General features: G+C 37.9%; 9 protein-coding genes across 13 annotated transcripts; 3 read left to right on the top strand and 6 right to left on the bottom strand.

Annotated features, from left to right (window-relative positions):
• The first annotated feature begins 25287 nt into the window (after positions 1–25287).
• On the top strand, positions 25288–35935 carry ptger4b (prostaglandin E receptor 4 (subtype EP4) b). The gene is made up of 2 exons (XM_066660008.1): positions 25288–27353; positions 31375–35935. The coding sequence occupies exons 1-2, from the start codon at positions 26514–26516 to the stop codon at positions 31984–31986; spliced, it is 1452 nt and encodes a 483-aa protein (XP_066516105.1). The 5' UTR covers positions 25288–26513; the 3' UTR covers positions 31987–35935.
• Positions 35936–43753: 7818 nt separating this feature from the next.
• Positions 43754–75822, bottom strand: ttc33 (tetratricopeptide repeat domain 33). The gene is made up of 5 exons (XM_066649524.1): positions 75734–75822; positions 74079–74300; positions 64156–64237; positions 56057–56188; positions 43754–47349 (listed from the first exon to the last, which is right to left on the bottom strand). Exons 2-5 carry the CDS (start codon positions 74297–74299, stop codon positions 46978–46980), a joined length of 807 nt encoding a protein of 268 aa, XP_066505621.1. The 5' UTR covers position 74300; positions 75734–75822; the 3' UTR covers positions 43754–46977.
• Positions 75823–78634: 2812 nt separating this feature from the next.
• On the top strand, positions 78635–83441 carry fbp1b (fructose-1,6-bisphosphatase 1b). Its single transcript, XM_066659698.1, has 7 exons — positions 78635–78853; positions 80588–80750; positions 81018–81110; positions 81285–81425; positions 81671–81808; positions 82523–82642; positions 82938–83441. The coding sequence occupies exons 1-7, from the start codon at positions 78684–78686 to the stop codon at positions 83124–83126; spliced, it is 1014 nt and encodes a 337-aa protein (XP_066515795.1). The 5' UTR covers positions 78635–78683; the 3' UTR covers positions 83127–83441.
• A 1975-nt stretch (positions 83442–85416) lies between these two features.
• Positions 85417–89244, bottom strand: LOC136679789 (procathepsin L-like). The gene is made up of 8 exons (XM_066658467.1): positions 89200–89244; positions 88260–88398; positions 87619–87741; positions 87361–87513; positions 87023–87247; positions 86626–86794; positions 86352–86469; positions 85417–85741 (listed from the first exon to the last, which is right to left on the bottom strand). Exons 2-8 carry the CDS (start codon positions 88386–88388, stop codon positions 85642–85644), a joined length of 1017 nt encoding a protein of 338 aa, XP_066514564.1. The 5' UTR covers positions 88389–88398; positions 89200–89244; the 3' UTR covers positions 85417–85641.
• Positions 89245–91021: 1777 nt separating this feature from the next.
• LOC136679742 (procathepsin L-like) lies at positions 91022–95173 on the bottom strand. The gene is made up of 8 exons (XM_066658413.1): positions 95132–95173; positions 94193–94331; positions 93559–93681; positions 93301–93453; positions 92963–93187; positions 92236–92404; positions 91959–92076; positions 91022–91384 (listed from the first exon to the last, which is right to left on the bottom strand). The coding sequence occupies exons 2-8, from the start codon at positions 94319–94321 to the stop codon at positions 91285–91287; spliced, it is 1017 nt and encodes a 338-aa protein (XP_066514510.1). The 5' UTR covers positions 94322–94331; positions 95132–95173; the 3' UTR covers positions 91022–91284.
• A 1766-nt stretch (positions 95174–96939) lies between these two features.
• Positions 96940–100758, bottom strand: LOC136679765 (procathepsin L-like). Of its 2 annotated transcripts, none has more exons than XM_066658441.1 (8): positions 100714–100758; positions 99708–99846; positions 99075–99197; positions 98817–98969; positions 98479–98703; positions 98178–98346; positions 97901–98018; positions 96940–97310 (listed from the first exon to the last, which is right to left on the bottom strand). In XM_066658441.1, exons 2-8 carry the CDS (start codon positions 99834–99836, stop codon positions 97211–97213), a joined length of 1017 nt encoding a protein of 338 aa, XP_066514538.1. In that variant the 5' UTR covers positions 99837–99846; positions 100714–100758; the 3' UTR covers positions 96940–97210. The 2 variants fall into 2 exon arrangements, with proteins under 2 accessions (XP_066514538.1, XP_066514542.1); XM_066658445.1 differs by having other exon boundaries at positions 99708–99905; positions 100714–100736.
• Positions 100759–104131: 3373 nt separating this feature from the next.
• Positions 104132–248509, bottom strand: LOC136679751 (ras-specific guanine nucleotide-releasing factor RalGPS1). 2 transcript variants are annotated; one of them, XM_066658424.1, is made up of 20 exons: positions 248263–248509; positions 226077–226216; positions 221519–221623; positions 220997–221047; positions 210293–210376; positions 202227–202316; positions 200453–200545; positions 185371–185497; positions 134353–134490; positions 130727–130820; positions 125724–125791; positions 117931–118051; positions 117574–117725; positions 116415–116463; positions 115915–115995; positions 114512–114617; positions 113542–113634; positions 111759–111864; positions 111545–111636; positions 104132–110130 (listed from the first exon to the last, which is right to left on the bottom strand). In XM_066658424.1, the coding sequence occupies exons 2-20, from the start codon at positions 226131–226133 to the stop codon at positions 110101–110103; spliced, it is 1737 nt and encodes a 578-aa protein (XP_066514521.1). In that variant the 5' UTR covers positions 226134–226216; positions 248263–248509; the 3' UTR covers positions 104132–110100. The 2 variants fall into 2 exon arrangements, with proteins under 2 accessions (XP_066514521.1, XP_066514529.1); XM_066658432.1 differs by lacking the exon at positions 115915–115995.
• angptl2a (angiopoietin-like 2a) lies at positions 162764–179892 on the top strand. Its single transcript, XM_066660917.1, has 5 exons — positions 162764–162969; positions 166500–167442; positions 174905–175098; positions 177364–177634; positions 178818–179892. The coding sequence occupies exons 2-5, from the start codon at positions 166527–166529 to the stop codon at positions 179015–179017; spliced, it is 1581 nt and encodes a 526-aa protein (XP_066517014.1). The 5' UTR covers positions 162764–162969; positions 166500–166526; the 3' UTR covers positions 179018–179892.
• Positions 248510–249611: 1102 nt separating the features above from the next.
• zbtb43 (zinc finger and BTB domain containing 43) lies at positions 249612–253862 on the bottom strand. 3 transcript variants are annotated; one of them, XM_066649163.1, is made up of 2 exons: positions 253789–253862; positions 249612–253244 (listed from the first exon to the last, which is right to left on the bottom strand). In XM_066649163.1, the coding sequence occupies exon 2, from the start codon at positions 253205–253207 to the stop codon at positions 251873–251875; it is 1335 nt and encodes a 444-aa protein (XP_066505260.1). In that variant the 5' UTR covers positions 253208–253244; positions 253789–253862; the 3' UTR covers positions 249612–251872. The 3 variants fall into 3 exon arrangements, with proteins under 3 accessions (XP_066505260.1, XP_066505267.1, XP_066505276.1); XM_066649170.1 differs by having other exon boundaries at positions 249612–253247; positions 253789–253855; XM_066649179.1 differs by lacking the exon at positions 253789–253862 and adding an exon at positions 253565–253730.
• Positions 253863–288358: the final 34496 nt, after the last annotated feature.

Genomic DNA, 288358 nt, shown 5'->3' with positions numbered 1-288358 from the left:
GATGAACAATTTTTTTTTCAATTATGAATGCTTCTTAACCAAAACCACTGCTGATTTTTGTCTGCAGCCAGTTAGTAACACTCCCAGATAAGCATGGAGTTTTACACACATTATGTCAGCATGCAGTGAAATCGCTGGCATACAGATTAGCAGTCTACAGATTAGCAAAGCAACAGCTAACAAAATCACATTTTGAATGTAAGATGAGTTTCCAACATTCTGAAACTGAGCTAAGAAAAAAAAATACATAAACACATAGGCACATACACACACGCACACACAGGCACATGTTGGGTTGCTAGAAATGAATGTAAATGTACATGCATATATGTGATATAACTTTTACAGGTGCCCATAATAATGATTACACATTATTCAAATCCTAGAGGTGGTCTTGTAGTAATTACGCACAAATTCATTTTGAGACTGGTTGTTATTCTCAAGAAAAAGTTGCATCCCTGACGCAGATTGTCTACTATTGGCATATAGTTATTTAGGAGTAACTTCTATCTAAATAGCTTTTTTAACAGAATGTAATTTTCATGCACTGCATTGTGTTAGTGTCTGTCAGTGCATTGTTCTTATTGAAATCAACAGCCAGAATTATGCTTTTGGCAAATATATTAAAAACAAAACAAAAAAAAAAAAAAAAAAAAAACAAGCATTTTGTCCTGTAACAAAATGCTGAGCAGTAGTGTGTATAACTGTAAATGAACAATGCAGCCTCCCTCATGGTGAACAAAAGTCAAACATTACTGTAACTTCCAGTATTGTGTGGCCTGGAGGTGTTGGGGAGGGAGGTGCAGAAAGTAGTCTTTGATAACAGGAGTAATTTTCCACCTAACACATGTAGGTTAGACCTAGTGCAGCAGAGAATGTATCTTATGACATATGTTCCCTGCTTCATTGCTCCATTAAACCTTCACAGTTTCACAGTTTAAGTGATTTTTTGGTTTGCTTTTATAATATGAACCCTTTAAGTTAAGACTGATTCAAGAAAGAACATGGCTTCAAGGAAGAACCTGTCTAAAAGGGCCTAAGATAGGTCCCTGAAGTGCCGCAAAAATAAATGAAACATGAAAAGGAGTCAAAGATTTCCATCTTAACAAAACTTGGTTTGAAACTGGGGCTGGATATTGTTTGGCAAACCATTTTCATCTCAGCAAGTGACATAAAGGTGTATAAATCTCCTGCAATGCTTCTGCAGGTGCTTCACATAAACCAGTTCCAAGAACATTACGTACATGACCATCTTATTAGCTTCACTGCTGTGGTGAGAATCAAAAACCGTCTGGTCAGTGGTGGTCTATTAATCATCTCTTTCCGCTTATGTTTGGAGTGACACAACAGATTGGCAGTCAGTAATTGCAACCTTACTACATGTTCCTAAATTTATAATTACTAGTGTGTGTGTGTGTGTGTGTGTGTGTGTGTTTTGGGACCCAAAACATTTTCCAAACATAATTTGTTAAGATTTATCTTTCTTATGTGGACCTCTAGCTTGTTTTCCACAACAGTAAGGTACTAAACTTTAAGGTGAAAACACTAATTTTGGGGTTAGTGTTAGGCTTACAGTTAGGGTAAGGTTAGGATTAGGATTAGGCGTAGGTTTGTAATATTTATAGATAAGTTAAGGATAAGATTTCACATAATAATAATAATAATAATAATAATTCATTCATTCATTGTCTGTAACTGCTTATCCAGTTCACTAGGCACAAGGCAGAAAAATACCCTGGAGGGGGTCACCAGTCCTTCGCAGGGAGACACACACTCACACACTCACACCTACGGACACTTTTGAGTCGCCAATCCACCTACCAACATGTGTTTTTGGACTGTGGGAGGAAACCGGATCACGCAGAGGAAACACATATGGGCCAGGGTGCTGTGCACAGTAATAATAACAACAACAATAATTCATTCATTCATTATCTGTAAGCGCTTATCCAGTTCAGGGTCACGGTGGGTCCAGAGCCTACCTGGAATCATTGGGCACAAGGCGGGAATACACCCTGGAGGGAGCGCCAGTCCTTCACAGGGCAACAATAATAATAATAATAATAATAATAATAATAATAATTATAAAACACTTTTCAATGAGCCAGAGATGCTGATTGCAATGGGAATGAATTGGTTAAAGGCAAACACTTCAGATAATCAAGCAAAATGAAAGGACATATAACTCATAACACAGTACAAAAACACAAAAAGGAATAATAGCATGGGTTCCCATAGGCTTCAGGAAACATGCAACAGAAAACACATGTGTTTCAAGTTTGGATTTGAATAACGATAGAGAGTTTGACTGTTAAATTTGAGAAGGGAGAAAGTTCCAGAAGCTGTGTAATGTCTATTTAATGGCTGCACAGTTTATGAAAACTAATTGTTGAGTGTGTTTTCATTAAAAAAAAGTTTGTTTATTCACAGGAATTTATCTGGCTAACCTAATGAGCTTCAAATCAATTAATCCTCTTTACTCAGCTTGAGTTCCAGCATGTCACGAACATAAATTACATAGTATTACTTTTCATATACACAGCACCTTTCATATTCACAAGGTCACTTCTTTAGTGTGGTGTAAACAAGGAAATAAATCCGGGGAAAAAAGAGAAACCATATTTAATAGGGAATGTCTTCAGAGGAGTAATAAAGTAAGAACCAGAATTACGGAATTAAAGAGTAGGATATGGGAATTCTACAGTTTGGGGCTAAGATACTGAATGATCTGTTCTCCATTAAGGACAGATGATCCTAAGGACTGACTGTGAGAATAGACTGCTGCCAGAGGTCCTGAGGGGACTTTGAAGTTAATGAAGCTCCTCGATATATGCCAAGAGCAAATGATCTCGGCAAGAATAAATTCTTCAATAATGAGCATCCCCACAGGACCAGCACTGAGCAGAATGATTTGAATAGCTGATCATTCTCAGCAATGTAGTGACACTAATGTGGTGGTTAGTGTGTGTTATTCTGGTCCATTCCATTAGACCCACCTAGAAGATGTAATGTTAGGGACAGTAGCTCATCTGTTGCTGCACAGTTTGTGTTTGGCGATCCTATAGACCTTTGTGATTGGTCACAGACTGTATATTTTGGGCTGTTGGACTATTCTCAGCAGTAACATTGAGGTGCTTAAAAACTCCAGGATCACTGCTGTTCTGTTCCACACATTTTCAGGGTAGCACACACACCAACCTATGAGGAAGCTTGTTTACACAAGTGAAATAAGGATTGCAATTCTTTTTTTTTTTTTTAAGAGCTTCTTCAAGAGCTGTTTTGAGCTTGACTTGTGTACAAGCTGAGGTCAGTCTACAGCCACGTCTCTGACAAACAGGTGGCTGTATAGTCAATCCCAAACAGCACCATCAACTGCAGGAAACACTCCCCCAGCTTTGGGAACCAGCACAACTCTCCCTGGTCTCTGTGGTGCTTTATTTCTGTTGGCTGATTTCTTTAGGCCACTGTGATCTCACTGAAGACAGAAATGTGCACTTGGGGTCACGAATGTGGTCAAGCCCTCTGTCTCTGGTTTGTCCACACTCTGGTGCTGACCCTCCAGTGGTTTCCCTCCCTGATATTGTAACATGGGAAGCATGCGGAGGAGAGAGGTTGAGCATGTGAAAAAATGGAATGCCTGAAAGAATGGGATACAAATGGACTTTCCTCAGATCCATATATCAAGAAATGATATAGATTATATGATCAAAATTTCATACTTAGGCCACAGTCACACTACACATGTTGCTCTGCAAAATAAATCAGGGCCAAGGTGGGGCCACAGACAACCCACAAACCCACTAACTCATCAACTATAATGAGCAAAAACAGAGCAAAAATATTTTTAGATCCCCAGAAAGCATGTACAGGAAACTGTTTCATAGTATTTTTTGTGCCTAAACAAATCTGCAATTAGTTACCTCAAGCTATTGATAACAAAGGACACCAACAGTGACATTGGTCTACTTTAAAAACCAGCGTAGATAATAACAGCCAGACCATTTTACAAAATTGATGTAATAACAATGCAAAAAAATGTAATAACAATGTAACAATAAAGTAATTTGTTATTCCATGACATGAACCTGTAAATATCTTTAAAATGCTATTACATTATTAGAGGGAATGCTGTATTACATTACTATGAGATTGTCCATTTTCTCCACATCCTCATTTAAACATCTATTGACCCCACATGGATCTTGTTTGAAACCCTAGCAGTAAAAGTGAGTTTCTTGGTCCAAACATACAAATGATGAGTATATTTCATTATATTTGAGCAGCAGAGCGGAATGAAAGATATAACTCTTGGCTTCAAAGGGTTAATTGCTAGGAGGTCTGGCACTCCCTATAGGTGTACTCCCATTTATCTCTACAAAGAAATGTTCTGACACAGTGCACCTCACTGGAGACTGGGATTGACATGTGCAAAGTGTGCAGTACAGTTAGCAGCTGTTACACAATGTACTATAACACTGTGGGAGATACAAACATACTGGGATCTAAGATCCCATACTTGCTGATACTTGCTCATCTATCCTTTCTTCTAGAATCCAGGGAACTATAAGCAGTGCACCCAGAAGAAAGAAATGAGGGGCAGAAGCTTTGGATTTTATTAATTTTGTAATGCAATTCTGAAGTGTCTACACTCTATGTAAAAAGGAGGATACGATTTGACTTAGGCAGAAAATACTGACTGGTTTGTTTTTATTTAATAGTTTGTGGGTTGGGCCCCAAATTAATATTGTGTTAATGCAATGAAATATGGTGTGATAATTTTCAGTCCATAATATGTCCACTTTAAGAATTACTTAAGGTACCATTAAAGAATATGTGCATGTTAGAAAGCGCCAACTGCACTCTAGGGAAGATGAGCTCTATTGCCCTTTCACCATTGTCTCTCGTTTCACACAGAGCTACTGTATATTAGCCACCAGTAAACATTAAATCAACACATCCTCATAAGAACACAGGATAATTTTATAGAGATGAGGGTAGTCTAAATCTATACTCTAAGTGTTGTTAACACTGTAATCTAGGCCTCTTTCATAAGACTACATCGCACCTACATAATGCTGTTATGGCAAGTTACATAACCCTACATCTATAGAACCAGCTTTCATGGATGTTAATGTTGTTTTTAAGGAAAGGTTTCTGTAGGTGTCATGCAGCCTCATAATCACCAAATAATCACTGAAAACAAAAGGGTAACACGTCCTATGAATCCTGTATACATAATGCATTATAAATGCATTTAATGGCATACATGATACTTTATAATGACTGCTGTAAGTCTATATAATTAATTCAAAACACATATAGCTACATTCATAACACTTTATAAGGTTCTGTGAGCTTATAAAGGCTGGTAGTATAATGCAGTATAATATTTATTCATAAGAACATTGTGCATACAGCGCTGGAATCTGGGCAGGGCTGGGGTCTCTCAGGGGAGGTCCTGGCCTCTCCTTGTTCATTGTTTTGGGGTTTTGTGTCATTGGTGTGTTTTATGCAGGTGGAGGATATTGTTTTGTGTGTTTGGAGAATTGTATGTGGGTGTGTGTGTGTGTTTGCCTGGTGTGTGATGATGACATGGAAAGAGCAGTATCCATTGTCTGTGAGACTGCCACTCATCATTATAAATCAAGCACAAATACTGCCTTTTCCCCTTGTTCCCTATTTCCATAGAAGGGCAAAAAACGTCACATACTGGCAGTGTTCTTGTTTCAGTACTGGTCTCTTTGTGTATGATGCTGAATGGCAGAGACTTATCTACCAGTCTCCCAGATGGTGCATAATGCTTTGCCTTGTTCTTATAAATAGCTATGATAGCGCAACCTGCCTTTATAAATTCACACATTCATACCTTATAAAGTGTTATGAATATAGCTATATCTATTTATAAGTAATTATAGAGGCTTATAGCAGTCATTATAAGGTATTATGTATGCCATATAATAAATTATAAATGCATATATAATGCATTATGTATACTGGATTCATAGGAAATGTTACCAACAAAAGTAAAAATATTACAGAGTAACATCTAGAACTGGAAACTTTTGGTATTCTAACAACTATCGGGCTAAAGATGAAAATTTATTTTGACTTGTTTGATTTTTGTGGACTCTTGTTCTAGAGACAATTATTTAAAAAATAATCACTTACACATTAATGAAATGTCCGTACTTCTGTCAAAGCAACTCAAGGATCAAACACCACAGCAGTGTCCTCCCCCTGTCCAAACAGCCTTGCTTACACTGGCCAGTTTCAGCACCTGTTGCTTTAAAAGAGAATGAGCCACAATTCAGTTCAGAGCTCAGGAGAGAGGAGCTGTTTTTAGTAATTTATGCTTGGTTAAATTTGTATTCTCAGTTCTCATTTGTACTATTTTTAAACAGTACTTTTATTTTACACATTGTGTTTGTTTTACTCTGTTTAACCTCATCTTTGTGCTCTCACATAAATGTGGGTGCACAGCTGTGACTGGAAAGTCTTATCTCTGTATTTATTGTTTAACTATAGCTTGCATAACACTTACTGGAATAATGTGGAAAAACTAAGCTATTTAAATATCATAATCTCTGGTGCCATAAACGTTTGCACAGTACTGTACTGCAGTTTGACCAACACTACTCTTCAGGCAGATATAGACATTGTCCAATGTCTATGTTCATATTGTTTTGTGTTTTGTATGTTATACTGTACTATTGTTTATATATCCTTTCATCATGGTTACTATTCATTTGCGGTTGAAAGAACGTTTTTATGGTTTGATTCATCCGAGTGGTGGAATGTATTACTGCAATAATGTGAAAATATACAGATCCCAACTTGTCTTTGTTTTTTTTTTTGTGTTTTTTTTTTTGTTCTTGTGGTAACATAATACTTGCCAAAGTCTACAGTCCTCCACACTAAATCTGTCATCCTAAAACAAAACACTTCAAAGAGAGATAAACACAGCCCAAACATATACAAATATTCAGGGATTTGACATTGAGACAATGGATCACAGGGAATATAGGCAAGCAAGTAGTTTATGGGCAAAAATTCAGTATTCTCTAATTTACTCATTACATGCTTTAAGTAATAATTTGGCAAATAATGATTTACCTCTGACCCCAGATGCAATTGGCTGGCCAAGACATGTTTCGAGATTAAATATTGCTTCTTTATATTTTGAGATAGAGCTATGAAGCTAATATTGGGACGATGGAACAAACAAGGGAATAGTCACTCAGATAAACTTTGGAAAAACATGCAAAAATGGCTATATATTTATATTAACACAACACTAACAAGATCTCAAAAATAAATAAATAAATAAATATATAAATAAAGAAAGAAAGAAAGTAAGCATTAATTGAATGAGCCGGCACAGTGGCACAGCAGGTAGTGTCGCAGTAACACAGCACCAGGGACCTCAAGGTTGTGGGTTCAAGTCCCGCTCCGAGTGACTGTCTGTGAGGAGTTGGTATGTTCTCCCTGTGTCTGCATGGGTTTCTTCCAGGTGCTCCGATTTCCTCCCATGGTCCAAAAACACACGTTGGTAGGTGGATTGGCAAGAGAGGTGTGTGTGTGTATGTGAAGGAATGGCGCCCCCTCCAGGGTGTGTTCCTGCCTTGAGCCCAGTGATTCCGGATAGGCTCCGGACTCACCACGACCCTGAACTGGATAAGCAGATGTTGAATGAGTGAATGAATAAATAGAATGAAAATAAGCAGCAATCTCCCTGTTATGTACCTGGGAAATAAAGAAACGCTGCCATACACAAAGACATATTTTGCCATATTTTGTAACTATTGTATGGATTCTGGGAATTGATTTCATAAAAATATATGCAAATTCATGTTGATATCAAACTAAAAATATGCTGATAAGCTATGTAAATGTCTTTTTGAAAATATTATTTAAAAACACAAAGGCTTTTGTTTGAGTGGTTTGAGTGTGTTGATATATTTGTGTTGTTATTTGAGTGACTATTCACATCCGGTGCTTGTTAGCTCTCTGTAGCTCTCTGTCTAAATTAAAGAAGCTGATAAATGCATCTGGTAAGTGAAGAATTCTGTAAAATCGATTGATAGATTTCATTCACTGAACTATTGCTTCAGAGTGATACTTCAGAAATCAAAGTTATGTCATATTCTAAGAAAATACACTCAATTTGCCAAGTCATGTTTGGTGTCTGAAGTTTGTTTGTCATGCAATGAAGTTATAAAACTGATGAAGTAGGTGGTTTAGAGCAGATGTGCATAAGCCAAAAACCTACCATTCCAAATGCCAAGCGTGTATAAAAAGGCTATAAATATCCCCCATTTGTGGAGCAGTGTGACAATACACTCTACAGTGATGGACCACTGGAAGTTAGAGGAAATAATTGATATTTATTTGTTTGTTTGTTTTCCTAAGCTAGGATCTTAGTCCAATAATACATGCCCTCTTCAAAATAATCCAAGCAGAACCTTTCGAAGAACACAGCTGTTTATGTGATGCGTCATTCGGTCCATGTGTAGAAGTCAGGAAGCATGTGGGTTTCATCTGTTCATTGTTCTTTGACTGCATACATGAAAGTTATTGACTGCAAACTGTTCATTGCAACAGTGGCATTAATATAGTCAGGCAGGATTTAGGACACACCTGGTCATTACATGCTTTACTGAGTTCTCTACAGGGAACATGCATGAATGTGGCATTTTGTTCAGCTTTTTGTTCATTATTTTGAGGTATTTGCTTAGTTTAACATATTGGGGAAACCTGGCCTATTAGGTAAAAAATGTGTAATATTATTGTAATGATATAGTCATGATGTATTTAGTCACAAATTAAATGTCAATTACATAGTAATTACTAGATAATATTATAGATTGTAATTGTAAATATACACTATTAAAATGGTAAAATAAAAGCAACAAGATGAACTTGTATAAAAATGGTACTTATACAGACTCACTGTTAGGTTAACCTTCTGGGATCTAAGGAAGCTTTCTCCATATTTGCAAATCTTCTTTGAACACTTTTTTTAATGAAGCATACGGTGATAAAATGCATGTAAATGTTAATTTAAGAAGATTTACAAATATGGAGAAAGCTTCCTTAGACCCCAGAGAGTTAACAATAAGTAATCAGTGAATGTAAAGGATCTGGACTTATTTTCACAAGGAAAATCAACACATCAATGATGATGAAAGTATTTAAGCCTTAAACAGACTCAACAATCTGAAGATATTATTTGTTTAGTCATTTTTTTGGACATCTGTATCGATTGAGAGTATGGATGTAAGTGATGGTGGTAAGGATGAGACACTTTATATAAGAATGTGAATCACAAAAGTTGGAACTGTGGATTTCAGTAATGAGTTCACTGTCTCCGCTTTTCCGTGAAATGATCAAATTGAGAGGAACACACTCAACAAGAGACACGTGCGCACACACAAACACACAAACACACAAACACATACACACAGATTAGTACACAAACACAAACAGTGGAGATGCAGCCATCAGTAATCCTCCAAGGACAAATATTATTCTTTAGTCTTATTTGAGTTTCCGGGACTTTCTTCTGAGTCAGAGTTTTGATCAGACATCAGACCCAGTGGATTTGATTCTGTTTGTGTTTCCACTTGTTTATACACCCATTTTTTGTGTCTTTGTCACAACACCTAGTCAGAGGACCACCATTAAACTATTTGATCTTCACAGATTTTATTTTGTTTTAAATATTTTACCATTAATTCGTAAGATTTTGTAGATTGTAACATGTTCAGCCTGTGCAAGCTATAGTTTCTAAGTTTATCAACAAACGCCACTTTGTACTTGCCCTTTTTATCATCTAATTATAGGACATGAAACAAGCTCAGTATCTCTTGGGAGAAGTGTTTAGCGTCCAATAGTCTCTGTAAAATGCATGTATTTCTGTACATTTATTACACCATTGCGAAATGACTGCTAGCATCAAGAAATCACAGGAGAAAAATGCAAAGAAATTAGCTAAATTAGGTAATCAAAAGTCAGATTTAAAGAAAATGTAATAAACATTTGAGCCAATAAATATAAATATAAATTGTGACATGTATGTATCAAATTTGACACTGCATGTGTTTTGTAGCAAATATATCCCCAAGTCCGAAATGGCTCCTATTCCCTATTATTCACTAGTGCACCACTAATACTACTAATTGTGCACACTGAAAAGAAAAAAAAAAACATCAAATAGAAATCATCAAATAGGAATGTTCAAGTCACTGCAGAGGGTGTGTTAACAACCCTCACATTAAGACTTTGTTAACAACTGAATATTGGGAAAAAATATGTTAAATGTCATTTAACCCATAAGAACATATAATTAAAAGGAACAAATGCTGTAAAAACTGTAGTCTGAGTTCACAGGAGGCACTTTCAACCCCACATCACTGAACGTTCCTAACCAGAACATTCAGTCAGAGAAAGTCATAACAAATGACCAGTGCATCACAAACATCTGAGTACAAGCCTCATTTGGGAAGAAACACAACATAAATTGAGGAAAATCCTTGCAAGAACTGTGACTTTTCAAATAGATTTTATAACAAAATGTGACATTAGTCAAGTAGACTTGATTAAACAAGGCTACAGAAGCCATGCTAATGCTGTGACCTGTCAGCAGATACTAGAATATACACTTCTTTGAGTATGTTATTCCCTTTATGTATTTATTTCTACTCAAGTATATTTACCAGGGAATGTGTATTTAGAATTATTCAAATTTTAGCAAGTAGCCTTTTCTTAAGTTGAATTCCTGACTAAAACAACATTCCCAGGCTCCACACAATGTGTACCTAAAGTAGTTTATTCCTTGTGGAACAATACATTTTACTTTGTGAAACATCATCCGTGAATGTTATTTACATATGATATAAAACTTGTTTCACACATTCAGCCCCTACCAACCCATAAACTGCTAAACAAAACCACCCAGTGAGATTCTTTGTCTGCCTCAATCAGTAAACAGTGGTAAAAGCCATTCTGTTTCTCAGTTGATCCTAGTCTACACATTTTAGATTTATAACCTTCAACAAACAGAAGAACTGACAAATGAGAAAACACACAAAACTGATGAAAACAAGCGGAGAAAGGAAAGAACCAAGCTAAAACTGAGCTTTTGTGGGCCTCACTTGACTTCACAGCTGCTTCACAGGTCTGGGTGAACTGTGTGTGTGTTCTGTATGATTTAAAGACTTTGACAGGTGCTGAAACCAGTTGTTCTGAACAGGATGAAAATGTTGCTGTGGTAGATGACATTTGAAAATTAATCTTAGACATTTTGTTAAGACTCCAGGGATGTGTCCATTTGTGAAAAAGGGGTAGAATATATCCTTTTAAACTAACATGAAAAATCAACCTTATCCTTATTCTAACCCTAACCTTAAGCCCAAACAGTAAGGTCCCGAACAGTCAGAGAAAAGCTTGAATTAAGTTCTCACACTAGATTCTAAAGTTCACAGTTTTTGATGATTCACAGTTGTTACTGCTTTATAAAGTAGTAATTGACCATTAGCTATTTCAGTAATACTAATTTAGTAAGTTTTAATAAGAGTATTTTGTATAAATTCTTATATTTTCTAATCTTCTAATTTATAATTTGGTGTTCCTACCTGTAACCAGTAGGTTTCTCCTTCAAAATGTGGTGCCTAGCATTTCTGTATAATGTCAAACTCCTGTTTCTGGTTTTCTTCTCTTGTTGTTAATGCCACATTCTGCTTTCCTTCAGCTACAGGCCAGTTGGAGTTGTTTCATTTGTCCTCTTAGTGTCATATCCAGTGAACAGTGTGATTTAAACCTATGAGGAAAAGGAATTGCACCGTTCAGACAGGAACAGCACATCTCACTTAGACTTCTTTAATGGTGGGAGATTTATTAAGAGAGGCTAGTTACTGACACACTGCCAAGACTTTGTGCGAGTGGGTGTGGCTTATTTTTTATCACAATTTGATTATACTAAGGATTTTTTTGTAAATGAGCACAGGTACAACATGTGCTTGGAACAGATCCTTTGTGCATGTAAGCCTGATTCCTTTAAGGGTCAAACTCTGGCACTCAAAAATTTGAATAGTAAATCATTTATTAACTGTAATAAAAATTATGAAAATGATTATAGAAATAAAACAAGTCACTGTAAATAAGTCTAGTAAATATTTTTATTTTCTGTTTCAAAACTCATGTTCATGATTGTGCAGTACGATTTCTCCTCCAAGCATGTTGACCTGTCCTATGATGCTGTGTGGTCAGCAGCTTGTTAAAAAAACAAGAGCAAAGAGAAACTAGGCAAGCTTAGTCTTGTCGGACACCCATTAGCCATATAGCCATTGTCACAGAGGTTTTTCTGGCATTTCAAAACCAAGAAAGCTCAAAGTACATACACTTGTCATTGGAAGGTCTGGAGAAGCTTTGGTGCATCATATCAATGTCTTTGTTTACATGTAGTTTTATGTGAGTGTGTTGTACAGAAAATATGGAGGGCAGGTAATAAATACAGAAATAAAAAAGGGAGCACAGAATTTTGTTCATAATATATAACACTGGCATCAGTGTTTTTCTTGTTCAATTTATTTAAAAATAAATACTAGATGCTCTGCCACCAAAGAACAAAGAAGACCAAGAATATTTGTTGATTTTAAGAATTACAATTACTTATTTATTCAATTTAACTGGTAAGAGTAAAACATGTGAAGTTTAAAGTGGCTGTGCGCAGCTATATGGAGTTTTATAAACACACTAATGCCAGAAAATGTCTCCCCACTCATGTGAAATAAGACAAACTCAGCAATTCTCCTCTCTCTGTGAGATATAATACGTGTGTTAATGTGGCCGAGTTCTAAGCTGTCCTGCTGAGTGGAGTAACGAGAGCCAAACACAGTCCCAGAAACACACACAAACTGAGAATGTTCCTGTTTGTTTACTATTATTCATTTATATGAAACATTGTAAATGACCCCATCCATCTCCAATAATAATCCAGTAGCCAATAATGCTGTGTATTAGGTTTTTCTTGAGTTACTAAGCCTTGACACGCTGATGAACGAAGCCACGGTTCACTGAAGAACCTACTGTTCTTTGGTTCCAGCTGGAAACAATTTTGTCTGATTTGTGAACCAGTTTATGTCAGTGGAAACACGCCAAATGGTTCAGAATCTCATCCATTTCCTTGTTTGTCTAAAAGTGCTATGTGAAATATGGCTGAACTAACAACAGACAGTGTAGTAGCACAGCCTTGTAAAATATGGGTGAACTAACAGCAGAATGTGAAATAACGTTCCTACTTGTGCATACACGTTTCAACACTAGGAGTCAGTTAATAAGCTAAAATGCCTCTTCTAGGCTGGCCTGGTAGGCAATCCGACAAAAAGCACATGTGGCTTCACATGTTTTGAGACAGGGTAACCTTTATTCTGACCACTGGTAGGAATGTGTGATTGAGGGAGACCTAGTGAAAATAGCTGATCATTAATTTTTAAAAATGGGGTTAAAAATATTTTATCTTTCTCTTTTTCATTCTGCCAAGTGGTCATCTACACACTTCACTTGAGCTGAAATGGCATTTAAGACAACATTAAAGAAAATGGTAAATAAGAGCAAATGTGAAAATCATTATAGAAAGAGAGAAAGATAGCTTTTCTTTCAGTGTCTTCCTCAAAAACTGTTGATGTGTTTTTGCTGCTCCTGTGGAGTACAGGCCTAGGATACTATTAGCTGATTTGCTCTTAGGCTTTTTGAGCGATGCCATAGAAGTAACACATTTGGTTCTTTAAAAATTATCACTTTAACCAACATGGTTATTCATGGAACCAAAAGTTGTTCTTCTGTGTCACTGCTCAACAAACCCTTTGTAGCACCTTTATTTTTAAGAGTGCACTTACAGAACAAACACTGTGCAGTTCAGTTCAGCGCAGCCTAACAGCACACACCAACACAGGAGTTGATGATAAAACCTCATGCCTGAGAGCGTGACATTCAGCTACTGCTGCTGGAGGAACAGAAAAAGAAAATATTCTGCACCCTTTAGAAGGGTATCTAGCCAGCTGTAGGCTTAGATAATTGAGCTAAAGCTAAAAGCCACAGCAAAGAAAGTGTTTCAGCAAACATGGGCTCAAATCACACACTTTTAGAGGATAAAGTCTTAAATCTCTCAGCTCAAAGTTGAGTGAAGTGTCTTTGAAAGTGTTCAGCCAGTTTCCAGCTTTCTTGCTTCCTCTGTGCTAAACTCAGAACTGCTGTGGGCTACTGGGCTTATTCAAGCTCCCACAGTACCCCTTCCCTGTAGCTCATTTAAATGAATTTATTTTGCCTTACTTAACTTGGTCAAACACAGAACAGAAATTGGACATACCAGATATATCATCATTATGAATATCCTCCTCATTTAGAGATGCCATCCACACTTTATATACCTCTTTATGTGGCCTTACCATTAAACCACCCAACCATACAAGATAATGCTGAAAGCAAAGACCACCAAGCACTGGTTGGGAACAAGTCCAGCATACTCATGTTTTGTTCTGGTCAGAGCCCCGGTTTAAATCCTTATGATGTTGGAAATATCTTTAAAATACTTTATACATTGAACTGTTAGAAGCCATTAGTCTTCTTTCTGTAAAATCCATCTGCAAGACTTCAACATTTCATGGGCCATGTAACATATACTATGTAACTGAATCTATTTATTTCATTCTTTCTAATGTTAATATTCTAGCAGTTTCTATTTTTTTTCTTTTTCTTTTTTTTGCACAAAACTGTAAATGAACACAGTACACAAAGTTTATATGATGTCAGATGCCAGTTGCCTTTTCGTTGAGAGTTCAGTGCAGAGTGTCTGTAACACTCACAACTCTACACATTGTAGGAGACAGACACAGGATGTGGTAGCACAGGAAACTGAAGTTGCTCTGCAATCAATGAAGAACATCTATACTGCTCATCTGTAACAAACAGCACATGGAAAAACAAGAGTAAAACATGAAAAAAGCATGAGCTCTGTTTTTGTATGAGAGAGGGAGAGAGAGAGAGAGAGAGAGAGAGAGAGATTTACAAGGCCTGTTTTTTTAGTGGAACAACAATAAGGAACTCATCATTAAAATCAGCAGGAAATTGAACATTAGCTTTAGAAGTGGTCTTTTAATATAACCACAAGCCCTTTTTATTTTCCTCTCGCTCCCTCTCACATTCTACCTCTCACATCCATTTAATTTAGTATTTTTACATATATATACATTTTACATATATAAAACATACACATTTAATGTAATGTTAAATCTAATTAGTTCAGAAAACATATATCTGCCTCAAAATTCATTCATTCATCGTCTGTAACCGCTTATCCTGTTCAGGGTCGCGGTGGGTCCAGATCCGACCTGGAATCATTGGGCGCAAGGCAGGAATACACCCTGGAGGGTCACCAGTCCTTCACAGGGCAACACACACATTCACATATTCACTCACACACTCACACCTACGGACACTTTTGAGTCGCCAATCCACCTACCAACGTGTGTTTTTGGACCGTGGGAGGAAACCCACACGGAATGCGGAACATAAATATATTATATTTCTAATAACCATTTAAAGCCCATGGATCCATTATAGAGTGACGAAATATCAATGGTCCAAAATGAAAATTGACATGGAACTATGACTCTATAAATAATAAACTATAAATGATGAAAAATAATTAATGCATCAACTTTCATTAAAGGATTAAAGTATGTTTCCACATCTGTAGCTGTAGCTATAGATACAGGTGCCATATTAAAATGAGGAAATCCACTGCAGGTAGATTTAAAACATACCTGATAGAAACATATACCCACTGAGGAAAAGATACCCTAAGTGCCCTTTCCTTCCTCTTCCCTGAACTTAGCAAGAATCAATTAGCAAGTTTTTACTAATGCCTTAATGGCATTTGTGACTAAATGATTCATTTTTCTTTGCACATTAAATGTATTTGACATTTTCTGTGTTTAAACGTAACTTGTGGCATGGTGGCACACCACCACTTTACAGCCTATCAGATCAGTTGAGAACTGATGTGTGATGCTTCTTCTTTTTTTAATATTAGCAGGAAGCAACAAAGTCATTCGACAAATTCCAGAATGATAGATATCACATAAATTAAAATACTGAAATACTAAAAGATGATATTCCGGTGCCAGAAGTCTGATAATGAGATTTACTAATGTCAAAGTGCATTCAGCTTACAACTGTGCTTGTTTTCCTATCCTTTGTTGAGAATCAAGCTGGATCAGAAAGGGCAGAGGGCAAAGAATTTTCAAGGCCAGAGTTTTCATATCACTCCCTGTCCAGTAAATGTCATTGCGGAAGCTTTCTCTTGGAACCTGCTTATCAAATCAGTTTATCTGACCCAAGATCTTTCACAAGAGACGTCACTAAATAGCAATTATAAAAATTGAGTGATGCTAAGATACAGATTATTTTAACTAGGCTGTATAAGGAAAGGAAAAGCTTGTGAATGTAGTGAGAGCATATCAACTTATTTTGATAACAATGAAGTGTTTATAATTCTGAAAATGAAACCCCATTATATTCTTATTATCAGAGTGCTAACATTACAAAAACAATACATTTAATTTAAAAAAGCTTTGGCTTTCTGCACATGATTAAGGACTCAGGAATGATAATGATCACTTCATGCAAATCTGCTAGAACTGGAACATACATCTGAAATGTTAATAACATCCACGTTAAATCGTTTTATAGACACCTCTTTTTCCAGTTCTACTGAAATAAAGGGTGTTAATAGAGGATGCAAAATTTGATGTTAGAACATCATGAATATTTGATTGCAGTCAGCCACAAGACAATGAGGTCAGGTGCTGACGGTGGATTATTAGTTCCTGCATTCTAACTCAAAGTATTGGATGGACCTCAAATTAGGTCCATCTATAGAACATAGTTCAACTGCTCAACAGCCCCTTTGAACTGTGTTCTTTATTTTGAGGATCACTTGTAGAAAAGGAGGATGGTGTCGTTTAGTTTCATTTGGTTTTTATTTTGCCCCAAAGATCAGACGAGCTTCTGCTTCCTTTAATGATGGACCATGCCACAAGTTACATTTAAACACACAAAAAATGTCAAATACATTTAATGTACAAAGAAAAATAACCCACTTATTCACAAATGCCATTAAACTGGTACACACTGTTCATCCTGCGGTTCTAAAACTTCTTAGATGCTAATTGATTCCTGCTGAGTTCAGGGGAGTGGAAGGAAAGGACTCTGAGGGATCTCTGGGGCTCTTCCCCTTGGTGTATTTATGTTGAAGTTTTGCTATTCTTCAGTAAACTTTAATTGAATTTATTGCGCTAATTATTTATGTTCTATTATTAGTCATTCTTAATATTGGACCTCTTCTTTTTGGACCTAATTTAAGAGATAGGGCTTTTGTATTGTACTATAATTTTATCTTCTACATCTTTTCCAAATGTAGTTTTTTTTTTTTCTCATTTATTTTTCTTTGACATTTGTCCTCTGTGTGTAAGTGGACTATGGACTTTATGCATGTGTAAGGCAGCTGAGGTGTGTGTGGTTTGTTGAACAGTTTCAGTTTTAAGAGGAACTAATTTTAAGTGGATTCTTTGTGAAAAAGTTGCATTCTTTAGGCCCAGCTGTAACTGGTTGGTTTTATGATGGCAAGAGTAGAGTAAAGGGTAAAGTGACAATATAGGTTACAAATAAGTACTGAGTGGATGAATTAAACACTAATAATTGATTTTATACTTGATATTGGATGATTTGTTTGCTTTCTGTTAAATATATCAATGGAACAAGACATATTTACAAAATGTTAATAGGAGACTGCAAAACATTCTTTACTCAGAATGGAGTTCATGTTTTTTAATAATGCAAATAAAAAATAATAATATTTTTTGAATATGAAAAATTCCGAAAAGCATGATTTGGCTCTAATAGTGTTGACTGTATTTTACAATCATTGTGACTGAAAATTAAACTAATACATATGTTCTCTCATGTATATGTATATAAGTACATAAGTATATGTACAATGTTAGTGGAGATGATTTACCGCAAGGCCATGCTCATTATAAACTAAGCGTGTAAGTTCCAGGTTATTTTTAGACCCGTCTAGCCCTTGCAATAGGCCTTCTTCACACATTAGCTGCTCTTCCCATATTCAGTTCATTGACATGAATATAGAGTACATCCATTGGAAATCTCATTAAACCTTTTAATATAAACTGCATTATTTTGCTCCAGTAGCCATTATATGATAACTTGTATTATCATATATTAGCTTTGCCGCTTGTAAACTCAAAAACATATAACATACATATCTCAAAACAATGGATTGTGGACCAGGCTTTGATTGGCCTGAGATGGGGCTTTTTCCCCCCTAAAGTGTGATTTTTTAATTTTTTTAGGTCGTATGTTCGTTTCTCTTTGAGGTGTTGTGTCCATGTCAAATTCATATGAGGCCTGCATTATGTCAGGGATTGTAACACATTAGAGAATTTTAACACACCATTTATTTTATTACCATTTTATTTTCACAAATCAAGCCAATACAAAAATATAATGTTATTACCAAAGAAGAGCAGGACAACTAGCAGAAAGGCCTTTATTTGTGTTTATATCAAAGTGTAAAATCATCTCTTTGTTGTCTCTGGTCATGCTCCGGCCAAATAGTTGACAAAGCTCCTTGAACAACAAACTGCCAAATTTATTGCAGAGCAGTGCACTTAGGCAATATTTTACACAATTTCCCTCCTAACGTCATACGTATTTAATCAGCCAAGGCATGGTTGGTGTCTGAAGTTTGCTCCTTTGTTTCTTGACTGGAGACTAATGTAGACAACAGCTTAGGAAGAGCAATTTATTAATTTACAGGAGTAATAGCAACATAATTTTCCAATCCTAGTTTACTCACTCGATCAATCACTGTTGTCTCTGGTGTTCGTCAAAATTAAGATATGTATTTGTATGTTATTTTTTAATTTCTCAAATATTCCACCTCATTTCCCGTAATGTTTGTGTATAATGGCCTTTACCTTGTCTGGCTTGAATGATATTTAGGAAACAGACTAGGCATTTACAGTCATACTCCTGGAAACAGCCCTATCTTCTTACACACAATATTTATTTTTAATATCTCCTAATACGATTAACAGCCTTAATAATTCCACATTTGAGTCATGGTGTGATAGGCTGCATTCAGTGCTGTGGTATATCTCTTGGTGTCTATGAATGCTTGTGTCTTGCTGTGTTTTTACAGATGTGATCTCGTGTGACTGTGTTCTTTACAACATGGCCAACAGTGCTTCCCTGCATTTAAATAAACCTACTGTGGCTTTCTCCGTTTTTGTTTGAATATTGTGTAATTAGCGCTTATTTGCTTTGGTCATGAAGGCAAAGGAGATTTAATTTGGTGACTGAGTCATTACTGAGGTCTTGGTGGACAGCAAAGGTCTAATGTTTCATTGGTTGTCAATTAAAGAGCGTTAATGGAGTTTTCTAGTGGTCAGATTCAGCCTCCACGTCAATGAAGTGAATGGGGAAAATCAGTCGATATGGAAAGGAGGCTTATTTCAAGAGTTGAACAATGAGTTTAGGAAATAGCCTGCAGCTTTTGTCCTCAGCTACTAATGATCATGATCTGAGTTGTCAGTGTATCATCATGTTTCATATACAGCATGAATGGTTATTAAAGATGATGTTTGCCATTTAATCCAATACATCTTTTTATAAAATTCAGATATAGTTTCCTCAGTGTTTGCTAGCTCTCTGGTCGGTTTCCCTGCTGGTGAAAGATCCAGTGTTCATACACATCCCTCACCAAATGTACACAAAATTCTGCTCCACAGGTGGGTAATACTGACTTTTTTTTTTTTTTGCTGTTTCACGTGAATAAAAACATACAGACAAGTTCATCATCAGCCTCCCATAAGCTACAGTTTGCTTCTTACTCAAACATATTGTTCCACCTTAAAAGACGCAGAGCTTCCAAATGAAAAACACCAGGGGGAGTTTGTATTGCTGTATGAACATGTAACATATTAAAAACTTGCACGGAATAAAAGAGGAGTGAAATGTAAACAGATTTTCTCATTTAAAATAATGTTAGGCTTTTCCACTATGGACAAACCCTTATGTTAAATTCTAATGCTTTTTTAAATTCTAATTTTAATTGTAATGCTTTAAACAATTTTCTATGAATGAATAAAATGTAATAATTTAATATTGAACTTTAAAAAAAAATTTTTAATAATGTTTTTAGAGCCTGTTTTTAGAGAAAAACTCTAATGCTTTTAGAGTTTTTCCACGCCTACAGTGCCCTGCCCACTGTTACAGACATGCTGCTCCATTCTGTCTGAATCCAAAAACATTCTGAGAAATACAGACAAAATGAAGCACAGGCTTCACAGGAATCTGTATCTGTATTTAACGAGCTTAAATGAGCCTTATGGTCCAGTTTCCTGCCTGGGTAAACCCAACACATTTCAGTAAGAGTCCTTGGGCAAGACTCCTAACACTGCTCCCCCCAACAAGATAAAACATTGTATGTCACTATCAAAATGAGTCTTAAATGCTCTAAACGTAAATGTAAATGCTGTGTGTAGCTTGTATTCTTTAGGGTTAGTGCTGAAGTTATTTCTTTTGATCAGTTAAATAATTACTTTTATATATACATGTTGACATTGTTGAAGAAAATATATTGATAAGAAGCTTTAGCGCATTTCCTGTTTGAAAGTAGTGAGAAAGGTGACAGCTGTATTTCAGTGCATCACTCACTCACACAACTCACACACACCCCCAAATAAGCGCATACAGACCCACAAGATGATCATGAGGTTTAGAGAGTAATGCTTGGACAGTGAAGCTACTTCTGCTTTGTGTTGCTTTTTAATGTTTCTATATTTACATTTTGCTGATTGTCAGAAACAAGTTAAAGGGGCCCACCTTAAACTTCCCGTCTACGTGTGAAACAAGCAAACACACTCTTTAAAAAGGTCATCTAGCGCTTGACTTTACAAGTGTTTTTGTGGTCGAGATGGTGTAAAGACAAAACAACACCGCGTTTGACTGCATCACAACGTGTACATTCATCACACACCACTTTCCCAAAACAACATGACAGACAAAAAGACACAGGACAAGTGATTACAATCTGATGCTCACTACCTTTCACCTCATATCTCTTTTTGCCGCATATTCAGAAAGTGGGCAATAACCAAAAGAATTAAGTAGCTGAATGCCATCAATTTGCTGTTGTTGCAGCAAAAGAGGTGTGTTAAAATGCAAAGCTGTTTGTGCTTGGGAAGTGTCAGCATTGTATTTGTTGCTTTATTGACACTGCATGTGAGCAACATTTAAATTGGGGCCCTATTCCCTAATTTGTGCACTTTACAGATTTATGAAAGTAATACTAATACCCCACAACACTGTGTACTATATTGGATGGAGGCCACGTCATAGGCGCTGCTGCGAAGCAAAGCGGAAGTATAAATCTGCCTTTAGAGTAAGGGTCAATGGAGATGTTCCTTCACTCATCTAACCCACACGTTTCCTACTAATCACGCTCCTTGGAGCAACAATGACACTTCAAGAGCTTGAAACATCATTAGAAGCCCAAACAAAGATTTCAGTGGGATCAGACAAGTGATTCTGCACTTTCAAATAGTTAAACTGAGTTAATCAAAAGTCTTTAAAATCATCCCACAATCATATATTATCATCCACTCATTAATCTTTGTGATATGAAGCTGAATTCAGTTGTTTATTCAGTAGCTTTTAATTCAAAAGTTCCAGTTCCACCTTAAATTCTGCAGTAGCCACAGGCCCCTAGAATGTAATTGCTTCAGGATTTGGTGGAACTGAGAATTGTGAGACATCAATGAACTTCTAATGTTCTACTATGTTTTATGGTTGTTATGAAGTACAAGGACATATTGTATTGAAAGTATATTAAAACTAAGTTAATCAAAGTTTATTAAAGGAGAAAATATTGATGTCTGTGGCTTTGTTTGTTCAATTGCTCCATCTTACTAAATTTCTTCCCTACGCTCATTTGCTATTTTTAAAATATATATACAATCACCTTTTCCTATTTATATACAATAACACTTCTATATTTCAACAGTGCAATAGTGTGTGTATAGTGTACTGTAATGTATACAAATGTAATTTAAGTACTGAAATTATTTATATGTACATATGAAATAGTTTATATTTACACACACACACACACTGTGAGGGACTATGCAACCTAGGTATGTGATATGAAAATAAACCTGATTTGATATGATTTGATTTTACCAGATGATTTTACTACATAGCCCTGTCCCTCAGCCCTGCCCTACATTCCCAAGAAGAATTTAGACAGCCCCTATGCAAATAGGGCTAAGAGGTAGGACAAAAAGGTGTAATGTGATTCACCCTATGTCTCCATAAAAGGAACAGAAGTCTACATCATGGCTCTGCATTGCATAAAAGAAACCTGCGTGTTTGTGTGTGTGTGTGTGTGTGTGTGTGTGTGTGTGTGTGTGTGTGTGTGCATGTGTGAGTTTTATGTGCATTATGTGGGGGAAAAACATCCACATGATTATAAAAAAACCATTGCACCACGAGTGAAATCTTAGGAAAAATGATGCTGCTTTCATGCTTTTATTAGACTCTCTAAAAGACCTCAAAGATTCCGAGTGGTGTCTGAGGTCAGATTGATTAGATTAGATTAGATTAGGAAATATAAATACGCAAGTGTTTTTGTATGTTTTTTGTTCCAAAACTGTGAGTAGTACTAATTGTATTATTATTATTATTAGTAGTAGTAGTAGTATTTATTTTTTTTTAATTACTACTACTAATAATAATAATACAAAAACACATGCACACACGCACGCATGCACACACACACACACAGAGTTCAATGCATGCTGCTCAAACATCTGTGGTGAGGGACAACATGTTATTGACTTCAGCTAAATAAAACCAGTTATATTACTTCTTACCACATGAGTCATTTTTACAACTAATGCCTACCAGAGTCTATATATAATAATCTGTGACGGGACATATAAGTATCATAGAACTTGGCCAAGAGTTTATCTTCAGCACATGGGAAATAAAAGCAATGTTATTGCTGTTTATAGTCAACTTAACACTGAGAAAATTGGGTGGCAATTCACTTTGAGAAGTGCCTATTATATTGACCTATTATATTGCCCATGGCCTTGATAATGTGTGAACACAGACCTGTCCAAACATTGGCTTTTCCTGAAGAGAATTGCCTAATGTGAAGTGAAGAACATTCATGGAAGTGAGCAAATTGGGCGGCTTGTCATTAAAGCATGGAATGGTGAAGACAACAAAGCGCAGATGTAGAGGATCCTGCGCAATCCCTTCACCATAGCAACACAATAAGGACTGTGTTATGTCAGTTTCTCTCTCTCTCTCTCTCTCTCTCTCTCTCTCTCTCTCTCTCTCTCTCTCTCTCTCTCTCTCTCTCTCCTCACACACACACACACACACGCACACACAAACACCATCCACAGTAGATCCCAGTTGAACTTGTGATGGATTAAAGAAATCTCTGAAGTGTGACATTCCTGAGAAAGTGACATTGGCATGCTGACAATTTTAAAGCTGTGTTCAAAGTCATGTCATGTGTATCTTCTCAGTTAAATTGGTCATTGTTTATTCAGGTGATGTAACTTGGTCATACGGGTTCTGTTTACAAGGCACAGTCACTCCATCTACACTCCATTCTGTTCTTACAGCTTGGGTTCACTGACATTCATCTGTTCTCTGTTAAAGACATAATTTGTGATTTTATTCAAAATCGCTTTTTATAAAATTCTGAGAATGTTTCCTCACCATTTGCTGCGTAATGGGTAAAAAAAACAATTATTTCCATCTTGTATGCTAGGCTTTCTCTCTTCAATAGGTAATATTGATTTTAGCTGTTTCTGATTATTTAAGGTGGAAATATCTCCAAATTCAGGAGACGGCTAACTGCATGAATGTAAACATATACTGAAAGTGCTACAAAACTAAACAACAGTTACAAATGAGTCTTTGAGGTCATTCAAACTGAATATTAACTTACAGACAAGTTAGACTTCAACCACGTACAAAACAACAACTATTTTTTCCTTCCACTTCCACAGACGCAGAGCTTCTGGACATAAACAGACCAGAGAGAGCAGGGTGTCCCCACAATCATAGATGTCCCCATTACTTGGTCATTGTACTTTTCACTGCATGCTGTCAATTCTAATTGTAATTAAATTTTAATTGTATTATTTTGCTGTGGATGCATTCATGCAACTTACTTTATGCTTAATCTTATTTTCATTTTTTTTTTCACTTTAAAGTAGCAAACCTTGAGCACTCACCAACCAGGATCAGGCCTTTCCTGGACACTACTTAAATACCCTTTTAGGATTTAGTTCAAATGACCCTTCTTAGGTTTTCACAATGTTTCAAGTCTTTAACTGCTCCTGTTACATGTTTGGAATGTCTTGCAGGGTTCATTTCATCAGCTTGTTCTCTCTCTGAGAGAGAGGGAGTGGGGTTAGGGCCATTTTCTGACGCTCATGTTGTGGACAGCCCTTTTTAAAGCTTTGGTTTCTTTATTCCTGCTTTATTCCAGTAATCATCTCATCTCTTCGTTTACAGATTCACTCCAAATTAGGATCAAATGCTAACTCTCTGAATTCACCATGTCCTGAGAAAAAACATTTCTTTTCTGCACCTTTCTGCTGATGATACACTGCAGGGCTGAGATGACTGAGCAGGACATGCACATGTCTTTGAAGTCTTGCTTCTGTACGGGAACTTCATAACAACTACAAGTGACGTAATTACCCAGTTCAGTTTTCTCTGTGGTCTGTACCTGTTTCATTTGGTGCACTCAAAGTTTTTCTAAGAAACACACATATTACTGTACACCCCTGTGTCTTTGAATTGATGCTTCCACAGTAATAAAAATACATGCTTGCTAATGAAACAAATTCAAATACCTATGTAACATTACTTAATAAGGAACTACATTTATTGTCCCATTGCACCAGTCCATCACAGGACACCACACACATCCCCAGTCATTTAAACACTCACACACTCATATGTACAATATCACACAGTCAATCCTCCGACCAACATGTGGGAGAAAACCCATGCAGACACAGGGAGAACACCGTGAATTCCTCAAAGAGCAGTGAGACAGGGTTTGAAACCAGGACCCCACTGAGCCATGAGTCAGAAGCCCAAATGATGTTATGAAATGAACATGAGTTAACATTTCCTCAAACTGAGAACAAACATGAATATGGCATACAATACAGAATCAGAGCGTTTACTCAAGATACGCTCAATATTAATTACCTATCTATTTTGACTTCTGCACACGGCTCTACGAGGGGGTTGATTGAAGGGTAGTAAGAGACCTGGAAGTGTGTGTGTGTGTGTGTGTGTGTGTGTGTAAGCGTGTGAGGAAATGAGGCGCGCGCTAGGGGCGGAGTTCAGTGTTGAAATCTCTTGAGCGCAAACTTCTGCCCAGACTCAGTGAGTGAGGAGGCGCGCGGAGAGCGCATCTCAGCAGCGCGTGGGCAACACAACAATGATCCGAAGTACTGACCAGCTGCCCACTCGGAGCACGAGGAATGGATACAGTTAGCCGGTCACAGTGCGCAACGGAGGAGTTCAGCCCGAGAGGACAAATGGTACGGGAATGCTCGTGAAGTGACTTCGCTGTGCTTTACTCTTCGTCTTTCCGTGACTTTAAAGATGCTTTCCGTCAATCTTTTTTTTTTTTTTGAGCAAGTTGCAGTACGACCTTAAATGTCAAGACAAAACACTGTAGGTGAACTTCAGTTAATATGTTCCAGTTTAAGTTCAACATGTTCCAGTTTATTTATGCTGTTGTTACGTAGTAGTTTTTGTATTGGAAGTTTAAAAAATGCAAATGAGAGGTTAATTATTCATTCGCATATCGACCAACAACACAGATCTGGACATTTGATGACGTAAGGTTAAAAATGGTCAATTGGTTGTAAAGAATCAAATTAACTGATCAATTCCTTTCACAAGATTCCCAAGCAATTTAACCCGTTCCTGCCTGTTGTGTTATTATCGGATAAAATTAAAGGCACAGCTTCTGGAAACAAGAGGTAGGACCATCTTGGCGATTACTTCCTGCAGTGTTTTGTGTTTGATTGTTTTTGTTTTGTTTTCGTTTTTTTTTTTCTTTTTTTAAGTTCAATATATACACATTCGCATGAATTTGCATTATTCTAAAGGAAGACTCTTTTGAGAGGACTTTATGGACGGCTCCAACAGTTAGGGAGAAAAAATTCAGCAAGAACCGAACCGGTTGAAGCAGCACTAAACCAACACTGACTGCCGGTAAAGTACTTTGCATACATTTGCATACATTAAACCGAGCCAGGACAAGGACTGCATTAGCGCCCGGTCTTAATGCTGGAATCACAGGTCTGTCACTGAAGATGACCACAGTCCCCAACAACACCACCACGACACAGCGGCGGGACCCCACCATCCCGGCCGTGATGTTCATCTTCGGCGTTGTGGGCAACGTCATCGCGGTGGTGGTCCTGCGCAAGTCGTGCCGGGAGAAGAAGGTGAGCGCCTTCTACACGCTGGTGTGCGGACTGGCCGTCACAGATCTGCTAGGCACGCTGCTCGCGAGCCCCGTGACCATCGCGACGTACGCGCAGGGCGATTGGCCGGGCGGCAAAGCCCTGTGCGACTACTCGGCCTTTGTGCTGCTCTTCTTCTCGTTGGCCGGGCTCGGCTTCATCTGCATAATGTCCGTGGAGCGCTACCTGGCTATCAACCACGCGTACTTCTACAGCCGCTGGGTGGACCAGCGCACGGCGGCGTTCGCAATTGGCGTCCTGTACGCGGTGTTCGCACTCTTCTGCGTGTTGCCCATCGCGGGCCTGGGACGCATCCAAAGACAGTTCCCCGGCAGCTGGTGCTTCTTGGACTGGCGCACCAACGTGACAGCGCACGCCGCTTTCTCCTTCATGTACGCGGGCGTGAGTACCGCGCTCGTGCTCGTCACCGTGGTGTGCAACGTGCTGGTGTGCGGCGCGCTCGTGGCCATGCATCGGCGCTTCGTGCGCCGCACGTCGCTGGGAGCAGGAGCCGGCGTGGTCTCCAGCTGGGACAGCAGCACGAACGCAGCCGCAGTGCGTGGAAGAGCGCACGCCGAGCTCAGGCGCAGGCGCAGTTTCGCGCGCCTCGCCGCCACCGAGATCCAGATGGTCATCGTGCTCATCGCCACATCCGCCGTCGTGCTCATCTGCTCCATCCCACTGGTGGTGAGTGTCAGGGGCTTGAATGTCAGGGGTCCATTGTAGTAGTCACCAATATTGTGTCAAGTACAGCAACAAGTTATTTTTAACCATAAAAAGTGTCAGGGATTTTTGGTAATGTCCCTAATATTACACAACTTTATATAGATGCAGTTAATAAATCATTATTTACTAACAAATAGGACACTGATATTTCATTATGAATATACACATTGTTATCAGTGTGTTAACATATTATTACCCACTTATTGCAAGACGTTAATGTAAATGCATCCTGGTTCTTTAAAAGATATTTTATGCAAATGACCTTATGGTTTGATTAGTCTATAGTCTTTGCTTCCAGTAAGAAATTATTGAAGAACCCTTAAAAGATTAAATATAAAATGGGCCATAACTTAAACAAAGGCCAGTTTTTTGGTTTTATTTTCCAATATGTCCGATTTAAAATGAAACATAATAACTGTGCATTTAATTATGAATTAGTTTGTTATGAGTAAGATGTATACTTCGAAACCACATGTCATTGAATAAAGGGTGGGCAGAAATTAGCATACAACAGTAAATAAGTGCAACAATAGCATGTGCAAAACTCAAGGATCACTTAATAAATACAAAACAAATTGCTTCGGGCAGAAAGCACATGAACCTGTCTAGATCATTAGGTTCCAAAAACTTCAACTAGGAGGAATTTAAACTGGAGTTTTTTGAAGTAGGTGTGTCAGAATTGAGAAAAGGTTCATATTTTCACTATATTCCTAAAAAATACCACTAATCAACAACTACACAGCTTGTATGATCTCCACAGAAAAACACAGGCAGTCCAGGATCATATTATCACAATGCTCAATGCCCAGTGGGAGCTAAAGGAGTATTAAAAATCCCCAGCAATTGGGTAGTGCAGCAGTGGAATTGTGTTCTGCACATTGATTGGAATTCTATCCAGTACTCCTGGGATGGGTTGGAATGGATTTTGTGATCCAGAACTAATCCTCCAACATCAATAAACCTAAATTTACCAACATTCTCACGGCTGAACATCATCAAATCTCCTCAGCAATGTCGCAAAATCTAGTGCAAAGCCTTCCCAAAGGACTATAAAGACTATTGTTGGTACTGAGTTCAGTGAAAGGTGATACTGTGATAGGGGATATTCAAAAAGCCCTGGTTCCATTTTTCTGCTCTGAAGTCCTTCATTGTTTTAAAGTGGCAGTGTCCATATATTAATGCAACTGATTTAAGGAGTTATTTGTTGTGTTCTTCAGTTACTTTTAGTTGATATGCTGTTCACATAGCAACAATACCCAACCCAACCCAAACCAAAATTCTCTTGCCTCATGAGCTAACGGAACATACCATATGCCTACTGCCATTATCGGTCAATGTGTATTTACAGAAAGTCTTCTGGCTTATTTAGAGCAGCCTGGAGATTGTGCCATGATAATAACCACAGTGCGTTTTGAAATCTGGATTAGGTGAACAAGTAATAGCACGCAGGGTGTAGAACAGTTATATAATTTTTTTTACAACAATAGGATTACGGCAGCTGCACAACTAAGAACCTATTTATTCAAGCTGTTTCATCACATAAAAAGAAGGCTAAATGCATACACAGAGACAAAGTAAGTGTTTCCATTAAATTGACCAGTGAGCACACACCATTGAGGTGAATACAGAATGAGAACAGATTATGAACAGCATAAGAGATCCCTCATTGGCCCCTCTATGGGACATTTCTACTTTAATTGTTCAATTTGCCATTGTTTCCAATAAAGTGGTCAGCAGTGTAAAAGCCAAGAGATTCACTTTCCACTTTACTGTGTCTTTCCCCATGCATAATTTGCATAGCCATTAGCCTGACCTCTAATTTATTAGTAATGCTGACCCCAGAAACACCACACAACAATTACCATTGCATTGTAACATTAGTGTTACTATACACCTCCTAGAATATATCTGGTCAAATGTGGTGAGGAAATAAGAAGCTGACCAATGCTAAAATGGTGTAGAGGGTGGATGATGCATCTTGCATGACAGATGGATTACACTGTCCATAGAAAACCCTGGGGTTGTGGCGCAGTGGGACTGCATTCTCTGGAAGTGAGATGATGTAAAGTCGCTTCTGTGAGTGGCTCGTGATCTGTAAGGGAAAGTCCAGAAAGTGACCAGTGAGGAAAGACTAGAGTGGGTGTGTCTAATAGAGCTTCCAGCAAGACAGACGAAGAGTAGGAGGTGTTGGAAATAGTGAATATAGAGCCATTTCGGACACCGTGGTAAATAGTGAAGAGGAGTCAACTCCAAAAGAATATTTTCTTCAAGAATCATCGCCGTGATGACTACAAGCAAATGCAGCATCTTCCTGTTTTTATTTGCCTGTGATGTTCTCTTTTCTAGAACTAAAAGATCATATATCAGTCTATCACATTATCGCTTAGTTATACATTGATGAAAAGGGCAGAACATCTTGTCAAAGTTCTTGTCTTCAAATGATTATTTTTATATAGTTCTCGTCTAGTTTTCATTGTGAAAAACAGATCATCAGTGAATATTTCATGTTATAGTTGAACAAAATTTACACTGCCTCAGAGCAGGTATGATTTGGCTGGTGGATCATTCTCAGCACTGCAGTGACACCGATTTGTTACTGGTGTGTTAGTGTGCTTTGTGGGGCGAGTGGATCAGACACAGCAGTGCTGCTGGACATTTTTAAACACTGTGTCCACTTCCTGCCCGTTCTATAAGACACAAACCTTGTGGACACAGTATGTGGTGCAACAGATAAACTACAAGCTAACTGTAGAACTACAAAGTGCTCTCGCATGGTCAGTGGAGCTAAGAGAATGGACAGTGAATGTAGAGACAATGAGTATGTCAATGTTATGGCTGATTGGTGTATGTTCTGCTATTGGTTCCATACTGAACCATTTTTGCTAGAAGGGTAGAGGAAGTGATGACAGAAAACAAGCAAACCAAGCATAGAAAGTGTTCCTCATCACGTAGCGATACTGTTTTCCCTGTGATTCATACAGGTATGATTGACGTAGCATGATGAAAGATGGGTTCTTTTTTTAAAAAAAAAAGTGTGATCTAGAAAACCTAGAGTGATTCGCAGAAACCAGGTGCATGCTTTTCTCACTGTTTGGAGACCTGTAACCGTCTTTAGATATGTTTTCTTACATCATCATAAACACTTCATCTCATCATGACATTGAGTTTGACCTACTTCCTCATGTATCTGTGTATACACTAGAGGTTAAGTGCACCATCAATTAGCTATAGAAGAACACAATGTACTGAGGAAAAAAACAGAGAGCAGGCTTTGAATTTTGCTTGCAGTAACTGTCAGACCACCATATAACTGAACTGTCATATATATACAAGAAACAAGAGACTATATGACCTGAAAAAAATCCCCACAATCCCTGAATATATTAGGTGTGCATATGTTTTAAAGCATTTGTGTTAACTTATAATTTTAATTCAAATTTTTAATTTAACATTCAAATCACTAACATCAAAATCACCACATTTAAATTCTCTAAACTAAAAATCACACATTTTTTTAATACAATATTAAGAACCAAGAAAAGAACAAATCGATGCAAATTCTTTTGCTGTGCTTTTTCCTTAAAGGAACACTAAGTAAGATTTGTAATTTTTGTTTCTGCTCCTGGGGCTCCCCCTAGCTTTATTTATCTTTACAGTATTGTACTGAAATCAGTGGTTAAGGGGAGGGAGCGGGGGTGGTTTCCTACCCTCCTACATAAGCTATATAGGGCAGTTTCTACAATGCTAAGCCTAGAGAAGCAACAACAGAGGCTCTGTTCTCCCTATTACAGGTCAGTAGAGTGTCACAAAGGTTTTGAAACTGTAATTTTAAGGTAAAAATATTACATACATATTGTTCCTTTAATGGAACTCAATATTTAATATCTGTGTAGTGTCAGAGGGTACATTCACTAAAAATGACTGAATAACTTGTAGCCTTCCAGACCATATACATGTTCCATTCTTGTCTGTCCCACTCTAGGTACGGGTCTTTGTGAATCAGCTGGATCGTCTGCCAGCGAAAGAGGAGATAGAGGGCAACCCAGACCTGCAAGCCATTCGCATAGCCGCTGTCAATGCCATATTGGACCCATGGATCTACATCCTGCTGAGAAAGACTGTCCTCCAGAAGCTTCTCGAGAAGATCAAGTGTCTTTTCTGCCGGATGGGAGGGCGGGGCCAAGGGCCAAGTCGGGTTGAGTTCCGCTGCAGGGGTGTGACACCTATGTCCTCCTTGGTTTCTCGTGATTCGCCCACCATGGTGACGCGAGAGTTGCGAGAATTGGTGGCCACCTCTCAGACGTACCTGTACCCTTCAGATCAAAGGCAAGGGCATAGGGGCAGCTTCCAGTTACCAAGAACTTTGCCATGTCCCACAGAGCAGATGCTTCTGCAGGACCCTGAGGAGATGGACCCTACCAGTAGACAAGGCTCCTCTGAGAGGACAGTGGGGGTAGACAAGGACATACAACAAAAAGGAACCCACTCTACATTGCAATCCCAGTCAAGTAGCTTGCAACAAGACTGCAAGCAACAGACTCTTCAGGTCACTTTCAAAGATGAGACACTGAACTTGCAAGAAAGGTGCATATGAGAGTTTCTTCAGCCAAGTAGCTTCATACAACTGCTGATGAATCAGCAGAAGGGAAATCACTTTAACAGGAACTTCACGGGGACTTGTGAAATATCCGCAAGACTGAAGCATTCCCAGTAACAGAGACAAACAGCAAACACTAAAATTAGAGACTCATGAGCCAGTGTGGGTTTTGCAAGATTTGTTTGGTAAAGAAACTGAAAAGGAACTAAGCTATTTAATTGCAACAATCACCAAACCCAAATAATTGTGAATTCAGGCAAGCTGCAAGAAAGGAGGCAGCTTAGTTTTGATGAAAAAAGCAGGCCTTATTGTTCAGTATTTCCTCCTAACTTCATGATATGCTAATATAGAAAGGATGTGCACTGACAGGGTACTGTACACAAGTCAGAGACCACTCTCCATTTATTTCATTTCCAGTCAATTGGTCGAGTACAAGCTGGTCATGTTATAATCTCAAAAACAATCTCAAAAATCCACTCAAAAACAAAGAAGCTATTTGTGTTCTCAGAGCAGCACACTAGCCATTCTAGACCTCACATAATGTGTTTGAGATTACTTTGAATGTGAGATGCAGTAAATGCAACCAGCTTCTAACACTGGACCTTTATGCTGATGGATAAATGATCTAATACCTAATGACCGTTATAAGTTATATCAAATTGTTAGGTTAGGTTAAGTTTTTAATTTTTTTGTGTGTGTATTGTAATTCAAAATCCAAACATTCTCCTACAATTTTTGTGACTTCACGGTAGCTTAATTAGTATTAGTTTCTTTTTTCAAGGAAAATTAACCTTAAAAATGATGTAGTTTGAAAATGACAAGCAAGAAGAATTTATTCATTGCTGCATTTGTTATGACCTCCATTCGTTATTACCACCATCAAGGAAAAAAGCATTGCAAAAGCATGTGCATCGATTTGTGATGTGCTTGGGGATAATATTGTATTCAAAGTATGTGTAGGTTTGATTTAGAAGATTTTAAAAATTGTGATTTTAATGCTAGCGGTTGTGAACATGTTTTATTTAGTTTTAGTTGTCTTTAAACAAATGACAATTGATATTTTTAATACTATGCAACAGTTTCCATAAATTGACAAAAAGGCAGGAGAAGTTTTACATTTTGAATTATAGTTATACATTACACAAAAAAAAAAAAAATTAAAGTGATTTATATGCCCAATAAATAAAAGGGTGGTCTCTGACATTTGCACAGGGGTTGTATGCTGGAAGGAGATTTAGAGTAACAGAGAGAGAGAGAGAGAGACCGACAGAGAGAGAAAGAGACAGACAGAGAGAGAGAGAGAGAGTCTGATAAATGACCCTTAAGTCATGAAGACATGAGAAAAAATTCTTGCCCAATTCTATCTTGAAATGGTTGGTTTAAGGTCTTTTTAGCTACATGAGAAAGCTGGGGTCTGACCCAGGGGACAGACGGTCGGTCAGGCTGGTGGAAAGGTTTCTGTAGAATTCTACACAGCAGCTGATTAATCATACATGGCTTTCCTGGCAGCTCGTGTAGGAACACATTGCGTTCATTGCGTATTTAGCGTTAAGAACATTTCGCCAGATCTCACCTGATAAGACAAGATAAAGTTTTGAAGACTTTGAAGCTACGTTGAGAAACACTAATAGTCACTCCCTCCCACAAGAAATGTCTGATTTACCTGATGAATTGTTTGACAGAAGGAAATAGCCTCCTTATTAAAAAGAAAACTTACTTGAGTTCAATAGGGAATTTTGGTTAAGCAGCACTCAACCAGACTCAGTCTGGCAGTTAGTTTACGTAACCTTGCTGTCAGAGATAATCTGAAATATTTACTTTTAAAGAGAAGGAAAAAAGCAATGAAGTCTACTCTTCAAGAATTTTTTTCGCACAGTGTGAAAATATTGCCAAAAAATATATAATTATAATTATGCCAAGAAGGAGATACAAGATTTAGCATCAACAGTGATAAGTAGCAATGTGAGCATGGGTTCTGTTTTTTCCTTCTCAAACTCTGAAATCTTAATTCAACATGAGAAAAAGATTGACTTGGAATGTTCTCACCTCTCCTAAGAACATAGTCTATGAATATAACTTGTGGTGGAATTAAACAAGGTTCTGCTCCTTGGGATGCACTGTAATAGAAATGAGCCAATACTAATTTCCCAATATATTGGTATTTGCCTCTGACAAAGTTGATATTTAAAAATTTCAAAATTCAAAAGCTTGTATATAATTTTAAACGTCTGCCAATATTTATGGTGTTAAAATTAGAATGGAAGACTACACTAGCTTCTAGTGTACAAATAAATATACCCTTCATTTAATTTAGAATACTAGTGAATTACTACAAAAATAAAACTGTATAAATGTCAACTTCACCTGAATGTTTTACACTTCAGGACTATAATGAACATGAAATCAAAGATTAGTTTTAAACATTGGTTAAATTTACCAACATACAATTTTTTGCAAAATTTGGGCTTACGTTATTTATGTATTATTATTTATTTTTTTACATGGCCATGATTGTGTTTTATTTTGTTGAAGAACATTTGCTGAAATTTTTTGAACTTCTTAATTTTTTTCCAAATTTCAAATGACTTAGTTTTTTAACTTTTTCATTGTTCATGAGAATACATAAAACCTACTTAATACAACTGTCATAAATGTTTAATGAAATTTTTAGATGTTGTCACAAAGGATTTCTTAGGTGTCATCTGCTTGTAAACAATGACCTTCATTTATTTTTTATTTCAATAAGCAGTGAATCAGTTTTTTGTAAACTACAATTACCGGTGTAACAGCTGGAAAATCCTCAGCCCATATATATCTCAATATACAAACATACAATGTATGCCATGTACAAAAATAGACATAAATTAGAAATTAAAAAGTAGACATTAAAATTAGTGAATTCAGCTACTGTTGGATGATTTATTAAGCTTAAGTTTCCAATGCTCAACACCAAGGGTCTAACAGAGAAAAAAATATCCTCCTTGGACTAGGCTGTATAGCAGTGGAATACACTGCCTTTTCAGGGATGGAGCTCTATCCAGTGCCTTTGGGATGAGTTGGAATGGTGTTTGTTTTCTAGAACCAGTCCAACACAAGTACCAACCTCATTATTGATCTTGTGTCAATACAATCATCAAATGAATGTTCTAAAAAATGACATCTAAAAAAAAAAAAAAAAATAGAGCACCTATTGATATGCTTTAATTCAATAGAAATATATTTATTATGCATCCACAAACTTTTGGCCATACAATGTTTGATCATATGTAAAAAACAATATTAAATCAACTTTGAATGGAGGTTAATGGGGGATTTCTAAAAAAAAAAAAGAAAAAAAAAGAGAGATACAAAGTTTAGTTTCTGACAGTGGCTATTAGTGGCTAATATTATGCATAGTTCCTCATTGATGATGAAGTGTATGTTACAGAGGTGAAGTGCTGAAAGACATGAAAGGTCATAAGGTGATGCTTGTTGCACATTTTTGTTTGGCTGAACCACTAAAATGTTGCTTCTTTCCATCTGAGTCTGAGATCAGATGCCTGGCCTCTGACTGGAGCCGTTGCTGTTGTATGCTTTTGTTAGTGATGTGAAAATGTGAACTATATCCCATTTGTAATTTAATTTATTATCCAGGGATTTTGTTTTGCTTCTTCTCTGAGAGAAGGTCTAGGTTGTTCTATCCATGGCACAACGTTACAAGGCAACATCTGTCTTTTCTGTCCTACTCAAGGCAACATTTGAACTAAAAATGGATTGTAACTGTTGTGTGCATGTGTAACATATATGTATTATTAAACATTAATATGACCATCACCACTTTCCACTGGTTTTACATCATAAATGTGTGCACAGTCTATTGATCAAGATGTAAACAAGGCCACAAAGAATCACTAAACTACAAAAGTAAGGAAAGGGTTAACATACAGACATTATCCACACACCATATCATATCATCCTCATCACCATCGTTATCATATATAACATGATCAGTATCATTTATCATATAAACATAGAATTAAAACAAATTGAACATATTATTTCTATTATTATTATTATTATAGTTGGTTTTTTTTCAACACAGCTTCATACACTAGCAAAGGGTAAATTTGGATATAAAAATTCTGGTAGCATTTTCTGATAGCATGGAGACTATAATGAACAGCAGAACATCTTCTGAAATGACTATACAAAAGGACATGTGTCTTATATTCAAGCCATCCATGTCTGTGTCTGTGATTGTGGGAAATGCTGTTCTCTCTGGTTTGTTTCTATTCAAAATCTTTGTCTTTTAAGGTAGAATGACACATAGTTTGTACATGGCTGAAGGATTTATTCACTGGTTGATTTAGCACAGAAACTCATTTGTAACTGGAGATGTTTAGTTTTGTAGCTCCTTCAGTAATGCAGTCATCTACCATATTGGGAGACATTTCAAACTCAAGTATTCCAAAACAGCATATATAAGTCAGTATTCCCCACATATAGTGCAGGATTAAAGGAATATCCTCATCTTGGTTTAAGCTTTTTGACCTTTGGAGGTCTCTCCATTGTCCAAAAGCCTTCCATCTGCTGTGATCTGAGAGAGAGAAAGTCTAGCTTACTGGACTGAGACTCTTTGTTTATTTACCCACTAGGGATTCATAAACATATTAGAAAGGTGAAGGAGAGCATGTGAAGGCATCCTAAAAAATTTATTACTTTTTTGATTAAAATGATATACAAATAAGTATAAAAAGACCCTGGAGCAGTGTGTCCTATTGCAACACCATGCTGTCCTTCTTTTATTTCAATATAACTTAATGTAACAAAACAATTGCTCATTTCACAATGTTTTGTGAAGATGTAATGATAAATTATGTTTCCAATTTATATCCAAAAATATTTAGGGTTTGTTTGCTGATGCCTAAGAAGTTTTTTTATGAAGGTAGTTGCATGAAGTGGTACATGGAAGGTAAAATTGTCACTGAGAAAAATGTAGCTATTATTTTCTTTGTATATTTATCATTAGCCAGTATCAGCATTACAGTTAAAATCCCACAATACACATAGAGACGTGGTTCATTGATTCTGTAGGTTATATAAATGCTTATAACTGAAAGCATAGTTGACCTCTGCTCACTACCACCACTGTAAAGAAATCATGATAAGCTTCTCTTCAGTGAATTATTATTAAATACTATTTCACCCTTTCACACATCTTTTAAGGTGAAGGTAAAAGTCAGAGTGCACATACTCTGTTATGGTGTGTCAATCAGTGGCATGTTTAAATATGCTAATTAGACAGGCCGAAAAACATTACTTAGGCAGTAGAAACAAATGGCCATTTGTTTTTTTCCTCCTAAACAGTTTGCCTTAATGAAGCATGATTACAGATCACAAGGGAATTCCATACAGTGTACACAAGAGCTGGGGTTAAGCCTTGGGGACGGCAGAACCACAACAACACACATAACAACATAGCAAAATATAACCTCTGTTAATCTGTTGAAGGCAAATCCAAAATAAACATAAGATCTCATACTTTATTTTTTTCTATAAATATCTTGTAGTTGGACTTTTGGTTTATTTACATTAGAATATTGTGACCAAATATACCATAACATGTAAATAAAGACAAAAATATGTTTGGTGTTTTGTTTTAGTTTGAGTTCTCTGTGGTACAACTTCCCAAGAGCAAATATTACATGAGTGGTGGATCATTTTCAGCACTGTAGTGACACTAGCATTGTTTTGTTTGCCATGTGTTGGTTTGAACAACACAGTGCACCTATTTGGACAGGGGGAGATGATAAAATGGACACTGAAAAGATGTCACCTTTTTACAGGTAAACACAAGGTCATTTTAAGGCTATGTGGCTGAATTCAATTTAATTCTCACAGAAATTGTCCATCATCCAGATTCAATACTTCCCAGAAGAGCAGATGAAGTTCTATTTCCCTGAAATGTAGGGGCTCTTGTTGTTCTACTGTTGGCTCTGTTGATAGAATAGTCCTAAACTATTCAACAGCATTGTATCTGCCAGAACCAGTAAGAAAAATAACACTTTCATAACAAAAGCGTTCATGAACAGTGAAATGCTCGTATTTACACATCTAGCAGTGTCAGTAAAGCTTGTCATTTTTTCAGTCTGCTGCATTCCACCAATAGCATTGAGGCAAGGCAGATCTTTCTGTATGGAGAGATTTACTCAGCGTGTATGAAGACCAAACTTCACCTTAACGGAACAAGTAACTGCTTGGATGAGTATTCACTGAATGAAGAATTTTACTGTATACATGTTGTGATATGCCATAGTTTAAGACCTTGGGTTAAATGGCTAGTTTTGCAATTTGGGAGGATTTGTAAAATGCAACAAAAACCTGAGTCTGTGATTTGTTAATGCTCTTAAAGCTTTATGTAACTGACAACAGTACAAATATCCAAAGTTTTCATGGACCAACTTGACTGTACGTTGTAAATATAAACCCATTTACAATTTGACATCCAGAGCACACTTCAGTGATGTTGGGAAAGTGATGAAATAAGAATGAAATCTTCATAGACTATTCAAGATATATCGCTTTCAAACTTGTTTCAATAAGCAGGTGAATATAGAGGTAGAAAAGCAGCTTCCATTGTACGCTCAATCTTCGTGAGTGAGGAGGGTTCTTATCTCACTGCTTTTATGCTAAATGTTGTGAGAGAATTGTCAAACAGTTCTCACAGCAAGACTGCAATATGTTTAAGTCTTTCATCACCTATGTAGATAATATTGTGAAAAAGATTAAGGAAATCTTGTGAAAGTTCAGTCTAAATAGGGCAAGACTGGAAAACACTATTGATCAGTGTGACCTTCAAGTCCTTAGACTGTATTGCATAAACAAGGCATATGGGCTTGGGGTCACTTTAGAAACATCGTTATCACTTAATGCAACACTGTTTATGGTTTCATCAAGAAATGTACCCTGAAAATCTACTATGCAAGGAGAATGACATACATCGATTCTATGCAGAAATACTGCTGAGTTCGCTGGGTCCAAACTTATTTTAGATGGATTAAAACAATTGTTTTTTTTTTTAGACGATTCCAGGTTTCAGTGTGTTTCATACATCAATATCTCTGTGACAGGGACAATACGGAATGTTATCAGCAAAAGATGCAAAAGCCAACATCAGTTGAACACAGCATGGGTGACTTACATACGAAAGTGCAGGTACCATTGAGGTGGAGGTGTATATTGGGAATTGAGAGAGGTATATGCTGCAATCAAGGTGACATGTTTTCTTGGGTCATATAATAAAATGGGAATGGTTGGTGATATTAACTTCCTGTTTGTTGCACATTAGGATATGGGAGGGGGGAAACTTTTCAAGATGGGTGGTGACCATGGTGGCCATTTTGACGTCGGCCATTTTGGATCCAACTTTTGTTTTTTCAATGGGAAGAGGGTCATGTGACACATCAAACCTATTGGGAATTTCACAAGAAAAACAATGGTGTTTGCTTTTAACGTAACTTTATTCTTTCATGGGTTATTTACAAGTTTCTGACCACTTATAAAATTTGTTCAAGATGATGCCCATTGTGTTGGATTGTCAATGCAACCATCTTCTCCCACTCTTTACCCACTGATAGAAACACAGCAGGAGAAATGCTAGCACAGGCTTCCAGTATCCGTAGTTTCAGGTGCTGCACATCTCATATCTTCACAGCATAGACAATTGCCTTCAGATGACCCCAAAGATAAAAGTCTAAGGGGGTCAGATCAGGAGACCTTGGGGGCCATTCAACTGGCCCACAACGACCAATCCACTTTCCAGGAGACTGTTCATCTAGTAATGCTCGGACCTGACACCCATAATGTGGTGGTGCACCATCTTGCTGAAAAACTCAGGGAACGTGCCAGCTTCAGTGCATAAAGAGGGAAACACATCATCATGTAGCACATCATTTCACATATCCAGTGGCCTTGAGGTTTCCTTTGATGAAGAATGTCCCCACTATATTTGTACCCCATATACAACACCATACCATCTAGATGTGCAGCACCTGAAACTATGGATACTGGAAGCCTGTGCTAGCATTTCTCCGGCTGTGTTGCTATCAGTGTGTGAAGAGTGGGAGAAGAGGGTTGCATTGACAATCCAAGACAATGGGCAGCACTTTGAACACATTTTATAAGTAAAATATTTTCCAAAGTTTTTTTTTTTTTGGCTGCCTGAGTCTTGTAAACTGCATTGCATCTCACTCATGTGGAAATGATGTGCACAACTCTGCATTGCTTTTCATGGTGTGATTGAAACTGATGTCTGCCATCAGTTGACACTAATCCACAACAGAGATCAAGATTAGCTCTAAAACTTTGATTAGCTCTGAAATGCAGTCATTCGTTTACATCTGTGCCTAGGTTCTACTGCTGGAGATTCGGTTAAGAGACTGGCACGCCAATGAATACGTGAAATATACTCAGTGTAAACACGCAATGACTCCAATGACTCATTGGGGCAGAATCTTTCCAAAGCAGAAGACTCAGGAATAGGAGCAAAATCCAGGGACACAGCTGGAGACATGTGTCCAGAGTAGACATTCCATAATCGGATTAGATCATGAGGAGAAATATATTATCCTCCTTTACGTCATGAATCATTCAGTTTGGTACATTTGCAGTGACGCAGTTGCTCAAGATACCGCTGCATGTGGATCAGCAGTCCACCACACTGTCATCCATAAATTCTTGTCTAAATCATGATGACCTACGAAGATACCCCACCTCATTCATTATCATTAGGGAACAATTAGTGAAGATTAGCAGGAGCTGCAGCAGGCCCTGCAGGTGAATTACGAGATACGAGACTTCAGGGATGTATTGCAGCTGGACAGTGTCACTGTGGAAACATGCCAGATGTTTATAAACACCTGCTCATACAGAGTTTGAGACATCAGTGGTTTTATTAAGATATTTGTCCAATTTTTCTGCAATGACAGCTGTTCTGGGAAGGATTTACACTTAATGTAGCAGAACATTGCTGTAAGGATTCAGCTGCTCCAGAGTGCCCCATTTCATTTCACACTGTTCTTTGGAGATTAGAAATGCAGTGTGCACAGTGGGTACACCTTAAATAAACAGAACTCAATCATTAAAACTGGTGTCTTCAAATGCTTGGATGTTTATTGTAGTATTAACTTTGTTTGGAAAGGGGATCAGAAGGGCTTCCTGTGTAGCTAAGGACATAGAACATGTTCCGACTGGTAAAGGTGGGAGGTAAGGACAATTTCAGGCCAGGATGAGTAAGTGTATAAATATTAATAACTAACAATGAATGTCGTCCTGCCTGATTGCGAAAGCACAGCAGAGCAAATGCATAAGCCTAACCACAGATTAGGCACATATATCTTCAAGGAAAATCCATATATATATATATATATATATATATATATATATATATATATATATATATATTTCATAAACTACTGCCAGGCTTCGTACAATATGTACTAATTATATTTTGCCTTCGTAAAAGGTGTCATAAACATATTTGTGGATGTTCACAGCTTTCACATCTCTGGTTACTCAGCATAACAAAAAAGCATTAAAACGTCTCCTAACTCTAATAACCCTAACTCTGCCAAAAAAAAAAAATAATAATAATAATAAACTCTAAGCTCCAGTTGGTTAAAAATGGTAATGGGTTGAATTTGTGTAACACTCTTGCCACAAACATCTTGCCTAACCCTAAACATAAATCTAAGTTCTGTTTTGTGGTTGGTAACACTCTCAGAAAAAAGGTCACAGCTCTGTTTCTGAGTTGATTTAGTGAAACAGCACCCCGCCCAGTTTGGCCACCAGATCTATTCCTGACCAGGTCTGAAAGACTTCTACCGTTACATTCTAATGGATCTTTCCACTGCCTTATCCAAGCGCCTCTGTATAATCCCCTGAAGTCTTGCATTACATTTATCACAATTCTGTTGTCCAGTGTCCACTACAGGAGAATGGAGTCTAGCTTTCTTCCACATGCTCTTGGAATGCATTTCCTCTCAGTGCCTCCTTTGACTCACTTATTACGTATCTATATCCAAATTTGTGTTCAGCTGCTTAGTGATGACAGAAAAGTGCTGTACACATTAAACTGACGTGTCCTCCTGCTAACTCCATAAACCATTGAGTTATACATTTAGACATTTTCATATAGCAGCCTTATGCATTTCCATTACAGTACGGTGTCAGAGACAGTGCTTCATCATTTTAACTCGGAAATGATTGTTAAGTAAAACGTATTCTTCAATAGATATTTCTGAGCATAAACGTGTCTTAATCTATTTGCGTCAAAATAAAAAACTTGAATTTCCACCCACTGTGAGAACATGTAGCTGTCAGTAAGCCATTACTGAGAAAGGAATAAAGACAAGAAAATTGCAACACTAGCAAATGAAACAAAAAAAAGCTGCTGGTGTTGTCAGAACAATGGCCTGACTGCTTTAAGCTATGTCCTTCTAGCATAATCTGTTTGGAATGCCTTGCATTATATGAAGCAGAAAACAAAACAAACCTCTTTGATTGAACCTGAAAGTGAAGGTGAAAATTGTCTGCATGTGTCTTGAAAGAAACAGAACCTGAAAGTAGGATTTTATGCAGAATAACTTGATAACTCCCTTTCTTAGCACATGAACTGTATCAACAGAAAGTTCACAACACTAGATGTATTTCTTTGCCTGTTTGAGCTGTGAGAACTAATACTTAAATGCACATGGTTTTTGCTACCAATCAAGATAACAGTGTGTTCTGAGAAAACCTGTGGAACCATTTACTTCCAAGAACAAAGTTAGAAGCTTGGTTTCAGGAAATTAAATTTCAGTCAGCTCTGATGAGCAGGGTCGATTGCAAGTGAACAGGGAAAGTATGGGTCAGGGGTGTCATTCATGCCCAATAAAATGTTGCTGTGCTACAGGAAATGTCATCCAAATTCACTAAAATTTCTACATTTCTCATAAAGCCCCAGCCTCTTTTCGAACAGTCAATTTACTTTTTTATTTATTTACTTATTTTGCGCTGAGTAATAGACATAATATATTTATTATATTATCACAGTCATATGATTAGGTTATAGGCAAACTACAAAACACACATATTAAATCACTAACAAACTACGAAACAGTCCTAGGCTCTGCGTCTTTTCAGGTAGAATGGTATGTTTGAGGGAAAATAAGGATTTGTTGTTAGTACGTGGCTGAAATTGAACGTGTTTGTAAATTTTTATTCACTCTTTCAATTACACAGAATTTGATTTGTAGCTGTTTAGATTTGTAGCCCTTTCTGTAATGCAGTTAGCCATCTTCCGCGTTTGGAGACATTTCCACTTTTAGTGATTCGGACTTCTCACTGTTGTCAGAACAACTCCAAGTGCCTCTGCCATAAGCAGAAAGAGAAAAACTAGCATAGTGGATGAGCCAGGTTTTTTTTTTTTTAATTATTATTATTATTAATTCACTAGCAGACAGTGGTGCTTCGTAAACACATTAGACTGGTTTTGAGAAAACAAACAGATTTGAGAGCTAGCGAATGGTGAAATATCTTCTGAATTTTATAAAAAGTGTTATTAATTACAATCCTGAACTACGCCTACAATGGAAAAGGCATCTGTTAGCGCAGGCTTTATTGTTTCTAGCTCATATCAGAGGCATTGAAAATTGAGGTAGTTTATACTTTTATTTCTTCAAGAAAGTGCACATAAACAAACAAAAACATGCAAATAAATTAAAAAGCAATTTTCTATAGTTTACATTTTTATTATTATTATTTTTGCATCCATGGCAGAGTAACTTACACTTCAGATTTAAATAAATTTATCTATAATAATCTATAACAGGCTTTTTGTAGAAGCACATTTGTGGCCCTACAACTGTTTGGGAAGCACAGGGATTACAACTGTGACCCTGTAAATAATGTGTGTGCGCCCCAGTACAACAAATAGTTTAGCACCCCTGGTATGGGCTATAGGCACCATGGGTTCACTAAACTAGTCTTGCTTAATCTTGCTTTGGAAACCATAGCTTGCCTTAAGGCAAGAAAATTATTAATACTGCAACATTGTAAGCACCCTACATACCCTATATTGTTGTACATGTTCCATCGGAAGCTTTTTCATTATAATTACCAGTAGCCCTGCTTCAGGACATGGATCCACGTGTTCCCCAAAAGCCATTGTATGGGAATAAAGCTTTTGAGAATATCGTCAACCCAAAGAAAACCATGTATTTTCAAAATATTAACTTTTTAGAAGAAAAAAACCCCCTAACATTCAATGGAATTCAAAGTAAAAATATGTAGTGAATAAGTAAACTAACAAACCACAAAAAATGGATATACATATTTTCCTTTGGGCATTGATGATATGTAAACCAGCAATGTTACATTCAACACGTTAATGTTATTGTCTTTGTTGCACACAAAATATATCTGTATAATATAGCCAGAATATATCTGGATATCAGTGATCAAAAAGCACATATTTGGTAAAAATTTATAACACATTCTCTACAGGGAAATTTAAACTATAATATTATTTTTTTTTTATTTACAAATTTTAGTGCATAATTTTTACTATTTATATGGGGAGTTTAACACATTGGAAATTTCATAATGAAATACCAAATCTGCACAACTTTTGCACAGGATCAAGTATTCATTCAGAATTGGGTACAGAAGCTGATAGAAAATAGTATGTTCACTAAATATTTTTCAATCAATTCTTTTCAATAAATCTATTGAAGTATAAAACTGAACTGAACTTTATTAAAGTATCAAATTAAATGTTGGGTATAGACAGTTGCAGTTGTCTTTAGATGTAGTTCACTTAATTTAAGATGTAGGCTCTACATTGCATGCTGGTGGAGTTCTAATGGCATTGCTCTTTGGGGTGGGGGTTTAGGGTTCAGGAGTAGGCTAAAACTGTCATTTCTTTTTTTTTTTTTGTAATTATAAATAAACAAGCTCTGCAGAACCAGAGCATGTGTTCTGTTCATACCTATTAAACTTGAACTACGCATAAATGCATTGTAAGAGACTCTCTTGCTGATCTTAGCCTCTTGAAAAGTCAACTTAATATTATAGGACAGATTCTACTAACAGTGAAATCCATCACACTAAGACCAAGATTACAAAGTTCAGGTTACTGCTGGGCTGTGGGTGTGTGTATGTGTGTGTGTGTTGCTATTCCCGCTCAGCTCTGGCAACTCACTGCATACTGCTTTAACAGCGCCATCCTCCCATGCGGGGACTTGAGTGAAAGAAGATGTCTTAAGAGCGATTTGCAAAAAGTGAAATTCCTGTTCAAATCTGCTCCATGAGAAGCAGGATGAAAAAACAAATCTGACAACAGAGCTTCCAAGGGCAACCGTGTGCTCTTTGTGAATACAATTTTTTTGAAAACATTTTATTGTCTATTTTGAACTATGTATCAATCTGAAAATCAAAGAGAACATCATCTATAAACCCAGTAGATTAAATGTAAATAAAAACAGAAAGCACTCATTTTGTTTTTGTACGCAATGTTTTTTTAAACTGATAACTGATAACAGCACAAAGAAAAGTTACTTTAAGTTTAACATCATTGAATTCCTCTGTCTGTTTGTAAATACCCACTCAATCTGAAATATCTGTCACCAGCAAGTTCCAAAAAAACCTGGAATGGGGCAGTCTTAGACTAGAAATGTTTTGCAATGCTCCATAACAATCTTAAATAGGGAATTAAATCATGCGTGGGTACAAAAGCCAAGGGTTTGAGGCTCACCGCTTAGCCAAAAAATGTGTCAAAATGTGCCAGTGAATAATTCAACAGTTTAAGTCCTATGAAGGGCTGCAAGGATTTTAGGCATTTCCCCTTTTGTGCTGCACAATATCACTAGAAGCATTGTCAATGTGTGAAAATGTCATGATGAATGGACCAATAGAAACGCTCCAAAACAACTTGGAATAAAACCTTTTTAAATACACTTCCACTGAAAGTTACAACGGTTTTTTCCTTCTCCTGTAAAGTTACTATTTCTCAGATACATGTTGTTTTTCTTTGAACAGCGAATATTCGAATATGTATGTACACTGAAGGATTACTGGATGAGGATCACCTACCATGTATCTACACTCATTGTCCATTATATCAGCTTCACTGACCACACAGGAGCACTTACAGAGTGTAGTCCACCTGTTTCTCTACATACTTTCTTATTCCCATTTTACCCTGCTCTTTAAATGGTCAGGACCACCACAGAGCGGGTATGATTTGGGTGGTGGATCATACTTAGTGCTGCAGTGACACTGATGTGGTTGTGGTTTGTTGGTTCATGTTGTGCTTGTACGAGTGGATCAGACACAGCAGTGCTGCTAGAGACTTTAAAACCTGTGTCCCTACTGGACTTTGAATACTTCACCAATCAAATATATCCAGTCAACAGCAACACAAACTGCGCAGCAACAAATGAGCCACTGTCTCTGACTTTACATCTACAAGGTGGATCAACGAGGTAGATGTGTCAGACAGAGTGGACAGTGATTGGACACAGTGTTTAAAAACTCCACTCATAGCTGCGCGACACACACTAACACACTGCCACCACATCTGTGTCACTTGTGCTCAGAATAAGCCATCGCTCAAATCAGACCTGTTCTGTGGTGGTACTGTTGAAAATAGAACAGTAGTGTAACTCAATGGTAAACAAATAACTGCTTTCTGTTTTTGACAGACTTCCACATTCTGTTCCACTTTTTTCTGGCAGTGGGGAACTTGTATTTTGCTGCTAATGAAACTCTGCACTAAAACATAGTTCTAAGATGGTGCAATCAAAAGCATGTCTTGAAAACAATGACACAATTCACCACAAACAGCATCAGGCATTTTCACTTCAAAGAACGCCATGAACAGTCCATTACCCTCTGTGTAATTTTTCAAAGTCCACACTTATCACTCAAAAAACAAAACCATAAACTCAGCAGAATCACATTACTCCCACACTACACTCCTCTTGCTTTCACTAAACCTTTATCTGAAGAAAATGTAGGGCTGTTATCATCCCCAACCACCATTTCCATGGCAACACCTCGAGTGTCCACTACCACAGCCTTCCTCTGGGGATTTTCAAGCTTTTTCTGACGCTCTGCTATGGCAGTGCAGGCTGCAATGACCTCATCGCTTTCAAAGTCCTCATAATCTCGCTGTAGTTCTGGGGCTTCATCCACGAGTCGCCGAGCCTCATCTTCCTCAGTAGTCTTCTGCTCAGCAGCTCGTTTCTTCTCCCGGAGGGATAACGCCCAGCGTAAGTCTTCATCCCACAGGGGGCGCTCCAGTGGGCATAGATGAATCGCCACCTGGAAGGACCTCACTGCCTGAAACAGATACAAACACACACTGTTGACAGGTGTTCCAAGAGTGGGTAACATACCGTATGATGAGAGCATCATGAAAATAAATCTATTTGAATAGTTAGGTGCCTAAAACTTCCTACCCCAACCCTAAATGACCATCCCTTCATCACCATTGTCATGTTTACATTGAGGAGAATTTGTTTCATCATAATTCGTAGTTATTGTATGTTTATTAAGTGAGCTCACATCCAAGGGTGTAGAGAAGGTCAGAAGAGCAGCTACAAACAGCATAGTTTTCTGTTAGTGATAGGATTACACAAAACACATAACACAGCATGTCTAACCTTTTGGATTTAGTTTCATTTTCTCTTAAGCTAAGGGTCAAGGGAAAATGTTATGATGAATGGACCAATAGAAACGCTCTAAAATAACTTGGAATTAAACCTTTTTAAATGCATTTCCACTGAAAGTTACAAAGGTTTTTACTTTCACCTCTAAAGTTAATATTTCTGAGATACATGTTGTTTTTCTTTGAACAGCAACTTTTAGGTTTGTTTTATGTACTTTTAGTATGTGCATTGAAGGATTACTGGATGAGTAACACCTACCATGTATCTACACTGATTGTCCATTATATCAGCTTCACTGACCACACAGGAGCACTTACAGACTGTAGTCCACCTGTTTCTCTACCTACTTTCTTATTCCCATTTTACCCTGCTCTTTAATGGTCAGGACCACCACAGAGCGGGTATAATTTGGGTGCTGGATCATTCTTAGTGCTGCAGTGACACTGACGTGATTGTGGTGTGTTGGTTCATGTTGTGCTGGCATCTTCTGTTAAGCTAAGGGTCAGGGGAATTTAGTTTTAAGGCTGGTTTTGCACTGGGCCGACAGATATTCACATTTAATTTGTATACAATGTAGGAATCCTGGGAGTATTCATTCAGCAAAATAAATTATTTGTCTTAATTTTCTGGAATCACATGATTTTTAACACTAAATTCAGAGTTGGATCATTTTTATCATAAATGCATAGTTCCGATCAGTGACGCTGGGACACAGTCATTATTATTTCACTACCTGCTGAGACTATTGTGTTTTTTTCTGGGGGATGTTGGTCATAAAACCTTTGCTAGCATGTGGTCAGTTGCTCAGCTGGAGTCATCTAAGTTATGAATAACAACGTGATGTGGAATATGTGTTCATGAATATGTGCAAAGGTCAGATATTACACTTTTTTCAGCATCAGAAAAGTTACAGGAAAACACATATTTAACAGAACCGTTCATAAACACCAAGTATAACATCAAAGCTATCAATAATTAAGACTATCCATACAAGAAACTACCAAAACACACCTCAGCGGCTATTTAGATTATTTTCTTACATGCACTTAAATTACTAAAGGTAGACATTTAAAGGTAGACTTAAATTACTAAAGACATTACTGAGGACATCAGATATAAGCTAATATAGCTGCATAAGGAAGGGGAGAGTAAAAGGACAAACAGGGCAGACACTAACAGACATAGAAAATGGACTCCAAATAGTCATGTGACAATCTGCTAGACCATCAACATATAAACAGCACTTAGAGCTTTTATCACTGAGTAATAGGAGGAAAGTCATTAACACTTACTTTAACGGTGTCTACATCACATATTCATAACCTCTTAACAGTTCACAGCATGTTCATGAAGGTTTAACCAATAATGACATTATAATTACTAACCCAAATTTACATGATATTAATATGAACTACAATGAGATTTATTGAGACAGTTTTTCAAAATAAAAGTCCTATTTTTTTTAAATCTTGAAAACTTATTTTCACTGAAATATCGAAACAGCCAAAATACAAATGACCAGGCTTGACCTCTTTGAATAACTTTAATAAAAAGTTTTGTGAAAAGATTTTCAACATATTCTTAATTATTTCTATTTATTTAAGTATTTGTATTTTGCACTTTGATATTCTTTTTTCTTTCTACTCTGTAGCTGTCAAGGCTCCCTATTCACTACTTCCTATATTACTCACTATACAGTGCACTATAAATTCTGGAGGTTAGTGAGCAATTTTTGAGTAGATGTTTACCAAACAATACAGTGGATTTTGGGTATCCGTTATCCACTGCTGTACATGTGCTGCATACTACATTTTGCAGTGCATTGTGGGCTTGTTTGAGTTCAATGAGAATTGAAGAAAATTAATTCAACAGTCCATATATGGTTATATTATTTAACATTTAAACATACATACCAAATAATGACTAATCTGGTATGATACATACATTTCTGTTAAATATTTCCTGAAAAACACTTTCCTTAAATAATTCCTAAATGCCACACTTACATGTATAGCACTGCATAGCACTGTGCTTGATGGAATTTTAGCACCCATAGCAATTCAGTCACAGAACAGTAAACAAATGTGTAGTAAGTGCAATTTCTTGACATAAAAATGGACGTCGCATATCGTATCATTTGGTTTGTTAATGTCATTTAAAACACCTTGCATAACAGCAATGTTCCTATCCGAAATTAATGAGTTGGCATTTCATAGCTGCCACACAAACATGCAGCTATAACACAAAGCTTACCAGAATTTGTGATGCATTTCCTCAGCTTCTTAAGACCTAAACCATTTAAGTCAGCTGTTCATGACGCCAGAGTCCTGCGTCAGCTCGCACGTCAATGAAAACTTAAGTGGAGTCATTTGTTTAATGTGCCCCTATTTAGAGTTTTTAGGCACTTCACTCACCAGGAGCTCTTATTTCAAGGCCAGTGGCTACGTGATCATATCTTCATTGATTTACCATTCTTTCATGGCATTAACATATCTGCATAAAGAGAATACTCCAAAGTCATTAATATCAATATATTAATGACTTGTTAAAGTTTGAAGCATTGCTGTGAGGATTTGATGGTATTCAACCGTAAAATCATTAGAGACATTGGTTAATGATGCATTATTATTTCTAGCATTCCAACTCATCAAAAAGAAAAACATTTTCAGCAAAAATGCATAATTTAAATAAGCGATCCTGAAGAAAATAAATACACCACTATTCCATTATCTGCTGAGATTGTTGAAATTCTGTCAGAAGTCTGTTTGTCATAAAACCTACACTAGAATGTGGTTTCTTTCAGTTGCTCAGATGTAGTCGTCAGTGTTGTTAGTAATAATAATATGTGAGCCATGATATTTGTACACAAATTCAGATTTTGTGAGACATCCAACACTGTTCTATTGATAGTGGCATGGAAAATAAAACACAAGAAATTGGACCTCAACAGAGATTCCAGACTGCCACGCAAGAGTAGGATCCGGGAAAGTAACAGCAAAAGTAACTTTCATTTAGTTTGTTTCCACTAAAAGTGATTGATTTATTTGTGTGCAGAAAAAGTAAAGAAAAACAATGTATATTTTTAAATATATTACAGTAGATCCTCCAATAAAATGTTAAAGTCTAAAATCCATAAAGAAAATACATCAATCCTGCTTCAGACCACATCCTCAAATCCTGCATCTCATCTCCTGCAAATTAATCTCCAAATCACACTCATCTTGTCAACACGACGACCAATCTATTCTATATCTATATCTATTTATATATACCAATTCTCGCCAGTGTGTGTGTGAATTGAGCGTTCTGAGCAGTGTAGATTGTAAAGCGTCCTTGGGTGTCTAGAAAGGCGCTATATAAGTGTAACGATAATAATAATAATCTCCTTTTCACCTAGCCGTTTTAGACATCCCTGGTTTGTATCACATTTGATAAAGATCTCTGTTGCACAGCTGTCAACAAAACTGCAGACAACAGGTCTTCGGTTTAATAACATGATCCTGACAGGCTTATCTGATACAACTTATCTATCTGTCAGCTGAAATGAGAATGAGAATTTGTTTCAACAAGAATTCCTGATCAGAATTTTAACAGTGAGAATTCCTGAAAGCTCTCGTTATTCTCAATAATAAATAAAACCGATCAAGTGCTAGGAAAATTATTTGAAAATTCAAACTAACAATTTCTTACTGAATAACAAAAATCTGTGCCAAATAATAGTCCCCATTAATTCCAGTAAACATACAGGACGACGTCCTAATATTTGGCAGATAAAGACTTTAAAAGCCTGGATCATGATAAAAGCAGGTGAATTAATGAATGAATTAACTTTTGAACTTATTAAAAATTAACATATATTTGATATAGCCCTTTCAATAGTAAATCTGAGGGTATTTTACAGTAGGTTCCAAGCCATGAGGAGGAGTGTTTCATTGGTGTTTTGATAAAAATTTCTACTTCCCAGAAAAGTAGCATCAGATAACTTGAACCAAATATCAAGCTGGGTAATAGGTTAGGACTAATCCTGCTTTGAAAAATACCCCTTACCTCAAAATAATTCATGAGTTATGTCATATTATTGATAATGTATTGCATTATAGTATTCTGTCCATACAGTCACCATATCTGAACAACCAGGACTAAAGAAACTCATGTAACCTCTAAAGGCAGAATTCAGCAATGCTCACAGTAAATAAATAAATACATACTTACATATGTTTTTAAAAAGCTGAAATGACATGGTACATGGTTTTGGATGGAGATGAGATCAGAAGTCATTTATCTCAGTGATTAGTAAGGGTCGCCTGAAGCAGCTATTTCTTTTCCCAGTGTGCTAGGAGTGATTTACTGCCTCATCACATTTACCCTACCCACCATTAGCTTCAGAGCCATCTATTGCCCTCACCTCATGTGTCTCATTCACACACTCCACTAACTCAGTGGTCTGAATGAATGGGTGTCACTTTTCAGCCCACACATGTCCTCCTGTATAATGAAATCATAACTGAAATTTACAGTGTGAAATTAATTATGTGCTAAGGTCAGCTGAACAGAAATGAGATATTCTTACAGCGCTCCATAATTCCAAACTGTTGAATTGATTTGGCACAAGCTAGAATTAATGTTAAGCAGCATTTTAAAGACGTTATGGACCATTAGATGGTGTTGATAAGACTATTTTAGCACATTATCTATCTCCCAACATCAAATAAAGTTAGCATAGGTTCTGACAAGGTTATGTTAATGCTGACGTTACTCCCATACATTGAGTCGGCCAATCTAATCCCTGGAAAGCAGCATTCCTGAAAGTGGATTAAGATACTCATAAGAGGCCTAAGCTTATGACACCATGATAAAGCTGGACCCAAATCAGCTTTGGATATATTGATGTGGATACATGATACTTATGAGATCTGATAAGCTTTCAGTTAGTATCTGATGAGTGATGAGAAAGTATGTGAAGAAACAGGGGAGTGACTGTATATCATCCCTTGAAATCGCACCAGATACGAAGGTCGCATATGAAACCATAAGGAGAAATGTTTCTCACAGTATATCGACAAACAGGTCAGAATACAGGCCATAAATCAATGAGGAGAATTAAAAAACACAAGTGCTTTCCAACAGCTGAGCTCACCTCGCCATAGAATTCCCCAAGATGCAGGACTGACAAGGAGCTAAACATTTACTTTACACAGATGGGCTCAGAGCAGTTTGTCTGTGTTGCAAAAAGGAGGTTTCAGTCTGCTCTAAAGATCTCAAGCACGTTTGCAGCCATTCTTTCACTGTATCCAATACTAATACATTTATATCAATTACTTGCTATTTCACAATATCCAGTAAAGGGATGAGGGGGTGAAAGAGAGACAGAGAGCATGAGAGAAAGAGAGAGAGAGAGAGAGAGAGAGAGAGAGAGAGAGAGAGAGAGAGAAAGTTGTGACCTGGTTAAAATGCTAAAGGTAAATACCATCCACTATTTACTGTTCAGTTTCAGCTTACTAAATGGCTAGTATAAACCACACTGTACAGAAGTTGGGTTAAGATCTTATACAGAGACACTGGATCAGGTGTCACTCCATAAAGAGCAGAAAAGAAAAACTACACAGCAGTCAAAGCCAGCAAGTGGTACAGCCAAGCTTCTGTCACTTGTCTACAGGGCAACATTTAATAAGAAATAAAAAGTTGATGGCTTTTAAAGCTTTCTTTTCTTCCAGGGTCACAATAGGTTTAGCAGATAAACATCTGTCTTAAGGTCATAACAATTCAGACTTTTTTTGAGGCTGATGAGCCATCTTTCCAAAGTGTTTTGACAGTACCGGATGTGAGGCGACCTATCTATACTCACTAATAAAGTCTTTCAGTGCAGCCATCAGACAAAATCCTGCTCATATGGGTTCATGGTTGTTTCCTCTCTTTAAATGATATGGTAGTCCTTCTAAAACATATCACAAGCTGAAATGCTAGTGTTTCCATGTTTTTCTGAAGAGAGATATAACACATAAATGTGTAGAGGGGTTTGTATGAAAACCAGTTAAAGGGAGCTGTGCTTTCTACTTTATTATAATATTTCAGGGAACCTTTTATGATATATGAATTAGAATCCCTTAATTTGCTGAGTAAAAGATCAGGGAGAGGGTTAACATCCAACTATTGAGAAAACTACAGTATGTGGCTCAAGGACAAAAAAGTAGCTTTTTACATTGCACAAAATTTTCATGAGAAATGGTCAACAGAAATTGTCCAAAATGGTTCCATTAACTTAAAAACTAAAATAACCAAAATAAACCAGGTTTATGAATGTTTTCTTTCTCCTGTAAAGTTCCTATTTTGGAGGCGTGTTCCCAACATGTACAATACACTGCAACACGCTTAAAATGGAAATTGTCCACAAAAATCTGTGCAGGGAAAGACAGAATACGGAAATGATCATTACTGTCAGTGTTCCCCACTAGACACAGTGCCAGCTGTAGGCTTTAGGACTGACTGTGGTTTATCAGGTTTTAGTTTATAAGAAAAACAGAAGGTGCACATGGGACAGACACACACAGAGCACTTAGACTAGATGTGACATGCTTGGTTTAAAATAGAAAGGCATTCCTTCTTGCACTTCTGAGGCTCTGTTTGCACAGTGTTTGTGTATGCTCAGTGCTTTAGGTTCTTTTAGCTTGTCATTATGTTAGATTCTACCTATCAGTAACACGTCTCAAAGACCATAGAGGGGCAGAGATATGTGTGTCTGTTTGTGTGCATGTGTGTGTAAAAAGTAATTTCCTTCTGGTTCATTCATTGACCACACAACAATTTTGGGAGTTTCAACAAAAATTCGATAAAATAAAATCCCTTTCATAAACGTGGTTTTAAAATTTTAGTAAAAATAATGGTGTATTGTTCCTTTAAACACAATAAATAAATAAATAAATAAATTGCTTATTCTGCAGGTTTGTTTACATTTATTAGCTTACATTTATTAGCTGTATGTGTTTACATGTCACATCAAAATCTGAATAGTTTCTGAAACAATTTTTATTTTCTTTATTTTATTTTATTTTTTTTTTGAATGATTGCTGATTATTAAGTGAAACTGCTCTCTTTTGCTTTAATTGACAGTAGCAAGTTATGACTAAATCAAAAAAGTTGTCCATTCTGTTTGTATTGCTGTTCTAGTGCCAGGAAAATAGTCACAGGCTATATCATGAAAATATTATTGCTGCCAAAAACAATATCATGAAACAATTTGTAAGCCACACCTTTCATGCAAACTGATACAGACACACACCCACCCTCTCTCTCTCTCTCTCTCTCTCACACACACACACACACACACACACACACACACACACACACACGTTGAAGCACGCCGGTCAATGTTGTTCCTCACATGAGTAAAATTCCACACCGCTGGGCCTGGCTTTGTTGAAATACACATTTTACCTAAACAGCAATGATAGACCACTGGCAAGAGGACAACATTCCGTCTCTCATTCTGACAGACAGGGACATAACGCCAATGGGGACAAGTGAGGATTAACATTAAACACTTCTTTTAAATCTTCTACAAGATAGAAGACAAGGAGAAAGAAAGAAAACAAGAAAAGAAACACATTATTACAAATAATTTTGAAGAAAATCCCTCCCATGACCAGAGTTTTTTTTCATGGAATCATGATGAAATACACAAACTGGCAAAATCTAAGAATTGTGAAGGAGTGCTGAGAGCAAATATTTGCATTGGGTGTCATTTTATTAAAATGTTAATGAAATACTGCCAAGTTCATCCACGTCAATGGCTTTTATTGCCATTCCAACAAATATCGCATGAAGGTCAGCTTTCTTTTATCAGTACTGAAATAACAGCACTTCAAAAAATGAATGCAGCTTGACTGGAACAGAGATTGTTAATGTGATTTTAAGGTGGACCTGCCCAGCAGAAAATATTCAATAAATTGGGTTTATCTTTGTTTGTTTCATTAAATAATACTAGTAGCACTTTTAATGTAGATCATACTTTGTGACACTGACCAACTTAAACATCTATAAAGGTTTATTCCAACAAGCATCAGTTGCATAAAACTTTCTAGGGTGAAACAGACTAAAGCAGTCGTTATGAAATTCTTGTTAAACTAAGCCTCTGTAGATGTTTATGCAAGTTGAATGCTGTTGTCATAAAGTATTACGTAGCAATAATCTAGTTATTATCGATGACCTATAGGAAAGTGAGACCATTATCTGTTGTTGTTGAGTAGCAGACAAATAAAAACTAAATTTCTTGTTTCTAGTGCGGTTGATGGTTACAAATAGTGTAATATTTTTGTATGTAATTATTTGGATTATAACAATGAAATTGTAGTTTTCTTGCAGTTTCTGAAGGTTCTACTCACCAGCTCCACTTCCCCGAGGCTCAGCTGGGCTCGGCCCAATGTCTGCCACCCCTCCCACCAGCTCGGACGAAGTTTGACTGCAGTCTCTGCTGCCTGCACTGCAGGGAAGACCTCTTGAAGAAGGATCAGGACCTACAAGACCACAGCCAAAGACTGATGTCATCTCAGAACAAAAAACATATACCGGATTCTGACACAGACATCAAAAATACTATTTATAATTGTACTTAACATTAGGTATTTTCAACATCTAGAAATTAAGCATCAACATATGCACCCAAAATATACATTTCCTCTGATATTCTAAGCTTTGTGCACATAAAATAAGTTGTGGAACTATGCAGTGATCATCTAACATACTCAGAAATGAGACACGTATGCAAATATAAGATATTAAATGGATTACACTGCAGTAAAAGCATATCCATTTTAAAATTGGATAGTTTTACACAAAGACAGCCGTTGATTCATGAAGGAAGATTTACATCTCTGAAGTTATGAAATCTGGCCCATGTTTCATATTAGTGATTAACCCTTAAGTACCATGACCAAACTCTGACCATTTCTATTATTTTCCTTTAATTACATGATTTCTGTGCTCTCATCCCATGCATTTTGATAAGCAAAAATCATGAGAAACTAAACATATAAATTCCTCACTGACTCACTGTCATTCTGGTGAAACCTTAATAAATCAGTAAGAATCTGAATTTATGCACATGCTCCATCAAAGCCCTTCAGAGTGCATCCAACAATAAAGTGAATGTCATACCTCTTTTAGACAGTGACAGACAACACAGTGCCAAGCTCCACATGCTGAAACATTTCACTACCCTCAACATGGCCATGCATGTTCTATTTACCGTGGTGGAATTTCCTAATGAGACTGTATGCTTTTTCCGTGTCGTTCCAAGTGTAGTACGAATCCTGAAAAACCAGACTGATGTAAGTGAATGGTGCTTGAATCCCAGACGCATACATACTCCTAGTGAGTGGCTCTAATACACAGTTTCGAATTGAGAACTTTTTGTTCTAGGATAAAACGTGATCATTCCTCCCTGATTTCTCCTCAGGGCAAATTTACATATTTTGCCACGCCTGAACATTCTTCCAGTTTCACTTTGACCCGAGTATAAAACTGATTTTGAATAAGTGGTACAGGACAGTACAGCCTTCTGGCTCTTTTTAAATCCCTTAAACCCCAAGGGCTTGTATGTGCAGCCATGAGTTCCTCATTCTTTTAATTTACAAAATGTAAATACTGGTTGCATAGTGGTTAAATAATAATTTTTGGAAAACAAATCTTAAGATTTATAACTGCCTATAATGCTGTGAATTTATATAGGGGTAGAAATTGCGAGATAGGGCAGAAGGAACTGTCTGCTGGAACCTGTGCTGTTTAGTTACATCCCATAGTCCTATCTATAATATATATTAATTTGTTTCCTTGCACACTTCAGAGCCTGATGAATCACTGAAATATACTGCATGCCAAAACCACACAGATTGCAGGATATCCTGTTCCCTGGCTCTGGAGATAAATCTGTGCCTACCATAAATTTTCAGACCATGTGGAAAAATGTGAAAAAATTGAAAAGTGGCTTGTTTAGAAAGAACGTGTAAGCTTTGTTTTGAAATACTGGAACCATCCATTTACAAGTTTCTTCAGTACCCTCTGTTTATTAAAACTGTTTACGCTCTCCTAGATTTTTTTTTACATTAGATTTAAGTGTACGCTGTAGGTCTCATCATACTTCCATAGTCAGAACAGTGAACAGAATTAAATGTAATGACATTATTATTAATGCTGTGCACATTTTAGCTACTGTTTTCCATTTGTTTTTTGACAGTGTTATATACTATATTTGCAAGCTTTTACAAAAACTACTACACTGTTTTTAAATACTGAAATCAGCTACAGTATAAAAGCATTAAAGGAAAACTATACTTTTAACAGTAAAGGTGCTACTAAGGGTCCTTTGAGCGACGTCAAAGAAGAACCACTTGGTTCCAAAAATAACTATTTTTGCTAATAACTTTTACATTTTTAAAGAACCTTTACATTAAGTGAAGGTTCTTTAAACTTTAAACTCAGACTCAAACATCTCTTTATGGAACCAAAAGTGATTCTGCAATGGCATCATTCCAAGAATCTTATGTAGCATTTTAATTTTTATGTGTGTAGGAAAAACTGGTATTCTTGCTCCTGGGCTCCCCCTACAGTTAATTCATTCATTGTCTGTAACCACTAATCCAGTTCGAGCACGCGGTGGGTCCAGAGCCTACCCAGAATCATTGGGCGCAAGGCGGGAACATACCCTGGAGGGGGCGCCAGATCTTCACAGGGTGATACACACTTTTACATTCACACTTATGGACAATTGTAAGTCACCAATCTCCCCCCACAGTTGCAGAGTGTAATTCAATTTTACAGAAGTGTTTTAAAATAATAATAATAAAAAATACTACCTAGTGTTGCTTTAAATTAAATCAAACATTCTGGAGTTGTCAGACATGAGCATAAGCTCACCATTCCCAATGCCAACTGCAACCAACAGGGGTTTTTAACCAACAGTGACATCCCAAACTTTGGCTTGTGTCACAGTGGAACCACATTCTGGCAAAAGGCTTCTGTGAAGATTATGGGCTGAACAAGGTTTAGAATAGATCTGCTGCTAGATCAGTGCTGAAGCACAATCCACTGATGGTTGCTAATTCCTTTTCAAAATGTCATCAGATTTTTGCCACTTGGGCGTTTTTGAAAAGAGCTGAGGTGAGAAACAGAGGGAGAAAATTGTTCATAATCCTTTCTGACGTCAAACTCTGCTGCTTGGGGATCAGCAGGGACATAACTACAGGGATCGCTATCCAGTTATAGCAAGCCGGCTCACTATTCAGTTATTAATGGGGTGAACTGACCATGACTGGTCAAGGCTGGTTGGTGGCGGCTTCGTGCTGGCATTTTCAATCACCTTTAAGTGCTGCAGAAGAAATCCATATGGGGGGGGGGGGGGTTTGAAAAATCACTTTACAACAATGTAAACAACATGGTGTGAACAGCCAGAAGCTTAGGGAAAAAATATAGAGGATATCTTGGGTTGGTCACCTCTGCAGCAGACTAGAGCTGAGAGTCGGTCAGAAATGAACAGACTAAACAAAGTATGCACTACATCTACAAAGTGTTCCACTGTGGTCAGTGGAGCTGAGAGAATGGACAGGTTTCCGATTTAGTGTAGAAACAAGGAGGTGGTCATGATGATATGGCTGAATGGTGCGGTCATAGAAAGCATAGTATAACCAACACAGATTAGCTTGGGGGGGGGGTGTATATGTTCAGACATTCAGTACTGACTAGTGGTATAGATCTTTGAGCTAACACCATGCAATTGATGCACTTGTATCAAGATGAATTCTAAACATTGCACTGAGAAAATGACACTCAGTCATTTTACTACTATTACAATCATTACAAAATGCTCAGAAAATTATATCATGATGTACTTAATCATAATATGATCTCAGACTGCCGTATTGATCATCCCTAATAAATATTTTAAACCAAAGACCTAGATGCGTGGTGTCATCTCAGCTATTACCATAGAAACCAGCACTAAGAGCACTAAACTTTAATTGCTCACACCACCAGTAAGAACAGAAGGCATAATAGTCCAATAGGGGATAGGGTGAAGAAAAGATGACCATATATATGTAAAAGGTTTCAAATGAAGCACAAAACACAATGTCTCAGCACTTCATGTGTGTCCTGTCCTCATTCTTGCAAGGCTTACCACAGAGAAATGAGCAAGGAGGAGAGAGAAAATGCAAGTGCTTGGGGTAAAAAAATTGAGAAAGGACATAGATGTCATACATATTTTGTTTTTTTTTTTCTGCATCTCTCATCTCGTGAGAATCAAGCTGATGTTGAAACTGGGGTCAGCAGGGGCTGAGATATGTAATAAATCAGATTTAATGCTAGAGTTGATGACAATGACGTCAGAATGAACATTCACATGTCCTGGCTTTGAAACCACAGGGAGCAACCAAATATGTGTTAGTCTTTTAATCCCGTTATTGGTGCTTTACTGCTTACATCTTATAAAGCAGAATCAATGAAATCAGAGGTGTCAATGATGTAATAAAACAGGAGTATTCAAAAATTAATTAAAAGATACAGATACCACAGCTGGTAGACCACAGATAGTCACCATATTTTTGAAGTAAATCAAGAACACATGCTTCAGATATGGAAAGAAAAATAAAACATATCCACACATGGGTCTGAAAGGACATGTAGAAGTTAAAGGAAACTGGAAAAGATCTAAACAATAGATATTCCTTTTGAGTTTGTTGGATAAATAACATTCAAATATGCAGCCACAACTACATTTAAAGCATTTTTACATTTTAAAGAAAGAATTAGCCCTAATACTGTTCAAGCAGTAGAGCTGTCACATCCCAGTTATCAGTATCAATCTATTAATCAAATCAATCAAAAGGTATTTATAGTCACAAATCAGCTTTACAGTATTGGCATCAGTAAGCCCAATGTGAGCAAGCTGAATACGAGAGTGGCAAGGACAAAGTCCCTCAAAGCTGAAGGAAGAAACCTTGGAAGGAACTCATAAGGGTGACATTTTCAACTGACATTTTATTTTATGATACAGCATCTGGTTCTTCTCTTCTATTATACTTAATAGAAATGATATCCAATCATATTTACTTCAGCGCTGAACATCTTGGTCTAGAATGTAGGTCAAGCTGTCAGCTCTTTTAAAATGACATTCCACACATGGTGACGAGGGTCATTAAAATATCAAGAGGGCTTCTGAATATCTAGTGCAAACACTAACTGATATATCATTATATTATTTATTTATCACTTGTATATATTCTGTACAATACGTCTGCATTATAATCTATTGAAATATAATAAGAGTGCCCAATTATCAGAAGATCTCTGGTTCTGTTAGGGTCGAGGGGTGCGGACTGACGGATGCGGACGCACATGCTAATAACACAGACTTTATTCAACAGGAAATAAACAAAACAAACATTAACGAACTAGAGGACAAACACTAAGCGGGGAAAGAACAAGACTGAGAACGAGAACCGGGAACAAACAGTATGAAGGGCTATACAATCCAAAGAACAACTGAACGAAACATTACAGAGAACAAGGCGAACATTACAAAGAACAATACAATCCGAAGAACAAATGACATAGCAAACCATACGAAGAACAAATGAACGACACCAGGAAGTGAGGGAAGCGGACTTAAATACAAAACACAGACGAGACGCACCTGAGACAAATAACGAGGGTGACGAACAAGGAGGCGGAACAAAGGCGGGACTAGAACAACAACAAAACAAAGCCATGTGCTGAGAAAACAGACCAGACGGGACGAGGGCGTGACAGGTTCAATAGAATTTTCTCAATATTTAGCATGATATAAATCTATGTAAGACTGTGACAATTTTAAAAGACATCCTGCTATAAACACAGACTGAATACAACAAATGTTCACTTATATTTAAATTACTTGAATCCACAAGGAAAGGTTTAACTGGAACAATGTAAACAATTGTGATTATCCTCCCTAGATAATGAAAAGCTAATTCTAGCAATTTTCTTACCCTAAAAGTGTAATCTGTTATGCATGCCTTGTGTTCTGAAAACAGTTGATACCACTTTAAAATGACTACGCTTATAAAGGTTTATAAAGGGTTTAAAAGCCTGTATAATACATGGTTATTAATTAGGTTGTAAACATCTTAAAGGTCGTTAAAAATCATTTGTAACACAGACATAGGAAGTGCGACAATTACCTGTGTCTTAAAGTGTCAGAGAACCTACTGAAAATTTCAAGATGAAATGAAATGTGAAATTATTTGTCATTGTACAATTATTACTTTATTTCTAGAAACCCAAGGAAGCTTTTTCTGACGATCATGGGAATTGAACCCACAACCTTTCAGTCCTAAGCCCTCTTGTCTAACCTTTAGGCCACGGCTGCCACGATAAAGAATATGTTGAGACTATGAATACGAATTTAATAAATTCACTGATAACACACTCTTTTGGTGGATCATTTATTAAATGATTAAACCTATTAACAATTATTTGCTGGATTTTACAGGGATAAGGTCAACTGCTGTAGAATACAAAGTGATGTCAGTATCTGGCATAATCTGAGGTTTAACAGTTTAGATGGATGTGGGTTCACTATTTGGCAAAGATCAGGTCACTATTGCCCTTTTTATCTGTGTGTTATAATTGATTATTTATGCCTATTAATGTATTAAGAACATAATGTATAACTATAAATAAATGGATTTTAAATAATTTACAAATCTTCATAAGTGTATTCTAAAGTGGTACTGTTGTTTTTATTATTATTAACAATAACAGTTTCCCAATATTTGTCTCAACATCCAGGCCTCAAGCTGACCACATCTCAGAAGGATCATAATTTAATACTTCTGTCAGAGAGAATGTGAGCAAGACAGACAGAGAGAGTGACCAAGCCTCTGGAGAAAACAAAGGAAGCGAGTGACAATGTTTTCTCTAGACCTCGCTATTTGATATGTTTATTTGCTCTTTTAATCTGCAACGGCAGAGAGGAAAATGGAAAATAAAACCAGCAGAAATACAAAATGTTCTGTTATAAAGACAGAGACAGGGAATATGCTTTTAGAGCTCAATTAATCCTTACAATAAATTTATGACAGAGACACAATGTATGAGTAAATGTTTATAGACAATTACTTTAATGTGCTCCCATTGTGGACACTGATGTTCAGTTTTGCACGTACAGCTTGTACACTGACTGATCACTAGATTAGAAACAACTACATTGCATCTACACTCATAATCCATTTTATCAGTTCCACTGACCACACAGGAACACTTTCTTTAATTTCATTAATTACATATTGTAGCTCACCTGTTTCTCTGCATACTTTAATCCCTATTTCTCCCTGCTCTTTAATGGTCAAGACCCCCAACAGGACCACCACAGAGTGCAGGAAAAGTCAGAGACAGTAGATTATCTGTTGCTGCAGTTTGTGTTGGTTGCTCTCTAGATCCTAATCTAGTGATCGATCAATATATAATCTCATACATCTAATGTTTTTGGTATTGGTGCACTGGAGTGGAATGTGTGATCCAGAACTAAACATCCAACAGCAGAACCTGACCATACTAATGTTTATATGACCAAAAGAAATTAAATCCTCGTAAAAAGAATCAAAACATCTTCTGTAAAACCCTCCCAGAAGATTAGAAGTTATTACTGCTACAAAAAACCTGCTAATACTAATTTCAGAGAATTGCAAAAGTGAATCTGAACATCTAAAATGAGTACACGAGTAGAGGTAAGAGAATTACGGTATGAAAATATTCAGGAAATTATAAATACTTCAATGTAACTAACGACTACTGACTTCTGTGTTTGGGTGAAGTTCAAAGCTTTGAGGAAATGTTTAAACAGTGATGTTAAAACATTTGACTAATTTGAGATCGCAGGCATATTGCCTGCATTTTTAAAACAGCTGGGTAAGTGCAAAGGCTAAAGCACAAAAGCTGCTCCCATAGCGAGTCAGTGCCAAGGAAAATGAGGCTGAGGGGCCAAAGAGCAGAACAAAACAACAAAACACACAGGAACAAGTAGTGAATTCTTTATAGAGACAATCAGTGTACATACCAGGGCATTGGGCCTCAAGCTGTAAGTTTTGTGTTATCCCTGACTTTAAAGCTTCCTTGTAAAGAGGAATATTTTGCATATTTTCACTTATTAATTAGGCATGTCTGTTTCTCCTAGACCGTTCATTGTGAGTCTAGTAAAGTTCAAAACTCATCTGAATCATAAGACCTTGTCTCTAGTGCCATATATCTCTCTCCACATGTTTGCTTGTTCAAAACGGCACCTTGTGAATAACAAGAAATGTATAATAAATAAAAGAAATATCATTTAACACTAAGCCTCTTACAAAAATGACCAATACCTTTGATTCAATGTTACAAAGATATTTATGTTTCAACAATGCATGCCTCAACCATCACACAAAGGTCTTATATATTTGGCCTGGAGCTGTACCTGTGACTTCATCTCATAAAGTACAGCCTCCTCAGGGGTCAGCTGGAGGGCCTCGTCCCATTTCCTCAACGCCTCCCAGTGTCTGAGGAAAACCCACAAGAAAATATTTTATACCTTGTGCTGAAAGTAAAGCAGTAAGTAATACCACAGATAACATTCAGAGTTTTAACACAGAGAAGGATGTTGATCCACTTAGTCACAAATGCTTCGTTCTTGCTCGTTCTTTACAGTTAGTGAGTCACACCAGTTTAACAATTAAAGATACAGTTCACATATAGAGTAATATTCATTCATCTAATTTATTCAGTTAACAAATGAATGCAAAACCACTGCTAACCTATGTGTTTAAAATATCACAGGCCTTCTACTAATTCTTGTGGCTTAAAGCAATCAAATTCTCAGTGTAAAATCTTGGATGATCAGTGTACACAAATGTAATCATCTCAAAATAAATACAAATTTCTCAAAGTATATTTAAACCTGTGTACAATCAGAAGCATGTCTAACTAATTATTCTTATAATCTGCATTACATAATGGATGGATAAAGATATCATTTTTTTTTCAGTTTGAGAATGGTAAGAGCTACAGTTAATGGTATTAATATCATCATCTTTCATCTGCAGCATCTGACATTAAACCATTTGTGAATACAACCAAGAGCCCCTTTCTTAATATCCTCTGTGACCAGTGTATGACCACTGACATTACATGAGAATCTCCCCTGTGATTCAGTAATGTGGGAGAAGACAGTTCATTGGTTTCCAAAAAATAAATGTTTTCTGACTTGAAAACCACATATTATTTTACCAAAATTTGACCATTTAAACCAATGCCAATTTTGACTGGAGCACTAAATATAAATTCCCCCTGGCATTGGGATGTGGAGCATTAAAGCAGTGGAACTGCAATCTCTGTAGGGATGGCGCTCTATACAAAGCTTTTGGGATGAGTTAGAATGATGTTCATGATCCAGAATTAATTGCTCAACATCAAAACCTAACCTCATTAAAGTTCTTATGGCTGAATTATTATGGCTGCAAAACCTCACATAATTGTTCCAAAACATTTATGTTAGAGAGTGTTACTGTAGCCAAGAGGGTCAAACTAGCTATTATAGTTCCATTTATTTCAGAATAATAATAATCTGTGGAGATTTTCAATGAACACAAGTCCACAAAGTTTTCACCATGCAGTAAATAATTCAGAACTGAGGTCAGTTGGATGTTGACTCTAAAATGACACAGAATTAAGGATGGTTTTCCAGTCACCACAAGAAAATAAATGATAAGCCAACACATAAAGTGAATAACAAACAAAAAAAAGTGACGTGCACTTCAGAGAGAGTCATAAACACTGCATTTAACTGCATTAAAATAAATATAAGGTCAGTGGAAGAGATACACATTCGTAAGTTCATTTTGGTGCCATGATGACAGAAGGGGCAATGACTAGTGTTGACCCACACTGTGGGCATGTTTACACACAATAGGCCAAAGAGCTTTCCAAGTTATAAACTACATCCTGTAACTGTAGTCTGCACCTGACAGTTCCTTTCAAACAAAGAATATAGAGGCTGTAAAGACCAGAGAATTTTTTTTTTCCTTCAAAGCATGTGTTGTGTCTGTGTCCTGGAGTTTTATAATCAACTGATAAATCTAAAAGACTATAACACAGGGGACCTACGAGGTAATCTGTATTAGGGTTAGGTATCCACTCTGCCTTTTGTTTACTAAAAACTAGTGAAATGCAGTACAACTGTATACAATACTAATATCTTTTTGCTGTATATAAACACACACACACACACCCACACACACACACACACACACACACACAATGATCACTGGATTGGGAACACCTACCTTGTATCTACACTCATTGTCCATTTTATCAGTTCTACAGACCATAATGGAGCATTTGGTAGTTCTACAATTATAGTCTGAACTCTGCATACTTTCTTACCCTATTTCACCCTGCCCTCCAATGGTCAGGACCACATTAGAGCAGATATGATTTGGGTGGTGGATCATTTTCAGCGCTGCAGTGACACTGAGGTGGTGGTTATGTGTTTGTGTGTGTTTTCTGGTACAACTGGATCAGACACAGCAGGTTGGCTAAAAATGAAAAAATAAGAAAATAAACATGTTTTTCTTCAATATGTAACATTTTGTAATGCTTTAACATTTAGCATATAGCTGTACTAGTTCGCCTTAATGCGTAAAGCTGCAATGTGACACAACTATATAAGAATTATAACTGATTTTAATTCCATTCAAATAATTACGTGGTCATACTTTCAATGCACCATTTCCATATAAGTCATAACCACATGGAAAAAGACTTGCAAAGCTGCTGAAAAGAAGTCCTTCGTACCACAGGGAAAATACAGTCTCTGAGCAATTTCACAGAGACCTGAAACAGGACACCACACACATTATTAGGTTGAATTTCCATGGACCTAATTAGGAATACTCTAAAAGAATCTCTATGGTGACAGACACATTTTCTTAGAGTCTATATGATGCCCCTTTCGATCGGAAATATGTGCATCTTCAGGCAAGAAAGACAGAAACATGAAATACTGTCAGGGACTTCGACAGCTGTGATCTCCGCTCTCCAGATCCACATCATTTCCTCATCGCAATTAACTTATGTAGTCTAAAACCACATTACACTGAGTCGCCAAGGGCAACAAGCTTCTTTCTGGGATGCTGAGTATTCACTAATTTATGACATTGAGGCACGGCCACAGTAAGGTGAGCAGCCTTATCTGTTTGCTTTCTCTGTGAATGGGAAGCTGGAGGAATGATAATAAAGCACTGGCCTCTGTCAATTTACTTGAGGTCAAGAAGAAAATCAGAATGCATTCACATGAGATTAGCTACTAGGACACTAGGTAAGTTAAGCCCTAGTCTGAGCTTGTGTAATTCATGTGCAAGTGGAGATCTTAGGAGGTTTTTCAACTTTTTGAAAGTCCTTCAGTGTAAGTTACCATGGGAAACAGAGTGGGTATATGTCTAAACCAATTGCCGTTTGTTCCAGTTCCGCTAATTTACGTAGACAGTGACATTTGATATTTGGTTGAGTCAGGCACCGGCGTATTTTCCCGCATACTCCTGAGGTAATCATACATAGGAGACGTGCTGAAAGATTTGCTGGACAGGTCTTTTAATTAGGTTCCCCTAATCTCCACTACATAGATTCAAGTAGCAAGCAAAGAGCAGCTGTGAAAAGAATTTATCAAGATCACAACAGAACAGACAAACTCAATTTCTCTGGTCTCCACAGATTTCCCATATTTTCTTCCCACTTTCTCCGAAACAGGGCTATCGTATGTTGACATTGTGGTCCACTTATTGGAAATAGACTGGCAGTGTCTTACAGCAGATTATTATGCACTTACAGCCAAAAAGCTGTTTAATTGTCCCATTTCACAACATGGTTCATGCTGGAGCTTGTGGGGGAGTGATAACAGCATAAAAAACATTAACATTTTCATTGACATTTTCATTTCATTGTAAAGTTAAATTCTAGCCCACGTTTATGAGACTGCCTTCTCAGAACTGTGCTCCTCTGTCTTATTATTCTGTTAATTTCATTAGGGTGCGTCATCCAGAGGGGACAGATCATTCCAGCATGAAGACAGAAGTGATTTCTGTCTTTTTGCCTTGCCATAAATGCTCCTTACTTAAATGAGTTCCAAATAATTCTGTAAACTACTGCTTTGGCAAAGAAGTGGTTTGCTAACACTGCCACAAGTTGCTGCTGATATCATCCTGAGGTGTGCTTTCATTGCTGCTGCTTGGAGGTTGGCAGCCAGCTAGTGCTGGGAGGGGGAGTGCATACTCATTGCTGCTGACTGATAGTGGACTGCTGATTCTGCTGATGATGTTCACTGGAAGGCACACCTCCAGTCACTGGCCTGCTGAAACTACTAGTACTTACAGTGATTGTCAGTTTAGTGAGCCCATTTTAACTCTGTGGTTTGGTGCTACCCACAGGCAGACTACGCTCCCTCACAACTTTTTGTGTTTGTACTCTATTTGGTGTTCTTGTTTTTGTCTTTTGATGTTCTGTTTTTTTATATATTTTTTTTAATGTACGGCTCCAGTTCCAGCCTCTAGTCTCTTGCATTCTTCCAGTGCACCAAATAAAACCAGGTGCTGGAATATGCTGTTTCTGTCATATTCCACAAGCCAGTCTGTTTTATTAGATCTTTCATGCCTGTGCTGTAAAGCATTCCATCACAGACCCAGTTCATTCGGTTTCAGTCATAGTTGACAAATTACTCCTAGCACCTCAGTGGTTATAGCCTCTATTCCTTCAACCTCTGGTCATTGGCGTGTACCCACAATCCTGTGCTGCGATGACTCTGGGCCATGTAAATCATTCCCCACAGAGCAGTACCACATTCTCACTAGTGGCCTGCCCTTCACTTTGTCCGACTGCAGTTCTTGCATCTTCAGAGCTATATATTAAGAAGCAGAAGGTTCAAATTTCTCAAGAACTACTTCCTCATAACATCAACCATTAGGACCTCCACAAAACACAACACAAAATGAAAAAAAAATAAAAAATTAGAAAAATTCCATGGGATTATAAAAACCACAGATGACATGATGTTTATAAATATATTGCCATATTTAACCTTTCATTCCAAAAGGTTCATTTGCTCATTCATTTATTTTCTGATCAGGGTCATGGTGGGTGTGGAGCCTACTCAGAACACACCAGGAGAGGGCTCCCTTCCTTCACAATGATCTAAAAAAGTATAAAACATAAATATGTATTTTTCCACACAAACATCTATACAATGTATCTTTAAAATAATTGTAAACTTTGTGAACAAAAATGTAATTTTAAGGTACCTAAGTAAATAAGAAGACAGTTTTGATGTAGTAATGACATTTTAATTTGCATGATTTGTTTCATGATACGGTGCTAGCCGATGGTGTTTAGTTATAATTAGTTGTTATATTACCTACATTGTAGTAGCTGTGTTGTAGCTGTTTTTTGTCGTTTGTTCACATCCAGTGATATGCCTTATACAGCACAATGAACCATACTCCCAAACTAGTTGAAGGGAGGCAGGTCAGGTCAGCATGTACACATTCCTCTCCCCCACGCAAATAAGTTAAAGCTTTGACACACTGCATGTTACAGTTTTTTTCAGGCCTGGCATAGAGGCTAGAGTTTCAGATTAGAGAACTAAGGCAGGTCATTGGGTGTATAAGCAACATGTGAGGTTTTCACTCTACAATGTCTGTATTGTTTGTCTAGTTATGTAGCCCACTGTGTATTGAATATATTCTAATAAACCTGCTGTACAGTCAGTTTCCTGCAGTTATTCCTTTGTTCTGTGGGAAAAACAGATTAAAATTGATCATATGATATATCCTGCATGTTCAAAGAGCAAAATCAAATCATAGCAGAGATTCAACATACATTCACTGTTTGTGAGGATTCTGGTGTCTGCAGTTTCCACCCACAATCCAAAAACACATGTTGGTAATCAACTGGCTATACGATATTGCCCACTGATGCGTGTATGTGGGTGACAAGGTGAGTAATGCTCTACCACAGACAGGGCCTACGTCAATCATTCATCTGTGATGGCCTGGTACCCTGTCCTTGTTGTGTTGCTGCCTTACACCTAGTGCTTCCTGGTGAGCTCCTAACCCACTGCAACACTGATCAGCAAGAATTATACATTTTCAGGGTTTATAAAATATTAGAACAATAACAGTAATAGTACCAATTTAGGTAAAAGTACTAATTTTGCTAATAATGTTTTTTTAAACATGTTTACAAGATTGGTGCAGTGGTGGAACTGTCACAGAGGGTCCTAGAGCTGTGGGTTCAAACCCTGCCTCGAGTGACAGTCTGTGAGGTGTGTTCTCCCTGTTTGTGTGTGTGTCTCCTCCGGATGCTCCGGTTTCCGCCCACAGTCCAAAAGCATGCAATGGTAGGTGGATTGACTACTCAAAATTGCTCATAGGCGTAAGTGTGTGGTGCCCTGTGATGCACTGATGCCCCCTCCAGGGTGGGTTCCTGCCTTGCGCCCAGTGATTCCAGGTAGGCTCCGGACCCAATGCCACCCTAAACTGGCTAATCGGTTATAGACATTGAATAAATGAATGAATGTTTACTAAATTACACAGTACAGAATTTACATAGTAATTTGGTCAAAATAGTAAAAAACGCCTAAGTCAGAAAAGCTTGCAACCAAAGTAAAAAATACATTCTTGATAATGTGACATTTTTCAATATATTTTGATGTTTCCATATTTCAGGTATTAGACAAGACCATTTAGAACTTTATAATGATACATGTAGACCATTTCACCTTTGATTTATTGTATTCATCAACATTTTATTTATGTGCATCTGGATGATGGCTTTACAGGTTTAGAAGCTAATGATCACTTCATGCCTATAATCTCTGTCTCTAGACCTCGTACAGTAAAGAGTCTGAGCTATTGCCTGACTCTTCCAGGTTATGACGTTAATTGCTTTTGTTGTGCACAACATCTAATTCAAAAATAGTTGAATTTGAACCATAGTTCATGGAGGCAAGATATTATTTATCCTTACAATATTTTGTTCTTTATCTCCTGCTAATCCTAGAGACAGAAGTTCTTGGTTTTTCCCAGCAGTATTGAAAAGGCCAAGGATTAGAGATGGCAAGTCACATCTGCTGTTTTCCTCCACAGACAGGCCTAGAGCCACTCAGCGTAAAGAAATAGGACCATTAGGGGAAAAAAATCTCAATCCTATTTGTCTTTTAAGCTCTATTAGCTTCATGTGTTTTGCCAGACAATATAATACAAATCATTTATACCAGCTTGTAGCATTAATAGCAGGTATTATTTTCCATGTCATAATATTACAAGAGGTATTCATTCATTTACACATTATCTGAAGTAAGGTCACACTACTTGTTGAACCACTATAATAACATTTTTATTTTACATCTTTCTAAAAACTCAGGTACTAATCTCTTCATAAGAACTGAACTGTTCACTAATTCATATTCAGTGTCTAGCTTTGAGCATTTGTATATAAAAAAAGTAATGAAATAAAAATACTTGCACATCTTATGATTTATTAAGGCTTGACTTCCAGTTCCTAAAGTCCTGAGTATTCCTTGAAGAAAAAAAAAAAAAAGGTCAATTTAATGACCATAATATAAGCTACTACGCCATCTCCTGGCTTCTCGCAGGAGTCACCTCCACTGCCAAAACATCTGCTCAGGCAAAAGATCCAAAACACATTTGGTCCTACATTTGTAAGCCATTTTGCTACTGTGGATAATTTTACCCTTTTATTGAGCGAGCCAAACTGAGGCACCTGGTTAGTAATGGCTGATAGAGAACCCCTTGAGGAATGGGGACAATCAGATTTTCCTGGTTTACTCTCAACTCCTGGAGCACAGCTCAAAGCTTAAGTGCCAAAACAGATTTCACTTTGCAGGAGGCACCAAAACCATTTTCTTCCCACAAGCCACACAGGATGCAGTCATGCGAGTCACCCTCTCATTTCCAGGAAGCCTTGTGCTAATGAAAAAGATGTGCTTGAAGACCGGGCATGCTGAGAGTGGGTTACAAATTAGCGTGGAAACTAGATCGAGTACTTGTCTGCCTCACTGACGCACTCAAACAGCTGCAAGCATTCACTCACTCACATACAAATACACACACACACACACACACACACACAACTCCTGCAGCACTGCTGTGACAGATCAACTCAGACCAAGACAACACCGCTCTGTTGTGGTCCTGTAAGGATGATGATTATTGAAGGACAAGGTGAAAGTGGGCAAACAATGCATACAAAACAACTGATGGACTACTGTCTGTAATTGTAGAATGACTGTGTGGATTATACTGCTGTGCCTGATCCACTCGAACTAGCACAGCATACGCTAACACACCAAAACCATGTCAGTGTCCCTGCAGCAGTGAGAAAGATCCACCATCCAAATCTACTCTGTGAGGGTCCTGAGCGCTGAAGAATGGAAGGCTAACAATGTATTCAGAGAAACAGATGGACTACACACTGCAACTGCAAAACTACAAAGTGCTAATATGTGGTCAGTGGACCTGAGAGAATTGCCAATGAGTGTAGATACAAGAAGATAGTCATAATATTACAACTGGACTGTGTATACACGCACATGTGTGTATATAAACGTGGCATTGCATGCTCCTCATTTTAATCACTCCCGATGGAAAATGCAGATCTTAATCTATGAGGCTGTGCACAAGCCAAAATATAAATAATATAAAAAAATACAGTAACACCACTTTCCTGTAAGTTCTAAAAAACTGAGCTCACCTTGCCTGGCAGCAGCACACAGAAGAAAACTATAAAAGCTCAGTACTGACTCATTTCTCTCTCTAGAAATGTTATAGTTTAGAGGCACATGTGGAACAGCTCACAAGTTATAAAGTAAGTTACCATGCCCCTAAATGAATGTGGGGATGGGATGAAGTTCAAAAATTCATGCACAGTAGAAGATGAAAACAGTGTGTTGGCTTAGTGGAACAATCACCATGGGTCTTCCTCGTTTCCTTTGATATATAAGTGAAGCTATTTAAGCATTTCTAAAAAGAGGAGCATTAGCAAAAGAAACTGGATGGAGTAGTTAATTAGAGGAGAGTGCATGGTGTTCTAAACAACTCAACATTATAGTAATGAAAGTAGTGCATCTATTACATTTTAATGTTGCATTAATTTAAAATTTCAGCTGATCATCTCAAACACCAAAGCAATAGACTCTAAAACCAGGATAATCAGTCCCTGATTTGTCCAGGATGCACAAAATTAAGCAGTACCACTACAGCCTATTTAGGAACAGGATTTGTTCTTCAATTACATACCCATGCAGACCTTTACTCCATCTTCAAGCTAACAGCTTAAGAAACGCTTACCCATTGTGCACTTTGTAGGTAAACAACTAGCTGATCAGTCACACAATTTTTCAGCCACTGTCTACCTGCCCCTCCAGAGAAAAGGACCACCAAAAGGCCACTACACATCATGTCATATTTCTACAACACTAATGTGACAACACGAACGAACACAAACGTTCACTAACTGCACCCACTAGAAAGAAGCAATATACAAGTGGACACTCGATAATGCCATTAGGTATTTGCCTGATACCGTGTTCATAATCGCAAATGAGGCTCAGATACCAACATCCGATACCTTTTGCCTAGTGCATGTTCCTGCGCTATTGAGCAGACAACTCAAAATGTCTGCGATCTGGAATTATTTCACAATCAGCGATGGCAACCCAAGCAAAGCGGACTGCAAACTGTTTTGACTGTCCTCGAACAAGGTGGATTTTTCTTTACTCAGAATGTATTTTCCTCCTGGGAAATGTTTTCCCCATTTGCAAGAGCACTGTTTGTTGCCTGATGTTGTTTGCTTCAAACAAAATCATTTTCTCCGCTCGCGAATTTTGAATTGGATCCAATGCCTTTGATCAGGCTGCTGCTCTTAAATAAACACTGAATATAATGGAGTAACGGAAACTGTCTTACCAACGATGCACAACACTGTGAAAATGCATATCTAGAGCTTGTTGCGTCTGATGTTACTAATTTACAGATAGGTAGATACTTTATTGATCCCAGAGGGAAATTCTAATTATTGGTGGTGTAATGTGGGAAAATGCTAAATAAAAGATTGACAGTTCCAGAGATGAAAAATAAAGTTTTTAATAAAACAAAAAAAGTTTTAATTAATAACTACACTATTACACAATGCTCCTGATTGCTTAATTTTAAGTAAGTATCAGTATAGGCAAGTACAAAAATACACATACTTGTACTCATACTCGGTTGGAAAATAAATGGTATTTATGCATCCCTAACGGACAAACACATACATAAGCATACATATACACACCTGCCCTGCTCAGCCAGCACTGACCCCTCTTCCTTCAGCCTCTTGCTCTTGTCTGCACAATCCTCCAACAGAACTTCCCGCCTGCGTTTGATTGCATGCAGCCAGTCAGCTCCCTCCAGCTCAGCATCATCTGCCACCTTTTCAGACTCTGCCTCAAACTGCTGCACTGCAGCCCTAGAAACCTTCTCCCCGATCTTCCTCTTCCAGCCAAATGAGGCCATGCTGCAAAGAGGACAAGGCATGATTCATTCTTCCAAGTACAACAGACAAAACTCAAAAGCATATTTCAGTACAATCAAGTATGTGTGACATACAGTACCAGTCAAATGTTTGGACACATCTTCTCATTAGTCATTGGTGGAATAGGGCTATTCACTGTAGGGGACTGTGTACCAGTCCTACCTCTGCACAACACAAGTTATGGTCTCAAACACATTAAGAAGGCAAGCCATTCTACAAATTAACTCTTGATGAGGCCACAGCTGTTCACCGAAAACCATTCCAGGCGACGACCTCATGAAGGTGACTGAGAGAACACAGAGTGCGCAAAGCTGTTATCAAAGCAAAAGGTGGCTACTTTGAATCTAAAGTACAAAACATATTCTGGTTTGTTTAACACTTTTTCTGTTTATTACATAATTCCATATTTGTTCCTTCATAGATTTAAAATCTTCCATATTCATTTACATTGTAGAAAATAATAAAAAACAGAGAAAAACCATGATGTTGAATGAGATGATGTCCAAACATTTGACTGGTACTGTGCTTATGAATGTTAAGTTAATAATTTACCTCCACACAGATAATAGTAATAAGAATGGACCTGTCTTCATTCACTGATTCTCTCATGTTCTGTTTGTACCTCTACACCTACACCTTTGGCTTCACACAGCATACATACATACATACATACATACATACATACATGTCGATAGTCCCTGCCCCTATCACCGCCCATCTCTCTGCTGCTCACCTGTAGCTCGAAAACCAATCAGAGTTAATCTGACTGGTTCTTTGAGGTTTATGATGTAAGAAACCTAGGTTGTCTGAATTCACACATTTGATACTGTTTTGGGGACACTTCAGTTTCAAAGCAGAAATACTCCATTATTGTGTTCACTGCTTATTGCACTCATGTTACATCTTCAGGCTTTTGAAATAAATACCACAGGAACGTGTTCACAAGGTTATTAGTTGCGTACCATCTTGTGCTAGCTCATGATAAAACGGTCAAAATGTTAGTCTCTTGTCTGGGTGTCTATTTCGCACACCAGGGTTTAAAACGATACCATTTTCATCAGAACGCGTCAACCACTTTTGTACTACACCAAATACAGAATATCTTCCCAAAGCAGTGATTTAAAGCAGATATCACCCTCTAAAAACTGTGGTTTATACTAAATTTGATCTTTTGAGACATTTCTAACATTCACTAGCCTCTGAATATTATTATTTAATTAGCCAATACCACCTATGTCTCCTTACTCTTTTAATGAGAAAGCTTAAAAGTGTAGCAGTATCTAAACGAGGCGTTGTTAGCTAGCTATATTGTTATGAATTTAGACTTTATCACGGTTTTGGCCCTAATAAATTACATGAAGGTAACTCAAGAAAAGCTTGTGTTTTGCTTTTTATTCCTCCAAAAAATGACTTACATTTACACGGAGACCTTCAGCTCAGCGGCGCCATACACTCCCCCGGAAGAAGCAGCACGTAAACAAACCGTCTTAAAGGTACAGGGACATTTTAAAGGAAACATATTCCTATTGCCTTCATTCTAAAAGAATATAATAATTAATTAATTAATTCAACCATACTGTTGAACGAGAAGTGATTAAAAACTGTAAAAAATAAATAAAAAAATACAAAACAAACAAAAAAACCCTCTTACTTAAATTTGATAAGAAATTAATTGTTACCTCAACGCAGTGGTTCTCAAACTTTTTCTATCCCCCACCTGTCCCGTATCGCCCCCAAACATGGGTAATAAAATACACATGCAATTTTACAATTTTCTAATTTATTTAACTTACATTAACATTTATCTAACATTATAACACCATATATAATTTTTTTTATGATTTTTTTTCATATTATTCATACTATTCAGAGCAGCAGTGTGCAGTTTTGGACATGGCCAGAGACTAACATTAAACGTTAAATTTAGAGCGCTTTCTCACAACCTGAATACAGCTAAAATTAACGTTGACCAACTCTCAGATCCTCCTCCGTTTCCCTAAACGTTATATACAAGCCGCTTTCATAACTGTAATTATCCGTCATTGTTATCTGTTGTGCTTTTGTTACTGACTTCAATCCCAGAACTGGTAAAAACTAGCTTTATGAACCAGAGTCTGACGGTGAATCGGAGGCCAGTGAAGCTGATGATGGCAGCAGCTTTATATTTGAACAGTGCCTTGGGCTGTAAGAAAAGACCATCTGACTCGCGGGCAAAACGCATTAACATCTGTGTCGCATTTTCAAAATAAAGGTTTGTGAATGACAGCATAATTTGGTTCCAGGCAAGCTACTCTTTTCTGGGGTCCCATCTAATGCTCTTTTATTAGGGCTATTAATGAATCTATTGTGAGTGGGTGCTTTTTACTAAGTACGATTTATAGCAAAACAGAAAGGCATTAATAAAGATTTGCTCATTAGTAAAGAAACGCTAATTTCTTTAGAATCCTTGCGCCCCACGTGTAATACCTACACCCCCCACACGTTGAGAAACGCTGTCTTAACGCCAGAGGGCGCCCGCGAGCGAGTCCACCTGAATGGGCGGGAAATGAGAACAGGTCAAAGGGTCTAATGAATGAATACATATGCTTCAATATTTTCAGATTTTATATTGTTAGATATATTCCACATTAACAACATCCACATTGTCCCATATTTAGCTTAGTGACTGTTAAGTTTTAATATTGTATTTCTTTCATGTCCCTGACAACTATAAATGAAGGCATTTGGAAAATTTTAATTATAAAGAAAAGTTGTTACAAAATAAATAATAATGACATTAATTTTCACATCCATATCCATACTCAGCTGAAACATTAATTAGTTTAAATTAGATAGCAGAAGACAGCAGACCACGGGCAAAGTTGGAGGTCCATTGGCATTTTGCACAGTGATTTCTGGGCAGAACACTGGTCATTAAATTTTAGACAACATGTCCCATTTTGTCACTTTTCCGTTCACAGTCCAATTTACTGATCTGTCTTTCATTACATTGTTATTTTTGTAAATTAATTTAGTATATAATTTTGAATCCAGCGCAATGTTAACAGTTTCAGCATAGCCATTTTTATCAGGCCACCTCAATACTGTATATTTCATAGTGGTTGATAATATTTAGTTTATTTTCTTAATAAAAACATAGTTTATATAAATATAACTAGTTAGATTGTGTACAAAGTACAGTAATCTGAGTGGTCTGATGGTGGACCAGCAGGGGCGTGCAATAGGGTGCCGAATACGATCAGTAGCATGCAAAACATTTTAAGCCAATGGACTAATATATGCTTGCTGTCCAGGAGGTTGAATAATATACTTTCACATTTTGTATTTCCATGTCTTTCAATTTATTTGCATTTGAATTTAAAAACGTCATTTGTTTTGATGACTTCAGCAAAGTCCTAATCACAAACCCCCTGACAAAAAAACAAAAACCCTTCACCTGTAAAGATCAGAGTCTGTTGTTCAAACTTTGGTTTGTGCAAGAGCCCACAAACTAGCTGACCTGTCCATTTACTCCAGGCTTTTGTTCTCACCACAGACGTGCCTCTCTGCACAGAAAGGAACACTGATCTAAAGAGTGGACCTTGTCCTTGGGCTCATGTGCACAGAGTGCTCCTGCTGATATAGACCAAGAGTTAAATCTGTCGAACAACGAATGATTCAGTGATTTAATCAATTTATCAGTGAGTTAATGAACTGTTAGTTGACAAGCAGATGAAATGTTAATTTGTACTTTAAACTGGATTCCACTACTTCAACTACATGCATTGATTATAGATATGATTTTCTGTTGGGCTAGTAATTGTGCCATATATAGCCAGTGGTTCTCAATTATTGCATTATGCATGATTTAATGAATGAATGAATGAATGAGCCACTTTAATTGTTACTTGTTACAGAAGTACATTGAAATATAATTAAACTAATTCACTAAAACACATTACTGATAAATGTGTAGTAGTGTTATGTATTTTGAAAAATAAAATCTTCAAAAGTTTCGGAACTGCTCTGTGATTAGACTAATGTTGCCTTTTTCAAACAGCAAACAAACAAACGAACAAAAATTAGACACTATTTGGAATGCACAAAAAGTGATCAAGTCAGAAACAAAATGCGTCAACACACACTTAGAGCAGGTCTGTGCTTTAAGTGCCAAAGTCCATGAACTTCAGTCAGACCAACATCCTGGTGGACCAAGTGTGCATAAAAACCCTCCTCCTCTCAGGTTTATTGTTGTGATTGGATGAACTGGACACACCCCCCCTCAAAACCACTTCAAACTCCAGAACTCATCTTCTTCAACTTCCTACTCTATCTAAACCCGTGTGGCGCACCTGTGGCACAAACAGCTCAAACCCACAGCTCAGGATGTCTGACCGGGGAGCCTTTGACACCAATGTCATCACAGTGACCAGGTTTGTCCTGGAAGAAGGCCGGAAAGCCAAGGGGACTGGAGAACTGACCACTCTACTCAACTCCTTGTGCACAGCCATCAAAGCCATCTCTTCTGCTGTCCGAAAAGCAGGAATTGCTAACTTGTAAGTTCCCTCAGTGTATTTGTAGAAAATGGAATTCTTGAAAGTATAAATTGTTCTGTATTATATTTGAATGCATTACTGATTATTTGCATGGTAAATAGTTGTATATACACACTATATGTGTAAGTGGGATGCACTGGAGCAACTACACATGAGCCTAAGGTCACCATACACAGGTATAATAGCCCACTCAAAAACACTGGGCTTTAGAGGAGTATAGCTTTACATTTCCCAGAGTGTTGGAGCTGTAGACAGTACCTTTGGAATGAGATGGAATGGCATTTGTGATCCAGACCTAATCATCCAACACCAGTACTTGACCTCTTTAATAGTCATACTGCTGAATGCCACCATTCCACATCAGGTTTAAAGCCTTCCCAGAAGAGCAGAAGCTATTACTCTATTGCACTAAAATGGGTTTAGTTATTGTTATATGTCAAATATGACTTTTATATATATTAGATAATGTATTCAAGAAATAGCCTTGATTTAAACCAATGCTGATGTGTTTCCGGTTCAGTTGTTCAAGCTAACAATAAATAAATAGAATTAGATTTATTTTAATAACACAGTTAGCTGTCGGTGAACCAGCCAGAGTTTCTTCTGATTACACTTATCTTTGGCCCCAACTCTGTTATTGATTAACACCACTAATTTTCCCTAGTTATGGTGGCTGAGCTGCATACAGCTGGAATACACTGCCAGTGTGTAGACGTGCCTCATTTCTGATCATTTATAAATGTAGGCAAAAAATATTTCTCTTTCCATGTGCCTATGCCTAAGCTGTTTTACACGTTTTATTCTGCCCCCTCCAGGGTGTGTTCCTGCCTTGTGCCCAATGATTCTGGGTGGGCTCTGGACCCACCATGACCCTGAAATGACTAAGGGGTAACAGACAATGAATGAATGAACATTTTTATTCTATTAGACATCTATTAGACATAAACATTTTTAAAACCATAACCTTGGAATATTTTATAAATAAGCCATTACAATTCCACAAAGCAGCAACATGTTGCTGTTACAGTGTGTGGTCAAATACCCTAGTTTCATTCAAAACGTCTTCAGGTATCACAATGTTTCCATATCGTGTAATTGTTTCCGTGATGACAGAAATTGACACTTGGAATGCTGACCTATTCAGTTCTTCATCTGGAAACCTATTATCTAATTGCATCTAATACTGATAACTGAGACATTGATTACACTCTCACCTGGAGATGCATTAGGATTCAAATGATCAGATTTGCTTTGTTGGGAGACCCAGTAAAAGTGTTTATCTCTCTATGCGATAAGAGACTATGTTTATTTATTGATTTTTCAATTAAACCAGCAATTACTTGTAAGCTAGTTATTATAAGTTAGTCATTTGTATCCTTAGGGGAAAAAGCAGAAACCTATGCATCCAATCTCTGCCTGTATTATAGCTTTCATTCTTGTCAGGAGAGATGTTTTCAGTTTTTCAAAGAAATTCAAAGAATGTTGCATGTTATGCTTCTCATGCTCTTAAGTAATCACAAACACATTTAGTGATTTTGAGGTCTGTGCACTGTGGAGACCATTCATTCATTTATTTATTCATTGTCTGTAACCGCTTATCCATTGGGGACACCAGTCCATTATAGTTCAAATACCAGCAGCTTCTTTTTGTTTACAAACCTCCTTTGTTGACTATTCTGGCTCTGTGGCCATTCTGTGTCTGTCTCCTCATCTCATACTCCCTCCCTCTTTCAGGTACGGCATAGCAGGCAGTACCAATGTAACAGGAGACCAGGTGAAGAAGCTTGACGTCTTGTCCAATGACCTGGTCATCAACATGATCAAATCTTCCTTCACTTCCTGTGTGCTGGTCTCTGAGGAGGATGAGAAAGCCATCATCGTAGAACCAGAAAAAAGGGTGAGTGATACTTACAATGCCAGGATTAGCATAAAAATCATCAAGACATTTTTGTTTGAAAAAAAAAAAAACGGAAAAAACATTTCCATTACAATATTTTTGGCTTACAGGTTACAAATGTTCTGTAGATGTAATAAAGGTTATTGGTATTTAAACATCATGCCAATTAGTGCATGGGCCTGTATTATAAAAAATAAACAAAAAAACAAATTAACATGTTCATAAGATGGACAGAACTGACCACTCATCTCTCCTTTTCCCTTCCAGGGTAAATATGTGTTTTGCTTTGACCCTCTGGATGGCTCTTCAAATATTGACTGCTTGGCTTCTATCGGAACTATTTTTGCCGTCTACAGAAAGGTATTCTTGAAAAAGTCCTACTGTACAAATACATTTTTAGCCATTAAGTGTAATTGTCCCTGTGGAAAGAGGCATGTTTGTATCTTATCATAATATAATATAAACTGAAAAGTATAACAAAGGGAATGATGTCCATACAAAGTGTTATAACAATTTGTGTGTGCCTCTTCCCAGGATAATGATAGTGAACCAGTAGAGAAGGATGCCCTGCAGCCTGGACGAAACATCGTTGCTGCCGGTTACGCTCTCTATGGCAGCGCCACCATGCTGGTCTTGTCCACAGGCCAGGGAGTCAACTGCTTCATGCTCGACCCTGTGAGTCTATTTATATTTGTCCATTTACATTTTTTTGGTGATAGACTCAGATCTTTTATCTACATTCTTGTACTAACCCTAGGCTTTTAACTAATTTCCACATTCATTCACTCACTCATTTAATCGCTCAAATTTAAGAAAGGGTGATAATAGTGCTATGCATCATTGGCAGTAAGGAAATAAAAAGTCTACATTAAACCTATATAACAACTTACCATTCTCTCGCCCTCATTCCTCCAACACAGGCTATTGGAGAGTTTATCCTGGTGGATCGAGATGTGAAGATCAAGAAGAAGGGCAAGATCTACAGCCTTAACGAGGGCTATGCTCAGCATTTTTACCCAGACGTCACAGAATATCTACAGAAGAAAAAATTCCCAGAGGTAAGAAGTTCTATAGATTGTACAGTGACTCTGTTCTTAGTCTTTCTGAGTTTTACTTCAGTCCACAAGCATTTAATTTTAGACCAAGAAGCCTCCAAAAATAATATGGCCTACAAATTTACATAGCAGCATTTATGTGCATTGGAATTTAAGTCCTACAACAGCAGTTATAAAAATGACTCACTACTCTTGAGATTAAACTTCCTTTTAATCTCAGTTTAGTTAGGGTGACCAGATCTTAGATGGTGAAAAAGAGGGGGGGGCGGGGTTGACGGACTACTGACGTGCAGTCTGACCAATTAAATGTTTACAGAGAAGATTATTGCCCAATAACGGTAGCTCTACAGTCAGAGCGTCCAATCAGAAGATTTTAGGCTACTTCACCACTCCCCCTTCTCACTCAAGCGAACCAATCGGAGTAGGGGAGGGCGGGACTAGTTTGTGAACGAAACGCTTCTCGAAGTTCTATGTAAGCTCTAGAAAAACAAAATCCCGGACCTTTGTGAAATTCCGCCCGGACATTTTTTCAAGTCTAAAAAAGAGGACATGTCCGGGAAAAAGAGGATGTATGGTCACCCTAGTTTAGTACTGGTAGGTATTTATAGCACAAGAATGAACATCTCTGGAGGCTCCTGACTGTGCTGCTGGAATGTATTCAGATGTACTCTGCTCTAGTTAATTGCTGTTTAATCCTGCTGGTTTTGTTGACTGCAGGATGGCAGTTCTCCCTATGGAGGGCGCTATGTGGGCTCCATGGTGGCCGATGTTCACAGGACACTGGTTTATGGAGGAGTCTTTTTATACCCCGCTAACGTCAAAAGCCCAAAGGGCAAGGTGAGAAAAATTGAACCATTTTAGATGCTACACATTGTAACTTAAAATGTCCTGTTGTTATTGGCTTGGATATATGGTTTTGTGTTTTTTTTTTAACAGAACTTATAAAACATAATAATGATTTACATTAAATTTACAAATCCACCGAGCTTTCCAAGAGATTAAGTCAAATGAGAATATCTTTTGACTTAAAGGGGGGGAGGGGGGGTCCAATGTATAACGTCCAATCTTCTGTAAAGAACTATTTTCTCTCATTTTTAACCCATTTTCTTTCCTCTCATTGACTGGCCTTTAGCTGAGGCTGTTGTATGAGTGCAACCCCATGGCCTTCATCATGGAGCAGGCCGGAGGGATGGCCACAACAGGGGCCATGAACGTGTTGGACATCCAACCAGACACCATCCACCAGAGGGTCCCAGTTGTATTAGGCTCCCCAGATGACGTGAATGAATACATCTCCATTTACAAGAAACATGCCAAGTGAAACGACCAGAACTGAGCAATGAGACAGAGTCCAAATGGGCCAAAGAATTAAGAGCTATATTCCGTGGTATAAATAAATACAGGAACTGGAGTGTGATGTGAATTTAATAGTTTATAGTAGGTCATTCGTCATAAGGCAATTTCACTCTAAATAAGACTTACTGTATATGACAGTTCTCATGTAGGCTGTAGGTGCCTTGTAGCCTATTGAAGGATGACCTGCATTAAAGTTTGACCTGAATGTGTGAGTGTGTTTTGTTGTGTGCTCAGTATAATACATAGAGAACCTTTTGCTATACATCATTAAAATTTAAAATAAAAAATGTAAAACATTTCAAAACATGGTTTCTGTTTCATTGTTTTCTTCGTCGTGCACCACCAGAGGGCGATATTTATCACGTTATAGTGAGGACCTAAATAAGTGGTACATTCATTTCAGTATGTCTGCTATGCTGCTGTGTGCATGTTGCTCTATTTACACAATTATGTGAGGATTTGATGGTCTGAAGTGACAACAATACTCAGGTGATGTACTGTTTAAATAATTAATTCTGAATCACAAATATCACCCCATCTCCTCCGTAAGGAACTGGATGGAGCTCCATCTAAAGAGAAAAGACAGTTGCTACAGCACTAAGAGGCTTTATACTCCTCCAGCCAACACCTGCATATTCGGCATTAGGCATTTATTTCATTGGCATTAGGCATTTTTATGGAGATTCAACAAACTATATGTCTGAAAAATGAAAATTAGATGTATAACAATTTGAGAGTTTTACTGTAATGACTGAGTAAGTATAGTTCAGAAGAAGATAATAAAATTATGGAAAATTACTGGAAGAGTACATGTGCACACTTAGAAAACTGCTGACAGCACTTAGCAAAACAGCTAACGCATTACATGACATTTGCTGGTCAATTAGTTGTTTCGAAAAGGTGTCTCATTGGCTTGATGTGCTTCAAGTTACATTTTGCTTTCTGATCTTGCCCGTGTGAATTTCAGCACACTAAGGAGCTGAGCAGATTATGTAACAGAAAGATGTAAAGCTAGCTAAAACTACAGTGGTCTCTTCCCAAGCAGAATTGTAAAGCTAAGCACATGACGTTCATTAACACATGCAAAATAAATTCAAACCAACCACCACTACTAAAAGTGGTAACTAAGCATAGGCTATTTCCTATTTTTATCTGTATGTGTGCTGAGCATTTGATATTCTCCTTCTTTATTGATATTAGTCAGCAAATGCTATTATTCTGAGCTGAGATTTGATTTCAGTTGATAGTTTGATAAAATGAAAAAAAAATGTGCTGTCCACTAGTAGTACTGGTTGTTCAATTACTGCAATAGCTAGCATGTAGGGAAGCCAATTAGCAGTAATCACGAAGTTGAAACCAAGTCCGAAGCCTTGTTGCCTATACAAATCTACAAATGGCAGGCCTCATAGTGGCTGATATTGTTTTTTGCTATATGCTACACAACCCATTAGGAATCTGACATTTTTACAACAATATTGTTTCCAGGTTGTCAGTGTATGAAAGCAAATAAGCACAGTTCACACCTCAATAGCCTAGAAGAAAATAAGCTTCCAATATCTGCTAGCAACATTAGCATTCATACCTTTAGTACAAATCCTAAAAACAAAGTTCAGACCTTTTTTAGCACAAATATTTTATACCCTCTCAAATGCTTTAAGTGCTGTTTATGTGATGGTTACAGCTGTTTGAGGATCAGATGCTTTTTCTCTTATTTCCTTTGCTTTCTTGTGAATTATTTTATATTTGAAGAGTTTATCATCTAGCTAATGCCTTGAAATACAAAATTGTTCTATGGTGCAAATTTGTATATATTCTCTTAATTTTTTTATTTTTTTAGAGTGAATTGGAAACAATTCTGCAAAAAAATGGAGCAAGTATTTGTCTTTCAAAAAAGAGTAAGGGGGGGGGGGGGGGGGGCACTCTGTACCAGACTTTTCCCAGTGCTACAGAGTTTGACAGACCCAGTTGGACGACAGGTCAATCCTCTTCACAGAAAGTTTGCAAAGTGCCATTTAATTTTATACAAAAACACAAGTCACAGTTAAATACTGGGGCTCCCTTTAGCATAATTTAAAAAAATGCTTAAAATGGAAACTCTGGTATTGAGTATACAGGGACAATACATAGACAAACCAAGTAAGTAAAGCAGGAAGGACCATAACTATTGACAAAAATTGAATTTTTTCAAATATTTTAATGTAACATTCACATGCTTGTATAAAAACAGTACAGCACAAGGGGCAGGCAACGGCAAAGAAAAAAAAGTCCCAAAACATATTTACATATAACATTTAATAAGATCAAGATTAAAATAAGAATAAGAGGCAAAATAAATTAAAACTTGAATTAATTTTTAAAAACAGTCCCTAAATCAGTGTTCTCAGAAACACTCATTGTTTGCTCCTGACACAAAAGTATCTGAGGCTGTAGTCAATGCCTTTTCAAAACAGCAAGAACATTTGAAGTCCGGCTTCACAGCTTCACACCAGGGGATAACTGGCTGATGTTGCAATACCACAGTGGTTCTTCCGATCCCTGGCCATGTAGATGTATCCTTTGTCACCCCACTTCTCACTCCAGCTACATAAATGGAAGAAAAACACCACATGAAAAATAGTGAATATGCATGAAAAAAATAGGTCTAGCAGAGGATACAAATTCCAACAAATATTCAACTTAAGTGCCTCATTCATGAATTAATGCTAAACAAGCTTCCTAAATCGTTCTCAAAGTAGAAAACAGACTGTGTAAAAAGACTGATCCAATTTATAAACTTTTGCATAATCAAACAAGCTTTCCTCTCAATCTTTAACTGACTTAAGTTCACAAAGAAATGCATTTTCTGCAATGTTTCATTTGCCAGGCCCTCGAGTAAGTTTTACAGTTAAACATCTGAAGGAACATATTAAAATAGGGGTGGATTTTCTCCTGTATTTTAATTAAACACAGGAGCTGAAGCTATAAAGGGTAGGCCAATGATATTCATCTAGCTGGCAGAGTGACCAAAAATTGTGCCAAATCCTGGTCTTGGAGTTCTACCACAACAGGGATTTTAGCTCAAAAACCTGATCCAGGTACGTAAAGCTTTCATATTGTTGCTGTCCAATGAAATATTTCCAAAGAGAATTGAGATATTTCCAAAGAAGAGAAAGAGAATTTCCAAAGAGGTCTTTAGTTGCTTGTATTTTACCTGTTTTTCACAATCCAATACTTCTTTCCATCTTCATCTGCTCCCTGAAAACCATAGCCAACCACAAGAACACCATGATCGAGCTCATCACTACTGCATTTCTTCTCGTAGTAGATTCCTGTAAGAAGCAGGATGTCAGATGTATTTTATGGGAGTTAAATATAATAATGACAATGTAAAAAGAACCCACACACTGCACAAACAATATATAAAATAGAATATACATTAGTTCTTTAAAAATGTAAGAACTACAAATCTAAAGCCAATAACTCACCAGACTGATAAAACTGGAAGGATTCATGACCAGCATCAATGGCAACAGATACTGGGCCCACAGAAGCCACAGCCTTCATCAAAAGACGCTCATTACCACTGGGGAGGTCCACATAGCCAGTGTCATTAGCAGCATTAAAACGAGGGTCATAACGGCAGGGTTGATTGTCCTGTAAGAACCAGATTAGCAAACAGAAAAATTAGGCTGTTTTCTACTACATTACTGCACTTCAAACAAACAGAATGACATTAGTATAGGACTAAAAAAATAATAATAAATAAATGGCTTCTCTCCATGACTAAACTATATTTAACATGCTGGCCCAAATTATATTTCCTGCTTAAATTGTCATAATAAGCAATAAAGAATATTAAAGTCTAGTACGACATCTACCCACCTTTGCAATGTAGGGGTAAGATTCCTCAGAATCAATGCCATTGTTGTCCTGGACATACTGGAAGCCCTGTTCCACGCGACCACCATTGCAGCCGTTGTTACCCTGAGGTCGGGAGCAGTCCATTAGATTCTGTTCACTCAGGGAGACCAACTGTCCTGTTTTTCGGAAATGCTGACCCTCCAGGGCTCCTGTAGTGCTGAAGGCCCAGCATGAGCCACACTGACCCTGAAATCATAAGACATACAATGGTGTTATAAGTAACTAATTGTTGTTATAAACTGAAAATACCTAAATGTATGCGTTGTTTTAAAAGGATGCAGTTCCTTCATTGTTTTTACCTGATCTTTTACTGGTGTGACATAGCCATTCTTTCTCCAGTCCACCTGCCTAGGGACCTCCAAAAAGTTGGGCTCCAAAAACATGGAACCTTTGAACTTCCTGTTGGGGTTGTGTTTGTAGCCATTCATCACCTGTCTGAATTCCTCATGGGTCTGAAGAAAAACAGTAGCTGTCATTTTATGAAGACCAAAAGGAGATTTGCTTCCAAAAATATTTAAAAACGTAGCTGTTCAGTTCATTCATTTCTAAACTCTTACCATGTCTCCGAAATTATTCATGCCCAAACGGAAGGAGTGCTTGCCCATGGAGTGTTCAAGGTTATGAAGCTCAATTTTCTTCAAGTTCTTCTCCCACACCATTCTCCTCCAGTCCTCTTCATTCTGTAGAAAACATAAAACATGTAAGCAAAGTTTCAGCACATTAACATGTAAAGTAGCTAGGACAGAGTGGACAGAATAAGAGTCTGCAATCCGATAACATTCCATCAAGACTTGTCCTACATTAAGTCCAAACGTTAGATAACACATCATCGTTGTCCAATTAAAAACATGCGTCTCCTCAATTAGTAACTGTAAGGGCTGTTTTGAAAAGCTGCTATGTTCAAATGATGCTGTAAACTAAAACCAACAGAAACTGAGATATATATATATATATATTTTTTTTAATTGGAGAGTGACGAAACTATTCTGATTATGTAACTTAAATACAATATAAGACAACATTTCATTGATCCCAAAGGAAATTTTGTATTTTCTGCAATCTCCTTTGAGATAAATAGACAACAACCAAACAATCAAAGCGGTCATACAGTTACAATCAATGCCAATTCATAGTAAGCATGGCCTAGGGAAGAACTACATTCAGCAGCCAAACAGAACTGCAATAGCCTCACACTTACCTCATGGTAGTTTTTACTGTGCCATGATTTCCAAAGGTTCCAGTGGTCATCTAGCTGTCTGTCCAAACTCGGGGCAGTGAATCCAGTGGTCAAGCACAGAGCAAGAATAGAGGCCACGATTAAATACATGATGACACCACTGTTGATTGGATGACAAAGTTAGTTTAGTGGATTGTAGGACCATAACAATCCACCTCATTGTAGCACAGAATGGCTCAGAATAGGGCTGCCATGTGTCCTATGCTTAATCGGAGAGTCACGTTTTAAACATCTATTTAACTGGCACTGTTGACCATGTCACCAGGTGGTTCCAAGAGTTTTTTATTAAACATAAATGTATTGCAGATGTATAGGGATTCTGATGCAAGCTTTTAAAGCACATCTAGTGATTATTTACAAAATGTATACTAGAAAGAGAGGGGGAAAACTCTAACTAAGAGTTAAATATTCAAATGTCATTCAAAAAAGAAATTGCATATACCCAACAGGTTCCAGTAATTAGTTATAGACTTCGCTGTACATTGATGTAAACAAGGCAGACAGCCTTTACTAATTTTTAATGAACATATATATAAATCAACGCTTTTGGAAAGTGCATGTAGGTCGTGTGTAGTGAAGATAAACTGCTTCACGGGATCCTTGCGAATTCCAAGGCGTGGATCCTGACAAAAATCCAGTCGGGAAACGAAAAAGAAGCCAAAACATTCAAGGAAATCCTAGTTTCAACTTTTCTACCTACAAGTACTTAACAGTTATCAATCTTAAGAACTAAACTCGAAATACAAAATAATTAGGTCTCTCACAGCGTGATTAAACACATACCATTAGAAAAAGAGCATTTTTAAACACAGACCCTTCAAATATGATGTAATATATAGAAAAAAAAAGTTTGAGTAAATATAAAAAATAAAAAAAGAGGCATTAACCTTCAACCACTTACGTTGTGACTCAACAAGCGCTATTCCACTGTCTGCGTTTACAGCGCCGCAACTTTATTTATGGCCCAGGGCATAAGCTAAGATCCTATTGGCTACCGGTAAGAAGGCCACGCCTCCAACACTTCAGTGACGTGTGAATGTAGGTCACATGACCAAAATCACCAACGTTCTCAGCAGATAATCTCATCTATTTTAAAATTGTCCTCATCGTGCTGTGTTTTGGAAATCTTTTTCCTATATTTGTTTTAAAAATGTTTACATTTATATGCCAAACTTTAAAGTTTGATTTAAACGTTTTTTTCTGATGAACCCTCATTATACTTTTTGCAAAACTCATTTTCACTAAAGATAGTATATGATTTAATCCGTTGATAAATTCACCATTTTATTACATTATTTTAAGAATTGGGATAAACTGATAGGCCGTGGGGACTGTGAACATGTTGCTTTCTGATCTTGCCAGTGTGAATTTCAGCACACCAAGGATCTGAGCAGATTATGTAACAGAAAAATGTAAAGCTAGCTAAAACTATACTGGATCTCCTATTTTTATCTGTATTTGCGCTGAGCATGTGATATTCTCCTTCTTTATTGATATTAGTCAGGAACTGCTATTATTCTGAGCTGGGATTTGATTTCAGTTGATTTAATGAAAAAAATGTGCTGTCCACTAGTAGTACTGGTTGTTCAATTATTGCAATAGCTAGCATGTAGGGAAGCCAATTAGCAGTAATCACGAAGTTGAAACCAAGTTCGAAGCCTTGTTGCCTATACAAATCTACAAATGGCAGGTCTCATAGTGGCTGATATTGTTTTTTTTTTTTGCTATATGCTACACAACCCATTAGGAATCTGACATTTTTACAACAATATTGTTTCCAGGTTGCCAGTGTACGAAAGCAAATAAGCAACACCTCAATAGCCTAGAAAAAAATAAGCTTCCAATATCTGCTAGCAACATTAACATACATACCTTTAGTACAAATCCTAAAAACAAAGTTCAGACCTTTTTTTGCACAAATATTTATACACTCTCAAACGCTCTAAGTGCTGTTTATATGATGGTTACAGCTGTTTGAAGAGCAGATGTTTTATTTTCTCTTATTTCCCTTGCTTTCTTGTGAATTATTTTATATTTGAAGATTTTATCTTCTAGCTAATGCCTTAAAATGCCACATTTTTGTATGGTGCATATTTATACATATATTCTCTTAATTTTTTTTTGAGTGCATTTGAAACAATTCTGCAACAAAATGGAGCAGGTATTTGTTTTTCAAAGAAAGAATGGGGTGGGGGGGGGCACACACACACACAACCCACCAACTAACATGGGCTTGCCCAGCTTTAAAATACATCAGAGAACACAGGCAGAGATTAAACTATATTTCCCTTAGACCTTAATTATAATATTTGGACCTTTCATGTTAAATGTGCATGTTACATTTTAACTTGTACCACAGTGTTATCAAAACCCTCAGGGACAGAATCTTGCATTAGACTTCCACCTTAATCAACTCAGACACTCTGTACCAGTCTTTTCCCAGTGCTACAGAGTTTGATAGACCCAGTTGGACTAAAGGTCAATCCTCTTCACAGAAAGTTTGCAAAGTGCCATTTAATTTTATACAAAAACACAAGTCACAGTTAAATACTGGGGCTCCCTTTAGCATAATTTAAAAAAATGCTTAAAATGGAAACCCTGGTATTGAGTATACAGGGACAATACATAGACAAAGCAAGTAAGTAAAGCAGGAAGGACCATAACTATTGACAAAAATTCAATTTTTTCAAATATTTTAATGTAACATTCACATGCTTGTATAAAAACAGTAGAGCACGAGGGGCAGGCAAAGTCAAAGAAAAAAAAGTCCAAAAACATATTTACATATAACATTTAACAAGATATTCAAGATTAAAATCAAGAGTAAAAGGCAAAATAAATTAAAACTTGAATTAATTTTTAAAAACAGTCCCTAAATCAGTGTTCTCAGAAACACTCATTGTTTGCTCCTGACACAAAAGTAGCTGAGGCTGTAGTCAAGGCCTTTTCAAAACAGCAAGAACATTTGAAGTCCGGCTTCACAGCTTCACACCAGGGGATAACTGGCTGATGTTGCAATACCACAGTGGTTCTTCCGATCCCTGGCCATGTAGATGTATCCTTTGTCACCCCACTTCTCACTCCAGCTACATAAATGGAAGAAAAACACCACATGAAAAAATAGGTCTAGCAGAGGATACAAATTCCAACAAATATTCAACTTAAGTGCCTCATTCATGAATTAATGCTAAACAAGCTTCCTAAATTGTTCTCAAAGTACAAAACAGCCTGTGTAAAAAGACTGATCCAATTTATAAACTTTTGCATAATCAAACAAGCTTTCCTCTCAATCTTTAACTGACTTAAGTTCACAAAATAATGCATTTTCTGCAATGTTTCATTTGCCAGGCCCTCGATTAAGTTTTACAGTTAAACATCTGAAGGAACATATTAAAATAGGGGTGGATTTTCTCCTGTATTTTAATTAAACAGGAGAGCTGAAGGTATAAAGGTTAGGCCAATGATATTCATCTAGCTGGCAGAGTGACCAAATAAAATTGTGCCAAATCCTGGTCTTGGAGTTCTACCACAACAGGTATTTTAGCTCAAAAACCTGATCCAGGTATTTAAAGCTTTCATATTGTCGCTGTCCAATGAAATATTTACAAAGAGAATTGAGATATTTCCAAAGAAGTCTTGCTTGTGTTGCTTGTATTTTACCTGTTTTTCACAATCCAATACTTCTTTCCATCTTCATCTGCTCCCTGAAAACCATAGCCAACCACAAGAACACTATGATCGAGGTCATCACTACTGCATTTCTTCTCGTAGTAGATTCCTGTAAGAAGCAGGATGTCAGATGTATTGTATGGGAGTTAAAAATAATAATGATAATGTAAAAAGAACCCACACAATGCACAAACAATATATAAAATAGAATATACATTAGTTCTTTAAAAAAAATGTAAGAACTACAAATCTAAAGCCAATAACTCACCAGACTGATAAAACTGGAAGGATTCATGACCAGCATCAATGGCAACAGATACTGGACCCACAGAAGCCACCGCCTTCATCAAAAGATGCTCATTACCACTGGGGAGGTCCACATAACCAGTGTCATTAGCAGCATTAAAACGAGGGTCATAACGGCAGGGTTGATTGTCCTGTAAGAACCAGATTAGCAAACAGACAAATTAGGCTGTTTTCTACTACATTACTGCACTTCAAACAAACAGAATGACATTAGTATAGGACTAAAAAAATAATAATAAATAAATGGCTTCTCTCCATGACTAAACTATATTTAACATGCTGGCCCAAATTATATTTCCTGCTTAAATTGTCATAATAACTCAGTAAATATTTAGCCCTTGATTCAAAGTTGAAATAATGTAATGACTGCCGTCTAATCAACGTTCTCTTAAGGTTGAAAATGAAAGTTGAAAAGACGTCTATTAGATGTATTTTAGACGTCCATTGACGTTATTAAATGGTCCCAAAATAAATGACTTGTATAAAACACATTTTGGACGTCCACTGACGTTATCGATTAGTCACCATTGATAACTAACTTATTAAGACGGATTTTGGACATCCGTTGACGTTTTAAATATGTCCTTGATGGATAGACTACATTTAGACCTATTTTATACGTCCAGGGACGTTCCTTGTTCACTGGGAAGCAATAAAGAATATTAAAGTCTAGTACGACATCTCCTCACCTTTGCAATGTAGGGGTAAGACTCCTCAGAATCAATGCCATTGTTGTCCTGGACATACTGGAAGCCCTGTTCCTCGAGACCACCGTTGCAGCCGTTGTTACCCTGAGGTCGGGAGCAGTCCATTAGATTCTGTTCACTCAGGGAGACCAACTGTCCTGTTTTTCGGAAATGCTGACCCTCCAGGGCTCCTGTAGTGCTGAAGGCCCAGCATGAGCCACACTGACCCTGAAATCATAAGACATACAATGGTGTTATAAGTAACTAATTGTTGTTATAAACTGAAAATACCTAAATGTATGCGTTGTTTTAAAAGGATGCAGTTCCTTCATTGTTTTTACCTGATCTTTTACTGGTGTGACATAGCCATTCTTTCTCCAGTCCACCTGCCTAGGGACCTCCAAAAAGTTGGGCTCCAAAAACATGGAACCTTTGAACTTCCTGTTGGGGTTGTGTTTGTAGCCATTCATCACCTGTCTGAATTCCTCATGGGTCTGAAGAAAAACAGTAGCTGTCATTTTATGAAGACCAAAAGGAGATTTGCTTCCAAAAATATTTAAAAACGTAGCTGTTCAGTTCATTCATTTCTAAACTCTTACCATGTCTCCGAAATTATTCATGCCCAAACGGAAGGAGTGCTTGCCCATGGAGTGTTCAAGGTTATGAAGCTCAATTTTCTTCAAGTTCTTCTCCCACACCATTCTCCTCCAGTCCTCTTTATTCTGTAGAAAACATAAAACATGTAAGCAAAGTTTCAGCACATTAACATGTAAAGTAGCTAGGACAGAGTGGACAGAATAAGAGTCTGCAATCCGATAACATTCCATCAAGACTTGTCCTACATTAAGTCCAAACGTTAGCTAACACATCATCGTTGTCCAATTAAAAACATGCGTCTCCTCAATTAGTAACTGTAAGGGCTGTTTTGAAAAGCTGCTATGTTCAAATGATGCTGTAAACTAAAACCAACAGAAACTGAGATATACTGTTTTTTTTTTAATTGGAGAGTGACGAAACTATTCTGATTATGTAACTTAAATACAATATAAGACAACATTTCATTGATCCCAAAGGAAATTTTGTATTTTCTGCAATCTCCTTTGAGATAAATAGACAACAACCAAACAATCAAAGCGGTCATACAGTTACAATCAATGCCAATTCATAGTAAGCATGGCCTAGGGAAGAACTACATTCAGTAGCCAACCAGAACGTCAATAGCCTCACACTTACCTCATGGTAGTTTTTACTGTGCCATGATTTCCAAAGGTTCCAGTGGTCATCTAGCTGTCTGTCCAAACTCGGGGCAGTGAATCCAGTGGTCAAGCACAGAGCAAGAATAGAGGCCACGATTAAATACATGATGACACCACTGTTGATTGGATGACAAAGTTAGTTTAGTGGATTGTAGGACCATAACAATCCACCTCATTGTAGCACAGAATGGCTCAGAATAGGGCTGCCATGTGTCCTATGCTTAATCGGAGAGTCACGTTTTAAACATCTATTTAACTGGCACTGTTGACCATGTCACCAGGTGGTTCCAAGAGTTTTTTATTAAACATAAATGTATTGCAGATGTATAGGGATTCTGATACAACCTTTTAAAGCACATCTAGTGATTATTTACAAAATGTATACTAGAAAGAGAGGGGGAAAACCCTAACAAAGAGTTAAATATTCAAATGTCATTCAAAAAAGAAATTGCATATACCCAACAGGTTCCAGTAATTAGTTATAGACTTCGCTGTACATTGATGTAAACAAGGCAGACAGCCTTTACTAAATTTTAATGAACATATATATAAATCAACGCTTTTGGAAAGTGCATGTAGGTCGTGTGTAGTGAAGATAAACTCCTTCACGGGATCCTTGCGAATTCCAAGGCGTGGATCCTGACAAAAATCCAGTCGGGAAACGAAAAAGAAGCCAAAACATTCAAGGAAATCCTAGTTTCAACTTTTCTACCTACAAGTACTTAACAGTTATCAATCTTAAGAACTAAACTCGAAATACAAAATAATTAGGTCTCTCACAGCGTGATTAAACACATACCATTAGAAAAAGAGCATTTTTAAACACAGACCCTTCAAATATGATGTAATATATAGAAAAAAAAGTTTGAGTAAATATAAAAAATAAAAAAAGAGGCATTAACCTTCAACCACTTACGTTGTGACTCAACAAGCGCTATTCCACTGTCTGCGTTTACAGCGCCGCAACTTTATTTATGGCCCAGGGCATAAGCTAAGATCCTATTGGCTACCGGTAAGAAGGCCACGCCTCCAACACTTCAGTGACGTGTGAATGTAGGTCACATGACCAAAATCACCAACGTTCTCAGCAGATAATCTCATCTATTTTAAAATTGTCCTCATCGTGCTGTGTTTTGGAAATCTTTTTCCTATATTTGTTTTAACATTTTTTACATTTATATGCCAAACTTTAAAGTTTGATTTAAACGTTTTTTTTCTGATGAACCCTCATTATACTTTTTGCAAAACTCATTTTCACTAAAGATAGTATATGATTTAATCCGTTGATAAATTCACCATTTTATTACATTATTTTAAGAATTGGGATAAACTGATAGGCCGTGGGGACTGTGAACATGTTGCTTTCTGATCTTGCCAGTGTGAATTTCAGCACACCAAGGATCTGAGCAGATTATGTAACAGAAAAATGTAAAGCTAGCTAAAACTATAGTGGATCTCCTATTTTTATCTGTATTTGCGCTGAGCATGTGATATTCTCCTTCTTTATTGATATTAGTCAGGAACTGCTATTATTCTGAGCTGGGATTTGATTTCAGTTGATTTAATGAAAAAAATGTGCTGTCCACTAGTAGTACTGGTTGTTCAATTATTGCAATAGCTAGCATGTAGGGAAGCCAATTAGCAGTAATCACGAAGTTGAAACCAAGTTTGAAGCCTTGTTGCCTATACAAATCTACAAATGGCAGGTCTCATAGTGGCTGATATTGTTTTTTGCTATATGCTACACAACCCATTAGGAATCTGACATTTTTACAACAATATTGTTTCCAGGTTGCCAGTGTACGAAAGCAAATAACCAACACCTCAATAGCCTAGAAAAAAATAAGCTTCCAATATCTGCTAGCAACATTAACATACATACCTTTAGTACAAATCCTAAAAACAAAGTTCAGACCTTTTTTTGCACAAATATTTATACACTCTCAAACGCTCTAAGTGCTGTTTATATGATGGTTACAGCTGTTTGAAGAGCAGATGTTTTATTTTCTCTTATTTCCCTTGCTTTCTTGTGAATTATTATATATTTGAAGATTTTATCTTCTAGCTAATGCCTTAAAATGCCACATTTTTGTATGGTGCATATTTATATATATATTCTCTTAATTTTTTTTGAGTGCATTTGAAACAATTCTGCAACAAAATGGAGCAGGTATTTGTCTTTCAAAGAAAGAATGGGGTGGGGGGGGGGCACACACACACACAACCCACCAACTAACATGGGCTTGCCCAGCTTTAAAATACATCAGAGAACACAGGCAGAGATTAAACTATATTTCCCTTAGACCTTAATTATAATATTTGGACCTTTCATGTTAAATGTGCATGTTACATTTTAACTTGTACCAGTGTTATCAAAACCCTCAGGGACAGAATCTTGCATTAGACTTCCACCTTAATCAACTCAGACACTCTGTACCAGTCTTTTCCCAGTGCTACAGAGTTTGATAGACCAAGTTGGACAAAAGGTCAATCCTCTTCACAGAAAGTTTGCAAAGTGCCATTTAATTTTATACAAAAACACAAGTCACAGTTAAATACTGGGGCTCCCTGTAGCATAATTTTAAAAAAATGCTTAAAATGGAAACTCTGGTATTGAGTATACAGGGACAATACATAGACAAACCAAGTAAGTAAAGCAGGAAGGACCATAACTATTGACAAAAATTGAATTTTTTCAAATATTTTAATGTAACATTCACATGCTTGTATAAAAACAGTAGAGCACAAGGGGCAGGCAAAGTCAAAGAAAAAAAAGTCCAAAAACATATTTACATATAACATTTAATAAGATATTCAAGATTAAAATCAAGAGTAAAAGGCAAAATAAATTAAAACTTGAAAAAATTTTTAAAAACAGTCCCTAAATCAGTGTTCTCAGAAACACTCATTGTTTGCTCCTGACACAAAAGTAGCTGAGGCTGTAGTCAAGGCCTTTTCAAAACAGCAAGAACATTTGAAGTCCGGCTTCACAGCTTCACACCAGGGGATAACTGGCTGATGTTGCAATACCACAGTGGTTCTTCCGATCCCTGGCCATGTAGATGTATCCTTTGTCACCCCACTTCTCACTCCAGCTACATAAATGGAAGAAAAACACCACATGAAAAAATAGGTCTAGCAGAGGATACAAATTCCAACAAATATTCAACTTAAGTGCCTCATTCATGAATTAATGCTAAACAAGCTTCTTAAATCGTTCTCAAAGTAGAAAACAGACTGTGTAAAAAGACTGATCCAATTTATAAACTTTTGCATAATCAAACAAGCTTTCCTCTCAATCTTTAACTGACTTAAGTTCACAAAATAATGCATTTTCTGCAATGTTTCATTTGCCAGGTCCTCGAGTAAGTTTTACAGTTAAACATCTGAAGGAACATATTAAAATAGGGGTGGATTTTCTCCTGTATTTTAATTAAACAGGAGAGCTGAAGGTATAAAGGTTAGGCCAATGATATTCATCTAGCTGGCAGAGTGACCAAATAAAATTGTGCCAAATCCTGGTCTTGGAACTCTACCACAACAGGTATTTTAGCTCAAAAACCTGATCCAGGTATTTAAAGCTTTCATATTGTCGCTGTCCAATGAAATATTTACAAAGAGAATTGAGATATTTCCAAAGAGGAGAAAGAATTTCCAAAGAGGTCTTTAGTTGCTTGTATTTTACCTGTTTTTCACAATCCAATACTTCTTTCCATCTTCATCTGCTCCCTGAAAACCATAGCCAACCACAAGAACACCATGATCGAGCTCATCACTACTGCATTTCTTCTCGTAGTAGATTCCTGCAAGAAGCAAGATGTCAGACGTATTGTATGGGAATTAAAAATAATAATGATAATGTAAAAAGAACCCACACACTGCACAAACAATATATAAAATAGATTATACATTAGTTCTTTAAAAAAAATGTAAGAACTACAAATCTAAAGCCAATAACTCACCAGACTGATAAAACTGGAAAGATTCATGACCAGCATCAATGGCAACAGATACTGGACCCACAGAAGCCACAGCCTTCATCAAAAGACGCTCATTACCACTGGGGAGGTCCACATAGCCAGTGTCATTAGCAGCATTAAAACGAGGGTCATAACGGCAGGGTTGATTATCCTGTAAGAACCAGATTAGCAAACAGACAAATAAGGCTGTTTTCTACTACATTTTACACATTCATACTTCCTGCTTAAATTGTCATAATAAGCAATACAAAAAATATTAAAGTCTAGTACGACAGCTTCTCACCTTTGCAATGTAGGGGTAAGATTCCTCAGAATCAATGCCATTGTTGTCCTGGACATACTGGAAGCCCTGTTCCATGCGACCACCGTTGCAGCCTTCGTTACCCTGAGGTCGGGAGCAGTCCATTAGATTCTGTTCACTCAGGGAGACCAGCTGTCCTGTTTTTCGGAAATGCTGACCCTCCAGGGCTCCTGTAGTGCTGAAGGCCCAGCATGAGCCACACTGACCCTGAAATCATGAGACATACAATGGTGTTATAAGTAACTAATTGTTATTATAAACTGAAAATACGTAAATGTATGCGTTGTTTTAAAAGGATGCAGTTCCTTCATTGTTTTTACCTGATCTTTTACTGGTGTGACATAGCCATTCTTTCTCCAATCCACCTGCCTAGGGACCTCCAAAAAGTTGGGCTCCAAAAACATGGAACCTTTGAACTTCCTGTTGGGGTTGTGTTTGTAGCCATTCATCACCTGTCTGAATTCCTCATGGGTCTGAAGAAAAACAGTAGCTGTCATTTTATGAAGACCAAAAGGAGATTTGCTTCCAAAAATATTTAAAAACGTAGCTGTTCAGTTCATTCATTTCTAAACTCTTACCATGTCTCCAAAATTATTCATGCCCAAACGGAAGGAGTGCTTGCCCATGGAGTGTTCAAGGTTATGAAGCTCAATTTTCTTCAAGTTCTTCTCCCACACCATTCTCCTCCAGTCCTCTTCATTCTGTAGAAAACATAAAACATGTAAGCAAAGTTTCAGCACATTAACATGTAAAGTAGCTAGGACAGAGTGGACAGAATAAGAGTCTGCAATCCGATAACATTCCATCAAGACTTGTCCTACATTAAGTCCAAACGTTAGATAACACATCATCGTTGTCCAATTAAAAACATGCGTCTCCTCAATTAGTAACTGTAAGGGCTGTTTTGAAAAGCTGCTATGTTCAAATGATGCTGTACACTAAAACCAACAGAAACTGAGATATATATATATTTTTTAATTGGAGAGTGACGAAACTATTCTGATTATGTAACTTAAATACAATATAAGACAACATTTCATTGATCCCAAAGGAAATTTTGTATTTTCTGCAATCTCCTTTGAGATAAATAGACAACAACCAAACAATCAAAGCGGTCATATAGTTACAATCAATGCCAATTCATAGTAAGCATGGCCTAGGGAAGAACTACATTCAGCAGCCAAACAGAACTGCAATAGCCTCACACTTACCTCATGGTAGTTTTTACTGTGCCATGATTTCCAAAGGTTCCAGTGGTCATCTAGCTGTCTGTCCAAACTCGGGGCAGTGAATCCAGTGGTCAAGCACAGAGCAAGAATAGAGGCCACGATTAAATACATGATGACACCACTGTTGATTGGATGACAAAGTTAGTTTCGTGGATTGTAGGACCATAACAATCCACATCACTGTAGCACAGAATGGCACAATGTTGAGCATGTCACCAGGTGGTACCAAGAGTATTTTTAAACATGAATGTATTGCAGATGTATAGGGATTCTGATACAACCTTTTAAAGCACATCTACTGATTATTTACAAAATGTATACTAGAAAGAGAGGGGGAAAACCCTAACAAAGAGTTAAATATTCAAATGTCATTCAAAAAAGAAATTGCATATACCCAACAGGTTCCAGTAATTAGTTATAGACTTCGCTGTACATTGATGTAAACAAGGCAGACAGCCTTTACTAATTTTTAATGAACATATATATAAATCAACGCTTTTGGAAAGTGCATGTAGGTCGTGTGTAGTGAAGATAAACTCCTTCACGGGATCCTTGCGAATTCCAAGGCGTGGATCCTGACAAAAATCCAATCGGGAAACGAAAAAGAAGCCAAAACATTCAAGGAAATCCTAGTTTCAACTTTTCTACCTACAAGTACTTAACAGTTATCAATCTTAAGAACTAAACTCGAAATACAAAATAATTAGATCCCTCACAGCGTGATTAAACACAACTTAAACACATACCATTAGATCTATTCCCTAAAACAAGCGCCATAAAATGGCAGTCAGCGTAATTAAGTTGGCAAATGTTCGATCAATTGTAAAGCGTTCAACTGCTTAAAAACTATCACAGAGACTCAAAGTACCAAGAAAGACAGCACTTTTAAACACAAAACCTTCAAATATAATGTAATTAATAAAAAAAAGTTTGAGGGGGGAAGGAAAAAAAAAAAAAAAAAAAGAGGCATTAACCTTCAACCACTTACGTTGTGACTCAACAAGCGCTATTCCACTGTCTGCGTTTACAGCGCCGCAACTTTATTTATGGCCCAGGGCATAAGCTAAGATCCTATTGGCTACCGGTAAGAAGGCCACGCCTCCAACACTTCAGTGACGTGTGAATGTAGGTCACATGACCAAAATCACCAACGTTCTCAGCAGATAATCTCATCTATTTTAAAATTGTCCTCATCGTGCTGTGTTTTGGAAATCTTTTTCCTATATTTGTTTTTAAAATGTTTACATTTATATGCCAACATTTAAAGTTTTATTTAAAGGTTTGTTTTTTTCTGATGAACCATGATTATACTTTTTGCAAAACCCATTTTTACTAAAGATAGTATATGATTTAATCCGCTGATTATTTCACCATGTTATTACATTATTTTAAGATTAGAGATAAACTGATAGGTTGTGGGGACTGTGGGCAGATTCACATTTCCAATATATTTCACATCAGCCTACATATTTCCTATGTTGATATATAGCAGTACATAATGTTTAAATCAATCACTGACCCCTGAATGATCCCTGTGTAGCTGAGAATCATTAACAATATGAAATTAAACTGAAATTAAAGCTACTTGAACAAATACTCATATCTACATTTTTACCCTTATTTATTTTTCTACATTCTTTTCAGTATATTTTTTATAGGGATGACCAAGAATAAATGATCTAGACTAAAAATCAAGTGTCAGAAAAATACATAAATAAAAAAATAAACCCAGCTACATGTAATAGTCTTGTCACATGGCACTATTATTTTTTTCATAAACACAACTATAAAAATAAATGTAAATAAAAAGAGGAAAATTATATATAATCAGATTAAGCGACTTTGTTGTAAGTGTAATCTGTAACTAAATATATATATATATATATATATATATATATATATATATATATATATATATATATATATATATATAATATACAATACCAAACAGAACAGTTTCTGAAATATGTTCTTTAACATTCTACTGAATATTTCAAATAAGACTAAATACTTCAGAAGCGCCGGTCTGTGACACATTTAAAATATCACAGTCCCACTCATAGGAAATGATCTGCAAAAATTAAATCAATATATACTGAAAACATGAGCTCTCAACTGTTATCAGTCATCCAGACATCCCAGTATCACAAAGAATCATGTGATAGCCCACGATCTGGTTACGGCAAACAACAAAATGCAGCAAACACAGCACTTCTTGGCTTTGTTTCTGTTTCCAGTGTCACTGCTGTCATTTCAGAAAACACACGCAGGAATAGCTGCAAAAAATCAATAACGGTATCTTGTAAAGGGTAAAGTATTTTCCTGTATGAAAAACACTTACCTCTCTCTTATCTCACAATAACACTAAGGCAGATTAAGCTCTGTATAATGCAGAATTCACTGGGTTAGCACTTAGTTTACTAAGGTAACATTAAGAGACATGGCAAAATTTGGTTTTAGTCAAATCTTAAGAACATTTATGCAAATACTCCATGGCTACAATGGCTGTCTGCAAACGAAACCGAAGACTCATCTGTTTGTGTAATATTCTAGTGATAACTAATTCTGCACTTGAAATGTCTTATATTGCACTTCTGTGTTTGTCTTTGGGCGTGTTATCAGCACTGATTGTTGTTTGGTTTTGCACTTCAGATATGTTATTTGTATTTTTCTGCTCTCAGTATCAACACTAACTTCTGTATCCAGCAATAACAGGTTCAATGGTATTTGGAAACTATTTGAACTGGTAAGGACATATTCTCAGAGCAGACAAAGAACTTGTCTCTGTATAAGAGCGTGTGCTAAATGTGTAACTTGCAAATCTCTGAACACAGCATTATATCTAAAGAAATAAAAAATATGTGAAATAAATTCAAATACAATGAATACAGATTGTTTTTTTTATCAGGTAATAATCAATAATGGTAATCAAATATGTTCTGCTGAATAAAAAAATATGTAATAAAATATAGCAGTTTTATGCAAATGCAAATTTTGGCTTGCAAGCTGTATTAATTTCCAGTGGGTCGGTCACTAAATGTATATTACATATTTTAATTTGTTTTGGATAATCAGATCTGATCAAACACATTGCGTAAAAGGCATAAATGACTGCCAGTTAATCAACATGCCACAGGGACAAACAATTCAGCAGAAAAGAGTGGTGATTAAGCAAATGAATAATGAAAAGCTTTGTCTGCAGAGACAATTATTTTGAAGATCAGAACGATGATGATGTGTTTAAATCAAGGTTATTTGTCCTGTGAAGGGATTACTGTGTTGTTGTACCAGGTGTGAAAGAGGATAGAGACATGTTTGCATGTTTTGGCAGCTGCTTTTGTTGAATACTTCATTGTGTGTCAAATTGTGGCCCAGGGTTTTAAATGTGTTTAAATGGTTTAGATATCTACAAAGTAGTCAAAGTCAGCACAAAAACATTTCAGGCCACAACTGGCCTAACTGTTCACAATTACTAATAATTGTAATTAATTTAATATAAAGTGTTCATTAAACTCATTTTCACTTTGAAAATCAACAAAACATACAAGCAAACATATATGTTTATTACTATAGCAGACTAAACTGCACAGTTTCTTCAAATGATTAGTGTTACACTCAAAGGTTACAATTATTTATTGTTGGTTTGTTTTTTGCGTTTCCATACGGCACGAAAAACCCTTTTCATTTGATCTGTGGTTCCTTTTTCACGTACTGTGGAAGAATTAACTTTCTGTAAACAACTCTGAGTTGCTTTATGAATGAAACGTGTTCTATAAAAATGTTTATAATTGATTTTATTGAATATAGTTAGTTAGTTAGTTACGTTATACATTTGATTTAAGCAATAAAGGTGTAGCGTGGAGATAAACATGGATATAAATTTCAAACATGTATTGACCGTTATTAGCCGCGGAAGGATATCGGCATTGTTTGAGTGTGATAAAGGCTTTTGTGTCCTTTGCACCCTCTAGTGTGGATATTTGATATTGCATGTCATTACTTACATCGGCCGCTAGATAGCGCCAAATCCCATTTACTGAAACCTATATTTACTGCAACGGGGAAATTATCTTCATTATTTTGCCTACCATTTTCTTCCTGCAGTGCAACCATGCTAATCAGCTGGACTACATTCACAAAAAATAAATCTAATCTAATATAATATATAATGTAATATAATATATAAAAAGAATAGGAATTTAGATCAAGCTTATATTTAATGGCATTTATACCCAGTGTCTGTCATTCATTATGAAGCTGAATGTACAGTATTTTTTTTAACCTACATAAATGAGACCTTAAAACATATTGTATAAATTCAAAGTACAATCGCTAATAGAGTAAATTTAAACACACTGGAGTAAACACTCGTATAGAAGTGGTATTTAATTTTTGTTCATGAGACTTTTTAAACAAAACAAAATAAAATAAAGACCAAAAAAAAACAAAAAAACACATACATATGTACACCAATGGCCAATGATTAACAAATAAATTATCAAATTGAAAGAAATCACTACAGTACAGCAGAGATGCACGTTCAGTCACAACAGAAAACAGCTACATGCAGCGTTCTATAGTTTGTAAGGTCAATCGGTCTTCTTCAGTTCAAGAACAGAAACAGAAACTGTGATGGATATTTGTAATAAAACAAGCAGAAATTACAGCAAATTACAGAGACAAAATCTCAGACAACTGTCAAACAAGGCTTTGTGATATTTTAAAAAGAAGACAGAAATATAAAATAAATAATACTTTTGCAACAATTTCTCATCACTGTGAAGACACTGAAAACCATGCTAAATATGATACAAAAATAACAGCAGGGGACTGACGGGTATTCCGCTAATTCTTCCAAAACTTTCTGCATACTTCAATTCTTGATTTGTAAACCAAGTTGTTTAAGGAGGCATAGATTCATATTTATGATAATTATAAAATTGGAAAATCTGGAATTTATATATTTCATTCGTTCAGCCGTGAATTTGCTGCTGTTAGATGATTAGTGCAGGATCATAAACACCACTCCAACTCATCTTCATTACATCTGATGGAGCTTCAAGGCTCAAGAGACCATGGTTTCCTCTACTGTACTGCTCTACAGATATTGCTAGGGTGAGTTATACTTATTTAGCCCATGGTTTGTAGTGGAAATGGTCACCCTGACTCACAGGCACTGTTCCAGAGCTAAACAACCATCGTTTTATGGTTCTTGGAGAGTACACAGCTTCACAGATCTGTACCAACAATGTGATTACAAAGGATGTCTACAGAGTTCACATTTTAGATCAATGTATCATAATATAGTATTTTGGAAGAGGTTTCCGTGAGGTAGCTTTTAGAAGAATTACTAACTTCTAAACGTATATTGGATTATGCAGAAAATTTGGAAAGTTATTGGAATTGTCTTTTCAACTCCCCGCTATTAAAGAATGATTCATACATTTGCTGCATTTGAAACGTATGCCTGATTATCACGTTCCTGGATCTGTCCACTGGCATCTACTCTCAGAAATTTTCTGGTCAGTTGTTTTTTTAATAAATTACAGACAAACACAAACAAAGCTATGGTGATAATCAGTCATACGCTACAAATGTAGCAAACAGAAACAATTACAATTAATTTAAAAAAACACTGAAGTATTCCTTTAACATGGATGCCATTTTGCTCTATGATACAATTTGAAGTTATAAATACAGCAAAATAATAAAGAAAAAGGGTAATGTACAGTGACAAATGGGGCATATACACAAAAGAATTGGTGCAAAAGTCAGAGACCACCTTTCATTCATTTTTCTAGCAGAAATAACTTGCGTCAAAGGACACCTAACACTATACAAACCTGGTACATTTAAACACCCCACCCGTTTGGCTTTTTTATAGGCTAGAAGGTATATCATGTGAGAAATAAGCTGCCAAATACATAGTTAAACATTTCCATTTTGAAACCTCAGAGTTTAAATGGGTGAAACCAGACAGTCAGGGTTTATTATGTCATTAAACTATGGGAATAATCCTGCAAATCTGCATTACGAGGCTTTAGTCCTGCAAGCGACTTGTGGAGGAATGAGAAGAGATGGAGGCGGGGACTATTTGCACATTCTCAGATCTGTCTGTAACTGCAAAATCTCATTGATGACCAGAGAGGGAATTTAAAAGGAGAAACTCATGCTAGCTGTAATACTGGATTTGATGGAAAAGTATTCCTCCAAATCTCTTGGAATCGAAAACTTAAATGAAGCCTTCAGCAAAGAATAGAAATTTAAATAAAAGCAAATCATAGAAAAACTCTATACATTTAATTGCTGAGGCTTCTGTGCACTTTTCAGTTAAATCAACATTTTCTGAAATGGAATAACTTTAGTAAGTACATTTTTGACTAGAATTTAAAGAAATGAAAATTGGTCTCTGACTTTTGCACGGTAATGTAATCATTAATACCATCACACCTCATTGTAATCATTGATCTTTCAAAGGAAACAAGTCAGAGAAACAGTTTTTGTTGTATGCTTCTCCAGTTCTTCAGGGAGCAACGCCTGCATTTCTGAGCATTTTCCCAACAGTGAGACCACATTACTTTAAATTCTCAATGCTTATCAATGCCAGTTACCTCGGGTAACTGTGAGACCTGTGATTTGTTCTTAGATCCATATGATTAGACACTGTGTTGTGTATTTCAACTTGAGATGCAAAACACATGATTAAACACAATCATTAATCCTCTGTAAGCAGTGCAAATCTGTACATTTACCCAGGACTGCACCTGAGACACCTCAGAACTTCTTCCAACTGCTATTTCCTAGAAGCATTGTCCAAAATCAAAATGACATCACCACAAGTGCTGCTACTGCATACACATTAAAAAATTCATCAGATCCAACTGAAAAACATGTACACTATTAGGCACAACAGAGAAAGGGGTCACACTTCACATTAAGGGTCACCAGCAAAGGTTAATCCATGATCAGTAAGTCACTGATTAATCAATATTTGTGTTAACTGTTTGTAAAAGTGCAGTAAATACTTAGTAACTGATTAACTACATAGTAATTATTAATCATGTTCTCAGCTAAATAGTTTGTCATTAGTTTGCTGCATTTGTAATTAAAATAAATGATTTAATTTGATACAAAATTAACGGTGCAATGGACAGACAGCTGTGCGAATAGTAAGGCAGTTGAAAGTACATGTCCGTCAAAGTCCAAGGACTTGTCCATGAAATTCTATCAATAAATCATAGTATTTATCATCCAATAATTAACAAAGCTAACACATACTTACTTTTTAGTTCCAACGTTTTCAGAAGTAAAAATGCATCAGTTCATATCAGTGTAATAAACAGTTGTTATTACATAATTAATGGGTTAAATAAGATAAAATTATGACCAAATTTTAGTTAAAAAAATTTTCCATTGCTAGTAACTATTAAGTAGTTAAGCAGTTACTAAGTAAAAACTAATACTGAATAAACAGTTAACTGCTATGTAATTAATGAGAAATCAGTGACCTATATATGGTTAAGTAATTTGAAATTATAGAGGGTTACAAGAGTATAAATCTCCACCACTCCACAACATTCGATTTTATGCAACAGGTCTTGTCCTTATTGGTTAAGCTGAGAGTCATGTGATTTGTTTAAGATACTCTTTGAAAGGCCAGGGCTCAGTTCACAATAAGGCTTTTAGAGACCACCTCATAGTGCGATTGTCAAGTCAATAATAAGAAAAAAATATATATCTATATTAATGGATTGGGCTACAGAACACGTTTATCAGAAAAAATAGAGGGTCACTTGAACACTTTGAAAATACAAATAAAATATTATGAATAATAACATGAATAATAATAATTATTAATATTAGTGCCCAAATATTCAGCTTTTCCCAAGTGCCCCACCAATGTAAACTTGTAGGTTCACAGTACTTGGTCCTGAACCTAAAGCCGTACTACATGTTTGTTCTATCTATGTCAGTCTAAAAAGGGACATTTTTATTGAGCAGACTTGAAAGATAAAAATCCTAAATAACTCACACTTCATGTAAAAGCCAGGGCAATTAAAAGGCTTTAGTGACATCCTTCACTGATTCATGTTGGATGGAGTTATAACTAACTTCATATCTATAAACGTACACTCCTTCAAAAACAGGACTGTGCAGAAAGCCAACCTTGGTTTATTTCGTTTCCAGTCAAAACAGCTATTAACTATGAATTACACTTTTAATGAGCGCTTTCTGAAGATGTAGTTATACAAACCCCACTTGTAGAACCCCACTTGTCTATGACATTTCTCAACCTCAAGGATGGTTTGTTTTGAATGGGATCATAAATAAATAAATAAATAAATAAAATATCCATTCTGATAATTTCCCAGTACTGTACTTCACATGTTAACTGCAATGAGCAGTGATCCATCCTTTAACAGAAGATAGTAGGCTGTGATTTACACCTGAAGTGGTTTTTTGGATCCTGTATGGCTGCAGGTGGCCCAGCTGTGCTTTGTGCATCTCTGAGTGCTAGCAATGCTTGCCTTTGTAGTAGTAGAATACAAAACACATGTAGTCCCAGTGGGGTCCTGTAGTTCTTCTTGTGTGACTAGATAAGGCCTCCAAAGGCAAGGACAGTGGCATTCTACAGTCTTTTCACCATCAAGTGCTCTGTTATGTACAATAACAGTGCTTATTTCTAGTGTGCATGTGACTATTTGTGTGCATGACATTTTCCCAACAAACCCTTGGTCAAATAATATATTTCCAGGTTGATTTTCTAAGTGAAAGTTCACATCCTCTAATAAGAAAATAACAATGCACTGCTCATATGTGAATTTAACATATTGAAACAAAAAAATACATAATGGCACATTATATGGTTTGTATTTAACCTTTCACTTAGCACACTAAAGTCTGCAAAAATGTGATCAATTATCAGAAAATGTACATTAAATTTGGCAGAAATGTGCTGTTACTAGGCTTATTTTCTTTGCACAGCAAATTGGGCAACACTACTGCTCCCTGCGAAGAAGCCTGTGGTTTGATTCCCAGTCCAGATAACTACTTCTACACCAATAAATATGCATGAACAAGACTCCTGAATCCAAAATGAATGTAGGAAAGTCTGTTCACATGGCAGCCATCTTAACAATGCCCCCAGGTAGTTATTTCCACTCATAGACCAGGTTCGTATCTCTTTGAATGGGAAAGGGTCTGTAAACCCCTAACTAAAGGCAACAGGAACATTGGAAACACATTTAAAATTGCTAATAAAATATCACAGATGGTTTTTAGTGTTTGGCTCAAATAGCGGAAAAGAAACCTTCGTCTGGCTACTGCACATTGTTTGTCTCCACAGCAAAGACAGGCTCCCACTTTATCAGTGAGCTGATTACCTCTGTTCGCTGAAGAGTGGGACCTGTCCTTCAAACAGGCACCATGTTCATCAGTGTGAGTTTCCCTATGAATTAAGGTATTTTTCAACTGTAGGTATAGTCCTTTCTAATGTGTCTGCTAAGGCCATTCACCTGCAATTTAAATGGTGATTAGAATTGTAAGACACGCTGGACAAGATTATTAGGCGCGCAAATTAGTTTTAAAGCGTTTTTTTTGGGTAACATATGACTGTAAATTGAAAATTCTCACATTTCCCTGCAAAAATATAACATTATCCCCAAGGACAGAAAAAACTGAAGCATTTTTCCCTCCGTTTAGTTGAGGGAACTCAATGGATGCAGTGATGAATAATTTCTTCTCGGATGCCATTTTCAAACTTCTTCATTTTTAGAAAATGTTTTGTTGAATAAAATGACAATTATCATTTTTACTACTTGGCAACAGTGACCTAAATTGACAAAAGAGCAGGAGAATGTTTGAACTGAATTACAGTTATACATTACACACACAAAAACACTTTAAAATGTATATGTACACTAATATTTACCGTAGATGTAAACTTATTTTCACTTAGAAAAGAAACAAAATATGAAATTTAACCAGGGCTGTCCGAACCTTTTCATTCGACTCTTGTAAGCAAACCCAACGTGGGCTAAAACCGTTGCTCACGGCAGCACGACAAGGAGACTACAGAACAAAGAAAGCTTCCAGGTAAGGCAAAGGGACAGGATAGTGTTCAGACTGTTGACCATTACAGTCTATAGTACAGTACATTACCTCCACACAGCCCAGAGTACTCCACTTTGTTTCCCATGTGCAAGAATTAGGAGCTTTGTCCAGCCCCATAGCTCAGGAGCCTTGGCTAGACCAGAGGAAAAGTCCATGTACACAGTGGAACTTTGGCTCAGTGGACACTCCTCCCATTCCATGTCCAATTCTTCTGCTCAGAGAGCATTGGCACTTTTTTACTGTTTAAAGCTAGAGCAAGGCCTCACTCAAAGGACATGAGATTGGTTGGTGTCTGTGGGAAAAGAAATAGAAATCAGTTTACTTCGGTTTAGAAATCAATTACTTCTTTCCCTGAGGTCCAGTTAAAACAATGATGCAGGAGATTTGACAAGCCAAACTCCTCATGGTTCAAATTAAATGATATTTACTCTGTATGTAAATACATGCAAGTGGCCTCAGTTCTTTTGGGCCACAGGCAAACGTGACAGGAATCGGACTGGAAAATGTTAGGATTCATGGGTCTATTGACCTCAGATTGCAGAAAATCAGATTGCACAGAATATATCCTGTTCCATTCAGACATGTCATAAGCACGTCTGAACGAAACCAGAGGGCCTAATGAAATTGTGCTGCCCCGAATAGGCAGTTGAATAGTGTTGGCCTGTAAATGCAATAGGATTTTGTCCACTGAAGAAGTTCAGATAACCTCAGCTTGCATCCAATGAGAGAACAAACAAACATATATTATTAAATAACAATAAGAAATCATTTTTTGAAAACAAAAATAAAATATTAAAGAGTAAACAGTGCAACTGCAATTAAAGTCATGGTTAAAAAATGAGTTAAATAAAATTAATAATAAAAGGCGAAAAAAGTGCAATGAAAGAAAGGCATGATTAAATATTATTATAAAACAAATAGAAATAAACATGCAAAATAATAGAATTAGAACGTCCCTGAGATCTAGCATTTCAGAAAGGCATTTAGCAAAGACATTTACAAATACGGTGACTCTGGCCTTCGTTAGTAAACTTTTGAATACTTCTGCTTTAGGCCCTAAGTTGTGAGGTCGGGCCGCCATTCATCTGATTTGAATTCCACAGGTGCTTAGATGCACAGGTGATATGTATCACAATAACCTCCTCATGAAATCCAGGACCCACAATAACCCATTGTCAAAAGCATCACATTGCCACCACTGGCTTGCCTTCTTCTCACAGTGCCTCTTTATGGCTTCCCCAGGAAAGAGATGTGCACACACACACACACACAAACACATCCACACTATGTTATCGAAAACATGATTCATCAGACACAGCCACTTCTTCCACCGCTCCATAGCGGCATGTTAACATGCCCTATGTAGGCCCTTTTGCCTGTGGACAGGGGCCAGCTTGAGGCACTCCAAACAGTACGTGGCTAAGCAGCATGGGGCAATGGACTTTATGTTCTGTTTTTTTTTTCTGTAATTTGTGCTACAATATATTAGTTGTTGTAATCCAAAACATTAACATGTGTCACTGTAGTGATATAATTAATGAATCAGTGATCAGTGAATATAATTTATTAAATTACAGTTTTCTTTGGAGATTTGTATTTCTGACTCGTAACAAATGGTGCGCAAAGCATAGACCTAGAATCCAGTGCTTTTAAAAGTCTGTTTTCTAGCACATTTCACACAATTAAAAGTGCTGTTTTAAGACTACCTGTGGTCTGTTGCTCCGACAAGCCTCCTCCAGATGTTTGTGCCAGATGATTGCAGAGAAACGGGATCCTGTCTTAAACTTGTAAACGTTACCTGAGAAACAAAGAGATTTGCTCTCACACAATTCAACATGTGCAGAAGCTAGCGAAGAAGACACTACACAAAGAAAATACAATGCAAATATATAGCACTGTTTTAATGGGGAAAGCTTTTACCTTTTTCTGAATCATTCAGCTGGAAGATATTTGGTCGTGTGGGATCATCTGGTAACACCACCATCCAGCCCAGCACTAAGACTTTTTTACATGGTGTGGATTTGTACTACATGAATAAAATGATATGTTAAGCAATTATCACAACTTTCACTGACATACAAACCGGATTCCAAAAATGTTGGGACACTTAACAAATTGTGAATAAAAACTGAATGCAATGATGTGGAGGGGCCAACATCTAATATTTTATTCAGAATAGAACACAAATCACAGATCAAAAGTTTAAACTGAGAGAATGTATCATTTTAAGAGAAAAATATGTTGGTTCAAAATTTCATGGCGTCAACAAATCCCAAAAAAGTTGGGACAAGGCCTTTTTTCCCACTGTGTGGCATCCCCCCTTCTTCTTACAACACTCAACAGACGTCTGGGGACAGAGACCAGTTTCTCAAGTTTAGAAATAGGAATGCTCTCCTATTCATGATTAATACAGGCCTCTAACTGTTCAATCGTCTTGGGCCTTCTTTGTCTTCCTCTTTATGATGCGCCAAATGTTTTCTACAGGTGAAAGATCTGGACTGCAGGCTGGCCATTTCAGTACCCGGATTCTTCTCCTATGTAGCCATGATGTTGTGATTGCTGCAGAATGTGATCTGGCATTATCTTGTTGAAAAATGCAGGGTCTTCCCTGAAAGAGATGACGTCTAGATGGGAGCATATGTTGTTCTAGAACCTGAACATAGTTCTCTGCATTAATGGTGCCTTTCCAGACATGCAAGCTGCCCATGCCACAAGCACTCATGCAACCCCATACCATCAGTGATGCAGGCTTCTGAACGGAGCGTTGATAACAACTTGGGTTATCCTTGTCCTCTCTGGTCCGGATGACATGGCGTCCCAGTGTTCCATAAAGAACTTTAAATCGTGACTCATCTGACCACAGAACAGTCTTTCATTTTGCCACACTCCATTTTAAAAGACCCCTGGCCCAGTGCAAACGTCTGAGCTTGTGGAGCTTGCTTAGAAATGGCTTCCTCTTTGCACTATAGAGTTTCAGCTGGCAACGGCGGATGGCACGGTGGATTGTGTTCACTGACAATGCTTTCTGGAAGTATTCCTGAGCCCATTCTGTTATTTCCTTGACAGTGGCATTCCTGTTTGAGGTGCAGAGACGTTTAAGGGCCCGGAAATCACGAGCCTCCAGTAGAGTTTTACTGCCTTGACCCTTACACACAGCAATTGTTCCAGATTCTCTGAATCTTTTGATGATATTATGCACAGTTGATGATGATAACTTAAAAGCCTTTGCTGTTTTACGCTGGGTAACACCATTCTGGTATTGCTGCACTATCTTTCTGCGCAACAATGGTGGAATTGGTGATCCTCTTACCATCTTGGCTTCAGAAAGACACTGACACTCTGAGAAGCTCTTTTTATACACAATCATGTTGTCAATTGACCTAATTAGTGTTAATTGGTCTTCCAGCTGTTTGTTATATGCTCAATTTGCTTTTTCCAGCCACTTATTGCTACTTGTCCCAACTTTTTTGGGATTTGTTGACACTGTGAAATGGTGAATCAACACATTTTTCCTTTAAAATTTTACATTTACTCAGATTAAACTTTTGATCTGTCATCTATGTTCCATTACGAATAAAATATTGACATTTGCCATCTCCACATCATTGCATTCAGTTTTTATTCACAATTTGTTTAGTGTCCCAACTTTTTTGGAATCCGGTTTGTATTAACTGGCTCATATTGTAAATCTGAATGGACTTACATGTTGCCTGTCTGTGCCTCGAAGGGCTTTGGCTCCATAGAAAGTTAAAGTGGAGCCAGAGAGGCTGATCCAATACCGTGTCCATGAGGAAAGCTGAAAAAACAGAAGTGAACATTGTTCCATTTTTATAAAACAAACAATATATCCTTGACAACCTTTTCAAACATTATATCCAAGTACAGCCTGTTCCGCTGTCAGGACTGGTTTGATGATAAGAAAGTGGAAAATTCATGGAATTGTCCATGGACAGATACCCTATAGGCTTCACAACTCACCCAGTGGAACATGTTTCAGTCAGATCACACAAATACGGAATATTCCAGCTAAAGTAAAAAAGCTTTTGTTATAGCAGCAACATTATACCTGCAGTGAACATTGGAGGTAATAGCTTCAAGACATAGGGGTCTGAGCTCCAAAAAATAGTACATGCACTACTATAAGAAGCCCCCTGGATATCTGTAACATTTGTATGTAATGATTTATTATTTATATTATATTTTTTAAACTGTTTGTTATGTACACAGTAGTATATTTAGCATAATTTGGTTTATGGTGAACTGAGTCTGGGCTTATAGGGGTTAAGGGTTCATTTTCATGCAGGGTAGGATTCAGAAGTTCGTAAGTACATCCACATATGTCTTTAGGCTAGACAAAGATGTTCATGCCTTATGTGTATATACAGTGCCTCAATTTTAGTGCTGTATAAGAAGAATTATAGTATACTCATCTTTTTTCAATGACACCGTGTGCTGTAAAATTGCTGTATTATCGTTTGTTTTAGAATGAATACATTTAATGTTGATAGTAATAAGAACAAATTTAAAAGAGTGAAAATATACATTGGAAATATATTAAATAACAAAAACAAAAATTTGATACTCGCTTGCAATTTTTATAAGTCTACCAGCACATATTTGTTTCCTGGTTTCAGATATTCATTTCCCTGAGCCACATTACATGTTCAGCTCACCTTTGGCTTCCTGCCCTCCTTTAGCAGGGTCTTCCTCCTTAGAGGACCCTCCATAGCAACGCCACCTAGTTCCCCAAGGCTTCGCCCAGATGCCACTGCTGTTGAACTGTTGGAGTAGAAACGCAGAGAACTTTCTCTAAGAAAGTGTGACTAAAATCTTTTATAGCCCACTGTGTGTCAGCACTGGTTTTAGTTAGGGCCTGACCAATATGTTTTTATATCAGAGATATGGATATCGAGCAGCAAATTCAGAGAACTGCGGTGGGTCCGGAGCCTTCACCGAGTCACTGGGCACAAGGCGGAAACACACCCTGGATGGGCACTGCAAATATCAACCGATATTACTTTATGTTTTCAAAAATTACATATATTTTAATAGTGTCAACTGTGAAATATCAGATAAACTTACTTAATGTATTTTGAGTTACCAATAATTATTGATAACAGTGAAATTTAAATGTATATCAATGCGTATTCATTCATTGTCTGTAACCACTTATCCAGTTTAGGGTGGGTCTGGAGCGTACCCGGAATCACTGGACGCAAGGCAGGAACACACCCTGGAGGGCGCTCCTGTCCTTCACAGGGTGACACACATTTATTCACACACTCACACCAACTGACAATTTTTAGTCGCCAATCCACCTACCAACATGTGTTTTTGGACCGTGAGAGGAAACCGGAGCACCCAGAGGAAACCCACACCAACACGGGGAGAACACACCAAACTCCTCACAGACAGTGACCTAGAGTGGGACTTGAACCCACAACCTCCAGGTCCCTGGAGCTGTGTGACTGCGACACTACCTGCTGCGCCACCGTGCCGCCAATGTGTATTCACTGTGTTGTAAAACAAACAGCTAATTAATATCAGCTGTGCATTGAAAATAATTGTATATACACACATGTACATCTGCATGAAATCGGTTATTTAACATTGGATACTTTTATTGACCAGATGATAATTTGGTCAGGCCCTAGAGAGCTGCTCTTTGTCATAATTAATGTTGACAGGTTTTTTGTCTCTGCAGGTTAGAAAGTTAAGTTATAAATAAGTGCAAATGACGTTTGGAAAGAGATAGGAAGTTTGTTTTTCTCCACAGAGAAGAATTAAGAGAAGAGGATGAGAGAATGATCTATCAAACAAGCCTCCACCCAACAGACACCACATCTGAAGACCCAAAACAGTTGAAGTTTCTAGATTGTCTACACACATTACAATATGGGAGATGACCATGTGACCCCCGCCAAAGTCAGAAATGAGAGAAAATGTGCCTGGAACGAGGCAGATAAAGAGGGACAAGAGATAGTTATAAAGACCACAGGTTGCATGCGAGGAAGTGTGACTGTGACGGCTCCAGAGGACGAATGAGATGACCCTTGACCCAGGCTGAGGACTGTACCTGCAGGCATAACTGCGGCTTCTGGGCGAGTTCCGAATCTGGACCCTCCAGTTTGGGCCCAGTGTGGCATACAAACGCCCCCTGTTTACATATTTATCACAGTCAAGTTGAAGCTAATAGCACTGACACATTATTCCTCAGTCCAGTTCGTGCTAAGATAAAAATGTGACCTAGTCTTGGACTAATATAATGTAGTTGACACTTTGTGAAAACTTTATTAGTATTAGGCTTAGACTAGACTAAGCTGAGCCTAATAAATTAGGAATATTTAAATATTTGTTCCCATTTAATGTTATTGTTGGGAATGTACAGATATATGTTACACATTTAAATATGAAAAGGACACAGAAACACATTTTACCACATAAAATGCAACAGGTAAACAGGTTTTACCATCATAAATGCAATCTAACACAGACCTTCAAAAAAACAAAAACTATGAGAGACTTTATTCTCAAAATGAACTCAGAGTTTGGAGCTATAAACAGAATGTGGCTTACCTTTCTATTCTTGTAGAAACATCTTCACAAAATGAACTCTCACTGCTCCCTGAAGAAAAATGAAAAATGGAATATGACTTAAGTACTTTACATCAGTTCTAGAAATGAGGCTTTTTATACTGTGAGAAAAAAAAGAATCAGACACATTTTATTTAGATTTTCTCCTATAAATTATCTACAGGTAATTAAATAATTAACAAACGTTTTGGTAAATACTCAGTTTATTAACAACACTATAGTTAGGGTTAGTTTAAGGTGTATGTGTGGCTTTTGCCTTGAGTGCATTAGGTTTAGAGATAGATTTAAAAGGATCTTTCACACTCAACTTCAAGGTCAGTTGCATTTAAAGGAACACTAGGTAAGATTTGGGTTTTTGCTTCTAGGGCTCCGCCTAGTGTAAATAATGTTTACAGCACTGTACTGTAATGAATGGAGAAGAGGAGGGAGGGTTGTGGTTTCCTAACCTCCTCCTCACGTTACATAGCGCAGTTTCTGCGGTGCTGAGCCCAGAGTATCAAAAACAGAGGCTCTGTTCTGTTACAGCTCAGTGGAACATTACAATTATTTTCAAAGCTGTAATATTAAGTTTACAAGAGTAGGTTGTGTTCCTTTAATAGGTATTCAGTTGAGTGATAATTGAAGATAAATTGAGTGTCTACAAACCATCTACAGTAGACCATCCAAATAAAGTGTTACAGTGTGTATGTGAGGTACACCGTCAGTTAATATGTGAATGAGTTACAAGCCTCATTTGGTGGAGGCCTCAGGCTGGTGTGGCCAGGAAAAGTGAATCCCAGGATGAGCTATGCTCCCCGCTGAAGGGACACTGATGTGCATGTGCTTGTTTGTGGTTAGGAAAGTATATTCGGTTTATGAGAAAGTTGTCCTGGGTTATTTGGTGTATGTGGCATGTCATTTTTGTGATGTGTGTTCCTACACTCTCCACCTGTGCTTTCTTGTTCTGCCATCATCTGTTTTTGTAATGCAAACTCAATGTTCTAAAGCCAACAAATGACTTTGAAAGAGCCCCTGCAGAACCCTCTTTGTTGAGAATTGTAGATTATGTACACACATGGCTAAAGAATGATCTTAAGTAGTGTAAGTATTAATGCATACAGTATAATCAGTTCACTGTAGTGTGGTAAAATTGTGTTGCTACCTATAGATACGCCGTTGGACACTGTGGAAATATGGGGGTTGTTTCTGGTGGGGCTCTGAGATTCTAAGAAGCTGTCATCCAGTAGGTGTCGTGCTTTCTCCACAGGAAAAGTGGCACTTCTGCTCTCTACCATCCCGAACTGCCACATCATACTAATAGAACCAGAGTGCAGGGCATGTGTTAATCATGACGTAATGGCCATAAAGTCCACAATGGTCTCCAATAATGAAGCAGGTATATAAATATAAAAATGGGTAAAAAAAAAAAAAAAAAAAAAAAAAAAAATTAATCACAGCTTTCTGATATTTTGGGACTTAAAAAACCTAAATGTGTAAAATCAGAGAAATAGACACACACCTGTTGCCCACACTATGGCTCTTCCTATGGCGTGATGGTGGAGGGGTGGGCATGCGGACCCCCACTGTGGCATCTGGACAGGTAGGCCGACGACTATACCTCCTCAACAAGAGAGAGAACTCTGAGACAGGGAGGGGAGGGGGTGTAGAAACGTCATTCATTAGTGGGTGAATGCTTTTTAGGTTCAATTCTAAAGACCCTAAACCAAGAAGGATATACACTATCCACCAACAGCAATCATCTAATGAAATACAAGCTAGTTGCTTTGCTACAAATATTAATTCCTCTAAGGGGAGACAGATTCACATTTATAAGCTCTCTTTAATTTTTTTGATTTTTAATAGAGAATCCACATCATGTTTAGCTGGACACTGTCCCAGAACAAAAGTGACGAGGGTGAACTGAAATTAAATGGGGTGTGTGTGTGTGTGGGGGGGTGTACATATGGGTCCAGTGCACATTATGGAGGCAGCAGGCAAAAAGGAATCTGGATCACACCTCTTGCCAGGACACAACCAACTCTACTAATGCCACTGGCAGTCTTTTAAATGCACGTCATTTTGAGGCTGTTTATGTCCTAAGACATTTGATTTCAGAAGTCATGTCACAGCCACACTTACAGTATATTCACATTTGAAATACATTTACATTTCTAAAGATGCAAGAAAATAAAAGAACATTTAAAAAGTATAATATAAAACAGCAGTAAGATTAGTCAGTGTTACATGGGCATATGTACACAAGAGTAAACACTCTGCACAAATATCAACTGTTCCAGGCTCCCAGTGGGGAGGAGAAAAATAAACCCTTTTACCGGTTTTCAAGTGTCTAAACAGTGGTAATCTGTCATAAAATGTTCCAGTGTCATTATAAGTTGAAAATTGGCTAATTTTCCTGGAAATCACAGCAGGAGCAACTCTTAACCTTTTAAAAAGTTTTTCTCTGTTTCAGTGAGCATTGTGAAAGAGGGTGTTTCATCATGCTCCAAGCTGTCAATTCTCATTGTGCGGTAATGAAAGATTTGAAAAGGTATATTCTGTCTTTTGCTTTCTTCGAGAATGATGTAGACACTGATTGATAGAGTACAGAGCTAGATATGGCAAGAAGAATAAATCCACCAGTCTGACAGTATAGATGCTTCAATGGTTTTGTTCTCTAAAGCTCAGTGTGCACTAGGTTGACAAGATTCATACAGGTTTAGAGTGCCGAAGACAGGACATTGCCGTATAATGGAGCCACACAAAAATTAAGGGCGTAACATAATACTTTCACTTGTTTCTAACAAATTAAAACAGCTGTAATGAAATGTTTTCTGTTGTTTAATTTTAGTTTCCACACTTTTTTTCAACCGCTCTTATTTATGTCACCTGTAGGATGGTTACTTATGAGCACTAATTTTCTCACGTTCTGCTACCAACAATTAATCATGCTTCCTCTGAAACTTTTGAAGTTGAGGGAAAACTTTTAAATACTTTATCATCACTGTCCAATTAAATATATGTATCTCCATTTTTGTCTAATTTTACTTTTACATCATTTGAACACAGTATGATGAATGAACCAATAGAAATGCTTGAATAAAATACTTGGAATAAAATCCTTGCATTAAAACACTGACTTGCATTAAAAATTAAGAAGTTATTTTTTCATTGGGCAAATGACAATATGTACAGTTTAAAATACTATTTGTTATATGAAGTTAAAAAAACAAACAAACAAACAAACAAAAACAACTACAACAACAAAAACCCCTCTTATTGGTAAACATATTGTGGTTACCATAATATTTCACAGAAAGCTGCAGCATTATCTCAAGTCTCAACTTATCTCAACTTCACACTGATCCATCTTCCTCCTGTCTGAGTGGATAAGAGTGAGATGGGATTTGTTATTTCTACAAAATCCCAGAATTCACCAAATCTGAAATCCAGCCAACTACAAAGTCCCTGTCTCAGCAAACACTCAACCTAGCTCAGAGGTCAAATCTGGTTCTTGTTTCCATCAGTGAATAATCCTCATTTCTTCCTCCATTCATTTAAAGAAGACAAGTAAAGCCTGGAGCATCTCCGCAGTGTGGAGACTGGATCATGCTGAGACTCTTACACACTGTAAAACACTGGTTTTATGAGCAAAATGCATTAACTATCTAAAACCTTTATGAGCAACAAGACAGTCTGGAACCTCTTGCTCACCCCAAGTGTCTTAGCACTAAATATGGCACTTTCAACTGCTACTTTATGCAATATTCAGAAACGATTAAATACCTTTACAGGTCAGCAACCCTTCTCCACCCAGGCCTTGTTAGAAAAACTCATAAATTACTAAACTATCCAGTGTGATTATAATGGGCTTTATATTAAGGCGCTGGTTTTTCTTTACAAGTTAATGTAGTATATTAATCTGTTATAGCCAAGTAGATACAAATTAATAACACATACATTAACATTCAATAACAGCTAGGTGGCACGGTGGCGCAGCAGATAGTGTCGCAGTCACACAGCTCCAGGCGCCTGGAGGTTGTGGTGATTCCCGCTCCGGGTGACTGTCTGTGAGGAGTTGGTGTGTTCTCCCCGTGTCCGCGTGGGTTTCCTCCAGGTGCTCCGGTTTCCTCCCACAGTCCAAAAAACAGACGTTGGTAGGTGGATTGGCGACTCAAAAGTGTCCGTAGGTGTGAGTGAATGTGTATCTGTGTGTCTGTGTTGCCCTGTGAAGGACTGGCACCCCCTCCAGGGTGTGTTCCTGCCTTGCACCCAATGATTCCAGGTAGGCTCTGGACCCACCGCGACCCTGAACTGGATAAGTGGTTACAGATAATGAATGAATGAATGAATTAGCACAGCTAGATTAAACTATTTATAGCTGTATCTTCAACTATTGCTCATGTAATTACACAAGTGTATCCTGATAGTTACTACATAATAACATGTAATTACACATTATCTGACGTTAATACAAATATGTTTTTCCAAAGGCTGTATTACTGTAATCCATGTATAGCTGTATCGTCAGTGTGTCAGGCTGAAATTGTTGATGGGGTGAGTTACAGTAATAAAAATCAAACCTCATATTATATGCAAATATAAATTAATTAATTAATTAATCAATTATTGGCGAACTTCACCAATAAACTCAATTATGCTGATGTGAGGTTTATTTGCACATGCTCCCAATTATAACCGGGCACCTGGAGGCCAGGATATACCAATAGTGGCCAAAGAGAGGAGTTAATGAAAACAGTTTGTGAGCGTGTCTTCTAAACTTTGAGGGAAGGGACTTAAAGGATTAAATATTTTAATGTACACTAACTGCCAAGATCAGTGTCCCCATTTAGGCTCCTAGAGTTTCAATGATCTAATCCAGTACAGCTATTTAAAGGACTCTCTCAAACAATACTCACACCACTTGAATGAGATATATAAATGTCAATCTGCGCTAGCAGTTTAAACCACGTCACTCCAAATTGCACCCTAAAATGTTTACCCCTTAAATTGGCTTATTATTTAACATAAAATAGAAAGAGGACAGATCAATAGGAAAGTATTATTATTATTATTATTTTACATTTTTAAGATTTATTTAAGATTTATTATTATTTTTTTATTTATTTAGTCAAAATATCTGGAAAAATATTATAACATCATACAACATATGTAATTATATGTAACAATGTAGAATTTTATACACACACAAGTGTAATTACATAAACAAAACCCATTTATGGGGCAGAGCATGGTTAGATCAACTGATACTGATAACGGTAAGGAAGTCAGAGGTGGAGATTTTCTCACTGGCAGGGATTTCTGTGATGGTCTGTTAATGATTAGAGCCCCCCTCGCCCTGCACATCGCTCTCCAAGAAACACGGCAAGCCTCGAACATGCCTGCAGATGGCCGTCCAGTTATTAATTGTTTCCTAGTGATGTGTTCGAAAACTATGTTATGTTTTTGAGTTACTGTGACAGAAACAGAGCTTTTCAGTTGATTGGAGTAAAAATATGTGTTTGTGTGTGTGTGTGTGTGTGTGTGTGTGTGTCTTCTATGGAGAGATTGACTAACACTGCCTTGTGTGTTGCCTGCTGATGTTCTGGGCTGCTTCCTGAGCTACAGTGACTTATGTAATAACCAGTTAAAGCCAAGGGATCAACCCACAGTCCATGTGATTCTTGTTGTGATTGTCATCATCACATGGTCAAGTCCACGTCTTCATGATGTAACCTCTGTGGCTCACTTTGGATCAAAACAAAGCAGAGACAAGTTCTCAGGGAGAATCCTGTTTTAAATTAATGAGAGACCTGAGCAACTTTCTTCAGCCCTGTCCTTCTGCTCTGCTCTGGCTGGCTGCTGAGAGACACTGAGGTACATCCATGAAGTAAAACAGCTCTGCCTCTGCTTTATTACAGTGACATTAAAAATATGCTATATTACTTTTTTCTGTACAATTAAATCCAAATGTATAAAATATGACATCAACACAGTTATTGTCCAAGAAACTGAAAGACAACACCGGGCTGAATCAGTGAACCTTGTTCATGAGGAAATAAATTGCAGAGGAGGCTGATCTCGTTACAAATTACATGAGGATAAAGAGTAGAACAGTAGCCAAATCACAAAGTATAATGAAATATAATGGGTGAAAAGTACACAAACTTCTTTATTCTAATCAGTATGTTCTGGATGTTCAGAAAAAGTTTTTTCAATGGAAAAATGTGAATTAAGCTTATAGGGGTCTACAAAACCACAATAAACCAACCGAGAGGAATTAACCATGTAAAAACACATTTGGAGTTCATTATTTTTTTATGATTTTTCACTCACTAATATTTTTCACTATTTCTGCTCTGTTGTCTTATTCCTCTGCTTTCATGTTTGAATTTATTTTAATGGCTTGTTTCTCAGAGCTAGTAGTTACACCATTCTCTAATTTTTTGCTCAGTCTTTCATTTTGTATGTTTTTGCTCTGTTTTCTTATTTCTCTGCTCTTGTTTTTGCTGTTTATGTTCAGTGATGTTATTTCTCCACTTTCAGTTTTGCTATTGTTGTTCATTTTTCTCATTCCTTCCTTACTGTTGTGTTTAAAAAGTTTAAGAGGTTTAGCCCCACCTTTGCCCTCCAAGCAGAAACTGGATTGAACAATAAAATCATATACTCAAATGAGTCCCTTAATGAGAAGCAAAAGAAGAGAAGCAAAATCTAAATATCTACAAAAAACTAATAGGGTATTCTTATTTCACAGTTTGTGAGCTGGACTCCAGGTACAGCAGCATCCTTTGTATCAAGTGGAGTTGAATAGAAACAAAAAACATGGAAAAGATATGAAAGACATTTTCCACTTCTCTTTTAAAGAATGTGCTCACATAAAAAACAAATTCCATGCACGGCCATTATAGTTCCTCTTCCTTGAAACCATTCCATTATTTCCAAATGGAACCCACTGAATCCAGACAATAAAAATTGATTTCAGAGGTCTTTTAGGCTTCAGTGACAGGTAGTGTCATCATCTCGAGGGCAGTTAAAGAGAGACACGTGTGGAAGAACTGAGTATTAAACAATAATTGCTAATGATGCCTTCTGTTAGATTCTGAAGTTGGGTTGGCAGTTGGGTTGGCTGTGTCCGCAATTTAACCACAAGGATTTTATGAAGGAAAAAGCTTTCAGTGCTCATAAAGCTGTATATTATTAGTGAGATATGTTCACAGAAAAACCATTAACACAGTACAGTGTTCTAGGCATTTTCTTCTGGTCTGAAAGGAGGTAAAACACAATTGTAAAATGGTGGAGCGAGGCCGAGTGCTTACAGATAACCATGGAAACTCCCCAAAACAGCCTCCTCTAGTGCTGAGCTGTGTGGAACAATGGCTGAGGGGAGCCTATAGGTCGTGTTTCCATGGTTCAACTACGGCTAAGACTTACTGCAGACGGTATGATTGCAATAATGGAGAAATAACTCTACTGGCTCGCTATGTTGCGTGACTAGGCTTGGTTTTACAATGTGTGGCCTCTGCATGTTGTTGAACATATAGCATTTACAGTGTATTACTTAGCTCCCCACTACTAAGCCACAAACTAATGCTCATGTCTATAGCTTTATAAAGCAGGCACCAAAGGTTCCCTCTCCATTTTACAACTTTCAGTCCAATACTGAACACTGAAGCTTATGTTTTACCAGTCTGAGACAAACTGGCCCAAACCCACCCCTGATCCAACCAAGGAAATAAAGAAGCCAGCTCTCTTCAATTCCTATAATCCATCTGGGTACACTCCTGATTGCACAAGTTAACTGCCAAACACAGCAGAAAAGCCTTGCACCCAATGATTCCAGGTAGGCTCTGGACCCACCGTGACCCTGAACTGGATAAGCGGTTATCCAATGGATGGATGGATGGACACAGCAGAAAAAGAAATGGTAACAGTGCCATAGCAGCAGTCGAGCTTTCACCTGGTTCAAACCTGAGATGGATTATTGACTAGATCAATGGGTGAAGCCAGTTCCCAGAGCCCTTAATTATTGAGGCTTTAGGGGGCCTCAGGACCTTGGAAGACCTCAAGGTAAACTCAGGCCCTGTCCACGTGTATTAGATCATTTTAAAAACAGAGGTTATTGTCTGTGTTTTGGCCTCCCATCCACAGTAAAAACAGTCACTGATAATGGATGTTTTCAAATAAGCTTTGAAAAATCCAAAACTCTGACATCACACAGTGTGCCTGTTTCTGGCTAAAATTTAAATAGCTCTTTATTCACTACATAGTGAATTACATAAATCATACAACAATGTATACATGTAGATAGAACTACATTTCAGATTCACACATATAAATAAATATAAATGAATAGTACTGTGACACTGTCAAACAGCTCCAGGATCCTTGGGGAGTTTGGTGTGTTCTCCCCATGTCCGCATGTGTTTCTTCCGGGTGCTCTGGTTTCCTCCCACGGTCCAAAAATACACATTGGTAGGTGGATTGGCTAGTCATAAGTGTGAGTGTGTGAGTGAATGTGTGAGTGTGTGTCACCCTGTGAAGGACAGGACCCTCCTCCAGGTTTCCTGCCTTGCACCCAGTGATTTCAGGTAGGCTCCAGACTTGTATAATGATGGACTACGGAGTGATTTGCTATTAAATCCATGCTCCCCTCATGCTGTGTGATGTTTTGATGTCTCTCTTTAAGAGCCCCCCTGGACTGGTATGATAATGTCACTTACATATTTGATTGTACGAGGATATTTTCAAAAAACAGCAGAGAACAATCTATATAGAAAAACCCAGATACGCATGGATGAGACCTTAGTATACGGTCATTACAAAATAAATTAAATACTGAGAATATTCCATATAAGCATCCTGTGTCCACTGATGAAGAACTAGAGGACAACCAATACATACTGTTCAACAGATGAAGTACTCTCACTGACTTTCACTGACATCTACAATGTGGACCTACAAGGCAGATGTGAACATTTAAAAAATCTAACAGCACTGCTTTGTCTGATCCACTCATACCAGAGTAACACATACTAACAGAGCACCACCCAATGTCACTGCAGCACTGAGAAAGATCCACCACTCAAATTTGTTCTGTGGTGGTCTTGTCAATTTAAAGAACAGAGTTCTGCCATTTCCACCTCTGTGTTCTATAGTACAGTTCTTCAGATAAAGATGTGCTGAAAGTATTTTTCTCATAAGCCAACAGCATTGTGGTAAACATTCCCTGAGGAAATCTAAAGATCAAGGGTGTGTATACACAGGCTAAGTAAAGGTGTTTCTGTATGCACATAAAGAAACAACCAAAGTCTTCACCTGCTAGTTCTTCCTTGGAAGAGGCCATTCGCAGTGAACTGTTCCCCGGCTCGATCTTCAAGGACAGTCTGTGATATAAAACATGAAAAAAGCCTCAGTAAGACAGCAGAAAACAACAAAAGTAGCTGAGCACATGTCGTGTTTGTAGTATGAAAACATATTAAAAATGAGACCTTAGAACACATTATCATAATATTCCCAATTATATGAAACTTTCAACTCATAGCTTTCAAATACAATTGGCTGTTTCGCTCTCAAAGTCACATCGTCACAAAACAGTCATAAGGTCATGATGTTAATCCTGTGGAAGTCTCTTGTCTGAAACAGCAGACCAACTAGATTTTCAGTGTTTAAGCAATCAGAGTCATGCATCATTCTGCAGATGGCTTTATGCTTGCATAAAAAATTGAATACATGTCATTTAGTGGAGTTGAAAACTCCAGTAGCACTGCTGTGTTTGATCCACAAGTTTAACACACGCTAACACATAACAGCAGTGCAGAGAATGATCCAGCATCCGGACAATATCTGCTCTGTGGGACTTTTGAGGGGGTCCTGACTATTGAGGAAGAGTACATTAACTACACTCTGTAGCATACTTACATAATAACTGGGGTGATAAAATGGGCAGTGAGTGTAAAAACAAGGATGTGATAAAACAAGAGCTTTAAGGTGCATCTGTATAAGATCATATTCATTTGAAGATATAATAATTTTTCATAATGTGAGGTAATAAGGCTAATGCCGAAAAAGTTTCCTTTTATACAACACTTTTATAAATGAAATCAGCAATTACCTTTTCAACACAATGCTATAAATATGTTATTAAATGCTTTCATGTGTTAACAGGTCCATATGTAGGTAATCTTTAAAATATAATTAAGTGTTATTGTTGTTTTCTTGTGGAGACCACTAGTTAGGAATGAGTGTAGCAGACATAGGCACTTAACACAAACACAATGTTGATTTATCCACAGTCAAAAATCTGGAGCCTGTCCCATGGGTTGGATAAAATCTGTTATTGCTTTAAGGATGGAGTACTGGGCTGTCTGCTTATCAGCGGGTAGGGAATGGTCCTCTTGAGAAGAAGTGCTGAGTGTGTAAATCACAGAGTAGTAAACAATGAGCACTTCACAAAGTCCAATAATCTGCTTTGGGTCTTTGAGTGGTGGCTGTAGAACCTTTTCAAAGATTTCCATTGAGAATAAAGGTCAAATTTACACGAGTGATTAAAGATATTTAACAAACCATGACACCAGTTTTTTAGATATTTCATTTTTTTAATAGATCAGTATTGTACTATACTCACTAATTATTTGCAATTGGGGTTGAAGAAAGATGGAAAAAAAATACTTGAGAGACTGTCCATAGACTATATATTTTCTCAGTTTTTGTTTCTTGAAGACCCCATTCAGCATGGGGGCTAAAGCGGTAAATCTATGCAAGAGTTCTACACCCTTGTGGGCATTTATACTTCTGCATTAGTGTCTGGGTCGCCTATGAAGCATAAGTAGAGCGACAGCTTCATTTTTTCATTATTTTCAATGTTCAGAGGTTTATTTATTTATTTATTTATTTATTTATTTATTTATTATAGTTTTATTTAATATTATTACTATATTTATATATTATAATATAATAATATATTATTATTATTATTATTATTATCATTTACAGAGCCAGGGCTGAGCATAAAAACTGGAGCTTTTTTCCAATGTGCAAACGCTAGCAAATGACAAAATATCCTCTGAATATTTTTAAAAAGTGTTTATGTATTAAAATTGCAACCATTTCCTTTATGTGTACTGCTTAATTTAACTTTAAGCCCCAAATGGTTAGAAGCAACCAAACTCCCGTGAAACATTTTCCCTCAAAAGTTTACAGCACGGTTCTGTTCTGCTCCTTAATGTGCATAACTCACTTAGTGATTATAAAATATCTTAAGTATAAATGTTAGAATTATCTGATCTGCTCCACCTACCTGTACTGTTTTTACAGGTAAGAATAAGAACATTTCATTAAGGGTCTTTAATGGATTTCTCGACAAAGCCAACACCTGGAATCTGAAGAGGATTTCTGAGAAAGACCTGAGACAGGTCCACAGGTCAAGGCTATGTCTTTCATGATTTCAACTCTGACCCTAGTGGAAGACCACAGAGGATTCCTGAGGTCATGGTTTCTTGGGGCCGTGCAAGGTCAGTGATGCTATGATGTAATCCTTTGGACACACGACAGTAAGCCACCCTTCACATCTCCTCTGTGGCTATGTGAATCCAAGTTGCAAGGTCATTGTGTGGAATGGCTTTTGGACAGATTATCACCACTGAAGCCAAATAAGAAATTCTGTACATTACACAACTCACTAAAGACGTCCCCCTTTCTCTTTGTAATATCTAGAGCTTTGCCATCATGGGGTTGCAGAGAGTAGCTGACCAGGAAATTCCAATTGAGCAAAGTTCAGTGAAAGGCAGGATGAGAAGACAGATGCCCTGGGGACTTTATTTTTGTGGAAATCGTATTAATCCACATTAAACCAACACCACAAAATGCACTGAGACTGCACTGAGTGAATCACAATGTGAATTTCTGAGTACCCAGCTTGAGTGGATTTAGCAAAACACCAGTGGATGGGAGTTTGCTTAGACTATAAACTTAAAATGACTGTAAACTTTTCAATATCTGGAGCTCTCATGTTAGAAATATACACTGAATTATGAACACCTACTTACTAGAACCAGACACAGCACGTGTTTTTAAACACTGTGTTCACTCACCGTCCACTCTGTTAGACACCTCATAGACGTAAAGTCAGAGACAATAGCTTATTTGTTGCTGCACAGTTTGTGCTGGTCCACTTCTAATCCTTTGTCAGTGGACGAGGACAACTTTGCTCTATTTGATAAATAAAGTTTTAATACAAAATTATGCCCTAATACATTAATAAACATGTCAGACTGTGTATGACAAATCACTGCCTTGCTGAGGCTTAATATGAGTCATAAAATGGCACCATACCGAAGTGTTAAAGCGTATTATGATCTAAGGTTATGAGAAAAACAGAATTCTGTCTCTAAATGAAATATATGGTGTGATAAACTATGCTCAATATGACCAACAGCATGATTTAACAAGGTAGGAAAGAAATTTTAATTCAATTTTGAAAAGACAACAAAGAAAAATAATATTTATTTAATATTTAGTTGAAAAAAAAAACAGTTCCAAAAGCTAAATCTTTTGTGTTGATACATTTATAGTACTATTCTCTTAGATGAAAGCAAAATGAAAAGTAAAGAAGGATTTTGTTTTTCAGATAGGTACCATGGGTATTGTAGAAGTATTGCAGGGTGGGCATTGTAAAGATTTCAGCATGATCTCACCATATCACACCATAATAAAATATTTATTCCTTTTAAGATCCTGCAAATGATGTGCAACATGTGCGTTGGATAAGCAGAATGAAGCCAATAAACCAAAGGACCTGTTTGAGAGCAGGCCATAAGGCATATCAAATCTTCTAAATCGTGATTAAATTAGTGTGAGCTAATATTAACGGGCCTTGAAAGAGATGAGGTCACCTCTCAGACAGTAACTTGTCTTCCTACATAAACATTCAAGTGCAGTCTAATGAATGGTTTGTAAATCATCGCTTTGATTGATTATACACAGATGGAGTGAGGGGAAGCGGAGGTGAAGAGGAGTTTGTGACAGATTTATAACATCTACAATCAGAAAACAGAGGAAATGAAACGCACAGTGTTGGAGATTATAAACGGGGCTTATATCAGGCAAAAAAGCACATAACCCTAAATGGATATCTACAAACATTTGGGCACTGTTTATGAACGCAGTGCTGTACATGAGTACTGTACTCATGATGAAAATCTTGTTGAACAAAGGACTAGTAAAACACATACGAGTTGCTTTAATGTGTGAAATATAGTGATTATGTGGTAGTTTTGGTGTTTGTTTTGTACAGACAGTGAATTGTACTTTTGCCATAAACTAAGATGTCATCTGTTTGCATTGTTTATATTGACTGTTGCTTTTCGTGATTTCCCCAACAAAAAATGAAAGCACAAATAGTCTATAAAAATTTTCAATATAAAAAATACCAACAGATTTTTTGCCCTCAATGCCAAGGAAAACAAACTTAAGCCCTAGGTTTGAGTCACATTTCCAAGTCCAATAGTGTAAAACTGGCCTTGTGTGGGAGAAATGGCTCTCAATCTCTTCATCAATTGATGCTTGAAAATGTAAATGAATACAAGAAAACTGGGGCATCAGTTTTCTCCTCCAAGCATGATGAGATTCTCTGGGATTTTAACAAAAAAAACTTATTTTGCTTTAACTAACCAGCAAACAGTTTAATTAGTATTTTTAAATATTTGTGTGAAGTGTGGTGTTACCTAGTATTGGAGTTATGTGAGGTATATTGGGTATGTCTGATGAGTTAAAAGCCTGGGACAAGAAGATTTACTTATTATAGTAAGATAATTCTGTGCAGCATTCATTGACTCCAATTCCCACTGTGCTAAAGTGCTAGAATTTTACTCAATGACTGTTAACACAATGTTTCTAATGAAAACATATTACAGCTTATATTTACTAGTATAATTAAACTGTCTTCAGATAGTTACGGCTGCACCATATGAACATGGCCATAAAAAGCATGATCGTAAAAGTCCCTCATGGGTTTGTTTGGCTATGATATGACCCCAAGAATTTCCACAGGCTGACCCCTAACTTCACCACACTGTCCAAGGCTGCACAAAGAAATATAATCAATCCTTTGTTTCTTCTCTGGTCCTAAATCACCTGGAGGTCAACCCCACTTTGTGCTGCTCTTTGGGCCATTCGTTCTGAAAAAGTAATCATGTGAGTCACTATGGTAACCAAAGCCCTCCCAATGTTTTTTTTTTTTTTTTTACTTTGAGGTCCCCCTCCCTCATTCTCTCCACAGGAGCAGTGGGACAGCAGAAATGAAGGAGTCAACTCCCACTTACTTGAAGTTGTCGTCTTCCACGAATTTCTGAAGCTCCTCAATGTAGCGGACAGACATCAAGTACTTTTGCACATGGGGCAGGGTCACGAGATGGTCTGCAGGCAACAGAGGAAGAGGCCAAGATGAAAAATGACGGAAGAACAAAGGAAGGACGAGAGTGAGGCAGGGGACAAAATCACAAGGTTCCCCGCTCCCCTCCTCAGATGTGCTGAATTTAATCAACATCTGTGTACATGAATTACATAAATATACAACATCATTTTGGCAGAGACCAGGCCATATCTCACTGTAATAAAATTAATGTGGCCACAGCTTACTAAGGTATGGGAACTGGATCTTGATGCTTGGCTGTAACTCTCTCTGTAGCATTGCTAGATCTTATTAAGTCTTTGCAACAACTTAAAGCAATACTAGGTGAGTTTTGGTATTTTTTCTCTTGGGCTCCCTGGTCAGTTGCAGAGTGTTATTTGGTTTTACAGCACTGGAGTTACATTTTCCACAGTAGCAACTACAAAGGACCTATTCTCCCTATTACAGGCCAGAGAAGCATCACAGTGATGTTGTAAGTGAAGCTGTAAGTTTAAGGTGAAAATACTACCTAGTGTTGCTTTAGCTATTTTGAACTCAAACGTTATTTAGTCACAGTGATTATTTCCACTTAGAGAACCAATAACATTAGGCCAAATATTTGAACATCCCTGCAAAATCCTGTATAATAAAGCTATATCCCCTCGTAATCATATCAATGCCTAAAGAAAAAATGAATTAAATAATGCATCTGTTTTCCAATGTTCTGGATATTTACACCATTAGGAAAAGATGTCACTGTGTTTCAGAACAGTTAAATTTCCAGTGTCCAGTGTCAAGGAAAGAAAATAACTAAGGAGATGACTAATGACATGACTGGACCTGAGTTAAGAATCATCGGATACATTATTAAAAGCTAAATGGGTAGTGGTGAACCCTCAATTTGGATTCAGGCAAAAACACTGAAAGGTTGTGTACTTCCAGTAAAAAGTGTGTGTGTGTGTGTGTGTGTGTGTCCATCTTAGATTTTATTATCCTCAGTTCAGAGGCTGGATGACTTGTGGGAAGAAGCTCCTCCTCGTCCTCTCCGTATATGCCTTCAGAGAGCAAAAGTACTTCCCTGACCTCAGCAGAGAGAATGGTTCATTATTGGGATAGCTATTATCCATATGTTTATATATATATATATAATAGAACTGTTTCAATTTTTCATTTTAATTACTTTATTTGTACAAACTATTGAAACAACAGATCTGGAGTTGATGGGATATATTTAACGTAGATATCTACATTTAAAATAATATATGTTCCTGAGTTAAAGGTCCTAAGATGTACCATTATGACACACACACACACACACATACAACCACAAACAAACAGTGAAGGTGAAAATACCACTACATAGCCAATTTTGTTTCTGACAGTGTGGGACTGAACAGCTGGGCCATAAGAAAACCAGTTGTTAGTGAGGCTAATCGAAAACACTTCAGTTGGCTTGGGAGCATATTGATTGAACTCAGGCACACTGGAAAAATTCATGTGGACTGATGAGTCTAGATTTATCCTGTTCCAGAGAGATAGGAGCATCAGGCATAGTAGCCATTGTACAAGTCTCCGAAGACAGTGTCATGACCGGGGGGGGGGGGGGGGGGGGGCAGTCAGCTGTAGGCTCAGTAACAATATGCCACAGTAACATAATATCAGCTGAGTACCTGAATGTCCTGAATGACCAGGGTATCTCATCAATGGGTTTGCTGTTCCCTGATGGTATGGAGTATTCCAGAAAAAAAGCGCTTTTGAGAGAATGAGGAAGTATTTTCAAACATGGCCACCACAGAGTCCTGATCTAAACCCCATTTAACATCTTTGAGATGTACTGGAGAACACGTTACAGAGTGGTTCAAAGGTCTTGTGACGTTGCATTAACAGACATCCGACCCTGTTAAAATCTCATTTCAGGGATGTAGCTTTAAGACACCCCTGATACCCCCCACCCCCACACCTGAACCTGATTTTGCAAGACAGGAGATATATGTTTGTTTTAGTGAATAATTTGCTTAGTGATTTTCTCTAATCTTTAAATTTGGAGCCACTATGCAATAAAGGGACATTAAAATCTGTACTTAATGCATACGTTCAATGGCATGGATAGTGGTGTAGCTCCTTAACACTTTAAGTTAATTGAACTAATGTTAGCAGTGTTAATGTGTTAGTGGTTCCTGTTTACAGTCATTATCCCACCATGAGCAATAAAGACAATGCTGTTCAAACAGTGCAGTGAGCAACACCGTCATTATATTTTCCCCCTAATAACCAGGGATACATTTACAAAAAAAGTCAAAATGGTGGTACATGTTGTTGTCATTTCTGTTATAACCTTTAAAGGCAATCTCTAATATATATATGTTTAAGCACACTGCCATAGCACAGCATTAATCTAAGTTAAGAGTTAAGAGTGTAAACCACCCCCCTCCCCCAAAGAGTGCTCTCTTTGTCACTCTCTCACTGTGTTTGTGTGTTAGTGAATCTCACTCTCTTTTGCTCATGCACTCTCAGTCACACACTCTCTTTTAATGCCGGAAACACATGTAACTTCCGGAAAAGGTGGGACGTCTGCATAAGGTACCCCCCAAAACATGCCATGGTGAACACACCATGTCCAGAGACAGCCCAACATAAACTATTAAGAGTGTGGGACTTTTTTTTATGACCATGGAGTGCAGTGTTTCTACTAGGACACATAGTCCAAATGTTAAGAGACCATGTTCACACAAAGTGTACCAGGTTCTCACTAAATCACAGCACCATACACGTGTTGTCTTTGCACATGTCCCACATCCTTTGGCCTTCTCAAACCCTGCTGGGTCTCGTATACTCTTACAAATATCCTGGCACTGTACAAGTGTCCAAATACGAGGGATTAATTTTATTTAAACACAGCAGAGGACTGGCAGCAAAGATGTAGAAGGATTTATTATCCTCAGAATTAAAGGTCATTGCACTGTTACTTCACTATAGCTGTCAATATATATATTACATAGCCAAAAGTATTTGGACTCCTGCTTATCCAATATTGTTCCTGAAATCAAGGGTATTAATAGGTAGTGTGTCACTATCTGCTGTAGTCTCTACTCATTTGTGAAGTCTCCGCTACATTTCTGTGAGGATTTGAAGGCATTTAGCTACAGGAACATTAAGGTGGGGAACTGATGCTGGATCATGAGCTCTACATCGGGAACCACTACAAATCATCCCAAAGCTAATGGATATCTCCATCACTACAGAGCAAATGCCAAACCTTGGCATTAGGAATAGTGAGAGAGAGAGCTTAAAAGTAGCTAAATTACAAGAGACTGTGGGACATGTTCTGAAGGCATAAACAAAAACAATCAATGTAGCTGAAAATCCCATCTACAGAGCTCCACAATTACAGGATTTGTAATGTAATACCCACAGAAAAACATTTAGCAGTAAGAGATTTGCATGTAATTCCTAATCAGTATGTCTATATCATTTCTGTCTATGGGGAATAATAGAAAATGATCTGTTTCAGCTGAAATCATACTCTTGTGTATAATGGAAATGGCCGGGTTAACTAACCATAATTGCAGGACATCTGCAAGTCAGAAATGACTCTCAGGAGATTATTCATTTGATTCCTTCTCTGCTGCGTCTCAATGATGCTGTCCGAGGCAGGATAGGCCGAGTCAATGTAAATCATGTCCAGTAAGTAAATACCTGTAAGAAAAGAAGGAAATGGGAGAAAAGGTGATTAAACTGCTACATCCAATCACATAAAGTAAGAAATAAAGAACAGTAAAAAACACTCATGGACACTTCAAAACAAAAACTGATTCATCCCTCTCATTTGCAGGAGTCAAATTTATACTCGCTGGTATAAGTGGAACAGACACAGCAGTACTGCTGGAGTCCATCATAACAAGCCAACAGCATCCTATGGGCAGTGTCATGTGACCAGAGCATGACAAACATAGATCAATTACTCTCTTTGATTTTACATCTACAAGGTGGAACCAAAAAATGTAGGTGTGTCTCATAGAGTGGACAGCAAGTGGACACAGTGATTAAAATCTCCAGCAGCAATGCTGTGTCTGATCCACTCATATCACAATCAAATGCACCGTATAGTGGTGGTTGTGACCATTAAAGAACAGGGTGAAATGGGACTAATATCATGAACAACATAAACTTCAGCTCATTGCAAATGTACTGAACAGAGCTCAGTCTCTCCACAAAATGCAAGTCTACTGCTCCTCGACCCAATACCTCATCCAGGGTGTTAGTGTTTTACTCCTCTATATAAAAATCTATTAAAATTTTATTCATATTATGTAACTGGAACAAACACAGAAATGTGGCTTATGACATAATATAATTCATGGCTTTGGTTTACAGAATTATATGTTATGAATGGACACTTATGTATTACTTTATAACAAGTTATGCAAACTATCTGACAGTTATGATCTACTGTGTGAAGTGCAAACGCTTCATAAATTTGTCTCATTTCTCTTCACGGTTCACAGAAAAAAATCCAGACCAGGAAAAACGAAATTCGAGAGAAGGAGAGACAGAAAACAGGGGAGCAATATTGACAGCAAGATGGAAAATAAGAAAGGTGACTTCAGTACATTTCAATGAACAAATGACTCTCTTTAGCAAAGGCTAACAGTGCCCAGCTTTCTGCTTCAGTTTGCTGGATTGCAGAACTGCTGAGCTGAGCTGAGCTGAGCTAAGGTGAGGTGACGAAGTTTTGAAGGAAACCAGTCAAACAGAGCTGGTCCAAAAGGAAAACAGGCATGAGAATGAAGCATTGGCTTGAATGATCCATACCACCGTTGGATCAGGCCATTAAAAAAAAAAAAAAAAAAAAAAAAAGGAGACACAAGGACATGGGTCTAATTTTGATGTCTAACAATGACATTTTTGAAAAAGGCAAAAAGGAATCTTTTCAGAAAAGTGGAAAGACAATGAAAGACAGTTCAAAGGAGTTTTTTTCTCCCCAATTTAATCATGATAATTGTCATCCATTGGTTATGTCTGACACTATTACACTATTAGGCAACACTACCCAGCTAGAAGAGTAAGGATTAGCATATGCGTCCTCTGAGCTGCTGTATGTTTACAAGCTCTTTCTAATAGGCTCATTGTGCTTGGAGGAGAACTTTAACTTCTAGTTCTATTTAGAGCAGCTAAACAGAGCAGGCAACATTTGCTAGGATCAATCTGAGGGAAGGATGACAAGACGGGGCCATATACGCTCTCTTCATGACTGTGCAACTTTCTTCTTAGACTAAGAGTATCAGTAGTTACTGTGGGCACCACTTTGCTGCAGTAACTGCTTATTATCTTCTGAGAATTCCACACGCAGCCACTAAAATAACATTAGTGAAGTCAGGCGAATGATTGATTCTGGGTCACTACATCTCAAACGCAACAACAACTCATATACTGTAAGCGTTACTGAAAAGAGCTCAATCACTCCAGAGAACACAGGTTCACTGCTCCACAGTCCAGTGCTAAAAGGTTTTATAACCCAACAGCAGACTCTCAGCATTGATTACGGTGAGTTCTGGCTCATGTTGAGCTGCTTTAGTGTGTTCCTTTTCATTTCCCATATTTTTCTGTGAAGATTTCACAAGCTGAATACGCTTAGTTCACTACAAGAAAGTTTTAAAGGATTTTTATGTAACATATAATTGTGATTCAAAATTCTAACATGCTCTTGCTCTTCTGTCATTTTAAGGTAATTGTTGCGTAGTTTTAAAAATTAAGAATTAATATGCTATTTTTGCAATTGCTAATATTGAAATAACCATTTTTAAATTGTTTAATCAATACTTATGTGCATTTGCATAAAATATTAAAACAGAAACCAAACAATGCATTCAATTACAAAGGAATACTTCTCACTTGCCATTTTCAAACTACTTAATTTTAGGCTATGTTTTTGTTGAATAAAATGGCAATTGTCATTTTTAAAACTACACAACAGTTACAATAAAATGACAAGTGGGAGAATGTTGGAATTTTGAATTACTTCACCAAAGATGGCAAAGGTTTACATCCAAAAGCAGTTTTTTCACCTTCTTCTCAGCACTTCATATGAATCCCATGAATGTCATCACCCATAAAAATACACAGGGTCATTAAACAGACACATTAGTTCAGTTTACAGTATGGACCTGCACTGGCCAGCACTCTGGTCAATTAATGGAGTTTCAACAAAAGCCACATGTCTGGAGACAAACTGAAAAATGATGTCTACACAATTTTTTAAATACATAAAGCAAAAAAACAAGTGATGTATAGCACAAGGCAAATGTATGATATCATCAAACTGGTAATAATTTGCGGTGCATTACTTTGACAAATGATTAGGAGACTGTGTTAAATAGTAGCTCATACGTCAGGCAGTTTACGCCACTGAATATAAACCTGCAGAATCTTTGGTTCAGGGGAAGGTTTACCTTTCAAAACGGCCAAGCATGATCCACATATGGAGCATTTACATTTTCCAGTCTTATAAACAAGGCACCCCATTAAGCACTGGCTAAATAAACAGTCATGAGTAAAGTTTATGTTCATATTAAAGCCAGATTTCTACAACTGATCTCTGATTATCTTGTAATCATTAAAGCATGATAAATCCCCATTGTATCGTCTAATCATTAAAGCATGATAATGTCCCTGAGGCTTCAGATGTAACTTAACACCTTTGACTTCATTCAGTACACACAGATCTGTGAATATACAGTTTGTCCTCACGTCCTTTGGAACATTGCTGTTGCTTTGGTGGCATTCAGCCTCCAGCAAATCAGGTAAAATCACATACTAAAGTTAGATGACTAGTTTTGGGTCACAAACAGAACTCCACTCCAAATCATCCCAAAGGTAATGAATGAAGCTCCACAGCTCCACTACCCTGGAGAATAATGTTTGCTCTCATCTTGTTTAAGCTTGGCATTGATCATGGCGACTTGGAGCTCCAGAACTGCCCTTTCGCTTTCATTCTATGACGTTTTATTTTGGGTGCACCTTAAAGCTGTGGGATTGACTAATTATTAGTTGCGTAAATAAGTTATTCATCACTGCACTTGTTTTACGTTCCATTAGTGTAAAAGTGCAGCAGAGTTTGCATTATGTTTTTATGTTCTTGAGGATAATATTGCATCAAAAAATATGTGTAAGTTTTGGTTTGAAGGATTTAAAGAATGTGATTCTGATGTTAACAATCATGAACATATTATAACAACAATTGCCATTTTTAATGCTATGTAATAGTTGCCATAAAATGACAAAAGAGTGGGATGTTTGAATTTTGAATTACAATTATGTATTACACACCTTATATAAAGGGCACTGCATATTTATTTGAATTTCTATATACAAACATGAGAAATGTATATAAGTGAAGTAACCCATGCACAGCTTTAATGCCCACTTTACACTGTCCACCAGAAGATTTTTCCATCTGTTTAAGAAACGATTAAGAGAGAGCTCTTCTGACTGGAATCCACACAGGCCAGTCAGTCAGATCCTCTTTGATGACTACTATTCTTCCAAATAAAAAAGATTTAGAGATGCTGACTAGCTAGCACTTTCCCTGCTGAACATAAATAGAGCAGCCATTCAGAGAGTGTGGTTGGAAGATTTTCAAAAGAGTTGCAAGTTATTGCTTGGAGTGTGAGATCATGTTTGACGACAAGAGGCTCAGACTGGCATGTGTTTGAAACTGAGTGTGCGCCTGTGTGCATTTGACATATTTCCAGTATAAAACACTCTTCTTTGGTAAAAGGAAATAAAACAAGTCAACCTGATTCTGACTTTGTGTATTTGAATAGAGTTATGTTTCATTATTAAACTGAATTTCTGTTTAAGAAGCTCTCAAAAAATCTTACACAACTACACAGTACAAATACATGCACACCAGATATTCATTACATTTCATAACATTTGACTTGATTCATTATTACTGCTATATTATGAGCAAGAAACGAAGCAAGCCCCTGTCCACAGTTTTTGTTAAATCCTTACAAACTCTGTCATGTACCTGAAGGCTCAGGGATTTTATTATAGTTGTGTTTAAGGTAATGATTAGCTTTAGTGTTAGGGTTAAGAGCAGTGTTAAAGCAGACGTTTCACTCTGGGTATGTGTCAAAAATTCAAAACAGGAGAACTACATTTACTTTTAGTCAAATATGTTCATATGATTAAATCTGCTTTCAGCTTTAAAAGAAGCCAATTGGGAATTTTTTATGCCAACACCTCCAAAGTTCAGTCCTAGAAGTTGGCTGAATTCTCTGCTTTTCACAATTTAAATAATCCCAAACACAATCAGCTTCTTTGCTTGATTTACATATTTCCTTCTTCTTCTTTTTTTTTTTTTTTTTAAATCAGTTTCCTTTCTTCGTAACAGTTACTTGTCTGCTCACAGTGGAAGATAAAAAAAAACAGCTTATAGATTTATTAAGGCCTAATTCACACCTGGCATTAACAAACATCGTGGGTGTTCCGATCACAACAGGCCTCTTCTATAGTTTCAATGTCAAGCTTGTTACAACAGAAGAAATGTTATGGTGCCAAACAGAACCTTTTTCTAAAAGGTGCTAAAGAGAACCATCTGTAGCACATTCTCTATCAATCTAAAGAACCCTCTCACTGTAGCTGAACACTTTAATCATGCCAAAGGGTTTTTCGAGTGTTCAGGATTCTTTATAAAACCATTTTCTTTACTACAGAACCCTTGAAGAACCACACATAAGTGTGTATTTGTGTGTGAATTTATATAGGTGTGTGTATGTGTGTGCGTATGTGTGTGTGTGTGTGTGCCTGCTTCGTGTCATGTCCTGTCCTGCCAGGAAAGAAAGCTAGGGGAAGAAAAACCTCCAGCAGAAGCAGTCTAGCTGTCCAGACTAAACACAGGCCAAAGCACAGCCGCTTCAGCATCCTTAAAAGGCCTCGGTGTCACCACTTACATAATGCCTTTCCTCCTGGTCATTAGCTGTCCAGAGAATACACTTCATCTAAGAAAGCAAGACGGAAACCGTGGGTTTGAGGAGCATATTGAATATGACTTATTCTCATGGAAACAGTATTCTTGGACACCTCTGGCCTACGGTACATTGTTCTTATTACTCGATTGACAAAGTCCATCCAAATCGATGTCGTAAACACGAATCAGGCCAAAGTTCAGCAAGTTGTCAGGCTGCAGTTCTACGTGTCAGACTCTCCAGCACAAACCAATGAATAATAAATACAATGCACTCATGCTTCTGATGTCAAAATCCTGCATTAGAAAGTTGCCAAGTGGTGACTGATCAGGATAATTTCCAAGCAGATTCTTTTCTTGGACGAATATCACTCAAAAACAGCTGTTACAGTAGGTATTATAAATCTGAAATATCTGAATGTGATTAGAGAACATCCTTAAAATGGCAGATGTCCTTGTGTGTCTATACGTGTGGGTCTACAAGAATGTCTACATGTGTGTTCATTATGTGGGGCTGATGTACAGTGGTGTGTATGTCTACATAAGAGAATAATTACAAGTAATGGGAAGGTAGAGGTCACCTTTCAGGACAGGTGTGGAAGATATGAAGTCAAATGTATATAACTATATTTGCCAATGTCCAGATGATAGTAATAATAATAAGTAAACGCAATACAGACAACAGCTTCATGAATTCAACAACACCTATAGCAACCACAGCAATAACAAAAACAATAGCAACAACAATAACAACAATAGCAACAACAAAGCTTGTTTATTTTTTTTTCAAAGGTATCAGCTGGAATAAATTAGTGTCCACTGATGTCCATGACGTGCAACTGAGGCTAATGATGTTGAACCGAGTTCCAAAAGTTGTCCATATAACGGATAAATAGTAGCGCAACATTTATGTTCACTTTTATATTGAGGAATCTGGCACAACTATTCCCAGATAAATACAGCATTAGGAGCCTTGCCCTGGGGTTCTTATTGGTGTAATATGATGGAATTGCCTGCAGGGAATGGATCCACACTGTCCGTTAGCGACACTTACGCTAAATCTGTTTTGTCTGATATAGCTCAACAAAGGGGTGAAACCTCAAAGTCCTGCTCTAGAATAAGGCCATGGCAAGTGGCAAATAATATTCTCGACTTGTGTGTGCACCCACTGAAAAGTAGTAGATGTTACACTCATTAATTTAGGAGTGAATTGATGCACATTTACTGATTTAAACTAAAGCTAATCTTTGATGTCTTAGGGTTGATTGGTTTGACTTTCACTGTTTTTGGGCTTATTATGGTATGCCACATCAGGTGTGTTTCTAGAGTGTTTGTTGTACTGAGGCAAACAGAGAAGAGGAGTGGGGAACAGAATAGAGAATAGAAGAGGGGTACATCTGTACACCTCTGCTTAAAAAAATCAGTCATAGAGGAACAAATGTGCATGTAGGTAAGTGCCAGTTAAACACTAAAGAGAGGAATTGATATGGATTTTATTCTGCCATAGAGTTATATATATATTGGAATGTTAAACAGTAGCTAGAACCATATTAAGCATAGAGCTATAATTATCCTGTCTGTTGTGTGACTGAATTCTTTTAAATATTTACCCCTTTAAAAAAAGGAACAATAATAATAATAATAATAATAATAAAAAAGATGCTATAGGGCATTATGGGAAATGTAGTGTAGCGCCAGCAGTTAATTTGCATGGCCTGCTCTGTAGTTCTGTTCAGCAATTCAAGATAAAACTGACTTTTATCAACATTTAGTTGGGATTTTGGTTGGGTACAGCAACATTTTACTGGGTCACATGCCTGACTAAACTGCATCTAATGATGCCCTTGTGGCATAGTATAACATATCCTATCATATTAACTTTAACACCTTTATTATTCCCACTCCTACTTCCTATTACTTTATATATATGGCATATTATTTTAACCTCAGTTAACCAGCATTAACTGTGCTCAAATAAACACAAAACCTAACTACAAGAAGTAAACTCACCATTAAACATTCATTCAGTCATTGTCTGTAACCGCTTATCCTATCCATTCAGGGTTGTGGTGTGTCCAGAGCCTACCAGGAATCACTGGGCGCAAGGTGGGAACACACCCTGGAGGGGGTGCCAGTCATTTGCAGGGTGACACATGTTCACACATTCACTCACACACTCACATCTAGGGGCAGTTTTGAGCAGCCAATCCACATACACTCATTTTTGCGCCACCCTCCCGCCGCTCACACCCAATACAGGATGTGGAGGGACACCAAGGATTGTTGGTACGTGGCCCGGATCTATGCTCTGACGCTTACATATGTGAATTAAGGAAATATCAAATATGCACAAAAAACTCAAAACAACACGTGTACACACACACACATTCTTAAGAGCCCTACATCATTCCTCATATTCATTTTCCATGGGAGGATTGGCTATGACATGCCAATAAGGACTGCTGTAAACCAATGCTGGTATTTTCACAGATGGGTGATGTTGTTCATCACTACAGCTGGGTTCTAGAGTCAGTCTCATCAGCGGAACTCCAGTCAATCCCCCAATAACAATTAAACCCCATCTGTTTCCCCACAGATCTCAGCCCCTCAACTATCACTCCAGTATGATTATATACTCAATATCAAAATAATAGTTCTTAGAGAGCATCCCATATTATACTATTGTATGTGGAAGGGACTTAAATTTAATTTAATTATGCATTGTATCATCTCAATCTAAAAATGCTAAAATGGAAGAACATGCTATTGGCAAAACAAAGCAGTATTTATTGTGTTTAACTTATAATTAGTTTTTAATAATATAATGCCTTAGTTAAAAGCCCATAATTTCATACAGAAGTTTACTGTGCTCAGAATAAGGCAAAATTCAATGTTCCGTGGATATATACACTACAGAAATATAGCTTTACAATAACTGTTTTTCAACAGCTTTTTCCTGTTATTATCTATTTTAAAGTTATTATTAATTATTTGCTAATCATCCAATATGGTTGTAAGGGTGTTACTCGTTGGTTGGTTTCTGTTACATTCTGCCTTGTCTTGTCATTTTTTTAATGTAATCAACTATGAAATACAGTACATGATGTACTTTTGTATCTAACTGTAAATAGAGTGATTGCATAATGCTATGCCATGAGTAAAATAACTGTAATTCAAATTGTATTATTCCTTGTTTTTTTTCCCCTAATTTCTCCCCCACCCACAAGCAACCATCTAATCAAAAACCTAGCAACCCCCTTGGATACGTTAGCATCATTTGTGCAATCACTTAAAGAACCACTAGGTAGTATTTTTATCTTTAAATTACAGTTTCACAATCAATGTGATCATTCGGTGACCTGTAATTGGGAGAATACAGCCTCTGTTGTTGCCACTCTAGGCTCAGCAGTGTATAAACTACACTATGTAACTTTAGGAGGAGGGTAGGAAACCACCTTACCTGTCCCCCTTGATTTCTGGACAGTGCTGTAAAACTCCTGCAGGGGGAGCCCAGGAACAAAAACCACCAAATCTTACATAGTGTTCATTTAAAATATTACATACACGTAAGCTACTTAATAACTGGTTTCTTTAGGAATTTGCATTTTGAGTAACGACACGCAAAGCAAGTGAAAAGAAAAATGAAACGAGGTGTTGATACATAACAACATAATTGATTTGATGAGTTAAGAAACAATTTCGATGAATTGAGCTAAAACACAAACTCACAAACTCAGTCACGACCCTCTTGATGTGTTTAAAACATTAAGAGCTGCTTTGCTTGTGGGCGAACGGTCATCCGGCCAGAAAGTGAACTCATCTCAGTTCTGTCCACATACACACGTACTTCACTCCACACAGACCTGCACACTGTGGAATATGAATCATAATCATGCAACTGAAATCAAAGCAAGGGCCATCCATTCACTAACAAGCTGTGTGGAAACATGTTCAGTATGGTCTCCTAGGCTCTGGGCTCTGTCAGCCTCAAGGCTGCAGCAGAAAAGAATGACTCCTGAGTCTCCAGAACTCATTAACCCTTAAATGTCATGAAGTTTTTTTTATATTCATATGTAATAATCCCCCTAAAAACATATTATTCATTATAAAAACATATATTTGTTAAAAACATTTAAAAAAGTGAAGCAGGCAGTGAAGTATGTAGGATTTACATTTCATCTTAGTTTATGTGCAATTTAGTATTTTTTTCTTTTTGTTTTATGTATTTTTGTCTATGTAAAGAATCTCAGTTCAGAAATCATACAAATATTCATCTTCTGGATTGTTTACTTACATAAGCATCCCTTTAGCAACCAGATTTTTTTTACTTCTGTTGCACCTTTGTGGGTACATTTACACTGTCTGTACTTTTAGTAAACAGAAATGTACATTTTATTTACTTTTTTTATATATATATTTTTTGCACTGCAGTATGACATTACAGACCCCAAAGGTGTTACCCCTCTTTATAAATGCCCCTATTAAACAGGAAGCAATTGAGCTTTTTAATGGCTTACAGTAATATAAGCCAGACAAGATTAATATAATTATGGAATCAGGGGAGGTAGGACATAGGATTGAACTGTTTATAGATATTACCATGATTAAGAGGAGTAATCAAAAACAGATTTTAAAGCACATGCAGAGTCAAAAAGAGCAAGTCTATGACCGTAATCCTTACAGGAAAAGATACCGGGAAATACCAACTCTCTGACTGGAACCCTGGAAATATTACAGCTCTGGCTCAGAAAGGCACTGAGAATAGACCTCTAATAATACAGCCAGCGCTTGTCTAGCGTCCTCTTTCCATTTGTCAACAGACGGGCAGGTAAAATGGGTACATACAGAAGAGCTATACAAGTAGTAATTGTGAATCTGCACTCTCACAAATGTATATATATATATATATATATATATATATATATATATATATATATATATATATATATATATATATATATATTAACCTGTCTCTGGTGTGGTGTCTTCAAGGGTATGCCTTTATTAGTTTATTTTAAGTAAGAGAACATAATTATGCCATATTATATACATTAAAAAATCTTTAAGCTGAATTGATTTAAGGATGGCCTCCAGTGTAATTAAAGTTTGTAACCTTGTTAACATGTCTCTTTGATGTTGTATATATGCAGGGACATACATCATGAAATAAGCTGTCAGTACCGTGGCTGAGCACTTCCACTTTTGAAACTGCAGTGTTGCAAATATAGTCTCAATTGGGTGAAATGAGACAGCCAGGGTTTCTTATGTTATAAACCTAAGGAACCAATTCCATCAACTTGCTTTTGAGCTGCAGGTGTGAGGGGATGGGGAAATGGAGACAGAGGTGGGGAACTACACATTCATTTATCTGCACTAACTGAGTGAAAGTGTAGGGTTACATTCAATACATTTGAATTGGGGCTTTTATATATATACACAATACCTTGTATGTCTTTAACCAGACAGAACATTTATTTCTGTATAATATAGGTAAATGTACTGTTGATGAACAAAGAAAGACATGCTTATTACCTTTTTTTAATTAATTCATTCAATGTCTGTAACCGCTTATGCAGTTCAGGGTCATACATACTCAAAATGATAACTTTTTATATATTTTTATAAAAGGGATATTAAACATCCAGAAATGTATTTGGATCTAAACTGGCTGAGTCTAGGTTTTTATTTTTATTTTTTTGCCCTGTGCTTTTGTGTGCGAAAAGTTTAAACAGTATTTTCTACTAGTATTTTCTAGTATTAGCATGAAAACAATGCCATGAAAACAAGCACACAGTGCACATCATTAAGCCTGCAAATTCCAACTACATATCCCTGCAGACAGGAGACCAGCAAGTGGGCGGGACCTACAGGCCGGTGAGCAGCATGTGGGAGTAGCATACACAGGAAGTAGGCAGATTCCGGCAAGTGGGAGGTTATGGTTTTAGGGTTAGGGATAGGTTTAGGGTTAGGTTGTCCCTCGGACTTGGAGTTGTACCTCCCACTTGGAGGTGCCTCTGGTCTGCTTAGATACCCTTCTCGCAAATTCAACAGCTAGCAGTGCAGCATTCACAGGCCTTTTAGGATAGGAGTAGGCTCCCGTCCAAGAACCATTCATTCATTCCTTTCTTTCTTTCCTGTAACCAGGGCAGAACGTTAAGGTGATTTTCTCCTCCGTGGTATAATGAAGAGCCGTTTAGGAACACAAAGAGTCGGCACTTCAAGGTGAGCCGAGTCAAATGATCATGGTTCACCAAAAAGAGTCAGAATTCCCATTATTATCACGCACATAGACACTAGCGAGTCCATGCAGACCAGTTTTTGTTTTGGGCTCTGCGACTTATTTTATTTTTCCATCTAATAAGTGAACTATTCAGCCATTTGTTGTGAATGAAATACAGTTACAATTTCAGGCATTTTCAAGCCCTTTATCAAAAATACCAGCTTTTTAAAACCTGGAAAATACAACATTAATATTCAAGCAGTTTTATGGATTTCAAGCACCCGTACAAACACTGGGTGCAACACAAGTACATGGTAAACGTGTACAATGTTGTCACATAAATGTTAGTATCTGTCTGTACCTTTAGAAATAATAATGTTTCTGTACCATACCCTTTATGTCTGAGAGTGTATGATGACTTTCAATGGGATATATTTATTAATGATTTATAAAATACTAACACAGTTGCCTATTTGGGTTCTAAACTCAGCCTTAGGAAAATACCCTGTAGATCGCATACACTGTATTTGTCTTTGAATCTTCCCATTCTAAAGTTCTGTGTATTTAACTGACATGCTGACATATTGCTGGAGTCAGCACTCAAAAACCACTGTGAACGTCTCCTCTCACACTCACTAATGTGGTGTGGCACTCCATCAATTCCACTGCAGCTAGGCCTTTGGTTTCCGATCCATACACACACACACAAACATCAAACAGCATGAAGACATTATTTCACTTTAATATATTCAGCAGCTTTCCAAAAACATGGATATGAATAATTAGTCACTAGTGGGAGGGCAAATACACAAACACTCAATTCAACAGTGGTTTGGCCAGCCTTGGGTCAAGCACATCTGCAGTAAGTGTCCTTTAGTGTACAGGCCAACGTGTAGAATAGGAGAGACAGATCCTGACAGAGGAAATCTATTTTAACTTATGTTTTCCATAAAAAAGTAGGCTGAGCAAATATGTTTTTACATTTTGTTATATGAGACCCTAACTTAAACGTGTTCCCCTCCTCAAAAACCAAAAAAATATCCTGACATCAACCACATTAATGTGTAGGCGGTGTGTGTATGTGAATATGGGTCCAGTCCCTGAAGAACTATGAGAGCAATTTGAAAAGTAGTATCTAATAAGGCTTTATGTAGGTCAAGGAGCTACTCAAGACTATGATAATGAATCAGTTCAGTGTATTTTTTTATTTATTTATTTTTTTTCCTGAATGAGAGTCCCTCTTATCTGGGTAAAATCACTATAAATCATGGTCTATAGCTTTTCAAGACAAGAAGCGAGAACAATTGCTTCAGAAGGATAAATCAGAGAACTGAGATTTATAAAGTAAACGAAGTTTAAGAAGGAGCTCCTGTTTAATACCAGCTCTTAAATAACGTGCTGCTAAATGGGCAAGTTGACATATTACGTCTGGCCTAGCAGCCCTGCCCATGCACTGCACATCATCACTCAGATGTTTTCCATGTCTGATGTGTATGTTTTGTCTGACTCAACACACTCTCCCCAAAACAACCTAGCTTTCACAGATGCAACAACACACTCTTCTACTCTGCAAATGTCTCTCTGCCCAAATTCCCCACACTACTTGGTAAATCACTTGCAAAAACCCTGTCTGAAGACTTAACAAGCTGTGGTGTTGAAAAGCCTAGAGAGGGAAGCCTGATGATGATGTTGCAGCTCATTTCAAACCTATGTAAATTCCAAGAGACAAATGACTTTGCAGACTACCCACTGTGAAGGATTACATCAGTATGTCATTTCACATCTCAATCCCAGTGACTGATTTGTTACAGACACGTTAATACAAAGCACAAAATACAAAACCGAAGTAACTGGCAACGGGCTCTCCCCTACGAAACTACTATTAAAGAGGAGAACTGGTAATAGTGAACTGGCTACAACTTTCTGTGACTTTTAATTAGTCACGGTTCTACTTTTGCTGGAGTGTTGGTCCACTTTCAGCTGCTACTGCAAGGGGTTACCACAGTGGATCAACGTGTTCGCAAATTGGTACAAGCTTTATGTTGGACACCTTATGCAACTCTCCCATTCCACATGGGGTTGGGACTGCCATTAGGGAGCACACTGACCAACTCCCAGAGGCTGTTTATTGGACATCCAGAGGCTTTACTGTCATTCCAGCTACATACAAGTACACATTCAAATGAGACAACATTCCTCCAAGAGTATGGTGCAACACAGATCACGTCATTTAGTTTATTGGCCTGAATGGTTTGAATCTTGTATTATCAGTGTTTTCAGCAAAAATCAAACACCACATTTAGCAACATTGCAAACTCATGTAATTTCACATGCTGCATATATTTTGGTTAATTTTCCCAATGGAAAATGTGTTTTTGCAACCCCAAAATTTTGCTCTTGAAAAAGTAATTGCGATTTAAATATGGTTTATCATTCACAGCTAAGTAGGACAACAATTTATGCAATTTCATCCATTCTCATCACCGTTTCATCACTATCAAGCAAACCTGAATGATGCACTCTGAGCTTCCTACTGCAACAATGAGGTTCAGAGCCCCGTTTTCCCCATCATCTTCTAACAAAGTCAACACGGAATCACACCAATTAGGTGCAGACATGAGCTGGCACCCACTCACCATTTGACATAAAGTACACCAATAAACAGGACTGCCCCAAGACCAGACATGGCTCCCATGTTGATGACAAATGGACACAGGTTTGTGGCTGGAGCCAGTGAGACTTGACTGGATGGGTAAGAGTGGCCAAGTAATGTGGTGAATGGCTGCATCAGTCTGAAGACCATTCCAGACACCTATGGTATTTATGAGGTCAAGTGTCCAGGGGGGGAGAGGGGGGGAATAAATGCAGTGAGCATATTCAAAAATACTTCAGTGAACAATGGCTTTTTTTTCCAGACTCAAGAGAATAAAAATTACACACAAACATACAACTTTAGACACCCCTTATGTTCTTTAAGATGCAGTTTTAGATGCACCCATTATGGTCCTACAGTGTATCAATAAAACATCCTGTTAAAAGTTACACTGAAACACAGTGGCATCTTGACTAGGATGTATACATTGAAGACTTCATTTGTTAATGGAAAGTGAGCAGTGAGTTACACAATCTTGGACCTCTGTGCAATTACAAACTGTATAATGTCATTTCTGATGTGGCCTCTGGTGTAATGTTGGATAAAGCCTTATTTACAACAAATTATGTGAATAAACAATGTTCCAAACTGCAATCCTACATGTTTTATGGCACTCAGGTGTGAGTTCAGGGTGGTCTGTGGGGGCATAAGGCTACAAATCCACGCAAGGTAAAGCGAAGCTGCAGCTGGCAGAGTTAATCCAGGAGATCTGCAGAGAGCTGAGTGAGGATAGAGCATGTGGTTTGGCCTGGTGGCGGAGATGGCGTAATCCCAGCTGACAGCTGTGAGAGTTTATGACGCTAAGCAGGGGCCTGTGTTCAAGCTTGAACACAATAGAGCTCTGATCACTGCTACTTGAGTCCAGACCGCCACAGTAAAAGACCCCAAACATTAGCATGTGCTTAGGCACTCACTGGCAGCCGTCATTAATTGTAGATTTATTGTAATTGAACAACAACTAGCAACGGCTAGAAAACAATTCTCAAGATGATCCACTTAAAGAAAGATTTCAGCTCCCAGTCAAAGTTAAAAATGCACATTTCAGATCAACTGGGCATTAGTGAATGTTTAGGGCTCCCCAATGAAAGCTTAAAATCATGCTGCATGAGTAAAATGATATATCACTTAAAGCTAAAATACTAGATATTGGATTCTGGGTAGGTTCTGGACCTACCACAACTATGAACAAGATAAAGCAGTTAGAGAGAATTAATGATAATATTTTTTACATTAAAATTAATAGAAAGAACAGAGCCTCTGTCAATGGTATTCAGAACTCAACACTGCAGAAACTGCACTAAGTAACATTTGGAGGAGCTTAGGAATATCAATATACCCTCTTCTTTAATAGTCAGGACACCCAGAGGACCACAGCATAGGAGGTATGATTTGGGGGGTGGATAATTATCAGTGCTGAAGTGACACTGATGTGGTTTAGATGTGTTAGTGTGTGTTGTGCTGGTATGAGTGGATTAGGTATAGCAGTGCTGCTAGAGTTTTTAAATCCCTCAGAGTTACAGCTAGACTGAGAATAGTCCAAAAACTAAAAATATCCAGATATCCTGTGTCCACTGATTAAGGACTAGAGGATGACCAACATAAACTGTGCAGCAACAGATGAGCTACTAACTCTGACATTAGATCTACAAGGTGGATCAACAAGACAGGTATGTCTGATGCAGTTGTCACTGAGTGGGAATTGGGTTTAAAATTCTAGCAGCACTGCTGTGTTTGATCCACTATGACCAGTGTAACAAACACTACGATTTATGTCTAGAACTCTATGTATTTTGGTATCCCATTATCTGTGATGCTTTTAGTATTGTAATTGTAAACATCTTTGTGTTCCTGAAAAAGCTAAATATAAGAATAAAATACTATTATTATTATTATTTATTTATTTTTTTGTTATCACACCACAATATCAATGTCACTACAGCACTGACCATGATCCACAGCCAAAATCTGCTCTGTAGTGGTCATGGAGTTCTTGACCATTAAAGAACAATGAGAGAATCATGACCACCCGCCTGCCCCCAAATTATGTTTTTACACACACTTCCTCTCACTCTCAAGTTTCACTGCATATTTTAAAAAGGTTTCTCCAACTTAACTAGGTAACACCCCATTACATTTCCACACTACACAGCCCCTTATCTCCTACTTTGGCTTCAGAAAGTCCAGGTGTGTCCAGCTGTCCATCCATCCATTATCTGTAACCGCTTATCCAATTTTAGGGTTGCGGGGGGTCCAGAGCCTACCTGGAATCATTGGGCGCAAAGCGGGAATACACCCTGGAGGGGGCGCCAGTCCTTCACAGGGTATGTCCAGCTGTTTAGTGGCTAATTATGTGCTTATTGCAGTGCCTGGGACTGTTGACTATTTCAGGGTTCAGCGCTGGTTAAAAACACCTAAACTCCTACTATGGACATAAGTCACAGTAGACAGAGCAAGTATTATAGCTGCTTAAATATGTTCTTCTAGCCTTCTTTACTTAATCAAATGTTTCTAGTTATGACAATTTTGAGATGGTCCCTCCCCAGAAGAAAATGTTAAAAACATGTTAACCCTTGTATTGTCTTCTCTTTTGGGACCCACTGGTATCCCTTGGGTCAAATTGATCCAGGACATATCATAAAACCACATAAACCACATTTGAATTTGATTAGACAAATGACTAGGATTCTCATTAGCCCTGCCCTCACTGCATACAGCTTAAGGCATGCAGACAGAAGGCTCAGCCAAACTGAACATTCATTTGAGTTTAATAAGTTAGAGGTTCCTAGAAAGTGACCAGGATTCACAATGACGGTGAAAAAAAGTCAGCTATTTAAGAAAATATTACCCTAATAGAGAAAACTACTTCCTTCTTGGTGTGTTTTGGAAAACCTCATTCTCGCTCAGCCTTGAGACACCTTCTGGTCCATACAGAATCAGTGATGCACTCAGGCCCCAACACTGGGCAGAGCTTAAGGCATGCAGGGAGAAAACTGAAAATTCAGGTAGCCTCAACACCTCCCACACTGGGAGAAAGAGGCAGCTTGGCCCATATTTGAATTTAATGAGATATATAACATAGAGGTTCCAATCAAATGACCAGGATCCTTAATGAAAAAAAAGTCAGTTATTTAAGAAAAAATTACCACTATAGAGAAACTAGTTCCACAGAATAAGTATCAGCAGAGAACACAGACTCCTCTTTTCAACCCTTTCCCAAAAGCTGAGCTCATCAGTCTGATCCTACTCTTTCTCCTGGGGACTGTTGTGGTGGTCCTGATTGGGGTGGGGGCTCATTGTCACTCAGCCTTGAGACACCTTCTGGTCCATATAGAACCAGTGATGCACTCTGGCCCAGAGTAGGCAGAGAATGAGGTAAATTTGGGCTGACCAACTAACCTCTCTGGCTACAGTGGATGGAGCATACCTGCAGTGGGGAATCCCACTAGCCCTACCCACACTTGGTACACCTTAAGTCATGCAAACAGAAGATAGAGGTTCCTATCAAATGACCAGGATTTTCAATGATGGTGAAGAAAAAAAAGTCAGCTATTTAAGAAAATTTTACCACTATAGAGAAAACTATTTCCACAGAATAAGTATCAGCAGAGAACGCAGACTCCTTTTTTCAACCCTTTCCCAAAAGCTGAGCTCATCAGTCTGATCCTACTCTTTCTCCAGGGGACTGGTCTGGTGTTCCACTTTTGGGGAAAAACCTCATACTCTTTGATGTATTTTGGAAAACCTCATTCTCGCTCAGCCTTGAGACACATTCTGGTCCATATAGAACCAGTGAAGCACTCTGGCCCAGAGTGGGCAGAGAATGAGGTAAATTGGGACTGGCCAAGTAGCCACTCTGGCTACAGTGGATGGCGCATACCTGCAGTAGGTAATCCCACTAGCCCTACCCACAATGGGTACTCCCGTTGCTTAAGAAACTAACAGAGTGATCGTTCTGTGTTATAAAAATCCACTGATATTTCGTGAATTATGTGCTTTGTGTGGTGTTTGGACATTTTGAGATTACATGATGGGTTGAGGGTAGAGTGAATCGGTTCACAAATGAAGTTCAAATTCAGATCAGTTATTAAATACATTGTTCAGAAGCATGGGCTGCACATGCTCTGACCGTGTACACACAACCACGGGGAAACTCAGAGACGACACACAGCTAGCCTTAAACACTGGATTATACATAGAATGTGTGTTTGTGACCGAAAACTGAGGAATAACGCATTAAACGAGTCACAGAAACTACTTTGGAACTTTGAAAGATCTCTTATTATTGAGTGTTTTCTACAATGGATTGATTAATCATGGATCAATGGACATAGCAGAACGCTACACGCAAACACATCAAATGCCTTGATAAGTAACTGAAAGAATTGCACGTAACAAATTGGGGGGATGGGGGGAGGGGTGGATGACGTTGTCAAGGCAGCCACCCTAACAGTAAAGCACTGCTGGAAACCCTGTGGTCCTAAGTAGAACCATTGCCTTTACTTAATGACCCTTAAAGAAGAGTGTAGGGCAGTTAGCACACACACTTAGAGCTGCACAAATCCATCCCAGTGCTCAGTTAGCATATGGAGGTTAGCTTTCTTGCTTAAGGGTCCCTCAGGCATGAATGTTGAGGAAGGAGACAGTGCTATTCTAGTACACTCTCCTGCTCTCAATTTTACTTTCTGGTTGAGGGGACCAACTTGGTAACACTTCATCTGAAATGGTTTAAAGCAATGTCATTGGACAGCCCAACATGCTTCTACTCTTCTGAATACAGGGTTTCAACTAGATTTTCGAACATTTCTGTGAGGATTTGGAAGCATTCTGCCATGTGAACAAAACTGGGGTCAGGTACTAATATTGGATCATTATTTCTTTATGACCAACCCTACTTCGACTCATCTTTAAAGTATTAGAGCTTCTAAACATTGGAGAAACACTTTGCCTGCTCCACCCAGTGTTTGGGGGCTTTATATGCTTATACACAGATGACACTTGGGCATGTGCAGCTGCTCCACAGTGTGCCATTTTTATCTTTATATGTTTTTTTTTAATGCTGAATATACTAACTGCACATACATAGTCTTTATGAAGGTCTTTTGTCAGTAACAGATGCCCCATACAGTAGCTGAGGTCACTAATTAGAAGAGGTATCTTCAAACTGCTGAATATATAGTGTATCATGTCTTTCCAAAATCCTCTGGTCACATTTAACCAATCAGCTAGATACCTCTCAAAGCTCAGAAGGAAAGGACTTATCCTAGATTAGCCACATGCAACACATTAAAGTGGCATGCCGATTCCAGTGAGCAGACAAGCAATTATATTCTCTTTTGAAGGACTAATGGTGGGAGCCTGTGGCCTAGTTAGATCTCTTTAATGTTCCCCAAAGATGAATGACAGCAATGTCCGGGCAGACCTGTTATGTGCAGTATAATGACCAGAGTCTTTAGGCTGATGCAGGCTAATGAGCTGACCTCATGCTTGGACGGCTTTCTCACCATTAGGGAATACGCAAAAGAAAGGGATACCTGCATGTTTTCAAGCTGATCCCAATAGTCCAGTTCATCTAAATGGACCATTGTACTTTCAGGTTCCTACTTTTTTTTTTTTTTTTTTTTTTTTTTTCTTTTCGCATTGGTCTAAATAGTAAAGTTTGAACTATTAGTCGAAAATCCAGCATATCCAGTACCTTTCTTTTATACAGTTCATTAATGAAAGATTACACATATTTTCTTCTCCTTCTGGAGAGGAGAATGTAATGTAACTTTAGGAAACACAAATAAACATGAAAAACACTGTTGTTCAATTAAATGTACATTTACACTGTTTGTGAAGTATCTTTACTGTGCCTTAATTTCTGAGAGTGTAGGATTTGGAGAGGTTTGAATGGGTTCTTGATGTTGAATCTGTTTTTTGTGGTTGAAGGCAATCAAATCCTTAAGAGCATGGTCCCAACATCTAGTATAAAGCCTTCATAAAATAGTACAAAGTGCAAATGGGAGTAAATATCTATTAATACACCAGTTTCAGAGAAATCATGTTGGGCAGACAGGTATCCAGAATTCTAGTCTATAAAGTGAATATATAAACAAAGCACAAAGTGAGTGCCTTTATTTTTACTACAAATATTTCTGTCCCCCCCAGGCTGAGGACCTATGGAGGGGCAAAAAAAAAAATTCAAAAGGAAAATTGAGGTGGGAGAGGAGGAGAAGGGTAGGGCTTTTGGTCCTGAACCTTGGAGTCAAGGGAGTCCATGGTAAAACAACCCTCAACATGCCTGAATGTCGGCAGTTAAAAAGAGGGGTGGGGGTAAGACTGCAGTTTAACCGATGGTAGCCAAGTCCACAGTCAAAACATAAACAAAGTAGCAGGCTGCAATCAGACAGGACAAAAAATAGGAGGTGATAGTGTGGTTTGCTTACATATATAATATGAAAAATGGAAAATTGTGTTCCCATAACAACACTTTCAATTACTACATAAATATACACATCACTGACCAGCCAGGAGCACTTTGTAGTGGTCAGAACCCTCTGAGAACCACCACACAGCAAGTATGATGTGTAAGTAAGAGGTGGGTCATTCCAAATGTTGCAGTGACACTGACCTAGTCGTGGCGCATTAGTGTGTGTTGATGAACGGATCAGACACAGCAGTGCTATTGGAGTTTTTATAATCTCTCCTACTCCTTCATCAGTGATCAGAGGATGTTGTTGGCTGGAAATGTTTGTTTGGTAGACTATTCTCAGTCAAGCAGTGACACAGAGGGCAGCAGTATAAAACATGATAGCCCAGTCATATATCCAGAAGCCTCCAGTATGTTGTACTGTAATTAAATCTTTATTAAATCTGGAGTCGGAAAAACCTACAGCTTAGTTTACTGCATACTGACGACTGAGCACTCAGTTCTAGCCTTAGGGAATGAATGAGAAAGGAGAGTGCTGAAAACACATTTCCTACACCCGCACAAAACGTTGACATACCGCTAAACCGAACTGTCACACAGTCATTTCTTAAACATGTGGGGGTTCATTTTCTCAAACTGCATAATGGAATATGTGCTGACATGAAAGTTTCACACAGAAACTGAAGCTGACTGAAACACGATGTACTTGTCTGTTTGGCACATTAAGTTTGGACTTATTAAGTTTGCGTTTTAAATTTATTTATAACTGGTCTTACTTTGTATTAGTGTTTTAGGCAACACTAATAGTAACGTTTTAAAGCTTCCTCAGAAAGGAGAATAAACTACAAAGATCTGAGCATTACAGATCTTTTAAAGTTAATGTAATTTGATATTCTACACTAATATCGCATTTATCATGCTAAACTTGTAGAATCACAGCTGCCACATTGGTAAAACACACTCCTCTGCGAGTACAGTACGTCCTCTGTAAAAACACACACACACACACACATATATATTCATTTAAATTTACAACTACTGTGTTTGCTAATTTAGGGTTGTACAACATGAAATGTGTCCTGTGCAAAGCAAATTGTATTATTACAGTTATTATTTATCTATAAAATATTGATTTAAAGGCAAGGTTCATGATTTTAATCAAATACTTAAAAAAAAAAAAAAAGTTTCCTTATCATTTGTTTACTGGAAAAAGGTCTGTACGCAGCCCTGGCACTGTAAATGGGAAACAAACTAAGTGTCTAAGTGAACTGGCTCAGGATCTCTTTTCGTCCATTGCCCCTTTCAGGCACAGCCAAGAAATGGCATCTGGAGGTGTTCGGATGTTGGAGATAGGACCTTGAAAATCATGAAAACAGATAAGACTGACTGTTTTTTCTGTTACATTTGCATTATTTAAGGAGGAACTGACTCCAAATTTGGGAGACTGCCAGCTGCATGAAGTTAAATGCATACCCAAAAACTAAACAACTCACGTTACAAATGAGTTTCTGTGGTAATTCAAACAGTGAATAAAAACTTACAGACAAGTTAAACTTCAACCACGAACAAGCTACAGTCCACTCTTAATCAAACATACCATCCCACCATAAAAGATGTAAAACAATTTCCCTGCAGAACATGTATTATGATGATGATGATGATAATAATAATACTACTACTACTAATAATAATAATTGTTGTTTTTGTTGTTGTTTTTCTTGTTGTTGTTGTTACAATCACCATCAATATTTTGATTGGTGGCAACTGGTTTCTATTCATTGTTAGCTAAAGAATTTTTGTTGAACTGGTTTTTGAAAGTATTGATGTATTTTTACGACCAGTGTCAAAAAAATGCCATCCCCTATGTCTTGAATGTGGTCAGGAAACAGAGGTCAGAGGTTCTGAGTGCGGTACGGGGGAATACCCTGGAAAAAAAAAGACCAAACTCTCCTGACATCTTAAACACATGCTGGAGTCATTAAGCGATGTGGCAGAGAAGAGGGTGAGCCCTTAAACATGATCCACACAGTGACCCACAGCAGGAAGAGCAGATGGAGCTTCAATCGGAAATTCAGGTTCCTGCCCCAGCAAACTGCAGGCCACGATCACATGTAAAAATATAGCTCCCATAATGCTCCAGTTTCACCACAATGGACCAGTCAATCATTCTCTCCATTGAGTGAGTGAGAGAGAGAGATTAAAGGACGTCACTACCTCTACGTGACGTACATAGCATGGCTTTTACAGGCATTTTTCAGGAATGGTCACTGAAGTGTCACCTTATAAAACAAAGAGTCTTGGGGGGAGTCTGGCATTTTCTGGACATTCCTGGGAGATGTGCTATGGTCAGGCACACAATGTGGCTACTAAAGTTTACCAAATGTCTGTAGACACCTGCTGGTCCACTGTTAATTCTGAAACCAAATTAACAGAGATTATGCACCTTTTTTATTGTAATACCAGCCTTTACTTTTTACTTCTCTAGGACTTGTCATCAGATGTTGGAATATTTGCTGTGAGCATATTAGTGTATTCAGCCACAAGAGCAATAGTAAGGTCAGATACTTTGTGATCGTTTCTGGATCACAAACAACATTCTTCATCCCAAATGTTTACAACATCATTACTCAAAATGGTCATGAATGTGGAGCTGCTTCTGAGGCAAAGTGAACATAATTAGTTCAGAAAATATGCAGAGCTTGTCTTTATGGGTCTCTTCCTCTGTGCTCTATACATGTGATGCATGGCATAAATGGTAGTTTGTATTAAGTAAATTTTACAGATACTTGGTGTTAGTCTCTCAAAAAATTGAAAAACCAGCTAGCTTCTAAAACAGCATTTTGGCATGGTGCACTTAGGCTCATGTGTGGGTGCTCCAGACGGACCCATTCTAATGGCAATACCCCTTTTTACATTCATAGGCCTTTGTTTGAAGTATGTCCAAGTAAAATCTCAAGTGGTTTATAGTCCTCCACCTCTGTCCTACCCCTCCTTCCCAATGAGAATTGACACACCTCTACCCCTAGGCAAAAAGGAGGGGTACAGCTAAGTCGTGGAGCTAAGGGATGAAATGGGATTCACCCTTATGGCTTCCAAATGGTTAAGACAGGGATAAAGGAAGGGTTCTACCCAATATCCCCTTCACTCATTATCAGCACTGCTGGATTGCAATGAGTGACCATTTTCCTTTATGTGAAATGCCCTTATCATTCATTCCCTCCTGGAAAAATCCTGCATAAAAATACCCGCAAAAAAAAAAAAAAAAAAAAAAAAAAAAACCCTTTAAAACACTGCCAGCTTCTCTGTGATATTTCCGAAACGTTCTACTGTAAAGCCGCCCCGCTCTCATTTCAACCACTTTTACAGCTAGGGATGAAAAGTGCCCACTGCTGCCAGAATATGACTTCATCCATGGAACATCAAGCAAGAAGCCAAAACGGCAATCAAAGCCTTCAGTTCTGAATGATCAAAGCGTCTTAAAATAGTTTTATTTCAGGGATAAATAAAAGAACATGGCTGATATTGAATGTGCTTGAATCAGCAAGAACGGACTCTTCCAGCATGTCTTCTGAAATGAAGAGTATCAGCAGGGAGGTGGTTCCCACATTAACGCCCTCTCTTAACTAGCTAAGGCTTCAGAGGGCAAAGGTCCTTCCAGCATCTTTGGGATTAGTTTTATTGGCTAATCAGAATCTAACATGTAACCTCAGTCAACGTGTTTGGTGCTGTATGCAGTCAAATCCTCAATATTCCAGCAATATTCCAACATCTAGTGTAATTCTCTCCTCCTAGAAGAAAGTATGGTTGGTTATAGCCAAAATGTTTAAATATCTGATCTAATGACAAGTTTTGTTGACTCTGAACTGAAAATAATTAATAGAAAAAAAAGAAAATAAAATGTTCCTCAAAGTGTAGAAGCACTTACTGCAGCAGGTGAGGCATACATCCTCCTAAACCTGAGCTGTTTTCTAAACGGTTCCCTACTCACTGTTCCCAACATTACTCACTGTACCATGCACTATAATAGGGAATTGAATTCAGAAGGGGAGAGAAAACATCCAGACACAATCTTATGAGTATCCACTAGGACATATGACTTTCCACTAGGATATATCACAATCTACTGTGGTGCATAGTGGGATTATTTGAGGACACAGAAAATTATGCACAGTTTTTGGACACCACAAAATAATGTTAGAAACTCAAAATAGTGCACTATATAATGAATAGGGCAGTGTTTCCAATACCCTGAGCTGTATCTGAAATAGTTCCTTACTCAGTATTCCTTAATATTACTCACTACATAGTGCACTATTATATGGAACAGAATTCAGGAGGGGAGTGAATAAATTCAGATACATACCTTATGCAGGGTTTAACCAAACAGACCACACAGCGTATTATGGGTACATCAGTTGAACCCTATTTATTGATATGCATTGTGGGATTGTTTGAGCACATTGAAGATTGTGCACTATGATTGTTGAACACCACTACAAAATGGCAGGAGCCCACAATAGTGCACTATATAGTGAATAGGGCACTGTTTCAGACACAAACCTGTTTTTTCCGTAATGACATTTGACCTGAAAGTGCAACCAGCCGTGTTTCCCAAAGAAGAGGTCACGAGAAAAGTTAAGACTCTTCAGAATGTGGTGAAGACCTACCCTGCAGTCAAAAGTTTGTGGACACCTTTTGTAATTCAGCATCTGCACATGAGTTTAAGTTCATCATGCTCAATGCCAAGTGTCAGCTGAAGGAGTATGGAGACCCCCAACATTGGGTATGTGTTCTCTGAGGAGTGACCGAGCTCCATCCACTACATTCAGGATGAGATAGTGTTTATGATCCACTGCTGCTCATCCAACAACAATATCTGACCTTAGTGATGTTCTTGTGTTTGGATGCCATCAAATCCTCACCAACAAATGTTCAGCAACTGTTCTAAGGCCTTCAAAGCAGCTACTAGTAGGACAAAGATGCTATTAATACCTTATGATGACAGCAGATCTATAAAACCTGCAGGTATTTCAGAAACATTCCAAGTAGGTAGGTTTTTCCTTAAGAATCCTAACCAGAACAGCATGACGATGTGGACACTGAACACAGTTTCCAGTCACGTCCCCAGCAAGTCTGTGGCATAATGGCAGTCTCAGAGTCCAAAGTGTGGGTCCGTCGCATGAACCCAAGTTTATTCCATATTTTCCACTATCTGGACAATAACAATGGTACTGTAGCTGTAAACGAAATGAACAAAACTGATTTTCCAAGCTCCTCGACACAGACGCTGATTGAGACTGATTATCAAAACATTCACCACTAATGAGAACTAATGAGTTCAGTAAAGGACACTGAAAACCATCTTTTGCTAGACTTGTCTGGGAAACAACAGGCAGATCATTTATTTTTTAATATGAAACACCACTGGAGTTCCCAAAAAGCTAATTACAATGGCTGCTTTCCTGGGATGGATTTTAATAATCGTAGGAGGTCATGATGAATACAGACCAGAAGTTTTGGAGTTCTTGAAAGGGTCAGGTTATGTTATTATGACTGTGCTTATATTGCTATGAACAGTTTGTACCTCTTCCAATGAGTGATTTATGACTTATTAATAGGCGCACCACTGGGGACAAACACTATCAACTTTAAACTATAAGAAAAAGTTTGAGAACCACTGCTATAGAGTGAAGCAGCACCATCCAAAATCTTTGGGATGTGTTGGAGTGGTGCGTGTGATATAAGTAAGTGTCATGTAGCCTTATAAACACTGTCCTACACCAGAGTGTTACTTACTTTGTTAATGTGGTAAGTCTTTGGAGCATGAGAATATCAATAGCTAAAATAAAATGAATTAAAAAGACAAAACATTTAATTATCATATTACTAGGTCTGTTACTATAGTCATTTTTTGTGATCAATACACTGTCACAGGAATAATTGTGATAAATAATATTATCATTTTGATGACATTTTATGCCATTGATATTATAATAACATAATAGAATAATAATTAAATAACTCCATATATATATATATATGAGTTTTTATTTCTAAAATTCAGATTCAAATATTTCAAATATCCAAATATGCTTAAATATCCTAAATAAATGACTGTAGAAGAAGCAGAGAACAGAATAGCATAGCAGCAGAACAGCAAAATATTGATGACATTCATTTTTCTGTAGACAAACATGCAAGTAAATACAATGGGTAATATTGAGGTCAGCAAAAATTTTGAGGTAATATCCATATATTTTACAATATGTCAATGTAATTATTGTGACAGACTTAAATATTACAAAATATTGTTGTCCCCTCCAAGCAGTCAGAGAGCACAGTTGGAGGCAGTCTCTACTAATACGGACAGGGTCCCTCATTTCTGTATAATTTATTGTCTGAGATTTCTGCATGGACGTGATGGAGCAAAATAAACCGCATTAAAGTTCCGTGGTTGCTGTAACAGCACAGTAAATCTAAAGAAGCGTAAAAGAGGAAAGGTGGGGGAGAGGGGGGAGAGGGGGACAGGATTCCATTCTTAATATGTGTGTATATGTATGTGGTTTCATATATTTCCAGGATCATATATCCTGAGCAAAAACAATAGTAATGTACAGTATGAATCTGACCAAATGGTCCAGGCATTGTAAACCTTTTATGAGGGTTATATGAATGTTGCATGTTTCATTGTTTAAAACTGAAGGGGTAATAGCATTTCTCTTTGTTTACTGAGGTTAAAGAGCCCATATCACACATATTTTCTTGTATTTTTCTCTTTTCCTTGAGGTCCACTTATGATGTTTGTGAGGTTTGTTTGTACCAGAAAACAGTCATAATTCATTGTTATGAGACCACTTTCCAGATTTTCTTTATTCCTTAGGCTTATTGTGCCTTTAAGGCTGCTATATGTAAAAACAACAAAGCTGATTCGCCGCCCTTGAATTTATGCCACAATCCAAAAGTAGGCAATGAAGAAATACTGCTAATAACTGTGAACGGGCGGTGACCTGTGAACTGTGTGAATGGGCATGGATGAACCGCTGTAGACTGAATAGGTGGACGTATGACATCACACAAACTACCAATTAAAATTGGGCATCTTCTCCCTTTTCCAGCAAGGTTCCACATATATTGATAAAATGATTGTAGAGCAGGGTGGTTTTACAAATGTAGATATATGCAAAGTTTAAGAACCCTTGTTTAGATGTTTTTACATTCTTTACATTTTTACATTTCACATCAAAACTTTGTCTTACTGGAATTCTAACAGGGAGCTGTTTTGTGACAACATCAGATGTAAAAAGCGCTGTACAAATAAATATGATGTGATTTATAATTATTATTTTAGGCCATCTGCACATCTTAACAATATAAAAAAATTTGAAAAATTTTGAAAAATTTGTGTATGACTGTGTGTGTGTGACTGTGTCTGTTGAGGTGGTAATTCACTTTGGCTCCACCTCTTTTAAGGGGACGGCAAAGGGGAAGGTCCACTGAGCAAACCATTACCACAAGCTGCATAGCTAATACCACAACAGAGAAACACAAAGAGGCAGAGGACAGCAGGCATGTTAACAGCCACAAGGTGGAAGAGATGGTAGAGAGTGGAGGGGGATGTATAGAGAGAGACAGAATGATATAGTACAGAGGTGAATGATCCAGACTGGAGTTCACTGGCTGACAGGAGATATAGTTAGTGGACACAGCCATGTGTTAATGAAGCCGGTTAATGGACAAGTGGGTAAGGTAGGGCTGAGACACACATAGAGAGCAAGAGAGAGAGAGAGAGAGAGAGAGAAAGGAGGACAAGGGACAAGAGGGGTCTCTGGATTGTGATGAATTTCTCTCTGGGATCAAGTCTATCCAACCTGCTGAAGACTTAAGGGACATAAAGACAAACTGAAGAAATTTGCATCTGCCTGGTGAGGAAGCTTTTTTCCTCTTCTAATTTCATAAGAAAACATAATTATAATTATAATAAAGTCTGTAAATAATAATATTAAAACACAACAGCTGTATATTGTTATATTATTGTCAATATGCTGAACACTAAAGGATTATATTGAATTTTATTTTTAAACCATTTCATCTAAAAACCACACCAAGTGTAAACATATGACAAGCATTAACATTCTGCTGGGAATAAAGATTGCTTAGTTGCTCTTTGCAATACAGATAGGTCATAAGTGGATAATAACATGGCAACATTACTTCTGTTTCTTAGCTGTTAGTAAATAATAATTCAGTTGCGATTGTGCAGCTGTGACTTGGTGTGTATTACTAGGGTCACTGCACCAAACAATAGTTCTCTGTGGTCTTTGCGTAAAACAATCATTCACCTGTTTCTTTGTTTCTGACCTGTTCTGTTTTTAAATGGTCAGTTAAAAACATAGTTACAACATTTCACATCAGCTGGTAACATCAGTTCTAAACAATTTGTGCTTTACCTGAGCAGGGATTAGAACCCTAGTCATATATTCTTACTAATGTGTGCTTTACCCAAGCAGGGAATCGAACCAAGCTCAACTGTCAGGTTCAAATTCAGTTTAACATAAACAAATTTAAACTATAAAAACAAGATGCAATGTCTCCGAACAACACATTTTATATATAAACCTTGTACCTCCAATTCCGCTGTTCTTATCTGAACCAGGATTTGAAACTTTGTCTCTGCGTACAACACAGTGGCTCTTACCTGATGTAATTTGAAATAAGACAAATATGTGGGTTTGTATATTTTAGAGCTCTAAAAACTAATTCTATTATGACACTAACCTGTCAGGTATATATATATATATATATATATATATATATATATATGAATTTTTTTATTTATTTTTTAACTCAGTGTTTTCACTCATTTAAATGTCGACACTTCGCACAGACTTTGCAAATGACACTTGACCTTATTAAAAAGGCCAATAAAAATGCTGCAGTTTTAATTGGAAAAATGTTTTCCAATAACATCCAGAACAATTTGTTCAGACAGCAACAATACTGAAGAGAGAGAGGGAGAGAAACACTGTAAACACTGAACACGCTCCACTCTCTCCCGTGCAACAAGACAAAACTTAACGCCAAACACATTGTGGAGAGGAGGAACTGAACAGTGGCCAACACTAACACATTACACATGAAAAGAACAACTCCCTATAATCAAATGTTACATCGGCAACATTTGTTCCATGGAAAACCTCCCCATTCGAAATTCCATTATACTGCATGGAATGTTGAGTGGGTTTGTGGTCCTGTTGTGCTCACTGATCCTGTCTGGCCCTTTACAACAGGGATAATCCAGAGCTGAAGATTAGATTGAAGCATAGATACATGACAGCAATGAGAGCAAGAGGATTTCAAAGAGGGATCCCAAGATAATTCGGAATTCCAAAGGTTGTGAAAGTCATGTTGTCTGTTGTGAAGCCAACAAAAGCAGGAAGAAATTATTACTGTGATGTGATTTGAGTTAATATTGGATTCCCACTGTTTCTATAACAACAGTGTCATTGTCCTGCTGCCCCATTAAGGCAACTGCCCACTTGACCAGTGACCTTTGTTTCACAAACAGATCATCACTCATCCTAGATATTTCAGCTTATTTAAGGTCTGTTCACATTCAACAAGACTATAGTCCATCTGTTGCTCTGCACACTCTGTTAGCCTCTTTTCACCCTGCTCTTATATGGTCATGACCCCCACAGAGCAGGCATTGTATCTGAATGGTGGATCATTTTCAGCACTGCTGTGACTCAAACATGGTGATGGAGGTGTGTTATTGTGTGCGGTGCTGGCATGAGCAGATCAGACACAGCAGTGCTGCTGGAGTTTATAAACCCTTCAACAAGAACAAGAATAGAAAACTGTTTAGACTGCAGGAGCACTGCTGTGTCTGATCTACACAAATCAGCACAACACTAACAAACAGCGCTGAGAATTATCTGGCATTCAAAAATTACCTGCTCTGTGGCAGTCTTTTGTGGGTCATGAGTATTAAAATAAATGAAAAAGGGGGGCTAATAAAGGATGCAGAGCAACAGATCAACTACAGCCTGTAATCGTAGATCTACAAAGTGCACTTAGATGATCAGTGGATCTGACAAACTGTTAAATGAAAAGACATATTTTTAATATTACATCTTAATATTGAGTTACATCGATCAGTTACAGATGCATGTGCCTTTAGTTGACCTAATAAGACATGGTACTTGATGAATAAACAGATGACATCATGCCAATGGAGGACTGTCATGCCCTGTCAAGTCTGTGAAAAGTAAAATAATGCACTCAAGAGAGGAAGTAAGGAAAGTGCACCGAAGCAAGCGCAATCATTCATCTACATGGTGTGGGGTTTCCTAGAGCAGTTCTTCGACACCAATTAATTATTCTTCCTTCCCAAATGTGCCTGTTCCCAGCTTGCCTCATGTTCTTCATTAATTTTAATGGGGCTAATTAAAAGTGGTGTGGGCTGCCAGATAGGCAACATGCACTAATAGTGTTTTCACCAGATCAGATGTCTACGAGCTGCTAATTTGCTTGTTGTGGATTTTTCTACCAGTGACAGAGAGGGAAATAACTTGACACTGAAAATAGTACCAGTGCCAGCTTATTAGATACATGTACAGTACTGTGCAAAAGTCTTTAACAATACAAATTAACAATAGAAACATGCAAGTAAATCATTAAATAGCAATGAAGATGAAAATGGATAAAGATAAACAGTAGGTTTAAAAAACATCAATAAAAAATTAAAACGGTGTTAATGAATTAATGCATTAGAAGATTACCACTGAATAATAGATAAACAGATAAATCCGTTAATCACATAATACATTGAATGAATTTAATATATACATTCATTCATTCATTGTCTGTAACTGCTTATCAAATTCAGGGTCGTGGTGGATCCGAAGCCGGGAATGGAGCCGAACCTGGAATCACTGGACACAAGTTGGGAACACACCTTGGAGGGGGCACCAGTCCTTCACAGGGCAAATCACACTCACACATTCCCTCACACACTCACATCTATGGACACTTTTGAGTCACCAATCCACCTACCAACGTGTGTTTTTGGACTGTGGGAGGAAACCGGAGCACCCAGAGGAAACTTATGGGGACACGGGGAGAACACACCAAACTCCTCACAGACCCGGAAAACCCAGGGTGGGTCTAGAACCCACAAACCCGGGACTCTGGAGCTGTGAATGCTGTAATGAATTACACTGTGCAATTGTAGCGGGAGCCCAATGGAAAGGAAAAAAAAATCTTACTTATTCTTTAGCAACTCAGTTTTCAGTGTGTACCTATATTTTAGCTGCATCTGACAATATCACTTAATAGGTAATAAAGTACCTAATAAACTGTCAACTGAATATATGAAGACCACCAGAATTCCCAAGGTCATATCTTAATTTTTTAAGTACTTCTCAATCTGACTTCTCTGTTTTCTTCGTAGGAAACACCCTGCTGTTACATCGCAGTCATGTCTGTTCTCCCTCTGAAGCTGTTCCTGCCCGTGCTGCTGACCCTGACCTTGACCAGACCAGATCTGAGCGTGTCTGGGGATGTTCAGGAGTTTGACAGCAGAGATGAGGTGCTGGAGCGCGAATACCTTTATGCTGGACGAACCAAGCGTTCTGTGGACCCTGCAGGTGGTCCGCAGCAGGAGAAGTGCTCGTATACCTTTATCGTCCCTCAGCAGAAGACCACAGGTGCCATTTGCGTGAACAACAAAGAGCCCGATGCTCTGCTGGAGAACAGGGTGAACAAGCAGGAGCTGGAACTGCTGAACGGTGAGCTCCACAAGCAGCGGCGTCAAATCGAGACACTGCAGCAGCTGGTGGAGGTGGATGGTGGAGTAGTGAATGAGGTCAAGCTTCTGCGCAAGGAGTCACGCAACATGAATGCCCGGGTGACCCAGCTGTACATGCAGCTGTTGCACGAGATTATCCGCAAACGAGACAATGCCCTGGAAGTGTCTCAGCTGGAGAACAGGGTGCTCAACCACACATCAGAGATGCAGAGGCTGGCGTCCAGGTACCGGGACCTTGAGCACAAGTACCAGCACCTGGCAAGTCTCGCCAGCAATCAAACAGCACTTATAGCCCAGCTGGAAGAACACTGTGTGAGGGGTGGCTACAGACCAAGTGTTGGAGTTGGTGGAGGTGGGGTGGCCAGACCTTCCAGACCCTACCAGCCCCCTGTTGTCCCACCTCAACAGCCCCAACCCCGTCTACCCCATCAACCCGCAGTTAGGCCATTCCACCCACCACCCTACACACGACAAAACCAGATTCCTAACGAAATACAGAGTGATCAGAACTCCAAGGCAATGCCACCACCTTTACCCACCATGCCCGCCGGGACCCACAGCCCATCTACTACAGACAAGCCTTCAGGTGAGTTACCAGAGTTAACAGAAAGCTTACAGATTCCCAAATGCCTTGAGGTCATCAAATCCAGATCTTGGATCCAGGTTCCAGGCCGGGATTTTAAAATGGCCTGCTGGTCACAGTTTTAAGGATGGTAAATACTGATTCAAATATTCTCCCATTGTTTTTTTTCATTTTATGGTAACTGTTGTTTAGTATTAAAAATGACAACTGTCATTTTAGTAAAAAATTATATTCTAAAAACAAAGTAACATAGAAATCACCATCTGTAATTCATCTAAACTAAAACTCATATTTTGGATACAATATTATCACAAATAACAACAAATTGATAAACTTGATTTTGTAGCATTATTTTCTTTATAGAACTGATGGAACCGAATGTAGTGACGAATAAATTCTTTTCACTTTTCATTTTTGAACTGCTAAATTATAGGTGATTGACAAATTGACAAATGTCGTTTTTAATACTATGCCACAGTCACCATAAAATGACAGAAGACCAAGAGAATGTTTGAATTTAAAAATTTACGTTCCATAAAATAAACACTCTGATCTAATCCAATTCAGTAAGTGTCCCTACTTTATTTCACATATTTTAAACAACTTTAAATAATACATCTCAGTGACTGGGGGATTCCCTTTAATCTTCAACTTTAACAAAATTCTTCAAACACATCTAATTTCTGATGTTCTTTAAAGAGCACCCTACACATTTCATTAATTAGAGAATATTTTTATGAATATGTAAAAGGATCATATTAAAACATAAGCCTTCACATAGAGCTGGCAGAAATAGCAGCTATGGCTAATGGAGAGTAAAGGATGGAGATATATCTCTAGAGGACATCCTCTTCAAGCCCATTCCCACAAGACTTCAGAATTTAAATTTCTGCTGTGTGGTATAAAAATCCATGGGTTTGACCACTGGTTTGATTAGATCATGGTGCTAAGACATTCCAAACAAAACAGCAAATGTTTGCATAAACACAGTGCAATGACCCTTGTGGCTCTCCATCTTAAGGTCAGAAAATAATCATTCACTTAAAAATCATCCTGGGGTAGAAAAACTGAGAAACACAATATCTGAGTATGCTCACACAACCAGAGAAAAGAACCGCCCAACTCCATGCCAAGTTACGGAACAATTCAAAGGGGATTTCTTGGTACAATAAATGATTTTGGAATGGCCCCTAGATGGATATTAGGTATGGCTCTTGAGCAAGCACGCTTAATTCATTTCCAGCCACGTATTGTACAGCATTAGATCTTGGCTTGTGGAAGCAACAACTTTAGCGACCCCAGGACTGCTCTGATTGCCTCAAAGAAGGGCTTTTTTATTTAGTACCAGGAAATACTATCTGGAACTGAACTGCTTTTGTTATTAGATCTATAAAACTTCAACATACTTAGCTTTGCTTGCATGACTAACAAACAAATATGGAGATACAAGGCTTAGATCAATGTGTAGGTTTAATTTAAATGTGAATATATACATATTTGACTAAACGATCATTCTTAGGATTCGCACAAATAGTACGAAATATAGAGGGCTTTTCAAAAAATTTCTGACACCCGTTCAGCCTTGACCCTGTCCCTAATCCAAACAATAACTAAGCTTACCCTTAAACATAGCACTAGGTTGAAGTTCCTAATCGTTTAGCACAACTGTTACCATTAGATGTGATTAGCTTAGGAGTAATAATCACTGTCAATGCATTTATTACATGTTCTTTGTTGCATAAACATTTTATTTATCTCATACATAGTCATAATACAGACACAGTACACCTAACAGTGAAATCACACTGTAGATTTAAGCTATCAGCAAGGCATAAATAAATACAATAAAAATAAGTACTGTGCAAAATTCAGTGATCAACCATCATTTATTTGGTTTTCACAATCCAAGTCAATAATGAGACTCATATGGTCATAAAGCCTTACTCCACAATTCAGACGTCCAATTGTAGTTTTCAGTTGAAAAGTATCCTTTCCTTTGTTGCTTATTTCCTTTTCTCCTGGCAAGTACATTCTTTATTCTTTCAGACCCATAGTGTTGAGTTAGATTTTTTACTGTGTCTCACAGATGACGGTTCTCAGTACTGTTTAGTGTTTCGGTAGTCTACCTGGTCTAGTACGGAAATCAGGATTGAAATCAGGTTTTGAAAAATCCTGTTTTTTTCCCTTTCAGTTTTTATATGGTTACATGAATTTTTTATGCAAATCTATAAACATACCTTCAATTTCCTTAGAAATATCTCCCAAAAAAATCAATAACTGAAGATGATAGCTGTTTTACATTTGGAATTAAAAGTGGTCTTTGATTTTCACACAGTACTGTACTTTTCCAACAGTGAATGCGCTGTGTCAACATGTGGGTTAGAGGGCATTCCACCGTGTGTTGACTGAGATAGTCAACAGCAGGTGCACTTTCCTGAGGGCTTGAGCATCTGTGCTGATTAGTTCTTCAAAGAGAAATACTTGCTTCAATTTTTTTTAAATACTTTCCATCCAAAATCATTTAAGTGAGTATCAATGATTCTTTTCATGAGATTAGAAAAAGGCAAGGCATATCCTTGCTCTGGGATTCATTAACAGCACTTTCCTTTCACACTGGGAAGTTGTAGAATGGATGAAGATGATAAAGTGTGGGTTTATAACACATTGAGGCACAATTACTAGAGTTTAATGATCAGTTTCCACAGGCTTCCTCCTGTACACATCCAAAACAATGAAAAGGCACATTTTCACCATTAACAAATAACTTCTACAGCAATTAAATATAATTCCTAGGTTAATGTTTTTGAAAGATTAAAAACAGGATTGTCTTGCAGTCTGTAGCTGTTCAGACAAGACTGTGTACTTAACATTAGTCAACAGTAGTATGTAGATCATTTACAAGATGAACATTCACGAGAGCATATTTCCAACCAAGCGAGTCTGTAAGTGGATCTGTGAGCGTGAGTAAGTGAGTGCATCTGTCAGAGTATGAATGAGAGGATGTACTGTACACACAGTGAGTGTGTGAGAGACAGTGTGAGTGAGGGACTGAAAGACTGCATGACAATGCATGTGAAGGAGTGAGTGAGTCGGTGCATGAGTTAGGAAATTTGTAAGCAAGTGGATGAGTAAATGAGTCAGCAAGTGAGTGAATGAATCTGTAAGAGTGTGAAAAAGTGTGCGTGAAGGACTGAAAGGGCGAGTGAGAGGAACTGGGAGTGAGTGTAAGAGAGAGTGTGTGTTTGTGACAGAGTGAGTGAGTGAATGATGGTGTGTGAGTGAATCAGTGTGTGTATAAGTGAATGAGTGAGCAGATCTGTTGTGTGTTTGTGGGTGTGAGTGAGTGAGTGAGTGAGTGAGTGAGTGAGTGAGTGAGTGAGTGAGTGAGTGAGTAAATCTTCAAAAGTTTAAGAATGTGTGTGAGATGGTGTGAATGGGTGATGAGTGGATATGTGAGTGAGTAAGCCAGTTCCATGAGGCACTCTGCATCTAAAAACACTCAGAACACAGTAGTGACTAAAGCTGTGAGCTGAGGTTAACTTTTGGACAGTCTTTAAACAAAGCAATATTAGGAGAGCATTGGCATTAGTCTGGGGCAGAAACTGCAGCAGTTAACTAAGGTTGGCATGCTCTTCAAGTAAAGCAGCATTAAAGAAACAGTCTGGGGCTCTCATTCTCCCAGGGCTCCTTAAGAGCAGAAATTCCATTACATAACACAAAGTCATTTTAAAAACAATGCAAGCTGCCAAGCGGTGCTCTGCAAATGTGGCATTCCACGTTCATTAACAATAGCCGGGAACCTGATGTGTGGGACAAAGCTCTCAATGACACTAAGCTACAACATGTGATGTGAAGAAACGAACTGTGCCTGGCTACAATATGCACAATTACTTTCAAAAGCGTTCAGTTTCTCGCAAAAGTTACAGCCCCACGACTTGAGGAACCCTCAAGAGAACCTTGTTGCAGTCTGATGTAATGGTGTCCAGGGTTAGCTCAGCTGGATATGAGCTTGAGCAAATATTGAGAAGCTTTGAAAGTACAGCTGCAGGTCAATTTCCAGGTTCTTCAAGGTTAAGGTTTAAACTCTCTATAAAATTCAGTGGATTCTCTTCTACTGTATTGCTACACTGTGATTATGTATCCACAGAGGCCGAAAGAGACTGAAAGAAAAGAATACACTGCAGACATTCTGAGAGATTTAAAAGTTATGAGAAGAGAGTCTGAGAATTGGCCTGGAGGTTGTGGGTTCGATTCCCGCTCCGGGTGACTGTCTGTGAGGAGTTGGTGTGTTCTCCCCGTGTCCGCGTGGGTTTCCTCCGGGTGCTCCGGTTTCCTCCCACAGTCCAAAAACACATGTTGCAGGTGGATTGGCGACTCGAAAGTGTCCGTAGGTGTGAATGTGTGTGTGTCTGTGTTGCCCTTTGAAGGACTGGCGTCCCCTCCAGGGTGTATTCCCGCCTTTGCGCCCGATGATTCCAGGTAGGCTCTGGACCCCCCGCGACCCTAAATTGGAGAAGCGGTTACAGATAATGGATGGATGGATGGAGTCTGAGAATTATGTATCTATAAAAATGATTTATAAAACAGAACTACTTTTATTTGAGAAGGTGCAGCTATACACACTGAATGATCCCTGTGTTCCGAAAACCTTCTTTGTATCTACACTCATTGTCATCAGTGTTCCTCAGTGATTTTAGTCCCTTCCAAAATCAACATCTCAGAAATGTTAAAAGACCCCAGGTTGTATTGATTGGTAGGGACTGCTTATATTGTTATTATTGTATTATAAATGACATATCCAATGTTGTTTTGATGTGACCCACTCATTTCAAGGCAGTGCCCCTGCCTTGTGCACAGCTCCTAAGTACAATAGAGTCCACTCCCTACTGAGAAATTCCAGAGCGTACTAGTGAGTTCCACTCTAACCAAGTTGGTATCTCTCAACCTCCCCCAGTAAGGCTATATTCCATATGCCAAGAGTGCCACAAGGGACAGGTTTGCCCTGTCCTTTGACTGACTCTAGCCTTACTCCGGCATGTCTCAGGTGGTGGGTTGCATGAGCTGCCTGGCTACCAGGTCCGGGTCCAAGTCACCCTCTTTTGAGCAGCATAAATAATTTGTTCTTTATTTTGTCTTCATTTTTTTTTCAAATCATGTTTGTCTGGATATTTTCTCCAGTCCTGGTCATGATACGAGACCCTACTTGAAGCCTATAGCTACCAATGACATAGGGCTCAGAGAGGTTTCTTTCCCTGCATATGGAGACACTCAAGGAAGCATTTGCATGGATCCTATGTGGCCCAAATCAAGCAGATGAATCTAGTGTACTGAATGCAAATTTTTAAGTTAAAGGAACACTGGGCAATATTTTTAATTTAAAATCATCATGATGCTCTGCTGATTTGTAAAAGGGAAAACAGAGATTCTGTCATTGCCACTCCAGGCTCAGCACTGCAGAAACTGCATTGACCTAGTGTTCCTTTAATGACAGCACAAATAGCACATTGCATTCATCTGACTTTACGGTTTGGTACAGAAACTGACCATTAAATTAAACGTTTGGAAGTGCTGTCTCATTCCAATGAGCTGAATGTACTGCATATGGTACTTGTTTGCATAAATTGACAAGCCCTGCCCTCGACTCTAATTCATACCATGCTGCCCCTTCCTGTGCAAATCAGTCATAAACATAACTCACATCCTCCTCATGTAAAACTAATCCTGTCACAACAGTACTTACAGCAGCGGGAGAGAAAAGTGTTTACCTGCTGTTAAAGAGCCAATGAGGAAAGAAAAGACAGGGGAGGTTCAGAGTGATACAGAGAGATATTAGTGGCAGATTTCAGCATGTCTCCTTAAAGGGAGTTTGTGCTTCACACACACACACACACACATAGATACATACAGAGAGTGAGAGAGCGAGGGGGGAGTGAAGGGAAGCAAGACAGGAGCAAGATAGAGGGAGAACAAGAGACAGAGTGAGAGACAGAGAGAGAGTGAGACAGAAGAAGAGGAGCAAGATAGAGGGAGAATGAGAGAAAAAGGATGAGGGCGTGAGAGAGAGAGAGAGAGAGAGAGAGAGGAGAGGAAGAAAGAGCAAGCATGAGTAGCAAGATAGAGGAAGAATGAGAAAGCTATAGACAGAAAGAGAGAGAGCACAAGAGAAGCAAGAAAAAGAGGAAAATGGGGGGAGAGAGACAGACAGACAGACAGAGAGAGAGAGAGAGAGAGAGAAAGAGAGAGGGAGAGGAAGAAAGCAAGCATGAGGAGCAAGATAGAGGAAGAATGAGAAAGCTAGAGACAGAGAGAGAGAGAGAGCACAAGAGAAGCAAGAAAAAGAGAGGAAAATGGGGAGAGAGAGAGAGAGATCTTTTAACAAGAGGAGAAAGACAGATTTGTTGTGAAATCAACAATCACTGAGCAAGGCATCTAACCGACAAATTCTCCTCGGGCAGAGAGGGTGGCTGCCCACTGCTCTGTGTGTGTGTTCACAGCTATGGACGGCTTAAATGCAGAGATCACATTTCATGGCAACTGTTGTATTTGTTATGTGCTATGCAAACTTAATGGTGTTTGAAGGGCCTAATTATAAACCTTCATAATATTTTTATTTTTTACACTGAAACAACAAAGTGTTTTAAACCCTCATCCTTCCATATTTAGCCTGAACAGAACTTCTAATAGTGCATGATGGTTACCAGCATTCACAATAACTGAACACATCAAACTGACTTCTCATATACACAGCGATATCATCAGTGTTACTACAATTTAAGACCTCAGCCATGTGCCTGTGTTGCTTTTGGCTTCCTCAAGTTCAACAGGAGGGAATTCTCCTTGCAGAACAGCAGCCAAAATCTTCTCTGAGAGTTTCTTAAGGAAGGAAATACAAGCGGGATGCTCAAAAACATGCAGAGCTAATACCATTCAGGTCCCAGATAAGTGTAGGTAATTTAAGTGCCCGATGGAGGAAGAACTCTCACTGAAATTACCATAATAGTGTAAAAATGCTTTCACATAAGCTGTACTATTTTAATCCACTTGCAACACCATTAATTTATTTATTAATTTCCTATTTATTACTGTGTATTTACAGTGATAAAAGATGTATAAAATATAGTGTAACCTAACATGTTTATATCTATCTACTGCAAGTCATTTTGACAAAAAAAAATCCTCTATTTTATCACTTGTGTAAGGAAACCCCAAACCCTATTTCATTATCTCCTCACTGGTCCATTAAGTAGTTGAGTCCATAGCTGTAAAACTGTGGGGAACCCCTGCTGTATTAATGAAGGATAAGTTAACATATTATCACTTAATCAACAAAACATGTCATTTGATTAGCAGTGTGATCAATACACACAAAACAAGCACTCTTTCAAACATGTTTCTCTTTGATTTTGGAAATGCCATGCTCTGCTAAAATACACTTTGACTTACACATTATGGATTATTGGAACAGGTCCCTTCAAAGACTGCCTGCAGGCACTGGAGGAGGGTCACACAAACAGTGGCATGTATCTGGTGAAGACTGAGAATGGCAACAAGCTAATGCAGGTGTGGTGTGACCAGAGACACGATCCTGGAGGCTGGACGGTCATTCAGAGGCGCCTGGACGGATCAGTCAACTTCTTTAGGAACTGGGAGACATATAAGGTGAGGCTGCCCCTCGTCTTAATTCTTATTAGAACCTTTTAAATTGATAGATATATAAATGGTAATTATTGTCATTCAAATTCATTGCATTCTCCAGGCATCATATCTTTAGGGCTTATATAATAATAATATTCTAAATAGACAGAACATCCAATTTATTAGGTTAACAAACTTGCCTGCTGACACACTCCATCTATGTTTTTATTGATATATAATTTATATATTTATTTATTGTCAGAATTCAATTTTGTATTAAAATATTCCTATACTTCTGTATGGGCTGCATTTGGGTAGTTAATTGATGGGGAATCACTAGTGCAATTTCAACCCAACTTACACTGATTACAGTAAACGTGTAACGCAGACATATGTCATGGAAACATTCTTCATAATATCCTCAGCAATCAAAACTGAAGTTATACATTTCAAAACAAGTTGGCCATACTGAAAATTCTGCAAATGGTGCATATTCAATGGCCTGATATTATTTTTCTGCTGTTCTGAGAAGCTTCCTAATCATTCTGACTTTCTCACACATGAGGTTCTTGAAACAATGAATAAATGAAGTGGGAGTCTTCCTCATGTCCTGCTTATGTAAGCTGGGTAAGATTTCAAAACATGGGCCATGCAGCTTTCCAAACACGTTACTGTTTTTAGGGTTGTTTCTCCTCTAGCCTTACTTAGCGAGGGCCAACAGTTACTCACAGTTACACCAGGCCAGCGATTAAAACCAGCTCCACAATGATGCATCTGTACCCTGACGCCTGAGTGAAAGATCTAATGACCTAACCTCCATAAAATGTGATCCTCTGTGGTGGTTTGGATATGATTTACGATAACGCCATGTAGCCGTGACAAAATAAGTTAACAGACTACACTAAGGGTGAATTCTGTTAGCATGAAGCACAGCTATCAAGAGATTAAATCCCTTGGAAACAAGCACCAATGACATGAAATGGAATTCAAAATTTGGTTCAGTCCTGATTTAAGCCATGTGTTTGTTAATTAACCCAACCTTGATGCAATGCTGAGTCTCTAAAAGCTGAAAATCACCCTATAATTAAACTAATCCACTGGCTTCATCTGAGAACCACAGTCTTAAACACATGAAAGGGTCTGGGATATGTTATAGCCAAAGCATGGATCAATAATTTACAATGCATTGGGAGAACACAAAATATGAACAGACATATAAATGACAGCTTATTGGTCGACATATTTTAAAACTGTAAAGAGTTATGGAAGCTTCATAGTGAAATATGATATGTGTTATTGTTAATTATGGCAATAACAAGGTGTTTATGAGGTATTCATAAATTTAATCGTTTTTACAGAAACATGCTCATCTAATATTTCATCTGAAATCTATTGTAACAGCAACAGCCTTGACTCTTCTTGGAAGGCAATGCAAAAGCCATTGAAAGCTGGCTGTGTGGATTTGACTGCAATGAGATATGTATCCATTAGTGAGGGCAGGTTGGGGGAATAGTTCTGGATTACAAATATCACTGTAATTCATCCAAAATATATTGGATCTAGCTTTGGTTACCATTATATTACCAGGCTGAAGTGAATCAAATCTGTTTGTTTCAGGACTGTGTAGATATGTCAAATCCAATTTTGTCAAATCAGATGAGTCACTTTCATATGTAGTCCAGAACATGAGTGTGAATGGCCAGGTCAGATTTTATGTGTCTTTTTGCCTGTACACGTGTCTATTGAAGGATGGAGGAGAGGCTTGAGATGTTTCCCAAATAGCGCAATACTCCCTACAAAGTGCACTTTACAAATTCTAAAACTAAAACTACTACAACCATATTGGGCACTAGTTCAAATGTAAAATGTGAAGTTTATAGCAGGTTATAAAAGACATTTTATAATTTGACATAAAATTCACCGCAAAAATCATTATTAATAACCTCCAATGTGCACTACATAGTGAGTGCACTACAAGGAGACATTTGGAATTACTCAGTGCAGCAGTAGAAGCAAGTCTACCGTTGTTGTTTTGGTTTGTTTTGTTTCTTTTTAATCATGCACAGTCAGCAAGCCATCTGTCATCCTCCTGTGTAAAATGCAATCCACATATGAGCTACTAACACACCCACTTTTTCAGTTTTTAATACAAAGATTCATTTCACAGACAGGATGTTTTTGTTGTTGGTGACAGAGGTGATGTGTATAAACTAATCAATGTGCCATTTAAAGTAGCTTAATTCCAAAAAAACAAAAACATCAGTGTTTCTGCACTTCTTTCCCTCTCAGCAAGGATTTGGAAACATTGATGGGGAATACTGGCTTGGTCTGGAGAATATCTACTGGCTAACCAACCAGGACAACTACAAGCTTCTGGTGACCCTCGAAGACTGGTCAGGCAGAAAGACCTTTGCAGAATACGCAAGTTTCCGCATAGAGACAGAGTCTGATTTCTACAGGCTGAGGGTGGGACGATACCATGGCAATGCTGGGGATTCCTTAACCTGGCACAATGGAAAGCAGTTTACCACCCTGGACAGAGACCATGATGTCTACACAGGTACCTCCATATCCAACTTTTATTTATTTATTTATTTAATTATTTGGCATCAATTTAGACTAGTGAATTCTATCCGTCACAGCTGAAATTACTACTCTTTTTCATGCAGTCATGTCCAGTCAGCATAGAAGTACAATCCTAACCCTAAGGCAAAACAGCAAAGCAATATTTCCCAACTAAATAACAGGGCATAATTACAAACCACTTTAGAAACTTTTCCTGCTGGGAACACTGATTACTTTGCTATGAACAAACAACACTGGTTACTATAGCACTGCAAAACAATTAAAAGCTTCTAACCAAGAAAGTGACTAAATATCATGAGCCCATCCCTGGGTGGTCTCTTCCTTGAAGCCAAAGAATGACCCCAGAGCTTTTCTTGACACTGCGCTGGCAGTAGCCCAGCTGTTTTGCGGAGGTTATCTGCAGGGCTCCTGTATGCTGGCAGAATGCATTTTCAAGAGGAGATTAAGAAAGACAGGAACACACACTGCCCTGGAAGTTAAGTAGATGAAATTATTGCTGTTGCTAACACTGATGCTGAAACAAACAACACATTTAGGAAAAAACTGTTTTTATTTTCAGACTTTTAAAAGGGACATATTCTACTCCATTCTATACTTTTCTATACAACGCTGTACTTTGGTCAAAATACTACAAGGATCGAACAAACACAGTAGGAATCTCACCCTGTCTATATAGCCCTGAATGGCTGGTTTCAGCTCCTGTTCCTTTAAATGAGAATGGGCCATAGCTCAGCTCATTGCGACAGCAATTTTCACTTGGTTCTCTCTGTTATTCACTCTCATTTTTTTCATATTTATTCTGTGCTCTTACTTCTCTGTGCTTGTTGTGTTTGTTAAGTTCTGTTTAACCTTGTCTTTGCACTCTCACATAAACGTGAATCCAGTACTCTGACTGGAGATATTCAAAGAGTGAAAGAGGTGGTACAAGTCTAGTACTTCCACTCCATGTAAAAACTGTGCAAAATTAGACAATTAACTCATTTTGTCCCATGTTTCCTGACTTTGGCAGCCTCAACAAAAAATACTCTGTGATTTCAAGGTCTAGGCTTTATTTGCAGTAATAGTTTCTTGACAGCTGCACATCCTTTCACATGCACCATGTTAATTTGTGATCTTACCCTTAAGCAAGACTCAACTAATGGTTTCTTTTCACCCAGGAAACTGTGCCCATTACCAGAAGGGCGGATGGTGGTATAACTCCTGTGCCCACTCTAACCTGAACGGCGTGTGGTACAGAGGAGGCCACTATCGCAGTCGTTATCAGGATGGTGTTTACTGGGCTGAGTTCAGAGGTGGATCATACTCCCTGAAGAAGGTCACCATGATGATCCGACCCAACCCAAACACGTTCCACTAGCAGCTCAATGCCAAGGGAGATGAACAAACCTCCAAAGTCACATTGTGATCCAAGGGTACAAAAGTGCAATTTTTTTTAGCCATCTCCTTGTATATATGTTTGTGTTTGTTACATTTCTTAGTTGATTTTAATTCACACTCAAACATATTCAGAGCGTTCTCAAAGTGCAAAGGCTCTCTTTGCTTCCAAAGGAAACTATATTTTTGGACCAATGTCAGTGAGCATACACAAGAATGCAGGCATTCACAGAACAAAGTGTCATCTTGGTCCTCATTTTGCAATTCCAATGATCTTTCAATGAGGCGCCAAAAACAGCTGTAATAACAAGAGGGAGCTGGACAATGCCCCAAAGTGTGAAATCTCCATTCTTGTGCAATTAAGACTTTGACAAATGGCGTCTGAAAGACACATTGTACAAGATCACTGTTACCCTGCATACATTTGTGCTGCAAGCCTTGAGAATGTGGGCTAATTTGATGCATGATATTATCTTTATTTTGTTTTTTTTTTTTAATGAAGCTATAGTGTTACAGTGAAGTTCACAAGAAGATACGATGCTTAGAAAAAAACTAATTCCTTTCACAACCAAACCAGTGTTTAATATTCTATGACAAAGAGGACACTGGGGACATTGAAATGCATTATATATTATTGTACAGCCAAAAGGCACTTGCTCTTTCCATAATTCATCTGAAATGAAGGGTATTTGTAGGTAGTTTGTCCCCCCTCTTGGCTGCAGTAACTCTTATGATTTGGTATCATTCAGCCTCAAGAACATTAGTGAAGTCGGGTACTGAGGTTGGATGATTTGTACTAATAGTAGTATGGTGCACAATCACAAAGGTTTTATACCCTTCCAGCTGACACTTAGTACTGAGCATGGTGACTCTAGGCTCATAGCATAATATGAAGCATGATATAAAAGTCCCTGTTCCAAAGGGATAATTAAGATACATCAGTTAATAATAATGTACCATAAAAGACTGTAATTCCAAAGACACTTTATAATGTGTAAACTGACAGTATGGAGAATGTCCATCAGGTATGTTTATATGCTTGATTGTATATTCGTATTAATGCTCACACTGTAAACTGAAGCAAAGTGTATGAAGAGAGAGGGCCCAGCCGATATATTGGTTGGTCAATGATATTGGGCAATACTAAAATTTCTGGAGCTTTATTGATATCAAAAAGAATTATTTCAAAAGCACATGAAAATTTGCATATTTTGCAGCACTGTAAATTTTCAGTCTGACCTAGCCTTAACAAAGAGGAAAAAATGGCATGTATTTACACAAACATAAAAATATAAAAGGACAAAGAAAATGTGGAGCTTTACTCTCTAGTGTGACAATATTTCAAAATAGTATTAATCCACTTAATACAAATAAGCACTGATAATTATAGCCATCAGTAAATCATCGCTTTATGAATATATTGGCCAAAATTGTAATTCAGATAAAACTAACCTGGCCCCTAGAAACCTGTACCTGAATTTTGAATCCCTTAATATTGACCATACATTTTTATATTCTGATCAGCTACAAGGGCATCTGACAAGGGGTGGGATGTATCAGGCAGTGAATGAACAGGCAGTTCTTGTTGTAGAAGGCCAATTGTAATAATCTGAGTGAGTTTATGAAGGACATATTGTGAAGGACATAATGTTTTGGTCAGAGCATCTTCAAAACAGCAGGTCTTGTGGGTTGTTCTGGGAATGCTGTGGTCAGCATGGCCACGTAGCACCCTACAAGGTTTGCCAGTTCAGAGATGCTCTGACCAAAACATGGCCATCATAACTAGGCCAAAAAAAAAAGCCCAGATCCCTATGCTTCCCCATTATTCCTGCTTCCACAAATTACCTTCAGGATGTGACTGTTGGCTTGCTGCCTAATATATCCCACCCTTTGACAAGTGTCATTATACCAAGATAACCAATATTATTCTTATCATATCTGTGGTTTTATTCTTGTGACTTCTCAGTGCATATCGGTCAGGCCCTAATCGGAAAATAGCAACTGTGTTTTTGCAGGTGAAGTGAGCTCTGAATGCCAGACAGTGACATGTACAGATGTATAGAGTAACAGTGAGAATATTTTTGTAATACAAGGCCTCAATGCCTTGTAAAATGTCTTCCAGACTTTTGCAATAAATTATGTACAGCCATGTTGTGGATCTTCTTTTCCTTTTACAGCTGTCATCAGTAAGCCTGTGATAATATGTCAGGTTTAACCCGATGTGTTGGGTCCATGACCTTCCCGTTACTGTGCTTTAAGTGAGTAGCTATGACTAGGTGAAAACACCAACATCAGAAACAAAGCGTAATGATAAAAAATACAGTGGTCTGCAGCTTAGTCTCTATGCCACATCTGTGTTATGCCACTAATTATGACAGAATATGATTCCACACAGTGAGAGCTGTCTTCAATTATCAGTGTTTATCAAGTCAATATGGTAAGTTTGATACGGTATATTAACATACATATCACATAGGTGCATTTTCCATCTGTTGTTCTGCATTCTTTATTAGTCCCAGTTAACCCGGTTCTTCAAATGGTCAGGATCCCCACTTTACCATCACAGAGCAGGAATTATTTGATATGATCTGACATGGCAGGATCAGACAGTGCAGTGCTGCTAGAGTTTTTTTAAACACCTCATTGTCACTGCTGGACTGAGGAGAGTCCACCAACCAAAAATATCCAACCAAAAGCATACTTTGACAACTGAAAAAAGTGTAAAAGAAATTTAAATGGTACAGCAACAGATTAGAGACAACAAATTTGCATTTACAAGGTGGACTGACAATGTTAATGTTTTAATACAGTGGACGAGGACTGTGTGCAATGTTTAAAATCTCCAATATCACTGCTGAGTCTGATCCACTTGTACCAATGCAACAGACATTAACACACAACCATGTAAGTGTCACTGAAACACTGAAAATTATCAACCTAAATATGATCTGCTCTGTGGTGGTCTTGTGGGGGTAATGTATACTGAAGAACAAGGCAAGCAAATATGTAGAGCAAAACAGAGCATTGCAATATATAATTTCACCTATGGGCTTCATCATCCCTGAATCCTACAAAAATATGATTAATTTAAATGTATTCTTTTTCTGTTTTTAATTGAAAAATAGTTTCTTAAAGAGTGGAAAAATGGAAAATTATTATCCATGGAATGATTAGAGTTATACAGCGTATTCCTTTAAGAATATTCAATTCAATCTGAAGACACTAAAGGCCCAAAAGGAGCCAAAGGCCTTTGTGATTAAAAGGAGATTGTCTAGTAGAAAATAAACCCATGAAGACATCACTCAATCCCTGGTCTGGTCATTTTCCTTTCATTCCCTCCTCACTCTGTGACAGTTATGAATGACAGTTTCCAAAAAGCAGAAAAATATATTCATAATAAATGACTGGAAAAGACATTAAGGATGGAAAAAATTGTAGAAAACGGGGTGGGGGATGGTCAGCACAATAAAGGGTTTTGGACGAACTACAGTTTAACGTTCAACATCTTGTGGTTTTAATGATACAAACGCCAGGATTATAGTATTTTGGTATTATGGTAAACTTCCAGGAGAAGCCAAACGCTTTTATTTCTAATGTAAGTCAATGCAAGGCGATATGTTTTAAATACATTCTGGAGCGTCTCTACTGGGCCATTTTTTATGCAGGTTTCATACAATGTAAAGGTAGTCTGCTGGGTTCAAATGATGTAAAGAAAAATGTATATAATGAACATTATGCTGTGATAATATGATGTTGAATTTTAATCAAAGCTGTTTTTTTGACAGTGACAAAATACTTTGTCTAATAAATGAGGCCACTGTAGGGTTAGGAGCTCATAGCTTTACCAGGCCACAATGGACAGTCATTTTAACCAAGTTTACAGTAAACAGAGGGCAGTCTCCATTGACTGCCAGTGAGGAAGAAGACAGAGTGGGCACTGAAGGAAGAACAGACATCCAACTGTTCAGGGAGAAGGGGCATATGGAGGCCATGCCATATGAATGCACATGTGTTTTGGGTAAATTTGGAATTTAACAACACAGATTCAATGAGGTAACATCAACTTGAATCAAACTGGAAGAGACAGACTGGAGAAGAATGTTAAATTGTGTAGAAAGAAAACAACAGTATTGTGCAAAGGTCAGAAATGCCCCTTGATGTTTTAAATTTCCTGTCAAAATGGACATTAAATACAAGTTTACATTTTTAATCACAAGCAAAAAAAAAAAAAGCCAAATACACTTACTAATGATCCCGAATTTAATAAAAGCATTCATCATTATACACAGCATAAATGTATCACAATTGCAGTTTAACATTTGCTTGAGTTAACAACTGAGGTCTTAAAGGGGATGTTCATGACTGTAATAATAAAAAAAGTCTTTATATAAAACTTAGAATATGTTTCCTAACCATTTGGTAGTTCTAGTCTGTTTATGTACTGAAAATCAGTCTAATGTGTTTACAAAACCTCAGTGTTTATAAATAAGTAAAAAAAAACTGCCTCGGTCCAGTATGCTAGGATTTCTCTCTCTCTGTTTAGGCATCTGGAGATGTTTTAGACAACGGAGTAATCTCCAAATGTTGGAAAGCACAAGCAAAGACGATAATTTGGCTTCATTACCGAGAGTGCTACAAAACCAATCAACTTGTGTTACCAAAGTGACTCTGTGGTAATTCAAACAGTGAATAAAAACTTACAGACAAGTAAATCTCCAGCCACATATCAACAACAGTCATTTTTACCCCTCAAACACACCATGGCACCTTAAAAGACGTGGTGCTTCTGAATGTGAACAACCAGAAAGAGCTGCGTTTTCTCACAATCCTAGATGTCCCCTTTAAAAATTAAAAAAGGAAATTAAATCTGTATTACTGTTGGACCTGATGGCTGTAAACAGTACCAATAAAGAAGTTGCAAATTAATGCATACTCATAAACTTTCATAAACTTTTGTTATGATCCACTATGATTCATAGTCATTTTCTTTAAGTGAGCTTCCATCTACTGGTGGCACTGCTTTTCTAAATCCAGAAGAGCAGTGTTGTAAAGTGTAGTGTGAGAACATTACATAGGGGAAAATAACTGCTGCTTTTAACCTTTTGGACATTAGGGTTAAGACTAGGTTCAGGTTTGGGTTTAGGGTTAAGGTAAGATTAGGAGTTGGGGGCTGATATTCGGCTGATATACGTAATATCAGTAATATTTGTGTACATCCATGAAGTGTAAACAGTATGTTATACACCTTTTACCAATATCAGGACTAGTCCTTTTCTTCTCTGTATTCAGACATGTAATCTATCTTATTTCAGTAACATCTTGATAAAAGATTTCCTTAAAAATTAATGGATAAACATAAACACTGAATAAACTATTGATTTTTGCCCAGGATTATTAGTCAGTACCGATGATGTTAGGTCTCAGAAACAATAACACAATTCTGGAAAGCACTAATAAATGTCCACTTTCTGATGCCATTGTATTTCTGTGAACACAACTTAATCAAGTGACTCACAGAATCAGGATGCAATGCTAACATGTAAACAACATCTTACTGGAAGACTTCAGATTTCATTCCAGAGTAAACACATGTTTTGGGTCCAGATGCCACTATGTGACTCATGATCAGCACCAATATGACCAAAGAAGCCAGAATAAACTCCTGTCTCAAAGACCTAGGGTTTAGAATAAATCTGTTAATCCAACTTAAATCTTCAAATTGTAACAAAAGCATATTCAAGCTGGAGAATGCCTATAGTTTATAGGCGGAAAATAAGCAATCCCTACGGACACAGGAAGCTCAGCTACACATCTGCAGAAAAGATGAAACAATAACACAATAACACTCACTTATGATTTTGAAAAATTCCTTTTTTTTCTAATTGTGTTAGGCAGAAAATGCAGCTAAGAGAGAGGAAAGTAGATAGGGAGAGAGGTAGAGAGAGAGAAGTCAAAATCCAACTTAAAACACACACACACACACACACACACACACACACACACACACACATACACACATACATACATACATACATACATACATACATACATATATATATATATATATATATATATATATATATATATATATATATATATATATATATATATATATATACACATATACACACCAGCCCAAACACAAAACCAAGGATAAAAATATGCTTCAGAAATGTATCAGCAGGATCTCAGCACAACTGAGAAGTCTGATATTTGGGATATTCACAAACTAAACCTCCTCCTGCTTTCTAGTGAATGTTCTTTTGTCAAAATAGGTTTATAAACTACAGAAAAAGAAAGGTTTTAATGAGAAATGTCTTTAAACAGTTGACTCACCCAGGTAGGGGATGCAGGGCACCATCTTGAGGGACCTGATGTACTCTCTCATTCGGGTGTAGTTCTCCTCCTTTGAGGTCAGATAATCAAGCTTCTCAAAAGTGGCCTTGTCCTTACGGCTGATGAGCTGCAAACAAGGAACAGATTCGGTCATTAAGCTACTGCTTTTATCTGCCACACACACACACACACACACACACACACACACTATATACATATTTTCATATATACACCTATCATTCCTTGTTTCTACTATCTTTGTCCATTTTATCAGTGCTGTTGCCAATACAGGTGCATTTCATAGTTCTACAATTAAACAATGTAATCTGACTTTTGTTCTGCATTCTTTTTGCCCTTTTCTTCTATGGTCAGGATATATTGTGTGTTGTACTGGTATTAATGGGTCAGACACAGCAGTGCTGCTAGTGATTTTATACTCCTCAGGGTCACTACTAGACTGAGTATAGTCCACCAACCAAAAATATCCAACCAAAAGCGTTCTGTGTCCACTGATAAAGAACCAGAGGACGACCAACACAAACTTGTGTGACATGCATTAAGTATCTCATTCATTTACCTTGCTGCAAATACCTTGCCTCCCCCTCCACCACTTCGAGAACCACTGGTAGAGACCAAGGCCAATGCCATAGGGCCTTTTGTGATTATATTTTAATAGTATAGAATTTCATAAGTGAAAATAATTGAATTTTTAGGGCTTTCCAGGAATTTCATCAAGAGATGAACAGGCAGTGTCCATCACAATGAAAGAAAGAAAGGGAAAGAGGGAGACACACAAGACAGAACAAGAGAAAGCATGGAGTTGGAACCAAATTTTTTGTCAAAGCAAATTCCTGACTTTTCAGGAAAACGTGTACAGTTCCCTCTAATATTTTAAGTGCTGAACAAGCTTTTTCCACTCCTGAATTACTGAGTTACCGCTCCCTTTTCTTTCTTTCTCTCTCTCTCTCTGTCTCCTTTGTGCATTCTCCTATTGCTTCTGTATGACACATATATGTGCTGAATATGTCTTCGTTCAAAGCCATCTCTTTCCAGTTCCAGTTTTTCTGCTGAGAATGTCTGAATACAGTAGCATGAGGCTCAATCAGTTACCCAAACACAGATTTCAAATACATTTCCACTTCCAGGGAGTGAATGTGCACAGCTGGAGAACTGCTGGAGAGAGGGATGACAGCAAAACACTGTGGCAGGACAGGAACACACATTTTGAACAAGCGGTCTTGTTTAAAATTGTTCGGCTACACTGACCTGCAGTTATTGCAATGGGATATTTATATCTTTATGCCAGTGTTGGTGCCTCACAATAGGCCTAGGCCTGGTGATGCTGAACAAATACACAGAGTTTTAAAATAACAAGCAAAAATGGTATGTATGAAAAGGACTATAAATTCATTTTTATTATTATTATTTATTTTATGGACAACATAACAGGTCAGTAGAAGAGACAGTTTCACTTACTGACTGCTTGATTTCATAAAAGACCCACAACAGAACAGGAGGAGCTAATAAAGCTCAGTTTGGCCAAAGTCATGTTATTTCATTTGGGTTTGTACCTTTGCTTGAAACATTATTGTAAAAAGAAGTAGTGTGAAGATATACCTTCTTTTCTATTCTACATGTTATAGCTCTGCCCCTCATTTTCCTGTATTACAAAATAACATAAAAAACATGTAAACAAAGACATCGATATGAAGCACCAAAGCTTCTCAAGGACTTCTAATAAGCACGGTATGTATTTTGGATCCTACTTACTGTTGAAATGTTGAAATGCCAGAAGACGCCTGTATGACAAACGCTATCTATTCAATGGTCTGGCAAAGCTAGGCTTCTTTTTAATATAGAATGAATCTCATCTACGTTGTGGGTACCTTATATAGAGGAGTAATTTTTTTTATATAAATATAATATAATCTTTGATACATCCAGTATTACTTCATTAAGAAGATGCTGTTACGTATACATGCATAAACATAACAATGCTGATGTTTAGAATTCTATTAGTTTTAATTATATAGTATATATGCTAGAAAATACATTTTTAAAAAAGTAAAAAAAAAAATAAAAGTAATATGCTTTCTTGTTGATTCATATTTGAGATATCCTTTGATGTTAAGATTGCAAAACATACTATTACCCCAAAAAGTAGAATATGACACTGTGATGTGTCTCAATATATAGAAAAGATTATGTGGAATTTTATTAAAACAAACTTTCACAGGATATTACCCATCAAGGTCCAGAACCAGGATCCTTCAGCGCTTGTAGTGGGACGTCCTGGCTAGGCCTTGTGCCCGCTCTTGCCACACATGCCCCAGACTTGACCTGGGACACACTCTGAATGGTTGCTTATAAAAATACACACACTCTCCTCTAACACTAACCTGTCTGAGAAACGTAGCTCAAAAGTTAAAGCTACAAGCTAAATAGAACAAGAGTTACTGGTCCAAAGAGTAAATAAGCAAGTATAGGACTAGGTTTGCAACCTAGGCTTTCTGCCTTAATGCTCTTGACATTTGCTAAAATGTGTACAGCTAGGTGTGTTATATATGGGATACAGCCAGGCCTCAGAATCTAGTTCCAGATGTCTGTCCACATGGATTATTTTGACACGGAGACAGTCATGGAAAAGTACAAGAAGTCTGTACTTAAATGAACACATGGGAACAGTATCAGGAACCTCATAAGTGGAAATACAGGGCCAAAATATATATGATAAAATTTTCTGCGTGGTAGTGTTCAGGCCATATCACACCTTCAAGCCTTCCAAGACAACCGAGTAAGATCTACATAGATAAATATATAAAAACAATACTTCCATTTCTTTTTTTGATTTATACACTTATTGGTAGGATTTTGGTCTATAATTTGGGTAATCAGATTTCTGGCTTTAGGTCAGACTGTCTAATTATTTTTAGCTTCATGTCTAGGCATTGTGCTGGACACCTATTATTCTTCCTTTCAAAGCAAACTAGGGCTGCATCTCAGTTGTGTATTCCGCACTAATACTATGCAGTATGTACTACTTACCTAGTTACCACTTACAACATATATTAGAAGTGGGAGTTCAGCAGAATAGTACACAAAATATTAACATACTACGACATGAACTGTTGCTATGACAACTCATGTCTATGAGACTCGTGTTTTTTTGTTTTGTTTTGTTTTGTTTTTTCAAAAACAAAAAAAGAAATTCTCTCCACACTGCATAGTGCACAGTATAGATCCTAAACTAATGATTACTACAATAAATACTGCATTTTACCTTATAATACAACTTCTTATATTCTATGTAAGCTTCACATCCACTGTGCAACATTTAGTGCATTGTCAGTGTGTAGTATTATTAATTTTATAATGTGTGAACTGCAGTATGTAGGGAGTAGGGCATTATTTAGAACAGAGCCAAATTCACTCCAAGCATGAGAAGCTCCTCCATTTCCATTTCCCATGGGACAATGGTGTCCATCACTACTATACTCAAAAATCAACTGGTTCTAAATGTGCATTTATGTGCATGTATATACGTGTGTGTATAGCTAGCAACTACACTAAAAAAAATCATAGCAACTAACAATTCCAAAGCATTATCAAACCTAAAATATTGGATACTGTATTCTAAAGGACACAGTAGAGTTCTCTGCACCTTTGCCTACTCAGCACAACAAACCTGCCAAGCCAAATAGGCCCATGGTTCAGACTCATCGCATCACCTCATCATCTCCCCTCTCCCTTCTTTCTCATTAAAAAGCAGTCTCATTGGTCATGGCATGAGCTCATGGAAGCTGAGAACTCATTGGTTTATAAGACACGGGGGCCAATGCCTACATCTTGTACACATTAACAGCAGTAAAAACCTGCATTCAAATATGCATTACAGCGCTAAACACGCTAAGAGGTCTGAGCTTTCAGTGTCTTGGTGTGAGTTAGACTATAGTATATGCATGTACGTGTCTCACACACACACACATTATATATATATATATATATATATATATATAAGCCTTGGCCCTTTCATCACTGGGAGATTGGCAGTTTGATCGCAGTGATGCATCAGCCATCCATGGTCAGAAGTCCAAGAGAGGTGTTAGTGTTCTCCTCCAAGCATGTTGAACTATCCATTGGAGTTCTCTTTGCAGCAGTTTGTAAAGAAGTGGTTTTTGGCTTATTACTTTACAGTAAAGCATCAAACTATAGGCATGAGGCCCACTTTGTTTAATATTCAGTCATAAATCTGTCAGATGTAAATTGAGCGAGATGCAGCACGTGGAAAAGTTGAATCCAGAAAAGTGGGGGGCCATGATATTTCAAAATCTTCCAACACAGAGCACTTGCATTCTGTCCATTTTATGACGTCATCCAACAGAACAGCTTCATAGCCATACTCTCTCAAGGAAACTTTCAATGGCTCAGTTCATGGACAGCAAATGGACTATGGTCCATTTCTGGACTATGTCATTTCTGGACAATGTTTTTATGACAAATCTGGCAATGTACAGCACATTTGAACTTCATTAGAGTAATGTGCCTTAAACCATGTGCACTGAACAGGTGCTCTGAATTTCATTCCACAAGTCAGTCGAAATAGTCACGTAACCATATGAATGCACGAATAGTAATTCTATTAAAAATTATATATAATGTATAAACAAACCTGGTCTTTTGAGGTGTGTTGCATTCCACTGAATATTACTGTATCCTATAAATCACAAGCTCATTTAGTAGTGAACATGTGAATATTGTTATATTTACGCTACAAGAAAGTTAACACTCCTGCATATTGAAATGATATTCAGCTTAAATCTACTACAAAACATAGTAATATAAAAACACCAACTATTCAAAATGTAACCTTATATTACTGTACATAGCTTGCATTTATATTAGAATTCATCAGACTCGTTGCGTTGTTAGGGCTTATGAGAAAGAATGTGTGTGTGAGTAAATCTTAGAGACAAAGAGCATTGGATAAGTGCACTACAGCATGAATAACAGAAAACTCTTCTAAAAGAGATAGTAATTTCCTTTATTTCCTAAACAGGCAGCGCTGACAGGCTTGCCATATATCACTCATCACTGATGGAACTTTTTTCCAAGAGTGTAAATGGGTAAATATGCTTTTGTAGCTGCAGACGAAAAATTTTATAGTGGAATTTTCAACTAGGCGAACAACAGTAATGAAACAAAACATGAACCTCCATAGTTTAGAGCCAAAGTTACATTAGCAAAAAAAATGTATGTATATTTTCTTTCCCAAAAGAAACTGATGGTAATGATTTGAAATAATGGAAAGGAACACGAAAATGAACAATGTCAGCAGCGGTTTGACTGTTGGCTGAGAAATCAGAAAGATTCTGTGTAGAATTAACTGTGTGTGGCAAGTACTTCATTAAGGTGGAAAGTGTGATTAAGAAAGTCTAGACATATTGCTATAATTGGATCATCTAACAGAGCATAGCTCATGATTATACTGGACTATTATAATGACCCAGTGAGTGGTCAAAACCTACAGGAAACACAAACTCATGCACAGACACACAGTCATTTTAAGGATTCCTCAGGTATCACACAGAAAGTGGAGGGAAAAAAAGAAAATGTTTCAAACGCCCTGCCCCTAAGCTACTGGAAATACAAATACAGTCAGTTGACTTCAGCTATTCAATGTTTTTCTGTAAGTCTGACTTTCAGGAAGGTACATACAAATTTTATTAAACATTTCTAGAATCTCAGCCAGTGTTGAGGAAGTTGCTGGATTACTCATTACTTGCTGGAAAAAGATTAGTAATATTATTTCTTCCATGTTACTCTGTAAAATGTTCAGTGCTATGACATTCACTACTAGCAAATGAATAGCCCTGTTGAGTATTTTATTTAAAAATATTTTGACATTCACAGCAATTTGCATGCCCTAAAATATCATTCTGTTCTTTCTACATAATACCTTATAAGTTTAAAAGTAAATGATTATTAGGTATAAAAACAAGGTTTAAAGACATACTTTTTTGGCAACATATAATTGTAATTTAAATTTCAAATTAAAAAAAATGTTGTTTGTAAACACAAAAAGTAAACACATTTATTTTATATAGGTAAATATACACATACAGGTCAAATATTAGCCCTATAACAGACTGATGCAATTAATCACCTTTTATTTTTAAATGATTTGACACACCCCAGTAGCCTATATATCTTTTTTTCCAATAATTTAAATTAGGCTAATATATAGAAATGCTGCACTAATGATTCAGAATGTGCCATATATAAAACAACATGATTTAACTAGGAAAGTACAAACTTTACAAAAAATACAAGTATTTTTTCAAAGGACTACTGTGAGAAGGCTCTCAGAGTACTTAATTTAGTACTGAGCTTCAATAATCTCTCAAGTTCCCAAACAAATTAAACACTTTAAACCATTTTCGCAAATAGCAGAACAGGTTTAAAACATTGGAAAATGTACTTTAAGGATGCTATTTTGCTGGAAATGTAGTGGAACAAATGGTATACCCCATTACATGCCTCACAAATGCTGGTTGTGTTGCAGCCCCTGGAGAATCACCTTGAAAATTACACAAAATTAGCAGTGGTGGGAAAGAGTGACATGAAGGAGTCTGGTAGGAAAAGCTCCTCTTCCATCATTACCAGTAAGAGCAGGGCAGCAGGATTAGTGGAAACTATTGCTACCCTGAGCTCAGGGCCAATCCTGAACACAGCTGCAAGCGGTTAACCTTAAACCTCTGAGATTTAGCTGCTCAGTCTACACGCTCTTCATTAAGGACCTGGCATTTTTTTACAACAGCAATGATCAAGATAAATAAGGGAGTTACGTAATATTTTTATGAATGAACATGATACAAACACATGGGAAATTTCTTCAAAATGTGCTTGTGATCCTGACATAACACTGAATAAGACAACAGACATGTGTGAGTTGTCATAAAACACTGTAATTTTTGTGGCTTTATATAAATTGTCATTAAAGACTCGTATATGCTTCATGCAGCCTTTGACTCATTCTCATTTCAGCACAAGACCCTAAATTGGATAAGCAGTTACAGATAATGGATGGATGGATAGATGGTATTTTGACCAAAGCATGTCTCAAATGTTAAAGTTGCTTGCTCTAACGTAGCAAGATTTAATGGTAGTTAACATGTGCATTCATCCCCATGCTACATTAATGTGCATGCTTAGGGCAAAAAAAAATACAATAATAAAATTAAACAGAAAGTAGAGAAGAGCTGTTGTAAATGGTTGCTACATGAGCAGCACGGGGGAAAAAACCCTAACTTAGATAAGTCTAAAAAAAACCTAGACCCCTTGCCTAAATTTTAAAAGGTTAGAAAACGCAGGACTATACCCTGTGTTACACACACACACACACACATACACACATATACCTATGTATACATATGTATTACATATAACCTTGAGGTTATGCCTTTAGTGATGCCACAAAATTCATAGCTGTCACTCCCGAGAAATGTCAGGATTTAGAAGCTCAATTTCACCACATGACATGAATGGAAATTGAGGGTAGAATTTAAGCGCATTCTACTCTTTCTCAGTACAAATTGTTGTGGGGACCACACGACAATGAAAAATGAAAAAATGTTTCCTTTATCTTGATTTTGCGATTGCCACAGCTGTAACAGTAGATCCCTAAAGATTCCAAAAGACATTAGCCAATTACATTTATAATTGTTTACTTTCATCAAATAAATGAGCTGTAATTTAATATTTGCTAAAATAATTTTCTAACTTGAACAAAACAAAAAAAATTAAGTACAGTCTGGCATATTTCACAGAGGTGCAGGGAACATACTTACAGTTTACTGCTAACTGCTTAATTGAATAATGCAATAAGTGTTGCATTTAATCCAATTAATCTTATGAGCAAAGCACTAATATGAAACTGGCAATATTTCAAACTAGTGAGCAACAGGCAGAGACTATTATTTATTTAATTAATTGCATTCAAATACCTCACAAGTTCCATTTTCAAATTTTTAGCAATTACGTCATATCAAATTTCATGATATTGTCATAAAGTATAGCTCTGAAAACTACACTGAAATATTTTACACCTGGTGAAATGGAATTATGGGTAAGAACAAATCAAGAACGGTCACTTAGCATTAACCAATATTATTAGCTGGTCCTACATCTTAAAATTGTTCTCAGCTGTGTGAGTGACTGAGTGAGTGTGTGATGCCCTGTGATGGACTGGCACTCTGTCAAAGGTGTGTTCTTGAAGCATCTCTGTAGGCTTCAGGCCCACCACAATCCTGATCAAAATGAAGCAGTTAGAGTAAAATAAACAAATGAATGAAAAATGAAGGACCAAATGAACAAGTTAATGAATAAATGAACAAACAAACAAACAGATATGTCCCTTTATTTAAGATAGGGGAGAGACAAATGAAAATAAGTTGACAAAATAGTTTTAGTTAAAATAATAATATGTAATTTTTTTAAACTTAAATTTCCAGATCAAAATAATTGTTATATTTTATTGACCTGTAATAGGGAGAATACATTGCTACTCTGGGCTTGGTACTGCAGAAACTGCATTATGTAACTTTTGGAAGAGGAAACCACCTCCTCCTGCTCACCATTGATTTCAGTACAGTGCTGTAAAAATGAATTACACAGTTCATAACTTTACAGCATTGTTCTGAAATCAAGAGGAGGTGAAAGAGTTTCCTACTTTCCCCCAAAAGATTTTGCAGGGCAGAGGTTTAGAAATGAGAGAGGATCTATTCTCCCCTTTTCAGGTCTGTAGAGCATCACAATAATTTTGAAGCAGTATTTAAAAGAAAATTTTCTACATAGTGTTCATTTAAATATTCTACCATCAGGTAAACAGTACTTGCGACTCATCATTTAGAGATAGTAGAGAAACAAGCTCTGCTTAAAGAAGACATATTACACCTCTTTTCCAAACATTTACACAGTTCTTAATGAAATATCTCTATGTTTAGTCAAAATGCCACAAAGATCAAACAGCACAGCACAGTTCTCCTCCTGTCTAAACAGTCCTATTCAGAACAGTTAAATGGACAAGTTACTGTAATTACTAAACGATGACAGTAAGAATATACGCTAAAGCTGTTATTCATTCAAATTTACACTTTTAATGTGAAACTTTTCATATGCTGAGATTCCCTTTCTAAAATCTGCCAGACAAAGACAAAATCAGGCACATACATCACCGTTTTTACCATCTGCGATTCAGATTGTGAGCCTTAGCTAACCGCTAAATTCTCTGAAAAGCTTTCAGAAGAGCATATAATCCTGCTTCACAACACAGTGGAGACCCTGGGCTGGATTTGCCATTAGCTTGTCAAGAACTGGTCACGTCAAGCTATACAGTCAGTGCATGAAGCCAAAGGCAAGCTCATGTTCTGTGTTTCTTTTTAAAAAAACTAAGCTGACAGCTACTGACATAGAAAGGGGGATTATGCCCAAGACCTGGCATCCCAGTTGGCTGAAATAGCTGTCACACAGCTTACTATACTCAGAGCTGGTTAGCGTTGCCTTATCCTCATTGTACATTGAAATACAGTAGCCTTACTATTAAGGTACAGAGCAGTATCATTTAACAAATTGCTAGCAAACACTTCTTAACATATATAACATTTTTAGCAGTTAGTGTTCTCTGTCAAGCATACTGAGCATGTTCAATGACATGGCAGTATTAAAAATGTGTCAGTACGTCCCATGTCTCAGAGGAAGTGCACAATAACCTTCACTCTACAAAATTGATAGCATCAGGTGATAGGTCAAGTGATTATCTCTAGCAACCAACTGGGTAAAAAAAGAACCTCACTGAAATGTTCCAACGTCTTATCTAGGGAGGTACATGTAATACAATGCAAGGATTCCTACACAGACAACAAAATACAGATGACATGAAATACATGACCCCTCAATGATACTACATATGACCTTTGGGCCCTTAAAACTATTCACAGCCCTGTATTCTGCTCAGAGGGAGCAATATATTCCCTAGTGTCTTTTAATTTGGAATTCACATGTGTTTGGATTCTGATTTGAAACGTGCTTTCAGAATAATCTGAGTGTGTGTGTGTGTGTGTGTGTGTGTGTGTGTGTGTGTAAAATGTGTCCTGGGATTCCACATGAAAAGCTCTTCAGTGGTTTTGCTACTGTTATTTAAGACCACTGTGGCTTTTGGCTCCAAGGAAAAAAGAAACCTAAAACTTAAAGACAGCATGTAGTCACATCCAGCAATGAACTACTGGAAATTAAAGGAAAGTGTGGTTGGTTTTGCTGTTTAATTTACTGCTCTTATAATGCAGCATAATTTCTAAAACCTGTCATTGCACATTTTTTTTAAATAAAACAATATTATTTTATTTTTTTCTCCATTGCACACATATCAGTGACAGCCCATACTTAATCCATAGGGTATAATATGAAGTTGGCCCACCCTTTGCAATTATAACAGATTCGAATGGGAAGGCTTTCCACAAGGTTTAGGAGTGTGTTCTGGGAGTTTTTGACCATTCCTCCAGAAGCACATTTGTGAGTTCAGACACTGATGTTGGATGAGAAGGTCTAGCTCTGATTCATCCCAAAGGTGTTCTATCAGACTGAGGTCAGGACCCTGTGCAGGCCAGTTAAGTTCTTCCACAACAAACTCACCCCAATGTCTTTACGGACCTTGCTTTGCGCACTGGAGTGCAGTCATTTTGGAACAGGAAAAGGCCATCCCTAAACTGTTCCCACAAAGTTGGGAGCAAGAAATTGACCAAAATCTCTTGCTATGCTGAAGCATCAAGTGTTAAATTCTCTGGAATTAAGGGGCTGAAGCCAACTCCAGAAAAACAACTCCATACCATAATCTCCCCTCCACCAAACTTTACACTTGGCACAATGCAGTCAGTCAAGTACTGTTCTCTTGGCAATCGCTAAACCCAGATACATCCATCAGACTGACAAATGGAGAAGCATGATTGGCCACTACAGGCAACAAGTCTCTATGGCTCTAGAGTCCAGTTGGAGCATGCTTTATGCCACTGCATACAATGCTTTACATTGCGCCTGTTGATGTAAAGGCTTAGTTACAGCTGTTTGTCCATGAAAATCCAATCAATGAAACTTTGTACGCACTAATCTGAAGGCCTTGTAGATCTGTAGCAATTGACTCTGCAGAAATTTTGTAATCTCTGTATACTATGTACCTGTATCCACTGACCCCCAATTTGTGGCTGAGTTGCTGTCATTCCCAATCACTTCCACTTTGTTATAATACCACTGACAGTTGATTATGGAACATTGAGCAGCGAGGAAATTTCATGACTGGACTAGTTTCACAGGTGGCAACCTATTACTGGAATTCATAGAGCTCCTGAGACTCCAACCCATTCTTTCACAAATGTTTGTAGAAGCAGTCTGCATGCCTAGGTGGATGGATTTAATGACAATGATAATGAGAACGTTCAATTATTTTTCATTGTACAAAGTACAACGAAATGTGTCTTCTGCATTTAACCCATCTGTGGCAGTGAACACACTCACACTAGTGTACTATGGGCTGTGAATACACCCAGAATGGCAGGCAGCCATCCTCAGCACCTGGAGAGCGTTTGGGGGTTCAGTGCCTTGCTCACCCTTGGCAGCCTTGATGATTTATACACCTGTGGCCATGGAAGTGAATGGATCATGCAAATTCATTCTCAATTCAGATCTAAAAACGTTCACAGATATTTGTCAATTTTTCTACTTTGAAATGACAACATAGCAGAACAAGGGACTGCCCATCTTGTGGGTGGGGAGTTGAAGATGCAGGTGAGCAGTTGAAATGTAAGTACAGAGCAGAGGGGGATTTGAAGCCTAAAGGAATGGTGTAAAACTTTAAAGACTTACAGAATCTAAGCTGTCTGCATTTCTTTAACTGAGTAAAACCATGGTATGAAGGTTTGGGTTCTCTCAAAACTTTGGACCAACATCAGTATTTTTCTTTCCATAAAAAATAACTGTCATAGTTAAATGTTAACATTCCATTTACAGCATAAAAAGATTGAATAAAGTTGTGGCCTTGAAGTTTTGATGTAAGATGAAGAAAACTAATGCAGAATGGAGGAGTGTCACTTGCTGTTTCTTCACATGCAATAGCCACATGTCAATGGTCAGTTAGTCACACGAGACCCAATTTCCAGAGCCAAAACACAAAACAGACCAAAATACAGTGACCCGCATCAAAAAGGCCAGTAGAAACGTCACTTCTAGCCTTATGTGCCAAAAGCACAGTGCTGTTTCGATTGCTTTGGTGGCACTTTTTGGGAGTATCAAGCTGTAGCTCTCCATATGTGACTCCATTTTAAATCACATGATTGTTGTATGGCTACAGGCATTTTTAAAACATCCATCCTGGTCTTTTCAGCTACTTAAGGCTGTTCTTGTTTAGGGGTTTGAATTAATCTTAAAGCTTTTGTATACAGTGATCCCTCGTTTTTCGTGGGGAATGCGTTCCAAGATCAACCACGAAAAACGAATTTCCGCGAAGTAGAGGAAAATTCTTTTTTATGTATTTAAGAGTATTTGGGTTTTTAAAACCCTCCCTGTACTATTAACAACCCACCCTTTGCATTAAACAGTCATTCTATAATGTTTTTCAGCTGGAACTACATGTGATATCCCACCAGTTTCTTTAATAGAGTAATTCCTAAGCTGTGATTAAGCGTAAGTAAATTTCACTCGTATTTGGACATGAACAATACATGTAATATACGTAAGAAATATTTGCAAATTATATATTTTGTCACCTACAGGCCTAGTCTAATATATGTAAATAATTAAAAAAATACTTTTAATTTACACACCATAAGAAAATATTATTTTTAGGCACCTAGACTAATAAATACTTTACAGTATACTAATAAAGATGAAAGCATTAATCTATCCACCAATCACATTTGTCGTCTCTCCAATTGCCCCAATCACAGGTCATCTTACAACGCACTATGTCAGCAAGAAGTTACTGTGCAATATAATGCATGTCATCTGCTACCAAGAGGATGCACAGGGTCTACTACATTATTCAAATTAATAACATATAGAATAATAAATAAACTAAAAAGAAGAGGAAAAGGATTTGAAAACAAAATCATAAAGATTTGTGCACTCTTCTTTGCTGACAACGGGCTAATAATAGCAATAAAAATATAGAAGAATTTTATGAAACTTTAATGGATTTAATGAAATATTTTGGCTATTCATCTTTCACGGTTTTCCTAGATTTTCCCTCAATATCTGCGATATAGCAGCCATAAGCCCCCTTGAAAAAAACCTGTGAAGTAGCGAATCCGCGAAAGATGAACCGCGAAGTAGCAAGGGATTACTGTACAACATATTTTGTAATTCAAAATTCCAACAATCTCCTGCTCCTTTGTAATTTTTTTGTAACTATTATGTAAACATGACAATTCAACATAAAATAACCTAAAAAATGAAGTATTAATATGCTATATTCACTATTGTTAATGTCAATATCACCATTTTTAAATCGTCAAAACTAAAACTCACATCTGCTTTTGAATACAGTATTATTCCCCCAAAAAATATGCTTTTTCAGCATGTTTCCCTTGATGGAACCCATAAGTGAAGTGCAGTGAAGATTTAATTAACAATTGACATAATTAACAATTTAATACTACACAGTTACCATTAAATGAACAAATGAATGTTTCAATGTTGAATTATAAAACCAAAATATTTAAACGTATTTGTATGCCTAATATTTTAATATTTTTATCAGTATGGAAAAAGGAAAAGTAACATACTTCAGTTATTTAAAGCAGCAAGATCAGCCAAACAAAATTCTAATGCAATGTCATGCATATGCAGGAACATAAATTGGCAAAAAAAGCACCAGATATGGTGTAGAATGTATAAAGTACAAGGTTAGTTTTCTGAATTAAGCGTTGAAAATCTAGTAAAATCAAATCAAAGAAAATCTAGTAAAATCAAAGAAAATATCATTGATTTCTTTATTTTTTAATTTTAATTTTTTGATCCCAGTGGCAAATGGATTTTGGATTTATAACAGAACATTTTTCCTCTCCACACACATACGTTTTCCATCCATCCATCTATTATCTGTAACCGCTTATCCAATTCAGGGTCACGGTGGGTCCAGAGCCTACCTGGAATCACAGGGCGGAATACACCCTGGAGGGAATCACAGGGCAACACACACTCACACGGTCACTTTTGAGTCTCCAATCAACCTACCAACGTGTGTTCCTGTGGGAGGAAACCAGAGCACCCGGAGGAAACCCACGCGGACACGGGGAGAACACACCAACTCTTCACAGACACAGGAATCGAACCCACATCCTCCAGGTACCTGGAGCTGTGTGACTGTGACACTACCTGGTGCGCCACCGTGCCAGCACAGCAAGACCATCCGGGTTCGATTCCCGGCCCGGGCTGTTCTGTTTGGAGTTTGCATGTTCTCCCTGTGCTTGTGTGGGTTTCCTCCAGGTACTCCGGTTTCCTCTCACAGTCCAAAGACATGCACATTATGTTGATCGGTCACTCTAAATTGCCCGTAGGTGTGAGTGTATGCACAAAGCGATGACGGCCATGTATGTATTTTTAAAAACGCTCTCAAGTACAGCTGCAGTCATATGATATCACAGTGTCTAAATGAAACACATAGCAGGTCCCCCACATGGGAGCATCCATGTTTAAAAGTGTCATAGTACAGAATGTCTAATAGATTTAGGTCACTATATGTGAAAGCATGATGGCGCTTTTACAAAGTGAAGTAGAATCATTGGAATGAATTGGTGATTGCCATTTTAAGCTAATGAAAGGTTTAGGGCTGCCTGAAAAAATGCCTGTTGTTTGAGTCTGTTTTATAAAGGTTAATTTCTGGTAAGTTTGTCTTAAGTGGGGGCCAACAGAAAGACTTATTATACAAGTTCAATGTTCTGTGACTCAGTGCATGTATGAGTTAGTGTGTGTGTGTGTGTGTGTGTGTGTGTGTAAGAGAGAGAGAGAGAGAGAGAGAGAGAGAGAGAGGGAGACTTACCGCCCAGGTCTTGCTCAGTCTGAAGATAGGAGCACTCTGCAGAGCTGAGACTATAGACACCAGAGAGTGGAGGTTATTCAGCTCCAGCAATTTCTGTAAAGAAATATTAAATTAATGCCAATTGTAGACCACTGCTTTTAAAGCAACATTAGACTAGTCCAGTCCATTTTACCCAATGACATGAAGACATTCAAAACCCTGGATTCTCATCAGATTTAATTAAGATTTATGAGACATTATTTACTACAGATTTCCTTCTAAGAACAAACTGACAAGAACAGGTAAAACATATGGTAATACCCATCAATAAAATGTCAGTTTCCTAGTTTTTAGTAAATGATTATTCACTATCGGCAGTTATAACTTCTTGTGTAATGTTAGGGTCTTTAGCCCAAAGACGGTGTTGTAGTTCTGATAAATAAATTTCATATCTGTGCTCGGGTAAAAAACAGATCAGTAAGCATTTATGTTCAGTTGATGTGAGATGCAGCAACTTGGTCTGTACATCACACTGTAACTGACCATTTAAAAACAGAACAGGTCAGAACACAAGAAAAATTTAATGAGTGTTTTACACAAACCCACATGAATTCAGCAAAACAGCTACATTGTTGGGTTAAATCTTTTTCTTATAAGTTAAATATAACTTCTTATAATTGTATTTAGTTTTTTTAAATAAAAACATTATTTATAAATATTTTTATTCACACTAATGTATAGGGTTAATATAAAGTATTTATGTTAGAGAGGGAATGTGAGATATTAACACTGGTGTATTGACCAGTGCCAATACAACGTTATATTGTCACTGGTCAGTACACCAGTGCCAATATCTCACATTATAGCATGAACCTTGAGTGTATTATTGTGATTATAGCACAGTTCATTATCACCATTTATTATTAGGTTTTAAGATAAAGAAGACCATGAAAATGTGTTTGTTTATCAACCTTCTGCGAGGAAATATAGTTCCATTCCCTCACAAAATCCTTTTTGCTGTTTTTAATGAACTCGGGATCTTTAACTTGTGCAATGTAAAACCTGTCTAAATCAGAATAGAAGCTAAGATAAACTTATCACGTCAATACAATGTCACGTTTAAACCACTGTTTATAGCGGATTCAGATCGTAGTGATATCTATCATACACTAAACGATGCCAAGTTATCTATGTTTAGGTTAAAAGTGTATTTTAGAGTATCACTCCAGAGCCGTGCTGCGACGCTAGCGAACGAGAGCAGCGAAGAAAAAAGATGCGCCTCGCTTCGAGTTAAACACAATCACAGAAACCACACAGACGTAGCAATTTACTGTTTTTTTTATATTCATTTACAAATCAGTCTACAAATCACACAAAGCAGAGTCCACTGCGCCATAACTCTTTACTCTGTTCAAAATAAGGTTCGTGAACGGAAAAATTAGCTACCCGCTACCTGTTGGGCGAAAAAATCCAGGCACAGTTCTGTCTTGTAAACGCTAGCGTCGTTGCTAGGTTACATGTATTTTGTGGAGTGATACCTGAAGAGCTTTGTGTAATATTGGCACTCCAGGAATGTCTCTCAGCCAATCACATTGCAGGGTCAGAGCTAACTGTGGTATAATATCCATTAATTTTTTTACTCAACCATGTATGATGTTCTGAAAATGTATCCTTGGTATCACAAAAAGGAAAGGATTTTTTTTTCTTTTTCAATGACTTTCAAAGTACCTGGGATTATCATAATTATATGCAAAATCCTTTCTTTAAAGTTAAGGGCAATTTGTTCCAACAATACCTTTGCAATTTTCACAAAGTGGCTCAGGATTGCTGCACGGATCTTCAGTGTCTGAGCTGTGAGGATTTCTCTCACCAACCAGAAGCTCACCTAATGAGACAAATACAGAGGAGAATTACATACACAATGTTAATTTACAGTTTGTATAAACCCAAACAAATTGCAGGCTGAAGTAGCTGAAACCTAAGTGCACTATGCTTAATGTCAAAACCTGACCTCGCTAATGCTCATATGACTAAAAGTCCTCACTGTAATAATAATATTCTCAAAAACTGTGTAAAGCTTCCTTTAACAAGACCCAAACAGACTGTTACTGCAGCAGATGGGAACAAATGCCTTATAATTTAATACAAGTAGTAAACAATCTGAAAGGTCCTATATTAACAGAGGCACACAGAGCATAGTCCGTGTTAAATCAATTATACTTGTGCTTCATTTATGATTACATCAGACATATGATAAGAATTCCAGATGAAGGAGGAATTATTTTTTATAAGGAATTGGCAGAAACGGAAAAGCAAAGGTCAGTGGAGGTGATGCAAGAATATCAGAGAACATCACTGAGGGAATTCACAGAAGTCTTTGTGGGGGTTTTTTTCCATCTGCTGCTGGACCTCAACAGAGACTTTTCCACCAAAGGGGTTTTCATCTGGAGGTGGACCATGACTGTCTTGAGGAAAACTCATTTCTGACGGGACAGAAACAAAGACGTGGACATCAGTCTTTAGAGGAATGTCCATTCTAGCTGAGCTTGAAGAAAGCCATGGGGATATAAAATCATGCAACACGTCTAAAACTGGCAAGAAACGTTTGGTTTGCGTGATTAAAATTGTGCGGAAAATGAGAAGAATGGGTTGTCATCTGAGAGCTGACCTTAACTGACTAGAACACGCATGACTTTGAATCAAAGCTGTCTGTTATAAGACTAAACAAAAGCTTAGGATATAGTCTCAGAGGCCCAGGCATGATTGAATGTCATGAGCTTTTTGGAGCCATTAATGTCTCATTGGAAATGTGTTTTTATCAAATGTAAAACATCATCATGAAAATCAAGATGTGCCAGCAGGAGACACTGTCAATGTGGAGAATTGGTCCCTGGTGGCCCTGCAGGCTGATAACGTATGGCCTTCACCTGTGTGGTTACTTACAGCCCATTTACATGCCTCTTTTCCCCTCACTAGGCAGATGACGACTGAATCTGTTGATTACACAATAACAGAAGTTCTGTTTCTTCCATTCCTGCCTCCTGTGTGCTGACTTCCCTCATATCTATCCAGGGTGTTGCACTGGACAAGAATAAAAGCAATTCTGGTGTGGGAAAACACAAACACCCACACAAATAACATGGAGCTTTTCTGAAGAAGACAGGCGCGTTATCGGTCTGGGTATTCTCACTGAGGTCATGGGATTTAAAGCAAGGCGACGCATGACCGACAAGAAGCAAAACTTTTATTGGAAATATTTATGTGCTTCGTGGGGTTCAAATAAACGTTCCGGGCCAAACTTCCAGAAATGTTTCTTCTTCGTTTTTCCAACAAAGCATGAGGTCTTCTCTTTGGACAGAGACGCGCATTAGTCAGCGTCTGAGGACCGTAGATCTCAGAACCAATGATGTAGATTACTCTGACCGTCACTATGGCAACAGGGATCTGGCTTTCAAAAACACAGCACCAGAAAGAAGCATGGTGTGTGTGGAAGTATAGCAGGATCAAGGTCCTGCTATGGAATTAAACCAGATATTCTCCACCAGCTACACCAGTGTGAAATCAGATTTTCTGAACTTCCTCTGACCCCTGTTCCAATGGAAACTCCTCCACAATTTGTTGTGAGTGTGACAGATTTTTCCATTACATCCATACATGCTCTTAATACTCCATCTTCCTTACTGGTGTCTGGGGCCAAATGTCTTCAGCTATTAGTTCTTCACTGTTTCATTGGTGTGAGGGAGACACTGACTTGTTCATTTGGCCAAAACACGTCCAGAAGAAAACGTGGGTCTCTGAGGTTAAATTACTCTCTTAGTGTAATGTCTGAGACTGAGAAAAAAACATCACAGTTAAAGAACGGAAACATTTTGTGAGCTCATTTCTGCAAACGTCAGTTCCAAACAAACACCATGGTTGTGTCTGAAAGGTCCTAAATGCTCAAATACAGGCAGTGTTCAGATGGAGGAAGGTTTAGAGTCCTGTTTGAAGCAACATCACAAAAGCCGGGGTGATTATGAGGCCAGAAGTGGCCACTGTGGCAGATACAGGACATCAGAGTAGCACCCCAACTCTGTTCGAGGAAATGCTCATTGCACCATATGTTCATTCCAGTGTCCCCATCAGGGCATTCGGACACTGGAAACCACAAAAACCACTGCTGGCCACAGCAACACATCTCTTTCAGCAGCCACCCAAACTTTCCTTGTAAGAAAAATACTGGACAGGCCCAAACCTGCTCAACGTCAGTGGATTTGCAGGGTCTGGTATTGAAGTGCTTTGGCTGCTGGCCCTTATGGAGCAGTCCCTATGTATGAGTGAGGAATGGCACCCACTGTGGGTGGGTGTGTAAGTAACTGTAAACCGTTAAGACAGAATGTAAAATGCCAGTAAAAACAAAAAGCAGTGACTAATAAGTTTGCAACAGGGACATCCCAAACAACTTTTCTTGCCTAGAGTCTGTTTGACCTGGAGTATCTTCTGATACTGTGTAATAGACAATGGTAGATAATACTGTTGCACAATGCACATTACAGTTAATTAACACCAATACAATGTGTATGTTTAAAAAAGAAAGTGCAACACTGCAGTATCAGAACTAAAAGAAAAACTCACTATCAGTACTATAATCGCAGTAGCACTTTGCTTTTGGGCTGGTTTCATGCTCCAATGTAAATGCTCCTACTTCCATTTTGCGGATATTTTAGCCACATTCTGCCACAAATCGCAATGTGTTTACAACTCCAGTGTATCCGCTGATGTAAAACAATAGTTTACGCTTAGGTTCAATCTCAATAAAGCCGATAAGGATCAGTTAAATAAATGCCTTGACCTGTCCTAATAATGATCTTTGAGATCGTATTGTGACCGCCCAGTTTCTGAAGTTCGCTTTTGTAAACGTAAGAAATGAGACATAAACCTAACTCAGAAACATTTTTACCACTGTGCTAAATCACTTTCTTTGTATAAACGTTTAATAACTATTTTGGGACTGGGAACAACAACTGATCCACATTTGAAAACTAAATTTCCATTTCTTCTACTATCAACTCTGCATCTGCCCATCTGTACCAAGCCCGGGTTTATACTTTCTCATATTTTTCTGTTTCACCTTTCCCTACAGAGACTTCTCAGAAGCCCCTTAATCTTTTGGTAATATTATGTTCAGTAGAGGCTGAAAAATTAAAATTCCTACAACCCCTCATTGCACTTAGACTGTTGGATTATTCACTGAAGGTATTTTTTCCTCTTTCCTTTTTGTGGAGAGCCTCAACCCAGCCTCATGAAGGCCCAGACCTTTCCTAAATGCTGCTTTAATACCTAAGCATGATTACATTTCCTGTTTTAGATGTTTTAGGAGCATTTGCAAAAGTCTCTAGTCTAAAATAGAAATGTGCAGCAAACATCAATTTCAGGTAAAGTTGACAAAATGTAACACTGAATCTCCTTGTGTTAAAATTGATTTAAAGCTGATTTATGCTTCACTTTGACATTGTGACTTGTTAGTGGTTACTCTGGTATGAGAGCATCAGACACAGCAGTGCTGCTAGAGTTTTTAAACAGTGTGTAATTGAAGAACTACTTACAAACCTACAAAACTACTAAAGATTTACACCGCCGTAAGAAATCACTCCACTCTATGTTTTTATTTGCATTTTACCTACTGTCCTAACACTTTTGGATCTGAATTTGTAGAAGTGTGTGAGTGTGTTCAAGACCCAGAAAAGCCCATACAATTCCCAAACAAAGCGAATGTGTTTGGAATCATGACAGGCACCAATATGTGCATGCACTGGGAAAATACAGAGTCAGGAATGATGATTTTAAGGCCTTTCAGGATGTTGTAGTTGAGTAGCAGTAAATAATAAAGATATATATCCTTGAACTCAGCATATCACATGCCTAAATCAGTAGAGATATATACTAGTGAAATCCTTTATGTATGACATTTCCAAACAAAATTGCCATTAAGTCCAAAGAGTATTTCTCAGTAACAGCTTCAGGACAGCTACAGATTATTTGAGATCCACTTTATTGAGCTGTCTTCTCAGAGTTGAAGAATGGGGGGGGAAATCTGGATTTTTAGAGACAAACCAACTCATGGAACTGGTCTCTCTTTCTTTAATTCTCTCGCTCATTGCCAGGATGCGCACCACAAAGAGTGCAATTTCTCACATACTTGCTCACATTTAGGGACTGTTCCATAAGCATGTGCTTTGTGCTTTTTATCCGAATCACATCTCAGCTGTGCTTAATATAACAAGAAACAAATTTAAAAAAAAACATAGCTTGAAGTACCACTTATCTGATATTATAACCATGTGGTTGCTAACTGCACATTGGAACAGGTTTCAGGTTTCATAACCAGTTTATCAGTAAGCAAAATATGAATAACTGTGCAGTATGAATGCAGTATTTACCATGAAATATGTCATCATATAGAAGATGATCATATACAAAAACAAGTCCTGCTCAATTTATCAAAACAATTTATAAAAACTAAAGCCCTTCAATCCTGAGCCAGAGACACCGTTAAACTTGCCATGGCTTGATGACTTTTTTTGTTTGCTCCAGAGCAATTCTTATGGATTGAGCTGAAGTGTTTCTAATGGCAGGGCATGACATCGCTGCAGCAGCTGTGTTTAATGTTGACCACAAAGCTTTACCGGATAAATGAGGGGAACTGTGTGATGATGTCATAGCCACATCACCAGCACATTTCCAACTGATTTAAACAGAGTATCAAGTCTAGTTGACATGGAAACATGAGGACAACATGGACCTTGTGCTTAAGAAAGTAGGCTTGAAAAAACTATTTTCAACAGACAAGACAAGAAATGCATCTTAAGATATTCACCAAGCTGTGGATGCGAGTAGATATTAGTGCACCCAAGATTTATCAGATTTCTGTACTGAGGGGAAGATGGAGGGTGTTGCTTCTCCTTCGCATGTGTGCTTCCTGATTATTCCTGAGATTCCTGAGACACTATAGAGACATGTGCAGCTGCGTTTTATTTGTGTTTTATTCAGATTTTAACCTGCCTTCATCCACTTCCACTGACCATATGAAAGTCCATAACACTTACATCATACAAGTGGCCACTTAGGATACAAGGGAAAGTGGGAGCAAGGAGAAGTGGATGTTTCCAATCGGAACATACTCTTGCAACCTGTTGCATTGATGTGTTTTTGGTGATTTGCACTTTACATTTGCTATGCACTGTCTACACTTTCATATCGACAGAGAGGTGAAGATTTCACAAGAGTTGAACATAGAATATTTTTCAAAATTCATATCTTACCCACAGTGTAAAACATACATTATGCAATGTAGTATTATGGGGATTTTTATTTTAATACATTTTAAGGGTTGTGAATTTTTTGGGGGGGTTTGCTTTAAACTTCTAAACTGCTTTGTCCAACATTGTTTTGTTGCTATGGAAATTGCATCATGTACCAATGCATTCTGAACAAGTTCTGCATTTTAGGTGAACATTTGTGTTGACTTGTTCCCTCACTCCTCCAAGAGCTCATGTAACACATGTCACTTCAGTTCATAGAGAAATGGAACAGACTTTAAGATGGAATCAGGGATTCCCCGAGTGAACACTGAGGCAAAAACCAGAATTGAAATTCAAGGTCTGTCACTGTTGTTAAGAGCAGCAAAATAAAAAAGTTATCTAGCTACAATCGCACTGATTATGCAGTTTATCATTTTGTCCTGTCTGTAGTTTTAAAATTGGGAATATTTATTGATAGAGTCATATCACGAAGTCCAGCACCACAGCTGGACTTGTTGACAGAATGCTGTAAGATAAAAGCCTACCATTTAAGGACCACACTCAGGCCACTTTAGGTATTTACCACAGGGGCCTATTAATATTTCCATGCCATGCAGAGGCAATGGCAGTGCATAAAAGAGAAAACTAGATTTTTTAATAGTTAAATTTATTTCTATGAACACAAAATGGACTTTTGGAATAAAGTAGGTAATAAGATGTTTACAGCATAGACACCGAGACTCTAGAAGCATTCTCTCACACAAACAGGCTCTTGTGAGGGCGGGACGCGGCTCTTTAAAACTGCAAGCCATCTTTCCGACGCTCAGACGCCAGCTCATCATGTCAGACTTAATGATGTCATAAAAACAAAGACGGCAACGGCCAAGGGAGGTCTGTATGTCGAACTCTTAGCAAGCAGAATTCATGCCTCAGGGAAGAGGAGAGTAAGTTCTCGAGCTACAAGTTGGACTCAAATTACAAACAAATCCCTCTCATTGTGGTATATGCACAGCCCAGAGCTGGCCTTCAGACTGATTCTATCAGCTCTGGGATGGGAATACATGAGCATAAAAGAGTTAAAGCAAATCTGAAATGTTTTAAACACTACATATACAAAGCAGAAGTGGAGTAGCTCTCTCCCATTTAAAAACACATTTGTGTACAATTAAACCATGAGCAACTGTGCATTATTTTGGTGGAAAGCCCAGCTTCAGATCATTTTGTGTGCCTGTAGTCATTTCTCTTTGAGCTGGACATATTAACACAGCCACCTGCTCCTAAATGAGAAACAGCTCTATGCAGTCCTTGCCAAATGTACAGCTATAAACTGTTCCATAATATAAATAAATATAATTTTATTACATACACTATTTATCCAAAAGTTTGCAAATATCCCTTAAATATAGAGAATTTATCTGGAATATATTACACCAATTTTGACACAGATGTTTATGATTTCACAAAATAGGACACCCCGGAACAGCCAACCCCAAGCTTAAGGCTACCATCCTCAAGGCCAAGTGTTGTCTATAAATAAATAACACTCCCACCCCACCCCCTGCCAGTTTCTTGTATAGAAGTAGAATTGCATTCTCTGGAGTAAAGTGATGGCACAACATTCCACAATGTCAGGATGAGCAGGAGTAGCTTTTGTGATCCAGATGTAATAATTTATTTGGAATCTCTAACCTCATCAATGCACTTGTGGCAGAATGGCATTAGAAGCCCCTAGTAATGCTCCAAAATGTAGTGTAAAGACTTAACTCTAGCAGGCCGCTGATGGTTTTCATTGATGGGTGTGACCAATGTACAGCAGCAAATAATGAGACATAGTCGGAATGTATAAACCTTCAAAATGCACTATAATGGTAGATGTTTCTGATTAAAACGCCAATGAGTATAAGCACAAGGAGCTTCCAGACATCTTAAGGCACCGGTTAGTGCTCCGAGTGCTCTGGCCCACCAAGCAGATTGGATGGGAACATAAACCTGAGCCAGTGGCCCACCTCGCCTCTAAAACATGCCAGAACAGCAAGGCAAAAGACCTGTATAAAAATCATGGTTATTCCCTGACAGTGGGGAGTCTCCATAGGAAAATTATCTTCCCTTCTGCTTCCAAAACTTCAGCCGAGGCTGGTAATGATGGCTAATTTGCAGTTTCTCAGCTTTAAATAGGGCTCAGGCAGAGAGAGTGGTTTAAATTATGCCCAGAGAAGTGAAAACAAGAGCGGATCACGGAAGAAGTGTTCCATTACCCAAGAGGTCTTAGGCTTATCATCAGTTCTCCTGAACAATAAGCCTACAGCAAGTAATTGTGCTTTCAATTTGTGGGGTATTTTTATTGTATAAGGATGGAGAGCAAGTACAGTGGGAAAGAGACGGGTTTCTGAAAGACTTGCATGTCATATTGCAGCCCGCATCTTGACCCAAATGTTTTGAAAACTCTCAGCAAATAAATGACAGGACTGAACAGTAGGTTAATAAATGTCTGTGTAAATGTCTCAAAGTAGCTTTTGAAGGAGTACATCTGATGGAAAGGTATAGGTCAAGTGATTGGGTAATATTTGTAGTTATGGCCTACCTGGTTGAACCTGCGAGTGAAGGCCACTACGTTGGGTGCCAGGATGTGCTTTTCTTTCCCATTCCAGCCACAGGTAGCCAGCTCCTGAATGGTACAACAAACAAGAAACATCAAGGTAAGAGCTTGTTTCAAAATTGACTGTAGAAAAAAAGAAAGGTTCCCAATCTCCACAGTAGTGTTTCGGATAAAGCTGCATTTGTTAAATTAACCATTGTACAAGGAACAGAGGGAAGTGAAAAAGTCATGTTTACCATCATAAAGCATAATAGCAAAATTTATGAATACAATTATTTGTTATTACATTTTTGCAGTTTTTGTTTTCTATAGATTGCAACTCTGAACATTTGGAAATTTGAAACTTTGTAAGTCCATAAATTAATTAGTTCATGCTCCACAGAGTGGGTTCCCAACCGCCATGTTTAATACAGGCTTAGTACCAATCCTCTAAAACCTCCAGGCCAATAGGTTTCAAAACCTATATTAAAAAAAAAAAAATACAAAAAATAATAATAATAAATAAAAAAATAACCTATTGCTCCTTTCAGGCAAACTATATAACACTTAGTTCCGCCCTCTCTCAATATGATTGGATAAGAGCTGTTCCTATCAGTTCCAATAATGGCCTATAAAGAGCACCGAATCTTATTGACCTACAACCTTGCAACAATCCCCGGCAAAGAAACAGCCCCAACAATCTTAATATATGAGAACAACATATACAAAAAGTAGTACGCAACAATTTATATGAATGATGTTCTACATTAAATATTTTTCAGAAATATTTTGGGATTGAACCCCCAACCACAGGAGAATGGAGTTGGGTGGCAGCAACACTACCTGTAGCGCCACTGTTCTGCCCAGAGAATCTTTAACACTGCATGAAGGTTTCATATCGAAAAAAGAATAGAAATGTACACAAGCTTACTGGACATCATCATTGAAGCGAACACAGCCCATTGCTTGAGTATTAATTTATTTTATGATAGTAATTGCACAAAGATATACCACAGTTTACAATATGAATAGACATTTGATAAGTAATTCGTAACATTCATTACAAGGTTCTACAAAACAGTCCAGGTATTGCTAGTCTGGACATTCTTGTCCAGTCAGGAACCTAATCGTGATGAATTTGGTAAAGACACGTGTTCATTTTTGCTTTGTTTAACATCGGCCAGGTCTTGGGTCCACTCTGTCACTCAACAGTAGTGCAAATCAAGCTGATTATGTTCACTGACACTCAAGCACCTAGAGCTTTTTGAAGGCAGCTGGAGATCTCAGACATTCCATTGGTGGAGTTTATTTGATTTGCACTTTGCTCATTAGGGCATTGACACTAACAAACTGAAATTATGCACCATACCTACAAAATGTCACAATTTATTACTGGAGCAATTAATTATTTTTTTAAGTTGCACTACATCTAGAGGCCTGTAGACAATGCTTGGATATGACCTTAGCTGCTTTGAAGAGCATCCCTCATAAGCTAGGTTAACACCTAAAATGCACATTAAAGAAATACCGATAGAAAAAATGCAAAAAGTTTTTCCACTACACTTTTGCAAATAAACCTCAGATGATGTAGGCATCATGATATTTGTGATATTTGGATGTTTTTGCGAGTTGGGCTTTTTATTCAAATTATTTACAAAAGCTTAGTGGATGAAAAACCCACCAGACAGACCTGAAATAAAATGTGATGCACTGCAGTTTACAAAGCTCAGTGACAAGCTTGGGATATCTAGAGTGGTGTCTGTGGTCCAGATCTAATGATATAACATCAGTATCTAATCTATTGCTAATGTTCTCTTGGTTTCAATCAAATCCTCAGAGAAATATTTCAACATCTAGTCTAACGTCTTCCCAGAAGATTAGAAACTGAGAAACATTTGGCTGTACACTGTAACCTCAAGTACCAAGTAAACACTAACACACACAAAGCCTACCAGTCTTTCAGTGAAAAGTTTTACTCCCTGTGCCTAAGTGGACGAAGAAGTGAGGAAAAGAAAAAGGTCTCTCTCCAGTTGGAAACAGTGCTCTCTCTCAGAGGCTCAATCACACAGCCCAGTGTGAAGCTCCTTGTTATGAGAAGCTATTAATCTTCAGCGAAACTGACCAAGATGGACATTTTCATGATAAACGTCCACTGTGTTGCGACCCAGAGCCTGCAGTCACACACTGTGAGAGAGGTCAAAAGTCCAGGTTTGTCCCACTGCTGATAATTAAGTCTAATTCTCAATGGCACATAGACCACCGTTATTCTCAAAAGCTGTTTCACATATATGCGGGCTTGTATGTGCAGGGGAGTGGCCACTGCACAGGTCACTGCAGTTTCAATGGGGGGATGTCTTTGTCCTTCAATAACTGTACCATTATGTATAGTTGTTATGACTAAATTGGGCCTTCATAAGATCTCATGTTATTTTAAATTTTTGAACAATGATCCAGTGATGCCTCAGCCATCTGTAGCCAAAGGTCCAAAAATGCTATATCTGAGTAAAACAGACCTCCCTCCCCAACACTATACTAGACCATTATGCATGTGTTAGTTAACTCAAAATAATGGGGTAGTTGTCCTTCAAATGTGCTGAACTGTGCAATAAATATTGTGCCAGCAGCAGTGAGTAAAGAAACAGGGGATGAAGAAGGACGTGCTAGCATTCATTTCATTAGGCATAGGCACTGTTGGCCCTCAGTGCCACTGTGGAATACTAAAACCCCAACGTACTCAAAAGCCTGTGGATGCTGAACAAAACTGTGTTCTATTTGCATATAACACACATAATAACTCCTCCCATACACATTAACCATATCTAGATGACTTACAACTAGTGCTAGGCAATAAAAAGATATAGATTTGTTTTGTGATTAATTTTTGCTCAATAACGATGATAAGCTTTGAGTAACAGAGCTCAATAAACCTTCATTTCTATTCCCGGTTAGCACAGCCAGCTGCACGCTATCAGGCACGCATACTCATGCTATTACGGTAAATGAACCGGCGACCACATGAATGTGAAAATGTAAACAAGGCTATAATAGGTTTAATTCAAGTGCTTTTGTGTATGTATTAAATATATACGGGGTGGGCCATTTATATGAAATACCTTAATAAAATGGTTGGTGATATTAACTTTGTTTGTGGCACATTAGGATATGGGAGGGGGGAAACTGTTCAAGCTATTTTGGATCCAACTTTGGTTTTTTCAATGGGAAGAGGGTCATGTGACACATCAAACTTATTGAGAATTTCACAAGAAAAAAACTTATCATGATAACATTTTAGGCCATATCACCCAGCTCTACTTACAATGCGTAATATAATGTGAATGCTCTGTAAATAGTGGTAATACTGAAAAGACAAAAAGTTAAGACACAAGTAGCGAAGGAACAAGATGTGAAGGGATCTTTGATCAAAAAAATTTGAGCTGGCAACTAAGGATTTGTGAAGTGCTGGGAGGCTACAGCAGGGTTTGCTTGAACATCATATCATTGGCACTGAGACAGCATTATCATTTTAATGTGCTTTCATGATTTAGCACACTATAAAATCCAGTTTGCTCTCAGGAACTATCTGGATTATTATTTTTTTAATGATTATTTATTTATTTTTAATGTTCTCAATCCATGATTTGTTGAATACACAGATGCAGATTCCACAGATATGGAGGGCCAGAGATATTTCAAGAAATTAAAAAAAATTTGTTCCTTTTTAACCTTAAGTTCATAATGTGCTATTAATGCCTTAAATGCTTCTTCAAATATTTTTTAGAGATTCTATCTAAAAGCACTTATGACTTTTTAAGATGGTGATTATGATGTTAGTAGTTGTGAAGATAGTGTATTAATTTTTAAGTGTTTTTTTTTCATTAAAATGGCAGTTGTCTCTTTTAATATGCAAGTAAAAATAAAATGACAAAAGAGCAGGAGGATGTTTAAATTTTGAATTGCAATTACATAATACACACAAAAAAACAATATAAAACTTAATTGTTCACCTATTTCCAAAAGTTACAAAAGTAACTCAAGAGTTTTATCTGTGAAGGACATATACAAAGTTTCACTTAAAACATCAACAAAACATGAGCGGAGCTATAAACCTCGTCCCAGATCAGTGCTCACACTGTAAATGCCTCATGAACGTTGGCTCCGAACTCTGGCAGGCTTTTGGTCAGACTGTACAAAACATCTCAGAACTGATACTGTTCATGATGTGTTCACTTGAGGCAGTTTGGCCATGCACCCACTATGAACTCACAGCTTTCTGGGATGATCAGAATCCTGCAATTCCAATAAAAAATTAATACATTTGGTAGAGAAGATGGCTGAACAGAAGGCTCTCTAGGCTCCACTGGTTCTCCAGGGCTCACACAACAGCTGTAGCACATCGAGATAATTATACGAGAACATGAAGGGGCCACAGGTCAAAGTTTTAAACTCATAGGCCACTAAAACGTAGAGCTACAGGTCACCCATGGAGCTTTAGAATTTAACAGCTACTCCAAAACCACACACACACCTCTACGCACACACATACACACACACACACACACTTCACTGGTCAACACCTGCACTTCAGATCACTATGACGATGGATTCATGTTTTCCACTTGCAGCTTTCAGGTTTTCCACTCATTTTTGCGGCTCTCAATACGATACCCAGCTAGTCCTGCAACTCCAGTCCAGTTACTGCAGACATTTCAGTTTATTTCCCTAGCGAGATTCTTAAGGAGCACAATGGCTGCCTATTAATCCAGGCATTTCACAAGAAAAATAACATAGCTCCTCGCAATAAAAAAAAAAGAAAGAAAGAAAAATCCCTGATTTGTAGAGCAGTGAAATTGTGTACATCAATGAAAAAAAAAACTTGCCAATGCACATGTCACTACAAGTAAGTCTGGTTTCATCATAATCAGTCTTTCCATATGCTTCCATAAATTTCCACATTTTCTTCAATCCTCTTTTTCTCTTCACCCACATTTGATTTAGGTGAACATTAATGTCTATAGACATTTCCAATTTTTAGAAAACCATATTTTCAAAGAAAAAATATGGTAAGGAAATAACATGGCTCCACAGCTGGAGGTAGTTTTACTAGACCACTTTTCTTCACCATCAGCAGGTTATGTTTGGCTCATTCCTTCTGTAGCAGTGGCAGATTTTAGCAGTTCAAGCTAAGCTTAAATTCTTGTCCTTTTTGTTTGAAATCTGCCATGAATTACTGCAATAATTAATAAAAATGCTATTTGGAATCCAGTGGCGGATGCTGGTCTTTCAAGGAGGGGAAGCTCAATTTCAGCCTACATCATAAAATGTGTCGGTTTATTTATACATAAATTTTACCCCCCGTTCCTTTTCAAGAAAATGATCTGTGACCCTGTCGTACCAACAAGGCGTCTTTTCCAGGGACTTGACTAGGGACTCAATGGCCAGCAGAGCTAGGCTGCTTAAACGGCCTTGGCCCATGTGAAGTGTGTCCGCCTGTGAGTGCTTTGTGACGGTGGAAGGGCTCAGCAGCACCCTCTGGACAGAAACTGCGATAGAAGTCAGAAAGAGTGATAGAAATCAGTCTCCAAACACAATCAGCTACAAAAAACCCACCAGAAATAGAAGCTCGATTTGTCGCTAGTCGTTTTTAACAAAGAAAATGCCGCTAAAAGGATTAAGAAAGTCTCCGGTTCAACTCAGAACAGAATGAAAATTTAATGCTCCCACGGATCTTTACACCAAATGATCGCTGATTCACTCACTTCGCTGTCAATCAAAAAGGAATTCAGCCTCAAACAAATCATCATGCAGAAGCTGAACGTTCGGGCCAGCCGAGGCCAGCCCACTGCCCCATAGACTCCCAGAGACGCTGAGCGTCCGATGGGCGGGACAAAGCATTTATCCATTGACTCTTCTCGTTCCGCTGCACTTCGCTGCTTCGCTATTGAACTCTGTGGATGCTCAGCATCCACACTGTTTAAAGCACTGTGAAGCTGCGGGAATGATTGAGAGGAAAGCTGCGTATTTACCAGTGATAATTTCTGAACAAAATTTGAGCGCGTTGTAGTGCATATTTATTCAATGACATGAATTGAATGTACACACAACAGTATATATTTGATCACTTATTTTTTGACATTTTAGGGAAAGCTGAGCTTCCCTTGCAGTCTTAGAGCAATCGCCTCTGTTGGAATCATATAAAAGGGATTCCTGTACGGGAAATTTAGTGCTCAAACTTATGGTGCTCAAATATCAAAATGTTTTAATGTATGTATATCCTTTATTTATTTATTTATTTATTTATTTATTTAATTAATTAATTTACTGAATGTAACATATTAGAAAAAAATGTTGACTGTGTAAAATGTATGATGAGTTGCTATATTACTACTCAAAATATGATTTCATATTTTGAGTAGTAATATTAGCGCAGAGCGGCACAAAGGCACTGCAGGTAGTGTTGCAGTCACACAGCTCCAGGTACCTAGAGGTTGTGAGCGGTTTGTTGTGTTTTCCCCGTGTCCATGTGTGTTTCTTCCGGGTTCTCCGGTTTCCAAAAACGCACATTGGTAGGTGGATTAGTAACTCAAAAAGTGTCCATAGGTGTAAGTGTGAGGAACTGGCGCCCCCTCCAGGGTGTGTACCTGCCTTGTGTCAATGATTCCGGGTAGGCTCTGGACCCACTACGACCCTGAACTGGATAAACAGTTACAGACAATGAAGAAATGAAGGAATAATATTTGCTAAGTATATTTAAGAAGTGTACTTTTTTGTTCGTTAACAAAACAGGTCATATGTCTAAGGATAAAAACATTTTGCATGTAAAAGAGCTTACATCTGGATATTATGTGCAAACAGCAAGTCACAAAAAAAAACCTTAAAAAAATGAAGCTTAAAACTGCCAATATTATTTTTCAAGGAAACATTTTAGTAGGTTCATAATTATAAAGAAAACAGAAAGAGGGCATTCCTTTATCAGGCCCTCTACTTGCAGTTTGTATTAATACATTCCCAATGACCTGTCTGTTTTTCATTTATTTTACCCTGATGTCCTTCCTGTTTACCCTGTTCCTCTAAATATCTCAATAAAATGTAATTGAACCTATGATGCCACAAATATATCACAATCACAGAGTGAACTGGGGCAAGGGTGGAATATTTAAAAGAACAGGACATTTTGTGAATTGGAGTGGCGTTGTGTCCAGGGTGTGTTCCTAGCCTTGTGCCCAATGATTTGGAGAATTTCTCTGCACCCAGAGCCACACTGATAAGGAGCAGTTACAGAAGATGTAGTAATGAATGAACAAATGAATGCATGAATCAATAAGTCAATTATTATTTATAACCTTTCACAGATGTCAACAGGACATAAAAGTGTATGAAATCTAAGGCTGAAAAACAAGCATAAACCGTATTGTTAAACTTTTAATGGTACTTAGTCTAGATGACAAAGAGAGACAAGACACACACACACACACACACACACACACATGTGCAGAACCGGCAAACATTAAGCCAATTCCACACTCCACTTCAAAAGAAGTGATTCACACACAGCGTTTCCTAAAACACTTACATCATTGAGACTAAACCAGTTCCAGACTTAATCAAATGTATTGTCTTTCTTAGACTCTTTTTCTGCTTTACCATGGATGGTGTCTATCTACAGGTAAATGGGGACATGCATTATTTTAAAAATGTTTCAATTCCATTTTAAATTTAATTTAATATTTGGATGCTGTTTAGTGTATGAACAGTCATTTATAGTGTGAAGTACTGACAGTAACAGCATCTCACATCACCTGAGCAAGGAAAGGATCACTAACATGATTAATATGTTGTTTCCTCTCTGGTTTTGCATGAGTACCTAAGAAGGACTTACCGTCTTCACTGAGTCACCCCTCCAAAAAAGAGATTAACTGATCTGAGCAAAACTGTTGTAATCATAAGTGGGTAAAAATTTCCAGGCTGTAAAATTCTGCCAGCACTCTATATTTCAAAGAAACAATTAATCATCTCTCACTTCAGGAAGTGTATAATGGTCATTAAAGACTTGTAAAAAGCTGCAAATATACAGTTCTAGATTCTGAAACATTTCTGATTTTGTATTTTTACACTTTACATGCACACAATGGACAATAATTCAATATCAATATATATTGCAGTATAAAATGTTTCAATAACAACAATATGATTTTTAAACAAATTTTCAATATTTCAATATACATTATTTACATCATCTGTCACTGATCGGAATTGTATCGTATTGACTGAAATTTGGAAATATATTGTGATATAAACTTTGTGTTTATCCCTTCCTCATTTGATATTTTAACCCTGTTCATGGTGTGTTCCCTGCCTTGTGCCAAATGATTCTCAGGAGCCACGGAGACCCTGATTAGGAGCAGTTACAGGAGCTGAACAAATGCACAAATCAATGAATGAACAAATGCACAAATGAATCAATGGATGGATGGATGGATGGATGAATGAATGAAGCTGGAAAACAAGCATAAAACTACAAAAAATAAAATAAAAACTACTACAGCAGTCATATACATGTGTTACTATGTAAATTACAGTATGACTAGGCATTCCGTGGTGTCATTGAAAGTGGAAGGATGTAGGAACCACAGCAACTCAGCCATGAAATGGCAGACCACAAAGTTACAGCATTGTAGAATGTTGTAGCAAACAGTGTGTACAATTGAGCATGACAGAAAAGTCATGAAGGATGCTGAAGACTGAACTGAATACAAATTGACATTAATCAGATACAGCTATAAGACATGAATGAAATATGAAAAACATATCAAAATGCAATGAGAGTGGAGAACAGGCAGGACAGGATAGGCAAGACACATGAAGTGGCTGAGACATACACAGTATAATGTGGGCAGAACTAGGCATATAAAAATGCAATCAAAGCAAAATAAAAGCAAAAAGACAGAAATAAAATACAAGACAAACAGGACACAGGATGACAGAAACCAAAAATACAAAGACGAAACACAGAGAATAGGAAAGATCACTAATTCCATAGCTTCCTGAAATTCCTCATGCCCAGAAAGACACGAATGACTTTGGCATTTTTTAAAGGTTCCACAAAACATAAGACCAAAGTAAACAAAGCTGGCAAACCCTTCACTGAATCAGACATACTGATTTTCCAACAAATCTTACTTATAGAGTTTACAAGTGCTGAAGGGAATGTTCTTGAATTTTACAAGGTCTGCAGAGTGACGAAAGGTTTAATGAAGACAACATGTAAAAGACATCTCTGTTCCAAACTGGCAGCAATGTAAACACAAAATTACCACAAGTACCAAAGGATTGTAAAGAGGCAAATGCTTTCAAAGTTGCATTTTGTTTATTTAATAGTTATATTAAGAGGATTTACCCAAACGTCTTTAACCTTACACATGCTGATAACTTGCAGATATAGTGCAATTAAGAATGGCAAAGCACTTAGCGTAAATATTTTTTAAGATAGTGTCTCACATTGTGTAAAGTTCTGTGGAATAACAAGGTGGAAAACAAAGCTGTGAATCTTAAAAAGCTGTAAATTTGAGCTACTTCATCAAAATCCTGGAACGGGACAAACCAACATGACCACTATTATGTTGGCACCTCTGCTGGGTTACAAATATTTCACAATAGGGTTGGGCTGATAGATGATGCCATCATTCATTTTCATTAATGTTGAGCCGCCATTGTGATTTCACATACTTGAATAAAACGCTATATGTTTATATACAGCCAAAATGACCACAACGGCTATTTCAGTGAGAAAAATAAAAAATTTGGAATTTTCCTTGTAATTTTCATCTTTAATTATATATTATTAACTTGTGGTTTCATTTAACATAATATTGTATTACATCACTTTTTATAAAAAGGTCTGATGATAGAGACAATCACTGATAATAGTGTAAAAATAAACTATGCCCATATATCAGGTAGGTAGACATTGCAATACCCCAGCCCCCATCCAAATAATTTTTGGTGAGTGTTTGTCTCTTCCATTAATGAAATTAAATGAAAAATGAAATGTGGATACTGGCGGTGCACAGAGAGCAGTTGTGGGTTTGATGCCTTGCTCAAGGAGAGTTCCGCCATGGATTGAGAGAAGAGGACAGTACTGTTCCTTCACTCCCACTATCACCAATTCCCATGCCAGTCGTAAATGTTGGTAAATAGGAGTAAATGTTACCGGCAGTAAATGTTGGCTAATAAATCTTACAGCAACAGTCAGTAATCGTAAACCTACACAAATTATAATTATACGATATGTGTCTCTTAGAAAATGAATATGGAAGTGGGATGGGACCTACCAGGGGCATTGCTATTTCAACTAGAAGGGAATTTATCCACCTCTGGATACTTGCTATCACCAAATAAATATACATTATTTGCTTAAATCTGTTTTCTCTTATATCTGTTGTAATTATTCCATGCAATCGTGTCTCCAAACTGACAATAAACTAAGAACACAGGGTCTAGGAGCCCCCCAGCCCCACAGGCTTAAGCCCATTATCTTTAAATCTTTATTGATACACCCTGGGTAGAAGATAAGTGTTCTCTTAAATGAAACCAAACATTACTTTCTGTAACCTGATAGTCTTGGTTCCATTAGTGAACTGTAGTCAAGAGCCAAAACAAGAGAAGATGTTGTGCAGTTATTACAGACTGTACTGATAATTCTGCAGACCTTACCTCTGGCTGAATGGCCTTAAACACAGGTGCATCCATCAGTGTAATTTGGCTCTGTGAAACAAAGAGAAAGACTATGATCAATCACCCAGCTTTAGTATGACCATGAGCTTACTTCAATAGTTTACATTACACAGAATACAAGTGGCCTATTAGTCTATCATCAGTGCTCTACACTGTAGAAGATTAAAAGCCACTGGCCAGATCTCATAACAAGACTAAACATCTGGGGAGAACCTTGAGAAAGATAAATGTGGGTGAAAATAGACTCATTCAAATGGAAACAAACCAGGTTTGAAAATTTGTAGGATTTGATAACATTCAGCCTGTTATTAATTCTGTGTCTGCCATATTATGAATAGGCCACTAATAGTTATAGTAATGATCATTCCACAACATAACCCCTGGTTTTGGTTTCACTTTCAGTCCAATAGGTGGGTGGCAGAGGTCAATCAAAATTATTCATTATTAATGCTGAGCTGCTTTAATTTGTAATCAATGAAAGCAAGACTTGATTTTACTCACTGCAAACTCCTCTGGGGTCACCCTTAGCACATCAAACACAACCGCATCGTAGCTTTTGGCATAGTCACCGCTCGGCCCGTCCAGAGACAGCAAACTGCTGGTACCCTATAACAAAGACAAACAAAATTCATCAACAGTTTGAATGCTGCCTTGTAGCAAAAGTGAAAAATTAATTGGAGATATTTCTATACAGTGCATTGCATAACTGTCTGAACTCTATTATTTAATTATGTGAAAAATGTAATTCATTGTTAACTTGTTATATTTATTCCAAATATCTTACTCAGCTTTTTTTTCTTTTAATGATATTTTTTATGATTTTTATATGAATTGAATTTTATTTAACTGAACTCATGATTATCTTTGTGGGTACTGAGGCAAGCCAGAACTACTGTGCAGTCTCACTACTACACATCACACATGAACACCTGATGCATTATCGAGGCTTACTATTTTGTTTTGTTGTTTTTTTGTTCATTACTGCTTCAGTACTGCATGCTATTTGTGTTTATAATTTATTTATTTATTTTACAATGCACCAAGATGAGCAGCATGGTTACCATCAGAGTGGGAATTATAAAGAGGCAGTTGGGGGTGGGGGAGTCAACTTTGTCTCCAAAAGTGAAACCAGTACAGTGCAGGTGGGTTCTTCAAGTCTTATAATCCTTACAGTAACTAGCAGATGTTAACAGTCATCCAGCTGACACTATCTAATTCAGAAACTCAGAAGGTAATGAAAGAAATGTGTATAGAAAAATCTAGACATTTCTTGCATTTCTCACAGTGACTTCCCTGGCTGTAAAAATGCAGCCTTAATGAAGACACAACCTGTGATGAGAGTTAGGCAGGCAGACAACCCAAGAAATTGTATTGTTTACTTTAGGGGCGTGTTAAATTGTATTACAAAATCCTTCCAGGCCTAAATAAGGGAAATATATTGTAATATAATGTTTCAACCCCACCCTAAACTGATGATTTTACCTCTTTTTTGGGGGGTCCAATTTATAATTAGGAGGGTCAGACCCTTCAAGTCCCCCTGTAATTTGAACCATGGTTTAGACAGTTACTGTTCTCCTCACGGTGTTGTCCAGTTGTTCAATGACGCTGTGTTAGTAGCAGTTACAAAAACAGCACTGGCTGGCTTCACATGTCTCGGAGGAAGCATGTGCTAACATTTACCCTCCCAGCTTGGCAGCACCGTGGGGTGGGGAGAGTCCTAACTAACCAATGGAAGAACTGGAACAAGACCTATAGGCTGCCTTTATAAAATCCCTGATCTGCCCTTTGAAAGGCATTACACAATATAATAAATACACTGCCAGTAGGAGGACAACATTGTTTTTAACTGGACACTGGTGGTATCTACATCTTCCAGAAATCCAGTAGTCTTTTCCAATGTTAATTATGGTCACCCCTGTAGAGGGTGAAAGGCATCATAAACTCTTCAGGACGTACATGGTTTTTATGAGTCGTGTAACAAGAGGTGAATTGAGTGAAGGGGTTTGGGGAGGTCGAGTGTGTGCCAGAGTCACTACCTCATCCCCCTCTTGCAAGACGTTCAGTTTTAAACCCTTGTCAGAGAAGTGTACTGCTCTACTGCTAAACTATAAACCATCCATCAGAGAAAACAGTTTGTGTGAGTGAAAACAGCCAGGTGGAGCCTTACACAAGCGTGAAAGCAGCAAGGAAACACCATGACGGAAGTCTGTGTGTGGTTATATAATTTACATTTGATTTTGAAGACCATATGTCCTTATTTAGAACAGTACAAAAGGTAAAATATGCTTTTAATCTTTGATTAGGATTAGGTTACAGGTTTAGTGTGATGATTAACCATTAAAATAACTGATCTTTTTTTTTAAGTATTTGGAATTTAGACAACAAATCTGAGCTCAGGCCAAAAAGTAATTTTCCTGCCGAGTAATCACTTTTCAAAGGAAACGAACTGTACTGAAATGAGTCACAGGTGCTTATATTAAATATTAATGTTAATTTAACCGATAACATCTGCTGAGGGCCTGGCAGAGAGTGTTTTATTCATTAATTCATTCAGATTTCGTAACTGGACTGGTATCCCATCCAGAATGTGTTCCTGCCTTGTGGCCAGTGATTCCACAGGTAGACTCCAGACCGACCATAACCCTGAACTGGAATAACGGGTGCAAACAATGAATCAAAGAGTAAATAAATTAATGTACGGACAAATGAATGAATCATTTATAACTGCATCATCCCCATCTGGTAACAGTGGGTACATGAAATCATTGGGTGCAAGGCAGGAACCCAGCGGAACACACGGGGAGCCTGTCCATCCCATGGAATCAAACACTTTTCCAGTCCCTCACACTCACACCTGTTCACAATTTCACACAGTCAATCTCTCTACCAGTAATGCATTTTGGGATTAAGGGAGGAAAATGGATCACCAGGAGGAAACAGGACAATCTTTATTAACTTTTCTTATAAAATCAAGGCATAACAGATGGATAAGTGTCATAGGCATTCAAGCCCATATCCCCCACCTCCCTGTGAAAAGGATTTATTCTCCCCATAGACATCTACTCAGTGTCAGCCTTGACTGATGTCCATTTTTCTGTAGAAGTAGCACTATTTTGAGATTTGATAGATTAATTTTATCTCAACCAATTTGAATGCAGTTAATTTCTACCTTGATGAGGGCTGGCATTATGTGGAAAAAGGAAACTGATCTGATACAGCACTGTGCATAAGTCTTAGCCACCTAAGATAATTATATATTTTTAAACTATAGCCTTCTCAGTAAGCGTGAGGCTTGTATAATGCTATATATAATCACAGTAAATAATAATAATAATAATAATAATAATAATAATAATAATATAAAGCAAATAAGAAATAAAGTATATATAAAGTAAATATAAAGTAGGTGTGAATGAGTTTGAAAAACAATGTTTTGTTCAGATTCTCCTTGATTGCATGGATTTGTTAAAACAAGAGCATACATTATTTATAAACCGGTAAAACTAGGTATTGGATGATAACCTCAAATAATACGGACTGCCAGGAGGAGAGATTTGGAATATCTTAAACCAACACATTCACACACAGAATATCACACTCATTGGAACAATGTTATTTGGTTTTATTCTAATGTTGGGCATTATTTGTTGATTGTTGTTTGTTTGTTTGTTTGATTGATTGATTGATTGTTTGTTTTTGTTTGTTTGTTTTTAGCAAACAAACACTTACTACTCAGATAAATAGCTTTTCAAATTCAAATGAATGGCTATGACCAAAAATATTTTGTTCAATTCTGAAACTAACATCAGTTACAGTGCACACTGCCAAAAGTTTGCATTAAACATAAGTTTAAAACATCCCCTCAAATTTCAGTTTAATTAACACATATGCATTGTTAAGCTGCGCTGCGTATGTGTATGTTTATGTTTTCTCTCTCTCTCCCTCTCTGTCTCTGTAATATTCTAGGTTCTGCAGTCTGTTCCAGTCCATGTGTTTGTTCATCCGTCCAGAGTTCGTTCTCCACTCCAGTCCATGTGTTCTGTCTGTCACTGTTTCCTGCACGTCATCTCCCAGGGAACCATAAAGACGCCAGTATGAACGTTGCTAGCCAGCCGTGTTTTGTGCTCTGTGCTTTTCTGTGTCTTTGTTGTGTATATTGAACTCTGTGTAACTTGGTTTTGACACTGTACTCTTTCCACTTTGATTATGAGTTTATTTTGCCCCTTTTGGATACTAACGCTAGAATTTGTAAATCCCTACACTGTGTATATACTTTCACCAGAGTAGGGTTGGCAGTCGTTTGTTTTGGGAGTGGGCTTTGTGTGTGTTTTTGTGTATAATTAGGGAGTGAGGTAAGACATTGTCTTTTGTTTCCTTTTTGTTTCTACTAGGAAAGTTAGAGCTGTCTGTGGGTCAGTTAGGTGGGGTGTTTGTTATTTTGTTGGCACAGGCCATCCTGAAGTTAATTGGTGTTTGTAAATATCACGTGAAATATATTCTATCCATTATCCATTCTGTGTTTCCGGTTCTGTCCTTATATATATATATATATATATATATATATATATATATATATATATATATTATAGATTTCTGTAAAATGATTAAATACTTTTAAATACTATTGAGATATATTTGAGATACACCAGTGTAACATTGTGTAAAATATAAAATAAATAGAGAAAAGGGAATGCCCTTTACATTGATGTTACTAGCAGGGCAGTGTTCCCTTTGGCTGACCTGCTAAAGAGGGTGATATTTTAGGTGCCCACTCTGAACATAGCACAGCCAATCAAAAACAGTCTTTAAGAGAATATAAGCATGGAGTGGCATACATTTAGCCAATCAGTGTTCTCGAATCTGACGCCTCAGGGCACTTTAACTACAGGTCAAAGAATTTGGTCCACATTCTCGCAGACAGACACATGCAGAAAAATGTTATATTATCATTGACTTAAAATATTCACAAAACATGTCTAACAAGGATTTTCAGACCCTTTCTATTTCAATGTATTTTAACTAAACACTACACTGAATTAATAATGGAAACGTGACATACCTCAGAGGAGGCGGAGCTGATACTGGCACCATCTGACATGTCGTTTCTGCGGTACATGCTGGGGGCGGAGCAAATGGGGGGCACACGCCAGGGCAACAGTGGCCCTTAGCCAGACCCCACACATAAACATTCGTCCATTCCTAGAGAGAGAGAGAATATAGCTTATAACCTTGTTGTTACTGATGTTCAGCACTTAGTACAGCCATTTGTGATGTAACCTGTTAAACGTGAGTGGGTGGGTGAAGGGATGAGTGCGTTCATTCCAATACCATGTGGTGTTTCGTTTTTTTTTTATATTCAAGGGGTCTTTTCAGATTTTTGTTTGAACAGCTGTCAAAGCTCTGCACATATTGGTTAATTAATAATATAATTTTTTAAATTCATTACATACATTTGCTTTAGTTAGTGTATTTCACTGCTTTTTTAAATAGTTTTGTCCAAACTATGCCATGAGTGTCCTTGTGGGCGTCTGTTATCCCCATTTCACACCAGAAGCTTCGTGGTGCAGAACGCAAGCCAGAACTACTCTGACTCTGTGTGCTGTTGCACACTAGACGTGACCACGTTGCGCGATGATGTGGCACATTGTTCTATTCCATATTCTATTTTCATGTGATGGTAAGGCCAGAACCAATCAATCAAATCTCTCAAATGAATCCCCAATTCGAATCCCTGTTTGGAGCTAGAAATAAATGTATCGTTTTAAGTGATTCACTGTCAGTTCAAAGACTCACACCACAACTAGGAGCATATGAGAGAGTGATATTAATCATCTAGAAAGTTCCCAGATGACCATGTGGAGTATGTCTGCCTGTCTGTCTGACCAGTGCTGCAGAAAAGAGGACAACACATTGGAAAGAATGTAATTTTTACAACGGAAAACCTCAAGTGCTTTCACCTCACACCTACCCTCTCTCTGTTGTAGGGGTATGCGCTTAGTCGAGTGAAAATTCTAATTCAGACAACAAGGCCACTTTAGTCCCCAGACTTGGTCGCGTTCATGTGGTTTGTGTGGGAAGTTAATAAATCATGGGAGTTTTTTATGTTGTGTTGTGTTCATTATTTTTTTTTTTTTTACACAAATACCAGAAAATAAAATATGCATTCATTATGGATGTTTAAAGATCTTACTATTACAATTAAATACAAATTGTTCATTAACATTTCAGTTCTTATTGCTGGTAGACTGTTCGGCCATGTAGCAAATAGCATTTACGATTTACTTGGTCAAATCTTGCTGCATCAAAAATTTCAACGTATCTAACTTCAGCTTCTGTCTCCAGAGGGTGCTCTTGGTGGGAAACTCATATTTCCAATAGAACAAACACCACTTAAAAATCAGTATTAGTGCTACATTCTTCATCATGGGATGGAAGAAAAACTACAAAAACCCTCTTAAGTTGCTAAACTAATCCAGACCTCTCACCCATTGAAAACTAGTGGTTCATTAACAAATAAATAAACAATAAATGACCATAAGAGTCCATGAGCTGCAGATGAAATCCTATAACTATTAAGATTGGGAAAACACTTCACATTTAAAATTACAGAGAATGGTCTTCTCAGTTCACTAACGCTTACAAAGTGCTGTTAAAAGAAGAGTGGATGCAACACAGTGGTTAACAGGCCCCTGTTCTTGTTTTTGGAACGTGTTGCTGGCATCAAATTCAAACTGGGCAAATGTTTTTAGTTTTCAACATTATAAATGTTGCCTTTGTGCTATTTTCAAGTAAATAATGAGTTTAAATGATTTGCACGTCATTGCACTTTGTTGGTTTTATGTACATTTTGCACAGCATCCTATGTTTCTTTTTTCTTTTGGAAATGGGTTTTTGTGCGGTGATATCGGAAAAGGATTACTGATATATTGTCCATATCATGTTGCATGAGACCCTAATGACAAAGAGTAGTTATCACTAATACAGCATTGTACACATAATGCATGTCAAATTAAAAGCCCACAGTACTTAGTCTAGTGGGTACAGTTACAAGAACACCCTCCAGCAATGACCAAATTAACATACCAACCACAAACATCTGAAAAATTCCACAACTCTTCCAGGCTACGATCTCACAACAGCGACACACTGGCTCAAAATCCAAACCCAAAAAACTCCAGCGCCCTCTTGTGGAGATTTGTGGACATTAGCAGTGAGTGAATGATCAGAATCCGGTCCTCATTTCAGTGACTTACTTCAGTCAGATGTGTGTGATATATGGCTGCCACTCAGTTATATCAATAATCAAATAACCTACCAGCTGATTTACTGAAGTCATCAGAGACAAGCCATAAAAAATAGATTTAACTGAACAAGAACAAAGACTTACTGGATTACCTTGTATCTACACCCACTGTCCATTTTATCAGCTCCCCTGAACATACAGGAGCACCCTATAGCTCTAGAATAGCGGTCTATAGTCCACGCGTTGCTCTGTATACTTCGGTAGCTCCCCTTTCACGCCACAACAGTATTCTGAAACCGGTAGATGGCAGCACCACCCTGCAGAACACACAGGCTCTACTTTAACTACATGACCAAAAGTTTGTAGACAACGTCCTGTCCAACACTGCTCTTGCAATCAAGGATATCGATAAGGGTTTGCCCCTTTGCTGCAGTAACAGCCTTTTCTGGGAAGGCCTTCCATTAGATCGATAGCATCCAGCATTAGGTGCAATAGTGAGGTAATTTTCTAATATTAGAGGATTAGCTCTGGATTACATTTACCACTTTAGTTTATCCCAACGTTACTGGATTGTGCTCCATCTGTCCAGGGATCACAGTTTCACTGCTCCACAGCTGAACTTTGGCACTGGGCACTGTGACCTTTAATTTTTAGGGGTGTCTAGAAACATTTGGACATATAATATACTCATGTTTTGTAAAGGGGTAGGGGTAATTTGGACAGGGGTGCCTTTTTAGTAAATGAAAACCTAATATTCTTTGTCACTTTTTTGTCAGATTAAACAAAAGGTTCTATATAGAACATCAGAGGAGGTTAAAATAAATCCGAATTAACACATTAACAATGTGACAGAACTCTTTCTTCACGATGTATTCCGACTGGGACAACAGCCTGTGACATCACCATCTGAGAGGGGAAGCATCTGGGGTGAACCGCAAGTGTGAAAGCCACCGGCTGTTTCCATAGAAACACAGAGCTGGTGGGCCCTAGTGTTTATGTCCTCCTCGTTTCTGTAACCGAGCTACAGTGAGGGGTTTCCTGCGCTGTCATTCTGAAAGCAGCTATGCTCATTACATTTAGTTGATGTGGTGTGTTCTAAAACCAACTAATCAACCAACCACACAACCAAACAAACAACTGCATAAAAAGAGGAAGGAAGAAAAGAGAAAATGAAAGAAAGTAGGGTAAGAGGAGAGAATCAAGAAAGGAAGGTATAAGAAAAGAAAGAGAAAAAGAAGCAAGAAAAAAAGAAAGTGAAAGAAAAATCAAGAATGTAATGAGCAAAGAAAGAAAGAAAGAAAAACAATAAAACAAAAGAGCAAAGAAAAAAGAAAGAAATAGAGAAAGAAGCTAAGAAAGCAAAACATGAAACATAGATAGTCATGTCCATGTCTAGATCCTCATGTACAGTGCTTTGTTTTTCTTTTCTAATTTTCTCTGTTCATCTGTTCCATAAGGAGGATAAAATGGACTTCAGAACATTTTATTTTAATAAAGTTCCTGAGGTGGGAAAACAGCAAATCACACACACACACACACACACACACAAGCATCATCATCACAAAGGAGATCGGTATGAATGTTGGCACAATTAGGTGAAAGGCCTCATCTGGACATCAGAGGGATCAGATGTCCTCCTGCCTGACTGTCTGCTGAGCTCATTGATTTCTGTCTGGATTTTCACGTCTACTGAACACTAGGGCTCTGCCTTTATAAATAGAGGAGGCATAATACACTGTAATACCATTGTTCTTTACAACTCACACTGAAGCAAAAGTCCAAGCAAACCCATAGACTTCATCTTTAAACTTCCACTTTGAAAACATGCACCTAAAGGGTCAAATGTTGCAGCCAATCACAGTCACTAAACAGAACCAACAGTGACAAAGGGACACTGAATTTCCCAGAACCGAGGAAGAGTCCCTTAAAGGTGGTGTTTGTGATTTTAATCCAAAACACCCTTTACCCAGTTCACAGAATGGTTCCTCACCATTTGCTAGCACTTCATTCTGTCTCAGTCCTAAATAGCCCAGCTTTCTCTCTATGCGTCACACCCTAGGCCGTGGCTGCGAATTGGCATCTAGAGGCATTTAGATGGTTGAGAGGCCTCTGAATGTTGAAAAGGATGAAAAGAGATGAGGATGTTGCTCCATTTCTGCTCAATAAGTGGGTAACATTGGCTTATTATTGATATTACAGATTACTTGAGGTGGAACTGACTGCAAATTCAAGCTACAAGCTACGTACAAGCTCTTGTTTGTTTATACATTATTACTTTATTTTTTTAATAGATATTAAAATAATCACTGATAAAAAATTGTCAGTTCGATATGTATCATATCAGTAATAGGTGTAGTGCTGAGAATAACATCACAGACTACACTAAACATCACAGATCACAGTATGTTTGAGAAAAAAAAAGCACTGTTGTTTGTATTGGATGAGGTTTAACTTGTCTTTAAGTTTTTATTCACTGTTTGAATTACCACTGAATCTCATTTGTAACTTGAGTTGTTTAGTTTTGTAGCACTTTCGTTCTGTGTTTCCTTTCATGAAGTGAATCGTCTCCCGAATTTGGAGTCTGTTCCACATTAATTAATCTGCAACAGCATGTTTGGATGTCTCTCCAGTTTCTAAACAAAAAGAGAAAGCCCAACGTACCAGACCAAGGCCCTTTGTTTTTTTTTTTTTGTTTTTTTATCCAATTACAGACACTGGGGCTTCGTAAACACATTAGAACGATTTCAAGCACGCAATCAGACTGGGGAGCTAACAAATGGTGAGGAAGCATCCTCTGCATTTTATGAAAAAGTGTTTTTTGATTAAAATTGTGAACTTCGCCTTTAAAGCACTGATCAAACACAGCTCCTTAAAAGAGGGTTTCCACAGCACAGTCATCAGCGGTGATATAAGCTGCAAGGAAATACACCAGATATTTAACAGCATGCAATTTATCAGCAGGAGAAAATAACAGGCTGTGATGCTTTTTCTTAAAACGCTCCCACTCCCACCCCAACTCTCTTATTTCCCCCCAGGTTGCCATCCATCCTTTTCAATATATTCCACTGTTTCTCTCTCCCTCTAGAAGCAACAGAAGGGTGGGGGACATCTCCCATTTCCATTAAAGCAGCTCAGTGCCACCATAATTACACACCTCTGCTTGCATGGCAATTACAATCTCCACACAAGCCATGCACACTGGGAGAGGATAAGAATAGAGTGTTGCTTGGTGTGGGGGGGTGCATTAGGGACTTTAGGGAGAGAATAAGATAAGGTCCTCACAAACTCACAATGGCAAAAAAACGTATAAGATTTATAAGATATAAAGCCTTTGCACATTTTCTTTTCTCCCCCCACATTGTTCATCAGCTATTTGAGAGGTGCATCATTATCTGCGCTGCACTGACACTAAGTGTGTGCTGGTACAAGTGGATCAGACACAGCAGTGCTGCTGGAGTTTGTAAACTTTGTGCCCACTCACTGCCCACACTATTAGAAACACTGACCTCATTGGTCAAACTTGTGAAGTCAGAGAAAGTAACTCATCTGTTGCTACTATTCTCAGTCCAGCAGTGATTCTGAGGGGTTTAAAAACTCCAGCAGCACTGCTGTGTCTGATCCACTTGTACCAGCGCAACAAACATTAACACATAAAAAACTCTTCCAAATATCAAATACACTGAGCTGTGGTAATGGAAAACGAACCAGGTAAAAAAAAAAAAAAAAACGTTAGTGGAGCTGAGGGTAGTCAAGTAGAGTAGGTACCCTGCAGTGGAAAAGCATCATAAGTGTATTTAGAGTAACTGGATGTCTGTATTTTTAAAAAAAACCTGCACTCATAGCCTGTGGTAACTGACCATATGATACAGATCAGCAAGAGAAAGATAAAAATGAAATGCAAATTTGGCTTGTGCATGTTAATTACAGCAGTTGGGCACTCCATTTAATTCAATGCCTGCTGCATCACAATCAATCATTTCGTATGTACAGACCCTCTCAGAGGATCAGAGCTCTAATGAACATGAGTTGTGGCTGATAAGTGAGCCGTGTTCACGCTGACCATGCTCTGATGTTCTGCATGTGTCCTGATTAGTCACGTTGCTCCTGTAAAGTGTGAGTGTGTATTAAAATGTACAATCACAGGTAAATGCAATCCAAACAATTAGAATATCACAGTAGGACAATGACAGCACAAATACAGGAGCAGGAGTACATGGCCATGTATTAGGGCTTCTGTGGTAGAACTACGTGGACTTCTTTCAGTTCAGATTGAATAGGACTTGAACAAAAGAACTAGGAGAGTAGAATTACATTTACAAAAAGCTCTGGAGCGGTAGGGCAATCTCCTATACATTTGGGATGAGCTGGAGTGGGGTCTCTCATTCAGAACTAATTATTCAATTTCAGTACCAGACGTGATTAAGGTGCTCATGACTCAGTGAAAATGTCCCAACATCCTCCCAAGAAAAGTAGAAATGGACAATATTGCATCCAAAAGACAGTAAACAATATATCTATCTAATAAATAAATAGAATAGAACATGGCCATAGTCTCATTTTTTTCCATCATTTCCATTTTTATTCTTGTTTTGAATGCGTGCGATGAAAAGGCCATTAGCAGCCTCTGGGAAACAGGCTAATTAAATGAGCTTGCAGACACACCTGCATCCTGCCATCTGCGGAGAACCCTTTCTCCCATTAATGGAGACAGGGACCTCTGAGTCACAGGGGTCACTCTGTGCCCTCTTAAAGCCTTGGAACATTAAAACACACCATGAACAGAGCCTAGATTTCTATGCCTCTTTTTTCAGCTAACTAACATGCTGCAAACCCCATTGAAGCTTTGTAAGGCCTTTCAGAAATGCACATGTATATCTGCTTCAGTTCAATGTCTCTCTAACACGGCTGAAGTATTTTATGAATGGAATACACTGTTGATTACATCACACCTAGATCAACGTTTTAGAGAACGAACTGGTTCAGCCGGGTCATCAGAGAGGTCAGAGGTCATTGGGGAGGGATAGACTAGAGTGGAATTGTTGATTTTGTTAGTTTGCGAAGTGTAAGTGTATCCAGTGTTCTGTCTCAAACTGTACTTCCCTCACCCACCCCCTTGATTTCAGGACAATGCCAAAATAGTGATTTACACTCCACAACTGCAGGGGAAGTTTATGAAACCTTACCTTGCAATTCTTTAAACTAATGTAGGTGCCAAGAAAGCATGTTTACAAAAGTTACATGAATTCATTGGGAATGGAGTGTCACTGCGTCTGATCTAGCTCGTTTTAAAGTTTGTGAAACTTTAAAAATTGCTTTAACAGCAGTTCAAGGTTTCAGTATTAGTGTCTGGAAAATACCCATTGTGAATGTATGTATAGCTCATCAGATTTCTCCACAAGTGGTTTCAATTGCGATAGGGAAACTGAGATGCTGCATCTCTATATAAAACAGGATGCATAGATACAGATCTATGACATGTATAAGAAGCGCACTGTTGCTAAGCTCGCTGTGCCACTGGGTCTTTGGGCACATAAAGATTCATCATAACAGAGTCATTTTAGCACCAAAAAGTGACATAATATTTATCAAAGTGTTTATTCATTATTTTTAGTTTGAATATTTTTTTCTATAATGTGCAGCTCACACAACATAAAGGATCAAATTGCTTTGTAGTGCCTGAGTGAACTAGTTTACATCTCATTGTATTGGTCTCCCACATGGGTATAGCCGTGATTAATACAGAATATCTGACGCATCAAGGCTTTGATTATGGTTTCATAATGTGAAGAAAGAAACATCAATCTCCTTTCATAACAGTCCAGCATCTTGAGGTTTCAATAACAGTGTGTGTAGTTCAGGCATATTCCATTAAAACTCATTAAGGTCCAATTACAGGAAATTTTCTTATGCCAAGGTCTGGAACCTCATAATGTCTAACCTGCATCATGATTAGTGCCATACCCTGTATACTGGAGTAGCCTAGTAGTTATATCACCATATTATGTAGTTAACAACAACTGAACGTCCAATCAAATTACAACAATTCAACACATTTCAACAATATTTGTCTCCACATTGAATTGGACGAAATATAAATAACAATTACTCTAAATAAAATGTCCTTTTCTCATTGCAAGTGAAATTTAAAAATAAAACAATGTTTTTGAAAAAATGAGCATATTAAAATTAAAAACCTAATGACTTGTAGCTGTGGTTGACTTTACTGCTTCTCCCCACCCTCCTCCGCTCACAGCATAACCAGCAGGCTGATTGGCTCTTATTTCCTGAAGGGTGGGGTTTATCCATAACCTGCAAGCTGATTGGCTCTCTTTGATGAAAAGGTGGCACTTTATACCTAAACAGACTTAATGTTCAGGATTATGAGAAATCCCTTTTATATTTAAACTGGTAGTCAGTCTTATTTATAAACTCATTTTTTTATTATTTTTACTGCACCCAACACTGCCAACCTGAAAATATCCCAAAAGAGGTCTTATTTCGTCATTATTCCTGGCCCTGAAACAGTGACGTCTGAAGCCCTGCTATGTGTCTGTCATTCAATATTGGCAAAGTGCTCTTCATAATGCACAGATCTGATTGGCCGAGTAGTGTCAGGTGTGATATGTACAACTAGTGATTGGTCTGTGAGTTTCCTGGATGGCTAAACCTAAATGATTAGAAAAGTTCAAAGTGCCAGTTAAAATAAGCACTCTGTTCTAAATTAAATAGTTCTCAGTAGTCGTTCCAGATCCGGATAGGACAATGCCTGGGTCAGGTCCTGGACTATGGTCCAGCTATTAGTGACCCCTGGTCTAGTTCTTCTTCTCTAATGGACAGATGTATTACCATTTTTTATCTTTAAGAACATCCCCTAGGCCTCTACTTCCACAGCAGTGTGTTAGCAGTGTGTTTCCAGAGTCTTAGTGTGTTCCCTAGGCCTAGAACCGTGGATCCGTCTGGAGTGAAGCATAGCTGTCCCCTGTAGGCCGAGACAAAGGAAAACTGGGGTGAATGGGGAAAAGATGGACAGTGCTAATGATAGCTAGAGAGAAGAAGCAGTAAAAGAAAGTGAAAGCCAGCCTGAGAGCATGTGCCTTGTATGTTCAAGACCAAACATGTCAGCTCCTCTAGGGACTTTCCAGGAGTAAGTGAAGAAGAGAAAAGGAAATAAGATGATGATTGTTACTAAGAAAGAGGGCGATATGGAGGTATGACAAGGGACAATAGTCACGATGCAGTGGAATAGATTAGACTTCAGATAGTATTTGTATTGGCTGACAGAATATGTGCTAGCGAGGTTAGTACTAGGTAACATCACTGGACTGGTATTCCTCACATCACTGGGGTGTGATCCTCAAGCATATGTTTTCAGTGTCTTTAAATATCTGTAGCATAATAGCACCCCCTTGTGGAGCAGTCTCTAAATGTGAGTGAGTATGTAACATGAATAAGTGAGTGAGTTAGAAAGCAGTTCCATGAGGTTCTACAGGGTTTTTATTATCCACACAGCATAGCTCCTACTGTAGTAGACTTCAGCCATGAATCATGGCATTAGCTGGAGTGTGACGTTGACATGGTTTTGGTTTCAACAAGAGAAACAGGTTTTGAACACCTGCAATGGTGTTTTTTTTTTCCAAACACTTCCTCTTCTATTTTGTCCACAGAAAAGACAGGACAAATTGCTTTATGATTATGCAGGCTTTCTCTATTGGCTCCAATCCTCTTAATTGTTCAATGAAGAATCAACACTAGATATATTTATAATTATATATGAATTAATAAGAAGAACAAAATAAAAAGAAATATATGACATTGAAGAAGATGAAGTAGAAAAAAAAGAAAATTAGAAGAAGAACAACAACAAGGAACAATAACAAAAGAAACAGCAGAAGAAAATAAGAGGAAAAAGAACAAAGAAAAAAGGAGAAAAAATATTAGAATAGCATACTTTCATCTTATAAAACAGTCACACAAACTATGGGTGCACAACAGACAGGTCTTCACTGCTATCTCAAATTAGCCTTTGCAAAACTGATATGGCACAAGTGTGCAATATGCAAATGTGCAATAGGCAAATGAGCCTGTAAACAATCCGTTCTCTATGTGCTGCGAGTATCCTAACCAATCACAGATGTTATGTTATTTGAACGTTTAAAAAAATCAAAGCATTTACTACTTTATACATTTTGTTTGGCATATGGCCCAAACATACCCTACGTACTGTCACACACACACAAGTCCTATACTCCACTTTTATGAGCATTAATCAGATCAGGAAAACAGCAGCACATAACAGATGGATGAAGGCATGGTCGAGTGGAAATCCACCACATGGTCAGATACAAAAGCAAGAGGCCACATACAGAAAGGTTTTCATTGGTCATATGACAGCAGTCTAAGCATGAAACGCTTGACAATTTGACACATTTAAAGCTGAATTAAGAAGTTACAAATGCTTATTTATAATGACCAGTTGTCCAAAAATGCTTTAGTAGCAAACTCTTATCACGCCATATGGTAATGAGTCATACTCTCTAAAAGAGAGGGATCCCAATTCATTGAGTTTTTAGTTTGGAATCACTATAATTGGACACACAGACACAACGCACCACAGTGCCACATTTAGCTGCCATCAAATACTCAATTTATTCATCATTTCACACACTCCAATGAAATTATATTGGACAATTTATGTTCGTTGTTAATGAAATATGCAGATTTTAGTGGCCAGGGATGCCATCAGAAATTGTGAGACCCATGACAGGATATAAAGATGGACCCTCTTTTCATCAGCTGACACATTTTGGGACTCACATTCAGTGTTTCTCTGGTCCTCAACATAAAATTATTTTAACCCCCATCCCTCAATACAGCGCTCCCTACTGCAGGCGTCAAGGTGATAAGAACCCACCCAATCCTTTCATGATGACTGACATAAAATGTACATAAATATATATAAAAGGTACATTTCAAGTGCCAGCTGTAGAAATTGTTATTAGCACTTTCTGGAAAAATGATATCAAAGACCTTTACAGTTACAGTTAAACTCCTCCTTTAAATTCATTCAATCATTTTCTGTAACTCTTTAAGCCTGGTCAGGGTCATAGTGGGTCCAGAGCCTAACTGAAATCACTAGGTTCAATCCAGGAAGTGGCCAATTTACATAACATAACTAGCACTGGACAGGGCAACAGTCCATGGCCAGCATTTTTTTTAGAGTGAAATGCCCTTCAGGGTTCTTCATACTGTACCTTCAAGCCCATTTTTAAATTTCCGATAAAAATATACTTAAATAATAATCACCAAAACTGTTCTTTTCCTCTGCACTCACAAGGGCAACCACAGTCCTTGCTCCTGAGACAGTGTCGTCATGGCAACTGCAAACCTCTCAGCTTGTCAGGTTGGCTCGCTGAGTGCGAATTACTGGTCGGCTCTGACAGTTGCTCTGAGAAACAGGACGTGAAAGAGCAAGGAAAGATCTTGGATGGTTAACTCAAAAAGGACGAAGGTTTACAACCATGGTCAAGTTCGCACTGGAATTGGCCTTTCCATGCTCCTCCTGCAGACGTAAGCAGTCGTTGCTAGGCCAGACAAGCTTTACAAAACACTGGCAACTTCATACAACCTAAGTGCATTATTCATTCATTCATTCATTCATTCATTCACTGTCTGTAACCAGTGTCAGGGTGGGTCTGGAGCCTACCCGGAATCATAGGGCACAAGGCAAGAACACACCCAGGAGGGGGTGCCACACACTCTATGGACAATTTCAAATAGCATATCTACCTAATAACATGTGTTTCTGGACCATGGGAAACCCATGCAGACAGAGGGAGAACACACCATGCTCCTCAAAGACAGTCGCTCGGAGCAAGGCTTGAACCCACAACCCCAGGACCCTGGGGAAATGTGATAGTGACTCTACTTGTTGTGTCACTCTGCCTCCCATAAAGTGCATAAGATCCTGTTATTAAGTTACATTTTCTATTTATATGTTTTCTAAAGGAATGAAAAATCACAATGTTTAATATAACATCGTGTGCTATATTTAGTCATATGTTAGCATGGTGAACAATTTATTTCAAACTGCTTTATGGGGCACTTCAGAAAATCAGATTTTGACAACAACTCCAATATATTTACATTTTTTACATTACATCATTTCAGTAATCTGAAAATAACAGAGTCTACATGAGTCCCTCAGTATTCAGATTTCTTCAGTAAATGCCTTGGTGTTTTCTGACAAAAAAATAAAATAATAAAATCCTATTTTAGGAATAGGATACCTACTGACTTCTGACTGGTACATCTTGATCAGGGTCACAGTGGGTCCAGAGCCTACCCAGAATATTTTGGTGCAAAGCAAAGAGTCCATCAAAGGGCATCACATACTCACCCAGTCACACACACACATGTGGACAATTTCACACAGCTAAAATAATCTACCTACCTGGAAGAAAGCAAGAGCACCTGGAGGAACCCCACAGAGGCACAGGGAGAACACACCAAACACTTTGAATCCCCAAGGCAGGGATCAAACCCAGAACCCCATGTCCCTGGCGAAGTGTGGCAGTGTTATTACCCATAGCACCACCATGCCACCCTTGTAAACACACTCACAAAATTGCAATTTGTGTTTACTAATACATAGTGAAGCTAGTCTAACACTAAAGCATTTGTGGGAGGAGCAAGCCATGTTTTTCAGATTTTATTTAAGATTTTTCTGATTATAATAATACATAAACTGGTTTGTAGTTTGTTCTGCACAGTATCATCGAATCTGAAGCTCTCTATAAAAACAGATGCGTGGGTGTACAGGGAATGTTGGTAGTGTCCAGTCTGTCCATGTAATGCAGTATTGCCTGTAGTCAGTGCTGTGCTGTGCTACATCCTCTTTTATTGAAAAACATTGCTGCCTCTAGCACTGCTGTTTATTTCACTCATCTAGAGACTAATGTCAAACAGGCTGCTTGCTAAAAAAGGTTATGATAAAGGAAATGAAACCTTCAAAATATCAAGTTGGCTGCATAGCTGCAGTATAACAGCACAAAATACAGTAAAAGCAACACTTCAGACATCACGATTTACCAAAGAAACAACTGACTACACATGAAAAGCTGGCATGCCTTTAGTTTCTAGTTGACAACTATATATATTTTGAAGGCTTACCCCCAAATGGTGCCGTTAATGTGTGACAATCCACACAAGGGCAAAGTTTTAGTATCTTGCATACTGTGAATTCAAACGGATAGAGCTGCATTGACCTTTAGATCAAATTTAATAGCTTTATTTATCTGTCTAGGAATGTACCTACAATACATTTTACAGGGAATTCCAAATTGGATTTGTGAGATGTGCCAACTACGCACACACTGATTGAGAAATGTACATAGATAGAAGTATCAACTGACTGGGCCACTCATGGGCAGCCATACATGAACCTAATGTCAACATACTCAGTGCCATGTGCCAGTTAGTGAAGTATATTATACATTTCTTAAAGAGTTGAAGGTTTTATTGCAGCAAAACGGAGCAAACACATTATACTGCTCGCTCTTTAAGCTTTTATTTTAGGATTATTCTTGACCCTGACATTTTTGGCAAACACTGAATATTTTAATATTCTTATTCCTTTAGTGCTACTGGGGGCGGCACGGTGCTGCAGCAGGTAGTGTCGCAGTCACACAGCTCCAGGGACCTGGAGGTTGTGGGTTCGATTCCCGGTCCAGGTGACTGTCTGTGAGGAGTTGGTGTGTTCTCCCCGTATCCGTGTGGGTTTCCTCCGGGTGCTCCGGTTTTCTCCCACAGTCCAAAAACACACATTGGTAGGTGGACTGGCGACTCCAAAGTGTCCGAGTGTGTGAGTGAATGTGTCAGTGTGTGTGTTGCCCTGTGAAGGACTGGCGCCCCCTCCAGGGTGTATTCCCGCCTTGCGCCCAATGATTCCAGGTAGGCTCTGGACCCACCGCAACCCTGAATTGGATAAGCGTTTACAGATAATGAATGAATGAATGAATTAAGTGCTACTGTCTCTGTGTATTTGTATCACGTTGCAGGCATTCATTTCAGTATGAGCTGAAGATATGATCAAATATGAAATATCTAGTACTGGTACACTTTGTGTTTAAATCCTGGTTAAATTTAACTTAGAAATCATTGCCATCTGTTTTGTTTGTTTGTTTTGTTATAATGACCCATCCCCCTCCATACAAACATGAGTGTTTTTTGTTTGTTTGTTTTTATAAGAATTCACCTTTGTAGATAGTAATTAAATATTGGTATTCTAGAGATTATTCAAAAATTAGGCCTATAGCTGCAGCATGTACACACACACACACACACACACAAAACTTATCAACTACTGGATCAATGACATCATTGCAGTTCAATATCCTATTACACTGTGGCAGTCCTTTAAGTGTTTCTGCCACACAATACACTCAGTTCAAATCCCAGGAGGAAAACTGAGAAAAACAAAAGAAAAAAAAAAAAAAAGGATGAGCACAAAGCTAAACAGAATAGAACAATAAGAGAAAGACTTAAATAAAAAAAAACAACAAACCCAAATGGAAAGTGAATTCTGAAATCAGCAAACGGCTCGAATGAATGACAAGCAACAACAGGGCCATAAGAAAAGTGAAATCTGAGCATCAGCTGATCGTGTCCTCTCTGATAGGAGGTGAGAAAGTCTTTACTGCTGTGAGTGTTGGACAGTTTGCAGGGGGTCTACTTTTATCCCAGCTTCAACTGCGCTTTTAAAGGCAACCTGAAATCAAAATAGACTGTGTACCTTTTTAAATTTATGTCACCTTGTCACACTGAACCATTTCTAAGCTTTGTCCTGATATCATACGGAATGTTTACACTCTAAATGTTTATTCTTCTTTGTTGGCGAACACGCTCCCTAATACACCTACGTTAAAGCCTGAGGATTTTGCTTTATGTAAATTGACCACTCCTTAAATTAGGCAACTGCTTTAAATTATTTATTTATGGTGGATTTTTACCAAGTCTCCATCATTTTCTACCTGCTCCTGCAACCTGCTATGATTTCAATGATATTCAAACACAAAGCCTCTTGTGTCATTGGGAATTTAGACAATTACTTACATTTCTGTTACATTTCTTGACCCCTCAGTGGGACAGATGTCTAAACGCAAACTGTCTAAATGTTTGGCCCACTTCCCTCTGTGGTTGAATGTCCCTAAGGAAGCATTCCACCCACATAATCCCTCCAGCCTGGAAACTCCTAAACACAAATAGTCCATCTATTGCTCTGCATGCATTCTTATCCACATTTCACCCAATTCTTCAATGGCCAGCGCACCCACAGAGCAGGTATGATGTGAGTGGTGGATAATTCTCATTGCTGCAGTGATACTGACGGTGGTGGTGGTGTTAGTGTGTGTTGCACTGGTACGAGTGGATCAGACACAGCAGTGCTGCTGGAGATTTTAGACGCCTCAGTGTCACTGCTGGACTAAGAATAGCTCACCAACCTAAAACATCAGGCCAACAGTGTCCTGTGACCACATTTTAAGGACTAGAACAGGGGTGGGCAATCTTATCCGCAAAGGGCCGGTGTGGCTGCTGGATTTAAGTCCATTCAGGCTCAAGCACACCTGATTTCACTCCTTTAATTAGTTGGCTTGAGTAAAACAAATGATCATGTGACCTCCTGGTTGGTTGGAACAAAAACCAGCAGCCACACCGGCCCTTTGCGGATAAGATTGCCCACCCCTGGACTAGAGGATGACCAACACAAGCTGTTCAGCAGTGGATCAGACACAGCAGTGTTGCTAGAGTTTTTAAACACTGTGCCCACCCCATTAGACACACTTAACAGGTTGGTCCAACTTGCAGATGCAAATTCCGAGACATCATCTGCTGCAGCTCAGTATTTTAGACAAGACCATAGAAAATCAATCTTTCTGAGATGATTCCTGATATGGACTACTTTTTGAAAATTAAAACTATTTATAAAAATAGGGGCAGTCATTGCTAGTTAACAAATCTTCCATTGAGGTCTGTACACAGCTGTGTGGGTTTTTTTTATGGTGAGAACTTCTCTAGTGGTTCAAACCACATTTAGGTGCACTTTGATGGTGTTTATTTCTCTGCAGTGCAATTTCTAACAAAATGGCAGCTTCAATTACACTAGGCCCCTGTTTTCTGAGGTGATGTTAGCAGCATCTATAAATAGCCAGTTATCAAAATGTGAATGGTTTGGCTGGATGAAAGAAGACAAACTCTAATCAGTGGGGCAGGGAAAGAAGGTCAAGCAGACCTAGCTGGTGAAAGAGGAGGACAGGTGGAAATAATGTGTTCATGCATCATCCCCCACTGCCCGCTCAGGGTCCTACCTCCTCTGAATGTGGCTGGTCAGAAAAAAATTACCATTTTCCATTTCTTCACACATTGCAAGTAGCCTTAATTAATGACATGCTTGAACCCCAGTCAAGCCCACTAACCCCTTATTAAACTTAACCTTTGATATTCAAGATGTCCTGGGTGTACAGCGGATTCTTATCTCTGAAGTTATATGTGATCCATTTGACCTATGAAAGATTTATATTGCTGCTAACATGCTGCCTAACAATACTTGATTACATGGTCACATAGGGACTGCTGGGGAAAAGCAGACCCTCAAAAAAAGAGCTGAAATTGAAATCACAATTGGCAACGATGGAAGGATTGGGGATAAACTGCCACTATTCTTCAAGGTTTGACCTAGACCCATTAGTTCCTGTGGAAGCTTATGCTAATGCTACAACATACAGCATGGGTGCACAACAACAGTCCTCAGAGGCTACTGTCCAGCTTTGTGAGGTGATATTTCTGTTCACACACACCTGATTTATGTGAATTGTGATCATATCTCGTCAAACAACATGGTGGTGGTGTGTTAGTGTGTGATGCGCTGGTAAGGGTGGACCAGACACAGCAGAGTTGCGAGAATTTTTAAAGCCATCACTGTCACCACTGGACTGAGAATAGTCCCTCAACCAAAAATATCCAGCCATGCCCCCTTTAAACAGCACCCGCAATTTGAAAATCACTGGCATTGCCATCTCGGAACCACATAGGTATGAGGGCCAAATACTCACGACCATGTAGCATTTTAATAATTATTGTCCAGTTCTAGGTTTGGCAGGTAATTGTAATTATAATGAGCTGGAGCTGGAAAATAGTTCAATATCAATATATTTATGTAAAAATAAATATTGTAATATAAAATGTTTCAATAATAATTATATGAATTTTATACACATTTTCAATATTTCAAAATACATTTTTTATAGCATCTCTCATTGACTGACGGTCAGTACAGGGCACTGCCATCAGTTCATTGCACTTAGTTTTAAAGTTTGTTTAAAAATAATAATATTGAAAAAGCCTTTTTGTTTAGTGGTGATGTCATGTTGCTTTCACTTTCTGTTGCTTTTTTTATTTTTTATATCGATATTGGAGTTATATCTTATTGACCGAAATTAAGAAAAATATTGTGATAGAAATGTTGGCCTATCGTCCAGCTCTAAGTAGTGGTATGAGCTATGTGCCATGTATTATGGTGCACATGAACTAGAGTGTTGTGCAAAAATAGGCTACTACTTTGCCTCAATATAGCCTTTAAGTGCAGGAGCAGAGCAAAGCTCCCGCTGTAATGTCAGACATCTAGACAGCTGCAAAAGAGCAGTAACACCCTCAACTGACACCCCCAACTTACACACACACACAAACTGTGCCCCAGACCACCCTGCCATGGCACGTCTTCAGGATAGTCCATGAAACCCTAGACACAGGGCAATGCTGGACCCATGGTGAGCGTTATATTGAACACAGTGTAGAGAAAGACTGAGTGATATAAGTCAGTTCATACCTTACATAGAGTCCAATAACAATATGGTATGACTGAGGTAAATGGCAGCTGGTGTTTCCAAGAAATGTTCTCATAGCAACAAGTATAAACCAATCAGCCATAACATTAAAACAACCTTGTTGTTTCTAAACTCACTGTCCATTCTATCAGCTCCACAGACCATATAGGTGCCCTTTATATTTGTGCTATTACAGCTTGTAGTCTTTCTGTTTCTCTGCATATTTTAGCCCTGTTTTACCCCGTTCTGCAATGGTCAGGACCTTAGTGCCGCAGTGACTCAGTTGTGTTAGTGTGTGTTGTGCTGGTACGAGTGGATTAGACACAGCAGTACTACTGGAGTTTTAACACCTCTGTGTCACTTCTGGGCCAAAAATAATCTGTGTGCCTTGACCACAGTGTCCTGTGACTGCAGATGAAGGACTAGAGGATGACTAACACACACTGTGCAGCAATACATGACTCTGACTTTACATCTATGAGGTGGACCAACTTTGTATATGCATGTAATAGGCTGGCTGCAGCAGAAACACGCCACCCACCACATCAGTGTCAGTGCAGTTCTGAGAATAACCCATCTGGTTCTGACAAGCGGTAAACAGCAAATACAAAACAGGCTCGTATTCCATCAGCATAATATTTTGACACAATGACTTCATGTGTACTTCGTGAAGTACCGCTGCCTTGCTTTGCAAAAAGGTTGTTGGACAGGTATGAAGTGAAAGAAGCTGAAATGACATTTTCAGAAGCTGAAGAATGCTTTGGCTCACTGCCACATGGGGACAAGCGCCGCCATAAAAATTCTGCAGAACTCTGGAATTCCTTCAGTGTTACTCAAGGTTTCGGTAGTGGCATATTTTACATTTATTTTAGGCATGCAGAACAACACATCCAGTGTTCTAGACTGAGATTCAAACAGTTAACTGGTAGTTATGGATGTGATGTCAGAACAGATGGGTGTTTGATTGTTTCTGATTGGTCGAACATAGAGCGCCAGCATCTGAGCTGTAGACAAACAGACAGAATCAGGACAGAATCATTGTTTATTCACTATTTACAGCAGGGTCAGATCAGAGTGATATATGATACTGTGTAAATGTTGCACAGTTATGAGATGTCCTGAGCTTGTTAGCAGCAAAACAAAGGAGAAAATTAGCCAATGCTCCTCATATGGTGCTAGAAACACACAGATCAATTTAATGTTTTGACGCTGTAAATGACTCCGTCCAACTACACTGTGTGATAATGCTTTATTTGAGGCTCTGTGCTCTTTCTGGAGCTTCTTTAGCTCAACACATCCATGGATGCTATCACGATTTGCACTGAAGAGCCTACTTTTCTATGGTTTCAACTGGGAACAATTTTTTCTGGTTCAAGGAACCAATTCATGTGGGTGGAAACACTAATGCTTTCAAATTAAATGCAAAAAATGGAACAGAACCCATTTCTTTGGTGTAAAAGGAATATAGATGTTTTAGAGAGTCTATACTAAACCTATTTTAAACATGGTTTCCACCATGTGTAAGACCCTCTTATTGGAAAATAAACTGGTTCACTCTGGAACAAGAAAGCAGTCTGATCCTTTATTTCACATCAGTTTCACTGTGTAGGAAAAAAATTTAAATAATAATAATAATCACATTCATAACTATAGCTTGCTAGTTTTGGGAGTATAAATAAATAATGACTCATTAAAACAAATCATTCAGTGAATATAGCCAATCATCTAAGACAGGCCTATTGTCTGAAGTTTGTTTCTTCATAAACAGCAGTAGAACTACAAATCTCATGTCTGGACCAGAGAACAAGCCGCCATATTATGACAGTACCATACCACAATCTCAGTATTGTGAACTGAATCAACTGACACACCCCTACCCAACAGAGATGCAGATACCTTCAAAGTAAAAAGGACAATGTGAAATGTTAACACAGTCCTTTAAAATACAAAGTGCTAAAATACAAAGACAAAACCACAAACAAGACCCTAACAAACTATACTCGTAATCATCTTTCCCAAGCTCAAAAAACAAAACCACAAGCCTGGACCAAAATTCCATTCCCACACTCTTGCAAACCAGAGCCAACATTGATGACGTGATCTCAACTGAGACTCATGCTACACAACTGGGTTATACTGTTTTAGATGGCTTCCTGCTGACCCCTTTCACATGTCTACACTACACTACATATCCAACGATTGGGAAACGTCACCTCTGATTAATGAATTTAGCTACATATGCCTAAGCTCACAATGCTCAGTGCCAACTGTTACAGAGAAGCATAAAACCAGCTAGCATTGGGCTGTGGAGCAATGGAATGATATGGCTTCATCCAACATTTAGGATGAGTTGAGGAGTGGCAGAATTAATAATCTCATCATAACCTCAAACACTCTGTGGTGGTGGAATGCAATTTAATCCTCACAGAAATGATTTAATATCTAGTGTTGTTATGCCAGAATAGGTGAGAAATTCCCATTTAAAAATGGGGGGGGGGATCCAGTAATGTAATATGTGTATTTTAATGATATACATGTTTTAGGCTGTGCAGAGAAACCAGAGCATCTGGAGGAAACCCACACAGACAGAGGGAGAACACATCAAACTCCTCATAAACAGTGATGGAGGGAGACCTCGAACCCAGGACCCCAGGATACTGATGTAGTGTGGCATCACAGTGCTGCCTACTAGAAATAAACCGACTGACACTTTAAACATCCTGTTAAGTCACAAGAGGCTTCTTGTTCCGAAAATATTCCGCAAAACGTTCTTCTTGAAATGGAAGCATAACCGAGTGCTATTTCCAGATTTATTTTTTTCAAACTGTGCATTTCTAAATACATCATCATTCAGTACAGAGACATATTAGTTTTACCTTAAATTGACATTGTTCTAAAGATGGATGGGCATTTCTTAATTTTCCTCTTACCCTAGATTTCAGAAAAAACTTTAAATGGGGGAAAAAAATCCCTTTATTGTAACTGTTTCCAAAGTTACTGGATGGAGCTCCATCACTCCAGAGAGCACACTACCACTGTGGGGTTTATACACCTCAACACAACACCTGGCTTTGGCCATGCTGAGCGTAATCTGACCAAGCTGGCCATGTGCAGCTGCTCCAGAGGAACCCATTCTGTTTGTCAATTGTCTATGGAGATTATAAAGGGAAAGAAAGAGAGAGAGAGAGAGAGAGAGAGAGAGAGAGAGAGAGAGAGAGAGAGAGAGAGAGAGAGATAGACTGAACACCTGTCTCTGTAATGTGTGTATTATAATGTAGTTATACTGATTCGTTCTCTGGGGTTGTCACCACAGGTTTGAACATATAGGGTCTTCTCTAGAATCTTCATTCACAATACTGAGCATTCCAGGATTAGATTTGTCCTTGAAATATGGTGTTATCCATAAAGCCAGATTTCTGAATTTAGCCAAATAACTTATGCCTCAAGTCAAATGTTTCCAATAGCAAGAGCTGAGAGGCCTCCCTGTTGGACAATCCTCAACTAGGGGCTTTACCCAACGATAATGTCACTCATCACTTTTCCTATCTGACAGCCTTGAGCCTTTGGGTTTAAATCTGGCTAAACTGAGGCATTCTGCTTTGTGGAGTAAGTCCCTGCTTTCTATAACATACCTTTGGTGGAGGTTCACTGTTATCCAGGTAATTTAAGCCAAAATTTAAGCCAAGTTCAGGACTTGGGGGGGGGGGCATTCCACAAAAGAGGATTTCTCAGTTTAGCCAGATTACTTAAGCCCAAAGTCAAGTCTGCTCAGTAGGAACAAAGCTTAGGAAGATTCCTATTGCTAAGTTCTCAACTTTGGGCTTGTGATAGCTGGCTAACTGGAATTCAGCTTTTTTGGAATAGCCCCCAAGGAGTCTTCACTTTAGCCATCTATTGGCTAAGCAATAGCAAGTGGTGCATTCAGTTGCAGCGGGCGTGACGTAGTAAGGCGACCCACACGTTATAGATATACATTCCCCACCTATAGATAAGGGTATGTCCTCATATCCGTTGGCCAAATGACATATCACTGCCTAGCACGTTTATTAAGGCGGGCCATTTTTGTTGCTGCACTTCGGCCAGCTTTAATTCGTTTAGTCACGTAAATAAACAAAGTGACCCACCTTGTAAACAGTCCCCTCGCTGTTAGGTCTTCAATCAATGAGCCAACGTATGAGCCTCGAACAGTCCCCAAATGGACAGTACTGCGTGTATATATATATATATCCTCTTGTATGAGGCAACTCTCTCTCTCTCTCTCTCTTTAAGCTTCAGTGTTGCAGTCAGTGTTTGTATCCAACCCAGAAGAGCTCAGTGACTGATTAAATATAGTCCTGCAGATGTACACAAACATGACAGCGAAGTCCACAAAAAAAGGAAACACATCGATGGCAGGAAGTATCAGGTAGGTTTGTTTTTTCTGACAGAAAGAGACCTCGTCTAATCACACTCTTAGGCTCGCTTGCGCCCCGCCCACCTTGGCAGAAACAGCCAATAGCAGCGCCTATAGACCGTGACTATGCAAATTCAACGTGGGCGCGCAGGTGCTCTCTTCGTTGTTGTAGGAGTCAGTGATTTTGAGAAGTAACTCGAGAGCAATTCAGCGGGCTGCTACACAAAGCTGGATTTCTCAGTTTAGCCAGATAACTGAAGCCCAAGTCAAGCTTGTATATTAGGAAATGAGCTGAGGAACATTTCTATTGAACAACCCTCAACATGGGCTTAAGTTACCTGCTTAAATAGAGAACTCGTTGGGGGTGAGGGGGTTGTACATAAAACTTAACCAGCTAACTTAAACCCAAAATTGTATAGTTTACAATGTATACTGAGAAATCCTGCTTTGTACACCACCCCCTCACACCTATACACACACACACACACACTGAACGATCACTGAATAAGGATCACCTACACTCATGCTCCAGCACTGGGCATGGAGACATGTCTAAGATTGTCCACATTTTGGTCAATGCTTTTCTGTAAATCTTTGGATACTGGGCAAATACAAGTCATGTACTCACAGCTGAACCTGTGTCAATTTGTGCATTTTAACAAAATGGAAATAAATTGTAATATTCCTTTAATGGTGTACATAAAGGCGTCTGTATCACTAAATAATTATTGTGCAATCAATCAATAAGCCTGTTTAGTCCTTAAGATTGTGCTCTGAGAGTATATTTGATTTACCTGCTACAGTGTATGTCATATATTCAATGAAGATCTTTATGAAAAACAATGTTATAATTATTCACTCAAAAAGTCAAAGAGAAAGCTCCTATCAAAAGCAGACTATATTAAAATACTGATAAACAGTCTATATTTAGAACCGGAAACAGCAGGCAATATACATTCAGTCAGACACTGCCATCTACCGGGCATTTGCATGAAGACTATTTTTCTTTCCCCAAATAATGAAGCACATTCTATGTATTTACTGACATCACAGAGACTCCTCAGTAGTAATAAACCGTTTATTGCTCAACACATCTTTGTACAAACCTCTCACAAATATTCTTCTATAAGAAGAAAACAACACAACAATGTAAAAAATTAAGGGATATTCCTGAAAAAAAAAATCTCTGAGCAACTGTTCTGATCATAGAGGTCTACCACATGATAATGCTCTTGAGGTAGTAATAAACTGGGAGACAGCAAAATAAAAGGCTTCCCAAACAGTCTTAAGACAAACTGGTTAATATGTGGACAGCAGAGATCCCGTGCTGGTTTCCTGAGGCCAGATTACGTCAAGCTTTGTCAAATTCTCTGTAAATCCATCCAGGTCTGTCTAAGAAACCAGCCATGTACTCAAACGTCAATGAATTTTTTTTCTAACCTTCATATGTTGGTTGTATCCCTGATTCTGATACATTGTGTGCCCCATTGACTGTGAATGACATAACTTTTTTTTTAATGGCCAGAATATTTTTTTAAAAATCCAGTGAAGTAATACTCATTGTGAATGACAGAAATTTTACACCATATAATTTGACAGATTTTTATAACTCGTGAGAGGACCTTTTTCTAGCACTACTCCAGTCGTTTTAACATTGATTTCAAAATAGTAAATTCTTTTCACTTTGGTGAAATGGTCTTTCAACATACAGCAATGATGTAGACATAAACTACATTTCCCTACATGATTGTCTTTGCTTATTTTCATCGAGGCATGTAGAATCACATGAGCACACATTCATGAGCATGTATTTACATGATGACTCCAAAATGCGGTACAATTCCTATTTGAAACTCAAAGGAATGCGTGATGAGGTGGACATGTTCCGTCTTTTGTGGCAATAGATATCCCATATATCAAACTACTGTACATCAATCTACAGTTACTGTCATTCTAACTAGGACTGCTAAAAACATACTGCTCATGCTTTCACATTTCATCTTTGTAGAAACTCTAATCACAAAAGCTGAGGTTGTGTTGTAATTGAGGTTTCATGGTATTTAAATAGTTATTATTAGAATGAGTTTTTGCTCAGGGCAACGAACATTTGGCAGCTGGAAAAACAGCATCCCTGGAGTAATGTGGGATTTTTACCCAAGAGCTCTTTTGCCTTTTTTTTTATTATTTAAAAAAGGGGGAAAAAAAGTTAATTAAATTAAAAAAGTAATTTTTCAAAAGTTCTACTCAAAGTGGGGGCAAAGAACATGCAAACATGTGTGCGCGCAATTAGTAGTCCTTATACATAATTATACATTTTTCAGAGACCCTGTTTCATCACATTTCAAATGTCTCTTTCCAGAACAGTTCAAGATTGTGTATAATTCATCCAAAACTCACAAATTTGTGACCAGATTGGAAAAAGTATAGACTTTTTTTTGTCACTTAAAGTGTGACCATTTTTATCACAAGCATGGGTGCCTCTTATGAACACACAACAAATCTTACTAAAATCCATAAATTCAATGATGCTGAAGCTCACTTAACAACAGGTTCATTAAATAACAACGCATGCAAGTAATCAGCTTCTATTCTATTACATTACAGCCCTTTACAAAGGTCTCTATCTTTACTTCCCTGGTTTGGTGTTAATCCTTAACAAACACATATTCTGAGGTTTGTGTTTTCTTCTGTAACAGTGAGGATGTATAAACTATTTGTTATTTACATCTGTGCATGTTTTGATGGTTATTTACATCCATAAACGTTTTCTAAAATGTTACAGGTCTACAATAGCACAATTTACAAAGGACTACCTCATACAGTTTAGATTGCAAAATTGAAAATATACTACTGAGTATTGTCAATATTTGTTATGATTTTTTCTTTTTTAAATACAAGTGCCAAATGACCCTGATGATAATAGATTTTTCAGTGTACAAAAAAAAAAGACGACTCCAGTCACCATCTAAACAGAGCAAGTCTCAGTGACAGGGCAGGTCTAATCACAAAATTCATTCAAATTTGTGCATGTGTATCTGAGGTTCTTGAAGATGCTCTGAAGGTCGTGATTCAAAATAGACAACTTTTAAAACCATTCTGAAATATAGACAGGGTGGCTATGATACCGTTATGATTCAATCAGTAGAGAACGCATGGTCTTGGGTATACCTGAACATTGGTAAGTGCTATAGGTCCCGTTAGCTTCAGTATATTCCAGGATTGAATGAAAATCTGGGGAAACCTTACCCTAAAATGTTAATGAATACCACATTTTCCATATCATTCCAAACCACTCAAGCAGCCCCTTTCTGAAATCAGTCAGTGTGTTAGAGGCAGCAGACCTAAGAGGAATGTTCTGCTCTGGTCCGACGTGACTGGTGAGCCTTGGCACAAGTGGAGGTGTGGCGGTTGAAGCTGTCTCTCCACATGAAGCGTTTTGAACAAAGGTTGCACTCATAGGGCTTGATACCAGTGTGGATCTTCATGTGGCCCACCAGGTGGTGCTTCATCTTGAAGCTCTTGCCACAAACAGCACAACCAAATGGTCTCAGACCCAAGTGCATGCTCATGTGGCGGTCTCTCTGGCTTTTGTGGGTGAAGCTCTTACCACACTGGCATGGGTAAAGCTTGTACACCACTGAGGCGAACCCTGATTGAGTGGTCTGCTCTTTTGTGTCCCCAGGTCCCTGGGAACTGTCCTCCTCACTCTTAACTACATCTGCGTTTCCATCTGCCTGCAGGTCCTCCTTAGATATGGAAGAGCCTTCATCGCCATCCTGGGAGAAACCAGCAATGGAGGTCCCGTAGAAGTCCAGGGGGTCTTCATAGGAGCAGTCCCCTTCCAAGTTCTCGTCGAAGCGCAGCGCCAGCTTGTCCTCCAAACAGTCATCCGTGAACTCTGCTGTGTGACTGGCCTGGTCTGAATCAGATGTGAGGTGAGAGTCACCACCAGAAAGGCCACTACAATCTTCACGACCCTGCCTCTCAGGTTTTATATGCACCCTCTTTCTGTGACCCATGATGCTGGGTGGAACGTAAGCAGATCTGGATCGGTGAACCTCTGCGTTATCAGGCTCTCCGCTTTCACTGCTGGACCTTTCATGAGGAGAACAACTGGCACTCTGTGAAGTGCCTTGTCCTACTGCAGAGACAGAGACCCCATCCTCCAGCAGCCCCCCAACCCCTAGATCCTCTTTGTGACCATCTCCTTCAAACCCTCCGTCCTCTTCATTATCTATACAATAACCATCTTCTCTTGGGGATGATCCCAGGTCAAAATTTCCACTACCAGATTTATTTCCGACCTCCAGCAGTTCAGTGCACTTGTCCACCACATGCCACATCTGCAGAAAACTGGCTGCAGTCAGGAAAGCCACAACCTCACCAGATGGTACTGAGAGAGCCCCTGTGTAGCAGGACAAGAGGAGCCTTTCGAACACACATGGATGCATGACATCAGGCAGGACTACCCGGGCACTGTTTTTCAGTAGAACCTGGTCACAGAAATAGGGGGAACTGGCTGCAAGTACAGCACGGTGGGCTCGGAACTGGTGTCCACCTAAAGACACAATGAGGTCACACAACTGCCCCCTTTGACGCTGCTGGTTCAGCTTTTTAAGGAGGGAGCATGAGAAGTCTGGGAACTCCACATGGAAAGAGTTTGAGTCGTTCTCCATGGTCTACCAGGATTCAGAAGCTTTGGAAGAAACAGCCCTGCTGAAAAAAAAATAGAAACCATTAAATGTTCCTGCTGGATCTTAATGGTGTACCAACTAAAAATGTTTGTATTTAGTATTATCCTTCCAAGCTTATAGCTAGTGTAGAAGGTCCTAAAGGTTTTATATGTGAGCTGAGAATAGACACATATTATGCTTCATATCTAAAAGTACTGGCATTTAATTTTTACAATTAAGACAATTCTAATTAGGAAACAAAATAAGTGAAAGAAATATTTGTAGTTAAATAGCTTTTAACAGTAGCCACAAAAGTGTTAATGCATTAATAATGTATAAGAAATGGTTATAAGTGCGCACAAAATACAGTAAAACGACTGTAAAATTTGCCCAAGTTCAAGAAGCCGCTTGGCCGTTAATATCAGGACTTCACAAAACGAAGCTAACTTGCTAGCCAGCTAGCGCAGGGAAGACAAAAACGGTCAGCTTTCGGTAAAATTGCGGGCTACAGAAATACCCTCACGCAGGAAAAGACACAAAACGCCGCTATTTATCTCACAAAAGCGCGGCAAACGCTTCCGTACCGTCTTCACCATTTTTGTCAAATTTCTTGAGAATCCTCAACGGCCTCTCTTCCGAGTTTCACCGGATTTCGCACCTTGTACGTCATCACGTCGAATAGCATGGCGCGCCAGAAATGTAAACAAACCCGCCCATTCACCCCGGGTTGCCAGATTGTGGCACATAAACCCAAACAGACCCTCTACGTTGTTCTTTTGTCTTCAAAGGTTTTTTAGTATCTGTTAAAATGTAACTTTCTGTTAAAGCTCAATTTATGAAGCAGATTGCAAATATGTTACCAAGTTGCTTCAGTCCTATACTCATGTCTGACAACTATGATGTGCTTTCAGACATATAGTTGCCTTTATATCACTGGGTTATTCAATAAATGGGTGCCATTTTAAACTTAGGCAATGCATGCATGTACATACTTCTGTCATATACTAGAATGTCGCTACAGCACACAGAAATCCCACTCAAATCTGACATCTATTCATTAAATTACATTAAAATGTAATTATCGTAATATTAATGGCCAAATCCATTACACATATTAATTTATAAATTGGAAGTTTGTTTTGTTGTTCTCTCAACAGTCACCTGAATATTTAGCACTATTGAATATCTGGAATATTCCATAAACAGCATGGATCTAACCGGAATAAACTACATTTATTCATGTCATTATTTTTACTTTATATTCAACAACATGCTGATTGATATAACGCTCTTAGGAATATTCTTTAAATTCATTAAATGATTATTGAAATATGCCGATTATTTCTTTTAAGTGACCCTTAATATCATGCTTGCAAATTGCTAATACATTTCCTTGCTAAGAAATTCGGTCCAGACATCTTGAAATTTTAGAGCTATTTTTATGTATTCATTTTCTATATTTCACCAATAGGTGGCGCTTCAGGATAATGGAAAAAATCAATTTTACCAGACTGGCTTTTTTTGTTCATCACAGGCCTATTATTTCTCTTTAAGCGAGAGTATTGCTGTTGGATTGACACAATAAAATCAGTGATTCAGATTCTTTCTAACCGTTTCAGAATGGGATGATTATGTCTGTATCAAAAACGTCATAGAAGATGCTAAAATGACATACAGACATTAGACTTGGTGAATATAGGCTCATGTACAGCTGCTCCAGAGCATCTCCTAATATTAAGACAAAATTCAATTGTAACTGTGTAACATTTGAACAGACGTAATAAAAGATGTTAAAAAGACTAGTTGGCAGCATATTTTCCACATGGACAATATAGAATATATTTCTAGTAAACATTTTCCTTTAATTATCTTTCTGAGGCACTAAATACTTCTGATTCCTGGCACAGCCACTCTGTACGATTCTGAAATTCTGTTATTCAAACCAATCTACATGACATTTACACGTTAAAAGTAAGATGTTTACCAATTAAAGACAGTTCAGTGGAAATTCCCTTTACAACAGTCCATGAAAGGCAAGTGCTGACTAAAACCAGGGCCAACATCTTTATCTTCAATCATATTTGAATATTTTTAGTAACTTGGTCTTGTTTTTTCTGTGTTCTGCACATACACTTCTTTTACTTGGAACTTGTGTATGTACAGGCAAACACAAGTACACACATGCACATATAATTCCATTCAGTGTGGGCACATTATATTGACATACATTTGTTTTGTGGATATTTACCCTAAACCCTTACACCAACCTTAACCCTAACTTTAATTATGTCTAAACACTGCAATGTTGATTTACAATGAGGGAACCAACTTGTGGAAGGAAGAAAAATCCTCAAAATGAGTGTAAAAATGTTGGTCCCAACAGTGTGAGTGAAACCTGGTATACACACACACACACACACACACACAGCCTTGCAGAGGAATGATTAATTTGGGATTCCTTGTCTCAAAGAATGATGCCAATTTTGATAATACTTCAGAAAGCTCCAGCATGAAAGAGAGCTCTGTTTGAGCTGTGCTGAGCCCTGAAGAGGGTCTTTGTGATGGTGGGCTGTATGCTTGACCAGCCGTTCTTTCTTAGCTGTGCAGCCACCTTAAAAACGAGCAGGTGCAGAGATCAGAGGGTTGCAGGTAGTTGGTGGGGTGTGTTCTGTTCACTCTGATGTGGACGGTGTCACATGGGAGGGCCATTCCTGAACAGTGAGTTGTTGTCAGCCAAGAGCGATATGAGTGTGTATTGACTAATTCTTTTATTTCAGTGCCTAAAATAAGTGATCAATTCAAAGAAAGTGTGTGTGTGTCTGTAATAACTGAATACTGTTCTGACATTTATTTTAAAATCAGTGGCATTAGTGGAGCCGCAGTGGCAATCCCTACTCTTTTCAGAAGGCTTTAGATACTAAAGCATTGCTGTGCGGATTTAATAGCATTACATTACACATAAACCTTGGTGAGATCAGGTACTGATAATGGATGATTAGTTCTGGATTCTTGCCAGAGCAATAGAACATTAGTAATTACAATGCTTGTGTCCGTCCAGTGGTCTGCAGTCAACACACAGTTCAAATAGAAACCAGGCAAAGCATTAAAATTACCACTTTGTATCTGCATCTGACATGATGCAATTAGAATTTCTATGGAATCTTTATGTTGTTCTGCATTCTTTGTTAGGCCATTTTCACCCTATTCTTCAGTGATCAGGTTTCTGCAGAGGACTGTCACAGTGCATGTATTATTTGAGTTTTGGACCTTTGTCAGCACTTCAGTGACACAGATGTGGTGTTAGTGTGTGTTGCACTGGTACAAGTGGATCAGGTACAGCAGTGCTGCTGGGATTCATAAACATTAGGTATCACGGCTGGATTCATCAGAATCATTCATCAACCAAAAATACCCAGCAAACAGCATCCTGGGGGCAGCATCCAGTGATCAGTGATGAAGGATTAGAGAATGACCACCACAAACTGCAGCAATAAACGTCTGTCTCTGACTTTATATCTACAGGGTTTTTCACCAATCAACATTCACTTCATCCATCCAATTATTATGAAATATAGGGCATCCGCCTCTCTATAGATCAGCCTAGCTGTCAGAGTATAAGTGAATTTATATTGCATTCCCTATTGTGTGAAAGGGAATGAGTCTGTTGACAATCAGATAGTTCCATCACATCAGGCTTCATTTAATATTGAGCTTTTCAGGAAGTGCTGGGTACAGGTTTTCTTTTTGAATATCAAATACATATTTGCATACATACATTCCTAGAACATAACTGTCTTATATATGTGCATAACGTTTTTCTTGTATATTTATTAAAAATATATTCATTACAATGAATTATTAAATATGTTTTATGACCAGTTCTTGGGACTGTTAATTTATACTTTAACCCAAATGAAGGGTGTTAATAAGGAGCTTGATTTCTTGGTAACAGGCTTTACCCAGCTTTCACATTGCACTGATGATTTGATGGCATTTCACTCCGGTTGCTGACTGTTAGCATTGGGCATGGTGAGCTTTGGCTCATGCGCAGCTGCTTCAGAGCATCTCATGACATTTCATCCATTTTTGCCCAACTGAATGGATGTGCTTACAGTGGGTGTAACTTCAAATGGCTAAACTCAATTATTGTAAGGGGTGTGTACAAATGTTTATACATACAGTGTGTGTGTTACTGGGTTTGTTATTTTGTTTGTTTTTGTGTAAGATCACACAACAGGACGCTTAAAATGGGTTGCATTTCCAGCATATTTTCCAAACATGGACTGTATAGTTTGGGGCTTGTAAGTTTAATTCATTCAAAATTCTATAGTATATCAAACTCTTTTAATTTGTTTATTCATTCACTCATTCATTCTGATTAGGGTCACAGTGGATCCAGGGCCTACGGGGAATCATTGGGCACAAGGCAGGACCAGGGCTCACCCACATTCATGTAGTAACTCATACAGTCAGTTAATCCTTTTAAGTATCTTTGGGTTCCCAAAAAGCGCTATATACTTATAAATTATCATTATTGTCCCACCTTCTAATATGTTTTTGAATGGTAGGAAACTGGAGCACCATGCAAAAACTGAGAGAAGCACCACAACACAAACCGAGGACCCTGTCGTTGCGTGTAGCAGTAACACTAAATTGCCACAACCCCTGTTATTAAAAAAATATGAAAATACATGTTTTTCATGGTATAGGTCTATTAATTTTGTCTATACTTCAGTAAACAAAAAACTTAGCATACCTATGGAAACATATATGCACAGCTAGCAAACATTTAAACAATGCTTCCAAACTACAGTGTTCACACAGAGAGAGAATCAGTGAAAACTTGAGACGTCATCTAAGCCTTGTGTCATCATCTGAAATCGCTGTGACCTCAGATATCCGACTGAAACCGCGGTTCTGAGAGACGCACTAAACAAGGCACAGCGAGTGGAGACTGAACGCTCAATAGAGCTCCGTGTAAGTGAGCAGGGAGAGGACAATGGTGGATGATTGCGTCCCCATTGACCAAGCTGACCGCAAATCTTGATCTGGCATCTGTGCTGACAGACTGCCAACGAGGCAGGAAATGTACCAGAACTCAGTAGCCACGCTCGCTAACACCTAGCGTGCAGAACCACTTAATCTGCTCACGCTAACCATTGCTGCTGCATGCTGTCTGTGTACCCTGGGCAAGGGCATAGAGCAGACAATAATTAGGAAATAATTTCATAAAATGAGCATAAATTTTTAATTTGTGTGTGTGTGTGTGTGTGTGTGTGTGTGTATGGGGGGGGGTGTTAACCACCAAAATGTATATGTACAAACAACATATAGTGATAAACAACATAAAGTGATACTTATAGTTTTTACTTATATTTTCTCTATAAAATTGAACTCACTCAAAATGCAGAATCACATTGCTTTGTAGAGCAATTACAGCACATGCCACCTTTAAAACAGGTTAATTACATCCACTCCACTAGGCGTCAGTAGAAATTAAAACATTTGGTGGATATTTAGTGGACACTGGAATATAAATAACAGGAAATAATTTGTGCATGGGGACTGTGTGCCCACAGATTTACTTCTGCTTTGGAGGAGAAGGATGACTTAACCAACCTACTCACAAAAAATAAACAATAAAAAAATATCCACCATGTAAAATGGTGCTTGAATGCTTATGAATCTCCATATTTATTTCTGAATAAATCTGACCTAAAAATCCCAATATAATGGAAGTAATATAATAGAAATATCATGGAAGGACCTGAAGCAAGCAGTTTTGGGATGAAATCTAATAATAAGTTAAAGCTGTTTTGTAGGGAGGAATGGACTAAAATTCTCCAAGGGAGGTCACACCAAATGCTGAAAGCACAGGTTCACAAACTTTTTTTATTTTTTCATTCACGCACATATATACAATATTGGAATGTTTTCCTCAATAAATAAATGACCGTGCATAATATTTTTGTTTATTTGGTTCTCTTTATCAGCTTTTATGACCTGTATGAAAATGTGATGCGTCAAATGTATGCTGAAATATAGAAAAGACTAAAGACAGTTGTTTTGTATAGGACAATTAGCAATAACTTATCTGCTTCCGCGATTAAAAGGTTGTTGTCTGTGATGAAAAACATGTTGTAACGGGTTCTTTGGAAAATCTTATAGTAGTTCTTCATAGCTTCTCAGTATCAAATTGAACCCAGTTTCAGAGTATAGACGATTCAGGCAATCTTCTGGTTCAGCTGATACCACTTCATCAAGCTGTCCCTCACAGGGAAGTGGCCTGGTCTAACAGTTAACATTACTGCCAGTTGTGAGGCTAATGGTTAGAGATGGACCTGGCCTATCATGAGACAGCGCAAAACCTGACTGTTTTTGCCCAGTCAAGCGGAGATCAAAACCTGGGCAGAGGAGGGGAGAACTCACCTGTGTCCACCTGGGGCTCTGGCATCAATAAGTCTGTCATCCCCACTGATATTGGCTGCAGTAATGGCACTGGGCGATTAGGGCCACTTCCCTAGGTATTAACTGCATCTCTCATCCTCCGAGACCTCAGCCAAACACGGGAGAACAAAGGCACGTTTGATGGGACCCAGAGGCCTGGTCTGTGGGCTCAGGGAGGAGATGGGCAGGGGTTGAGGGGGTTCTGAGATGAAGGGCCACTGAATGACTGAAGGCCTTTGGCAAGAATCGCACGTAGAGCAAAACCCGCAGCTTCAGCGGCTGCTTGGGAGAATACACTTTTGTCCTTCGCAAATGCTTAGGTAAGAGGAGACAGACATATAGGAAAGTCTGTTTTTCTGTTCTTTCTCCTCACTGAGCCTCAGTTTAGACAGTCGGATGAACCCATTGTACTCTTTGCACAGGTCTGCCAGCAGAGCAAGTCCGAAAGGAGTGAGGAATTGAGGCAAGAACATCTGTGGGATATGACGAGGATCAGTCAAATCTGTGGGTTTAAGTTGACCCAAGGCAGTAGTCCTTGGGAGGGATGAGAAAGACATGAAGGGTATGTTCAAACCCGTGAGAGCACAAATCATGACCAAACTGGTCACAAATGAACTTGATGATTGCTTACAACAATTTGTGGAAAATAAAAATATACAAATTTCATTTACAAGATGATGGAATGGAATACAAAAAAAAAAAAAATCCCAGTAATCTGTACATTTTTATTTGACCTGTATTCTGTATTTTAAAGATTTCACAGTTTTTGTAAATATACACATATTGGAATTGAAACCTGGAATTTAAAGGTCCATATTCTACCAGCCGTCCCCAAGTTAACACTGTTCTGGGGTCTTATTAAAAGGTCAGTGACATGCTTTGGTCAAAATACCACAAGGAGCAAATACCACAGCATCACTCTCCCCCTGTCTAAACAGCACGGTTTCAGAACGACCGGTTTCAGATGCCTTTAAATGAGAATAAGCCACAGCTAATCACTACATTTGAACAAACTCTTCAGCAAAACAGCATCTACAATACTATGCCAAGAATAATTTATGCACAGCAATAGCCATATGTCAACAAATTCCAGTAATGCTCCTGAAATAGAGCTCTGAAATTTACTGATGCATCATGGTCATAAATGACACATAATAATTATATTAGAGTCCAAAGAAAAGGACCTTTCCAACTGCTAAAACTGCCTGTTTCTCTTCCAGATTTTTTTCCACTGAGTAATAGACATCAGGAGAGTAGCATACACTGACAGGAGAATCAATAAATGTCATAGAGTAAAGCATCAAATATTTTATTTTGGTACTGTTGTCAATTTACAAATCATCGATTTCTGCTTGTATTACCATTTCCCATACTGCCCCAACAATTTTGGAACTAATGTTTTTCCCATCACAAAATTGTAAAAGTAGAAAAAACAACCTATAACATGCACATTTAATCCTTGGTTTAGAATTAGTGCTTTGATCTAGGGTTTCTCCATCCAGTTTCCAGGTACTTCATTTGATCCCAGAATGGAGCTCCTGAGAAGCGTAGCCAGGTTTGACTTAAGTAGAAGACACCGAAACAACAATGGCCAAGCAAAAGCAATCATCTTTGTATTAAAGCTAAACTTCCCCACCTGCCTTACAAGATATAGCCTTTCATCTAAATTCCAGGGCTCTGTGTCTAACTCCCTGTTTGTGTCTGTTATTTCCGGACAAAAAGCACGTCAAATCTCAGGAATTGTTGTCTCAGCCTCCAGCGAAACTGACTAGAAAAGGACATAAGGGGTTAGAGGCTGAAGGACAGGGGGCCTGGGAGAACTCACCTCTCATAAAAGCAGCAGGGGAACAGAAATCAACTCATGGGTCAAAAAGTCACTCATAATCAAAGACTCCCTGTTGTGGCATTCTTCAATGTTACATGCTTTGCTCGTGGAGAGAGAAAACTACCCAAGACTGGCTAAATAAGTCTATATGATCATTGTCAGAAGATTTGTTGATGGAATATTTCACTGTGGATTTATTAAGGTGTGCTACGTTCAGATAATATTAGCTTGGCTCATGAGGAGAAGGCCATAGAGAAGCTGACCTCATGCAAATGTTGTAATGTCTGTATTTGCAGGACGTCTATGACAGTCAGACTATGTAAACACAAAGTTCTATGTGGATACTACAAGGATGTCTTGGTCAAGACAGTGTTTTGTGGGCTAAGGTGAGGAAATTTATCTAATGGCTAACAAGAATCTTTAATAGTCAAAAGCTACCCAGCTAGCAGACAATTTTGCGCCAAATCGTGTTGAATCTATGGCACTGATTGCTCAGTGGCAACTGTTGTGTTGACCAGACATGGGCCAATTGTCATGAGCTGGGCTGAAATTGGGTTATGGCATGTGTTATGTGGGCCAGACATTGGCCAAATATGGGTTTGGACCAGATTCCTTCCAAAACACATCTGATATCTTATATCCCATATATGGCTGACTTAAGGCTGAGCTGAGACTACGAGACACACTGTCTATGCCATCATTCAAGGCTCAATGCGGGCCATAAGAGAACCATTTAAAATGTATTGCTATCTTGTACTTTAAATCAATAATGAATGAATGAATGACATTTACACTTATATTGCACTTTAGACACCCAGCCTATAGCAAGCACAGTGAAATTCTCCAGAAGATTTTGACCTGATAGATGTCACAAAATTCTCTCATCTGTACACAAACCTTTCCTGTTCCTTACCTGTCATTGTCCCTGAACTGCTATAGGCAACAAATGTAGTTATCATGGATTAATACATTAATCTATATTGTGTTATTTATGAATACTCTAGACCTTCATTTCCATATTGCATTGGTTTTGTTGTTAATTTACAAATTGAAGCTCTTGCACTATTTATTACTGCTGCAAACTGTTTATAATCACTGTACTTCACACGCAGGGCAATCTGAGAATCTGAGAAATTAAATGGGCTTTTCATTCATTGTCTTTAACCATTTATCCAATGAGTAGCTAATACCGTGGGAGGAAACCAGCGCACCAGAAGAAAACCCACGCAGACACAGGGAGAACACAACAAAGTCCTCTCAGACAGTCATCTGCAGTGGGGCTTGAAGCTTGAACCGTAGGACCCTGGAGCTTTCTGACAGCGACACTACGTGTTACACCACCGTGCCACCCTCAATAAACCATATATAACTTTAGCTGGCTGACTATTCTCAGTCCAGCAGTGTCACTGAGAGGTTTAAAAACTTGAGCGGCACTGCTGAGTCTGATCCACTCATACCAGCACAACATGTACTAACACACCACCACCGCACCAGTGTCACTGCAGTGCTGAGAACTAACACAACCCAAGTCATACCGGCTTTGTGGGCTCCTGACCTTTGATGAACAGGGTGAAAGGGGGCTAAAAATGATGCAAAGCAACATGTGGACAAAAGTCTTTTATTGTATAAATATAAGGTGCAACAACATGGTCAGTGGACCTGTGTATATCAGAACAAGGAGCTCATTATAAGGTTAGGGCTGACGTTGCTTATGCTTCTATTGCAGAAGTCCACTGACCTTGTTGCCATATCAGCTCTTTTCCCTGTTACCGTTTGAATCCTGCTGCTGGTTTTGCTCCTCCATTTGTCATGGGTTCTGCACCAGTCTCAGTGTCAGATCTTTTACGCTGTTCTGTTCCAGCTTTTGAGTCTATCTGTTTCTATGTTTGTCATTGTATATTATCCAGCTCTGTCATCTATCCTGCTGCAACTGGTCCAGCTTCTGTCCCCTGGTCCTCTAGGAATGCTGTTTCATTCCTCTCTCTAATGCATCTCTGAATCCACTCTCTGTCACTACATCAACACCTTGCTCTTAGTCCTTTTTTATCAGCTTTGCTTGTTTTTTCTGGTCCCAACATGGGTTTTAACATGATCCGTGGCCTAACCCCTTAATGAGGAAAGTCACCTTGTTCCTTCCTTCCTTCCTTCTGGAGGTCTGGGCCCAGGATTTGTGCTCTGTATTTTATTATATTGCAGGAACTGCACATTAAGGTGTGTACCTTCACATTCATTCTTGTCATTACTTTCTTGTTTGGAATGCTACAGCTCCATCCTGGTTTTGAGCATTGTCTCTGGGCCCTAACGCATCCCAGTTTATTGTATTCAAATGTCTCTCATTAGTTTATTGTTGTATAGCTCTACAATAGACTATCAATGGTAGTTGGTCAATAGAGGGTGCATTATATATTTTTCCTTCAGAAAATAAATATTTTTTTCAGTAACTACTTATTTGAGATATGAGTATATTTCAAATGTACATAATGTGAAATATATAAAATATATGGAGAAAAGGAAACTTTCCTTTAATTTCTGTTCCTACAAGGCAGTAATTCCATTGGCAACACTTGTGAATTGGGTGAAATTTCAGGCACTGGTCCTGCCCGGGTGAATGACAGCAGCACAGCCAATCAAAAGCCATTTCTGAGAAAGCAATACTTACATGGCAATATAGGTCCAGCCAATCAGCATCTTCAAATCTGACACCTGAGAGCACTTCATTTCTTTACACAAATAAAGTCAGTTTACTGTGTTAAAAACCTAATGTTTATTGGGGAATTTTTAGGACACAGGATTCAAGAAGCCTCCACTTTCAATAAGATCTCTCTCTTCTCTGTAATTCATCTGACAGGTTTGTAAAAGATAAAAAAAGCATTAGAAGTTTTAAGGACCGCTAGAATGTCATAACAATACCACAAACAGCCCCAACTAGAATATTTTTCACCACTAGTCTTGATTTAGGGTGTTAATGTAAATGTTGAAGGATTCCTTTAGCATTTTAGATAAGAATTTCCTAGATTTCTAATAATTTGCTTTAGAAATATTTATGTGACTTAGAATTAATTAGAAAAGCAAATAACAGAATAACTCAGCCACTCCACACGTACAGTAAATCATTCCTGATCATCTAAAATTATTACATATAAATGCAGTGATTGCCACTGACATTGTCAAGAAACTCACAGACGTAATCTGAAGTTCCTCAAGCTTTGACTATGTGATAGAACTTTACCATTTCCATCTCTAATAACTAAAACTTTTCAATTTTGTATCTTCAGTCAGATGGTTTGTTTGTCTTCCCTCTCATGGTGAAAAATCCTTCCTTTATTGCGGTCCGCTCTTTAGACCTTGAGTGTTTATCTGACAACTTTATCGGCTTGCCTCTTCCGAGCCATAGCCACTCTTTCCCCAACTAATAACAAACCAATCAATACATAGACCACATTTAATGTCTTCATTCCTCTGTGCTACCGTGGGAGCTGACCTTTCGTGGGCAGACTCAAAAGTGCTCTAAGTGAAAAATTAGTTTGGGGTTATGTCTTGCCCTTTGCATGGACCCGGGAAAGGTTGACCAATATTATAAGACACCATGACAGCAAATCATCCCCAGCCCAACACCCCGCTACCCCACCAGCCCCTTGAGCATTTCATTGTTAATAAGGTTTCATCACTTACTAAAGACTTATTGAAAGGTGGATCTGTACTGTCTCAGATGGCTATTGGCATTACGTTCATCAGCTAAAGTTCAAGTTCCCATCAGTTGGTGGAGGGCATGTTATGTTGTTGTAATTTGGTACTACTATGACAAGTAATGTGTATTTTTGCTGGTTCAGTGGTCTCACTTTGTTTTAAATGGTCTCAAATGCCAGTGTAATTACATATAAACGATACATGCAGAATTGGTAGGTGTTTTGCCCTATGCCCTTCCGGATGCGAACTTCCTATTTCATCTGGGATTGGGACTGGCACCAGAAGTGCACAAGAACAGCCACAATGGCTGAGTAGTTGATGCAGGACGAATATACACAATTCCAAACATACCATGACCAGCTTGAACCCAAGCCCTCAAGGTGCCAGAGCTGTGCAGTTTAGTAAAAATGGAAACAGAGATGTGTGTATTTACATGAGCCAAACTACACACACACACACATACACACACACACACAGTTACAGTAATCCCTCGCTACTTTGCGGATCATCTTTCACGGATTCGCTACTTCGCGGGTTTTTCAAGGGGGCTTATGGCCGCTATATTGCAGAAATATTGAGGGAAAATCTAGGAAAACCATGAAAGATGAATAGTCAAAATATTTCATTAACTCCAAATAAATATACCATTTACAAGTATTTCTTACACAGAATGACTGTTTAATGCAAAGGGTGGGTTGTTAACAAAGGGTGGGTCGTAATGTCCAAATACTCGTTAAATACATTAAAAAAAAATGAATGTTTTTCACGGGTGGACTTGGAACGCATCCCCCCCAAAAACGAGGGATCACTGTATACTATTATTGCGCATGTTGTTAATGTGCATGGACGTTGTTAAACCTGTCCTAAATGTTCTTTAGACACCCCTCCCCCAATTCTTTCATTTTCAACAACGGTTCTCTGTCTCCAGATAGCCGTTGGCTATGGGTCGGTATTGCATTCATGACAGAATACGCACACGTAGTGTTGCCAACCGTCCTGTAATCTTCGTAATTGTTCCGTGTTTGGACACTAAAACATGCGTTCAGTTTTGAACTGATACGTGATGCGCTTTGTTATGCATTTTTGAGGTCACACTTTTATGTTTGAGACAGAAACATGCAGCTCTCCCTCAGCCAGAGCGAGGTGCACATTCTCCATGGCTTTTAAACAGATAACACGCTTTTCATTGGTCGTGATCTTAATTTAGCCAATCAGCAGCTAGAGTTATCTGTCCATCTTTCAGTTCTTCAGCCAATGGAGTCAAAGTCCCTCCTACAGATGTTTGTTTTGCGGCGGTGCTGAGAGCAACAGGTCAGAGCTGATACACTGGGAAATACAGCACTGCTTTAGATAGAGCTAATGTTACCTTAGCTCCTTGTGGCTTTACTAAATCTGTACCTCATCAAAGAAATTTGCTGATATGAGGCAATTTTCTCAGACCCCCTGGTTAAATCTTAGCCCCCCTAATCATTAACTTCTAATGACGGCCCTGTAAATGTGTAAATATGCTTTTGTAACTTGTTGGAATAAACTTTTCAAGATGTTTATGTAGTTTATTCCCTGGTTATGGCCTACACTAAAGTGCTACTCGATGTTCTCCATTTTGGTAAACTTTAGTGCATGAATATAATTTCTTGATATTATTCCAGTTTTGAACAGCCTTCTTAGGCTCGCAGCACATAGCTGATACGCTCTATGAGATCATATTCGTAACTGGAGTAGGCTGATATAAATCAGTACGTATTCCTACACTTTGCACAGTTTCGTGATATTTATGAGGTTTACTAAATATAAACATTGGCTTATGAGACTGAAAGAGGATGTAACGTTCATAGAAATATTCCAGAGACACTGAAAATAACTAGATTCAACAATGAAAAATGAAAGTACTTCAAATTTCTTCAGAAATAAAGAGTGCTGATAACTAGTTTCCCTCTTTTACTCATCTGTTCTTTGGATAAGGCTTTCCTAGGCACTGAACCTTGAATGAGGGAATGGTAATGAGTTTGGATGCTTAGATTTGGATCACTAATGCATCTGCAGTTTCTGGGGCATATGCTCCTCTATTGAATGTTCATCACTGGGCATGGAAGCTCATGTGCAGCTGCATCATGTGCAGAGCATTCAATTTTGTTTCATGCTTTCCTATAGATTATACAAGCTGCACAGCTGAAAAACTGTACTACTGAGAAAATACATCGACTTGGCTATTGATGGGCTGTGAATTAGCTATACATTGATTATGTATTGGTTTATAGGTGTAATTATTTGTCTAATGTAATCTTCTCCTTTTGCAATCACATGATTCAACTAAATGCACTTAAGGCTGTTTTTTTAACGGTTATGATGAAATTATTGCAACTTGCCTCAGTGATGACCAACATGATCTGGATGGGTTCCACTTCTGTTTTCAAATATTTGTTCCTCTTTTTGGCAATGGGTGAATCCCATTTCATCCCATCTTTTAAAAACTATAACATTTATATTATATTATATATTATATTATTATAGTATAATCTAGTCTCAATGTACTATGCCCCTTTACTTCATATCAAGCATTAAACATCACTAATGGTATGCTGATGCTTCGGTTGTTAGCTAGTAAATATACAGTTCCATCTTAAATGGTGAAGCAATTACATTCTAATGTCTATGGTTACTGTAGCTTTTAAGGTGGAACTGAAAGTTTTGAACAAAAAGCCAGCAAATAAACAACTAAATTCATCTTCACATCACAGAGAATTAGGAGTGGATGATAGTGCAGCAGGAGATCTCCGATATTGCTGCAGACTGACAGCAGAGCGCTGCTGAAACATTCCTTTTTTTGTGTTCTGATGAGGTATCAGGCTCTTGAAGGGATGTCCTGCTTTGTTGTGAAAAATTGTAACCACTGCACATTGTAACTTAGTCCTAAGAGGCAAGATATCACTCGAAAGGGGGTAGCAAGGGATAGGTGTAAAATTAAGAAATGGGATTCACCCAAATGTCCCTAAAATATGCACTTCAGAGAGACTTTAGGATGTTTGGAAAATTGAGACAGGGCCTTAGAAGCTCAGAGGGTCTCTATGCCCAGCTGAGTAATGTTGATTACTTTGGAGGGTTCACATTTTTTGTTGTCGCCCACGCCAACCTCCAGATTGGAATGTGTGTGTGTGTGTGTTTGTGTGTGTGTTTGTGTGTGTGTGTATGGGAGAAAAGGAAAGAGACACAGGTTCAGAGCCAAAGGAGGTCTTCAGTATGGAGCCTTCTTGACAGCTCCAAACATGCTCCCCCTTCACCCACCCCTCAGACAGCTCCACACTCATCTGACCAAGCTCCTGTCTGCAATACTGCTCCAAAGGTTTCAGGAAAAGCCCTGGAATTTTGGATGGGAAACTTCCAAGATTACTAGACAGGAGGGAAGTCCCCTTTTGACCTCGGGAGAGTCCGAGACACTGGTGGGCGACAGGCTGAATGGGATGAAACTGCGTATATGATCATTTTAATCAGCTGTTCACAGTGGGAGGGTGAAGGAAGTGATAGGGGTCGAATACTTACATGATTGCATAAAGGGGATTTTCAGCAGTTTTCCACATTTCTGCATAATTAAGTGGTTGAGATGGAAACAAAGCCATTCAGACATAAAATTTATAGTGAGGCTTTGTATGAAAATTGACATTTTATCATATGGGTGATAGAAACCAAGGGTTGTGTATTATAAAATGAATTATAAATAAATTAAATAGGTTTAATATGATAATTTACCACTGAAGCATTTCTAAAATATTTGTAACATTTTCAGATATAATTTATTGTCTTTGTACAGGTACCATGATATTACTGGCAACTTCATTACTGAACGCTATAAAAACAAGAAACAAATTATACAATAATAAATACAATGAATATTTGACCTACCTGTGAAACTGTAGCAGTGAAGTACACACATTATAAATAGTGTCCAGCAGTTAATAGCGCAAGAGCTCCTATGTGAAAAGTAGCAGCAAATCCAGTACAGTAGGGGGATGTAGATATAGAGTCTTCATAAATGACACAATGTGAATGTTTTCATCCCTGAAAACTGAGACTGTTAACACTAACATCTGCCAGTATGTTGTAGTCCTAACACACAGACGTGACTCTGTTAGGTAACTGTTTGTGTCCTTGTGAGAGGGAAAACAGGGCAAGGTGCAAACTGACAAGTTCTGTGGATACAAATAATAAAACAGAATGATGGTGAGTGAACTCCAGTGTAACTCTACAGTTTGTTTTTGAGAAATTTTATTGGTAAATTCAACCAGGTACAAATGCTTGGGCACTGCCAATGAAATTAAATGCTTAACTGAATTTTAATTAAAATCATAACACATCCTCCATTAACTGCTATATTTCACGTCTAGTTATATTTACTATACACTAATCTCAGCACAAAATTTAACTGGACTCTTACATTTACAGGAAGTGCCATAGTCAAGACAGGAATACCTAAACTTTTGCATACATGAACATTACATCAAAACGTGTGGCATTTTAATGTTTAGTAACATTAGCCTCAATGGCATCACTTGACTTATTTTTACTTATTATATTTTCCAGATGAGATTGCTTTATGTCCAGTCTTATCTGAGGGTTGGTTATATTACTGACAGTCTCTGTCATCAGCAGGCTGTAGAGCTGCCTGGAGATAAGAGTTAAGTGTCTGTGATGTGTGTCAGGGAGCAGGTGATAACTACATGATAAGGATCTGTGCTTGGAAATGAGCTTTTCTGAAATATTTGGGCTGAGATTTTAACAGAACTCACGAGGATATCTATCAACAGACTCTCTTTGGCAACAGTGCTCTAACAGACATTGTGCTAATAGTCCAAACATTTGTTGACACCCCTATGATTTGTGCTTGCTGTTACTAAAGAGTGCATCCTTTGTGAACACAGATGTTTGGTTACACATCTCCACAGGAAAAGCTTTAAGTGGGATGCTATAGCAGGTGCACATCGCTCAAATTCACCACGTCCAATGACAAGCCCCAACTACAGCCAGCAATGGGTGCTGATGCTCAATCCAATTGCTTTGGGGTGAGTTGGAGGGCCGTTTGTGATCCAGCCCCTATTATTTTAGATGGAGTAGTGAACAACAGTACAGCAAAGAAGGTGCAAAATAACTGTATTGACAACTGTGATCTCAGAAGAGTTGGATGAGCATTTGTACCCAAACTTTTGACCCAGTGGTGTAAACCTCGAGGTAATGAGCTGTGATACAAGACAAGAACGAACTGAACTGAACGTAATGCAGCGTAATGCAACTGAGCTTAATGGAGATTAAATGAATGTAATAAACATGTAATAAGTAGGAAATAAATTAAACTGAATTAACCTGAATTCATTGGTTGTAAGTGCAGATCTAACCCTAATGATGCTGTTGTGTTTTATTTAATGTGTTTGTGTCTTCTCTCAATGAATACTGATTTGGACTAGATCACAGAATGGATCCCAGATGGCGCTGTTGAACAGGAAAATGCCTGGGTGCACAACTGTTTCCTGCTCTTACTGATTGCTATGGATGTACACACAGATCAACTACAACATTTAAACCAGTGACAGCTGAATTGAACAAAATGAATTTTCTCATTAAAATGGCACCTGTCAAGAGGTGTGAATTCTCAGGTGGCGAATGAACAGTCAAGTGTTAAAAGTTGATGTTGGAAGATCAAAATATGGCAAGCGTATGAATCTGATACACTTTGAGGCTCCCTCAAAGGCCTACTTGTGGTGTTCGTAGTATTTTGGTCAGAGCTTCTCCAAAATGGCAACACTTTTTAAATGTTCATGGTATGTAGTGGCTGGTACCTATCCAAAGTGGTCAAAGCAGATACAACCAGTGAACAAACGACATGTTCAGTCTCAGTGATGCATGAGGGACTAAAAAGGGGTGAGCATGGGCATGCAGCCACTTAAGCAGCAATGCAATGCTGTGTTCTGCCACCTTTCTATCATAGCCAGCATTAACTTTTTTTTAGCATTTTGTGTTAAACTAGCTCTTGACCTGGGGCCATGAACACCACAGGACTAGCCATTTTGAAGTAATACTAGGGCATTTTCTGTATACCAGACGAAAAAAAAACATCAATAAAAACTAACTGTAACTATCGATATTTTAACAGCAGCAGCTACTCAACTATTGTTCTCGCTGATTTTAACTTATGCAAACTTTATTTTATGCAGAAAACCTGGAGTTGTGTTTTGAGTTTACAATAAATGTGAACAAATGAGGTGTGTTACGGGCTGAGATCAAAGCTTTGTGTAATAAGAAGCAGCTCTTGCGCTGTTGTTAGTGCAAACACTTGCCATTAACCTGAGGTCACCAGAGGTCGCCATCAAAAAACCAGAGAAGCCAACTCTTGGCCTTGAAGCGATAAGTAGCTGTCAGTGATGGATTTTAGTATTTCAATGTGGTCCTGACAGTCATTATTTAAATTTGATTTTTCAAAAAAGCCATTAATTCACTGCAAAAGTATCTGTAATGTAGTTAACTGCCCAAAATATCTCTTTCTATAACCGGTGTAAGTTTACAGTTTATTTTTAGACATGTTTGGCAATTTATTTTTAGCCTTTTCCTCATGTAAGGAGGAAGTCTTAAGTGTTTGCTGGCAGATGATTTAGTTTTTAACAAATTCTCATGATCATTTTATCTGGGACAAATCAACTGATCTACTTTTCTGTAGAAAAAATTACTTGGGTGGCATGGGAAGCATTATCTTCCAATATCAATAATAATCGTGTAATGAGACATACTAGATATATTGACCAGAATTAAGATTATTTTACTTAATATTCTAATTTTTGACGTGTTGGGTTTGTTTTTTAAGCCTAACCTGTATGTTTCCTATATGTAAAATGAACATTCTTCTGTAACATATTGTCTGCCCCATGCTGCATTGTATTTATTGTTAAAATTATATTCAACTTCACAGGAAATAAATAAGAACATAAAAAATTAAGATTTAAACCCTATGATTATCTTTCATCTTTTTAAGTTTAATACAGTGACAACAATGATCTTAATGAACTTAACAGTTCTAAGAATTACATGTTTACTTAATTAATACTTAAGCATTTAATTTCAGATAAAAATGTAAGATATTTCACGAGAGCCCTTTTAAGTTTTAGATACTGTAGTAGTGAATAAAGTTAGTTATAAATTATTAATAAAGATATTAAGACTTTTAGACAATAACAACATTTTAAAAATGTTTACAGTGTCATATTTATCACATAACTAGGTTTTAAGTGTGGCAAAATGGCACTACACAGCTCCAGAGTTCCTGGGTTCCTGGGTTTGATTGTCACGTCATGTGCCTGCTTGTGAGGAGTTTAGTGTGTTCTCCTTGTGTCACTGTGGGTTTCCTCCAGGTGATTTGGTTTCCTCCCACAGTCAAAAACTCACATCTACTAAAAAGTGACTATAGGTGTGAGTGTGTGATGCCCTATGACCTGGTGCCGCGTCCAGGGTGTGTTCCTGCCTTGTTTCCAAAGATTCTGTTTATGCCTCAAATACACCGACCTTAATAAACAAAAATCTATATTATAATAAGCCTTCTGCAGATGTTCATGGTGTCGATGAGGCGTCTATACATCTCTCTGATATGTGCTGGTTTTCCTTTTGGTCGTTGCTGAAAAATAGATAGCAGAACAATGTCAGAGGTTTCTCTGACACAGACATTTTTGTCATTAATCTAATCTGCACTTTCTACAACTCAGCTACAAGGCAACCAAGTGTGTAATGACCTACTGAAACATTTGCAAGTGGTTGAGCTAATACAGCATTCTACCTCTCCATCACAATATATACAACAGGAGGGAAATAGAGCAGACAATGTGGAGCGCCAGGTGTCTGATAGTTTTCATCAGTGTATTAGTCAAAGGCTATATGTGTGCTACAGTCACTGGATGTACTGTATACATTTCCCACTTCTGCCAGTTGTTTCTTGCTCTTTTTTCCTAAACTGCTGCAGAGTGATGCACATTAATGCACAGCCTCTAATATACACACATCCAGCTTTAAATAGCCCAGTCCTAATGATCTAAATGTTGATTCTTAAGAAATATTATGCCATAAGCCTTTAGTGAAAGCTGGTTTATATAATTAAAGTCCCATATCCTACGTTTGTTTTCTATGTTACCCTGAGGTCCCCTTATATGTCCAAATGTTTGTAGACACTCCTTATCATTAGTGAATACATGTATGTTAAGGTGCTCTCATTGTGGACACAGATGTTCAGCTGTATAAAATGAAATTAGATACTCTATCAGCTGCAGGTGAGTCTAAGATCATCATGCTCAATGCCAAGTATTAGCTAGAGAGGTTTAAAGTGCTGAGACAAGGACTGTGCATCAGTGCATCAGTGATGGAGAAGCATTTAATAATAGTGAAAATTAGATTTTGAGATCTAAAGTAGATCTAAAGTCAGCCCAGAAGAGGATAGGCTGCTAGAGACTTTATAGTTAATATTAGTTAATAGCAAATTTCGAGAATCTCCTGCATGAGGTATCCACAAATATTTGAGCTTATAGAGTCCCCTTGCATTGGTTTATATAACAAAATTAATTTTAAATAATATTTTATATAATCATGTCAACAGGTAGTGTTGCTGTCACAACTCCAGGGTCCTGGGGTTGTGGGTTGGACCTCTGCTCTGAGTGACTGTCTGTGATGAGTTTGGTGTGTACTCCCCGTCTGTGTGGGTTTCCTCCGGGTGCTCCGGTTTCCTCCCACTGTCCAAAAACACACGTTGGTAGGTGGATTGGCGACTCAAAAGTGTCCGTAGGTGTGAGTGAATGTGTGAGTGTGTGTTGCCCTGTGAAGGACTGGCGCCTCCTCCAGGGTGTATTCCTGCCTTGCGCCCAACGATTCCAGGTAGGCTCTGGACCCACCGTGACCCTGAACTGGATAAGTGGTTGCAGATAATGAATGAATTAATTAATAATATGCTATGTTCACAATCACTAACATCAAAAGCAAAGTTACAACAAAGTTACAAAATCAACAGTTAGGGTTAAATGGCCAAAGAATGGGAGGATGTTGAATTTTAAAATTACAATTATATTACAATTATATTACAATATTAAAATTACAATTATAAAAAATGCTTTCAATCTTTATTGTACCCAAAAATAAATAAAATTATAATTGCAGCGCTGTCTTTTAGACTGCTCTGTATCTGTGGCTTTGATCATTTGCCTGAGCTAAAATGCTATGCACAACTTTAGAGTGAATGGGTGGGGCTTAAGTCTTTAAGGTGAATTCATGATACAAAGTAAATTCAAATAGTAAATTCAAAGCAGATTTTTAGACTTAACTTTAACGGTTAAGAAGAATGTTCCTGTTGAAATAAATTAAAAACATTAAATTCCACAGACTTACATTTTAAATGTTGTTGCTTTGTTTCCTAAAGAAAACTTGTTCCTAGTTGAACATTTTATCTAAAAAAATAAATGAAAAATATTAAATAAATGCCTTTGTGCATAGTGATGTGCACCTGTCCCGCAGCCTTTGCTCTGGAGCCGCTTGGCTGTGTTTTCATGTGGGTGTGTTTGTGCGCAGTCTCTCATTTAGACCCTGATTAACCATGACTTGATGTTCTCCTCCCCTTCCTTTTGTTCTGGCTGATGGTAGTGGACGCGTCGCCCAGCAGCTGCTACTGCAGGCTGCCCTTTTCCTCCACACCCCTCTCCGCCTTACTCTCGGTGCCCTGACCCTGCTGAAGGTCCACCGCGTCCGGAGACACGTGTCTATCAGAGTTTCACATTAAAGGAGATTCCAGACCATTGTTTTTTTTTTCAGACAACACACAATACGCAGCTGTGAGGGGGAGAACCGATGGCTGCTGCCAAGGTAGTGGTTTAGGGTGGTGTGGTGAAAAAAGAACGCACAAACAGAATCTGCCAAACCACCCACTTGGGAATGCAGGGGAAAATTCCGTATTAAAGAGGATTTTTGAGCATGGGGACATGCTCAAACATGGGGATGCTGTGTACATATTGGTACATGGTGGCACAGGAGCTAAATGTGTTATTACATTGGCAAAATAATGAAGCAAACGTTTCCAAAAACTATATCAGATGTACAAATGTAACAAGACAACACTCCTTAAGAATGTGTACTAAGTAATGACTTAAATAAACTGAGAGTACTCTGTATGTTTATGTTGTTAGAGAATTTCCAATCTTATATTTTTATTTAGTGATCTTCTACCACCTTTTGGTAAACACTGAAATTTATGAGCTCATTACTTTACAGACAGTTTTAAAGACTCTCCGGAATGCAATGATACTATGATAGGGTAAGTTAGGGTTCAACTTTGGAGACCATTTTAATCCCAGACATGTAATCAGAGCCCACCATTTCAATTAGCTGTGGGCTGGGTTGCCATGTCCCCTCGACAGATTTGACTTTCACCCTGACCTCAACGTTCCACAGTAAGCTCTCATTCACATACACAGACAGCTTAAGATGCAATAATGAAACATAGGCTAATATAGCCAAAAATAGCCAATTTTACTCACCGTTCACAAAATGACCAGTGACCATTTTATGTAGAGGCTTTCTCTTTGGTTTTTAAAGGCTTTAAAAATATCAGATCATGTCAACACCACTGTAAACAACTCTAAATACCTGATTTTCTAGACTGGATACTTTCAAATCAAACCAATTGAAAGGATATTGTTTAGGGTCACGGTGGGTCCAGAGCCCAACTGGATTCATGGGGTGCAAGGCAGGAACACATCTTGAACAGGGTGCCAGTCCATCACACACTCACAAATTCACTCACATACTCAAACCTATCCACTTAACATGTTTTTTTTTTTTTGGACTTTGGGAGCAAACTGAGGAAACCCAAGCATACACAGGGGGAACAGAACAAACCCCTCACAGTCTGACCCAAGGTGGGTTTGAACCCACAACCCCAGAACCCTGGAAGTCTGTGACACTTGTTGTTGTGGTGAACATCTTTTTTCACAGTTATTTTCATTCCTTAAACTTTTAAAAAAGTGGTTAGCTGTACAGTCTAACTATATATTTTATATATATAGTATATTTATATTATTATATATTTGACTTTATCCTCTAATCATCTGCTTCATTCATTGCTTGTGGTTTTATAATGAAAAATGCTAAGACTGAAATAAAGCTAGATCAGAATTGTCCAAAATGTCCAAATATTAATGAAATCCAAAATGGCACTATGCTCGTTGTTGCTACACGAGTGTGGGTGATTAGTGTGAACATTCACCTGCAACATTAAGAAAAGTGTGAGTGAGAGAATCTGTCTGCAGTGAGTAACATTGACTCTGATATGATTTGTTTTAAATAAAGCACAGACGTATTATAACTGTCAGCTCTGTAAAGTTATCAAACAAGGAATGTGTAATATGAAGATGTATTATCTTTATTCTAAGCCAGTGTATTGTTATATAATCAACCGTAACTGTAAAATGACCTCCTTGTTTCTACACCCAGTTTTTATTTTATCAGCTTCACTGACCATAGAGGTGCACTTTGTAGTTCTACAATTCCATGGATCATTTAAACAAGGATGTGGTTTTAATATTATGGCTGTTGTTTATAATAACTACATATAACCTACTAGTTTTATATGTTACATATTAAGTCCTATTACTTTGTATTTCCTTAATATTTCACAAAAGGAACAAATTTTGTAATTTAAGGCAATAAATAGGATTTATATTCGCATATCTAAAAACATATAGAAGTCCACATACCTCACAAAGAACAAGGAGTTGGTTTCATGGACAAGCATAACATGTATTACTGGACTATAATACAGTGTAAATGATGAATCATTACTGGAATTTATATTAGTCAATGAGTAGACTTAATCCATTTCTAGGAAACTGGTCCAAAATATTTAATATTGTATAAAAGTTATATACAAGCCGGGATTCTATTTTAAACACCACAGAGTGTAATATTTTCTCTCATTGAGCAAAGGAGTCAAACTTGAATGTGAATGTCATACTTTCATTAATCATCCTGACCACATGTACAGCTTTAGTGAAATGTCCTGCCACTGTCCTGCGTCACAGATGTGCATGCAGACGGGTGGAGCACTGGACACAGCAGTTCTCAGCCAACAGCATATAAATCCGATTTTTATGTGTGTTTAAGTGGGATAATGGACAACTCCCAGCCCCAAAACACAGATGTAGGACTTATAAACCTTGTTGTCTACATTCCACCCTTTGCTTTACTAACCTTCAGATTAATGCATGGACAGAATAAAGGTACTGAAGAGAAGGGATGTTACATTTATTTTATCTAACTGAAGATTAGATCAATATTTATTGTTTGTTTGGCTTATTTATATGCTGCAGTCATCATTTTCCTATATAAACTATATGGATAAACATACTGAGCAACCTACACATTACAACTACAGGACATCCCAGGACATTTATGACATAATATGACATCTCACTGTCACGCTTACATCTCAGGACTCAAATTCCCAGAATGCACCTGTCAGTCACATGACTACCCGCCGGTCTCCCTCACCAGAATTCTAATTACACACACCTGTTTGTCTCCCTATATATACCTCACTCTGAGAACTGTTCCCTGCCGAGTATTGCTTTGGTTCTCCCATGCATACAACGCGTTCCCTTGTACTTTGTCTGACGGTCTCCTGTTGCCTACTTCCTGCCTGTGTTCCCGATTTACGTCTCCTGTCTTGTCCCTATTGGTATTGTCTGCATTCTCTGGTTTTCGAACTCTGCCTGTTTTTGACTACGGTTTTTGTCCATCCTCTGAGGTACTGTTTGCTCCTGTTTTTGAACTTTGCCTGCCTTGTGATTACTCTTTTGGATAACGACATTAAAAGGACTGTTAACTGTGTTCCGCGACTGTCAGCTTTCTGTTATGTCCTGACACTCACCTGAAAACCAACTCCACAGCATTAACTCTCCTCCACTAAGGTTTATAGTTACTAGAGTACAGTCAGACAGGTAAAATTCTCCTAGTAATTTGCCAAACCCAGACTCGCCCAGACAGCCAGATAAAGAAGTGTGATTTCCACTGTTCCAGAGTTGATTGGTGGCATGCTTGACATGCTTGTCATTGCACTTGGTGAAGTAAGGCTTTCATTCAGCTACTCGGCCATAGAAACCTATGCTGTTAGGCTCCGAATGCTCTGTTTTTCAGTTGATGTTAATGCCAAAGGAGTTTGGAAATCTGTAGTCATTGAGTCAGAAGAGCTTTGGTGATTTTATACACTGTGCAGGGCTAGGCCCTTGCTTTTATACAAATGTAGCAATGGGACTGAATAAAATGCATGAATTCAATTATTAGGATATATCCAAATACGTTAACCCATGCAGTGTATATATACACTGATCAAACACAACTCAATGCAATGCTCCTGGAGTTTTTCCCTTAGTGTCACTGCTGGACTCAGAATAGTCTGTCCACTACAAACATACACTAAAATGTCAAGGTTAAGCTGTAACAGAATTATTTATTTTTTATTTTTTTATTTGATAATTTTATTTTTTAAATATATATATATATATATATATATATATATATATGAGGAGATCTACATGTCGTTTTCCTAGATTTAGCGAATGCATTTGGTTCAGTGCCACATCAACTTATGTGGAAAGCCTTTGAATTTTTCCAGGTACCAGATAAGGTTACTAGGCTTGTTAAAGCATATTTTGAGGATATTCAGTTTTGCTTTTGTACAGGGGAGTTGGTTACATCATGGCAGTGGTTAGAAATAGGTAGAATGGCTCGATGTACAATTTCACCATTAGCATTTACAATGGCGATGGAGGTAGTATTCAGGGCCTCTAAGTGAGTCGTAGACGGGGAGAGGTTGCATGATGGTACTCGAATTCCCCAAATCAGGGCTTACACAGATGACATGATGACCCTGATGACTAATGAGCCTTGCACATGGCAGTTGCTGGGGACATTAAATGATAATCTAAAAATGGCTGGGCTGAAAATTAAATCGAGCAAGTCTAGAAGTCTGTCGATTGTCAAAGGAAACTTGTACAGGAAATTTTTGGATGGAAGAAGAAATGATTTCTACAGTACTGGAGAGACCAGTGGAGAATTTAGGTAGATTTATAGAGCAGCGTTACATGATACCAACCAAGCTGTGGGAATAATGGATGAATTGGGGAAGGCTATTAATAGCATTGATAGATTTTGTCTGCCAGGGAAGTTGAAATTGTGGTGTCTGCAGTTTGGCTTACTGCCTTGTATTAGATGACTGTTGACAGTTTATGATGTTTCGATCACAGAAGTAGAAAGGATGGAAAGTATTATGAATAAGGCTATAAGGAAGTGTCTAGGGGTGCCACAGTGTGTAAGTAGTGTGGTATGGGAGAGGGGTACTGGAGCTACCACTCAAAAGTTTAGCTGAGGAATTTAAATGTGTAAAAGTGAGTCACAAGATGATTTTGTCAGGATCGAAAGACGCAGTGGTTAAAGCAGCAGCACCAATCACAACAGGAGGAAGGAAGTGGAACCCACAAGTGGCAGTGCAGGTAGCCAGGCGCTCATTAGAGCTGAGGGATGTGGTGAACGTATTCAAATGTGTGCACAGGCTATAAATATTGGTAGATGAGGCGAAGCACAAAATTGGAAATTGCTGGTGGACGTAGGTAATAAACTGCAGATCCCATGCATGCATTGCATTAACTAAACTGAGGCCAGATATGGTGCTGTACTCTGAAAGTAAATTGATAGTTTATTTTATAGAGTTAACAGTTGCGTTTGAGAGTGCAGTAGACGACGCATTCAAAAGGAAGAAGCTGAAGTACACGGACTTTGCAACTGAGGTGAGGGAACGTGGGTGGCAGGCACATGTTAGACCAGTGGAGATAGGTGTTAGGGGATTTGTAACCAAGTCTGCCACACATATATATATATATATATATATATATATATATATATATATATATATATATATATATATATATATATAGAGAGAGAGATTTCAGAATGGAATTGCCTTGACTAGGTTTGATTTATTTGTTAGGAATGATAAAAACAAAACATGTTATATCTTGTTTACTCTAAAGATTTGTTTGATAGTTTTAATTAAAAGACAGATTAGCCCAGAAGGAGGTGGGATAGAGTTTGTCAGGGTAGTTACATATTGAGCAAAAGCAAACAGTTCATAGGAAAAACATAAGCGTGTAATCTCTGATTATAGCTTTATGGAGGTGAGTCCTATTCATCCTGCCAGGTTTTCATAACAAGACAGTAAACAAATGGACGGCTCTGATGGCGGCACCGTTTACAGATCAGTGCTAAAGCTATGTAAACTACTGTTATGTGTACTTCCTGGCCCAGTTTGCTTACTTTGCTCAATTGCACTGAGCTCAAGCACAATTAGTGTACACACTGCCTAAGCCTAACTGAGCACAGAGGCCAAATGAATAGACAGAATCAAATCTATCTTTCAGCTTAGGGAGTTATATTCGATTACTACACTTTGCTAAACCAAATAAAGGAAGATCTATTGTATTGTTTCCAAAGAAAAGAACAGCCCATCAAATGGAACACTCAGGATAAGTTGCACATGAGCCTGAGGTCGCTGTGACCAATGTCAAGTCCTTACACACTACAAAGTTCATCAGAAATGTTTCACGTTAGCTAGATGGGAAAGGTGATGGTTGCCAAGGGCGACAAGAGGGCAGAAGTAGCCAGAGGGGTGAGTTAACCCAGAGGGGTCATCACCAAGGCTTAGGGTCCTTCAGGCCTCAAAACTGAGGTCAGGCTTCAAACAACACACATGCCTGATGTAGCATTCCAGGAATGTTGTAGTAAGCACTAATAGGAATGGAAAATGAAAACATGTATCTCCAAATTAGCAACTTTACAGGAGATAGGAAAAACTTAACTTTCATTGAAAGATTTTATTCCAAGTAATTTTGGAGCATTTCTGTTGGTCCATTCATCATGAAATCTTCTGTGTTCAAATGATATAGTAATCAAAAATGAAGATGTTTTTGATTGTACGGTGGCATTCAAAAGCAGTTTAGGGATGATTTGGGGCTTGAGGTTAAAGCCTCCCCAGAAAAATGTTGAATGTGTCCACAAGCATCTGGTCATAACACAGCTTTTTGAGATATACAACATACATATAAACACCATACTACAGCTTAAAGCAACAGTGGGTGGTTTCCTTACCAACTCCCAAAAATTACCTAGTGCAGTTTCTGCAGTGCTGAGCCTCAAGTAGCAACAACAGAGGGTCTGTTCTCCCTTTTACAGTTGAGTGAAGCATCACAATGAAGCTGTAATTTTAAGTTAATAAATATTACCTAGTGATGCTTTAAATAAATATTGAATACTCTAGAAAAACCCCAAAATAACAATTTAAGGAGAGAAAGAAAAAGATTAATTAACTCTGAATGGAAGCTAATGGGCCAATCGGGTAATGGAACAATTCTTGACCATTTCAGTGTGGTCACTCCGACAGTGATGATAGAGCAAATACAAACAGAAGTGCATTTTATTTGCAGCATCCATCAAATCATATCATGCCCCAACCTGTCATTTTGTAATTTTAAAAAAAGGCATTATATTAAAAAGATGCTTTATTAATAATTCAAAGATGATTTGCAGAGGAAATAAAGCGAAGGCCAGATGAACAATAACTGAAGCCATGTGTGATTGACACCCAACATAAAATGTCAATAAAATCTGACAGGGATTTATATTTGTATCTTTTTCATGCAATAAGTGAGGTCTCTAGGGGAGTGAGGACTCGAGTGTTCTTGATTAAAAACTGGGGATGTGTTGTTCTAAACCTGTGAAAGGGTGTTTTGGGGTCAGCAAGGTCAAGACTCTCCACATTAGTGTGTCATCTACCCTGAGGCATGTAAGCACCTCTTGCTCTGCTGTCCAGTCTAGAAAGAATGTCCATTTTACTCTTCACAGCACTTCACTCATTAAAGAGTGTTTCAAGCAATTATGGTAACAATGTCCATTTATAGTCGAGCACTTCACCCTTTAAAGATGGTTTCAACAAGTAACAGTGCAGAGATGTAATTTTATATATTTAATATGTTTTTAAAGGCCACTGGCATTATTTGGCTCTATGTTTTGTGATTTTTAGGAAAAACCCCTATATGTTACATACAATTAATTGTGTCATCACTCACATATACACTATACCTCCCTCCCTAGGTTTTTGGAAACACCTCCTAGTGAATTTAGCTACTTCTGTTAAATGTTTAATTGTGCCCACAGCTTTTGTATTATTCCCAGCTGCACATAAGTGTAAGGGCACCATGCTCATTGTCAAGAATCAGCTGAAAGGGTCTATGCTCTCCAGCATTCATAACTATGTGTGGACTTCATTATATATATTTGGGATGAGGTGGAGTGAATCTAACATATTTACTTCCTTCACCAGTGTTTATGAGGCAGAATACTGTCAGATACTCACAATAATGTTCCAACATCTAATTCAAAGTTCCTCCAAATGAGGAGTAGCTGTAACTGCAACAACATTGAACCTGCTGGATAAGCAAGTTTCCACAAACTTCTGACCGCGTGAGATGACTTGAGAATTCAGTGTGCTTAGAAGCAAAAGTAAGAAGCTTTAAACACAGTATTTTCACAGTGCTCACTGATGGGGCTAAAACGTCTGCTTAGTAGCTACATTAGCCTCATAGCTCCAGTGCAAAACTAAGGAAGCCAACTTTGGACGTGTCTCACCTGTGTGAATTGGATTTATCCCTGACGTATTGCTTTAGCGTCTCACGACAAAGTCATGTCACATTCTGGCGTTTCACAGACAAATAGGTGTGAAAGTCACCACAGAACTGTCAAACACTCATCTTTCCAAACCTTTCAACATTCAGTGAATGCTGCTGGTCTGCTCCAGACATTGTGGAAAACTGTATTAGTAGCTGGTTTTAAGCAGTGAGTGAGGTTTGACTGTTAGCATTACATCCAACGACCTGAGAATCAAGGCTCAGCCAATGCTGTATTTTAAAGACATAATCAGGTAATAAGAAGAGAGAAAAACTGCACTCTAAAAATAAATGTGTAAAATTTAGAGTTAAATACTGGCAGCTAGTGTTTTAGGAATTTCACCTATGAAAAGTTAATACTTTTCTATTAAACACAAGACTGTAAAAACATATATTGTAAAAACCCACAGCATTTACAATACAAATACAAGAAAAATGTTTTTGCCATACAATTAATATGTAAATGACTCAACAAATGCAAGAGTGGAGATAAACATAGCCACACTACAAACAAGTGCCACACTCCAGCACTGAAACACAAGCTGATGGTGAATTTTCTGAACAACACACACCAAACATGCACACAAACTTTTTTTTTGGGGAGGCATGGTGTTGCAACAGATAGTGTTTCTGTCACACAGCTCCAGGACCCTGGGGTTGTGGGTTCTAGTCCTGCTTTGGGTGACTGTGAGGAGTTTGGTGTGTTCTCCTTCAGTAAGTGGTTACAGACAATCATTAGCACAATATATATATATATATATATTCATTTTTATTATGTACATAATTATTTACTCACTCAAAGAGAAAGAAATTGAGAATCTTATTTAAAAAAATCAATAATATTCCTCTCATGAATTATAAAATTTCCCACACATTTAGTATTATTTATTCTTTTTACAAAAACATCCCAACAAATTCCATACAGTGCAAAATCCATTTGAGCTTTGCATATTCCATTAATCACCGCTACATTCATTTGTAAATATCTTTAAATTTCAGTATTCTTCTTTCTCAGTGATAGCAGTAGCATTCTGACTACCATTTCTCCACAGTTGTGTTTTATATATATATATATATGTGTGTGTGTGTGTGTGTGTGTGTGTGTTTTCAACACAGTTCAAGAGTATTTAACATGGGTGTAATGTATGTAAAAAAATATTTTAGCTGATATATATGTTATATAGTATTTCACTGTTTCAGGAACTGTATTCAAACATTTTAGATTTAACAGTCTTTTACTGTACTGGGTTTACAGTTTTTCACTGTATTTTTTTAATGTTTGGCAGCTCCATTGTCTTCAGTCACTAAAGCAGTGGAGAAAATCTTTTGCCTTGACATTTGATCAATAAAAACAGGTCCCACCCAGTAAACAAGGAACGTTCCTGGACGTTTAAAATATGTCTAAAAGTAGTCTGTCGGTCAAGGACATATTTTAAACGTTAATGGACGTCCAAAATCCATCTTAATAAGTTAGTTAAGTGGTGACCAATTGATAACGTCAGCAGACGTTCAAAATACGTCTAATAGTCGTCTTTTCAATGTCTGTGTTTGGACGTCTTTTCAACTTTCCTTTTCAGCCTTAAGAGAACGTTGATTAGACGGCAGTCATTACGTTATTTCAATGTTGAATCAATGGCTAAATGTATACTGGGCATCTTCCTCTGGTCTACATCTGGGCAAAATAATAACAAAGGGAAGTTTATAAGCAAAGAGTAACATGACTGAAGAGGTGAAGTTGGAGTTAATGTGTAGTCGATAATGCCATGTTATGTGTGGATGAGGTTTAGTGTGAGGCAATGAGTAGTAGTAATTTAATAAGAGTTATAAATGTCAAGTCTTCACAGTCAGATGCAAATGGCTTCATGGGATTTAATCAGGAACCCCATTTCTTGAGGCCTTTTCAGAATTCTGGGTGGGCTGTGTGGGTGCTGCCTTGTGGTTAAAACAGGTCCGATCTCAGGCAGGCAAGGACTCTCCAATCCAGACAGTGTTTCTTGAGCATCAGGTCAGACAGGATGGATGGCAGTTTGGCTCAGAAGTGAAACATGCAGGTTTTGTTTCCAGTCGTCTGGGCACTAAGAATTATAAGAATGCCAACAGCATTCAGGTAGCAGTTACTGAGGAAATTAAAAAGACACTACTTAAATGTAATTGTTAAATATGGAACATGCATTGCATATCAGTCTGCAATTAAGTAAGCCATGTGAGTAAAAACACACACGTATGCACACACACACACACACACACACTAGTGATTAGGGGCAGTGAACACATAGACTCCCAGGCAGCTTGAGGTTATGGTGTCTTGCTCAATTTCACTTCAGCCTTGGAGGGGGAAAGTTTTGTTACTTCACTCCTCTTTTCCCATTTCTCCTGCTGGTCCAGGAGATCAAACCAGCAACCATCCAGTCCCATACCTTTAGGTTATGTCTGCCAACAAAGAAGCTAATGGTTTTCTCAGAGAAATGAACCTAAGGCCTCAGCACCATTAAATGTGTTTGGAATTTTGAGAAGCAAAAACTGAACTCTGAAGGTGTGAAGGCCAGCTACATACAAACATACACTACATATTAATAATGATGGAGAACAGAGAGAGAGACAGCTGGAAGGAGAGATTGTGCGTTTGCTAAGCTGGATCACTCTGTAAGACAACCGTGTGTGCTCTGGTGAAGTCAGCAGTCTTGCCCGAGGCTGCAGAGCACTTTCATGCCTCAGCAAGGGCTCTATGATAGACAGCAGTTCTTTTAAGCACTCGTGAAGTCAGATAGCTGTTACGATAAGAAGGAAAGAAATACTGCAACATTCTCACCTTCAGATCTACCCCACCCTGATGACCCAGTCACTTTCAGCTTCACTCATCCACACCTGCTTCTCAGAATCTGGGAAAAAAGCATGCTTCTTGTGTGTGTGTGGTGTGTGTGTGTGTGTGTGAGTGTGTTTTTTTGTTTTCATGTATCAGCTACAAGATTAAAACCACTGATAGTTTATATGAATAATATTGGATATAGTTACAATCCCACCTCTCATATATACGACAGCCAGTGAAAGGTCAGATCTGGAGGATATAAGTGTTTATATATGTATGTGTGTGTTTATTTTTATTTTTTACTCTACCCTTTTTTTAAGAATGTCTGTTTGTTAAGTTCTTTGAGCTGCATTTATGTATGAGGTTCTACAAAGGACCACACGTGAACTGCTGACATGATTATTGATGAATATAGTCTGTCTGATCCCACAGAGGAGCTACTGAAGCATAATTTGTGAGGCACTGTGTAATTCGGTTTTACAGCAGTGTGTGATACTCTAGGTCTTCAGAATCCACAACTGTGGCAGTGACGTTAAGCATGGTTTACTCACAGTGTTAGCTTGATGGGTTTTTTCAGACAGTTTGAGCGTACTAGAGACCAGACACAACATTGTCATCTCTTCAGCCACCAATTTGTACCTCTACATTATTTTATGAGCTGCCATTTTGAGTTGGATAAAAACATGCATTAAAAATGTTGTATTTGTGCTGGATGTCTGCACTTTATTGTGATTGAAAAGTGTCTCTGGTCAATCAGCCCTCTGAAAGGTTTACACACCATGATTAATTCGGTACTCTGCTAACTTGGAGCCAAAAGCAAGCAGGTATTACTAAAGTACCTGAGTCCAGGTACCAGGTACCAGATTTGCCTAATGGAAAAGCACAGTTACATCCTTGCACTCAAATTTTTCTTGCTTCAAACATCAACAAAATCAACTGACTATTAATGTGAAATAATTTTCATAGACGTTATTTGTACTACTTTAAAATAAGGCTATAATTATAAAGGTTTTAATGGTTTAAAAAAGGTTTATTATATGGTTAATGTTTAGGTTGTAAACACCTTACAGGTCATTAATAATCATTTGTAACACAGAGATAGGACATGCGACAGTGACCTGAGAAAGTGAATGTAGACATTTCACATGTTAAGGTACACAGCAGTATCAGTGAAGTATAAAACAAAACACTCTGTTGCTGGTACGTTTATAAAATTTTTAAACTTATTAACAAACGTGTTGACACTAAAAGGGTTAATGCTGTCTAATAGAGAAAACAAAGGTCAGTATCTGGCAGGATCTGAGGTTTTCCAGTGTAGGTGGATGTGGGTTCACTCTTTGGCAAAGAACACGTCACCATTACCTTTTCTATCTATTTGTTAGAATTGATTATTAATGACTATTAATTGATTGAAAACATAATAAATAGCTATTAATAAATAGATGTTTAACAATTTATAAACCTTTATAAGTGTAGTCTTATTCTCTATACACTTTATCTTTACTCATTCAAAATGTTACTATGAAGAAAATACTTCAAACATTGAGGGATTGGAAACAATCCTTCAGGTATATCATAAGGTCATAAATCTGTAAAAATATGGTGCATGACTGACCCGGAAGCCTTATCTTGAGCTGTGTTCAGTGGAGCGGTAACAGACGGACATCTGTCTGTTGCCATAACTTCCAGATGATTGAACGTAAACCACAGAACCTCTCTGTACCACTTTGCGGAAGAGAACTGTCAGTAAACAACAGCAGTGTCTGAAGTCAATAAGACGACTGTTTGCCTTAAACCAAGCGTGGCAAATCGGGTTATTCCACTCACGCAGGAACACTAAACCTGAGGAAGATACTGCTCTGCCTAAGTGTAAATATTGCACTTTATCCTTTAATTAAACACCAGAGGCAAAGACGTGCGTCACTGTAGTGTTGTGAGGACAAATGAGAGCAGTTGGCCTAATTTGATCAGTCAGGAAGACGATTGCATGGTTGATGGTTACTGAGTCAGTATCATACTGAGGTTACACACATTTGCAATGTGAACATGTGTATAATAAAGTGTGCATGCACTTTATGAATTCCTGTTCATTTGTCTTGCAGAAGCCAATGATCAGTGACTCTTACCATCTTTAGCATCATACAAGAGACAGACCTCCAACATTTAGCTCTGGAGCAATTGAGCTATTTTCACTGGAAGTCTTCTGAGAAGACTTTACACTAGACGTTCGAAAATTGCTGTGAGCATGTCATTGGTTTGAGCCACATAAACATATCTGAGGTCAGGTGTTGATGTTGGACTGTTTGCACAACAAGCTTCTGAATGGTGGTCTATCACTCCAGAGAATGCAGTCACACTGCTCCATAGCCCATTGCTGAGGGGCCTTATACCTCTCCAACTGACACATGACATTGACCATAGTATACCAACATAAGAGGTTTTCTGTGGAAATTATGCAAGGTGTTTGCAAGCAGCTGAAAACCTGTATCAGTAATGGGTGCACCCTAAGTTAGCACAATTCACCAATTAAAAAGAGTGTCTATACACATTTGGACATATATAGCCCTTTTACACCTATGTAGAACCAGTTTGGTTCCCGTTAACAAACTTAA

The sequence above is a fragment of the Hoplias malabaricus genome, chromosome 2 (genome assembly GCF_029633855.1).
Source record: "Hoplias malabaricus isolate fHopMal1 chromosome 2, fHopMal1.hap1, whole genome shotgun sequence".
Classification (NCBI taxonomy): domain Eukaryota; kingdom Metazoa; phylum Chordata; class Actinopteri; order Characiformes; family Erythrinidae; genus Hoplias; species Hoplias malabaricus.
Note: the sequence above shows the minus strand (reverse complement) of the source record. Positions and strands in the feature narration are given on the sequence as shown.

Bases quoted from the DNA above. Each gene is read 5' to 3' on its own strand.
- ptger4b (XM_066660008.1), top strand. From the start codon at position 26,514: ATGACCACAGTCCCCAACAACACCACCACGACACAGCGGCGGGACCCC. The intron at 27,354-31,374 runs GTGAGTGTCAGG...GTCCCACTCTAG, and splicing joins TCTGCTCCATCCCACTGGTG to GTACGGGTCTTTGTGAATCA.
- ttc33 (XM_066649524.1), bottom strand. From the start codon at position 74,299: ATGGCCTCATTTGGCTGGAAGAGGAAGATCGGGGAGAAGGTTTCTAGG. The intron at 64,238-74,078 runs GTGTGTATATGT...GGTTTTCCTCAG, and splicing joins GTGCTGGCTGAGCAGGGCAG to ACACTGGGAGGCGTTGAGGA. The intron at 47,350-56,056 runs GTGAGTAGAACC...TATCTGTTTCAG, and splicing joins GCCTCGGGGAAGTGGAGCTG to GCAGTGAGGTCCTTCCAGGT.
- fbp1b (XM_066659698.1), top strand. From the start codon at position 78,684: ATGTCTGACCGGGGAGCCTTTGACACCAATGTCATCACAGTGACCAGG. The intron at 81,111-81,284 runs GTATTCTTGAAA...GCCTCTTCCCAG, and splicing joins TTTTTGCCGTCTACAGAAAG to GATAATGATAGTGAACCAGT. The intron at 82,643-82,937 runs GTGAGAAAAATT...ACTGGCCTTTAG, and splicing joins TCAAAAGCCCAAAGGGCAAG to CTGAGGCTGTTGTATGAGTG.
- LOC136679789 (XM_066658467.1), bottom strand. From the start codon at position 88,388: ATGTATTTAATCGTGGCCTCTATTCTTGCTCTGTGCTTGACCACTGGA. The intron at 86,470-86,625 runs GTGAGTTATTGG...TGCTTCTTACAG, and splicing joins CTTCCAGTTTTATCAGTCTG to GAATCTACTACGAGAAGAAA. The intron at 85,742-86,351 runs GTAAAATACAAG...CCATTTATGTAG, and splicing joins TATTGGATTGTGAAAAACAG to CTGGAGTGAGAAGTGGGGTG.
- LOC136679742 (XM_066658413.1), bottom strand. From the start codon at position 94,321: ATGTATTTAATCGTGGCCTCTATTCTTGCTCTGTGCTTGACCACTGGA. The intron at 93,682-94,192 runs GTAAGTGTGAGG...TGTTTTCTACAG, and splicing joins ACAGTAAAAACTACCATGAG to AATAAAGAGGACTGGAGGAG. The intron at 93,188-93,300 runs GTAAAAACAATG...TTATGATTTCAG, and splicing joins TCACACCAGTAAAAGATCAG to GGTCAGTGTGGCTCATGCTG.
- LOC136679765 (XM_066658441.1), bottom strand. From the start codon at position 99,836: ATGTATTTAATCGTGGCCTCTATTCTTGCTCTGTGCTTGACCACTGGA. The intron at 98,019-98,177 runs GTGAGTTATTGG...TGCTTCTTGCAG, and splicing joins TTTCCAGTTTTATCAGTCTG to GAATCTACTACGAGAAGAAA. The intron at 97,311-97,900 runs GTAAAATACAAG...CCATTTATGTAG, and splicing joins TATTGGATTGTGAAAAACAG to CTGGAGTGAGAAGTGGGGTG.
- angptl2a (XM_066660917.1), top strand. From the start codon at position 166,527: ATGTCTGTTCTCCCTCTGAAGCTGTTCCTGCCCGTGCTGCTGACCCTG. The intron at 167,443-174,904 runs GTGAGTTACCAG...TTATTGGAACAG, and splicing joins TACTACAGACAAGCCTTCAG to GTCCCTTCAAAGACTGCCTG. The intron at 175,099-177,363 runs GTGAGGCTGCCC...TTTCCCTCTCAG, and splicing joins GGAACTGGGAGACATATAAG to CAAGGATTTGGAAACATTGA.
- LOC136679751 (XM_066658424.1), bottom strand. From the start codon at position 226,133: ATGTACCGCAGAAACGACATGTCAGATGGTGCCAGTATCAGCTCCGCC. The intron at 115,996-116,414 runs GTAAGCCACATT...ATATGTAAACAG, and splicing joins GTTTCTACAAGAATAGAAAG to GGGGCGTTTGTATGCCACAC. The intron at 110,131-111,544 runs GTAGTCTTAAAA...CTTTTCCCACAG, and splicing joins GTCGGAGCAACAGACCACAG to ACACCAACCAATCTCATGTC.
- zbtb43 (XM_066649163.1), bottom strand. From the start codon at position 253,207: ATGGAGAACGACTCAAACTCTTTCCATGTGGAGTTCCCAGACTTCTCA.